This window comes from Nymphaea colorata, chromosome 11, assembly GCF_008831285.2.
Source record: "Nymphaea colorata isolate Beijing-Zhang1983 chromosome 11, ASM883128v2, whole genome shotgun sequence".
NCBI classification, from domain to species: domain Eukaryota; kingdom Viridiplantae; phylum Streptophyta; class Magnoliopsida; order Nymphaeales; family Nymphaeaceae; genus Nymphaea; species Nymphaea colorata.
Window position 1 is genome coordinate 12,031,341 of NC_045148.1, and position 216,243 is coordinate 12,247,583.

At 38.5% G+C, this 216,243-nt stretch overlaps 6 protein-coding genes and 2 long non-coding RNA genes across 12 annotated transcripts; 1 reads left to right on the forward strand and 7 right to left on the reverse strand.

Moving 5' to 3' along the window:
- Positions 1 to 14,880: 14,880 nt before the first annotated feature.
- LOC116263911 (photosystem I reaction center subunit psaK, chloroplastic) lies at positions 14,881 to 16,232 on the reverse strand. Its single transcript, XM_031643735.2, has 3 exons — positions 16,052 to 16,232; positions 15,275 to 15,358; positions 14,881 to 15,183 (listed from the first exon to the last, which is right to left on the reverse strand). Exons 1-3 carry the CDS (start codon positions 16,139 to 16,141, stop codon positions 14,956 to 14,958), a joined length of 402 nt encoding a protein of 133 aa, XP_031499595.1. The 5' UTR covers positions 16,142 to 16,232; the 3' UTR covers positions 14,881 to 14,955.
- Positions 16,233 to 25,056: 8,824 nt separating this feature from the next.
- On the reverse strand, positions 25,057 to 107,489 carry LOC116264530 (DNA damage-binding protein 1). The gene is made up of 20 exons (XM_031644818.2): positions 107,295 to 107,489; positions 106,747 to 106,795; positions 104,203 to 104,262; positions 104,026 to 104,117; positions 75,201 to 75,252; positions 74,951 to 75,013; positions 74,762 to 74,811; positions 58,509 to 58,584; positions 56,248 to 56,457; positions 56,009 to 56,115; positions 50,015 to 50,123; positions 48,636 to 48,836; positions 48,309 to 48,524; positions 48,054 to 48,164; positions 47,706 to 47,981; positions 47,309 to 47,583; positions 27,857 to 28,208; positions 26,851 to 27,135; positions 25,571 to 26,189; positions 25,057 to 25,469 (listed from the first exon to the last, which is right to left on the reverse strand). The coding sequence occupies exons 1-19, from the start codon at positions 107,396 to 107,398 to the stop codon at positions 25,608 to 25,610; spliced, it is 3,270 nt and encodes a 1,089-aa protein (XP_031500678.1). The 5' UTR covers positions 107,399 to 107,489; the 3' UTR covers positions 25,057 to 25,469; positions 25,571 to 25,607.
- LOC126410545 (uncharacterized) lies at positions 42,897 to 44,618 on the reverse strand. Its single transcript, XR_007574726.1, has 2 exons — positions 43,601 to 44,618; positions 42,897 to 43,444 (listed from the first exon to the last, which is right to left on the reverse strand). It is a non-coding gene; the product is annotated as an uncharacterized LOC126410545 (long non-coding RNA).
- LOC126410544 (uncharacterized) lies at positions 79,536 to 88,331 on the forward strand. Of its 2 annotated transcripts, none has more exons than XM_050080596.1 (3): positions 79,536 to 80,620; positions 80,728 to 80,932; positions 84,130 to 88,331. In XM_050080596.1, the coding sequence occupies exons 1-3, from the start codon at positions 79,597 to 79,599 to the stop codon at positions 84,401 to 84,403; spliced, it is 1,503 nt and encodes a 500-aa protein (XP_049936553.1). In that variant the 5' UTR covers positions 79,536 to 79,596; the 3' UTR covers positions 84,404 to 88,331. The 2 variants fall into 2 exon arrangements, with proteins under 2 accessions (XP_049936553.1, XP_049936552.1); XM_050080595.1 differs by lacking the exon at positions 80,728 to 80,932 and adding an exon at positions 83,840 to 84,044 and having other exon boundaries at positions 79,545 to 80,620.
- A 14,469-nt stretch (positions 107,490 to 121,958) lies between the features above and the next one.
- On the reverse strand, positions 121,959 to 132,607 carry LOC126410576 (uncharacterized). Its single transcript, XR_007574801.1, has 3 exons — positions 132,517 to 132,607; positions 131,205 to 131,288; positions 121,959 to 122,096 (listed from the first exon to the last, which is right to left on the reverse strand). It is a non-coding gene; the product is annotated as an uncharacterized LOC126410576 (long non-coding RNA).
- Positions 132,608 to 152,417: 19,810 nt separating this feature from the next.
- LOC116264056 (ADP-ribosylation factor GTPase-activating protein AGD12-like) lies at positions 152,418 to 200,800 on the reverse strand. 4 transcript variants are annotated; one of them, XM_050080458.1, is made up of 10 exons: positions 200,363 to 200,604; positions 200,045 to 200,264; positions 199,612 to 199,683; positions 170,589 to 170,673; positions 154,644 to 154,719; positions 154,203 to 154,366; positions 153,961 to 154,102; positions 153,693 to 153,809; positions 153,481 to 153,576; positions 152,418 to 152,944 (listed from the first exon to the last, which is right to left on the reverse strand). In XM_050080458.1, the coding sequence occupies exons 3-10, from the start codon at positions 199,634 to 199,636 to the stop codon at positions 152,663 to 152,665; spliced, it is 987 nt and encodes a 328-aa protein (XP_049936415.1). In that variant the 5' UTR covers positions 199,637 to 199,683; positions 200,045 to 200,264; positions 200,363 to 200,604; the 3' UTR covers positions 152,418 to 152,662. The 4 variants fall into 4 exon arrangements, with proteins under 4 accessions (XP_049936415.1, XP_031499835.1, XP_031499836.1 ...); XM_031643975.2 differs by lacking the exons at positions 200,045 to 200,264; positions 200,363 to 200,604 and adding an exon at positions 200,611 to 200,800; XM_031643976.1 differs by lacking the exon at positions 200,045 to 200,264.
- Positions 176,957 to 182,323, reverse strand: LOC126410518 (uncharacterized). The gene is made up of 2 exons (XM_050080456.1): positions 178,678 to 182,323; positions 176,957 to 178,397 (listed from the first exon to the last, which is right to left on the reverse strand). The coding sequence occupies exons 1-2, from the start codon at positions 179,729 to 179,731 to the stop codon at positions 178,384 to 178,386; spliced, it is 1,068 nt and encodes a 355-aa protein (XP_049936413.1). The 5' UTR covers positions 179,732 to 182,323; the 3' UTR covers positions 176,957 to 178,383.
- LOC126410519 (uncharacterized) lies at positions 183,646 to 184,724 on the reverse strand. Its single transcript, XM_050080459.1, has 2 exons — positions 184,198 to 184,724; positions 183,646 to 183,961 (listed from the first exon to the last, which is right to left on the reverse strand). Exons 1-2 carry the CDS (start codon positions 184,700 to 184,702, stop codon positions 183,933 to 183,935), a joined length of 534 nt encoding a protein of 177 aa, XP_049936416.1. The 5' UTR covers positions 184,703 to 184,724; the 3' UTR covers positions 183,646 to 183,932.
- Positions 200,801 to 216,243: the final 15,443 nt, after the last annotated feature.

A 216,243-nucleotide genomic window follows, 5' to 3' on the forward strand; every position in this document is an offset into this window, starting at 1 on the left:
GGATTTGGTATAGGCAAATATCACCCTGATGATACCAAGATCTATAGATACGACAACCGAAGTATGAATAGCAAAGGTACCCTCAACATGGATGTGATCATTGAATGCATCAGTCATTGCATTACATTCCATGTGGTGAATGCACCACCGTCATATAACTTGCTTTTAGAACGGCCTTGGATTCACGAAGTACATGGAATCCCGTCCACTTTTCATCAATGCCTCAAATGAAATTTTGGCTCATTAGTCATCATCGTAAGTGCTGAGGATCTAGTCGAGAGGTACAACCAATGCTCCCTAGGTCAATTGATTTGGTGGACATGCCCAAAATAAAAACAACGAAGGAAGGACCTTTGGAAAAATGAATGCGGAGCATGGATATAGGTAAATCATCTAGGAGTGCCCATACTATTTCAAACAGTCGTGTGAGTTACCAAAAACATCATTTGTATGCTCATTTCGTGAGAAACCCTAAGGGATTTCAGTTATTTTTAAAAAGTGGCTATTGTCCATTCACTGGCCTCGAAAAGAATGGAGATGACATCCCTTTTCAGATGAACACCAAAGGATTTGGATACCATAAGGAAATTTGAAGAAGATCTTGTTGATTGTTTTCAAATCATTCCATGAATTTTGTAATCTTAACTTATACTTGTCTGGTCTCATGAGATGACCCCCCTTTATGAACTAAGAACTTTTGATATACAATGCAAGTAATCTTTTGTTATTAATTTTAATTTTATTCAGTTTTCCTTTATCCTTCTCTTTACATGATGTTAAGCCTTAGTTTTTTCTTTTTCCTTGAAAATCCTCCCAGAAAGCATTTATCGAACAGACAATCTGTGAAGTAAAACCTACGACAATACTTCAAGTCAGACTTACCATAATTCGCTCAGATTTAGAAACAAGAACATCTCTCATCCTTAGTTAATGATCTAATTAAAGAGATTAACATTGAAACTAGAGAAAATACAAAGATCCTGCAAATTAGCACCAGTTTGTCAATAGTCAAGAAGAAAAAATTGGAGGACTTTCTTATAAGTAATCAAGAAGTTTTTGCATGGACCTATGAAGATATGCCAGGCTAAAACCCCCAGTTGATTGAACATTATTTTCCCTTAAGTCTCAATTGCAAGTTAGTTAAACAAAAATTGTGCAAGCTTGATCCTTGAAAGGGCCTACTAAAGGAAAAATTCATTCACGCCATCGATTACCCCGAATGGTTGGCTAATATTGTGGTGGTTCCCAAGAAAAGTGGCAAAGTCAGGTTGTGCATCGAATTTCAAGACTTGAATAAAGCCACACTAAAAGACAATTACTCACTTCCAAACATTGATTTATTGGTAGACAAAACTGCAGGTCATGTCATGTTCTCTTTTATGGATGGATATTCAGGATATAACCAAATCAAATTAGCAGTCAAAGATCAACCTAAAGTTGCTTTTACTACACTCTGAGGCACCAAAACTAAAACAATCATTGATATGTCACCACCTACCAATATCAAAGAACTCCAAAGTTTGCAAGAACAGATCCAGTCCATCAGACAATTCATTTCCAATCTAGCCATGGCATGCGAACCGTTCAACCAGCTGTTGAGGAAAGATGTCAAGTTTGAATGAGGTTTTTAGTACCAACAGTCATTTGAAAAGATCAAGAAATACCTTCTAAATCCACCAATTCTAAAACCCCTGGTGTTGGGTAGACCATTGTTGCTTTACATTACAGTGAATAAGTCGACATGTGGTAGCTTTTTGGCACAATATGAAGAAAGAAGTCGTATTGAACATGTAATTTATTATATTAACAAAACTTTTGTCCATTATGAAAAGAAGTACTCTCCCATGAAAAAAATTTGTCTAGCATTGGTTTGGATGTGTCAGAAACTAAGACATTATCTATTGGCTTGCGAGGTCAAGATACTCTCCAAGCTAAATCCTCTTAAGTGCAACTTAAAACAGCCCTCCTTAATGAGTGCATCGCCAAATGGCAAGTTTTGCTGATACAATATGATCTTGAACATGTGTCCCAGAAGTCAATCCAAGGACAAGCGATTGCATATTAGTTAGTAGACTTTTCCCAGTATGAGGATATCAGAACAAACAATGAGTTTCTAGACACAAATATGTACTAAGATTAGAAGCAGTTCCAATATAGAAGATGTACTTTGATGGATTCAAAAACATAATGGGAGCAGGTATAAACATCCTATTACAAATGGCCTTGCAAGTCTAGGATCCACTATCTCCTTTCAAACCAATGAAGTAATCTGTTCTTTCGAGATTAGAAAATTAGAATGTCCTACTTTTGAAGAGGTGAAACACGTTCATCATATCCAAGAAGGGAATACGCCTTGGTATCATGACATCAAAAGGTACATTGAGAACGGAGAATTCTCGAGGAAATGACAAAAAATGAACAAAAAACAATGTAACGTATGTCAACCAGGTACTTTGTTCTTGCAGGAATGTTGTACAGGCGTGAGTTTAGTACTGAATACTCTCGGTGCCTTGATAGAAATGATGCAAAGAAAGTCATCGAAGAGTTTCATCGAGGAGACTGTGGGGGCTATGTCAGATACCAAACCCTTACCAAGCAAATAGTTCGAGTAGGATATTATTGGCCCATATGCAAAAAGATTGTTATCAACTCATCAAAAGATGTAAAGAATGTCAACTGCATGCTTCAATGGTTTACGCACCAGCCTCTCACTTGAATTCTTTAACGTCTCCTTGGCCATTTCCAATGTGAGCATTCGATGTAGTCAGACCAATATACTTGCAGCTTTTAATGGTCATAAGTATTTTCTTGCTGCAGCGGACTATTTTACCAAATGGGTAGAAGTCATCATACTCAGAACAGTAGAAAGGCATCACGTAGTGTTCTTCATTCACAAAAATCTTCTTCGTAAATTTGGAGTCTCTCATTATATAATATATGATAATGAGACTCATTTTAAAAATAAAAAGATGAGGCAGTTGTGCAGTAAGTACCATATCATACATCATTTTTCAGCTCTTTACTACCCCTAAGGTAATGGGCAAGCAGAGGCTACCAATAAGATCCTGATCTGCATTTTGGAGTGGACAGACTGGCATGAAAAGATGCATAACGATGTAGGCACATCGCACCACTATGAGAACTCTAACAAATGGTACTCCAATAGAGCTAGTCTATGGAACAGAAGTGGTTCTACTATTTCATGTACTAAAACTCGCTTTGAAGTTCACTTCTCTCATAGAGCTTCCTCTAAATCAATATCAGCAAAAAAGGCTAATGCAGCTTGATTTGCTAGACAATTTGTCAAGTCAGTTATCGAGAGACATTTCAAAGTGCACGACTTGGTCCTTCGATTTGTGGTATAGCTCAGAGGATGGCCACAAGGTAAGTGGGCACCGAAATGAAAAGGCTCATAAGTTATTAAGGAAGCCTTGCCCGTAATTCATACCGATTTATTGATGCTGATGGGGAACTTGCCGATCCTGTTAATGCTTTTCACCTCAAGAAATTCTACACCTAGCCCTGTTGTATTCACTTTTCAATCAATGCCAAATATTTTTCTTCTCCACATTCAATTTATTATTCATTTTGGATTCTTCTCAGTCGTAAAACGTAACGATTACACTTGGACATTTTTTTATTTTATTATTATTATTATCACTCAAAACTCGAGAGCAACCCATGCAGGTAAGAGGTTAAAACTTGCAATACAAAGCAACCCATACAGGTAAGGGTTTAAACCTACGATGCAAAGCATCCCATGCAGGTAAGGGGTTAAACCTGCGATGCAAAGCAACCCATGCAAGTAGGAGGTTAAAATTTGCAATGCAAGGCCACCCACTCAGGTGCCAAACCTGAACTCAATCTTGCCCAAACCCGCTCAGAAAAGGGGTCAAACCTGAACTCAATTTAGCCCAAATAACACATTCAGGTAAGAGGTTAAACATGAAATATCACTCCAAATATGTTTTGTTTGAACAATCTATGGTGCTTATCTTTGTTACAAAGCGTGACTAATGCCGGCTTAGTACCAAAGAGGGCATTTGTTATCACCCCAAATTTTTCTCAAATGATTGTATTTTATTTTTAGACCTTAAGTCAAATCCTAGACCCCAAATAGGTTCGCAACTATTCGATCCAAAAACAATCTCTAAACCCTTGTCCAAACCCTAACACAAAATTCAAATTCAAAACCTAACTTTAGATGGAAGAAATTCAAAACCCAACTATCGGATCCGAATTAGATCCAAAATACAAGTTTAGATCCAAATCCAGAATTTCAAACTTAAAATCTAAAGCCGATATCAAAACAACAAACTTTGATGCTATCAGGCACCACACACACATGTACGGACCCTACTTTTGAGTATATATCTTGCTCTCATGCCAAAAATGTGTTTTTGAGCCTAAATCTCCCACTAGAGTACATCGACAACCAACTAAACCCAATCCGGACTTAAAACGAGCCCAGAGTCACTCAAAAACAAAGTCAGCCACCCATTTGTAACAAAAACTAATTTTGTACACATTTTAAATAAAAAAATGGTTTTATGCTCTGTATATGAACAACTCCTTTTAAAAAAAGAAAAAAAGCTCACGCGACAAGTTGTTGCACACTCGGGTGATATGAAGCGCAAACGCGTGCCACGCGACGCTCGACTGTGAGCCGCGCAGCGTGCCGTGCGACACGCTATCGCATGTGTGACCATGTGCGTGTGCAGCAGCATGCCGCCACACACTGTTCGCTGACGCACGCCTGGTACGTGCCTGTGGTCGAGCCGGGCCCTGCACACAGCACATGCCCCATTTCCATGCTAAAACCACCCCTTGGGTGGCAGTTTTTGGCCTGTTGGGTTCACATTAGCCTTGCCACAACCCAAAAGGGCATTTGCAGGGATAATGGTCAATCCCACTTAGTCAAAACTTATTTTAAAAAAAAATTGAAAAGTATTCAAAAAATACTTGGAATTCACATGAAAATGTTGTGAAATTAAAAAAAATAAAATTTGAATTTTGGCTCCAAAACTCCCTATAAATACCCTCACAATCTTTTTTTTTTTGGCATGAGCTAACCCTTAAATAACCTCTAGTTCATTCTCACTTGAAGACTTAGAGTTTTCCCTTAGCTTTCTTTCTCTATTTCTATTTTTTTTTCTTCTTCTTCTTCTCCAACCTTGGGAGCAAACTTCTTCAAGGTTCAACTCTTCAAGGGAGCATAAGAAGAGATATGTATTCAATATCTCTCTCCATTTCTTTTCTTTACTTTCTCACTTCTTTATCTTCTCATGGTCATATAAAATAACTCTCAAATATCCTCTTTGGAGTCAATAAGTTATTCTTGAGTGCACTGGGAGCATAAAAAGAAGTAATAAGATTTCATTTTAGGATTGAAACATGTTTTCTCTTTTCTTGAATGTTGCTTTGTTTTGAGATATTATTCATGCATAGTTGATTAATTTTTCCCATTTATATATGAATGAACGGTAAGAATGAGTGTTTGGGTTGAGATTTTTCTGTATTATTATGTTGATTTTGAGGTTGGGGTTTGTCCAACCCCGAAAAGCCATTCACAAATATGTACATGTTAAAAATGTATCTTTATGTCATTCTTATGTTTAGTTTCCTTCTTCATCACCCGATTAAGACCCCAATGAGTGTCTTATTACATTGCTTGATTTTCTTTCTTACTCAATGGTGGGAGAAATATATTCTCTCCTAATAAACAAAATAATTATGTTTTATGTTCATGTATAAAAATATTTGAAATTATGTTTTTTCAAAATATTTTTCGAAAGCAAGAACCCTCTCTAATGAGGCTTTGGAGACTTAGCTTAGGCTCTTGTATGAGCCCAAGTTCCTTTCCAGCATACATAAAAATCAAAGTCGGATATTTTTAAGTCATTTCTTGATTTCCACTAGCGTGAAGACATATATATATATATATACATGTTATATACGTATATGTACACATGATGATTTTTTTATCCTTCTCTCTCTATTGTTCTACTATTATTTTATGAATTTTTATATAGACGTGAATACGTATATACGTGTGTTCTATTTTTCCTCTTTAGAATCCTTTGTTTCTCTCTTCAAATTAAATGTCTTCTTTTACAAACTTTATATATATATATATATATATATATATATATATATATATATATATATATATATATATATATATATATGTCTCTATCTCTTTTCTCTAAAATCTTTCTCTCTCTCTCTCTCTCTCTCTCTTTCTAAGATTTTCTTTCCCTCTCCATTTGATTTAATATTTGCTTTTCACAAATTTTCATATAGATACATGCACATATATGTATATATTTACATATGTACATGTATGTATATACATATAAAATATGTATAAAGATACGTATCTCTCTCTTTTTAAGTATTTTATTTAGTGTTCTTTAAAATCTCTTTCTCTCTCTCTCTCTTTCATTCTTTGGGTATATTTCATTTTTTCCATTTTTTTGGATATTTTTCTTCAAAGATCTAAAGTTTTAACTTCTCATTTGCTGACTTCACTAAGATAAAAACTCAAGTAATGACTCAATATTATAATCATACTTGATGGTCTACAACCCCATTCTATTTTCAAAAACTTTTCTCTTTTCATAAAAGTAATTATAGCAATTATAAGAATGAGAAACTTAGTTGTATGTAATGGTAGGAATGCTTTTAGATGAATGTTATGGTAGGAATGAATTATTCCCTTCTAATAATGTAGGACCAATGCGTTCGTACATCCACATTTACTTAACATCATTTACGATCACAAGTACCTCTTCAAAAGAACTAAGTAGTAATCGAATTAGAGCAAAACCTCAAACATACTTAAAGTCTTGAAAGAACACCAAAGTGATTTCCAAAAGTGATCTTCAAAGGTTTCCAAATGATATTTATAAAGATTTTTCTGCTCAAGATTTTCCAAACCAAAATGTTTTACACTCTTCAAAACTTTCTCAAAATCTTAAAACATCAAATCTTCAATATTTTTATCAAACACTATACTTTATTTAGAATGAAAAAGATGTTTAAGCCAAAACAAAATACATCAAGAAGAAACATAGCCATTGGATTGATTACCCCCAGTAAAATGATCAATCCTTGTACCGACGGGCAAGACCCTTTCTCTCTCATTTAAAATAAAACCTCATTTTTCTGGAACACTCTGAAAGCAAACATTTTTTGGGATGCAAACAACCAGCAAGTGCTCAATTTTAATACGATTGCATGCACAAACACCTAAGACATTGTCTAAGATCTATTAAGGGTGGTCCAAAAAACATATGTGGTATCTATTGTATGAGATGTTGAAAGGTAGAGGGTTGTTGCTTGATGCATGAGAAATCAATGTTGAAGAATAAGTAACAATATTTTTCATTACTCAGGAACATGATCAATGAAATCGATAGACTCAATCCAATTTTCAACACTTATGACAAATAATTACTAAGGACATGAACTTAATCTTGAAAGCAATTCTCTATATTGCACATGAATACTTGGGACGTAGAAAAGTCAACACTCCACCCTATATTAGAGGAGATTTAGGATTTTTTTTCATATTTTAAGGCAAACAACCACAATTAAGTATATTTATTAATTATTTGTTTATAGTATGTCAAATATTATTGACACATACTATCTATTTATATACTGTTTACGAGCAATAAATGGCATACATTATTCTAGTGTACGTCTCAAGATATGGACAAAATCATTGGCAAAATTAAAAAGCATTCGTGTTGCAAAACGTCTTAGCTATGATGGGATTCAACATGTGGTTTCACTACATATTAGCTAATTAAGTGGAAAGTATTGTAGATACAAAAGTATTGTAGAATGCATTGGATATTAATGATCATCTTTTAGAGATTCCAAAAGGTAAGACTCTAAACACTAGCAGTATAATTTTACTATGATGAATGACACTATTTGATTAACAAAACAATTATGAAATATGTAAATATTATCTTGCAGATGTTGGCTACCCAAAGATTATCGACCATTTCACTTCATATAGAAAATGTCAAATTATCTATATAAGTTTAATGTTCTTAGAGCTAGGCAAATTGAAGTGAAGCAAAAATTATATAACTACAAGAACTCATTTTTGCACACCACCATAAAAATAGTATTTGGTTTGCTTAAGGCAAGGTTTTCCATTAAAAAAAATCATGTGTTATCCAAGATTCATGTAGGTTACATTGTATAAATATCATATGTTTTTTCACTATTTCATAATCCACCACAATTTAAACATTGAACAATTTATTTCTAATAAATTGACTGATAGTGAAGTAAATGAAATTGTAAATAATGATTATCATATTTTATAAACACAAACACATGCTAGTAATAATGAACTTCGTGAGTATATTAATTCAATAATGTAGGATGATTATATATCAAGTACGATAACCTCATCATGTTATGTAAAATTGTTTCAATTATACTTGACTATTTTCATACTTCACGCATGTAATCTAATTGTTTTTTTGTTTTTTTAATTTCTTAAATACAAGTTTGTTTTCAAATTTCTTAAATGCAAGATCTAGACAACGATCCTTTGTCCCAAGTATTACATAGTTTTTTATAGGAAGGCTAGAGGCATATACACAACACATGAAAACAAAGTCAACTATTGTAGTGGGTAGAACACCAAATACTAAAGAGTTGTCATGGTTGTTTGTGTATTTGTAGTAGGTCTTATTTTGTAGTTTTCAAGTTTATGAACCTTTGGATCAACTTACCGATGTACGTAGGCATGTAGCCCCAAACAGTTTGTGTGTTGATGTTTTATGGTTTTATTTGATAATGTCGGCTATTTGAACATTTAACACTAGTGATGTTTTCATTAGATAAAGAGTGAATGAGTATATTTTACTATATTACTAGTATATGTATGATTTTAATTCAACATGATTTTGTTATTGAATATGTTGATTTTGTTTGAACAAGTTAATGTTATGGATTTGGTGAAATTGATACAATATGTTTTTGTTGAACATAAATATGACGAATGATTTTTATGACATGAGCTTTGTAAGAACAATTGACAAAATAAGCAAAACTAATCTATAGAATGTTTACAACTACAAAATAGATAGAACAGACAAGCAAAACTAACAAAAAGTGTTTTTTCTTTAATAAGAAATTGATAGAATAGACATAACATACTACAATGAACAAAACATACAAAAACATTAGAATGAAAAATTAAATGTTGGACAGCACAAACAAGATGTGCAGAACATATAAAACAAAAAAACAAACATTAGACAAAATAGAAAATAAGTGTTCTGTTCCTAAAACCAATAAACAATGTATAGTAATCACCACTAACATGATGGACATGATAATGGTGTGGTGGATAAGATGTCTTGTCTATTCTGCATAGTGGGACACTTATCAAATGACCTCATAAGTTACGTTCTAGTGCTTCAACAACAAACTTTTTTTCCAATTTTGAGTTCATGTCCTTATGTCTTGATGCAAGTAATGCTCCTACTTCCTCTCCAAATGATGGTCAACTTACATTTCTTGCTTTCGACTCAGATGTTTCCGTTTGCTAAGTTTTGAAGCAAAACTTTTATATTTCTTGTTTCTTTGCCCAAAATAGATCCATGCAAGGAAAGCCAATGCAACCATCAACATTGCCCATCAGCACTACTCACCCATGGTCTCATGGGAGGAGCTTGATATCCTCATTCTCCCAATGTCACTCAATGGTTGACATAGGAAGGGGGTCAATTCAATCTATCTTTCTCTCTCCATATCAACTAAAACCTCTGTTGTCCTACATCCAATTTCCTCAACCTGTTGCCACAAAAGCACCACAAATGATTAGAAAAAAACAATGTTAGGCATTTACCATGTCAATTGTCGTGACAAACACCATAAACTTAAGGGACAACCAAATATTGATCTATCAGCTCAACTGCATCTAATTTTTTGAATTTTTTATTTATAAATGAGATAGCAAATGACTTGAAAATGGGATTCCTTTGCCCATCTAACCCTAGATTTCTTTGATCTGTGCATGAAAAAATGCGACAAATGACCCATAACTAAATCTTCTAGTTTTCCCTATTGATATCTTGCTGGATAAAGTGATCGATCTGTAAATCAAACCTCAAATAGAAACACCTGAAGAGTTACTTAAAGATATTAGCCGCCTCCATATGTACTGAAGTGGGTCTTTGTTAGAATTGGCTTATAACATGAACCACATGAGCGATATCTGGTATGGTGATAGAGAGATAAGAAAGAGCACCAACAATTTGTCGAAATGGAGTGGGGTTCTCTAATATCTCTCCATCATCAATCATTATTTTTACTCCCAAAGCTTCTGAAGTGTCTACAATTTTGTCATTTGAAATCTCTGCTCTATCAATTATCTCACTAACAAACTTCATTTGTGAAAACAAATAACCTCTTTTGCTATAGGCAACTTTATTTCCAAGAAAATACATTAGTATTCCCAAATCAGTCACTTGAAAGTAATTTTTAAGAAATTGTTTTACTTCTATGATTATTTCATCATCATGCCTATACTTACCATATCATCAATATATAACAACAATACAATTATGTCTATAGAAGTGTTTTTCACAAACATGGCAGTATTTGAATAGCATGATTAAAAACATTGATCAAACATGACATTACTAAACTTGTCAAATCAAGCATTGGGAGCTTGTTTTAAACCATAAAGAGCTTTCTTAAGTTGTAAAACTTTGTCCTAAAGCAAGTCAACTCCAGGAGCGGTGCTTATAAAAACTTCTTCATCTAAATTGCCCTTTAGAAAAAATATTTTTAACGCTTATTTGAAAAATGGACCATTATTTAGTAGAAACAACTGCAATAAGAGTTCTAACAGATGTCATACAAGCAACCAAAGCAAAGGTTTCTTCATAGTCAATCCCATATTTTTGGGCATAGCCCTTAGCGACAAGTCTAACCTTATACATTTCTAATGTCTCATCACTTCCAGTTTTGACTTTATAGATCCACCTACATTCTATAGTCTTTTTTGCTATAAGTAAAGAAATAATTTTCTCAAGTCTCATTACTTTCGAAGGCTTTAAGCTCATGATTCATGGCTTCAATCCAATTTGGATCTTCCTTAGACTCAATATAAGATGAAGACTCATAAAAAGAATGATGTGTCATAAGATAAGCTCGGTATTTAGGAGGAAAAGAATCATACGAAATAAATCTTTGGGGAGACCTAATATGCCTTTGGGACCTTCTAAGGTTGGATTGATTTGTTTCTTGAGTTGCATGACTTCTTCTCCTATAAACGATAATATCTTTTAGAGAATCACCATTTGTACATTGGACCATTAATTCCAAATGGTATATTTGAAAGTTTTTCTTTGAAAATTTTTCTTAGGCCTATAAGATATAGGACTAGAAACCTATAGGGGAAACTCAAAATTATAGACAACAAAATCTGTAAAATAGATTAAATGACCACATTTGGTCAGACTGACCATAACAAACCAATGGGGATAGATCTGAATTTGGTCCATAGAATTTCCATATAACAAAGAATCAACAAAATTTTATGGATTGAAAAAATGTGCATGGGGTAAAAGTCACAAACTTAAGGCATGAACACAAATGACAAAAACAAGATTGACTTAATAGCTCCATGACAACAATTGGAACAATGATGCCATCAAATCAACTCGGTTTCCTTGAAATTGGTCTATTGTAGATTTCATGGACGACAAAAATCAACAACAACTTACAAAATAAAAAAAACATGCATAAATCAGGAAGTTATGATCTGACCTACTCCAAGCAAAAACATAACAAAAAATATTTGGATTTGGAATTGGTAGTGGGTTTCCATCTGTAGTCTTATCTCATCCAAAGGTTATTGAATTGGATATGGTTGTGGGTCTGGTCTAAAAATTGTTGGACTTGGATCGGGTAATGGGTGTAGATCAGTGGTCTTATCTGATCTGAAAATTATTAGATTTGGATCTTGGTGTAGCCCTCAATCAGTGGTCTCATCTGATCCAAAAATTATTGGATCAGGATCTAACAGGGGGTCTAGGTCAATGGTCATATATGATCAAAAAATTGTTATATTTGAAACTAGTAGTGGGCTAGGATCAATGGTCTTATTTGATCTAGACATTGTTGCATTTGCAACTGGTAGTAGGCTTGGATCAATGGTCTTACCTGATCCTGAAATTGTTGGATTTGCATTTGCTTATTCCAAAAAATTCATCAAAATGACAATATCCTACTGCAAGAATCATGTAAGCACAAAATACCACTTAAGAAATCTACATGGGCATTGTCATTGCCTTTCACATGATCATTTCCTTTGTTAACCATTGGTTTTCTTCCACAATGCTTCTAAGATAAGGCTTTGAGATCCTCCAATAGTTCTCTAGTTTCTCCTTGCAGTCATCTCTTCCCTTTCATGCACTTCACAAAGATGTCAGATAATGATGCACATACATGATGCAACCTACCTACTTCAAAAACCTAAAAAACAACCTAAAACTAGATAAATCCTAGGCTAGGAATATAATATTAAAAACAAAATTTTAGCACAAACATAAGTGACATTGCTTTGCAGACAATGATGCAAACAGGTCTAAAACCATTCCAATTTCATAAAATTGCTATAAAAACCATTCATCAAACAAAAACTAATCACTTAGACAAAATAAGTTTTCAAACATCATAGAAAACACAAAAAAATTGTTCTGCACATAACGGTAAATTTGGGCAAAATCAAGTAAATTTTAGAAATTTGCCGTTTCTGCAACTGGGTAGTTACAAAATTGTTGGACTTGGAACTGAATCAGCGGTCTTGTCTGATCCGTAAATTGTCCAATTGGGATCTAGTAAATGGTCTCGATCAATCCAAAAAATGTTGATTTGGAACTATTGTTGAGAAGAAACAAATAAAAAAGTCTTTCTCACTCTTGCACAAGTGCACTCAATATATTTTTTATTGGAGAAATAATGGAGATATCTTCTTACAAAGAGAAAAGAGCTTTGTATAGAGTCCCAAAAGGAACTCTACAACCCTCTATAAAAAGATTGACCATTTCAAATCAAGCATCACACCTCTTGGTAAATTCTAAAGAGATAGAGTTAAAAATTTTCACCAAACAAACCCTTCAGTTTCAAAACTAGATTTTGAATATCAAATCCAGAAACAATTTCCAATTAATATTTTAACACTTTAGTCTAATGTGATTCACTATTTTTTTGAAAAACCATGATTTTGTACAATTTGACAAAATCATATGATTAGGAAAATGAATGTCAACACAATTTTAGTGGTAAAAGGGACAAGTACCCATCGCAATTAGAACTTGTTTTATATATTTTAGGACAACTTTGCCTTGGGTTTTCATAAAATCCTAGTTGGATAAATTGAAATTACAAAATTCTCTAGTTTTGAATTGCCATATCTCTAAAGAATAAATGATTTTTACATTCTATAAAATAGAATGTTTCCTCTATCATGTCAGCTTTCCATGAAACTATATATGTGTTTTTTGACATTTATAGCCCCTTGTCCTGGCCCAATGATAATCCTAAAAAATGGTTATTGTATATTGTAAGAACATTTCCATCATTTTCATTAGTTATTTGATATTTTTGTCATGCAGAACATAGATGTAACTCTGTGGTCTCATTATCTAGAGTCTTAGTTAGCATTATAGTTAGTTTTTCCATGTGGCTCTTGATTCATTTGTTTGTAATTTAATTAGTTTATATTATATTGATTATTCTTATATTTGGGCAGGAGAGGTGTGATGTGTCCCAATAGATTTGTTCATGTAGTTGTTTTAGTTTTAGGTATTTTGTTTTTGTGTGTTTTTGGGGTTCATGATCTTTTGCCCATGTTTAGTGTTTTGTATTAGACAAATCAAGTTGAACACCAGCATGGATGTTCATGACCATTAGAATATGAATTTTTGCATAATTTAATTTTGTGAAATTGTTTGTCATTTTTTAGAAGATGTTATAAGCTATGAGTCAAAAATAAGTGGAAGACTACAAGAGGCACCACAAACTCCTTCTGAACAGTCTCAGAAATTAAAAACCAACTTGAGCCCCTCATTGAGTTAGAGGCACTTTTTGTTGGGACAACCACTAATAAAAAATAACATAATAAAAAAGACATGGAAAATGTGCACAAGGTGGTGGAAATTTCCATCGTTGCCTCTTTCATCCCTACAAATTAGCCATTCATTTTGAGTGTTAAATAGTGTGTGAAGTGTTGTGATAGCTCTTATGTGAGCTAGTATGGTCATCTTGCCATCTTAAAAGTATCATGTTGTAAACTGATGTGCTCACTAAGCTGTGAGTTTTACTTCCTGTGGTAATTTATTTTCCAAAATATTGTTTGTCCCTATTTCAATTAAATGGGTTTGCATATCACGGTTTCTCTTCTACATGAGCTGTTAATATTTGATCAAATGATTCTTTTACCAAATTTGTTGTTGAAGATTGTTCAAGGTCTTGACACTGTCGAATAAATTGTTTCACTTGGGTATGGATATTATATTTTGTGAGCTTAGGGACATCCATTCACATTTCCCTAAAAGCTTGCTTGTCACATTAGTCAAGAATGTCTATTTTATCCTTTATTCAGCGGCCTTTTGGCACTCATAATAGATTGTTATTCTGTCTCAAAATGTGAGGTAGATTCATGGAACACTATATTACAGAGTCCAATGAATCTGCCCTACAACGTATACTAACAATTTATTGTGGGTGTTAACCCGACTGTAGGTCTGCAGGTTTTCATATTCTGCACGCCATTATTTTGGAGTGGAAGAAGATATAAGAGCACTCGATATATAGGCTTAGCTGCACACTGAATTTAAATGGAAGAAGGAGATCGAACTGATGGATTAAATACATGCAGTAGTTGGAACCGAATGATAACACGGTAATTTAGATGACACCCAAGTATTTGAAGCCAAGGACAACGCCGACGCCGATGATGTGACCAACAACGCCACAGGCAAGGGTGTCGGTGCCGGTGAAGCCGGCAGGGTCGCCGGTTTGGAGGCCAGACTCCCTCGCCACCAGCCTCAGTCCCGCCGTCGCCTTCCTGTTCGCCGATGGAGCCAACCCGAATCGTCCAGCCACCAGCATCAACGTCGTCGACGTCACCATTATCTATTTAGTCACCAAAGAACAATCAACAAAGGAAACAACATCCAGGTCCTCCATCCATGAACTGCCACAGTATTAATCAATTGTTACTTACCAGGTTCGTGGGAGAGCCGATGAAGTCACCGCAGCGAGCGCCAATGGCACCTTTGCCCTTGTATGAAACTGCTTGGGGCAGTGCCTGTATTTTTTTTTTCCCAATTAAGAGTTAGTGTCCCCGCCATTGTTATCATGGACCCTTTCTTCTTTTCAGCTAGCTAATTGACAGTAGATAAGTAGATCCGCTTTATTAATTTCCTTCCTACACTGCTTTCTAACTATATATGTAGCTCGACCGATCGCAAGGTTGTTTAAAACGGCTCTGAGTATCTTTTTCATGATAAAACTTGGGAAACGAAAGCCAATTTGAAATTTTATCTTCCTTAAAAGAAATTATTAGAAAATGATCACTTAAAAAGAAAGGTGGTCTGTGACTATGGAATATCTAGTTCTTGGCTTGCTTTAGAAAAATGAAAACCTAATCAAACCACCTCTATTCGAGTATCCTTTCAAATGAATGCGAACATTCCAAAACCATGCGTACAGTATGGATCTAAAACACCCGCCACCGTGTTTGAAACAGTGACTTCTTTTTTTCTTTTTAAGATGAGACAATGCATTCTTTTGTAGAAAATATGATATGATTTAGCGATTGATTCACTGATGAACAATTGCCACAAAGTAATCCCTTCAATCACTCCCATTTGCTATAGACAATCACAAGTATAAGCTTCTAAATGCACTAACGCCAGTGTATTAATTTCAGGAGAGGAATAAGAACATCTACGAAAGCTAGTGCAGAACACGATGGGAAGAAGGGGCGTTTCTCTTTTACCAGAGTATCTGCTCGGCTTTTGGCTTTAAGCCCGTGGAAGTGAGGAATGGAAGCCATGACAGCGTTGGGAGAAGCTAGCCTGGTCGCCATGGCCGAGTATCTTCTCTTCTCCACTCCTCAATTTGCCTTCTGCCTCTACCAAGATCCGTGACCTTTTCTGCATCCGTTTTTTACTGGACCTTATTAATAATATTGGGAGGAACAAGTGGAAGCCACAGCCACAGGGAAGCATGTGGTCCGAAATGAAAAGCAGGATCTGATAGATTCGCTGCGATGACATGTTAGCTTTCCATTGGATGGTTGGAAGATAAGGTCTCATGCGGGCCCCCAAACCACTAGACCGGACACTGCGCTTACTGCCCCGCATGGACGATAATATGCATATATATATATATATATATATATATATATATATATGAGATACTGGTAAGTGTTGGACCCTCAGTGCTAAACCAACATGAAATTATCATGACTGCCGATCTTTTATATGATTAGTTGAGAGAAAAGCATAAATTTATTATGGTTGTTGATCTTTTCAATATCGGAAAACAGAAAAAAAAAGAAATATAATATTTTGATCATATAGCATTAATTATCAATTTTTTCTTCTTGTTTGTCTCTCAACAATTCATCTTGCAGCAAAATTCAAAGGTTAAGTATAGCAACTAAGGCTATGGTACCTACCAAGTTCTACTTACGTACTCAAATCAGCTGGCTATTAGACATTGTTGGACGACTAATAAAATCAAATCTGTCACAAAACCAACAACTATTACTAAAAGTACTATAAAAGGTTTCTACAGTATAAGTCTAAATATGCCCTTATAACTAAAAGCTTCATTGATATTTTTAAAAAATTTTAATCATCCAACAACATTTGTCATCCAGCTGATTTAAGTTTTCTTCTCACACACACACACATAGAGTGTGAGCCTCTGGCTGCACCAGACTGTCGAATAGAAGCAGATTATATGTTCACTACAAGAAAATAGAGTGTGAGCCACTGGCTGCACCAGACTGTGGAATAGAAGCAGATTACATGTTCACTACAAGAAAATAGAGTGTGAGCCACTGGCTGCACCATACTCGGTTGGTGACGTCCCAAGTACTTTTCAGCGAAAAGGAACCTGGACACTAGTGTTTAGACAAAATCAAGTGTCTTAACACTTAACATGCTGTTGGACATAAGGCGCCTGATGAGGGGCTCATTCAAATATCACTGAACAGTTAGACTGCAGAATATGAAGGCTTCATCAAAACATTAACTGTAGGCTCCACTTCATTTATTTTATATTTTCCAAGATCTTTATGATTTATTAACCAGGAAATGTGTTTGGAGATGTTGAAAAAGAAGGTGGTAGAGAGCAATGAAACTATGCAGGTTGCTTTCAACACTTCTCATGGAAGAAGTCATGGATGTAGAATTTTTCAGGTCATGGCCGTTGTCAAGGACCGCACTAATGGGAATGATCAACACCAAAAAAGTAATCAAAATTACTCCCAACGTCCTCCTATTGCTTGTAGAAATGGTTGTTCTGCAAAGTCTTGCTGGCACATCTCGAATGCGCTTTTAACCATGAACCGTCGAGAGAAAGGTGAGTACTGGTATTCGGATACCAGGGCTACAAATAATCCGGATACCAGTGCTACAAATAACATCATTCACTTTGATCGGCAGCTGGAAAACAAGTCTGCACATTAGCACAGGAGCTGCATAATAGTCGGTAATAGCTCATCTATGCCTATTGCGCTTCCTGGAAATTAAACGCTATATACCAATTCTTCGTTTATTTTGAAAGACACTTTTCATGTCCCTGAATTTTCTCGGCCTTTGTTGTTAAGGATAGTTTGACGGGAAGGATTAGGCCCAAAGGGAAGAAGACACCTGCCAAACTCTACCCAATTAAGGCTCAATCTCGACCAGAGGTAGCTTTGGTTGCCACTGAAACGGAAGCATCATACACAAGTTAGCGCAAGTCTTGGCCACACCAAGGTCTATAGTCTAGGAACCTGATTCCGATAAGAGGTAAGGTGGCCACTTCATCCATGAACATTGTACCATTGGGAAGTCTAAAAAGCATCCTTTTAGCCAATCAGATTTTAAGGCGTCTAAACTGTTGGAGTTGCTACATGGTGAATCGGTGATGTCTGGGATATCCCTTGGGTTGTGGGAAGAGGAGGATATCAGTTTTATCTGCTGATAGTAGAAAATTTTTGAAGATTCAGCTGGTTGTCTCCCCGGAATTGGAGGGAATTTTGTAACAATAGCTTTGAATAGTTCCTAAAGCAACATGGTATTGTACATCGGTACTTTTGCCTGCAGACACCCAAGGAAAATGAGCTTATTGAGTGCAAAGCATAGCTGACAAACTTAGGACTCGGCACGGACACCGAGTTAGTGAGTTGAGTCGACAACTCGCTTGGGTTTGGCCATAATTTTTTTCTACATTAACTTTTATAGTGTATTTTCTTTTCTTGCTTTTAAGCATTGAAGTTCGTAACTTCCTAACGATGAACTGCAGAACATAAACAAAAAAATAAAAAATAAAGAGAAACAACCTCAGTAATCTACCATGGAAAAACATCAAATAAAGTGGCAGAAACCAATTTATTTGATAAAATCCCAATAGAATCACACATAATATAACAAAGAAACAAGAGCGAACAATGTAAATAATAAAAAACACTCAACCACCAAAGAACATAAAACAAAAATAAATTGAACATTCTAGGTATCAAGTGAGGTGAGGGAAGAGAGAGAGAGAGAAAGAAAGAAAAAGAGAAGTTGTAACACTCCAACGTTATACACAATTAAACATTAAAAGGAAATAGATATAAAGTTGGCATAGGCTCGATCTGTCTATTGCGTAAAGATAACATGCCTGCATAATTATCGCACAATACGATCTGTCCTAACAATTAATATTTCTAAAAAAAAACCATATTAATAAAAGCATTACTTTAACATATGTCAGAGAGCCACGACTTTAAGTCTAAGTTTCAAACAACCAAAAAGTTGTACAAGTATGTATAAACATAAGTGCATAGGGAAAATGCATATGAATAGTTGCATTGCTTCTCAACAATCTCTCATCCTTTTAACTGCCCAATCGATGAGCATCATCTGCTACGTAATGAGAACCTAGTGAAGGTAGATAGTCATAGCATCAGCATTGAGTACAATGAAAACCATAACAAGATCTCAAATATATCATTTGTGCAAAGTATATGTATTGTATTAACTATTAAAATAATAATGAGTGACTATTATCACTGTAGGCAAGCTCACTACAACACTGGCGATAATACTTTGTCATAGTTCAAAAGGTTCTCACTAAGTTTAGTTTGCCAATCTCTTTGGCATTCTAGTGAATCAGACTCAATCTAAGTCACATAGTTAATTGATTACATCATTATCAGCAGTAAAAACAATTTAAAAATAGATAAATAGATTATCAATTTATAATAGCATGAATTTTAATGATGCATATATACGCACTCACTGAGCAAAATCATATAGTGCCACCCAGCTCATTGGTGTATTTAGGGTGGACCGTTGCACAGCTTACAGTCCCAAACATTGAGTCACTAGGAATATTGGCATAATTTTACTATGCATTTAGGGAAGGTTCTAATCACATGGATCTCCAGACCCCTTTACCGCCTAGCCTGGCCCTTTTTATGTTTTACAGTTAAGTTTTACTCTTTATAGTCACAACATGTGCCAATTATTTTTCATTTTTCGTATACTAGGCTGCTCTCTGACTTTCCTTTATACCATCAACCCAAATACTTATCTTAGACCTTTCATTTTCAATATATTTGGCTACTCTCAGACTTTTCCTTATACCATCAACTTGAAAATATGAAACCGGACCTATGCCGTTTCCCACAACAAAATGATATCTCAGGCCATGAGCAAACATTACATAAAATAAATAAACAACCATTGTGCTCAATCAATTCAATGCATGTGCATACTTTCACATCTATCATCACTATGAGCAAACATTACATAAAATAAATAAACAACCATTGTGCTCAATCAATTCAATGCATGTGCATACTTTCACATCTATCATCACTAATAGGCTTTCATTAACAATTTTGCTCATCTTAGAGCTAGAGCACGGGTTTATTAATAAGAAACTCACTCTTGGCACTCAACTACGAGCCTATATCATTATTATAGTTTGTGTTCTTTGTTTGAGTGTTGCAAGTATTTCTAAAATTAGATACAACTAAATAACATATGCATGAACATGAATTTAAAGAATAAAACTGAACTGAATTTGTTTAAGCCAATCGCTTATACTTGCGACTTAGTTCAAGCTACTAATCTCAACTTTTCTAGTCTAAGCAATCTGTAAAGCATGTGATTAATCTAATTATGTATTATTATTAGTAAATCTTAACTAAAACTTGGTGTGGTCAATTACCTGTCCGGCTTCTTCTCGACCCTGGGTATGACCAAGGTAATCTAACTAAAACTGAATTGTAGTTGATCAACTTTTACTAGTAATGGCTGATTAAGGCTAGTTGGGTCCCACATCCTAGCCTAGCCCACTATCAAGTTTCACGATACAGCAAACCAGTGCGCGGTTTGACATGAATTTCGATGCAGCCTAGACGATTAAGTCACATGGACATTGTTGCATGGTCTGTTCGTTGCTCATATGCGCTATGCACAAAACAAGGGAATTCAAAGTTTCTATCATCTCAACTACCAATCTAATTTTTTGGATTATGATCCGTCGGAATCATGAAGAATCACTACAGAATGCAGTTTAAAAGAAGTAATTAGAATTTCTACAGTCAAAAATTTAAAATTTTACATGTAACCAGAAAAACTACAATAGCATTCATTATACTTAATATTATAGCAAAGTCTCTACTCCAGGTGACTACAACGCACGAGAAGAAGGATTTGACAAAGTTTCATCGCTAACGAACACTTTCTCTCTTCTCATTTTTCTTTGTCTACCCTCTCTCCTCTCTCTCTCTTTCCCCTCGTCTCTCTCTTTCTCCTCTTCGGCCTCACGTTGCATCTCAAAGGGGGTAGCAACCCCTATTTATAGCCAAAAGTTATTATTTTTTCTATCACTTATTATATTATATTTTACATTCTTCTATCTTGAGAAGGTTTAGAAAAATGATTATATATTTGAGAAGGTTTGTTCAATTAATTAGATTTAAATTATTCGTTTCAATTTGGTTTAACTTAGTATTTAATCTTCACTTAAGAGCTCTAATCTATCATTAATTGGGTGTTTAAGCTCTAAAATTGTCATTAGCTAAACTTAATCATGATTAATATGATTTAATCTGCACTAGTCAATTACTAATCTACCCATGGTTATTACTGAAAATTACAAGTTTGCTACTGACCAATGACCATAACACCCCAGTCTTATTGGGTCTTAGTTTGCTTTATTCTCCAAGTTTGACTGTGAGTTTCTTAACCATTGGACATCCATTTTATGTCTAGTTTGAAACACGAATGAGACTAAGTCATGTACCATCTATAAGTATTATTAGTTTCAAATTCTGATGTAATGTATTAGCATTACTCACACAAAAACGCAGTAGGGTTCAAAAAACTTCCATGACTAAAATTGTAATTCACATATTTTTTATGCCAAGAGCTGTATGTTACAATTCTTACCCCTTTCAGAAATTTTGTCCTTGAAATTTCTTATGTCTATGAAAAATAGTTGATGATAGTGTTTCTGTATATCGGCTTTCAACTCCCAAGTACTATAAGTAGCTCTATGGTGCTATCATTCTGCCTTTACTATTGGTATTCTCGTTGTTCTCAATACTTTTTCCTATTCATCAACTATGTGAATTGGTCATTCTATATAAGTCAAATCTTAATGAATTTCCAAATCGAGATAGTAGATAACGGCTGGGATCTGATACATATTTTTGCATATAGTAATCATCTTTCTATGGCAGTCAATGAATGCATCATGCTCACTCATCTAGTCCATACTTAGGATTATCAAATCCTTCTAGATCAATGATTATGAGGTTTGCAAAAAGTTTATTTCCTAAAATTTCTATCACAATATCAAGCAAATACCATGTACTGCATTCATGAAATCCAATAGCACTAGACACTCTAATTCATATGGTGCATGTAGTATTGGCATATTGAAGCATAGTAACAAAGGTTTAGATATAAAGGAATGAGAGGCTCCAAAATCAAATAAAACACATGCCAAGAATGAGTGTATAAGTAGGATACCTTCAACAAGATCTGGATTATAAAGGCTCTCAATCATTGTGGTGTACACCTATCATGGTACTTTCTTGGTTGGAGGTCTATTTGCAGGCTGTGGTGGCTAAGTAGGTTGGTTCTAAGGTGATTCTCATGGAGCAAATCCTTGTTTCTTTGGACATTCACTAATAAAATGTCATTGTTCACCACAATTTAAACATGCCCCTGTAAGCAAAGGACATAATCTTATAGGGTGTAGTTGGTGGCAAAGATGACAATCTTCTATATTAGGCCTGTTTGGGGGAAAAGTTATACTAGCTGGAGTTGGTGGAAAAGGTTCATGTTTAGGTACAAAATGTCTCTTAGTTGGGGTTTGAGGTGATGATTTAGACATATAAAACTTTATTTTTTCTTGAACTTGAATTTGACTCAAAATCTCTTGCATCTGAGTCACTTTCTCAATTGCATGTATTAGATCTACAAGACTTGTTTCAACCATTTTCAACCTCAAATTATCATTTAGTCCTTTGATAAAATTATTTACCCTGTCGACAGAACTTTTCTAGATGATGGAACTCATAGATCAAGAGTTTTGCCACACCGAGCCAGGTCATGCAATTGTTTCATCCGCCTTTCCTTGACATGATCAGGAATACATTTTCTATGAAATTATGCCTGAGTTCATTTTCTATGAAATTATGCCTGAGTTGTTCTGAAGTTATTGCATGACTGTCAAAGTTTATATGTTTAATAGTTTTCCACTAGTTTTTGGCATCTCCACCAAGCATGTAGCCTATTCGATTTCTTCTAGCCATCTTCAGCATCCATTGCGTCTATACCGCTTGTAAATTTCGGTGGATTCAAGTTCGTGAATTGGTTATTAACTTCTTGTTGTACTACAGTCCGCTCTGATTGAGCACTTGCTTGGGCCAAGGTCTACATAGACCTAAAAAATTGTTTGTAAAATCTCCATGAGATCAACTTGGTCGCTTGATTGATGGCCCTTTCTGTTTCCTGATGACTACCAATTCCTGTGACAACTATTCAAGACCTCTATCGAGGATTTACTCTCTATAATGTACAAATTTTTATTTCTTAATTGCATAACATTTCAACTTGTTTTATTTAAAGTAAACCATGATGAACTTCGTAGTATCTTAACAATAACTTCTACTTGGTACTTGCCTGTTGGATGATGTTGTGAACGAAGGCTGACTTGAGAAAAAAATGGAGTTGCTTTTGACACTATTAAGCATAGCACTCCAATGTCATACACAACTAAACACTAAAAGGAAATAGATACAATTTTCTTTTTTTGTAGTGGAAGCAGAACAATCACACCTAGGTGGTTGGCATAGGCCTGATTTGTCACGACTCTCAAGTCTAAGTTTTAAACAACTAAAAATCTATACAAGTATGTACAAACAAAAGTAAATAGAGAAAATGTATATGAAATTGGCACATTTCTTTTCAACAATCCTCCATCCTTTCAACGAACCAATCAACGAGCATCATCAGTTACATAGTGAGAACCTAATAAATGCATATAGTCATAGCATCAACATAACCATTGAATACAACGAAAATCATAGCAAGATCTATGATATATCAATTTAGTGTATTTATACCATCTACCTAGAAATAGGCATCCGACCCTAGGTCATTACCCACATCAAAATGATAACATTTCATAAAATAAATAAACAACCATCATACTCAATCAATTCAATGCAAGAGCATACTTTCACATCTATCATCACTACCAGATCTTCATTAATGATTATGTTAATCTTTGAGTTAGAGCATGGGTTTATAGTTAAGCAACTCACTCTTGAAACTCAATTATGAGCTTGTATGGTCATTGCAGCTTGAATTCTCTGTTTGAATATTGCAGGTATTTCCAAAATCATATACAAGTAAATAACATGCATGTACGCATAAACATGTATTTAAAGAATCAAACTGAACTCAATTTGATTAAGTAAATCACTTATTCTCAACTTTGTTAGTCTAAGCAACTAGTAAATCATGTGATTAATCTAAATATGTATTATTATTAGTTAATCTTAACTAAAATTCTGTGTAATCACCCGTTCAACTTCATCTGTACCCCGTGTACTCCCAAGATAATCTAACCAAAACTGAATTGAAACTGACCAAGTCTTAATGATAATCATGGTTGATTAAAGCTAACTAGGTTACACGGCCTGACCTAGCCCATTGTCAAGTTTCATTATACAACAATCCAGTGTGCGGTTCAACACAAATTTCGACACAACCTAAAAAAAGTCACATGATCACTATTGTCACAATCCTCTGCTACAAGCAAAACCAAAGAATTCAAAATTTCTAACCTTTCAACTCATCAAGAATAGGTGCAAAGCACAGACTAAAAATTAGAAGTGCGGTGTTTCATAATTTCATAGACTTGAATTCGCCGTTGGGATACCATACTAAATATCAAATTAAGCGTTTTTTTAACCCACGTCACCATTCAGTCGTTCACTTCGTTCCATAATCACTATCTGACCCTCCTATTCTACTCTGATCCAATACAGGGTGTTTTAGAAGGGTTCGTGCTTCGCGCCCAGTAACGCAAAGCCCATTTACTAAACGTCATTTAGTTCGTAGATACGTTTATCAGGAAAAAAATATAGTTGTTTCCCAAAACCCGTTCAAAAGATCAAAAAATATTTTGCCGAAAATTTCGTAAATTTTCAAAAACTCGTACCTGTACATTGTCGTCTTCCACCCCTACTAGTACTTATGAGGAGCAGATCCGTAAGAAAGTTCTTTCTTTCTTAAAACAACAAAAGAATCATACTCAGCTTTACCACTTACACCAGTCATTAGCAAGTAGAATTCCTGAATGAGGGGTAGTCAAGTGAAACAGAGCTCGGACAGGATAATACAAACAAGGGGGCAAAGCACAAGTCAATTTACACGTCAACTTGGATTTCCGATTCCCCGATCTGATCCGGATGTCCCCTTATAGAGGGGGGTTTTTGACACTTTCACAAGCCTACACTTGGTTGTAGGCGCATAAACAACATATCTCGCATTGGACTTGGAGGCCACTCAACCGGTATGCATGACAAAGTGCGGTACCATGATTTCCTCGCCACTTCACGGAAGTGGGGCTTTCTCCAACATAAGCCAGAGAAATGGCTTACCTTGCAGACGAAGAGGAAAAATCTGCAGAAATAGGCAGAGAAACAAAAATTAAAATAAATAAATAAATAACTAAACAAAAACACCGTAACATATGCAATGTGGGGAAAGGAAACAGCTAGTACTCATGGAGAACTGATGCCTTGCTTATGTCACAACCTCCTAATGCAGCCTAGTCAGCTCTTCCACTCTCCTGCATAGCTCCTCTACTGGAACCGCCATAGCTGTTGATATTTCCTCCATCCGGTTCCGATTTAGATCCAAGAATGACTCAATCAAGTCGCCATCAAGGAAATTCCTTGGCTCTGATACCTTTTTCTCATTGCAAAATGAGCGCCATTGCTCATGGCTGAGCCCTCCAACACCCTTTATCACCTTGTTCAAGTTCATTTGCAACTTCTCAAGAAAAAGGTACTGGTCATGGGGCAGTGAAGCTATAACACCAATCACGCCATTTATTGTGGCAAAGATGACAGTAGGGATGTTACCAGAATCTGAATCTGGCATTCTCATGACCAAGGAGCCATGCCGAAACCTATTAACAAACTCTCCAAGGTGATATTCCCCCACCACCTCTAGTCGGCTGCGTTCTTCATCAGTTGCTGCATCCATGTTCTTTCGAACAGTAAAAATATTAAAGTTGTTCTCCGCACCAAGATAAATGTCGTCATCTAGTATCTCAACCGCCGTCATCCAGTTAGCACCATAATCACGGGCACACTCCTCTATAGCACCCTCTTCATGCTGCAAGAAAGATCATGGAAAACAGAGAAAAACAAATCATAATACTTTTATCATACTTGTCCTCAATTGAAGTACTGGCTCTTACTACTACCGAAACATTCAGAAAGCCGCGAAGAGAAAAGTAAATTCACACCAGAAACACATCCTAATTAGCACACGCCTAGTTTTCTTAGAAAATGAAGTCCTATAGGCATATAAAGGACTGTAACCTATCTTATATAAGAAAAACAGAATTTGAATCCTATCTTAGACCATCGTAAGTAGAAGATCCTAAGATTAATTGAGCAGAACTTGGACCAGCTGGAACTGCTTGAAATGTCATGAAGCAATCGGGAGTTCAGAGCCCAAATCACCCACCCGTTCTGCCAGCTCAATGAAGCAGCGCTCACAGGGCAAGGGTACTAACCATAGAGATTTATATTTCCTGCAGCCAAATTCCTCAGATTTTTTTTTAAGAAAAGAAAAACTATCTAAGACACCTTCACCCCACAAATACGATCCCCAATTTTATATAGTTTGACTGCACACAGGACAAGAAGGTGATCCCAGGTGCAGAGTTACATGCTGCGAATCCAGTTTGATACTGAGATTAAGCACTTGATCAAGTCAACCAAACCACTCATCCAGCCGCAAAACAAAGAGTCCACAATTTGAACCATACCTTGTATATCAATAAAGAAATGGATTTCATTAAATCGCCAACAATAATGAAATCGCCACGTGTTTGAACATACAGTGCAACTATATGCCCATGATGAGTTGATTCTGACTGCAATTCACGAGAACCATCATCACGAAGAGTCCACTTATATAATTGGATCTTCTGGTTTATTGCTGCCAGCAGCTTTCCATTGAACGCATTGAGCGTGTATACTGCCCCTTTAGTTTCCTTCTCTGTTATAAGTTGTAATTTACCATCTTCAACAGTAAACACCAATATACGACCCTAGAATCATCAAATAATTGAAAACATTCTGCATCAGATATTAAAACTAAAGGACATGCAGAATAAGAAGCACATACATCCTCAAAACTTATTTGATGTTTGACAAGGTCTAATTTGATCCATAAAATGGAAAAGAAATTTAATTTTTAAGGCTATTTAAGTATGCTTTGTTCGGCCATAACATTATTATTTTTTATCTTAGCTATCGAAAATTTAATTCACTCTTTCTCACTGAACTTGCTGGTTGTTTCACCTTATTCTTTGTAGATAGGTTGGAGTAAGAAAGGTGAAAATGGGGCTTCCAATTCAATTTAAATTATGCTACTTTTTTTACTACTCTAAGTAAAGCAGCAACAAAGTTTGCCAGACATTACACCAACATGAAATTATCAAAACCAAAAAGATTCAAAGACTGCCAAGTAAATACTTCATTCCAGTTATTTATCCACCTACATTATTCATGTCAAAAACCCATAAAACAACCATATCCCCATGCAGATATATCCACATGGCAAATACAGTATTTAAACGTCGAAAGGTAGAAGTGGAGCGTGCATAAATGTACCATATAATTTATCACCACATGCAATATATACTTTCAATTTTTATATTTTAACTCTAGATTTTACATAATCTAGTGTCCAGGAACTGATACATTAAGTGCCAAACTGAACCAAACAAAAAAAAAAACTCAGCTCAAGTTCAAGTAAAATGAAGTTACCTTGCTAGGTTCATTTTCCTCCGGGAGAACATATGCCGTACCAACACAATAATACGCATTATTATCATCAGAAAATGAACAGCTAAGAATTGAGCAGCCATTTTCATAAGTGTCAAGCTGATATGATGAAATAATCTCAAATGTCTGATCATCCAATAAACGGACAAAGTGGACCTCTGGCTCATCCATCCCAGAATGATAGTGCCTAGCACTGCAGAAAGCAAAGGTCCGAGATTGCTCTTGATGGCATATACGACGAGCATGTTCACCCAAAGGGATTGTGCGTATGTGAAGCTTTTGGATGTCATCAATAGTGCCAATTGTAAGTTCTCCTTCTTTTGCAATAGCCAGGCTATGCATCCAAAAAAAGAAATAAATGAGAGGATATAATAGAATTTCCATCGAAACTTGCAAAAAAGTTCTTTTAAAAAAAATCAATTTTTTAAATTCTGATGTAATAAACACACATATGCAAAAAGTACTTTTTGAAAGATAATCAACATTTTAAACATTATGAGATTATTATTATTATATATTTTCTGATTTCATCAAACAATTTGTTTAATTTGACTAAGACATAGAGCACATGTATACCCAGCTGTACGCCCATAGCCATGTTTCTGAAACATTTTTGTCAAAACTTCCTTACTACAGCAACGTGTTTTAGATATACTTGTTTGAAGAGTTCATGGTAGGAAGAAATAAGCAACTTGATATTTTGATATGCAGATAATGATGAGATGCAATCTCTGTGTTTTCAACTTTTTGTTGGATAAATGTTGAATAATGGATTCAATTGAAGGCAGTTTGTATAGCACTTTTCATGTTGCAAAGGAGTAAATTCAAAATAGGCTCTCCCAATTCTCTAAGCAGATGTGAATCCATGTAAACTCAATAATGGCAGCTGCCTTAGATACGGATTCTGCATAGAACTAGTTCTAGCCACCTTTTTTGTTTTCTACTACTCCAGGAACAAAACTAGCTGCAATAGAAACACAATAGAATGAAACTAATCTTCATTCGTCACAATCTCTTACACAATCAGCATGCGCATAAGAAAAAATCTCATGGTTGCCTTGTTAAATCGATTTTGGGTATACAAGTTTCGATTCTCAACAGTCTTTTTAGACAGAGTTTTCCTTTTACCATCAGCCATGTGTCTTGCATATGGCTCATACATAAATTGAGGCACCTGATTAACCACGCAGATGATATGTAGTCTAGTAAAGGCAAGATACTGAAGCATACCTAATAAACAAATGGGGTTATGACCCAGGTCTCATCTCTAAGGTAGACCTTTCAAGTTTCAATTGATCATACTAGGCATAGCCAATAACTTGCAATTTGTCATTCCCGCTTTGCTTAACAAGTGTATTGTGTACTTGTATTTTGTCAAAGTTAACCCTACTTCCCTTCTGTCTACGTCCACCTTAAGAAAACAATGTAAACCACCAAGTTACTTCGTTTTGAACCCTCCTCAACAAGTTATCAACTTCTTAAATATGGAATGGTGTATTTAACTGTGATATATGTCACCTACATATATCAACAACATAGTACCTACATTCATACTTAGAAAAGTAAGTAGAGAACAATCCAGTTTGGATCAATGAAGATCAAGCGTCTAAATTTGCAATGAAAAACTCTCAAACCAAGACCTGCAAACCTGCTTCAGACTATAAAACATTTACTATATTTAAATATATATATATATATATATATATTCTTCCAGATATCCTCTGTTGAACACGATGGAGGAAGAGAGAGAGAGAGAGAAGAAACTCTTCGTATTCCATTAGCTAACCCTAATTTCTAATTTAAGAGAGATTAGGAGTCGGCAAATCTCCTTACATATGAGAGACGCAAATATATGAAATGACCAAATAAGACTCTTATTCTTTAAAAACTAGAAACCTACCAAACTATAACATAAACTTTCTAATTTCAACACTCCCCCTCAAGTTGGAGCACATATATCAACCATGCTCAGCTTGTTACAACATATAGAAAAATCACCAATAGGAAGGGTCTTCGTTAACATATCTATTGCCTGATCTTCAAAAGCTACATGAATCATAGACACAACACGTCCTTATATAAGATCTCAAACATAATGACAATCCACCTCGATGTGCTTTGTTCTATCATCAAATACTAGATTGTTTGCAATGTAAGTGGTAGCCTTATTATCACAATGCATTTTCATAAGAAATGGAACCTGAACACTCGTATTTGTTAGCATATATTTAACTGAAGTCATCTCAGTAGTCGTTTGAGCCATTGCTCTTATTTGGATTTCACACTTGACTTAGAAACTACGTTTTGTTTCTTGCTTCTCCATGATATGAGGTTGCCTCCAACAAAGATATAGAAGTCTATAGTTGATTTTGTGCCGTCAACAGACCCTGCATAGTCAGGGTCACTATAAGTAACAATTTATAGAGATTCACCTTTCTTGAGTAGGAGGCCTCTGCCTGGGGATGACTACACATTTTAAAACCATCAACGCAACATCCAAGTGGACTTTTCTAAGCTTTTCCATAAACTGACTTGGCTTCCCAACAACAAAGCTAGTGCCTGGTCTAATCACAGTGACATAAAGAAGTTGACAATGAAAGATATGTAAGATCCTGAATCCACTAGCTCTGATTGATCATAATGAAGATGAAGACGTGGGTTCATAGGAAGATTAGCCGGCTTGGCTCCTAACATCCCTATATCAGTAGGTCAAGTACATATTTCCTCTGAGACAAAACTACACATTCTTTGTTATGAGCAACCTCAATCTGAAGAAAATATCGCGACCAAGATCTGTAGTGACAAAGTGCTTCTGAAAGAGTCTTTGTAACCGAAATCTCTTGATCACAATCACCTATTAAGATAATGTCATCAACATATACCATCAAAACAACTATACCTTTGGAAGTCTTCTTGATGAGTAGAGAATGGTCTAAAGGAGATCTTTCAAATTCAAACCGAGAAACAACTTTAGATAATTTGTAGAACCATGCCCTGGAACTTTGTTTGAGTCTATAAATTACCTTCTTCAGACGACACACTTTCCTACACTCCCCCTGTCGCTTGAACCCAAGAGGTTGTTGCATTTATACAGTCTCCTCAAGATCAGCATAGAAAAAAACATTCTTCATATCCAACTCATACATTGGCCAATCAGAGTATACTACAACAGAGATAATGAGCTGAATAGTACCCAACCTGGCCATAGGAGAGAAAGTCTCAAAGAAGTCCACTCCATATGTCTGGTGTATTCCTTAGCCACTAATCGAGCCTTATATCTTTCTACGCATCCATCTGAATGGTACTTGACTGTAAAACCCATTTGGAACCAACAATATCACAATTTGAAGAAGGATCAACAAACTCCCAAGTAAGACGCTGTAAGAGAGCGTCCATCCCATCTTGCATAGCTTGTTGCCATTTAGAGTCTAGTAATGCATGTTGATGACTAGTCGGTACAGTATGAACTAACATAGCATGAAGGAACTGTTGTAAGTTGTCACCAAGGTAGTCAGTGGAAACAAATTGTGAGATAGGATGCATGGTACATTGTCTCTTGCTTTTGCGCAAGGCTATAGGTAGGTCTTGAGATGGATCAACGTCAGATATACTTACTTTAGTGGAGCTCACACCTTGAGAAGACTCTGATGGTCGATCATGAGACGGAACATGTCGGCGTGTGTAGACCAATGGGCAGAGGAATAGGACAAGGCACCACAGAAGACACAAAAGTAGGATTAAAGTAAGGTTGCGACTCAAAAAAAGTGACACCTGCACTGATATACTCTTTGTAAGTTAACGAATCAAAGTACTTGTAACTTTTTTGGTTTCGATGATAGCCAATGAACACCCCCTTTGATGGCTTGAGCAGCAAGTTTATCAAGTTTAGGCCCAAAGATGTGAATAAAACAAGTACAACCAAATACTTTGGATGAAACGAAAAATAAGGGTCGATTGGGGTAAACAAGTTTAATAGGGACTTTGTTGTCAATTGAGGATGATAGTAAACGATTGGTAAGGTAACAAGCCATGAGTATAACATCGCCCCATAAGTATGCAGGTACATGATTGTAAAGCATTAGGGTACGAGCAACAGTCAGACGTTGTCTATGTTGTCGTTCGGCAACTCCATTCTGTTGTAACGAATAGGGGCATGTAAATTGGGGAGATATATCATTTTCAGCATAAAAGGTCATTAACATCGATGATTTGAACTCAAGAGCATTATCAATGCGAATATACTAAACAAGAAAACCAAACTGAGTTTTTATTTCAATAATCAGGTTTTTGAGAATACAAACTACTTCAAACCTTTCTTTCAAAAGAAATACCCAATTAACTCGAGAGTAATCATCGACAACGACCATAAAATACCTAAATTTAGATCGAATAGCAACCCTGCCAGGCCCCCACACATCAACATGAAGAAGATCAAACAACCCTTGACTTCATCGACTAAGACTCGAAGGAAAACTATTACGAGTATGCTTGCCAAGTCGATAGGCCTCACACTATTCATTTTACCTTTTGATGAGACTTGACAATCTTCAATGAGTCTTCCGTGCGAGTTTGAAGAGTGAGGAGTGACAAAGCTGCATCAGCTTTTGTGTATGTTTTTTCATTTTTATTTTTCTATTTCTTGTTTAGATTCATTTTCTGAGATATCATTTTTGGAGGAGCTTGCAACGTCATGTTAGAGATAAGAACTGCCTCAGCAACTCTTGTATATTATTTAACTTCCAAAAATATCAACGAAGTAATAGGAAAACAACAAGATTTTGTTACACTTTCCACTAGAAATTGACTTTCTAGTTTATATGCGTTTGTTTTTTAATTCTATAATCAATATATTTTAAAATTTTTAGTTGGAGTTCTATTGTTCAATGGTAAACCAGTTTTTGCTCTTATAAGATGGCATTTTTCCTAGGCTATAGATTTGAATTCTGATCCACATAGCCATATTCATCATGTCACTTATACAGATGTGATCCATGCGCTTTATGCTAGTAGTGTGTCTGTACTCTATAGTTAATTGAGAAAACAACGAAAATTATGTGTGAAAAAAATTTATTGCTAAAAAACAACAGATATAAAATACAGCTAGTGATGTCATAAAATATACTGCTCTTAGCTGCTTAAGAACAGTTGAACTTTTAATCCTGAATCATGCAGGTGTAGGTCCTCAAAATTTTTAAGAAAAATCTATGAAGAATTACCTACCAGAGATTTCAATTATAATATACTCATTATAGGTAAAAAATTCAAATTCTATGTAATCATTGACACTTTAAGGAGGTCAAGGCAACTGAGTCACACTGAAAGGTGCTGCTGCTGCGCCAGGTTCCAACGTACCAAATGCAATTGTCAACTAAGTTAGCTAGCTACTTAGCTATATATATGGGCTTGGTAGTTAAGTTGTTAAAAGTATTAGATTCAAAACATCTTCAGTTTTTTCACTCTTTTAGAAGTATTTTAATATTCACATTTATGTTTCATCTTGTATATTTTTCTATCCATTTTCTTCCATTATTTTTCAGGATGAATAGAACACAAAGGGCTTTTTAGAACTTAGAAGGATTATTGGAGTTTGTCGTCTTTCATCATGCCTAGAGGCAAAAACCCATGTACATGCAGTTGCAACTGATGATGGAAAATTGTCATACAGCTATTGTAAAGAACAATATTCAGGGGGACAACTGATATTGTTGTGTAGACGTGCCTAAAAATGTCAAGCAAATAGACGTGCCTAAAAATGTCAAGCAAATTGCCATAAAGGCTTGTAGAGAACTTAATGAGAAGACTACCAAAAAGGGAAAGATGCAGAGTTATCCAATAAGTTATAGTGGAGGTGGACCACACCTACGTGCAGGTTCATCAGTGTTCGGTTAGCACCGCTTTCTATTCAAGTACATTTGATAGAGGACAAGGACAACAACAAACAATTTTCAGGCATATTCTGAAAGCAAGAAAATGATCATATTGACAAGTTTTTTTGAGGACTATAGCAATGAACAATTTTCCGTTTAATTTGCTCCGTCAGCAGACTTCAAAGATTTTGTTCTTGTTGTTTCAAACCACAGCCGAGGATATTCTCTATCAAGCAGTGAACAACGAGAACAAGATTGTAAATGATGCAAAAAAACTGTTGAAGCATGTGGAGCAAGTGAAAGCAACATGATCACAAACAGGATGCACAATTATGTTTGATATTTGGAAAGATACAATTAGAAGCTGGTCCTGTATGAACTTATTGATAAGCTCTCCAATAGGCACAATATTTTGGAAAGCAAAACACACAGCAAAGGTCCTAAGAATGTAAACTTAATAAATGATTCTTTATCTTCAGCCATAGAAGAAAAAGGATCAAAGAATGTTGTACAAGTTGTTACTATAAGAGGGCGAAAATCATCCTTGAAGAAAGGTATGCCAACATTTTCCCTACATCATGTGTTACACATTGTATTGATTTAATGTTTGAAAACACTGACAATTTGGAAGATGTAACAAATGTCATGAGCAAAGCTAAAAAGATTGTAAAGTTCATATACAATAGACAACAAGCTTTAGATATTATGAGAATTCATACAAAAGGAAATGAGTCGCAGAGACCTGGCATAGCAAGATTTCCTTTGCATTCCATTTGTTTGAATTCTATTTTGAAACAAGAAAAACGTTTGAGGTTTATGGTTCACTAATGAATGGCAACACATACAAGATATTAAGAAGAATGCAAAAGAAATAACATGGCTCATTCAAAATGAAGACTTTTGGAAAATGGGAAGAGAAATAATCAAGTTTGTTGAGTCATCAGTGAAAGTATTGAAAATAGTAGATGGAGAAGGAGATATTAAGGGGCTACTTGTATGAAGCCCTAGCTAGAGCTAAAGCAGCAATGCAAATTGCAAGAAAAGATAAAAAAGAAAAATATATATGCCTTATGGAAGATAATTGATAGAGTAAGGAACCCTAATTTCCACAGTTCAACACATGCTAAAGCTGCTTATTTAAATCCTCATTTATTTTGGGATAAGCTAGTGAAAATAGATTATGAATTTCATCAAGGTTTGGATCTCGTGACAAAAAAGATTTCTTATGAGGATGGTTGAATAATAGCCAATGAGTTGGTTAAACTTTATTAGCTTATTTTTTCACACTAATGATTGTTTAAAATTTCAAATATCTTAATTACAAAGATAGATCTGAATTTTATATTAATTCATTTTAGGGCTTTGGTGGGAAATGTGTGGATTTTATGTTCCCATGGATTAACAATTAAAATTCTCATCACCTTGTGAAAGAAATTGGAGTGCATATGATTGTTAAGAAATAGGATTTCTTAGTTAGTTGTTTGCTACCTCTTAATTAGGTATTATCTTCGTTAGGAATTAGTTTAGGATTTAGCTTATTTTTTCCTTTTTTATTTTACTTTTATTTTTTTATTGTATTACTGAACTAGCCGTTGGCAGTTCCAACGGCTCTATTAAGAGCCGTTGGAACTAGCCCAACGGCTAGTTCAGACCCTTCCTCCTTATTCTCTCTTGTATAAATACTTGAAAGTTGAAACAGTCCCTTGTAAACGTAAGCTGTGTTTTACAGCCTTCACATATTCTATTGAATGAGTTTTATTCTTCTCCACTTGGCCTTAGTGCCTTTTTATTGTTATATGCCTCTTTTGTGACTGTTATAATCACTTTTTACATGGTATCAAAGCCATTGGGCTAATTTTTGAAGCTTATGAAAGGCTGTTACTATTATTTTGAGTTGTTGGTTCGTTGAAGATTTTTTTTGTTAGTGGTTATCATCTCTTGAAGGCTATTGTTGTGGCTGTTCACCAACTGTTTGGTGAAACTTCTAGAAGAATTTCTTCTTGACTTCCTTGGGAATTATTATTTCAAATATTGCTCTCATGGAAGACTTCAAAGTTTCAATCCAAGGAGGAAGTTATTATGTTCCATACAAGCTTGATGGAACCAATTATACGCTATGAACAAAATGCTTGAAAATGCATATCAAAGGAAAATATTTATGGGGCTTCATAAGAGGTACGCCTATCCCTCCTTCTCTTAGGGCCTGTTTGATGCACAATGTCCAGGAACAATCCTGTGCATCGGCTGAAAATGGTAAGGGGAAGGAAAATTTAACGCGCCGTACGATGAAGCCATCAAACGCTGAAATATTCCAAGGTAAAATTCATAGAAACGGGAAGAATTTAACCCGCAAAAAAATCCGCCTCCTGAGGATGGACTTTTTACCGGGGAGAATTTACCCTCAACGCTCCCTCTCCACTCTGCTCTCTCCTTCCTCTCCTCTGTCACTCTCCTTCTTCTTCTACCGCACGCCCAATCACTCGCCGTGCACCGCCGCCGCTCTGCCTCCAGCCATCGCCGTGGTTCATCAAATTAGGGCTTCGAGGACTCATCCTTCGATTCTCTGTTTTCGATTCTCTGCCTTCCTCTTCCACCGCTCAACCCATTGCTCGACGTGCACCACCGCCGCCTCTCTGCTTTGGATGATAGTCACAGCTTGCAGGGAACTTGAGTTCCTCGATGTGAGAGGCTGTTGGGATGTGAAATTGGACAGGGAGGAGTGGCTGGACAAGAGACAACTGGAGAAGGGCTTGAAGGTTTTGGGTCCAGAGGTGGTCGATCGCTATGATCTCTATTATCTGGTGGGGCTCCATAAGGGATGAAGATTATCATCTGGATTGGGACCTTTATGATGATGCGGATATAATGCTGGAGAATTTTGACGGAACCTCAGATGGTATGTGGGATGAGGATCAAGACCTGGACGGTCTGGAATTGCGGCTGTATGTTGCCTCAGACGATTCAGACCATGGAATTGGTTGGGGACCTGGTTCGTCGATCCATCTGTTGTGCTCTCTCCTCTTCATCAGATAGACATCCAAGTAAATTGCTGAATCAATTATGGTAATCACAATACCAGGGGTTTTTATTGCATCAGGATATTGCTCAATATTCCTATAGATTGATGTGCTACGGATATTCCCAAGTAATGCTGTATGTGGACGAGTAACATGAAGAAGAATTTTTGCAAATGAGATTGCAACCTGACAGCAGAAGTTATTGGCATAGTCTGGAAAGTGTCTTACTAACATAAACTTATGAATCAAATAAAAAGGAAAGAGTGGGTTTGACATTAAATGGTCTTGTTCCTTACAGCAATCAGAAGCGCTATTTCAACAGATCTAAAGAGAACACCAAGGGTATAATGAAAGAGGGGTGTGATCAGCAACAATGTAAGAGTGCACCCAGCATACCAAATAACAGATGCATACTTACAATTGGCAGACCATGCTTGTCTAAATTGGGAAGGAGAAGAAAAAAAAAAACTACTACTACTAACAGTCTTAAACAAAATCTCTCAAAGTTTATACCATGTGCATCAAACAAGGTTAATTTTACCACGTTAAATTCTACCATGTCATCAAACAGGGCCTCAAATTGAAAGAAGGAGAAATTTCATCCTGTAAATTTTTTCAGAAAAATTTACCATGATAAATTTACCACGTTAAATTCTTTCTGTGCATCAAATGGCCCTTAAGTTAACCAAAGTAGAAAATGGGATTGAGAAACAATTAGATGGGGAAAAAAGATAAATGTCATGAATGAATATTACAAAAAATTAGACGATTGGAAAGCCAAGAATTCTAGGATTAAAGAATGGATTTATGAAAGTATTGAACCTAGGATTGCCCAAAATCTTATAAATTATGAAAAAGCTAGTGAAGTTTGAGAACATCTCAAGGGAATGTTTACCCAAAAAGATATGGCCCGAAAGTATCTTTTGATTCAAAAGGCCCAAAGTATCAAACAAGAGAGAAAAATGTTAAGAGAATATTTTATGGAAATCGCTAGTGTGTGGAATGAGTTAGATCAACTTAGACCCCAACTAGGGATGGATTGCAAGTGCCATGAAATTAGAAGAAATGAAATCGATGAATTTAGGTTTTTCCAATTTCTTCAAGGACTACGATCCGAATTTGAACAAATAAGGTCAGCCCTTCTTTCGTTAGCCTCTCCTCCACCCATTCATGAACTCCTTACTAAGTTAAGTAGGGAAGAAACTAAAATGAAACTATCCAAAGAAATGGATAAGGATAGTGTTCTTATTTCAAAACAAGAAGAAGAAAAAGCCTTAGCCGCCTCTAGACCTGGAAACAACATCAAATCTTTTAAACCTCCTCACTTTAAGAATCAAAATAGAGGAGAATATAAAGTTGTTTGCCACTTTTGTCATGAACTGGGTCACATAAAGCCTAGTTGTCCAAAATTGAACAACAATGAATGACAATCACAAAATCTTGGAGGAAATTTTCTCAAAGGTGGAGTTTCATATCAAGCAGGGCAACACAACCGGGAATTTCATATCATCAAGGTGGACAATACAACACTAGACTTGATCAAAGAAAGGCTGCAAATGTTGCAAATGAAGGATGTGATCTTTCATCAATCACCACAACGTTGAATCAAATCATGACGGCCCTTCAACCCATGATCAAAGAGTCAAATTCTGGAGCACTAGCAACAACGGCATCCATCTCCAACACTCCCGGTATGTTTTCTTGGCTTTTAGACTCTGGTGCATCTTTTCATATAACACCAAATATATCATCTTTGACCAATTTTGAACAAACTAGAAAAGAATCAAATGTAGTTACCGCCGATGGAACTTCTTTGAGTGTTAAAGGGATTAGAAATTTTGAGAAAGAATTTGGAAAACAAAAATTTTTGTAGCGGAGGGAGAACAAACTTGTCAACAGAAGAAGCACGCGACGTGTAACGTTATTTGTTTTGGCAGGTCGGGTTGGATCGGAATCCAGACCCGGACCCGAAATCCATTGCGTGAATTGCCCGACGCCGCTGGCTCTCTCCTCCTTCGTCTCTCGCTGATTCTTGCGACACAAATAAGCAAGAAGCGGAAGAAGGGCAGCGGCGACAGAGGTGAAGGGCGGTGACGGTGGCGAAAATCAAGTGAGCCTTCTTGACCTCTCTCTGTCTCTTCCTTCTTCTTTCTTCCCCTCTGTCTGTCTCCCCTCTCAGTTGTACTCTCTCCTTATAACCAGCCTCCTCCCACTCCCATCCTCTCGTGTCATCTCTCACTCGTCTTCAGCGTCCCTCACAGCTACTGTGGGCCCCTTCTAATGACAGACCCCTCTCTTAAACTCCCTTTTCGCTGATTTTCACTCTTTTGTGGCTGTTGGATTGGATTGCAGCTTGGGGACGCATCAGTCCCCTCATACCAGTGAGTTGAAGGAATGGGAGGTGATGGCAAAGTTAATTTTTGTCATTTGAGGATCAACCGAACACTTGAGGTGGCTGCCGTGAGGACTGCAACAATTTGGATTCTAAGAGTAGGGTGAGCGAGGCCTAACCGAGCCTAGATTGTCTAATATTTTTTGTTTATGATACAGGGGGTGTACCGTATCGTGTTTTGTGAACGATACCATACGTCATACGATACATACAACACTGGTCTTGCCATGTACTCTATGTCCTTTGGAAGAAAATATTCACGTATTTCGTGTTTGAATTCGTCCCACGTGTCAATAGTGCAAAGGCCACTCTCGACATCATTCTCCCACTTCCGCCACCACAGCATGGCATCATCAGTCAGAAACATTGAGGCAATCGTGATTTTCATCTCATCATCATAAACTATGTCACACGGACGCGGCTAAATAGGCCATGTACCCGTGTCGACTCGCCAACACAGGACTCGGCTGGACACCGCTTGGATCGGTTTTGGGTCATATCCGATCCAAACCCGTTACACGGACCCAACTTTTTAACAATTACGCCAAAGTCGAAACCCTCGCCCTCGACTTCTCTCCACTTCACTTCACCGGCATGCTGTAGTAGAAGACTTCGACGACAATGGCAGGCAACGGCGATGACGTCCGGCGATCCACGGCGACGTCCAGCGGCAGCCGGCGACGGAGAGGTAAGTGGTTTTTATTTTCTGATACTAGAACTTAGGTCTAGGGTTTTCTTCTGTTGCGGTTTTTTATTACGGTTTTGGATTTACCGATTTGGGGGTTTTTTCCGTTGTTTTCCGATATTAGAACTTAGGTTTATGGTTTCTTGTTGTGCTACTGTTTTATGTGATCTACGGTTTTGCCGATTTCGTTTTGCCGATTTCTGTTTATGTGATCTACGGTTTTGCCGATTTGACTGTGCTTTTTGTGTAAATGGAGGATTGTTTTCGTGTGATCTACTGTTGTATGTGATGTACGGTTTTGCCGATTTCGGATCTGGACTTGCCGATTTCATCATCTGAGGTATTGGCCGATCTACTGCTTTATGCTAAATCGGCATCTACATATATCTGCTACATCTATTGTTTTATGATAAGTCTATAATCTACATGTTTATTTTCTTTCTGATAACTGATAAGTCAGCATTTTTGTCTACATCTATTGTTTTACTTTTACGATAAGTCTGCATGTTTGACTGCATCTTTGTAATTTGTTGTATACTTGTATTGTTTTATTCCTTTAAATTTATGTTCATTATATGTTTTTTGCATCTTTTTATTATTTTTAATGTAGTATGGCGAACAAAGGAAAAGGAGTCTCTATACCTACACCTACAAGTTCAAGTTATGCATCTGGATCAGCTACATCTGTTATGGTCAAACGTGAAAATGAAAGGGAAACTTCCGGGAGGTGGTGGAAATGTTAATTTTATTTGTTCTTTCTGTGGCGTAGAGTTCATTGGATCATATACAAGAGTGAAAGCACATCTGTTAAAAATCAATAGACAAGGAATTCAAGGATGTAAGAAAATCAATAAGGAGAGTTTGAATCAATTGAAGAAAGAACAAGAAGCCTTTGAAAAAAAGAAAAGCACGACATCATCTGGTTATATTGACATTGCTTCAATTTTAAATGATGATGTTAGATCTAAAAGGACGGCGAGAATTAGATCTAAAAGTGGCACAATTTTTTTATGCTAACTGCATACCATTTAATGTAACTAGAAGTCCATATTGGAGAGATTTAGTTACATGTATTGTAAATAGTAACTTGTCTAGGTATGTTCCTCCTAGTTCTGAAAGGCTTCGCACTGTACTACTAGAACAACAAAAGACTCGAGTAAACAAACTGTTAGAGTATCAAACGGTAACTTGAGAGCAACACGGAGTTTCTGTTGTTTCTGATGGCTGGACAGATTTGCAAAGGCACCCTCTTATTAATTTCATTGCAACTTCAGCAAATGGACCAATTTTCTTGAAAGCAATAGACGCATCTGGTGAATCAGTGTTGTACAATACGTACAATACGGGGCCGATACGTACGATACATATCTTTTACAAAATACGATACGATACACGCCCTGTATCGTACAATACGGGCTGATTTCAAAGAATGGGGGCTGGAACCCCCCTTTTCAAGTTGTTTTTATAAAAACCCGACCCATCTTCATTTTTAACCTAGAGATTGTGCCGCCGTGGAGGGAAATTATTGATTTCCATCGTTAAATCACCGATTTTCAAAATGAAATCATCGATTAAACCATGAATTTGTGCGTGGGAGGCTGATTCTCATTGGGAGGAAAGAGGTTTTTTTAAATCATGAAGATGAAAATGAAGAAGATGGAGATGAGGATGAAAATGAATATGATGAAGATTATGAATGAGACTATGAGAGTCGAGAGTGCTTTCATTTTATATGATGATGAAGATTATGAATGAGAGTCGAGAGTGCTTTCATTTTATATGTATTGACATTGAACATTTTCACAATTTCATTATCATCATGTGATGTAATACATAACATTTAAAACTTGTTTTTTGATGTGGTATCTCATAGACTTATGGACCTTATGACTTACAAATATATGTGTTTTTTTATGAAGAACATATTATTCTTGTTTTTTACTGATTTTTTTCCTATTTTTCTGATTTATTAAAAAACACGATACGGTTACGATACGTTACGATATTTTACGATACACCGTATCTTAAAGCCAGACCGATACGGCTTACGATACGCTTTTTACAACATTGTGGTGAATACAAAAGTGCTAAATATTTGAAAGGATTGTCTATAGAAATAATTGAAGAAGTGGGGAAAGAAAATGTTGTTCAAATAATTACAGACAATGCATTTGCATGCAGAGCAGCTGAAATTACGGAAGAACAAGATTACCCTCATATCTTTTGGACACCTTGTGCAGTCCATAGCTTAAATTTGGCTTTAAAGAGTATATGCAATCCACCAAGTGAAGAGCAAGATCCTCATGCTTATGCATTATGTTCATAGACTGAAGACTTGGAAAAAGATGTGAGGAACATCAGAAATTTCATAGTAAATCATCAACATGCACTTCACATTTATAACAAGCATTCTGATTTAAAATTGCTAAGAATTGTTGAGACACGTTTTGCATCTTTAATTGTTATGATCAAAAGGATAAAAAGGGTTAAAAGTGCATTGATCGGTATGGCATCATCAGTCACAGCTCAAGCAATCAAAAGACTGATTCTTGAAGACAAGTGGTGGGATAAAATCTTTTATTTTCTTGCATTCACAGAGCCTATTTGGGAGATGTTGAGAGCTCTTGACTGTGATAATTCAACGTTACATTATGTTTATGAGATGTGGGACACTGATTGAAAAAAAAATCAAGAGGTCATTTTTAAGCACGAGAAAAAAAATATTGCACTTGAAGATTCAGCATTTTTTTATCATGTGCACAAAATTTTGATTGCAGATGGGATAAAAGTAGCAATCCTCTTCAATGCATGGCACATTCATGGAATCCTAAATATTATGGAAAGAAGTGGCTTGTATGAGGTATTGGAAGAACCCCACCACATAAGGATCCAAAATAATCAAAAAACAGGTTGGCATGTCTCAATAGGATTTTTATTGATGTACATCAAAATCAACGAGCTCATGAAGAGTTTAAAAGGTTTTCTACTGAGATTGGAGAAGATGCATGTGCAACTGTAGATAAAAATGAATATCCATCTATAGCTTGGTGGATTAAACATGGACATGCTTATCCTACTCTTCAATACCTTGCTTTCAAATTGCTAGTTTAACTTGCTACATCTTCATGCTGTGAGAGAAATTAGAGTACATATTTCACAAATCCACACTATAAAACGAAATAATCTCACAAGCAAGCTGATTCCCCAGGGTCCTGTTTCGCGTCCTGAGGGTGTGCATCTCATCTTCCATAGCAGCTAAATGGGCCAAAACTTCTCGCAACTGAGAGTTCACCTAGTCCAGATTCTGGTTAGTCATTATAGTCTTCGAAGTTCCAAGCAACTTCAGTCATCGAATGACTCAAGGAGGCAATGGTTGTCTCTATCGAAGCTAGCCGAGCTTCCATTCCTCCACTGGTCCCACTCGTCGTGTGCTTCTTCTGTTGACAAGCTTGTACTCTGTCCGCTACAAAATTTGTTTCGTCTACAGCCATGTTCCAAGGGACTGCTAGCCTACTTCCAAGTTCCATGGCTGTTCCAACGGTTCACGGTGTGGATTTCCTCCTTGACTTCAGTAATGCCACCATCAGTCGATGTCGGTTGCGAAAAAAGCTGTTGGTCGAGAGCACAAAGAGAAACAACATGACGATGATGTATATTGCAGATATATATATACCAACAACAGTATATCGCTGATTGGCCAGATGAAGCGCAGCCCCACGATAAAAAACATAGGCCTAGAAAGAAGGAAAAGACCACGAAAAATACCTGCGATGGGAACGAAATGGATCTGGTGTCCTTCCTCGCGAGGCATCTTCTTCTGTTGTGCACAGGGCAAGAGAGAGGGCATAGGGCAAGAGGGCAAGAGAGAGGGCAAGAGAGAGGGCGAGAGGTCAAGAGGGGTGGGAGGGGAAGAGGCAAGAGGGCGAGAGGGGTGAGGGGAGGAGAGGTGAGAGGGCAAAGGCATTGTGCGAGAGAGGGAAAAAATGGTTTTTCAAAACGTGCGGTGGACCATTTTGGACACGATCAACGCTACACCCGACGCCACACCCGTACCCGTACTGGTGTCGTACCAGTACGGTGCAGGTATTGGTCATTTGAAGCAGTACCCGTGTTATATAGGCTGCCACAAATAGCAGTCAACCATCAGATAACTAGACACAGACTTAGCTCGTGGCAACCACTGTGCTAGTTGATCAACGTGGGTTTTGATACCAGTTGTCACGGGCTCACTTTCTTCGGCCCATGTTGTAACGTTACTTATTTGGGCAGGTCGGCGGATCGGGTCCAGATCCGGATCCGAGCTCCAAGCGTGATAGGGGAGCCCGTCGCGCGAGGGACCTCTTCTCCCTCGCCTTCCTCAACGTCTCCTTCCCCTTTGTCTCTCGCTGGTTCGCACGACAGAGAGAAATGGGAGTCGGAAGGTGGCTGGGGCGACGCTTAGGTCGGTGGAGAAAGGACTGCAGCTGTGGCGCTCTGGTAAGCCCTCTCAACCTCTGCCTCTTCTCCCTCGCCTTTCCCTCTTCTTCTTCCCTTTTCTCCTCCTCCCTCTCTCGTTGTTTATGTCGTCTTCCCTCTCAACCGCACAACCTCCCTCCTACGCAACTCTCTCTCTCTCTCGTGCTATTCCCCTCCTCCACCACTCTCACGCTCTCTCGCCCTCTTGTCTATCTCTTCCCTCTGTCGAACCCTCTTTGTCGTTCCCCCTTTCTGTCGGCTCCCTCTCCCTAACCGTGTGAGTCTCCCTCAACCGAACCCTCCCTCTCAGCCGAGCCCCCCTTTTAGCTTTGCCGACTACATCCTTCTCACGACAGACCCTCCTCTTGCATTCTTTCTCACTGATTTTTCTCCTTTTTGTGGCTGTTTGGTCGGCTGGCAGATTGGGGACACATCTTTCCCCTTATACCAGTGAAGTGAAGGCGTTGGTGGTGGAGGCAGCGATGAATCATTGGCATTGACGCTCAATCGAACACATGAGGAGGTTGTCGGGAACACTACGACAGTTTGAACTCTAAGATTGGGGTGAGCGAGACCTAATCGAGCTTAGATTGTTGTATATTTTTTGTTGGAGCACGCACAATTATTGTTTGAGTATGCTAGAATTAAGAATTGATCATTTAAAATGCATATTAGCGATGTTGTTATCTTGGGGGAAGATTATTTGAGTAAGACAAGCGCCCACGTGTATGTTTATATCTTTACCACTATAAGTAGATTTTCGAAGCAATTGGGGAAACATTGTAGAAATTATGGTGGTGTGGAGAAGATTTAGAACCGTGGTAGCGAACTCGTGAAGTATGTTTTTGTTGAGGTGCACGTGCGTTGTTGTTGGGGTATTGTAGGTATGTTAGGTTGACGCCTCAACTAAGGAAGCAAAGAAGAAATTGATTAGTGGTCGGTTCAAATCGAAAGCACGAAGCTTAAACCATTTGGTGATAACCTCTAGGGCGGAGAAGAGGCCTATTGGAGGGCTTTGTAGGTCGACACTACCCATCGACACCCTCTTGAGGCGATGACATGTGCCTCAATGATTTTGTTTTATATTTGTAGGGATTGCGAAACTAAACTAGTAGAGAATTTACCACTTGTGTATGTTTGCAGGTACACCGAGCACGTCCAGTAAACCTTGAGCAACTAGACGTGAAGCTCGAGGCATTTTGGAGTGTTTTGTAGACGTGCGACAGGTATGGCGGCATTCCAGACAAATCCCTGCCTGGGGCCAACTTGAGAATGTGTGCTCCTAAGATCGTTGGATCCTAAGATTGTGATGTTTGGGGATTGACTTGAGGTATGTTTTCTTAGGATTCGGCTTTGTTTTGGGATCCAGTTGTTTGACCCGATGTGAATCAAACACCTTACATGACTTCAGAAAAGCATACAATTTCCGGTTCTTTACCTCTATCGTTCTTACTAATCCAAAGCACTCCCTCAACTAAGTTGGCCGTTGAGATAGTAGCTCTATTCGTATCTCCTCCTTCAGCCCACCTATGAAAGTGCCCACCAATGCACCTTCTGGCCAATCTCTTACCATGCAAGCCAAATCCTCAAATCGCCTTTGGTATTCTTGCAATGTTGTGATTTGCTTGAGGTTCTTAAGTTTGACCTCAAAGTTTATGCAAGAGGATTCACCAAAACGGATTAAAAGTTCATGTCAAAATTCATCCCAATGTAATCCCGGCCGTTAATGATCGAGCCATCTAAACCATTGCATGGCTTCATCCTCGAAGTGTAGCACCACTATAGTGACTTGTTGCTCATCCGGAAATGTTGACAATGAAAATATTGTTCCACCTTGAAAACCCAAGCTTCAGCCTTCCGTCCTTTAAACCTTGGAAAATCAAGTCTAACGTTGGGTAATCCCCAAATTAGTCTAACTTTAGTTTTAATTTAAAACTAAAAGTTAGACTAATTTGACAATTTTTTGCCCCTGCTGAAAGGCTCTGAGCAACACTTTTTCCCATCTCCCTCAGTTTCTCTCGATTGCTCTGCTGGATTCCACACCATCGGCAGTTCACTACGCCTCTTTCGCTCCTTATTTTGCTATAACAGGTAGTTTATACTTTCTTGTCTCATTTTGATAGGAAAAAATAGCTAAACATGATGTCCTCTTATTGACGCTGTTTGTTGTTTGATTTTAATTGGATTACCCTTTTATGACGTCGTTCTGCCTAGTTCTTTCTGTTCTGCTTATGAAGGCTGTTTCTTGCTTGATTTATAATTTTTTTAACCATCTAAGTGATCTTGATTTTGTCCAGTTTTTTATTATATATGTTTGGCGACTTTTCTATAGTTCATAAATCATAACTAATTATGATTATTTATTTTTATTATGTAATTGTTAATTATTTTGTATGTTGCTCTTTATTTTATTTATCCCTAATCTTTAGAAATTTTTTAAAATGTTTTGAAATTTACCTTAATATTTTTCTCGTCTTTTTAAGCTCACTGTATTATACCCGACACAAACTTTGCCTCTTAAAACTCCAAAACGATATAAAATTTGATCATGCACATAATGAAGACATGTAAAAAACTGATAATTTTTTATAAATAGGAGTCATTCGCTAAAATGGTCATGGTAAGCAACTTATTAAATGCATAGCTATAAGAAGTTTGTCCAAGGCTGATAAAAACATTTTTGTCATGAAACATTTTAAATGTTTATCATGTTTTCACAAGAAAAATAGATACTTCTCTATTTCATAAGCTTTTCTACTAATTTTTATATTCTTCAATAATTTTGGAGTTCCTACATGCATGCACGCACCACACAAACACACATGCAACCTAGCAAACTCCCTAGGACCAGTAAGAGCATAGCTAATAATGCACCTAAAAATGCACAAACTTGCAAAATACACTTAAGCAACAATGAAACAGGAAATCTTTAAATGAAAAATAGCAGAAAGCAAAGTACAAGTTGACAGAAAGTACCCTCAAGAAAAGGACTTCATGAATGAGAGGAAGAAAATGTACCTGTCCGGGAATGCAGCAGAATTGAAAGGACACATGTGGTTAACTTCTTTCAGATTTACATTGCTATACAGCATTTTCTTATTGCTACTGTAGATAACAGTAGGCCGATCTGATGCAGCAAAGACATGTACAGTATTCTTTGAGGAAAATGTACGAAGTGTGATAGGTTGTGTACCAAGAGAAATCTTTTTCCTGTCTGAGAGTTCGCCGGTAGTCATATTCAACGAAAAATTAAACAAGTGCCCATCTCCAAGAGCACATAGCAGGTATGGAACCTGAAAAAATATGAACAAACATGGCAGGTTACATAAGCAAATATAATATGCAACACCTACAATGACATATGAAGACTTTAAGACAAAAGGTTATAGATAAAAAAGGACATCGATAAGTGTACCCCCTCAAAAGCACACAAAAGGACAGAACGGGGGATAATTTCTCCTCCTAAATGTTCCTTTGTGATGATATCTAAACCAGGCAGAGAAAATATTCGAACACTAATATCTGTCCACATTCCAACTACAGCTAACTGACTGCGATAAGGATCTTCTCCAATAGGGTTTATGTCCAGACAAGATATCTCATACTCAAGTTGCACATGCTTCACCTCCATAATCGTACCATTTCCAACTTCCAAGTAAACCAAATGGCCACCACCAGTAGCCAACAAAACCTGACATGATTTGTCATCAGCATTATTGGAAGTATTTTCTAAAGTAGTCATAGAACAGATCTACGGGACAACCTGAGTGGCATTAGCCGTAGCAACATTAATAGAGAATCCTGAAGGTGACTTCCATTCATTCAGCAACTCCCGAGTTAGAGAATTCACCAATCTAACACAACCAGATGTGACCTGCAAGCACTAAAATTGTCAAACGCATTTACTCAAATTGGCAACTCACACCAAATTTGACACATATTCCCAAGTTAACATTACACCCAAAAAAGAAAACTTATCACTTAGTTAAATAATCCATCATTTCTAAGTAACCATCACCTGAACAAGTTGATTATGGATCACATTTTGGCAGTATAATGTCTGCACTTCTGATATAAAGCCATCTATTACAGTCTCTTCTAATTCATCCTCTGAATTCATTGCTAAAATTCGTGTCTCACTGATAAAACTAACAACTAAAAAGGTATCATATGGATCATCAGTTGAAGAGCGCAATGACCACATTCCTTTTATTCCCTGAAGTTCTACAGATGCCTGCAAGAAGTCATAACTCTCATCATTAGAGTTAAAACGTCCAATACTGAAAAATCCTGATGAAACATTATAAGAAACTGATGAAATAAAAAGGCAAGTTATGCTCCATACTTGCTCATTGATCCCTATCCCATTCCGGACAACACGAAGAGACCCATCCTTGAATGCACCAGAACAAGTTACAACCTGACCCTGGCCTTGCCTCTCCAAGTCAACAACACAAAAGTCCACTATAGGCCCCAAATTTACGTATCTTTCAAGAACTTCCACATATGAACCTTTTGCATCAGGTTGGAGGTTGAGTTTTATAAGCTGCCAACCAAAAAGAAAAAAAATCAAGTTAAAAAGAAAAGTTTATTGCAAGGATGAGTAATACAAATACAGGTATACATGTCAAAGGAGCAAGGAATACATTTAATTTCCACATCTTAAGACTAAAAAGAGAGAGAGAGAGAGAGAAAAGAAAAGAAAAGGGGGGGGGGAGAGAGAGAGAGAGAGGGGGGGAGAGTAAAAAGAAAGAGAATTTGTCAACACATCAGGCACAACATTATTTCCGGTGGCACCATTCTCGTCACATTTAGATAATCATGCAATGATAGCCATTAACATAATACCTACGAGTAATAAAATAAGAGATACAAATAAGCTGGGTGAAAGTGCTTCATAAAATTGGCTTGCCAACAAATAACCAAAAGACACTATGCATTGTGAATATTGAGCAAAGCAGAGCAAATAGTACTGGAAGAACCCTCAGTTGACTAGAAATTTTACTGAAACACAAAATCTGAGGATAAGAATAACAACAAAGATCAGGTTCCATCCATGGTACTGTCAAATGCACCATTCACATATCCTTTGATAACGTAAAGGGATAAGGTGCACATTGAGTCTTATTGAAAGAATGGAAGAGAAGTAAAATGCATAATCTAGCTATCTGAAATGAATCAACATGAACTTATGTTGTGACATCAAGAGTGGGAACTCAATTATGAGTTTGGGATCCAGAAGGAATTCAATCTACAAACTTATGCATGCAAGCCCCAAAAATTATCAACCATTTAGATCATGAAGCTTGAATTTTTCCCAGTAGATTGTCCTTTATGGGGTAGATTCAACAAAATTGTGACATCAGAAACAGATACAAGATTCCACGAAATTTCAGAAAGCAAGTCAAAAAATGAAAAGAAACGCTCATAAATTTTTTTTTTTAAAAAAAAAAAGCATCTGTAACTGGACCACCATATCTCAACTCTGTGACCACTGACCGACTGCTTAATGACCACACTAATTGAGGTGGGACAAAAAAGGATTTCCTGGTGCTTGAAGTCTTGGACCCTTTATATGTCCATAGTAAAGATTCCTAATTATTGTTAAATCTGTGTTGTGCATGTCGTGTTGGCAAATTGTAGACCATAAATCTATCAAGCTGCCCAAACAGATGCAAACTAAAAGAAGCAGGGAAAAGAAAGCATATTTGGCAAGTTTGATACCTGTGAATCTCCATAGCTTGAACCAATGAAAACAAATGCATTATCAAGATAAGATATTGTTGACGCAATAGAAGTTTCTCCCAGAAACTCGGTTTTCAGTCCAGTTACTCTAAAAGAATAAGAACAAATCACAGTAAATATCATTACTCACGCAGCAAGATTGTTGTGAACTAATAAGGAAAACCCATTTGAAACATAAAACTGTAACTAAGCTTAAAAGACTTTGACAGGGTAAATTACATTCATAAGCATCAAATTACGCAATTATATAAAGTAGATCCAACCTGCTATCTGGAAATCATAAACCAGCAAAAGTACAAAATTCTAATGACACAAGTAATTTTACACTGAAAGACAATGAGCTGTCAAGTTCAAAAACAAAATGCAGCCAAAGGAGCACACATTTGAAGGTTGCACCCCATCGGAGCAGCCAAATTTCAACTAAATTCAAACATCAGAACCCTAATCTTGCTTTCACAAGAAAAGGACATCTAAAATTCATTCTTAAGATCTTTCTTAACATTTACAATGTTCATCTTGTTACTATTGTAACAATCATATCATCAACATATAGGAGGAACCTACTTATAATTTTACCAATACAACAACATATGAAACTTAGGGATGTCATAAAGAAACAAAATTTATCAAACCAATAGTTAGGAATAGGATATTGCTTTATCCCATAAAGAGTTTTTCACAAAAGGAGAACCTTACCACCATTATCATCCCAAGAGGATGATCCATGCAACTATCCTCATTCTGTTTCCTTCTAGGAAAGGATTTTTCAAACTCATCTAATACATGTGCCAGACCCTAGTTGACGCTGTCCTAAGTCCTAACAACTATACCAGCTATCAGCAAAAAGTTTTAACTAGTTTACAACATACTGTTGACTATACCCCTTTGCAACTATGCGCCATTATATTTTCAATGGATTTGGTTCTAAGGTACCAAATGAAATAATTTTGAAAAATATATGTTCAATGTATTAAATATGGATTTAGCTTTCTTCCTCATCCACAAATTCTTAAGTATCATTCCCTGGCACTGTTACATAGGCAATACATTGCTTACTCCAATACTTTTATTTCATCTTTGTAGAAGTACAACTGACAGTAGCCATGCTGCTAATGTTGTTGATATAGAAAAATAATTGTTCAACAACAAAAAACAAAAGAAAATTTTTAAATCCCACACAGCTATGGACATTCTTTAAAACCATCACTTGAAAGTGCAAAGAAGCATATAGGGAGATACATCTTATCAAGCAAGAGCTGCTTGAAATAGGAAAAAATTTAAAAAGCATGCGACAACTCCACAAATGAGATTATGAAAGTACATTCTCAGTACAAGGTTCAACGAAAGAATATGAAAGGAAGAAAAAAATATGAAATAGCAGTGCAACAAATGAGATTATGAAAGTACATTCAAGTACATGATTCAACGAAAGAATATGAAAGAAGGAAAAAATAAGAAATAGCAGTACAAATATAATTGTATTTCATGGTTTCATGGAGAAGGATCAGCAAGTGCTATAAATATATATTTTTACTAGTAATGGTTGGTCCCCAACTTGAGAACACAACATAACATAATTTGTAACACTCGTTGTTTTTGTAGGTGGGCCGGATCGAGTCCAGACCCGGACCCGAATCCACCAGCGTGGGAGCACGACATCGCCCAACTCTCCCTCGTCTTTCCCTCGTCTCCCTCGTTTCCCCTCTTCATCTCTCCCTGTGCTACGACCACAGCACCGTGAAGAAGAAGATGGAGGTGGTGCATAGCGGCGACGAGGACGGCGGCGGTGGCACTGGTAAGCCTCTGATCTCTCTCCGCCTCTTCCTCCTTCCTCGTCCTTCTTCTCTTCCTCCCTCCTACGCAGACTCTCACCTCACCGTCAACACCCTCTCTCTGGCTGTCCCCCTCTTTTCTCTTGTGCTCCTCACTCACGGCTCTCTCCCCATCTTTTTCTCTCTCTCCCGTGCTATTCCCCTTCCTCTGCCACTCCCACACTCTCTCATCCTCTCTGCTGCACACTCCCCCTTTTTCCCCACCAGTTTTTCTTGTTGTTTTTTACTGTTTTGGGGCTTGGTTTGGAATGCAGTTGGGGACACATCTTTCCCCTCATAGCAGTGAGGTGAATGCGTAGGTGGTGGCGCCACTGAGGGATTTTAGCCGTTTGAGGACCTCTCGAACTCGTGAGGTGGCTGCCGGGAGGACTGCAGCAGTTCAGACTCTTTAATTGGGGTGAGCAAGGCGTAATTGAGCCTATTTTATTGTATATTTTCTGTTGGAACAATCGTAAATATTGTTGGAGCATGGTAGAATTAAGTATTGGTGATTTTAGGATATATGTTAACGACTTTGCTTTTTGAGAAAAGTTTAGGATCATGTTGGAGAAGCGTTGATTCATGTCTATCATGATCTTTTAAGTTTAAGGTGTTGATTTTTCGAAGCTATTTGAGAACATGGTAGAGATTTTGATGTGGGTGAGAAGATTTAGAATCGTTTTAGTGAGCATGTGGCGCATACTTTTGTCAATGGGCGTATTTCTATGTTAGTTGGAATAGAGCATGTAAGTTGGGTGTATTATTGGGAAGATGATTCAACTAAAGAAAGCTAATAAGAAGTGTGTTAGTAATAGAGTGATCGAAGCTTTGAGTTTAGATGTTTGGTCACAACCTCTCGGGCTGAGAAGAGGCCTATTGGAGGGCTTTGTAGGTCGACACTACCTGTCGACACCCTCTTGAGGCAATGGCATGCCTCAATGATTTTGTTTTTATTTGTTTTGATTGTGAAGCTGAACCAATCGAGAATTTAGTCATTTACCACTTGTGTATGTTTGCAGGTACATCGGGTACGTCCCGTAGACCTTGAGCGACCAGATTTGAAGCTCGAGGCATTCTGAAGAGTGTTGTGGGCGCGCGATAGGTATGGCGGCATTCCACGCAAATCCCTGCCTGGGGCCAACGTGTGAATGTGTGTTCCTAGGATCGTGGGATCCTAGGATTGTGATGTGATTGATTGATTGTTTTGTGAGTGAAAGTGTATGTATACATGCAAGTGATTTGATATATGATATGATTTGTTTTGAAAAGCTATTAAAAGCTTGTTTTGAAAATGTTACGCATTTGCATGTGCATGCTAGAATTGATAACTGTTTAGGACAGATGAGGTGGGGTATCGAGTCGAGTGTCTCCTCGACCCCAATTGTGCATTAGAAAGCATCCTAAAATGATAACTGCATAGGACAACTATGAGTCAATCACAGATCGAGACTACTCTCTGTGGTTTGGCAAAATTTTTCAAAGATGTGATAAGTGATGTGAATGTTTTGTTTTGTTGCATACACATTGCCGCGGGCAATGATGCAAATGAATCAATTGGAGGGTAGTTCTATCTGTATTGCTATGACGGCTAGCTAAGAATGTAAATTATATGTGTAGCCCTCATGTGGAGGCATTTGGAGGTATGGGTGCACTCGCGGAGTGAACCAACCTCATGAGCTAGCTGGTAATTTTGTGAATATGTTTCCATAATGTTAAATAAGAAAGAATAAGAGATGAGAGGTCAGTGAGTTGTGGCAATGTATTTGGGAGACGTCCTGTTTTCGCCACTGGTCTCGCCTGTTCGGAGCGCAGGAGGTGCAAGGCCCTAGGTTATTGTTGTATAATGTGCTTGGAGCGTTGGGCTCCCGCCTTCCCAACCTGGGTGTCCTAGGGAAGGCTGAGTATCTCTCCTTGGAATTCACACATCCATGGATGAGTGTTCTACCGCTGCAGCGGGTGAATGAATCCATATTGTTCTGAGCCACTACGGGAGATGTCTCTCGGTTGTAGGCCGCCCGCGGTGTGCAGGTGCCTGTGTTTGCACCCACGGGAACTATCAATTCACTGAAGTTAATGGAAATGTAATGTATATGAATGAAATGTATGTGATTGATGTGCATGTGAATGTTGTGCTTATGAATGTAAATGAAATGTTTAAGCATGTCTTGCATGTGATTTGAAATTGTGTTACTGTGGTCATTGAGTGGCCTTCACATCATTGATTTTATTGATGTCTTGTTTTTGTTAGACAACAATTGTTTAGTTTGGGGCATCTTTGTCATACATAGATGTGATTTTGTATGAATTGAAATTGTTATATAAATGAAAGTTTGCCTCATTGTTTTGAATGGCATAACTCCTTTTTTTAGTTGTTGTGTAGTCACACTTCAATGCTTTATGTTAGAAAAAAAAGTGTTTGAGGGTCAAAAAGTTGGGGTGTGACATAATTAATTACAAATTTTCTCATATTTCAAAATCACAAAATTTTTAGAAAAGAAAAAGGTTTAAGAAAAAAAGAACACAACAATTTTTCTTGTTTTTCGCTCCAGTAGAAAAGGCTAAGCTGCATAAAAACAATGCCATTATGTACAAGGATAAAACTAAATATGTAATCAACCAAGTTACAGCAATACCATTCGCATTTGTGTTGAGACGTTGACATCAAAGAACCCTTTATATTATTGGATCTAGATAAATAAATTCTGGATCCAGTTCCCTTAGTGTCCACACTATTGACATCTTCTGTTGGTTATTCTATAAAGTGTTTGGCCTTTTTTGTCCATGGTGTAGTTAATGTTTATTAATACTGAATCAACCTCACTTCTCATTAGCATTAAGCCTGGGCGTCGGGCCGGGCCGCCGGCAGGTACCCGGCCCGGTCGGGCCCGGAACCAGGTCGGGAAAACCGGGTCCCGGGCCGGGCCCAATGATGTGGCCCGGTAGGTACCCGGCCCGGCCCGTCCCCCCTCCTCCTCCCGTCGGCCCGGGACCCGGTTTTCCCGGCCCGGCGGGTACCCGGCCCAGCCCGTCCCCCCTCCTCCTCCTCTTCCCGTCCCCATCCTCCTCCTCCTCCTCTCGTCCCCATCCTCCTCCTCCTCCTCCTCTTCCCGTCCCCCATCCTTCTCCTCCTCCCGTCCCTCCTCCTCCTCCTCCTGTCCCCCTTCCGCCTCCACTTCCTCCTCCTCTTCCCCCTTCCGCCTCCACCTTCCCCCCTTCTGTCCCCCGTCCTCCCATCCCCCATCCCCCCTCCTCCCGTCCCCCATCCTCCTCCTCCTCTTCCCGTCCCCCATCCTCCTCCTCCTCCTCCTCCTCCCGTCCCTCCTCCTCCTCCTCTTCCCATCCCCCATCCTCCTCCTCCTCCTCCTCCTCCTGTCCCCCTTCCACCTCCACTTCCTCCTCCTCTTCCCCCTTCTGCCTCCACCTCCTCCCCCTTCCCCCCTTCTGTCCCCCGTCCTCCCATCCCCCCTCCTCCCGTCCCCCATCCTCCTCCTCCTCTTCCCGTCCCCATCCTCCTCCTCCTCCCGTCCCTCCTCCTCCTCCTCTTCCCGTCCCCCATCCTCCTCCTCCTCCTCCCGTCCCTCCTCCTCCTCCTCTTCCCATCCCCCATTCTCCTCCTCCTGTCCCCCTTCCGCCTCCACCTCCTCCCCCTTTCCTCCTTCTGTCCCCCATCCTCCCATCCCCCCTCCTCCCGTTCCTCCTCCTCTTCCCTCTTCCCTCTTCCCCCTGCCTCCACCTCCTCCCCCTCTTCCCCCTTTCGCCTCCACCTCCTCCCCCTCTTCCCCCTTCCGCCTCCACCTCCTCCCCCTTTTCCCCCTTCCCCCCTTCCGCCTCCACCTCCTCCCCCTCTGGCCCTCTCCTTCTTCCCCTTTCCCCACATCGGGCATGCCCAGGTTTCGGGCCCAGGGCCGGGACATGGGATATCGGGCCCGAGCCCGACGGGCCGACCGGGGCCAGCCCGATGCTCACCCCTAATTAGCATCATCATTTTGTCCTTATTCTCTCTGAAGCAAGAAATTGTGGTGCTCCAAATATGAACTCTGAATTAACGAACTGTCAACTATGAGATTGCGAATATTTTTCATTTGCAAATGGACAATTACATGCTCTCAAGTACACATCTGTAATATGTGAAAGGATGCAAACAAGAGAGAGAGAGAGAGACCTGTCCTTTTCATGGATGATGACAAGTAGATGAAGAAGACCAGCATGGTCACCAAGCAAGTACCTAGATCCATCTGCATCAACCCGCCCATATGCTCTTGTGATCGACTACCATAAGAAGAAAATGTTAGAAAAACTCAAACTGATGCAGAATTTACGGCTTTACAATGTTCAGAGTACTATTGGGACAAAGAATCGGCAGGAAAACATAGCATGGCCAAAGGATAAACAGGTGCTTACTGGTCTAATTGGGATAGCTTTAAATACAGATGCACTGCAATACACTATAGTCTGTTCTCCAATGATAATAACACCACCCAAGGGCATTGGAACAGGTATTAGTAAACCAGCTCCATTATCAAGATTGTTTTGTGACAATGGCCCCTCAACAAAATCTTTGTCCTTCAAAACCACCTCATACGTTTTCACATGGCGTGCATCTTTGTTATCCTGCAGAAAGCTCAAATTTTGAGAATCACATTAACAGTCTCATGCTATCTCTGTACTTGTTAGAATGAAATGAGAAAAAGAAAAAAGGCGAACTAGAAAGGATTATATAAGCACAATTCAGCGAAAGCACTAGCTACATCACAAATGGAGACAAGAAAATATTTTCTTTAGAAAAGACAAAAAATGCCTCCCATATGTGAGGAGTGTGTTCAGCACAAACAATCAAGACACTCCCCTACACCACCACCACCACCACACACCCCATACCATTATATATATTAGTCTCCCTTGATGGAAAACTAATAAGAAATCAGAAAGACAAAGGTCAACCAGAAGCAGAGAGAATCAGCCTCTCGCATGAATCTCAAAGCAACCACAATATGATACCATGTAAGGTCAAAAGCCCTCTTGCACAATGTGAGAAAAGAAAACTTTCACAATGTCCCCACAGAGCCTATGGGGCACACGCTTATTCTTAATAACAATAGAATTAGGGATATAAAATTATACTCATTAAAATAATAAGAAAATAATTATATCTTCTAAATGTACAACTAAGACAATAGGAAAAGGCCCTTATTTATAGACACAAGAAGATTGATCTAGCCATTAGGAGTGGCCAATGGCCACATCTCTAGCCATTAGACATTTCCAATTGCAAAAACCACCAAAGGATAAGAATGCCCTTTCAGCATTACCTCTATTACAATAACAAACCAGAAATATAGAAAAAGAAGCAGAAAAGAAATTATTTTGCATGAGAAAGAAGAAAACATGTAGATCTACATAACAAAATATACAATGAAGAAAATATACAATAAATATTTACATCAAAAATATATTAAAAATGCATATTAATACTTAAGATAATACATATTTACATATATGTGTCCAGAAGTATGCATGCTTACATACCTACAAAGTATATATATATATATATATATATATATATATATATATAGGAGAATTATATCATGCCATGTGCCGGATAGCTAAAAACTAACAATTCATTGGCAAAAACACCATAAACCTTCATAAAAAGGACTATAAACTGTTGTTCTGCCATAGAGCACTACTAATACCCTGTACTGAATTTTTTTTAATAACAGATTTTAAATTTTTAGCCATCTAGAAACATCCAGCACATCCTATGTATCTAGGATAATTCTATCCTGTTGTGTTCGGTATGTTTCCGGATAACTAAAAACTAAAAATTTGTTGCCAAAAACACTATACGCCTTTGCTAAGATCACTAAAAAGTGTTGTTGTGGCATGCATGTAACCACTATTTTTTAATAACATTTTTTAATTTTAGTCATCTGGCAACATCAAAAAATGACAGGACAGAACTTCCCTATATGTATATGTGTCACACACACATACATATCAACAGGCAAGCCAATCAAAAAGGCTTAGGCAGTCCTATTCTACAAGAAAGAGAAGGAAGTAAAAAAAAGGGGGAAAGGGGGCGCAATGGAGGTTTTGAGACCCCACCACCTCAATGAATATGTTACAGGATAGGACAAACAAAAAACCATAAATTTCTTGAGTTGGAAGTTCCACCACCCAGGTGCCTCAGCCTGCACACTTATCCTACTGCCCAGCACCTAGGCACATTTTACCACAAAGGGCATAAACTAGAACAGGAAAGCGTAATGTGAGAAATCACATACAAGGTCAAATCAATAATGTTATAATTGGTAACTTGCAGGTAAGAAACATTAGCAGAGAAGGTTGTCTAGGTCACACAAATAGGCCAACATCTTCATTAGCACAGAACTTCTGTCGGTCACATAAAGGGGCCAACATCTCCAGGAACTAGACATATAAGTAAAACAGCAAATCAATATGATAGGAATTAGGAGGACACAAAATAGGCAAAGAAAAACACTATCTAATCAATGAAACCACTTGAAAATATTATATATGTATGTATATATATATATATATATATGTATGTATGTATATCAAAGAAGTGAATCCAGAGAAAGGAAGCAGTGACAATCATTGCCTAGAAAACACAAAGGTATGACTAATTGTGAAATTTTTACCTGATAAAGCACTGCAATTGTTGGTTTTGCACAGCCATAAAGAAACTTTATATCCAGAACCTGAAGTTCTTCAAGCCTGATACAACATCCAAATAGGTAAAATAATAAATATTGCACGAAACTCAACCAAGAAAACTTGGAAAAAGGAACATCTTCAGTTGCTACTGCAATATCAATAGGTCCGACAAATGACATGGTGAAATTTGACAAATTACATCAAAACTAGTATCACATCAACATGCCAAGCAATATCTCGTATAAAAAGTTACTTTCAAAACATTGCCCATAAAAACAGAAAGAACTTTCGGCCACCAAAATCATGTAGTAACGAAGGAAGCAGAAAGAGAAAAAATCCACTCGGAACAATTCACAGTCAACTATATGATAATCATCATAAACAACACGGGCACTGCAAAGTGCAAACAATGAATATAGGTTGCAATACAGTGTTTGTAACGTCTGATGACTTCTTGTGGCAGGGCGGACCTAGACCAAGTCCAGATCCAGACCCGTGATGCCACCCGTGTGAAGCATGGCCCGACCGCATGAGCTCTTCCTCTTTTTCGTTGCTTTGAGGTGTAATGAAGAAGAAGAACTTGAGGAGGCATAAGAAGAAGAACAGTGAAGGAGGAGTCAACAAAGCTTGGGAAGGGCAATGAGAAGCTTAGTGGAACAGGCGGAGAAGGCACAGCAGAGAGGTGAGTTCTGTCTCTATCCGACTCGTTCTCTCTCTCTCTCTCTCCCTCAAACGCTCTTCCCCTCTCTGTCTCGTGCTCTCCCTCATCCTCTACTCTCTCCCATCAGTTCTCATCCACCCACACCACTCTCTCTATTCAGTCAAACCTTTCACCGCCTTTTCTGTGTCCTATCTCCCTTCCTCTCCCTCGCACGAACTCTATCTCGGTGAATGCCCCCACACTCTCGAACTCTCTCTGCTCTCCCTCATGCACACACTCCCTCTCTCAGGCGTGTTCTCACTCTCCCTTGCTGGCTCACTCATGATCCCCTCGTATGTGCCTTCTTACACGCACGCATCCTACTACACTCACTCACTCACTCACAGACCCTCAATGCTCAACCGACCGCCTGTTGTCACCCTTGCGCTCCTTCTTCCAGTGACAAAGGTCTGTCGTCGACGGTTGGTTGCTGGCTATGCATTTGGGGTGACTACCAAGGATGCCTACAACTGTGAGGACTCTATAAGAGGGGTGAGTACAGCTAAATAAGCTTATTTTTGTTGGACTTTGCCCTAAAAGTACTGATAATTATCTTAGTGGCATGATGGACTTATATTTTAAGCATTTAGGGAGCATGGTAGAAATGTTGATAATGTTGGGAAGGTTTAGGAGTGCTTTAAGGAACTCTTGATGCATGTTATTGTTGATATGAATATTAAGTAGCTTGTGGGGAAAGAGTACTTATGTTGGTTTGCATGTGAAATTACGATTTCAAAACAGCGATGGAACATGTAAGTTATTAGAGTTCGGACGTATGCTTGGGTGCAATGAAAATGTTCGTTCATGTTGATTTGATTAATTTTATGCTCTTACTAGTGGGCTAGTGTCGACGTCATCGAATTGACAAAGTTCTTATGATTGTTGGGATGACGCCTCAACTAAGAAAGCAAGTTGAGAAACATACTATTGATAGGTTGAATAGAGTTCTTGGAGTTCAAATCGATCAGTCACAACTTCAAAAAAATGGGAAAACTTGTTGGAGGGATCTATGGACTGATTCTACCTTTTGGCACCCTCTTGAGTCTTGAGACAATAACCTATCACTAGATAATCCTATTTCTTACCTAAATAGATTTTAGAGCGAAGTGGATGGAAAAACTTATTACTTTGAATTTTTTGCAGGTAGATCGAGTACGTCGATCAAACCCTGAGCAACAAGATCTGAAGCATGAGGCGATTTTGGGTTTTTGAGGAAGCACGCAACAAGTATGGCGACATTCCAGGCAAATCGCTGCCTGGGGTCAGATATGGAGTGTTCCCAATTCTGGGTTTTCAGGATCGCTGGATCCCATGATTGTATTTTTGTCTGACTGATGTGTGATATGACATGCCTCTTGACATATGAATGTATGTATGAAATTTATTGATTGTGTCGATTAATTGGCTTTACATGCTCCGCGATGGCATAAGCATGCTGCAAATTAAATTGCTTAGGACAGATTGGGCGATGTATTGAGTCAAGTACCCCCTCGACCTCGATTGTGCATTAGGGAGCATCCTGACATCATATTTGCATAGGATAGCTACGAGCCAATTACAGATCCACATTACTCTTTGTGGTTCAGTTAAGTTTTTGTATGAAGTGATCGTTATGGGTTTGCCTATTGTGATTATTATGAGGTTTTCGTCTGCATTGTCGTTGGGTAGTGATTCAATTGAATGGAATTAACATGGTAGAAGTGCCCAAAGTGTGATCTGACTAGCTAAGAGTATTGATTGAATGCGTGAACTTCTTATGAAGGCAATTTGGGATCTGATTGCGCTCGTGAAGTGAACCAACCTCGTGTGATAGCCAATCCTATTGTGAATGTGTTTTCCAAATAATAAATTAAGAAAGAATAATTGGTTGGAGGTCACTGGTTATTGCAATATGTTTTGGATACATCCCGCTCTTGCCACTAGTCTCGCCTGCTCGAAGCGCAAGCGGTGGAAGGCTTCAGAATATCGTTGTGTGATGTGCTTGGAGTGTTGAGCTCTCGCCTTCCCAATCGGAGTGATAGCTACTAAGTCACACAGGTGCCATGCTTTCAGACCCGCACCCACGCCACGGGTGCGGGTGTGACCAGGATTCACACCTAAAGCCAGTCAAAGTGAGTCGGGTGCGGTCAGCAGCACCAGACTATTTTCGTCGTTACGCACGGTCAAACCGCACCATGGACATTTTGGTCCATTTTTGGGTTTTTTTTATTTTTATTTAAGTAAAAATTGATTTAGGGCACGATCGATCGTGCCCTTCCCGCTACTCTTTCTCTCTCTACTGCTCTCTCTCCTCCACTAGCGGCATCCTCTCCGTCATATACCTCCACCGGCAGCATCCTCTCCATCTGGCATCTGCTGCTTTCTCTCTGTCTTCTACATCTACCGGCAACATCTGCTCTCTCTCCGTCCACTTTTCTCTCTCCTCCACCAGTGGTCGCTGCTCTCTCTCTCAAATCAAGTGACAATTTACAGACCATTAGCCTTTTCTTTTTCACTTAGCTTTGGAAGGAAGGTAGCTAGAGTGACGCTCTATTTTTGTGTTTCATGTGTGCGTAGATGGCTCTGCTTTTGTGTTTCTTGTTTCACACAATGCCCTGTTAGCTCTCTTTCTCTCGACAGCAAAGCCAACAAGAAAAAGAAATTACCATAAAATAATCTATGATAATACGAAGCATGGTGGGGCATCTGGATTTTTGTTTCTCGTCATTATACGCACATTAGCCTCGTAATCATCAGTATATATATGTATCACACTTCTGGCATTCACCCCATGGTAGTGGAGGGCGTGTTCTTTTGTACATTTTTCTTTTCCAAAAACTACGTTCAGAATGGCAGAGAAGGCAACACGATTTCTTGTTGAATTGATGATTGATAACAGTATCATGATTTGCAAATTGCAATTTTGATTTTATTATTTGATAATTTTGTGGTTTATAGATCATTTTTTGTCATATATCTTATCTATATATATTATAATAATAAATTAATAATAATAATCAATACCCTCGCCGCACCTAAATTTTTTGAGATGTGTCGCACCAACACCCGCATCCCGCACCTATGTGACGTAGCCTGAGTGGCGTAAGTAAGGTTGAGCAACTCCCATTGGAATTCACACATCTTTAGTTGATTGCTCTGCCGCTGCAACATGAACGGATCCATATTGTTTCAAGCCATCACGGGGGTTGTATCCCAACTGTAGGTCGCACGTGATGTGAACGCGCCTATGTTTTGTACCCACAGGAGCTGTCAATTCATTGAATCGAATGTAAATGAAATAAATGTAAATAAAACGAACGTGAATGAAGTGAATGTGCATGAAATTGAATATGACTAATAAGTGTGTGGAGTGTGACTATTTAGGGTCCCTACGTATTGTGGAATATGGAGGGACTACCATGACAAGTTATGTGACTGCACGTGTATCATGATATCATAGTGATTATGTTTTTTTGTATGTTAGATTCCATATTTGAGCCCTTACCTAGAGGGTTAGGGATTTGCTTGTATGTCATCATACAACGAAGTCATATCCTTCTGTTGTTTATCCTTTTCAGGTTTTGGCGGACCCGATGCAGTAGTTTGATCAGATGGATCCACTCACATCCTGGGGAGATTTTGGGTGTATAGCCACGCCAGTGCGCCATGTTTTGTTCCATTGATGTTTTCTTTTTGTTTAAACATCGATGCTTTGTTTTGTGGACATTATATTTGTGTCAATGATAAACGTGAAGTCATTTTGTATGAACTGATTTTGATACATAAATAGATTATTTGCCCCATTGTCATTTTGATTCACATAACTCCATTTTGATTGTTGTGTCATCGCACCTCGACGTGTTATATCGAAAAAATGGGGGTTAAAAAGACAGGAGTTTAATGCATTTAAAAAACAGAACCTCACGGTTTGGCTGAGCACTTAAGAAAAAGTCTTAACATCCAGCAATAATTTTTATTTTCTCCTGTCTTTTCCCAAAAGACGTATTTTATCGACGTTTTATACGGCCGACTTACATTTAACATATTTATCATGTTTTTTTTAATAAAATGCGATATTTGTGGCAGTGCATAAAACTTAGAAGGTAAAACATTTTGTCAAAAAAGAGGGAACACTAGTTGATGTGTTTTAAGGGTTTAAGGTTTTCAAATTTGGGGGAACATTAGATCCAACTATCCAAGCGATTTCCAATTTTCGATAAGGTTTTCGACCTCAAACTCATTGGTAGAGCAGATCGGCGTCTCTTTGTTTCTGTCGAGCGGCAGCAACATCAAACTTCCGACGGGCTGGTGCATTTTCCAGCACCATGCAGGCCTCCGACAACTACATCCAACCATGCTCGCCTGCTTGTGTTCATTTTCTTTTTTTTTTTTTGTTACGTACTTCTTCTTTTGTTATTGTCTTATTGGTTTCTCTTTTTTTTTTAATTTTTACGAAATTTTAGGATGTTTTAATTTTTTTGAAAATTTACCTTTTTTCGTATTTTTCAAACTCGTTGTATTATACCCAAGAAAAACCTCGTTGTTTAAACTCCGAAACATTATTTGTGAGTATGCTATCTGGATAATACCTATGTTGTCAAGGCGATTGTCTGGTGCCTAGGCGACCCTAAGCAAAAAATGCCAACCATTTTTTCTAATTTTTTTAGTTCTATTAATATGTCAAGTTATTTTGATTAACCATTACTAATATTTAAAATGTGGAGAACAGTAACATTACAAGCATAATCAACTTAAACAACCAAAAATTAATTTTTGACTTTATTGAATATGCAAAACCAATAGAAGAAGTTTAACATTACTCACTCTGTAACGCTCGCTTTTTATTTTGGGTAGGGCTGGAAAGGCTCCAGACCCGGACCCGAGCCTCTCACGCGAGGAGGAGCCCGACGCGAGGGCTCTCCTCCCTTGTCTTCCTCTCGGTCTCCCTCTTGGTTGCCCTCTGAACCGCAAGTAAGCACCCGACGCAGAGAAGAAGAAGGCGAAGGTGTGGTAGTGGCGATGTTCGGGCCGGTGGAGGAAGGGCGACGGCGGCGGCGGCCTTGCACAGGTAAGCCGTCGGTCTCTCCCTCTATCTCCTCTTCTTCTTCTCCCTCGCCCTTCACCGCACCTCTCCCTCTCACTACTAGTTGTCTCTCTCCGTCAGCGTCCTCCTTCTGCCTGCGCTCTCTCTATCTCTGCTCGAGCTCTCTCCCCGTCTATTTTGTCTCCTCCTCTCCATCTCCTCATTTCCCGCTCGATTTCCCCTCTGTTTGTCTCTCTCTCACTGCCTGAACCCTCTCTCTATCAGTCTCCCCCTCTGTCAGCACCCTCTCTCCCGCACGTTCTCCCTCCTGCACAACCCTCTCCCTTCTCTCTCTGTTCGCTTCCTCTCTCCACCGCCAGCCCCTCAACCGACACTCTCCCTCTCTTCACACTCTCTCTCGCTCCCACCTGCCCTATCTCCCTCAACCCAACAACCTATCTCACGGTCGACTGTTTTTTTTTTCTAACGACAGACCCTCCTCTTGCATTCTTTCTCATTGATTTTCACTCTTTTGTCGATGTGGTATTGGATTGCAGCTTGGGGGACGCGTCTTTCTCCTCATAACAAAGAAGGCGTGGGTAATGGCGGCATCGTATGATTTTTGTCGCTAGGATATCAATCGATCACTTGAGGTAGCTGCCGAAAGCATTGCAGCAATTTGGACCAATGTTGTAAAAAGCATATCGTAAGCCGTATCAGTCTGGCTTTAAGATACGTTGTATCGTAAAATATCGTAACGTATCGTAACCGTATCGTATTTTAAAAAAAAAATCAAAAAAAATATAAGAAATTCTATAAAAAATTACCCTATCGTAACTGGATCGTACGTATCGTAATCGTATCGTAACTGTATCGTAGCTATATCGTAACCGTATCGTACGATACGATGCCTGTATCGTAACTATACGATACAAGTGGTATATCGTATCGCATTTTTTAAACACGACGATCCGTATTGTACAATACGGCCCCGTATCGTACGATACGTACAACACTGGTTTGGACACTAAAATTGGGGTGAGCGAGGCTTAATTGAGCCTAGATTGTGGAATATTTGTTGTTGGAGCATGTATAATTATTAATTGAGCATGCTAGACTTGAGATTTGATGTAGTAGAAAGTCTAGGACTATTTTGAGAAGGACGAGGATCTCTATGTATAATTATCTTTTTAGCAAGTTGAGTTAATATTCAAAGCAATTAGGAAGCATGGTTGAAATTGTGATGATCTGGAGAAGGTTCAGAACCGTGTTAGCGAACTCGTGAAGTATGCTTTTGTTGATGTGCATGCACGTCGTTTGTTGGGAATAATAGGTATGTTAAGAAGACGCCTCAACTAAGGAACCAAGGGAGAAACATATTAGTGATTGGTTCAAATCGAAAACGTGGAGCTTAACTTAAATCATTCGGTGACAACTTCAAAGAGTTGGGAAGAGGCCTATTGGAGGGCTTTGTGGGTCGACACTAACCATCGACACCCTCTTGAGGCAATGACATGCCTCAATGATTATGTTTCATATTTGTTTAAATTATAAAGCGAAGCGAGTAGTGAACTTATCGTTTGATTGTGTTTGCAAGTACACCGGGCACGTCCAGTAGACCTTGAGCGAGCAGATTTGAAGCCTGAGGCATTTTGAATATTCTGGCGACGTGCGACTAATATGGCGGCATTCCAAGCAAATCCCTCCGTGGGGCCAACTTTTGGGATGTGTGTTTTTAGGATCGTTGGATCCTAGTTGGATCCTATGATTGTGATGTGATTGAATGGTCGTGATGTAATGGAGTGAATGTATGCATGTGATTAATTTGTTGTGAGATAAGTTTTATTGAAAATTTCTATAAGTCTTGTTTTGAAAATTACTTTGCAATTGTATGTACATGCTAGAAATGATAACTGTTTAGGATAGGTGAGGTGGGGTATCGAATCGAGTATCTCCTCGACCCCGCTTGTGCATTAGAAAGCATCATAGAATGATAATTGCATAGTACAGCTATGAGACAATCACGGATCGAAACTACTCTCCGAGGTTCGATTAAGTTTTGAAAGATATGATTGATGTGATGAGTTATGTGAATGTTATAATATTTCGTATGCATTGCCATGGGCGTGATACAAATGAATGAAATTGAAGGGTAGTTGTACCTGTAATGTTATGACGACTAGCTAAGCATGTTAATTATATGTGTAGCCCTATGTGGAGGCATTTGAAGGTATGGGTGGTGCACTCGTAGAGTGAACCAGCCTCATGGGCTAGCCAGTCATTTTGTATGTGTTTTCATAATGTTAAGAAAGAATAAGAGATGAGAGGCCAGTGGGTTGTTGCGATGTGTTTGGAAGACGTTTCGCCTTTGCCAATGGTCTCGCCTGTTTGGAGCGCAGGCGGTGCAAGGCCCCAGGGTATTGCTGTGTGATGTGCTTGGACAGTTGGGCCCCCGCCTTCCCAAACTGGGTGTCCTAGAGAAGACTGAGTATCTCTTCTTAGAATTCACACATACAGGGACGAGTGCTCTACCGTTGCAGCGGGAATGGATCCATATAGTTTCGGGACAAACGGAGGTTGTCTCCCGGCTGTAGGCCGCCCGCGGTGTACATATGTCTGTGTTTGCACCCACAGAAACTATCAATTCACTAAAGCAAAATGTAAATGAAAAGAATGGAAATGTGAATGAAGTGAATATGCATGAAGTGAATGTGATTATGAAATATGTTGAGTGTGGCCACTGAATGGCCTTTGCATGTCGTGTTATATGTGAGAAGCCTCTTGACAAGTCATGTGACTGTATACCTTATCACGACATGATAGTGATTTGTTTTTGAAATTGTTATATCCCACATTTGAGCCCTTACCTTGAAGGGTTAGGGATTTACCTGGCTTGTTGTTATACTGGCGAAGGATAAGCCTTCTGTTGTTTTTATTTTTCAGGTTTTGGTGGACCCAGGGCAGCAGGCTGATCAGATGACTCTACTCACATCCTACTGGGGAGTTTTGGGTCTATTGTAGTGTTGGGGCGTCTTGTTTTAGTCAAATTGATGTCTTGTTTTTGTTAGACATCAATGTTGCACATTGAGGGCATTTTTGTCTTATGTATTATTGAGAAGTATGACGTGATTTTTGTATGAACTGAAAATTGTTATAAATGAAAATTATCTCACTGTTTTGAATTGCATAGCTCATTTCCTTTTAAATCGTTGTGTCGTTGCACCTCAATGTTTTATGTTTTTTTTTTAAAAAAAAGGTTATTTGAGGTCAAAGGGTTAGGGTGTGACACACTAAATATAATCTAATACAAAAAACAAAATGTCAAAAACAATAACAATAACAATAGTATTACTGGTTGGGTCTAAATGTACTAGCAACCATATAAGTACACAACAGTAACAATACATATTAGATCCTAGCACCACGCTGCGGCCAACCGGTAGTGTGGCAGAGAGCAGCAAGGCACGCCGAGTTACAACTGCAGTACTTGAGTGTGTTGTGGAGGGCGACAAAATGCCAAGGGAGGTTACGGAGTTTGAGCAGATGGAGACAGATGGCCAGCATTCGAGGGAGGTTAAGCAGGAGAGTCAGGGCAGGGAAGACGAACCCGGACCCGGACCCGGTAGAGAACAAATCAGTCTGAATGTTGAAACCAATCCCAAGCATGACGAAGCAGCCTAGGGCGAACCTAGGCAAGTGCAACGGCTAAACCCAGCAGCTTAGGACTAACCTAGGCGGGTGCAAGCCGAAAGGCAGCAAGTCAGACGAGTCTGGGCAAAACCCAAACAAGTGGAGTCAGACCTACCAGTCCGAGTGGCTTGGCACAGCCCATACGGGCGCATCTCATCTTTGTTTATGTGCTTTTGCTTTTGTTTTGTACCATCTCGGGTTGGGACACTAAATGAACTGATACGTCTTAAGAACTATTTAAACTTTGTGTTAAAAGAAAACCCTAGATCGATGTTAATGAAGTTTTGAGGTTTTGATCTCTCATCTTGCTCTCTTACTTTGACCGACAGTTGCCGGAATCTTCCATTGAAACCGACGGCCCTCTCCTCCTCCTCCTTCCTCGTCTCTATCTTCTTCTCCCTTTTATCCACGGCCGAACAGAACTAAGGATCGAAGATCGTAGGGAGCGGCTGTCGGCAACCCCTCTAGCATGTTTATACGACGCACTTCCCAACCAGCAAGCAAAGTTCGACTTCTGATGCATTCTCCCTATCCCCAAGGGAGTTTAGAGGCCAATTTCGACATATGGTACAGCAGCTTAGGAGATCTATGCCCGTAGTCCTGGCAGACGCTTCCCAAGCGGCAACGACGACCGGCGACCCTAAGACTAAGGCAAGCAACTGAACCTCTCCTCGGTGCTTTCCTCCTAGGGTTGTGTTTGGGCAGATCTAGGCAATAACATCGCTAACACATTTTTCATCCCGTCCTAGAACTAACAAAGGTGTTGATCAGGTGTTTGTGGCCTAGATCTCGGATTTACCAAGGAAGAAAGGCAAAGTTAGATCGGCGCATTCATCCGTCCGACTGGCGGATGTCTAACACCGGTCATCTTGAATGGAGAACTTGGTTAAATCAAATCCTCCCTGACCGCCTACACTCACTCATTGCGTATTCACTTGTGGACAAGGAAGTTTGGGGAGTTCAACATCCGATTCGACGGCGTTTTGACAGCATTCACATATCCATCGGACTGTTTTTGGCCGCAAGGAAGGCGACTGTTTTGGGATCGATTCCCGGAGCTCCAATGTTGATCTAAGGCTGGCTTCTTCCCAGTTCATACGGACCAAATTCGAGGAGTCTTTCGTCGCATTTTGAGCCAAATCGGAACCATTTCGAAGATGTTTCAGCCCACGGCAAGATTCAAGTGTTTATGCGGTAGGGCTAAACTAGCCGAAACTTGCCCACCAGCAGCGGTTTCCCCAATTTTCGTTAGAACTTTGGGTTTTTCATGAGATCTGGTGACATTTTCAGCATTACCCTTCGTGGAATAATTGATTTATATTCTCGGTTTGACATGGTTTGCCCTTTTGGTAATTTGGCGAGGAGGACTTGGCGCCCATTTGGAAAGGTGGATCTAATTACCGAATTTGTGGAGGAGGAAATTGCCCATGCCAGCCCACTCTCAAGCTGTTATCCCCTCCTCCCACACGTGGAACTTGCTGCTAGGTTGTGGTCAAAAAAAGGAAGGAGAACCACTACGAACGTGGACGTGATTGGGACCGGATTTGCGAATCAAAAATGCAGGTTCCTAGCGACGGTTTTGGGAAGATAGGCGCGGAAGTTACCACGCCCAAAAAGGAAGATCATGGCGCCGAATTAGGAGGAGATCCTCGGCACCTTCCACTCCCAAAAAGTAAGGCCGAGCTCGCCGGATTTGGAGGAGTTTGAATGAGGAATACCACACCAAAAAGGAAAGCCCTCAACCGAGTTTGAGGGAGGAGGCTCATGCATGCCAGGTCGTCCTTCCTCTGTAATCGTCCTTGCCTCCCCCATTACGCTACAAAGGATTGGGGTTTAATTAGTCCTCCAGTGACTTCCCTCTACATCCGCCATCTCCCTTTACTTCTTGCTGATTTATTTGAACTTGATTCGCTTCGACTGTGTTGGCAAGAAACAGCGAGTGCTCTCCGCTTACACGGCTTGGTGTGACCGTGACCGGACATCAAAGAGTTGCTGCAATACTGGGGAGCAACCTTGCTGTTGGACATCACCCTCGGTCTCTTTTGTTGTTTTGACGCCGGGCTAGCCCCGGTAGGTGAGAAACTAATCACGCTACAGCAGCGGGGTGGGCCCGTTTGTTTTGAAACCCGGCCTTTGGCCCTCGCAACCGTCTGTGACTCCTCTAAGGCACGAGGGCTAGGAACACAGCCACGGGTTGCCAAGACCACCTATGGGTTTGGGGAATGGTTTGGCCGATTAAGCATGTATGACAGGATGGTTTGGTTGTGAACGATGTGCATAGTTTGTTGAGTGAGGAGGGTTATTTTGTATCGCGTGCGGTTGTACCAGACTCACACCCTCCTAGTGCCCATCATGAGTTCTGAACACCTTCCTAGTGTCCATCATGAGTTTTGAACGTCGTCTTGTGGATATCTCCTAGAAGGGCATCACTAAGAACTCATAGTGTTCATCATGAGTTCTGAAAGCTATCTTGTCTATATCTCCTTCTTCCATGCGTATCTGATGGTAACCGGCCCTCAAATCCAGCTTGGAGAAGACTGAGGCCCTTATCAACTCGTCAAGAAGTTCATCTATGTGAGGGATAGGATGACGGTCCTTCACTGTCGCATCGTTCAATGCTCTATAATCGATGCAAAACGTCCAGGTATTGTCCTTCTTCTTTACAAGAAGGACGAGAGAAAGGACTATTCCTGGGGCGAATGATGCCGCTATCCAGCATTTCCTTGACCAGTCTCTCGATCTCAATCTTCTGAGCATAGCCATATCTATAGGGTCTGACGTTCACCTGTTCAGACTCCTTGGTCAACACTATCCGATGGTCATATGCCCTCTGAGGTGGTAGCCCTTTGGTCTCGCCAAACACATCCTCGAATTCTCCCAAAACATGTTGTATCTCCTCTGGTATTTCCTCCTTTTGTTTCCCCATGGAAACAATATCCCATCGACCTCTGATATGGGTTTCAAATCTGAACTCGACTTATTTGGATCGGGTTGGGCCATGGATGGAGAAGGCTGCTCCTCCTCATCCTCACTATCGTCGATCACCTCAAAGAGTTGGGGGTGCTTGCACTTATGGCCCTTTTCCCATTTTTCGTTGCATGTAAAGCATAAGCCCTTCTGGATCCTTTCTTCCCTATCATTTCGATTGATGTAAGTTGGCACATGGTCGCAGTATACCAGTTTGGGCTCCTCCTTTTTGAATGTTGGAGGTGTCCTCATAGGTGCTACCTTGTTCTTATTTATCTTATTTGTTTCGTAGGATTTGCATAGAGTGTACAATCGACGGTTCTTCTCTTCAATGGTGCGGACTCTGGCAAAACAATCGACCAATTCTGTGGGATTTTGAGATAGCATTTCTATGTGTATCTCTTCTTTCAGACCTCCAATGAAGGGCCCAATCAAGGCCTTGGTTGGCCAATCCTGAACCATACATGCCAAGTTCTCAAACATACTTTGGTATTCTTGTACTGTCGTGGTTTGTTTGAGATCTTTTAGATCAACATTAAAGTTGGTGAACGAAGAATCAATTGAAATTAAGCTGAAGAAAATAGGTTGCTCCATTATGTCGGATGGATGGACCAATACACGGGCAAGAACACTTGTGAATTTTCTTGTTTATTGCCCTAAATGTACAATGTTTTTGAAACCTCTTGATTTATCTTATGTTCCTAAGACTGTTGAGATTTTGTTCAATATTTTGATAATGTCATGCAAGAGGTTGAACCTGCAAACATTGTACAGTTTGTTAAAGATAACGCTACAAATTATAGAGCTATAGGGGATATGTTATTTCAAAAGTATAGAACATTTTATTGCAGTATATGTGCCACACATTGTGTTAATCTAACGATTCAAGATCTTAGTGAGATGTATGATATGAAATCAATAGTTGACAAATGCCAAGAGATTACAAAGTTTATCTATAGTCATGCATATGTATCGAGTTTGATGAGAAAATTTACAAAGGGAGTTGAATTAATACGACCTGCACAAACTAGTTTTACCACAATGTATTGACTGTGCAGAGTATAATGAAACAAAGAACTCTGTTGAGGCAGATGTTCTTTAGTGAAGAATGGGCTGCATATGCACATGCTCTTAAAAGAAAATCTTCTTTAGTTGTGCATATTATATTTAATAACAAATTTTGGGAATCATGTGTGAAGGTATTGAAGGACTGTGTTCCATTAATTAGAGTCCTCAGGTTAGCTGACACTGAGGATAGACCTTCCATAGGGTACTTATATGAAGTTATGGATAAAGCAAAAGAGACAATTCGCGACAACTTGAAATAGAAGAAAAAGTGATATATGCCCATATGAAATATTATAGATAAAAGGTGAACTGGATAGGTTCGTCAACCTCTTCGTGCAGCAGCTTACTATTTAAATCCTGCAATTAGATTTTCTACTACATTTAAAAAGGACAGAGGAGTCATGCATGGTTTGTTAAATTGTGTTGAAGTGTCAGTGATAGATTCTAGAGCACAAGATGTTGTGCACAATGAGTTGGATCTTTATGATAATTGTATAGGAGACATGGGAATAAGCATAGCCATTCGAGCCAGGACAACCATGCATCCAGGTAAATACATAGAAATTTTTAATTTACTTTGCATTTGTTACCTTTGATTCTTTTTTGTTGTTTTACATATCTGTTTTATTTTTGTTTAGATTTGTGGTGGAATAGGTTTAGGCATGATTGTCCAAACCTAGGACTTTTGCAATTAAAGTCCTCGGTCAGACATGCAGTGCTAGTGGATGCGAAAGGAATTGAAGTGTTTTCCAACATATCCACAACAAGAAAATGAATAGGCTCAAACATAAAAGGTTAAATGATCTTGTATTTGTTCGATATAATATGAGGTTGAAAGTTGAAACAAGGTAATACAGCATTACAGCTTAATATTTACATTTGTTTCATAATGTATATATATATATATATATATAGATATATAGATAGATACAAGAGGATCTCCAAATTCATGAAAATGAAGATGAAGAAGAAGATGGAGATGAAGGTGAAGATGAGAATGAAGATGATGAAGATTATGAATGAGAGTTGAGAGATTTCATATGTATTGACATTGAACATCTTCACAATTTCATGATCATCTTGTGATGTAATACATAACATTTAAAACTTGTTTTGATGTGTTATCTCATAGACTTATGTACCTTATGACTTACAAATGTGGCTATGAAATTATGATATACATTATCTGTGGCTATGAAATTATGTTATATATTATGTTATGTTATGTTCCTTGTTGTGCTTTCTAGAATGATATTGTTATAAATTATGATGTTTATGAATGATGAATCATAACTTTATAGCAATAATAAGTCTTATCATTATGTAAAACATGTTTTTTATGAAGAATATATTATTCTTGATTTTCATTGATTTTTTATGATTCTTTCGGAATTTTTTTTATTTTTTCTGATTAAATTTAAAAAAAAAATACAATACGGTTACAATACTTTACGATATTGTATGATACAACGTATCATAAAGCCAAACCGATACAGCTTATAATACGCTTTTTACAACATTGCATATTAGTACATATCCATACTAACGTACACATAACACACAATACTATATATTATATAACAGGCTAACAGTATATACATATAATAGGTTGGTATATACATATAACACGTATTACAATACATATAAGAGGAATAACAAATTTAACATAATAGTATATACATATAAGTTTATAACAGGTATAACATATTAACAATATATATAACTATATAAGTATGCAACATAACCATATTAATATATACATATAACAGGAATGAGGTATTCCAATAATATATAACAGATAACAGTATATACATATAATAGTATACATATAACAGCATAATCAACATGCAATACATAAAAATATGTAAACAGCACAAAATAAAGTACATACATGTAAGCAATACAAAATAAAGTACATAACAAGATATACTCAATTAAGAAACTTTAATTGAAAGGGAATGTGACTTTTCACTCTCCCATGGACTAAGAGTGAAAGCACCTAGGTTGGTGCCTAGCCCAGCCTAGGTGCCAACACATAACCCGTCACCTAAGTGGCGGACTTACGCAACAGGTATGGACTCACGTTTAGTCCATGCCTAAGCATGGCCGAGGCGAGGCCTTAAAAACATAAGATAATACAAAAAATGCAAAGTATTTATAGGACTGAGAAGACTTGACCGAGGTAGGGGGGAAGAAGTGATCAATGCATCTGTACACATGACAGCATCAGCACATAAATGATTTCTCTCACGTATTAAAAGTATATAAATTCCACTGAGGAAGGAAAAAGTCCTCGCGCTTATAAACTGTATCCCTGGATTCAAGATCTAGAAAGGGATGTTAAAACATTAGAAATTCTGAATTAATCTGATAACTAGAAAACTGGTTTAAAGTTGTTGAACATTATTCAGTTATGCTTTTGCTGTTTTCATGGTCAAAAGAGAAAAATGTGTACAACCACACTGTTTAAGATTACGATTAGGGTTCCTGTTGTGCTGATGATGAAAAAGTATTTAGTATTATCAAGAAGTAGGATAGCATGTCTCAGCAAGATCTATAAGAATCTTGATGAAAATCAGCAACTGCAGCCTGTGCATAGCAAGTTTTCAAGGTGGCCTATAAGAAAAATCAAAAGAGCCAAGGAAACGACATGTCAAGATTATTTACAAATCACATGGCATTGGTGGGTAAATATGGACACAAAGTTCATTATTTACATACCACATGGTAGTGGTTCATATAAACTACTTTGTGATGACTTTAACCAGAAGACAACAGGTAAGAGTATGCATAAGCTTAAAGCTGAATACCTTATATTGAACGCTTCTTTAAGTTGGCCTTTATTATCAAACGGTATTACCTGATAAAAAATTGCTAAAACATCAAATAATCCACATAGTACATATATGATCAAATGAATGGAGTATAAATGAAGCAGAATGCCAGAGACAGCTTCATTGCGTATAGATGATACAAAGCACACAGTCGTACAACACTACCTTAAATAGTCCATCATAAAGATGGAGACCAATCAATCTACAATCAGGATCAATTATGCCAATCTACAAAAGGAAAACAAGATATTTTAGTATGAACAACTCTGATAGATCACCTGCTTCATTCAACAAAAGATAGCAATGAAACCTATAAATCTCTGTATAGCTTAAAGCCTTAAACACTGGAATATATAAAAATTAACTAACAAATTCAAATAGCAACGTATGCATTGAACAAGTCCCTAAAACAAACCTGCCCATTATCTGTAGGGCGGCCTATTCGATCTGAGACATCCCCCATCGCTCTACACATTTTATGCATGAAAAGGAAGAAAAGAGAAACAATAAGCATTTATTAACATAATATGAGTTAAGAATACACTTAAAATAATGTCGATGGTATACTGGGTAAGTTTAAACAAAAAAAATGCACCTATTTAACATTCTAAACAAGTTGAGAATTGGGATAGCTTGTCAAAAGAGAGAGAGACCATCCTGATAAGCTTTACACCAGTTGCGACAGAAAGTAGTTACAATTTCTCTTAAGTGTGTACAAGGATTTTGGGTTACACAGCAATCTTGGGATATGGATACTCACAAGCAAACACCTTAACGCATCATAGATCAGAACCAGATGGATCTGATCTAATCTTTTTTTAAGTTCCTCTTTTCTATGTTTCAGCATCCACCTTTTGTGAACCTAAAATTCACTTATCTTCCATCAAGATGCTGGGTCACACCAGAAACATCCCTGGATTGACTAGCGACCACATCTGGTGGCTGACGTGTGGTGACTAGAAAAGACCCACCAATGTCGAAATCTTACTCCCAAGATCTCTTGAGGAAGACTAAAAATCAAAAACCTAAACAAATTATACAAATGATCTATCCGGCCGGACAGGACCTCGACGCAAAAACCCGTAGGACAAGGGGTACAAGTAGGGGTATTCCTAACCCGAGGTCTTGCTAACTACTACAATAAAGAAGGGTAGGCCAGTACAACCGCAAACAATACACAAAATCACTCACAACTCACTCACAAACCATAAGCAAACCACAATCTAAACGCACAAACCACACCCAATCCCTAGGTAGGCTTGCTGCCCTGCGGTAGTGTCCTTGGCCGTGAGCCTTAGAGAGACTGCGAGAGACAGTGTGGTCGTACCCGGGCTAAAATCAAAGCATGAATTTACTCCCAAACCCAACGTACTACAAAGGGGGTGAGAACACGATACCTGCCAAGCTTGGCTTGGCGTAAACCAGCAAGGTGCCCCGGGGTGAAATCCGATTCCCCGGGTATTGCAGCTACGAGGAGGAGGCGACCGATGGAGAAGGGTCACGCCGAGGGTGAACGATTGCTCGAACTCCTTCAGCCTTCCCGGTATGAAACCAGCCTCTCAACCTATGGGTGTTTACGTAGGAAGGCACCGGATTCAATGGATGTTGTCGTGGGGTAAAACGTGGACTGATCGGAGACGACGTGCGCCGGAGTTTGCTGGTTTCCTTCAGCCGTGATCCTTAGGTCGACTTGGTTGATAAAGAATAAGAAAAAGGAGGAGAAAGGAGGAATGACCTTCGGTTCTAGAGGGTTGAACGCCGTCGAAATCGCCGGATTCCACCAAGGAGGTTGGAAAAGAGGTTGAAGGCCTTGCAAAGAAGGGGAAGCAAGGGGGAGATGAGAGAATCACCGTGGGAGAAGGGAGACCTGTGAGGGAGAAGAAAACCTCCACGGGAGAGGGGAGGCTCGTGAGGGGGAAGGGAAAACCACCGCAGAAGAGGGGAGGCTCGCAAAAGGGTGAGAAGAGAACTCAAGAGGAGAGGGAGAGAATTCAACAAATGAACTCAAAACTTCTTCGTTCCATGCTCATGAAGTTGTGAGTTGCCCCGGAATCGAGGAGGACAACCACTTTTCTTCCTTTAATTTTGCCCACAATTCCCATTGCATTCGGCCGATGGGGATCCATCATTGAATGATAAGCCCCCTCTTGCTCTGGCTTGGGTTCACGGGTGGCTTGTGGTTCGGGGGAGTCCTTTTCTTCTTCTAGGGAGTCCGATTCTCCCTCTGACTTGCTTTCACTTTCACTGTCGCTCTCTATTATTTCAAAGACGCGTGTAAACTTGCACTTATGATTCGGATCCTATTTTTCCTTACATTTGTAGCACAGGATTTTGTGTCTCATCTCTTCACGTTCTTGGCTAGTGATGTAAGTCACTGGTGGCTTACGAAAGGCGGACCTAGCCTCTTCTTTCTTCACATAAGGAGCTTTGAATGGAGCTCCTTTCTCACGATACCCCTCAGTTTTCCTTCACTTTTTCAAGGCTCTTTTTTGCAAGTTTCTCTCTATAATTCTGGCCATTGCGAAACATTCTCCCAAATCCGTAAATCGCTGACTTTGTCCATGGGAGATTTTTCTCCAAGATAAAAAGAGCTTTCCTGTTTGAAGAAAAAAAAATGTTGTTTTCTTTTTATCAATTTTTTATTGTTATTTTTTTTTACAAATAAAATGAACCTTCGGTAATATCCAGTTAAACCGAGGAAGCCTCTAAGTCCCTTAAGATCATTAGGCAGTGGCCATTTATCCATGGCATGAAGTTTTTCAGGGTTTGCCCGTACCCCTTCTCGGGTTACGATATGCCCGAGGTGTCCAATGGAAGATTGTCCAAAGCTACATTTGGACATCTTCACGTAAAGCTGATGTTCCCTTAAGATCTAAAGTGTTTTAGCGAGGTGCTCAACATGTTGTGCTTCATTCTGGCTGTAGATCAAAATATCATCGAAGAAAACTAAAATGAAATCCCGGAGATCATTTTTTAACATATCATTCATGCATCTTTGGAAAGTGGCAGGTGCATTTGTTAGACCAAATGGCATGCCTAGGAACTCGTAGTGCCCGTCATGCGTTTTGAACACGGTCTTTGCGATATCCTCGACATGCATCCAGATTTGATGATAACCAGCCCTTAAATCTATCTTTGAAAAAATGGTAGCGTTGGTTAGCTCATCCAACAATTCATCAATCACAGGTATGGGGTGTCGAACCTTAACAGGCTTCATTTAGTGCTTGGTAGTCAACGCAAAAACGCCATGTATTGTCCTTCTTCTTCACCAAGAGTACGGGGAAAGAGAAAGGACTACTACTAGGCCTAATGATGCAAACTTGGAGCATTTCTTTCACAAATTGCTCTATCTCTGCCTTCTGGCTATACCCATATTTGTACGGTCTGACATTCACAGGTTCGGCTCCCTGAGCCATGATAATCTGGTGGTCATAGGCCCTTGGGTTCTGCAAAGATATCTTCGAACTCATTCAACACTGTCTGTACCAATGTTATCTGTATCGTACGATACGAACGCATATCGTACGATACGTATCGTATAGGTTAAGAAAACCTATACGATACACTATTTAAATATGATACGCGTACGTATCGTACGCGTATCGTACGTATCGCACGATACGGTGACCGTATCGCACGATACATGCGATACACCCCCGTATCGCACGATACGGGGGTGAAATTCCCCTTTTTATGCGTCTTATTTTGAAACGGACGCTCCTCACTCTCTCTTTTCTTGTTTTTCAACGCTGCTAGAGACGTGGGAGGGAGAGATTTTCTCCATTGCATCAAGATTTGCCGGTGAAGAAGCTTTCTTTCTCGTTGTGGGGAGTCTTGGGACAGTGGGAAGCCTGGAGAAAGAGGGTTTTTTGGTTTTTAACACCAAGAAGGTAAGAAATAAGTCATTTTTGCCGTTGAATCGTTCATTTGTCTTATTTCCTACATTTATTTGTATGTTTTTACTTGTTTTGTGAAGATATAATGTCGGATCCTACATGACAATGGTGTACAAGGGTGAATCCCAAAGATAGATTAAGAGTTAAATGCAATTATTGTAAGCAAATCATATCAGGAGGGATCTCTCGCTTAAAACACCATATTGCTGGTACACACAGCGATGTGGCTCAATGCAATGGCTCCCAAGACAACCCATTGCCAGCGTATGTAAAGCACCAGTGTCAGGAGCTTCTTGATGCAGTGAAAGCAAGTAGGATTGAAAAGGAAATGGAAGATGCATAGGAAGGATATGGGGACCCACATGAAGAGGAAGAAAGTAAAGGTGAAGATGTTCAGCTTGAAGAAGAAGATGTTGGTGTCAGTTTGGGAACAGCTAAAGGGAAAAGCATCATGTGTGGAGGTGGTTCTTCTGCAACTGCAACCAGAAAAAGAAGAGGTGCAAATATAAGTTCAGTTTCACAAGGACGTGGCAGGAGTCATAGTGGTCGTACTGGTGGTGGTAGAGTACCTACTATGAGGTCGAGCAATATGTCTGGTTCGATCAAGAATTTTTTTCCCAATTATACTGCTGCTGGTGCTCAGCCTGAGATTCGTATAGCCATGCAATCAAAAGATATTGTTGAAGCAGCAGATGAAACCATAGGACGGTGGTTCTATAATGCATCCATTCCCTTCAATGCAGCAAACTCTTATAATTATCAGCCTATAGCAGATGCGATTGCTGTGTAGGGCGAGGGTATAAAATGCCTTCTTTTCATAAATTGCAAGGTAAAATTCCCAACAATATAGTTAGAGATGTGAAGATATATTGTGATGAACTACAATTGAGCTGGAAAGCTACAGGATGCAGTGTAATGGCAGATGGGTGGACAGACAACAAGAACAAAACATTGGTAAACTTCCTTGTATATTGCCCTCTTGGTACTATGTTCTTAAAATCCGTTGATTTGTCTGATACTCCTAAGACTATTGATGTGTTGTTTGGGATTTTTGATAAAGTTATAGAAGAAGTTGGGCCTGAAAATGTCATACAATTTATCACTGATAATGCAGCAAATTATAAAGTTGCAGGTGAAATGTTAGCAGCACGATATGGGACATTTTATTGGAGTCCATGTGCTGCTCACTGTGTAAATCTTATGCTTCAAGATCTTGGTGAAAGAGATGATATGAAGTTGACAGTTCATAGATGCCAAGAAATCACGAAGTTTATTTATAATCATGCTTATGTCTTGAATTTGATGAGGAAATTCACAAATGGGGTTGAATTGATTCGACCTGCACAAACACGGTTTGCTACAAATGTTTTGACTGTGCAGGGTATAGTCAAGCAAAGAACTTCTCTCAGGCAGATGTTTTCAAGTGATGATTGGGCTGCATATCCACATGCCTATAAAAGAAAGGCAACGACAGTTGTGGATACCACCTTCGATGCTGACTTTTGGGAATCATGTGTGCACTTATTGAAGATTTGTGTACCTCTAGTGAAAGTCCTCAGTTTAGTTGATAGTGAAGATAGACCTTCTATTGGATATTTATATGAGTCTATGGACAGAGCCAAGGAGGCCATTAGAGATAATATGAAGGGGAAAAAGAAGTTGTACATGCCTATATGGAAGATTATAGATGAAAGGTGGTCAGGACAACTTCATCGCCCACTTCATGCAGCAGCCTACTACCTAAATCCTGCTATTAGATATCTTCCCACTTTTAAGAAGGACAGAGAGGTAGAGTATGGCATGTTGGATTGTATTGATGTATTAGTAAGTGATAGTAAAGAACAAGACGCCATCCATATGTCGATCAACAAATATGATACGGCTTCTGGTACCATGGCGAGAGACACAGCAGTTCGATGCAGGACAACTATGCGTCCAGGTATTAGAAAAAGAAACTTTATACTTTTAGTTTTTGTTGTTTAACTTTTATTCTACCTTCTCATATATTTATTGCTGACAACATTTTTACTTTCCATCTGTTATTAGATTTGTGGTGGGAAAGGTTTGGGCCTGATTGCCCAGAATTAAGGAAGCTTGCAATTAGAATCCTCAGTCAAACATGTAGTGCAACTGGATGTGAAAGAAATTGGAGTGTATTTCAGCACATCCATAGTAAGAAGAGGAATAGGCTGGAACATAAAAGGTTGAATGACCTTGTTTATGTTCGTTATAATATGAAGTTGAGACAAAGGTAAACATTTGTTATACAAAATAGCAAATTCTAATATATATTTTAATCTCTAACAATTTGTTAAATTTTTCTCTTGTTAGGCAACTACAAACAACATCTATGAGGAAGCATCACAATCAATATGATCCTATCTTCATTGACCATTTTGATATATTAGATTCTTGGGTTGAAGAAGAACCATCTGCAATACTTGATGAGGACGATCTTGATTTTTTGAACGTTGAAGGAGTAGCAGAGATTATTGATGAAGGAGAGGCTGGGGGAGAGCAATGGAATGTTGGTGACATTCTATTTGCAACAGAGGGGATAGAAGAAGCAGTTAATGAAGAAAATGAAGAATGAAGATGATGATGCAAATAACGAGTGACGATGCTTTTTGTTTTGAGTTTTGAAAACTATGTCAATATGTTCTGAGTTTTGACTTCTGAACTTATGAATTGTGATGTAATTGAATACTCTTAGGCAATGTTATCCGTATCGTACGATACGGACGCGTATCGTACGATACGTATCGTCCGTATCATCATTTTCGATACGGTACACCTAATCAATACGATACGCGTATGTATCGTACGCGTATCGCACGTATCGCACGATACGTGCGATACACCCCCGTATCGCACGATACGGGAGTAAAATTAAAAAAGGGGCCGTCGGGCCCCTTTTTTGCTTCTTATTCTCAAACCGACGCTCCTCTCTCTCTCTCTTCTTGTTTCTCAACGCTGCCAGAGACGTGGGAAGGAGAGATTTTCTCCATTGCATCAAGATTTGCCGGTGAAGAAGCTTCCTTTCTCGTTGTGGGGAGTCTTGGGACAGTGGGAAGCCTGGAGAAAGAGGGTTTTTTGGTTTTTAACACCAAGAAGGTAAGAAATAAGTCATTTTTGCCGTTGAATCGTTCATTTGTCTTATTTCCTACATTTATTTGTATGTTTTTACTTGTTTTGTGAAGATATAATGTCGGATCCTACATGACAGTGGTGTACAAGGGTGAATCCCAAAGATAGATTAAGAGTTAAATGCAATTATTGTAAGCAAATCATATCAGGAGGGATCTCTCGCTTAAAACACCATATTGCTGGTACACACAGCGATGTGGCTCAATGCAATGGCTCCCAAGACAACCCATTGCCAGCGTATGTAAAGCACCAGTGTCAGGAGCTTCTTGATGCAGTGAAAGCAAGTAGGATTGAAAAGGAAATGGAAGATGCATAGGAAGGATATGGGGACCCACATGAAGAGGAAGAAAGTAAAGGTGAAGATGTTCAGCTTGAAGAAGAAGATGTTGGTGTCAGTTTGGGAACAGCTAAAGGGAAAAGCATCATGTGTGGAGGTGGTTCTTCTGCAACCAGAAAAAGAAGAGGTGCAAGTGTAAGTTCAGTTTCACGAGGACGTGGTAGAAGTCAGGGTTGTACTGGTGGTGGTAGAGTACCTACTATGAAGTCGAGCAATATGTCTGGTTCGATCAAGAATTTTTTTCCCAATTATATTGCTGCTGGTGCTCAGCCTGAGATTCGTATAGCCATGCAATCAAAGGATATTATTGAAGCAGCAGATGAAACCATAGGAAGGTGGTTCTATGATGCATCCATTCCCTTCAATGCAGCAAACTCTTATCATTATCAGCCTATAGCAGATGCGATTGCTAGTGTAGGGCGAGGGTATAAAATGCCCTCTTTTCATAAATTGCGAGGTAAAATTCTCAACAATATAGTTAGAGATGTGAAGACATATTGTGATGAACTAAAATTGAGCTGGAAAGCTACAGGATGCAGTGTAATGGCAGATGGGTGGACAGACATCAAGAACAGAACATTGGTAAACTTCCTTGTATATTGCCCTCTTGGTACTATGTTCTTAAAATCTGTTGATTTGTCTGATACTCCTAAGACTGCTGATGTGTTGTTTGGGATTTTTGATAAAGTTATAGAAGAAGTTGGGCCTGAAAATGTCGTACAATTTATCACTGATAATGCAGCAAATTATAAAGCTGCAAGTGAAATGTTAGCAGCACGATATGGGACATTTTATTGGAGTCCATGTGCTGCTCACTGTGTAAATCTTATGCTTCAGGATCTTGGTGAAAGGGATGATATGAAGTTGACAGTTCACAGATGCCAAGAAATCACGAAGTTTATTTACAATCATGCTTATGTCTTGAATTTGATGAGGAAATTCACAAATGGGGCTGAATTGATTCGACCTGCACAAACACGGTTTGCTACAAATGTTTTGACTGTGCAGGGTATAGTCAAGCAAAGAACTTCTCTCAGGCAGATGTTTTCAAGTGATGATTGGGCTGCATATCCACATGCCTATAAAAGAAAGGCTACGACAGTTGTGGATACCATCTTCGATGTTGACTTTTGGGAATCATGTGTGCACTTATTGAAGATTTGTGTACCTCTAGTGAAAGTCCTCAGATTAGTTGATAGTGAAGATAGACCTTCTATTGGATATTTATACGAGTCTATGGATAGAGCCAAGGAGGCCATTAGAGATAATATGAAGGGAAAAAAGAAGTTGTACATGCCTATATGGAAGATTATAGATGAAAGGTGGTCTGGACAACTTCATCGCCCACTTCATGCAGCAGCCTACTACCTAAATCCTGCTATTAGATATCTTCCCACTTTTAAGAAGGACAGAGAAGTCGAGTATGGCATGTTGGATTGCATTGATGTGTTAGTAAGTGACAGTAAAGAACAAGACGCTATCCATATGTCGATCAACAAATATGATACGGCTTCTGGTACCATGGCGAGAGACACAGCAGTTCGATGCAGGACAACTATGCGTCCAGGTATTAGAAAAAGAAACTTTATACTTTTAGTTTTTGTTGTTTAACTTTTATTCTACCTTCTCATATATTTATTGCTGACAACATTTTTACTTTCCATCTGTTATTAGATTTGTGGTGGGAAAGGTTTGGGCCTGATTGCCCAGAATTAAGGAAGCTTGCAATTAGAATCCTCAGTCAAACATGTAGTGCAACTGGATGTGAAAGAAATTGGAGTGTATTTCAGCACATCCATAGTAAGAAGAGGAATAGGCTGGAACATAAAAGGTTGAATGACCTTGTTTATGTTCGTTATAATATGAAGTTGAGACAAAGGTAAACATTTGTTTTGTTATACAAGAATATGAAATTCTGATATATATTTTAATCTCTAACAATTGTTAATTTTTTCTCTTGTTAGGCAACTAGAAACAACATCTACGAGGAAGCATCACAATCAATATGATCCTATCTTCATTGACCATTTTGATATATTAGATTCTTGGGTTGAAGAAGAACCAGCTGCAATACTTGATGAGGACGATCTTGATTTTTTGAATGTTGAAGGAGCAACAGAGATTGTTGAAGAAGGAGAGGTTGGGTCGGAGCAATGGAATGTTGGTGACATTCCATTTGCAACAGAGGGGATAGAAGAAGAAGTTATTGAAGAAAATGAAGATGATGATGAAGAATGAAGATGATGATGCAAATGACGATTGACGATGCTTTTTGTTTTGAGTTTTGAAAACTATGTCAATATGTTCTGAGTTTTGACTTCTGAACTTATGAATTGTGATGTAATTGAATACTCTTAGGTTGTTTAGTATGTTATTTTGTTTTTTGAATGTTTGATTTCTTATTTTGGAATGTCTTGTTCATATGCATACCTCATACTTCATAGTTCATATACATGAATGATGAATGTTCCTTTACTTTAAATACATTTTTCTTGAATTTTTCTGATTTTTACTAGTTTTTTCGGATTTTTTTAGATTTTTTCTGATTTTTTTCTATTTTTTATAAATTTTTAATATTTTTACAAATTAAAAAATTAATTTTACGATACGTTACGATACATTTACGCTACGTTACGATACAGTGCATAGGTCGGCCCGACCGATACACGATACGATACGGCAGTGATAACATTGCTCTTAGGTTGCTTAGTATGCTGTTTTATTTTTGAATGTTTGATTTCTTATTTTGGAATGTCTTGTTCATATGCATACTTCACAGGTCATACTTCATTTACATGAATGATGAATGTTCCTTTAAATACATTTTTCTTGAATTTTTCGGATTTTTACTAGTTTTTTCCGATTTTTTTAGAATTTTTCTGATTTTTTTTCTATTTTTTATAAATTTTTAATATTTTTTACAAATTAAAAAATTAATTTTACGATACGTTACGATACGGCGTATAGGTCGGCCCGACCGATACACGATACGATACGACAGTGATAACATTGGTCTGTACTCTCTCAGGTATCACTTCTTCCTCTTTCTTTTCCCTCTCTGGGACATCGGTGGCCATTGCTACCACCAAAAACGCTAGTTGTTGAGCAACTAAGGTTTTTAGAGCAGCCTTAGGCTCAACACTTGTGCTTACTGCCTTCAAGGTGACAGGCTTGTCACCTCCCTTCTTTAAAAAGCTCATTGTCATATTTTTAAAGTCCAAGAAATGACTCCTAACTCCTAAGGTTTCCAACCATTTCACTCCCAACACCAGGTCTATCCCGCTAATAGGTAGGACCAATAGATCAACCTTAAAAGGTATCTTCTGGAGCGTGAGGTGCACATCATTGCAAGCATGCGAACAAAATAAACAAGATCCGTCTCCAACCATTACTGTCAATGGCGACTGCGATGTCAAAGGGTGACCTACGGCTTTGGGCCGTCTCCATGGTTTGGACCAAGTTCTTTAATTCCTCGTCATAATCTACAAAGGTAGTCACCAAATCATGCCCTATATGCTAACATGCTAACAACTCCTAGAGTACGTTATGATTTCCCTAGGTTCAATGGTGATGCCCTACGTGAATGGGTATTCAAGGCGGAAAGGTATTTCACATGTCAGCATGTACCCAAGAAGAATGGATTGAAACCGCTACCATGTACATAGAAGGCGATGCGATGAGTTGGTACTTGTGGTACCAACACGGACGTGCAGAACCTACAAGGGAAAACATGCCCGTTCCTTGGAAGATTTTGCTTCAAAGGGCAGCTACAGCAGTCGGCAGTTCCCTAGGTACGTTATGATTTTCCTAGGTTCAATGGTGATGCCCTACGTGAATAGGTATTCAAGGCGGAAAGGTATTTCACATGTCAGCATGTACCCCAAAAAAAATGGATTGAAACCGCTACCATGTACATGGAAGGCAATGCGATGAGTTGGTACTTGGGGTACCAACACGGATGTGCAAAACCTACATCGGAGCAGTTCAAAACCTACATCGGAGCAGTTTAAGGCGGCAGGTCTTCAACTTCGATTTGGTGACTCTACCTTTGTACATTATGACGAGGAATTAAAGAATGTGGTCCAAACCATTGTCACAAAAAATGTGTACGGGTATAATACAACGAGGTAAAAGATGGGTATAATACGGCAAAGTTGTATATATCTCGGGAATAAAACGGAAAAAAGATGGCAAATTTTTAAAAAATAAATAAATATCCTAACAATTATATAAAAATAAAATAAATGATAAATTAAAAAAAAACATTGAAAAAATTGTCAATAGTATAATTTCTGATCCCATTTTAAAAAGCTTTGTGCCAAGCTGTGCATTTGAATCCACAGTCAAAGGGTTCTGGAATAGAGAAGAAAGTGTAAGGGCAGGAGATGTGCAAGCAACTCCTTCGTCTTCTTCTGCCCTCTGATGAATTTATCAGGAAAATGAAATCACATTTCTTTCACTGTGTCCTCGTTGTGCTTGCTCACGTTATAAAAAATTGAGAATACATTTGCAGTTCACCTAAAACTATCAATTATCAACTAAAACTATCAACTACCTACTACTTCTTCAAGGGAAGAGAAGCACTTCTAGAGATCGACGGACTTTTTTCAGCTTTATAAACACTATGAAATTATTGGCAACAAGGAAAATGCAGGGGAAACTAGTCCATGTAAACGAATTAAAAAAACGAACATGGAATCAAAAAAAAAATCCATTGACTAACACAGAATGAGAACCTCTCACCGCTCGTCCGTCTGGCGTCCCCTCTTCAGTCGAATGCCCTTTTCAGTCGAATGAGAATGAGAAGGAGACGAAGGAAGTCAAATGCCCTCTTCGGCAGCTCAGCCGAATGAGAACAAGAAGGAGATGAAGGAAGTCGATGAGAATGAGAAGGAGACGAACCTCTCACCAATCGTCCATCTGGTGTCCCCTCTTCATCACGAACCTCTCAGCCTCTCACTGGCATCCCCTTTTCGTCACAGGAAGGAAGGAAGTCGAAGAGTCAATGCGCGTTAGAATTTCAGTTTTTAAATCTAAGCCGTTTTTTTCTATGTAAAAATACACTTTTGCCATTAAAAGGAGATCAAGTTAAAAAAAAAAAAACCAACTTTTTAAACAATATTACACGTTGTGCCATTCTTCCATGCTCCTTCAAAAATAGCCTTCAAAAATATAACGAAAGACGCGTATAAAATGCATTTTTTATGATTTGACATTTTTTTAAAAAAAACGTGTCTTATTCCCGTTTTATACGTTAGAGATGTTTTTAACATCTAATACGCATTTTTTTAAAAAAAACGCCATTTTTTGTAACAATGGCCCAAGCCATAGGTCACCCTTTGACATCGCAGTATCCATTGACAGTAATGGTTGAAGACGGATCTCGTTTATATTGTTCGCATGCTTGCAATGATGTGCACCTCACGCTCTAGAAGATACCTTTTAAGGTTGATCTATTGATCCTACCTATTAGCGGGATAGTCATAGTGTTGGGAGTGAAATGGTTGGAAACCTTAGGAGTCATTTCATGGGACTTTAAAAACATGACAATGAGCTTCCTAAATGAGGGAAGTGACAAGCCTGTGTCACTTTGAAGGCAGTAAGCACAAGTGTTGAGCCTAAGGCCGTTCTAAAAACCTTAGTGGCTCAACAACCAGCGTTTTGGGTGGTAGCAATGGCCACCAATGTCCCATAGAAAGAAAAGAAAGAGGAAGAAGTGATACCTGAGAGAGTACAGGCAATGTTGAATGAGTTCGAATGAGTTCGAATGAGTTCGAAGATATCTTTGCAGAACCCAAGGGCCTTCCCCGTAAAAGGGCCTATGACCACCGGATTATCATGGCTCAGGGAGCCAAACCTGTGAATGTCAGACCGTACAGACATGGGTATAGCCAGAAGGCAGAGATAGAGCGATTAGTGAAAGAAATGCTCAAAGGAGGCATCATTAAGCCTAGTAGTAGTCCTTTCTCTTTCCCCGTACTCTTGGTGAAGAAGAAGGACAATACATGGCATTTTTGCGTTGACTACCGAGCACTAAATGAAGCATGTTAAGGATCGGCACCCCATACCTGTGATTGACAAAATGTTGGATGAGCTAACTAACACCACCATTTTTTAAAAGATAGATTTAAGGGCTGGTTATCATCAAATCTGGATGCATGTCGAAGATATCTTAAAGACCGCGTACAAAACGCATGACAGGCACTACGAGTTCCTAGTCATGCCATTTGGTCTAACAAATGCACATGCTACTTTCCAAAGGTGCATGAATGATGTGTTCAAAAATTATCTCCGAAATTTCATTATAGTTTTCTTCAATGATATTTTGATCTACAACCAGAATGAAAGACAATATGCTGAACACCTCGCTAAAACACTTTAGATCCTAAGGAAACATCAGCTTTACGCGAATATGTCCAAGTGTAGCTTTGGACAATCTTTCATTGGATACCTCGGGCATATCGTAACCCGAAAAGGGGTACAGGCAGACCCTGAAAAACTTCATGCAATGGATAAATGCCCACTGCCTAATGATCTTAGGGGTCTAAGAGGCTTCCTCGGTTTAACTGGATATTACCAAAGGTTCATTCAGGGCCCGTTTGATTGCCCAGAAAAATTTGGTGGAGGGGTTGAAATATGTACGGGCGGGTGAAATTTCACCCCGTTTATGATAAAGTGAGCGGGTGAAATTTCACCCGCTCGACATTTTCCTTCCGAAGGCATTCACCCGCGCGTCTTCCTCCGCAATCGACGATCTCCCTCACATTGGAGAATAGCTGCCTTCTCACCGTCGCCGCTCTCACCGCCGCCGCTCCGCCGTCGCCACCCTCACCGTCGCCGCTCTGCCGTCGCTGCTCAACCCTCACCGCTTCCCTCAGGTTCCTTTTTCACACTAACTGGTTTTGTCAATGGATCAATTCATGGGTTCGTCTTCTCTCTTGGAGATGTGAGTGTCAAGACTCTTGAGTAGTTAATGGATGTTCAGTCCAACTCGGAAACTTCCCCAGAATATGCTTCGTTTTGGACAGAGGCTGATGGCGATGAGTTTTTGTTTTTGGGGATCTTTGTTTTCTGGATCAATTAGCAGGAATTTTGTGTAATTCAGTAACTTAATTATTTTGGAAGAAATATGGCGATTGGAGATGAATTGGGTGCTTCCAAGAAGAAATTGAAGAATGGTAAGATTGATGTGCCTATCTTCAACGCTGAGAATTTGCAGAACAATATGAAAACTATCTATTACAGGTTCTTTTTTGAATCCCTGCGATTCTGGATGTCCTGTTTTTTTCCTTGAAGCATGCATATTTTTTTAGATCAATTCATCAACTAGTTTCATAATATGTGTGTTTTCACGACGTCTTTCACAGATTTGGAGCTGAAAAAGGAGAGTCAAGTTGAATGCATTTCGACCCAGGCTAATTCGGTTTTTCCCTTCTTGGCACAGAGGATCTCCTCCGAATGCAATGTCTGCACTCTGTGAAGCCACAGGAGCAAATAAAGCAGGTCATCAAGATCAATGACTACCAGAAGAGCCGATTCGTTAATTGGTAGTTTCGTCCATGTTCAACACTGCTGCTGGTAAAAAAATTGTGGTTCTCGGCTTTGCATTCAAGAAAGACACAGAGAGACATCAGTTCCTGGGTTAGTGACAGTGCACTGGACGAAAAGCTTGTTGGTGAATTACTTAATTTCCTGGGTTAGTGACAGTGCACTGGACGAAAAGCTTGTTGGTGAATTACTTAATTTCCTGGGTTAGTGACAGTGCACTGGACGAAAAGCTTGTTGGTTTGTTGGGACCAGAGAGACATCAGTTCTTCGGCGTCCTGAAAAATTGCCTTTTGCTTCTAGAGAGTGGACAATCTTCTGCTGATTCTGATGTTCTTTAGCACTTGAATGTATACAGTGAAGTAAAGGCAATTTTTTCTCTCTGCAATTTTACATAGTGAAGTAAAGGCAATTAGCACTGCAATTTTATTGACCTTCGTAAACAGAAATTTGATTGACCTTCCTGTAAACTGCAGTACCAATTTCATATTATGTTAGTGTTTGCTGCATTATCTGCTTTCATGTTGTTGCACCTTAGGTAGCCAACTAGTAACGGTTGCCTGCTAGCAAATAGCTGCGTTTTGAGTAATGGTGTGCTTTGGTTTAATACATTTTTGTCATGTGAAAATCTTCACATCAGAAACAAAAAACTTTGTCATGGCAGTGCCTCTCTTCATATGATTCATTAGCATATAGATATGGTAAAATGCTTTATGGATCACATTTAGCTGTTACTTTTGCAATTATGTTTGGTTTGGCTAATTTTATATCATGTGAAGGATTTTGCAAGTTACTGCTTGTTGAACTGAATTAAAGCGCTGGAAGTTGAAAGTCACTTTTTTGCACTCAACTGGGTTTTCATGCTTGATTGCAACCTCAATTCGTTGGTAAATAAATAGGCCATTCCACTGGTTGTGTGTCTAGAATTTGGTTTTAGATGACCAAAAAAATAGACCATGCTTGTCTGCACGGGTTATATAAACAAAGAGGAAATTGAGGAGGAGAAGGAAAAGAAAAACAACTACTACTAACAGTCTTAAAAAAAAATCTCTCAAATTTTCTATCATGTGCATCAAACAGGGTTAATTTTACCACGTTAAATTCTACCATGTCATCAAACAGGGCCTCAGATTGGAAGAGGGAGAAATTTCATCCTGTAAATTTTTCCAGAAAAATTTACCATGATAAATTTACCACATTAAATTCTTCCTGTGCATCAAACGGGCCCTCAAGGGCAGGGGCGGAGGGAGAGGGGGGCCCGCCTGGGCCATGGCCCGGGTGAGCGCAAGAAAAAAAAGTTTTTTTATATTGAAAAAATCAAATTTTTTTAGTTTGGCCCGACCTATCGATCCTCTTGGCCCGACCCGCGGACCGTTTGTCCAGCCCCTGAAAAAAATCCTGGCTCCACCCCTGTTCAGGGGTATGGGATCATAGCGAATCCCCTTACCCAGATGTTAAAGAAAGGGGCCTTTGCATGGACCAAGAAAACAAGGGTGGCGTTTGACAGATTGAAATCAGCCCTAGTGACTTGCACCAATGTTGACGCTCCTAGATTTCAACAAAACTTTCACAATAGAGACGGATACTTGTGAAGTTGGAGTCGAAGCAGTTTTGAGTCAGGATGGACATCCCATTGCGTACATGTCCAAGGCCCTCACTAGCCAGGCCAAACCCCTCTCAACTTATGAGAAGGAATTACTTGCTATTGTTCTCATAGTGGAGAAGTGGCGTCCATATCTGATTGGGTACAAGTTTGTAGTAAAAACGGACCAAAACAATTTAAAGTATATGTTCAAACAGAGAGTCAACCGCTACGCAGCAACGTTGGCTAGCTAAGCTACTTGGGTATGACTTCGAGATTGAGTACAAAAGGGGGTCCAGAGAATACGGCAGCAGATGCCATGTCCCATCTAACAAGGCAGATGATAACAAGGCAGTTGATGACATTATCAGTAGTGGAAATGAATCTGTGGGAAAGATTGGCCACCGACCAACAGGCAGACCAATTACTTAGGCTCATTAAGGCCTCAACGTACAGAAGCCAAGATCGATTCCCTTATACGCAGTTAGGGGAAATCTTCTATATAGGAAGAACCGAACAGTGGTTCCTCCTAAATCTGAGCTTAAACGCGAACTCCTGTAGCATTTTCATGATACACCCGCAACAGGACACGAAGGAGTTGCTGAGACCCTCAGCTGGATCAAGGCCCAATTTTGGTGGCAAGGACTGAAAGCGGACGTGCAAAGATATATAAGGCAGTGTGTAGTTTGTCAGCGTGAAAAGTACGAGGCCATTAAACCCCCCGGGCATTTAAACCCATTGCATATATCTACCAAACCATGGACGGACATCACAATGGACTTCATCGATGCCATGCCTCGCTCGTAAGGCAAAGAAGTTTTGTTTGTTGTGGTAGATAGATTGTCTAAGTACAAGGGCCTATGGTGGCCGGTGTGTACCAAGAGTATATTGGCAAACTCCACGGAATGCCTCAATCAGTAGTCTGTGACAGAAACTCAATTTTCATGAGCGCGTTATGGCAGGAGTATATGAAGATGATGGGTACGACCCTTCAATTCAGTACTGTTCGTCACCCGCAAACTGATGGGCAAAGCGAAATAGTTAACCAATCTTTGGAAACTTATCTGAGATGCTTCGCATGCGAAAGGCCAAACACATGGGTAAGATTCTTACCATGGTAGAATGGTCGTATAACACCAGTTGGCATTCTTCCACTGCTATCACTCCTTATGAGGCGGTCTATGGATTCCCTCCCCCATCTATACCGAGGTATGAGGGAGGCACAGCAAAGGATGATAATGTGGACTGTGAACTGCGCACCAGAGAGGAAGTCCTTGACTCTCTCAAGCAAAACATAGCTAAAGCGCAGAACCGAATGAAGCAGACATACGATAAAGGCAGAAAGGATTGGGAATTTGAAGTGGGGGCAGTACGTGTGGTTGAACCACGGAAGCAGAGATCACTTATGGGCCAGCCAAATTCGAAACTTCTACCTTGATATTATGGACCATACGCAGTACTACAGAATGTAGGAGAGCCAGCGTACCGGCTTGGCCTTCCCAAAGCAGCCTTAGTTCACCCCATGTTTCACGTCACAAGACTCAAACCACATCCTAGGGATGTTCCAAGTTCCAACCATGATTGAACAGGTGTCGAGCCAATTACCTACTCCTTACCGAATTCTCAAGCACAGATACATGGAGCGTCAGGGTAGGACACATGACATGAGGTGTTGGTTGAATGGGAAGGACCTGACAGAGGAACTTCGTGAGAAGAATATGAATCAGTGGTACACTGATTCCCTTCTGAACGAGCTTGGGGACAAGTTCGATCTGAGAAGGGAGACCCATGAGGGAGAAGAAAACCTCCGCTAGAGAGGGGAGGCTCGTGAGGGGGAATGGAGAACCACCACGGAAGAGGGAAGGCTCGCGAGAGGTGTGAGAAGAGAATTCGAGAGGAGAGAGAGAGAATTCGACAAATGAACGCAAAACTTCTTGATTCCATGCTCATGAAGTTGTGAGTTGCCCCAGAATCGAGGAGGACAACCACCTTTCTTCCTTTAATTTTGCCCACAATTCCCATTGCATTCGGTCGATGGGGATCCATCATTGAATGATAAGCCCCCTCTTGCTCTGGCTTGGGTTCGCGGGTGGCTTGTGGTTCGGGGGAGTCCTTTTCTTCTTCTAGGGAGTCTGATTCTCCCTCTGACTTGCTTTCACTTTCACTGTCGCTCTCTATTATTTCAAAGACGTGTATAAAGTTGCACTTATGATTCGGATCCCATTTTTCCTTACATTTGTAGCACAGGATTTTGCGACTCATCTCTTCACGTTCTTGGCTAGTGATGTAAGTCACTGGTGGCTTACGAAAGGCTGACCTAGCCTCTTCTTTCTTCACATAAGCAGCTTTGGATGGAGCTCCTTTCTCACGATACCCCTCAGTTTTCCTCGACTTTTTCAAGGCTCTTTTTTGCAAGTTTCTGTCCTCTATAATTCTGGCCATTGCGAAACATTCTCCCAAATCCGTAAATCGCTGACTTTGTTCATGGGAGATTTTTCTCCAAGATAAAAAGAGCTTTCTTGTTGGCAGAAAAAAAAAATGTTGTTTTCTTTTCATCAATTTTTTATTGTTATTTTTTTTTTTTTTACAAATTCTATGGTTAGAATTTCTTTTTCTTCTCTTGTTACGAAGGTGTTGTCCTTTCTTCCTGAAATTGATTTCTGCAAGTATTTTGTGTGCTTCTGCAATCTGCAGGATCTTAAATTGTTTGGCCTGGCCTTTTTTATTTATCTTCCATATCTTACTTCATTCTGGACAATGGACATGCAAAATGTTCGGTATCATTCATTTGACTCCTTGTTAACTGCTCATTTGTTCTACTTTATAAATGCTTGTTCTATTTTCTGCTCATTTAGACTCATTACACTGTAATGAGAAATTGAGAAATATAATTTGAGAAAAAAAAGAGCTTGTAGACTGTTTGAATTACATTTTGCATGCATCAAATAGGCAGCATCCTGTATGCTTAAAGCATAAGTTTGGAGAAATTATTCTTCTCAATCTTTTCCTTTGATGTTGCAGTATTCTTAATTTAATATTTTGAATGTAAAACATGTCTGTCTTCGTGATTCTTTTATTGTATTTTGTATAGACAGAATAATACTTTTCATCTTATATATGAAATCAGGGGTGCAGCCAGGGGGTCCTTGGCCACCCCTTGGATTTGACAAAACAAAATTTACTGCCTATACTTTTGAAATTTTTTAATTTGACCAAGTAAAAATTTCAAAAAATATTATTTGGCCATGTAAAAGTGTTGAAAATACTGTTTGGCCCCCGGAAGAAAATCTAGCTCCACCCTTGTATGAACTTGTAAATTTTATACACATGATATATACCCCTGATGCAACCCATACTTCCTTGGCAATACCTTCTATACCCCTGAAGTTCAACATCAGAATTCCTACAGTTCATCTATAAATTAGCATCCAAAACTAAAAAAATATCAAATAAGAAAATCAGCTTCTTTTTTTATTTGCTGATGGACTAGTAATGGGAGAGAGCTACTAATATTTTAGCTGAAATTGATGTTGATCGGACCCCAGATTCGGATCCAGTTAGGCTTTAGATTTGGTTATACTTAGCATTAATGTATTTTGGATTTGGACCATTTTGTTTAGTGTATCCAGGATCCAATTCGGTTCTAGGGTTTAGGCCTCTTAAAACACCTCTTTTCTTTTGTTTTAGGCTAATTGATGAGCAGAAAAACCCTAATTTCCCTTCCTGATTGAATTTCCTCCTTTTTTCAATGTTTTCCCTTTTTGTTGCTTTTTGGTGCTTTTCCCACGGGGATTAGAATGAAGAACTCTAATCACTAGTTAAATAATCAAGAAACCAATGGTTGCTCACCCTTTAATCATAAACATACAGCAGCTAACATTCAAAGCTAAGACGCAAATCTCTCAATAGTGTGAAAGTGCACATAGAGCATGAAATCATTAAGGTGTGTTTGGATGATAAGACAAACCAGGTTTCTAACCTGGTTTGGCAGTGAAACAGACAGTTTAGACTGCAACCTCAGTTAGTTAATGTTTGGATGATGTACAGGATCCCTCTTCATTTCCCAATGTCCTTTACAGTGATACAAGAACAAGAACCAGCAAAATCAGCCCCTCCCTATCACTCTTCTCTGTGCGTTCTGTAGAGCCCCATTAAGAGGCTACATGTTCAGTACATGGACACAAAATAGATAGAGTAATGTTCTAAGTTCTAACAAAGAAAAGTATTGATCTGGTTTTAATTTTTTCTTTTAGTTGTGTCATCTCAAAAAATTATAGCATTTGTACTGAACAAATATGGACAATCATGAACCCAGCACTTGCATCACTTCCCATTCCACGACCATACTTGACAACCTTGGCCTGCAGATTCCCCACACCAACTTGTGGGTTGGGCTTTTTAGCCACCATCATTGACAACTGAAACGTCAATTCTGATTTTGTTATAGTTATGCTATGTTACTGCTTCTTGACATGTTTTTTCCTTTGCTATTGTTTGCATGTCCAGTGGGTGTATATGGTTCTAGTGTTTCAGTGTATTGTGCATAGGAAATGACATATCCCATGTGCCTATTATATTTGAGGGGTGATTTTCTAGCTTCATAACATCTCAAACTAAGTCACATGGGTACTTCAGTTCAGTAAGGTCCATGTACCCGTGTCGCCGGTACACGTACTCAAAATGGGTACTTGGACAGACTCGGGTACCTTTAGATTCAAACTGCTTAATTTTACATTGATTTAATTTTTTCCACCTTACTTTTCATTCTATTCTTATAGTTATTGTTCATTAACATACGAATGTTTTTTTATATCACTTGTTTACTAAAATGTTGCTTTCATTTTGATTTTTTTGTGTTATTTTGCATATATACATACATATACCTGTTATACCCACATTTTTTAAAGTTGTCGTATTAATACCCAGTATCTCCGTACCCGTACCCAACCCATATGGCTTAGATCTCAAAGGACTTGTGAACATATAACCATGGTGGCCTAGGTGATCTCTGATTGCAAATATCAAAAGTTCAATGATGGGAATTGAATGAGGTCAAGTTCAATAATAGAAATCACTGAATTGTATAATGTGAATCATTTGAGTATTGTGCTGCGGGTGTAACGCTCGGCATGTGCAGGTCGGGTCGGGTCGGGTCAGGGTCCAGACCCGGACCCGAGCTCCACCCGCATGTGAGCCCGACGCCCTCTCCTCCCTCGTCTTTCCCTCTTCTCCCGCGTCTTCCTCACAAACCCCTCCCCCTCTGTTGCCACTCGTGCCAGCGCAAGGAAGAAGAAGAGAAGACGGAGGTGGAGTAGGCGGCGGCGAGGACGGCCCCCATCTTCTGTCTTTCTTTCTTTCTTCTTCTCCCCTTTTCTCCTCCTCCCTCTCTCACTGTCTCTGCCGTCTCCTCTCTCAACCCCACGACCTCCCTCTTACGCAACCCTCTTTCTCTCGTGTTTTTCTCCTCTGCCTGCACTCTTCCCTCTTTGTCAGCTCCCTCCCTCTCGCACCCTCACCCTCACTGCCGTTTTCCCATTTCTGTCTGAACCCTCTCTCTGTCTGTCTCTCTCTATCAGTGCCTCTCCCTGCCAACACGCTCCCTACTTGAGCTCTCTCTCCCCATTTCCTGATATCTTTTTCCCATTTTCCCCAATCGAGCACTCTTTCTCATGGATTTCATCTTTGTTTGTTAGGATTCCAGTTTGGGGAACACGTTCTTCCCCTCGTATCAGCGTTTAGGTGGTGTTGGTGGTGGCGGCTTGGCACAATTTCTGCCATTTGGGGACCGATTGTACGCTTGAGGTGGCTGTCGGAGGCATCACAGCAGTTTGGACATTTAGATTGGGGTGAGCAAGGCCTATTTGAGCTTCAATTATTGAATATTATCTATGAGAACATGTATAATTATTGTTTGAGCATGTTAGAGCTTAGAATTGGTGTTTTGGGACGCATGTTAGCGATTTTGTTTTTGGGAGAAAGTTTAGGATTATGTTGGAAAGCGTTGATTAATGCCTATAATGATCATTTAAGCATGATGTTGATTTTCGAGGTAATAGGGAAGCATGGTAGAGATTGTGTGGTTGTGGGGAAGATTTAGGACGGTTTTAGTGAGCTTGTAGCACACGTTTTTGTGAACGGGTGCGTCTTGGAGTTAAGTAAGGAAAGTGTACGTAAGTTGGAGGTGCCTTCGGGGTTGACGCCTTGATTAAAGAAAGTTGCGAGAAAGGCATTAGTGGTGGATGGATTGATGACTTTGGGTCTTGATGTTGGTGGCAACGTCGAGATGTAAAGAGGAGGTCTTTTGGAGAGCTTGTTGGTCGACACTACCCGTTGACACCCTCTTGAGGCAATGACACGTGCCACAAGGATTTTGTTTTGTATTTGTTTGAATTGTTTAGGTATCTAGTAGAAGCCTCACCTTTTGTTTATGTCTGCAGGTACACCGGGCTCGTCCCGTCGACCTTGAGTTCGAAGCTCAAGGAATTTTGAATAGTTTTGTGAGCGCGCCACAAGTATGGCGACATTCCAGGCAAATTCATGCTTGGGCAAATGGGTGATTGTGTGCTCCTAGGATCATGGGATCCTAAGATTGTGATGTGACTTGATTGATTGTCTTGTAAATGAGTATATGTATGTTTGTTCATGCGTTGATATACGATATAAATTGTTTTGAAAGGTTATTAGTAGTTGTTTTGAAAAGGTTACGCATTTGCATGTGCATGCTAGAATTGATATCTGTTTAGGATAGATGAGGGGGGGTATCGAGTCGAGTGTCTCCTCGACCCCAATTATGCATTAGAAAGCATCATAGAATGATAATTGCATAGGACAGCTACGAGTCAATCGCAGATCGAGACTACTCTCTGTGGTTTGGCTAAGTTTTTCAAAGATATGATTGATGTGATAATTGATACGAATGTTGTGTTTTGTTGCATATTCATTGTTGTGGGCAATAATGCAAATGAATGGATTGAAGGGTAATTGTACCCATACTGTATGACGGCTAGCTATGACTGTTAGTGTTATGTGTAGACCTCGTGTGGAGGCAACTGGAGGTGTGAGTCCACTCGTGGAGTGTACCAACCTCATGAGCTAGCCAGTCAGTTTGTGAATGCATTATTCTAATGATAATAATAAATGATTAAGAGATGAGAGGCCAGTGGGATGTGGCTATGTGTTTGGGAGACGTCCCGTTTTCGCCACTGGTCTCGCATGTTCGGAGCGCAGGCGGTGCAAGGCCCCAGGGTACTGTTGTGTGTTGTGCTTGGAGCGTTGGGCTCCCGCCTTCCCAACCTGGGTGTCTTAGGGAAGGCTGAGTATCTCTCCTTGGAATTCACACATCCATGGATGAGTGCTCTACCACTGCAGCAGATGAAATGGATCCCTACTGTTATGGGCCACCACGGGGGTTGTCTCTCGGCTGCAGGCCGCCCATGGTGTGCACGTGCCTGTGTTGCACCCACAGGAACTGTTAATTCACTAAAGTTAATGAAAATGTAATGTATATGATTGTATGTGACTGATGTGCATGTGATTGATATGAAAGCATGTGATTGAAATTGTGTACTATGGCCATTGAGTGGCTTGTACGTGTCGTGCTCTGACACGACATAATGATGAATGATTTTGATAATTGTTTTCTGATTTGAGCCCTATCTAAGAGGGTTTGGTATTTTCCTGGATTGTTGCCATACTGCGAAGGCTGAGCCTTCAGTTGTTTTCTTTTTCAGGTTTTGGCGGACCCGGGGCAGCAGGTTGAGCAGATGGCTTCACTCACATCCTACTGGGGAGGTTTTGGGTTTTGTTTTCTTGTTTAGTGCCGGCGCGTCTTGGTTTATTGGTATTGATGTCTTGTTTTTGGATAGACATCAATCATATAGTTGGGGCATTTTTGTTATACACATAGATGTGGTTTGTATATACAAAATAGTTATACAAATGAAGGTTCGCCCCATTGTTTTGAATTGTTTGGCTCATCTCTTTTGAATTGTTGGGTAGTCGCACCTCGATGCTTTATGTTAAGAAAAAAAAAATGTTTGGGTGTCAAAAGGTCGGGGTGTGACAGCGGACCTAAAAGCATAGTCACAAATATCACTGAGATTTTCAATTTCTCGCATTTGCATTGTGCCATTGTCAAAACAAAGAAATGTGTTTTTCATCTGAAACATATCGAGAGATTTTTCATCTATCACCAAATGAATATCTCAAGACAATATCATAATATCATCATGGGAAAAAGGTGTGTCCCTTTAAAAAATAGGCTTTCCTTAAATCCTGAAACTCTTGTAGTTTGAGAGTTAAAACTTTGACCTCTAATATGACACTATAACTTATGAGTTGCATGGCAACTTATGGTGCTTATGGTTAGTCTTGGCATGTTATTTGTCAGTTATTTACTTGTTTGTTAATTGTTATCCCTATGTTGTCAAGGCGCCCAGGCGCGCCAAGGCAAAAAAGGCGACCAGTCTTTTTTTTTAATCATGTTAACCATTACATAATAAATTATGTACTCATTGACTGAATTGTAAGCTTCTATTCCTAGTAAAACTTGAAAAACTGTTCTGTTCCACTCTAATTGAATGATTATATTTTGTATGTAAAGCCAAAAAGTAAAAGATTAAAAACTGTTATGCTCTTTGTTACATGACAGACTAACAGTACATTTCCAGCTTGTTTACATATTGGAAAACTATGTTGTTCTGTTCTAGCTGATGCCTTAGTTTGATAAACAAAAGAAGACACGTCATTCTTATTTACATACTGGATACAATGCTTGCATTTCTTATAGACTATTTCAGTTATAGACATTATAGACTATTTCATTTGAATCATTTCAAACAAAAGTCATATCAAATCAGTAATATATAATATACATTATAAGTTTACAAGAAATTTAACATATAACCTCTGTAACACGGGTACTCCTCCAATCCGGTACCGGTAAGACACCGGTACGGGTACGGTATCCGGTACGCCAATTTGAGGCGTTGACCATACCCGGTACGGTCAACGCACCGGAGGCTGTACCCGTCCATTTTTGGACACGGTCAAAGTTGACCGAGTTCAAATATGTTCGTTTTAAGGGTTTTAAAGGATGAATTCAATGTTAAATTGTTCGAACCCTACCTTTTTCGTTTCATTTCTGCCGTTCCACTTCCATCTTCACCCGACGAACGGCAGGCGATGGCAAACGACAGGCAACGGCGAAGGCAGGCGGCGTCCGGCGATGGTGTTAGCTTTTTTTTCATCGTTTTCTCCATTTCTATCGAGTTTCTGAAACACGGTGGTCGTGCGTGGTCGACGGACGACACTTTTCTTGGCTGAGCCTTCCATCGTCGCCATTTTATTGAATCCTATGTTCTATTCCCTGCAGTGCTTTTCCCTTTTTTTTTGTTCGTTTTATTTTTCCTGAATCATCTTTTCTGTTCGTCCCCTGCAATCGATTCCCTCTTTGAAGCATCTGTATATGATGTTGTTCGTTTTATGTTGTTCTTGTCTGAAATGTGTTGATTTCACTCTTTTTTAAGTGGGTTCTTCTGTTTGTCGCCTGCAGTCGGTTCCCTCTTTGAAGCATCTGTATGTTATGTTGTTTACAATCAACTTACAATCAACTTTGTTGTTAGTTTATGTTGTTCGTTTCTGAAATGTGTTGATTTGGATAATGATTTATGAATATGCTATTTTATTTGTAATTTTTTTATATATATATGTGTAAATATGTTATTCTGGTTGAAAATTTTTTATATATATATTATATAATTTTATATATATATATAATGCCGCGTGTGTGTACGGCCGTACCCTCGTACCCAAATTTTTTGAAAATGGTTCGTACCCGTACCCGCACCAGTACCCGTACCGACACCCGTACCCGTGTGACATAGCATATAACATACAATATATATTATAACAGATTCAAATGAAGATGGAACCACTTTAAAAATTGCTTCAGATTGTACTAAATCTAATATACATAACGAACACATTAATATACAATATGTAAATATACATTATTTCAGATTATACATATATTATGCATTATAATAGCTTGTACATAGTATATACAATAAAATCATAGGCAGATACCTCTCCATGGACTAGGCACCAGCACGCGTAGGCGCCAGCACCACACCCATCGCCTAAGTGATGGACTTAGGCGGCGGGTGTGGACTGGCGCCCAGTCCATGCCTAGGTGTCGCCTTAACAACATAGTGTCATCTGCTATACAAGTATCATGTTACTTGCTTAATTAGCAAATGCTAATCCAGAGTCACAGATATTGCGATATTTTCAAAAATATCGCCATATAAATGTTAAAAAGGAGGAAAACAAAAAAAAAAACCAAAAATCATGATATTTTGAAAATATAAATTTCTGTGCTGTTCATATGTTCTTGTGCACAGTTTTAAATTTTTAATTCATAAAAACTGTAAGTGATGATTTTTTTTGCTAAAGAAGTGTATAACGTGTTAGAATTAAAAGAAACAAAGGGTATTTTTGAACTGAAATTTCTTTTTAATGGCAAAAAGAGTACTTAACTCTAAATTTTACTGAATAGGGTTTATTAACTTTGCATTTCATGTGAGACGTGAGAGTGGAAGCTGCGTCTTCCAGCTGCGCCTAAACTTTTACCGAGTGTCGGCCAATTTGGTGAGGGTTTGAGAAGTGAGGAAGCTGCGTTTGGCATGTGAGGGTTTGACGAGTGACAAGTGATAACCTACGTTGATGGTGAGGGTTGCTGGAAACCTAGTAAAGCATTCCAATCGATGCTTCAGCTATTAGATAACCAGTGTTTTTGGTATTATTAGAGTGCTAGTTTCCATTTTCTAAATTTTTGCTTATCTAGTTAATTTTTTGATGTTTTTATATTAGTCTATCATTTATTTTATTTTTAATCAATTTTGACGATTTTTTATTTTTTCAAAAATCACCAAGATTTTCTCGATTTTTCTGAAAAAAAAAACTTTGCCGAAAAATGCCCAAGAAAAACCTCACCAATCAAAACCCAAGAACAATATTTGTGACAATGTGTTAACCAATTTAGTCTTTACCTATACATTTCTATATGTCTCCATTTTAGCCCTTCATTATTTTATTTTAACTATTTCTTAGGATTTTTTGTCTTTTATTTTGAAATTTCCAGGTATTTTCTTAGGAAAACAACCACAAGTAAAAAAGTACTCGAGAAAGGCCTTGCCAATAAAAACCTGAGGATTGAATTTGTGACTATGCCTAAGAGATCAGTCACCCTAGTCGATAGATGCCCAACAACTCTACGTTAACAGTGAGTAGAGCCATGGACCATGGACTAATAAATCAACTACATTAACTTAGTCCCAGTTAGTCAGCCAACAACTAGCAGGTTTGGATCAGTTTTACGTTTGGTTCGGCTACCCATTTTCTTTTCCCTTAAGAAAATAAGTTCCATTTTCCATCAGAAGGTTTTCCTGCAAGTCCTACATGTGTACAGGAGTGTCCATATGCAAGTGGGCATGCATAACATACAGACATACAAACATGCACATAGACGTGCATGTGTGCGTGTGTATAAATTGTCACATTTTAGGGTTTCTATCACAAACTTTTTTTTTTCAAAATTTATTTTCCTTGGGAAGGTCTCAGGAAGTTTGAAAATATAAAAAAAATGTGTTTAAAAAAAGAAGGTTACACATTTAATGAAGTTCTCTTCAAGTGACAAATATCATGAGACAACTGCAATAGTATTGTGACAAATATATTTAGTAATAAATTCAAAAAATCAGGAGTATATATGTTTTCATACAAGTGATAGTGCAGATAAAGAATTTCTCAAAAAAAAAATGATTGCAGATGAAGCAAGGATGTGTGTGTGTGCATGTGTGCACGTGTGTGGCTGCCAACAATTTGCACTCCACACAGGCCAGAAGATGATGTAAACCAAAACCAAGTTGGCCGTGTAGGATTGAGAATGAATGGATCTCTATCAGCTATACATTTAAAATGGACATAATAAGCAAAGTAATTTTTGTCTTCTACGCTAAATTCACTTGAACAGTGTGTGCCTTTTAATCAAAGTTGGAAAGGGAGAAAGTTATATTATTAATGAGATTTCGTAGTTAATAACATTAAGCAGATAACAATCATGCAAAAAAGAAGGTACCAACCTTGATCTCTCTCTCACACATACTTGAACATAAAAGAAAGTTATTGCATTCCGACTAAAAACTTGGTTGACATGGTACAATGGCAAGTCAGTATTGTGTCATACTAAACCTAGTTTTGAAGAGCAGCATCCAAACAGGTCCTAAGGAAGAAAAGGGGCAACTTAATATCACCTTCCACAATTGGCAGACCTGGTACCAAGCTCACAAAACCAAACCAACCAAGATTGACATCATTATTCAATGTTTTTAGTTCTTTGTCAATTGGAGAGAGAGATAGAAAGACGAACAATCTAAAAGCTACAGCAAGAGGATAATTGACAAAGTTAACTTTGTAAAGCACATTCCACAAACCAATCAACCCAGAAAATTCAACAAGAAGCAGCCAACAGAACATTAATCTCATCAAGATCTGAAACAACAAACTGATACTGCAGAGAACATTTGAGAAACCAAACAACCCACAAAAGGTCAACAAGATACGAACAGAATATCAACCTCATCTAGAACACAAAACGTATTGATGCCAAGGCTTTCACTTTCTACCATATATCATCTAAAAGTTGATTGACAGCATGATTTCAGTAATGAACCTGGTAATAAGTTCAGAAGTCTCTGGATCCCATTGAAGAACACAAAATTTGTATCTTTCAGTAGCAATAAATAACAGATCTTGCACTTCACCCTGTTAGCAAAAACATGAGGAAAGATGAGGCCCAAAATATTGTTGAAAATTTGAAAACTTTAAGAAACAAAAAATAAGAACTCACATGTGGATGAAAGAGCTCTAGAGTAGCAATTCTTCCATATATGGGAACATCCAACATAGGCTGCCAAAACATGCACCTTGTCAGAAGATAGATCAATAAAGAGAAATCCAACATACAACTCTAAGGGAATAAAAAGAAACAGTTAGGTAAAAAACAGGACCAGAAAACAACATTGCTTTTAAATTTTTTACCAAATATATGCTTGTATATAATCTTATAGCTAAATCCTGCAATCAGCGCTGAAGCAGATGCATTTTCTGAATGGTAAGTCCAATAAAAATCAGGCAGTTGGAATTCATAGGCTGTTTGGCCCTTCCCAGGGCCATGCTCAGCTACAACCAGCTTAGCTATGATACATGGATTGCAGCATTTTGTGTGGTGCACCCACAACACAGTGCCGTCTTCACCAAAAAAAAAGGAAGAAACTGATGGAGGAAAGAGGAGAAAGGAGAAAGAGGGATGACAAACACACAGCTGAGGTGAAGCATTAGAGTTTTATATTTTTTTTGTTTTAAACCTCTTTTTATCATCATTTCCAGAAAGGGACCCATTTAAAAATTTTCTTTATTGTTTAGCATCTTAGCTTCAAAATTTCTCTTTTATTACAGTTCTGTTTGGTTGGTGTAAATTTGAGATCTAAGGGTCGGACCTTGGACCAGATCCGACTTTTGGACAAACATGAAATAACAAAGCTGTGGTTTTAGAATCCATGCTCCATGCAAAATCCACGATGTAAGGTCCGACCGGAACTTAATTTGAAAGCCATATTTCGACCCCGGGGGTCAGACTTCACTGGGAAGCGAGGAAGCAAAAAAGGCAGTCTCGCTTTTTATTCTATCTCCACATGATACATCCTTCTTCCTCTCGCTGCTGTTCGTTCCCACAGCAAGCCAGAGTCAAACAGCAATCAAGAAGAACAGCAAGCAAGAAGAACCGGCGAGAAGGTATGCTTCTCTCTCTGTCCCCCCCCCCCTTCTCTCTCTCTCTCTCTCTCTCTCTCTCTCTCCCCCAAGCATCTCCGACCTAAGTACTGCTGTCCATCTTCTTCCTAGGCATATTGGGTCTGCTCAATATGAAGTTACAGAAGGAACCAGTTCATGGTATTGACGGAACTTGTATTTGTCCATATGGAAAACGTCATCTTGCTGTTGATATGGAAAACGTCCTCTTGCTGGAACATTAGGTCTGGAAAATGTTGGCTGTTTGTTTGTCTTTGTTTGCCTCTTTGGGTACGTCTGGTGCTGCCTCATTGTTTGATGAAATGCTTGTGTTAAAATCACTCTTGGATTTAAAAGATTTCCCTTGTGTTCTTGAGCCACCTTTCTGCACTTTAGTGTCATCCTCTTACCGCTGCGTGTTACACGCTTCTCTGTTACGTTGCATCATCACCTATTCTTGAATATTTTCCTTTCTCCTAGTTTTATTTGCTCGTGCATTATAGTACCCACCACAGAGGTTGTACGTGCAGAGGTGTGGGTGGGGGTTTGGAAAGAAGTAGTTTTAGACCAAAATCCTTTTCAGCCTGGTGTTTGATCAGTTTCTTGCTGAAACTCATTTTGGTATCTCTTACTGAACTAGCTATACCATGTAATATTCCCATTCCAAAAAACAGGCGTGCTGAAGACCATTAAAAGTTTGGAGCTTCAGCACATCTAGATGCTTGTTATTGGTTGAGGAAAAGAATATAGCAGGTTTGCAGTGTGATGTGATTCTAATGTATTTTAGTGTCTTTCTTCTTGTTATTCTTGGGGACTTGAGCATTACTTTTTGGAGTTCTTATTGGCTTAATGACTTTCACAGTGATAATTAGAGTGAGAACCTGTAAGTTCTCAAGTTTTTGAGCTGCAAATAAACAATATGAACTATGTAGATGATAGTCCATGCATGAAACATACAACATTTCCTAAATAACTATGTTGTAAAAATTCTCTTTGATGCATACACTTATCACTTCATGGCCATCAAGTACTCAGTACACAAGTAACAGAATAAAAGTCTGTTAAATATTAGTAAATTTCTTCATCTTCATTTACAGACTAAATGCAATTCTTGATTATGGGTTTAGCCTTTAACTAGATATGACTTAGTTTCAGAAGAGCTGTCAAAGAACTGAAGAGTTAGTAACAGAATAAAAGTTTGTTAAATATTCGCACCCTTTTAGGCTAGGCTAGGGGCGCCTAGGCACCAGGTGTTAGGCAGCGCTTAGAAGCCTTGATAACTAAGCTTAAGTGTGTATTTAACAATATGTATAATCCTCTCTCCCAATAAAGGTGGCCAGTCTCTCCCTCCCCACAGATTTTTTCCCCCCATTTAATGAAGATGGGGAGAGGTGGAGTAGGTGGGAGAAGAGACGAAGAGAGAAATGAGAGAGGAAAAAAGAGATAAGAGGAAAGGGACTGGAATATCTGCTTCCAAATTGGAAAAATCAAGTGTGTGTGTATATATATATATATATATATATATTGTGTAGAAAAAAGTGACAGAAACATGATTTTTTCATGCATCATAGACAACCAAAGTAAGAACAGAAAGATTGAATCTTACCTGTAAACCTTGAGGTGTGAGAAGATGAATCTCAACTCGTGTGCATTTGCTGACATTCATGGGAAAATAAGGATCAGGATCAGACAGAATTCATAAGTCAAGGACATAAAAGAAAAATAAAAAAGGAAAAAAGGCACATTTGCACAAGGACAAGATGGTGGTGGAAGAAGGAAAGAAAGCTAGATGAGCTATCAGAAGTTTGAATTGACAATGAAAGACGACAAAGTTTTACATTATATAGCACCAAGCAAGGATGTACAAAGAGGCCAAAAGCATTAAACAACCTACACAACCTCCGAACATTTTAATAGAATCAGAAATCAAAATTGAAAACAAACAAAAAAAAAACATACTTCGGACGCTATGAGGGGTCAAAAGAGAAACAGAACGAGAGAAGATACTCCTACGAATCAATCCTTATAAATAAAGGCAGACACTAAGAAAAGTTGCCCTTCAGAAAAGTTGCCCTTCTCACACGGAAGAACGTCGCGTAACCTGGCGTTACGAGGACAACCACAGTAGCAGAGAGAGAGGGAGAGAGGACTCACGCTATGATGAGGTTGAGCTCCTGAGGGCTAGTGAAGTTGCCAACGCAAGAGTGGGTAACATTCGTCGGCTTGTGTGCCGTCACGACATAGTTCCACACGCTCATCTTCCACCGCTTTCTCTCTCTCTCTCTCCCCCTTCTGTGTGCAAAACCCTAGCTCCCCCTCTCTCTCCCTCCCTCGCATTAACGAAGAAGACAGAGTACGCCCAAATGGAGGAAATGCCAGGGGTTGTTTCGGCAATGAAAATATGGGGAAGCGGGAACAACCGAAAGCAGGCGGGCGCGTCGGTCTGGATCTGATATCTTCCCGGATTGGATCTGACATCGGTACCCACAACCCAATTCTGGTCCTGTTGAAGCTGGCCGGACCCGGGGGGGCGGCAGGAATCAGGCCAGGCTGGGCCGAGGGTCATTGGCATGATCCACCTATGGGGCCCGGCATGGTAGGTCGTTTTCAGGTAATAAGATGGAACCTTGCTGTCTATGCTTTAGCACAGAGAGATTTTTCAAAAACCAAAAGGAAGGAAATGGGCTGCCCAAGAAAAACAATAAAAAGGAGGGGCTGATCTAAGCATCTCTCACTTCATTATTGAAAATTTCCAATGGTAATATGATTTGATGTGTGTTTTATCTCCATTATATTTGCATCAAATTCTCTCTCCATGCATCATGTCAACATAAACAATTACTCATCAATCATTTAGAACATTGCAAAGACTAGACTGTTTCACACATAGTTGATTTTCATGAAGTTTTGGTGCTAAAATAAGCGAAATATGACAAATACACACTTTTAACATATGGTTTCTGGCATCACATGAAGGTAGCACGAAGTCCAATGCCAAAAGTTTAGGCCTATATTGAAAGTTTTAGAGGAGTTCTTATTTATCCTCATACTATAGAAAAGGGTGTCCCCTCCCTTCTAAGCACACCATCTTCTTCGAGAAGTTTCCACTTAAGTACTGGGAAAATCTCAGGAGAGAAAGTCAAATTTTTAGGCTCTAGATTTGAGTCTAAGCTTGATTTGAGTCACAACAATGAGCAATCAAGCTAATTGACTATGGCCAAAAGAGCTAGTAGGAGTCGTGGTCCAGCTTAGGAGCAGGCACAAGCCAGGTAAATTTTATTTTTTCATCTTATTTTCTTTTTTTTTTTGCATTTTAGTTCTTTTTTTTTATTTTCTTACATAGCATGTCCTAGGTTTTTCATTTTTTGGTTAGCATTTTTAGGTTAATTTATCTTTTCTTTGCATGCTTATGTTGCTTTATTTTTGATTTAATGCTTAGGTTAGTTTATTTTCATTTTAATGCATAGATTAGTGTAATTTCTATTAAGCAAGCTATAGTTTCATTATTTTATGCTTTCTAGATAGATTTAATTTAAATGTTTTATAGGTTAGGAACGTGGAACAAGTAAGTCACCTCTATCCCTCTTTTGATTCATTTGATGCTTTCAAAATTTCATTCATATGCATTAATTTTAATAGATATAATATATTTACTTTATTGTTTACTCATAGTTTATTAGGATCATGCATATGCATTATTTTTCAGATCATGCACCTAGATTTAGGACCATGTGGAAGCTATGCTTGACCGATCAGTAGCATGTGATGCGAGTCCCAACATGTGAAAGCTTAGCTTGGCCTAAGCTTTGCATGGACTCATTTTCAAAACATAGTTTTCCGAATATACAATAATTTAAAATTTAAACCCATTTTCTGAATATTCTTCTAAAACCTTAAGTTCAAACAAGACGTAGTCGTGGACCAAACCCAATCTTAGTCTTCTAGGACCTAGCTACCAGTCCTAGAACTCCTTGACCTTGACCTATCTCAAGTCTTAGGATTAGAAGCTAACTTAGCCAACCGCACTACACTCACTATGCATAATCAAGACCGAGCATTGGGCCTATTATTTGGATCTATTATTTAAACCCGTTGAGGTTTTCCATTCAAGTCTAGGTCAAGTCAACCCCACCCTATTAGACCCAAATCAGACCTTAAACCCTGGCCCAACCATATAACTTTTTCTTTGACATAGGCTCACATCTTGGTCAGATAAAGGTCGCCTTGATTGGTTTCAGCTTAACCCAATTTAAGCCAAGTCTATCATGGCCGAATCCTAGCTAGGTCTTCTCTATCCCCAAGTCCAAATCATTTGGATTTAGAATCAATCAAGATCAATAATATAAAATCTTGGTTTGCATGTTAGAATTTTGATTGGGATCCAACTGTGATTTGGACATAAATGTTGAACCAAATCCTGAACTTTGGATCTACAATGTATAATTGGGAGCATGGATCTCATATTTGGATAAAAAAGAATCTTGAATCTTAAACCCTAGCCGAATTTCAAACTGGATCTAGATCAACCCAATTTAAATTCTGGTTGTAATCACTTAACTTTGGATCTTGGATTTGATATACACCTTAATCAAATGTTGAATTGGATTGATTTCTACAAAGTTCAAACCTGGATCTATGATATGGATCTACGTAAACTCAATTTCTAATATCAGATTTGGATCTTAAAAGCATTAGATTTCAGACTTTAGAAATCTGGTCTAAACTATGTTTGAACTTAGTTTTACGTGCATCATTTCTAGACTTAGGTTTCATTTGCATGGATCAATGATGATTGGGAACATAAACTAAGTCGCTCAATTATACTACTAACTCATGTAATTCTAAGTAAGTAGATCCACATAGATTTCAAAACTCCAAAATTTCCTAAATACCTGGGGCATGATTATTTCTACGTCAGTTGGTCAAGACATTAATTAGAATTTAGACTTAGGCCATAAAATTAGCCTTTGGTTTGATTACCCTAGTAAAGATGCTAGGAATTATCAAACCTCATACCGACAGGACAAGTCTTATCCCTCAGGTTCCTTTATGAGGAAAATGGAGGGAATTAGAAAATTTATATTCACAAATGAATGGTCATATGCAAAGTAAAAAAAAAATCCATGTAAATATAGATCAAGTCCTAACCACCATTGGCTGAATAGATGTACCACATATGCAACCACTAATGATCCCTTCCTTGGCCGTGGTGAATATTCTTGTCTCAGTTAGTCCATTGAGCACGTCACACGTGCTTCCATTTCCACAAACTTGACACCACTATACATAGATCTTTTGCTTTGATTCACTACATGTCCCTCTCAAAACCTATCTTGAGCCCTTGTGTCACACCTGAGCCTTTAGCTGCATCGGCCACAAGACCGCAACCGTTTTGGTCAAGAACCCAAGCCATGGTCACAACCAAGACCCGGCCACATGAGCCCGGCTTTGGCAACTCTGCCCACATCTATCCAAGCTCAGCCTTTGGCCATGCCTCGTGTGTCTGCTGGTAGTCCCTCGACTAACCTCAGTTAGCCCAGTCGAAACTAGCCAAGCAATGGCCCAACAGCTCGGCAATACCTGGCCATTTGGTTGAGTGCTGCTTGGCCAACTTTGGCCATATTCACCCGGTACCTAGCCAAACTCAGTGCTTGTGTAGAACCTAACCATCGCCCCACTATCGGCTAAGTGTTGACTATATGTGGCTTCCACGCACCACTTCTGCCATGTTGCTTCCTAGCCATGCCTCAGCTAGCTTCTTAGCTACCGCTCAGCGGCCATAGGTAGCCACACTTCGCTGGCCTAGCTGCCTAAGCCCTCAAGGTCGTAACCTGCTTAACCCCTGCAGGTTCTGAGTATCATAAGTGGACCCATTTGAGGCTGACACCTCAAAACTCACCTGTGACCCCAGAGTGCAACTACTAAGCTAGGTCTCTCTTTGCTCAACCATGGCAACACAGGGCCATTCTCGGTTTTGTGTCTCTGTCTTCTCCTTTATCTCTCTCTCTCTCTCTCTCTCTCTCTCCCCTCTGTGGTTTCGCTGCTATTCTCTTTTAGCACTTACCACTGGTTCACTTCAGGTAGATTGTGAGTGACCTTTTTTGTATGGTGAGGAGCTATATCCTAGTTAGGTGGGTAGTTGTACTCTTTGTTATTGCGCTGGGGTTTGTTTGAAATGGGCATTTCTTGCATTTATTTGCATGTGGGACTGGGCAGTGCTCATATATCCTAGGGCTAGGTGGTCAGAGCCACAACACTTAGTTGTTCATAATTGTGGTTAATCAACAGTGTTGGTGAAGTAATCAAGTCATGTCTTGCATATGCAATGGTGAAGTAAGGTAGTGATAGTGGATAAAATAATGGAGGGAAACAAATATGAGTAATGGGGTTTTGATGATAGACATTTTGGTATTGATGGTTATGTTTTATATGTAACAGGATTCTATATAAACACTTGCTTGGCTGAAGCAAGTGAATGAGTTGAAGAAAATTTGTGTGAAGCCTCCTCTTTTCTTCTCTTTTTCTCTTTTGTATGGTTCATGCAGGTTTTCTTGGTTCATGTGCTGAGGATATTTCAACAAACTTTGGTATAAGTTGTTAGGTTTTGATCAAAAGGCATTGAAGTACGAAGAAGTTGGTTGAGGGGAGGTGATCTAAGTAAGGAAGTTGAAGTTGAACATGGTAATCTACTACCTAAAAATTTCAATATGTTAAATTTGTGGTAGTCCTTGGTGCACATTTATAATGGAGAGAATTATGAATTTTGGAATTTAAAATTGAAAACCTTCATCATTTCACAAGATTTATGAGATCTTGTTGAGAATGGATATGTAGAAGTAAAATCTTCTAAGTCTCTAAGAAAGAATAGTGAAACAAGTGATGTCAAAGAACAATAGAAAAAAGATACCAAGGCACTGTTGGTGTTGCAACTAGTCATTGTAGATGTCATATTTCCAACAATTGCAAATGCTCCTAAATAAATTAGGCATAGATGATATTGAAGTAAGAGTTTAATGGTGACAAGAAGATTGCCATGGTAAAACTTCAAACACTACAAAGCGAATTTGAAACATTATCTGTGAAAGGTGGTAGGTCTATTCAAACCTTTTTTTTTTAACTTGCTATCATTGTGAACCAAATGTGGATATTTGGGGAGACTATTATTGATCAAAAGATAGTTGGGAAAGTATTGAGAATTTTGCCACAAGATTTGACAATGTTGTTATAGCCATAAAGGAATAGAAGGATTTTTAACCATATATTTTGAATGAACTAATGGACTCTTTATTGACAAATGAACAACAGTTAAATAGGGGCATAGAAAGTGTGATTAAATATGCTTTTTCATTGAAGGTTGATAATAAGGACGCAAACTTCAATAAATAAAAAAATGTAAGAGGCCATGGACATGGAGGCTATCAGGGCAACTGTCAAAAAGGTTGTGGAAGGTCAAACTATAAAATGTAAAATGATGGTGGGAAAAATAATTCAAGCAACCAACATTCAAGAGTTAACTAATGCCTCTCTTAGTCAATTGGATGCAAATTGTAGTGAAAAAAACCAAACAACAAACAAATTTTTTGAAGGATGAAAGCAATCTCTTTCTCTCTAGTATAAATCTCATTGTTAGTGGCCAAAATGTGTCGTTTTTGAACAGTGGTTGTGGTAACCACATAACTAGTAAAAAAAGTTAGTTTTAAACCATTTATGAGTCTATACAATTAAATGTTTGGCTTTATAACAAATATCAAATCTAGAGTATGAGAAAAGAAACTGTCAAAGTAGCATTAAAATCAAGTGATGAAAGTTTATCGAAGATGTGTAATATGTGTTATGCTTAGTATAAAATTTGCTAAGTGTGAGACAACTTATAAAAAATGGTTGTTCAGTTACTTCAAGAATGATGCAAATGAGATGTTTCCTCTTGAACTTGTGTGTTTTTACCATCATGCCTTAAATTGCTAATGTTCATGACATGTCTAACCTTTGCACTTGAAATATGGTTATTTGTATTTTTGTGGGCATGTATTTACATGTAAAATTATGCAATCTTGCATATGACCATCCATATGAGGAAGTTTAAAAATATGTACTTGCCACCTGATCTATTGCAGGAAATTATGATAGATAGGACCCAACTTGTCTGACCATTTTTGACGCCTTTATCAGGGGTAATCAGATCAACGACTCGATTAAATGTTCTAGATTCTAAACTGATTATTGTCCTAATCCTAACCTGACCTAAATTTGAAAGAACGTGATTTTAGAATATCTAAGCAGATCATCAAAAATTGGAGTGCATGAACTGAATGAATATATATTTGAACCAAATGAGCACAATTCTTGATCTGTGTCATCATCAAACCATGCAACAAAACAAATCCAAGATGTAATATGAATACTTACAGACTAGGTCTAAATATGATTGAGATCAAGTTACTAAAATTTTTGGGACATGGACGTAAAGAGATGTATGATTTTAAATCTACAATATTGAGATCCAAATCTAAATACAAGTTCTGCTTCAAGAAAATCCAAACTTACTCTTGGTGATCCGATTCCAAGACCTAAATCTAAAGGTTTTAAATTAAGGTTTAGATTTAGGCATAGACTAAGGTTGAAATTTGAGTCTTAGTCTGAAATCCAAACTTATATGATTTGAGTTATTGATCCAAATATCATGGAGATCTGAAATCCAAAATCCAAATTAGGATCTAATCCTATAAGGGCTGAAATTATGATCAAGATTTAAGATTTAATGTCCAAAATTCTGGATATAATATGTAGACTGCAAATTGAAATCCAATTCTGTGTAAGATCTAAAATCATGTTCCAAGTTGAAATTTATATCTGATTATCTAAAATGTAATATGAAAATTAAGATTCAATTTGGTAAATCTAGATTTAATTAAATCCAAATTCTAATTTCAAAGATTTAAAATCCAATTCACAAGATCTGGATCCGCTCTAGGTTCAGACGGCTCATATGAGTTCAAAGTGGCAACTTAGATTATGACTCTCTAATGTCATACAGAACTAAACACCAAAAAGGAAAAGATAGAGAGATATTTTTTTCTAGGGTCACTAGAACCCAGTGAAAGCAGATTAATTACATATCTGTGTAGTTGGAGTACGCCTCATCTGTCTATTACATATAGATAACTTGCCTGTATAATTTGCACATGACGTGATATGTCCTAGCAGTTAATGTTTCTAATGAAAAACACCTATTAATATAAGAACATTATTTTATGCATATGTGGGAGAGTTGTGACTCTCAAGTGTAAGCTTCAAACAACTGAAGAGATGTACAAGTAAGTACAAACAAAAGTATGCAAGGGCAATGTTTATGACATTAGACACATCTCTTCCCAGCAACCCCCATCCTTTGAGCTGTCTCATTAGCAAGCATCATCTGTTACAAAGTGAAAACCTAAAGGATAGTCATAGCATGAGCACAATTGTTGAGTACAATGAAAATCATAACAAGGTCTCTAATATATCATTTAAGGGTAAAGTTTATATATTGCATTGATTGTTAAAATGATGTTGAGTGAGTCTCATCATTGGAGGCAAGCTCACTTCAGCATTGATGAGAATACTCGTATCATAGTTCAAAAGTTTCATTAAACTTGGTTTGCTGATTTTTTTTCAATAATTTCAAAGAATCAGACTCAATGAGAGTCACATAGTTAACCGATCACATCAATAATATCAATAAAAGGAAATAAATAAATAGATGACCAATTCATAATAGCATGAATTTAAATGATGCATATACACACACCCACTCAAGTAAAATCATATGATGCCACCCAGCTCATTGGTGTACTTAAGGCATACCATTGCATAGTTTATGGTCCTAAACACTGAGTCACTAGAAAGATTGGCTCAATTTGGGGTAATCGCTATCGTGACTAGCATTTCGTTAAGCTTAACTGCGTTACTGCAATAACTACATCCCACTCTCATTGTCTCACGATGAAGGTGGATCCTTTAAGTAGCCTAAGGAAGGATAACTTTATCAATCCCTGGACCCCTCCACCTATCCCCTTTTATGTTTTACAGTTGGGTTCAACTCTTTATAGTCGAAACATGTGTCGATCTCGATCAATTCAAACATGGTTCAACTCTTCATGCTCAATCAATTCAATGCATGGTACTTTCACATCTATCATCACTACTTCCAAAAAAATAGTTTTCACTAAATTACCTAATTGACTAATCAAATCAACTTGGAATTGACTAAACTTTGGTAGGAAGGACTAGACACATAGATCTACTTTTGTCTTTAGTAGATTGAAACTCGACGTTTCCAATCAAAAGTTATGCAGTTTGCAAGTTTGATAAATTTGAAAGTTGCAGAAAATAGACTTTAGGAAAATGGCCAAGTGTAAGACCAAATAAATTTAGAATTTGATGAAATTTGGTGGAAACAAACTAGACATGTAAGATAAGGACATGCTTTTTATGGATTGTAAATTTGATTTTTGGTTTGAGATACATCTTTTTGAAGTTAGGCAAAAATTCTAGCATTTCTACAATTTCACATTTGGCATGAACTCAAAAAGCTATATACTTAAAACCTAAAATCATATTAAAGAACTCAAACATAACAAGTCAACAGCTTGAAAATCATAAACTTGAACACATGTAACTAAATACAATGAGAGAGCAAACATAAATCACATTTGCATACATGAAAAGAAAACAAGGAAAGCAAAGGAGAAGCAATTTCCCATGAAGTGGAGAAGCAATTTCCCATGAATCCTCTATATAGAGCTTCACATTCACACGTGTGAAGAAGGAGTTAGAGAGAAAGAGATGAGAAAGTGGAGAATGTGGGAGATCGGCAAGAAAGGGACAGGGAAGGGGGAGGGAAGAAGAGAAGAGAAGAGAAGAAAGTGAGAAATATAAAGAAAAAAAATTAGACAGTTGCTTTTTTCTTTCTTCTTCTTCCTTGCTTCTACTTCTTGTTCCTTTTTTCCTTGGGCTTGGACGTGGGTTATAGAGGCCTCTCAACCTTAGAAATACAAATAGTTAAAGTCAATCTAATGAAACATAGGAGAAATAACAAAACAATACTTACCTTAGAAAAACAAAGGGTTAGAGAGGAGGGGACATCAACCCATCTCTAGCCTATTCATAATGTTAGTGGGGATCTCAAATGTGGGAGACATCCCTTCCTGGTGGACGGACTCTGAAAGTCCAAAATTTTGATAGGTATCCAAAACTTTCAATAAAAAACTGATAATTTTCCTTTGAGAGTGAGAGATGATGGACAAGTGTCCCTTGGGTGGCAGAGATTTCTTCATTCTCTCCTTAGTAAATCACAAATTAATGCCTTGTATCTTCTGAAGATTCGATAGAATTGTGACATGTGTCATTCATCTAAAAGGTTATGCGAGTAACATGTGTCAACATTTAGTTAAATTGGATCTGAGTTTTGGATCCAAAAACATATTCAAATTGCTAGATGGATTTTGGAGAGATCTAGATTGAGATCTGAATGAGAATTTGAATAATAGGATTTGGATCAAAAGTATGGATCAAAATCTGGATTGAATGATCCAAATCAGAAGATCTGAAATTAAGATTTGGATTTAAATCAAGGCAGATTATGGATCAGAGTTCTGAACTTGTGATTTGAGACAGGGATGTAAGATCTAGGCACTCAAACTAGGATAAATATGGGTCTTGTGGGTTCTGACTCATTGTTCAGGAGGTGGACCTAGACTTCATCTTGGTCTTGACTCAGCTAGACACAGGTCAGACTAGTTTCAGGTAACACTGGGTTCAGTTTTGATCAAATAGGTTTGGCTAGGTTCAAACTTCGTTGGGCTCAATTCTAGGTTGGCTCATACCACATGTGAGCTTTACTAGGCTTGGGTCTAGTGCAGGAATGCCCTGGGTTTGGTTCATGAAACTCTAAACTTAGGTTTATACAAAAATAAAATATGTATGTGCAAATAAAACTTTCACCATTGGCACAAAATTGGGCTTTGCTAGGATATTGACTGAGTTTAGTTTAGGGGTCGTGCCAAGTTTGACTGAATTCTTCAATTTGCCCTTGGAGCGACACATTCTTCAAAATTAACCAAGCTGAAACTGACTATGTAAATAGAAATGTGAGGCATGCTTGTTTGTGAGAAACGAACATTTTAATAAACTCTTGATTGACTTTGAATCCATCTATGTGCTTGGATTAAGAATTGGCATTTTAGATCTCTTAGAAATTAGTTCAGAAGTTACACAATTACACTAATATACAATTGTTTAAACTAAAGTTAAGAATGGTCAGATCTAGTACTAAAGAATATGTTTCTAACTCAATTGGAGCTGACACACTCGAATCGAGCTGAAATGGTGATAAAGCATGCAAAAATGGGACCCCATTTCTTAGAATTGGCTGCTCGAAACTTGAAATTCAAGCATGAAAGCTAGAAATGGAGCTGAAAATACTCTGCTAACACTATATAGGACTTATCGTGGGTTAGATCAGGCCTATAGGTAATCTGATGATAATAAATTGTGAAAAAAATTAGGGAAATGTGTCCTTTATAGACAATTTCTAACCAAATGTAAGCTTGTAAACTTGTCATGAGGATTTCTAGTGACTCTTAAAGAAGAAAATAACTTTAATTGATCTTAGGTAAAACAAATTCTCAAGATTTCAGCAATTGTTCTTGGAAAATTGGATAGAAATGGGACAAAATGGGTGATGAAAGGGAAAATGGTCATTTTCTATGCGGCCATAGGCTGGATGATCTTGGTCCCTAGTGTCTGATACCTATAACATATGATTTGATTTGGTGCAGCTCACAACCCCTATATTTGAAATCCCTTCCCAAAATCAGTTCAAAATCATATTTATAAGGGGTGAAATGGCTATTTTGACTTGCGGAAATTTGGTAATTCCCCTCTTTACTGTTGAGCTGGTACAAAACAATGCTTAATGGCAAAGATAAGATGCACCAAATAAAACATCCTTGTATGAGGGTTGATTTACAAAAACTGCAAATTATTTTTCTTGAAAGGTCTTGTTTTTAGGAAACCTTTTGTAATTTGTGAAAGTTTGAGGAAAAAATCTCAGCCGTTCTTAAAAAATATAGATGTCCCAATTAGAAAACTAGGAAAACATTGTGAAAATATTCTTGTTCAAGACTAAGGGTGAACAACGAGCTGAGTAACTCAAACTCAGCTCGTTAAAGCTCGCCTCAAACTCGAGTTCGAACCAACTTTTCTACGCAATGAGTCGAGAACAAGTTGCTGATTCAGCTCGTTTATTTATTAAGTCGAGTTCAAGTTTGTTTAACGAAGCTCGATTAACACAACTCGGCTCGTTATCTCAAGCAACAAAGCTCGTCACTTTCCTCCTTTTTTTTTCTCTCTCTTCACTGGCTTTCTCCTTCTGTCGATGCTGCGTCACTTTCCTATTTTTTTCTCTCTTTAGTCTTCACTGGCTTTCTCCTTCCGACCACCGATTCTCGATTCTTCAAACTTGAGGCACTAAGGTACAACTTCTTTTCTCGACCTATCCCTCTACTCTCCCATTCTATCTTCCCCACTTCAATCTCTCTCTCTCTCTCGTTTTGCCCAAGCCTCTCCCTCTCTGATCTCACACTCTCCCTCATTTTGCCAAAGGGAGGCTTTCTGGAACCCTCGATTGGGCAAGGGTTTTAAACTCTCCCTCATTTTGCCAAATGGAGGCTTTCTGGAACCCTCTATTGGGTGAGGGTTTTGGCCAAGCGAGGGTTTCACTCACTCCCTCGCTTGGGCAGGCGAGGGTTTTAGAAACCCTCGCTTGAAACCCTTGTGTTGGGTGAGGGTTCCTCCCTTGGTGGGCAAGGGCTTTCGAAACCCATATTGTGGGTTTCGGGTGGGGAAGAAGCAGGTGACACCATGGTGGTGGTTGCAAAATAGTGAGAGAGGTGGCGATGGCAAAGCAGTGAGAGAGACGAGTTTGGCAAGCCTTAATCGAGCTCGAGCTCAACAAATTCTGTCGAGCTGGAACTACATCAGTCGAGTTATTCTTGAGCTCGAGCCGAGCTCGAGCTTGAGGTTTCATTAGCCGAGCCGAGCTCGAGCTGGGTGAACTCGGGCTCGACTCGGCTTGTGTTCACCCCTATTCAAGAAATTGTGTGTTAGTGAGAGTGAGCTCTGTACATGGTGTGTCCATAAATGATGGGATTTAAACATTGTGTATCTAGGAAGGTTGAGTTCTAGATATTGTGTTTCAGCGAGGATGAGTTCTAAACATTGTGTGTTCGCAAGGATGTGTTTTTATGAAAATCTAACATTTTATGACAAAGTTATGCTCCTTTTGAACTTAGTATCCATTAGAGACCTATTATGATCCTTTCACCATCTTTGATAATTAGAGCTTTCTCTAATCACAGTTTCTAGTTCTTCAAAGCAAGTTCCTCTTTGTTGTCATTGCATGGTCTTTCAAAAGATGTGCACTCCACCACATAGACGCTTTGTAAAGGAACAATCGCTAACCTAGTGGTTTCCAAACCACAAAAATTTTCAGTCAACTGTAGAAGAAATTTTGATCTGAACAATTCTTACCTCTCAAGTAGACACTCTTTATTTGTTTCCTTTTCTTGTTTTTGGCTTTGGCTGCTTTAGCTCTTGGTCAATCTTCTTTTGCTTTTTATTTTCCTTTTCTCTTTTTTTAGGCTGACCTTCACATGTATGGAAGTACCTCACCACCCCTTAGACTACTATGGAGCCCCACTGTTTTGTCGGGCTTTGTACTAAACCCATGTAGCAAGGTTTCAGGTCAATAACTCCAAGACTAGTTGGCTTTAGGGTATAGGTGTACAACACTCCTCAAACTTGCTTGAGTTCATAAGATTTTTGGTAACATAATTTGATAGAAGTTCATAGATCACATAACTTTGCATGTAGATGCAAGTCAAGCTTTATGCCTACCTAAGACTCTCGAGTGCTGACTTAGCGGGAACAATGATGCTTGCTCTGAGCTCATCTCTCATTGCTCATTTTGTGGTGTCCTTACTTGATTAGCAGTTCAAATCATCATTATTATTCAAATTCAATTAGATTCCTATGACCTTTTCATCCACTCAAATTAATGATGTCTCCTAAACTTTGGCTCTCTCCATGTCCTGGAGCTTTTATTTCTTGGTTTATGTCATGGTGTTGCTAAAAATTCTTGTTCTTTGAGTTCTTTTAAACAACAGTTAGAAACTCTTATTTCCTCGAAAATGTTAACACATTTCAAACAAATATCAATTGGGATGCTTAGTTCAAAATTTGTGTGCTGCTCTTGCAATTAAATGTTGGGTGTTTTTGTATGTGCCGAAGCATGAGTTCGATGCACTAACATGCAAGCTCTAATGTGCTCACTTGTTCCTATATGCATGTGAACATGAGTTCTGATGAACTCATGTGTTTTTGTATGCATGTGATTTAAGTTCCAAGGTGTGTGATCATGGGTTCCTATGTGCCCATATACACGAATTCAAATATTTGTGTTCATGTGTTCCTATATGCATGTGAGTACAAGTTCTAGCCTATAATGGTTTGATTCATTGTGAGGCAAGTTCTAGGGACTGCATCAAAAATGTGAGTTTGTGGCGCCAGAGTGCCTAGGAGCATTGAAAAATGGGTGTTCTAGCCAATGCAATACTAGTTTCAAGGGGTGCATCAAAATGCAAGTTTAGCATACATCATAGGAGTTCGGTGCTATTCACGTGTTCTTGTACGCACATCAGTGCTTGTTCAGTATGTAAAAAACATGAGTTTGGTATGCAAGTGTACTAGTTTTGTGCATTGCAAGGGTTGCTGAAGACATGTTGCATGAGTTTGAAGTATTCATGTGTTCCTGTATGCTTGTGACTACAAGTTTTAGCATGCCGAAGCATGAGTTCAAAGGGTTTGTGCTCATGTGTTCTTGCATGCACATGAGCATAAGTTCTATAAGTATTATGTGAGTTCTGTTTCACAAAGTTGTTCAAAGGGTTGCATTGAAGCGCAGGGTCCATGCACTATGTGTGAGTGTTCAAGTGTTCATGTGTTAAAGTGCAAAGTCCGTGCACTGGGTGCATGTGTTTAGATGTTCATGTGCCAAAGCACAAAGTCCATGCATTGGGTGTGGGTGCACGAGAGCATGAAGTCCATTCATTGGGTGCAAGTGTATAAGTGTTTGTGTGCCAAGCATAAAATAAATCTGCAAAGTATGTGCAAGTGTTCAAGTGGTCTAATTCTTGTAGGTTTGTGGGATTGGTAAAACATTTTAATTTGAAAGGTCCTACGAATTTCTGGTTATTGTAGTAAGAATATGAAAACTTTCAATTCTTTTATAAAAGGTTTTGCTTGTGCAAATTCTTGATGAAATGTCCTTTTGAAATTCATGGCCATTATCAGTGTTAGATTATTATGGTTAAGATAAGAAAAAGAGATGCCCTAGTTTCATGGTGACATGGGAAATATTGGTACCATGAGAGAAGATAAGACAAGTCTAGTCATCAAGAAAAACAATCTTTATTGATGTGAAAATGATTACACCATGTGAAAAATTTCTTCAAATGAAGATGTTTATATGTAAAATTTTCATTGTACTTTTCCATATGCAGGAATGTGAGTGAAATGTCACACCTCAAGCTTTTGAATCCCCAAATATTTTTTTTTTCAAAACATATGACATCGAGATGCGATGACCTAGCAATTAAAAACAAGCTACTCAAGTCAAAATGGCAATGGGGCAAACATTCCATTATATAGCAAATTTAGTTCATACCAAATCACTTCACAATTAACAATGACACACATGACAAAAATGCCTCCAAAACCACAACATCGATGTCTAACAAAAGCAATACATCAATGAGACCAAAATAGGATGCGCTGGCATGACTATAGACCCAAAAATCTCCCCAGTAGGATCTATGTGGAGCCATCTGATCCACCTGCTGCCTGGGTCTGCCAAAACTGGAAAAGGTAAACAATAGAAGGCTCAACCTTCATAGTATGACAACAAACCAGATAAATTCCTAACCCTCTAAGGTATGAGCTCAAATCTATGCTACCATGATAAGCACATGCAATCGTATGACTTGTCCTAGAAGTCCCTCATATATTCCACAATATGTAGGAATCTCTCAATAGCCAAAATCCACACATCATATTCATTTTAAACACATTCACTTCCTTCACATTTCGTTGCAATTACATTCATTTCATTTACATTCGATTCAGTGAATTTGTAGTTTTTGTGGGTGCAAACATAGGTGCGTGCACACCACAGGCGACCTACAGTCAGAAGAAAAACCGAATGGTGGCCCAAAACAATACAAATCCATTCATGTTATAGTGGTAGAGCAATCATACATTGATGTGTGAATTTCAAAGGGAGTTGCTCAGCCTTCCCTAGGACACCCAAATTGGGAAGCTGGAAGCCCAACGCTCCAAGCACATCACACAACAATATCCTAGTACCTTGCACCACCTGGGCTCTGAGCAGGAGAGACCAGTGGAGAGGGTGGGAGATATCCCAAACATATTTTCATAATTCACTACCTCTCAACAATTATTCTTTCTTAATTTATCATTATGAGGGCACAGTCACAGTAGGACCGGCTACAACAAGGGGTTGGTTCACTTCACGAGCGCATCAATACCTCAAAATGCCACTATAAGAGAGCTACACATTCAGCCAACACTCTTAGCTAGTCATCAAACTTTATGGGTACTTCTACCCTTCAAATTCATTAAATTGCATCACTGCCCATCGGCACTGCAAACAAAAATCTTGTAGCATTCACATCAATCAAACATAACAATCATGTCATACAAAAACATAACCGAACCATGGAGAGTAGTCTCGACCCGTGATTGAATCGTAGCTGTCATATGCAAATATCATGCTAGGATACTCACTAATGCACAATTGAGGTCAAGGAGATGCCAAACTCGATACCCCGCTTAATCTGCCCTAAGAAATTATAATTTTTAGCATGCACATGCCATCACATAATTTAAAAACAATAAACAAATCCCATAATAATTCAATCACATACATTAAATGTGACAATAAGCATGTTATAGCACTCATCATTCAACAAGACACAATCATAGGATCCATGACCCTCAAAAACACACACTCTAAATTTAACCTTGAGTGGAGATTTGCTTGGAATGCCTCCATACATGTTACACGTTGCCAGAAACACCAAAAATTGCCTTGAGCTTAAAATCCTATTGCTCAAGGTCTACTCGACATGCCTGGTGCACCTACAAAAATTCATAGTGATAAGTTTTCCATTTATTTCTCTATAAAATCTAGATAGGTAAGAAATATGACCATTGAGGCATAGGTCTTCGACTCGAGTAGATACTGATAGGTTAGATTGGCTTGTAGAACTTTTCTTCAAGTTTTTCTCATAATTAAGAGCTCATTAAGCGTGAACCGTCCCAAATGCATCCTTAGGCACATCGTCAATACATTAGATACTCAATAGGTGCCTAACACCCTGCTGAGACATCACCATTTTCAATTTTACTTTCCCATAACAATCCAAAGATAACACTATATTATTTCACTAGCAATAGCATATAAACAAATGACCATAAAAGGGTGTTTCTTTCGCACCTTTGTGTACATCTGGATCCTAATAACTTAAATGTTTCATCTTTCCTCCAAACCGTAAATTTAGCCTACCAGGCAACATCAGTACTCCCTCCCCTCATGCATCGTAACATCCAACAAAATATATATTGATGCTCGCCCCTCTAAAACAGCCCTAGACCTTCTCCAATGCAGTAAAATCTCTATCATGCACCTTAAATCATTCAATCTTGAATCTAGCATGCTCAATTAATGATTATTCATGCACTTAAGAAAAACATTAGACAAAACAAACTCGATTAAGCCTCACTCACCCATCTTTTAGAGTCCTAGCTGCTGCTGCATTCAACAGCCACACCAAATGCTTGACTAAGCACCAACGCCAAAGATTATTTGCTGCAGTCACCATAACAGGGCCTATTTGTATGAGGTGATAGATGTATTCCCATAGCTGCAATCCAATCCAACATCATCAAAGAGGATGAGGATGAGTAAAAAAGAGAGCTAAAGAGGAATCTAATGAGAGAAGAGAGCATTCAGTTGACAAGAAGATGGTTAGGTTGCGGGAGACACACGTCCAAAGAGAGAGATAAACAGCAACGAGAAAAACAAAAATAGAAAAAGGGAGAGCATGCATGAGAGAGTGCTCAGTTGAGGGGGGGGGGGGGTGGGATACAACGTGAGAGTGAATGTGAGACACGGTGAGGGTGAGTGAACATTGGTAGGAGAGAGAGCTAAGGGCAATAATGAGATACAATGAGGGTGAGAGGAGGCTGGAAGGAACGACAGCAAAAGGCGAGGGACATTGTGAGACAGTGAAGGCAAGGGAACTCAGGACAGAGAGGGAGAAGAGCAGAAAACGACGAGAGGGAGAGGCAGAGGGAAACAGAGAGGGGCTTACCTCAGCGTTGCCACCCTTTACCTCCGCCGCTATTGCACCTTCCGCTGCTCATTCTTCTGCCTCATGTTCCTCTGCATGAAGCTCGAACCGGTTAGAGAGACAAAGAGGGAGAGCCATCAAGCCTTCTTCTTCACACACGTGGAGTTTGGGTCCAGTTTTGGACCCTGATCTAGCCCAACCTGCCCAAAATGCCACTCATTACATCCTACCCTCAAATAAAATTTCATCCTCATAGTTTGGACCATACCTCAATGTGAGAACACGTGTGGATACTTCTTTTATATATCATTTTCAAGTTTTCATATGTTCTCCTTCAACCCATGGTTTTGCTAGTCCACTTTTACTAGAAGTACTTGCTCTCATTGATCCACAATTTTAATAGGTTTTTCTTCCATCATCAAATCATATTGCACTTGAATACATTGAATAATATGTGCAGGATCTGGCACATACTTTTAAAGCATGTAGATGTGAAAAACATCATGAATATGACTGTAATTTAGGTGCTAGTGTCAATCTGTATACCACCTCTCCAACCTTCTCTAGTATTTCAAAAGGCCCAATAAACCTTAGGTTCAACTGTCTCCTAATACTGAATCGAAAGACACCTATAGTAGGTGAAATTTTCAAGAATACATGATCACCAACCTTAAAAGTCAACTCTCTACATCGAATATCAGCATAACTCTTTTGTCTACTCTAAGCTACCAATAACTTTTTCCTTATCAATTTTACTTGGTCAGTGTAATGTTGCAATACCAAAGGGTCTTTGATCTTTCCATCACCCATTTCGATCAAACAAGTAGGCGATCTGCATGGCTTTTCATATAAGGCCTTGAAAAGTGCCATCCCTAGGCTAGAGTAATAATAATTATTATATGAAAAATCTGCTAATTTCAGTTGTTTATCCCGTTCTCCTTTCCATCCTAAAACAAACACGTATAACATGTTTTACAAGGTTGCATGGTCCACTCAGATTGCCCATTAGTTTGGGGGTGGAATGTTGTGCTCAGCTTAAGTTTGGTACACAATGCCTTTTATAATTGCCCTAAAAACCTAGAGATAAAAAGTGGGTCTCGATCTGTAATAACAGACTTTGACTCTCCATGTAGTATCACTATCTCGCCAATATATAACAGTGTGAAACTTTCCAATAACTGTTTGATTTTGATTGGCAAAAAATGAGTTGACATTACAAGTCAATCGACAATCACCCAAATGGCATAATGTTGTCTCTTGGTGTGTGGTAGACCTACCATGAAATTCATCGAAATGTCCTTCCATTTTCACATTGGAATATTTATCCTTTGCATCAAACAACTGACGCTTCACCCGTTCATCGCTAGGGACCGACAATCTTTATCAAAACCTCAATGAACCATCTTCATCTTGATGCCAAGAAGAAATTTCTCTCTTACTTTTTTCATGTTTTTAGCAAAATCCGACTCTTCCCTTTGCTTCACTATATGCTCTTTCAACAATTGATGTCGTACCAAGGTAGTCATAGTTGCTTTGTTCTCATCACATAGGTGAGGCTGCCATGCTATCACATCTTGAAACAATGTCCAAGAGTGATTCATCATACTCCATATCGTTGCCTCTACATGTTTGCTCAAAGCACCAGCTACCACATTTGTTTTTGCTAGATGATATGATATTTTGAAATCATAATCCTTTAAATACTCAATCCATCTTCATTGCCTTAGATTGAGATTTTTTTGGAAAAATAGGTACTTCAATGACTTACAACCTATAAACTCCTCGAACATAGCCCATAGTTATAGTGTCTCCATATATTCAATGCGAATACTACTACTCTCAATTCCAAAACATGAGTAGGATAATGCTTCTGATGAATCTTCAACTGTCTAGATGTATAAGCCACCACATGACCATGTAGCATCAATACACAACCATAAGCAATTCCTGATGCATTAGTATATACCACAATTCTAGAATTACCAGATGGAAGCGTCAAGATAAGTGTGGTGGTAAGCTTGTTCTTTAGAGTTTAGAGACTTTTCTCACACTCCTCATCACAAACAAACTTCACTCCTTTTTAGTAGCTTGGTTATGAGTGTAACTATTTTCGAAAAGTCTTGTACAAATATGCGATAGTACCCTACCAATCCCAATAAGCTTCTAATCTTAGTATGCTGTGTGGGGTGCTATAGTTTTGTACTATTGACACCTTAGCTGGATCTATGAAAACTCCATTTTTCAAGATCACATGATCAAGGAAGTTTACCTTCTCTACCCCAAAATTGACATTTTGAGTACTTGACACATGACTTATGCTTGCGCAAAATCCCCAACACACTCCTTAGGTGATCTCTATTCTTTGCCTCACTTTCTGAATATACCAAAATATCATCTACAAATACAAACAACAATCCAAGTAGTCCTAGAAAACCTGATTCATGAGGTTCATAAATGCTGCAAGAATATTGGTGAACTTAAAAAGGCATGACCTTAATTTATAGTACCCATATCTAGTTCGGAAAGCAGCTTAGCAACATTTTCCTTCCATATCAAAAGCTGGTGATAACCTGTCCTCAAACCAATTTTAGAGAACACCTTTGTATTCTTGAGTTGGTCAAACGAGTCTTCAATTCTAGGAAGCAGATACTTATTCTTGATGGTGACTTGATTCAACATGCCGCAATCAAATCATATGTGCATTGTTCCAACTTTTTTCTTAACAAACAACACATGTGCTCCCCAAGATGATATGCTAGGTCAAATAAAGACCTTATCTAAGAGCTCCTGTAGGTGCTTCTTCAACTTTTCTAACTTTACCGATGCCACATAGTATGATGCCTTAAAAATGGGAGCTGTCCATGCTAACAACTCTATCTTAAATCCAACTTCTTGTGTTGGAGGCAAACTCGTTAATTCCTCAAGAAACACATTAGGTTACTGACTCACATTGGCCACATCCCCTAACTTGATCAGTTTAGTTTCATTGGTCAACATGTTGACTAAGAATGCAACACCCTCTTTTTCTAATAATCGTTTAGCCTTTAGTGCATACATCATCATCTTGTTAGTTTGATTGACTTTCTAAGCTTGGAATGCCATTGGTTGCATCTCATGAGTCAATAATTGTATATGCTTCTTTCTGCAATCTATATTGACATAATGTGTATTATTCAATCCAGGCCTATAATAACATCGAACCCACTGAGACTTATGATCACCGACTGTGCATGCAAATGATGCTGATGGATCACTATGTCCATATCAAGTAGATACTAGCTATACGAATCTTGAGCATGCATATGGCCAACCACTTTTAAGACATACAACATCATCTTAGCCGATACTTCTAGTGAAGTAGTAAATAGACTAGATATGAAAGAATGAATCACCCCTACATCAAATAACACTCTAGCAATGTGAGAACCAACAAGTAAAGTACCTTCAATAAGATTGTGTATCTAAAGCTCCTCCATGGTAGTCGCATAGACACGTTCGGTAGTCTTTTGTGCACTTGAAGGACTGACCTTAGGTTTATTCAACTCATTTTCTCACATTTTGACAATTTTGATGAAGTGTCAAATCCTTACATAGTGTAAACATGCTCTAGTCTCTCAATAACACGACTTCTCAGGATGCACATATGAACAAATGAGACATCTTGGTATAGATGAAGTAGTCAATGCCTTCTGTGTAGTGTCACTACGGGTAGTCCTATTCTGCTTGAATGCTCAATTGTCTCACCTTCCATAAGTCTTTGCCTTACCTGCGAAGTTGTGGTGCTTGGCCTGCATCCACCCACTCTGTGAGTGCCGACTTGTCTTCGTGGTCTCTTTGTGTCCTTACGCAATCCTCCTCCATGTGTCTAGCCATGGTGACCGCCTCATCCAAATTGTGAGGTCTACTAGGCATCACCTTGCTTCATAGTCCATTATGAAATTCGAGCGCAAACTTGTCTACTCTGGCCTCATTAGTGGTGCAAAGATGTGGACAATACACCTCTAAGTATCGATACTTTGTAACATACTCCTCCAAGCTCATATGATTTTGTTCCAACTCAAGGAACTCTTGCATTTTTTTTTGTTTTTTACGTGCACTGGGAAGTAGGTGTTGAAGAATGAATCTTTGAACTGTTTCCATGAGTTCGATTTTGGCCTGCAAACCAAATCTTACATTCGATTGCCACCACCATTTGGCATCACCTTTCAACAAGTACAAGTTGTAATTCACTTTATCTCATTTTGGCATCTTGAGAAGCTCAAAAATGCACTCTACCTCTTCAATACACTCCTCTGCTACGTCTGGGTTGCCATCTCCAGTAAAGATAGGTGTCTGCATCGACATAAACTGTTTAAATGATGCCGAAGTTGCCTTCTCCTTAAGCGGCACCGTGGTGTCTCCTGTAGATGATGCATGGCTCCTCTGGTTACTGACCATAAATTGTACTAGGAAAGTCAGTGTTTGTAAAGTTGTCAGTAATATATCCTGCTGATCCACAGGTGGAGTCTGCATTGGTGGGGTTTGGGCACCCACACTAGTCTGGGTGAATGGTTGCCCCAACATACTATCGTCTAGTGGAGTATGCGCATCTGAATGAGCTGAACTTTGTTCTCTTTGTGCCTCAGTTCCCGGCCCACATCGCTTCTTACTACTATGTTGGTACTCCATCTATACACGTAAGAACCTTCATTGTTTTTACAAAGTCTTTAACAAGTCTTTCGGGTCAAATTGCAAGGATGCATCATCACAATATTTCAAAACATCAACCCATTCTATACGTATATATCACAATGAACATCAAAACGACAATAAGAGCTCAATAAAGTAGCGGGTACTTGGGCAACGCAGCTTCACACATAGACTTTAACTCACATCTAAAGTGAGGTTTTTTCATAGCTTTGATACCAAAGCTATCATACCCCAACCTTTTGAGCCCCCAAATATTTTGTTTTTCAAAACATAAAACATCGTTATGTGACGATAAAACAATTAAAAAGAAGTTATGTAAATCAAAATGACAATAGGACAAACATTCCATTATGTAGCAAATTCAATTCATACAAAATCGCTTCATATTTACCAATGACGCACATAACAAAAATGCTCCCAAAACCACAACTTCGATGTCCAACAAAAACAAGACATCAGTGAAACCAAAATAGGACTTGCTGGCATGACTATAGAGGTGAAATTAGTAGGATGTGAGCAGAGCCATCTGGTCAACCTGCTGCCTCGAGTCCGCCAAAACCTAAAAAGGTAAATAACAGAAGGCTTGGCCTTCGTAGTATGGCAACAAACAGGATAAATCCATAACTCTCGAAGGTACGGGCTCAAATATGGAATCTAACATATATGAAAACATAATCACTATGCTTCCATAATAAGCGTATGCAATCATATGACTTGTCAAGGAAGTCCATCACATACTCCATAGTATGTAAGAATCTTTCAATAACTAAAATACACACATCATATTCAATTTGAGCATATTCACCTCCTTCACATTCGTTTCACTTATATTCATTTCATTTACATTTGATTTATTAAATTGACAACTCCTGTGGGTGCAAACACAAGCGTGTGCGCACCACAGGCAACTTACAGTCAAGAGACAACTCCCATGGTGGCCCCAAATGATATGGATCCATTCACGCTGCAGCAGTAGAACAATCATCTATAGATATGTAATTCCAAATGAGTTGCTTAGCCTTCCGTAAGACACCCAAGTTGGGAAGGCAGGAGCTCAATGCCCCAAGCACATCACACAATGATATCTTGGGACCTTGCACGACTTGTGCTATGAGCAGACAAGACCAATAGTGAGGGTGGGACATATCACAAACATATTGTCATAATCCACTAGCCTCCCATCAATTATTCTTTCTTAATTTATCATTATGAAAGCACATTCACAATAGGACCAGCAAGCATATGAGGTTGGTTCACTTCATGAGTGCGCCCAAACCTCAAAATACCTCCATAAGATGGTTATACATTCAGTCAACTTTCTTAGTTAGTCATCATACTTTATGGGTACTTCTACCCTTCAAATTAATTTAATTGAATCACTGCCAAATGACAATGAAAACAAAAGTCTTATAACATTCACATTCAATCAAACATAACAATCACATCATACCAAAACTTAGCCGAACCACAATGAGCAGTTTCGATCAGTGATTTGCTCGTAGTTGTCCTATGCAAATACCACTCTAGAATGCTCACTAGTACACAATCGGGGTCGAGGAGATACTCGACTTGATACCTCCGCCTAATCTATCCTAATCCATTATAATTTCTAGCATTCATATGTCACCATGTAATAATTTAAAAATAATAAACCAATCTCATAATCATTCAATCACATACATATGTTTTTATTGAAATAAGCACGTTATAACACACATCATTCAACAAAACACAATCATAGAATCCAATTTTCATGAAAAACACACACCTAAATTTGGCCACAGGCAGAGATTTGCCTAGAATGTCTCCATACCTATCACACATTGCCACAGACACTCAAAATCACATCGAGCACACTCTAAATTTGGCCACAGGCAGAGATTTGCCTAGAATGTCTCCATACCTATCGCACATTGCCATAGACACTCAAAATCACCTCAAGCTCTGAATCTTGTCGCTCATGGTCTACTCGACGCGCTCGGTGCACCTGCAAAATTTCAAAGTGATAAGTTTTTCATTCAATTTGCTTTAAAATTTATATAGGTAAGAAATAGGACCGTTGAGGCATAAGTCATCGACTTGAGTAGATGCTGATAAGTTGAATCGGCTTGTAGAACATTTCTTCAAGTTTTTCCCATAATTAAGAGGTCATTAAGCATGAACCTTTGCAAATGCATCCTTAGGCACATCATCAATAGATTAGACACTCAATAGGTTCCTAACACCCTGTTGGGGCATCAACATTTTCAATTTTACTTCCTCATTAACAATCCAAAGATGATACTATAGTATTTCACTTGGAATAGCATATAAAAAAATGACCTAGGAAAGGGTGTTTCCTTCTCACCCTTGTGTACACCTAGATCTTAATGACTTAAATGTTTCATCTTTCCTCCAAACCGTAAATTGAGCCTACAAGGCAACATCAGTACTCCCTCCCCACATGCATCGTAACATCCAAAAAAATATACATAGATCCTTGCCCCTCCAAAACAGTCTTAGAGCTTTTCCAATGTAGTAAAATCTCTATTGTGCACCCTAAATTATTCAATCTTGAATCTAGCTTGCTCAAATGATTATTCATGGACTTAAGGAAAACATTAGACAAAATAAGCTCGATTAGGCCTCGCTCACCCCTCTTTTAGAGTCCTAGCTGCTGTAGTGTCCCTGGCAGCCACACCAAACACTCGACTAAGCACTGCTGCCAAAGATTATTTGTTGTCATTGCCAATAACATAGTATATTTGCTGGTATGAGGAAAATACATATTCCCCTAGATGTGATCCAACCCAACAACATCAAAGAGGGTGAGATTAGTAAAAGAGAGAGAGAGAAAGAAAAATGTAATTAGAGAAGAGAGCATTCGATTGAGAGGGAGATGGTTTCGCTGAGGAGACACAGAGAGAGAGAGAGAGAACAACTAAAGCAAGAAAAAAAAATAGAGAAAGGGAGAGTGTGCGTGAGGTAATGCTCTGTTGAAGGGGAGATAGAATGAGAGAGTGAGAATGAGGCACAGTGAGGGTGAGAGAACACTGGTGGCAGAGAGAGCAGAGGGCGTGAATGAGAAACAGTGAGGGTGAGAGGAGGTTGGCGGGAGAGAGAGCAGAAGGCGAGAGACGATGAGAGATGGTGAAGGTGATAGACCTCGGGACAGAGAGGGAGAAGAGCAGAGAATGACGAGAGGGAGAGGTACAAAGAAATCAAAATGGGCTTACCTCAGCACTGCCACCCTTCACCTCCACCGCTGCTTCACCTTCCCCTGCTCCTTCTTCTACCGCTTGTTCATCTAAGCAAGCTCAAACCAGCAAAGAGACAAAGAGGGAGAGCCTAGCATCGGGCCTTGCTATTCATGTGGGTGGAGTTCGGGTCTGGGTTTGGGTTTGGACCTTGATCCAGCCCAACCTGCCCAAAACGCCACTCGTAATAGACTTGACGCAACCTGTTAGTATGAGGCCCAATCGTTTCTAGTGTCTTTACCAAGGGTAATTAGACCAAAGACTAGACTAAAATATTTTAATTTCTATCTCAAATGTTGTAAAGCAAACATGCACTAATTTCGATCTTTTTTAAAATTTAAGTAGATCTCAAAGAGGAATTTGTGAACAAAGTAAGAATCAATTTGATGTCTGTTCATGTCCAGATCATCATAGATCCATGAAAATTGATAAATTATATCTAAAATGATGCATGCAAACTAGATCACGTGGACTTGAAATTTGGTTACTATTGGTACTCAGATGATGAGGGATGTGGACTTATTTTTGGGGGTATTGGATTTAAATCCCGGTGCTTGTAACCATGATCCTAAAGATTCTAGTTTAATTCTTCATATTTCCATGAAATTCTTGTTCTAAATTTGAAATGGGAGTTAATATAGTGATTCAAAAGGTCATAACACGGTATTGATGTCCAAGGTTCGTGATTAGAACTTCGAGATCTGAAATCCAATTGGTTCAATCTTGTATCTATGATTTAATCCAAATTCCAATAGGATAGATGCAAATTTGATAATTGACAAGATTTAAAATCCTTGATTTGAATCTAATTTTATGGGATCGGCTTACGGTTTATGATCCAATACTCAATGATCAAAATCCAAAATACGAAATCCCAGATTCAAAGTTTGAGATCCAAAATCTGATATCCAAAATTCAATAATGTGGTTCTTGAGATCCAATCATGTTGGACTTGGTTTTAATATTATGATTTGGATCAATCTAGGTTTATAATCAAATCTGATGCCCTTAATCAATATTCAAATCCCAATATCTAAATGAACTAAGGCTGGGTTGGCCCAAGGGTTTAGGCTTGATCCTTTGGACCTAGCTAAATCAGTCTCAGTCTAATGGTTAGGTTGGTCTCAATTGAAGCTTCCTAATTGGGATTAATCATTGATCGCAATTTTAATCTTAGGATGAACATTCAGGGAAATCAGCTTGGACCCAGCTCTTGGTTTTAGGTGTTTGAGTAGTGGGCTCTAAGAAGGGCCTAGGTGAGATCTCCGGGTACTGATCTACGATTAAATTCCATGTCTACATGATCTATGACTTTTGAAATCCTTTTGAAAAAAAATGATTTTGAAATCTTTTTAATAACACCAGGCTTTGGAAAGTGATCCTATGTGAAGACTGGGTTGAGCCAAGTTGTTCACATCCTAGGGATACTGCCTCAAGGCATGCTATTGGGCTAGGTCAATCTAGTTTCAAGCAGAGGTGCATGTGGATGATAGGTGACTAAGGTGTCTGTTGAAATAATTGTGTGATGCATGCTTGATTAAATATTGAAAGATATAACGTATTTGCATTGGTTAAAAGAAGACCTAATTAGACTGAAAACATAAAATTAAAGAAGAGAGAGGCGAGAGGGGTTTTTTGACCCCTGTTTCTAGCCTACGAACATTAATTTAAATTCTATCCTAAGAAAGCAAATAAGATAAAGTAATACATTATTGAAGTAAATAAAAAAACCTATGAGCTAAGTAAGAAGTAAACTAGACTAAGGAAACAAAAAATAAAAAGGAAAACCAAAAACATGCTATTAAGAAAAGAAAAGAAAGAAAAACACTAAATTGTAAATTAAAAAAAAAGAACACGGAAAAAGGAATTTCCTAAACCTGGAGACCTGGCTGAGCCTAATTCCACAACCTTTGCACCGAGCCTGGTTGGGTCTTGGTTGTGTGCAATTGCTGCTCAAGCTCGTGACTTAGACCAAAATTTAATTTCAAGTGAGCGCAACTTTTTAGGCACCTATTTGGATTTTCTTTGAATTGCCTTTTTAGCAGCTTGAGAATTCGTGTAAAGAGAGGGGCGCAAAGACCCCTTTTTATAGTGGAGCAAAGGGGTGGATCTCCCTTGTGGAGATTGATCTAGGACTAAATTTTTGAGTCCTCACCCTCTCAAAAACACAAAGGTATATGCTAAAATGGTATTTTTGATCGATAATTATTCATTGCATTCTAGTTTTTAATGCGAAGTCGATTTTGTGAAGGGAAATGCATGCATGGATAAGTGTTGATCGATTGTTGATAAATTATTAAATTTGGTATTAAGCGTGAAGAACAAATGATGCATGAACATGCAGTGCAGAGAACACATACTAAAACAAAGAATAGAAAGAAAAATGTTTTATCCAACCACATACAAATACTGATTCAAATTCAGTCTATGCTAGCTTGCTTAGCAAAAAATTGCACACCATTCATGTCCTTTCATATGATTGGCATTAAGCACAGAACTGACATTGATGATGAATTGTATGAATATAATGTGCATTAAGTTCATATGTGGATCTTAGACATAGATTTGATATTTTGATCTATATCCCCAGTTCTAAAGATGATTATAGAAAATAGATCTAGATATAATGTGAAGATCTAGACCATGATCTGATGCCAATATATGAAATTTGAAATAATGGATTTGTTTCTATAAAGATAGATCACATATCTGAAATTTGGATGAGTTCCATATATGGAATTTGGATATGAAATCTGGATATAGAATTGAGTTATGAGATCTAGAAATAGTGTGAACCCTGGCCCGGCTCGATCTGGGCTAGGCGGGTGAAGACTTAGTCACTTGTACTGGACTTGGGCTAGGTTCAGTTTGAAATAGTTTTAGGCTTAAATTGGGCATAGGGTCTACTGGGCTCAATCTGAGTTCCATTTTTGGAAACCCAGTTCAGTTGAAATTTGAAGTTGGCTCAGCTTGGACTCGAGCCTATTGGGTTCATATGAACTTAAATGAAATGCTAACTTAGGTTCATGTGGCTCCAAAGTTAGGTTTTATGGAAAATATGTGCATAGTGGTAAATAGTCAAAATACCCTTAACATGGAGATCAAAATCAGTGGGTCATGAGGCAAGCAGACCACAGTAGAAATTACACATGGTAAAAAACAAGGCATCATGAAATTTGGTCAAAAAATAACTTTGTTTGCCCCTCCAAAACTCGAGAATTCAATTTTTATGGGTAGTATGTTGATCCTTTTCTAAAGGTTGGGCAATGGAAAAATGGAAACTTTCAATCTAAGCCTCGTTCGTCTGTTCTAGAGCTGGAAATACATTGCCAAGGAGTTGTTGAATGCAACCATGCGAGAAATTGAGATGTTGATTCCTGGATTGAGCTTGGAAAATTGAGGTACATTGAACTAGGTGTCTTGAACTAGACAACTCTTAGAAAATTTGTAAAGTGGAAACTGAGCTCAAATCTAGGAGACTGAACTAGAATCAAAGTCCGAAATACTCGGACTAAACACTAAAGAAAATGATTTTAACTCGATGCTAGCTGACATGGCAAAATGTATGGCATTGTTATAATCATACATTTAAAATCACTTTTAACTATGAGTGGAGCCTTCTTTCTAGAGTGGATGATAGTTGGACTCTTTTTTTTTTTTGAGTGGATTGTCCTTCACAATCGACTTTTGATAGCTTATTCTTCTTGTGCTGCTGAGTTTTTTGTTGCTTGTCATTATATTATGGATTTTTTTTATGATTCTAGCAAAATTCTTGGCAACAACCTTATATCAAGAACAACTTTTCCCAAACTCCCCTCTTTGGGGGCAAACATTTACGTGAAAGCTCATCTTGAAAAAATGTTACTTTTAATGGGTTAAACTTCTTTGCAACAAGTGAATGAGCAGCACATCTTCAGTGTTTTGCTGCTGAAGAAGGTGGTCATTTGGATTGTTGTGCCATTGTACTTGGAGAAACTTGATGGCCTACAACATGAAGGGATGGTGTTGGTTTAAGAGAATTATAGCTTGAACTTGGTAAAGCTGGTGAGAGACTCACTTTGATTCTAGATGTACTCTATAAGCACCAAGAAGAGCTTATGTTTAGCTTAGTTCGGCTTACATGATCATGGTGCTCCAAATTGGTAGCTGCAAGGTCATTGTGAGCTAATCAGGTTAGAGTAAGCTGGTTTTAAGCTGAAGACCCCTAATGAGCTCACTTTAACTCATGAGGTTTTGTAAAGCAAAAAAAAGACCTAATTACTCAAATGTTAGGCAATTCTCAATCATAAAGTTGGGGCAAAATTGTCATTTTATGACAATGGTGACCTAAGTGATCCTGCTCTAGGTATTCAATGTTGAGATAAAATGTGGTTGCTTGGCTCCGTAATTACCTTTGCTCTTGAAATTTGATTTTTAAAAATTGATTTTGAAATCTCAAAATGTGGGGTAAAATCGTCATTTGGACTTCTGAAAAATTGCTGCATTCACATATGGCCCTCTTTGTTATTGATCATGAAAACCATGCTTAGTGCAAAGAAAAATGCACAAAATCCTAAAATTCTTGGAAGCCTAGTGACAAAATTTTGAAAACAACCTTTTGAATAGAAAACCCCTTTTGAGATATATAAAAGAAATGCCTTAGTATGAATATTAGAGTGATGCTTATGAAACATTTGCGAAATACTTGTAAAATTCTTGTGAAATTTGACAATGACTCATTTGTTGTACCTCTTATATTTTGTAAAGGCTCATGCATTTTCTTTGCTTCATGAATATAACTTTTTTTTGGCAATGTTATGAAATTTGTATAACGTGATTGGTTTTTTATTTCCAAATGATAAGCCTAGAAAAATTGCTCTCCATGTCATGAGGTTTCTTAGAACAGGATTTGTCCCTATCTTAACTCACTTTGTAATCATAAGAAACTTTTATTTTATCCATAGATAAAATTTCACTTGAGAAAGTTTGATTTTTCTGGCATATATCGTTGCTTGTTTTTCATTTTCTTTTTTCTTGTATATATGCTTGTTTTTGTCTTTTGTCATTTTTGTTATTGCTTTCATGAATTTTCTTTTAGGACAACCTTCTCTTGTAGGGAAAATACCTCACCACCCCCATAGGCTACTACAAGGCTCCATCGACTTAATGGTGCTTTGTCCTGTGCAATGTTATGTCCATTGGGCTTTCTATGATCCTTGTAATGAGGTTGGGGTCGACAATTCCCAAACCGATTGGCCTTAGGGTACCTGGTGTAGAACACTCCTCGGACTAACTTCCTTGAGCTTAGAAGGTTTGACAAGACATTAACACAATCGTTCATATATCACACAACATCATAGAACAGACGTAAATAGAGTTTTATGCCTACCTAGTACTTTTGAGTGCCGATCCAGTAGAACGGCTACACTTGCCTTGAACCCATCTCTCAATGCCCAAGATTCCATGTTTAGTCTGTTTTGTTCGGGTCAACTTAGTCTTTTATCCTTTGATGAATATGGGTAAGTTAGTTTTACTAGGGGGTAAAAGTCAATGGCATCTCTTAAACTTCAATTCCTTCTTTTTCATTGAACTTTCCTCATGGTTTATAATATAGTCTTGTCATCACTTTCCTCCTTCGCTGCTCATCAAATCATTAGGTGAAAACATTTTTGTCTTTTTACATGTACTAAAATCCTTTTGGAGCTTTTAAAATAAAATATGGTAGCTTGTCAGGAATATGTATTGAACTTGTGATGCTTGTGTGTGCCTAGGCACATACATGTATGTGTTAAAACACAAAGATGTGTACCAAGATGTAAAATCATGTGTTGAGGTGTCGGTACTTGTGTGCACTGAAGTACAAAATCTTATGCATTGAAATGTGCTTGTGTGCACAGAGGCACAAAATCTTATGCCGAAGCATGTTTTCTTGTGTGCACCAAAGTGTGAAATCATATACCAAAGCATGTTCACATGTATGTGCTGAAGTTACACAAAAACATAACTTGTAAACTCGTGCATATAGGAGCACAAAATCTTACATAATTATACGTTCTTGTGTGCATCAAAGCCTGAAATCTTATGCCGAAGCACATTTACTTTTGTGCACTAAAATGCCAATCATATACCAAAGAGTATTTCCTTGTATGTGCCGAAGTGCAAAATCTTATGCAATTGTACAAAAAGTGCAGTGAGGTGCAAGATCTTACGCCGAAGCATGTTTTCTTGTATGGGTTGGGCATGAAATCTTATAACAAAGCATGTTTATTCTGAAACTTGTATGTGCCAAAATGCGATGATAGTGTGCATGAACAAGAAATAATGTATTGTGTTGTGAAAAGCACGTTGAAACATAAAATTATGTGCCAAAGCACAAGAAGTTGTGCTGAAGCATGAAATCATGCACCAAACACAAAATTTGGAAATCGGTGTGTAACATAGTATGAAATCACTTTGAAAACTTATGAAATTGGAAGATATGAATGTGCTCATGCACAAAATTGAAAAACTTGTGTACACTGATATACAAAAATTGGAAAACTCATCAAGGTGTGGAATTTGAAAACTTGTATACTTAAATACAAAGTTATGTATCAGATACTTGAAAACTTGAGGCTCTTGAAAAGATCATAAACTTGAAAAATTGGTATGTGCTTGGATGTGGAGACTTGTGGATTGATTGTTCTAGAATTTTGGAAACTTTGAAGATTTTCCTTGCTAGGAAGCCTTTTATAGACATGTCTTCATGTTAGAATGTAACTCATTTTTCTCTTTTCATTTAAAAAGATGCCCCAGTATGAGGGTGGTAAAGAAAATGCATGAGAAAAGATAAGAGAGAGAATAGTCTAGCCATCAACGCTTAGTGTATTGATAAGAGATATTTGATACAACATGATGATACATAGAATTTTTTTAACCATAAATCATTTACACGATCAGACAATTCAACTCCATCGACATCAATCAACCAATATGAGTTGCTTGGTAGGACTTCTATGCTAACATAAGTCCACACCAATTTGGGGCCCACTTCTTGTGAGGTCAGTTCTTCCAAAGAATGGTGGATCTCAATACTTGCTCATTGACTTTGAAGCTTCTTTCTATCACTGACTTTGCATAATGACAGACTATTATTTGGTGGTAGGCTTCCACACGCTCTGTTGCTCAAGTCTCTTGTCGTTGTACTTCTCAAGGGGAAACCACATCCATACCATACACTGTTCTGCGAGAGTGTCATTTATGGGAGTTCTGATCATGGTTTTGTATAACCATACTGCCTCATGTAGTTTTTTATGTCAATATCGGTCAGTTTCCACCATTTTCTTCATAATTTGGATCAAGATATTGTTTGTGGCTTTTGGTTAGCCATTTCCTTGTAGATAATATGGTGCTGAAAAGTGATGCTTGATCTTGAATTTTGAGTAGAAACTGCACATCCTTTTTTTCTTAAAATATGTTTGTTCCATTGTCATACACAATGTCATGTGGCACCCAAAATATGTACAGAATTTTCTTGTGATAAAAGAGACAATGTTTTTGCCTTCCATAGTTCTTAGGCTGACGGCCTCCACCCACTTGATAAAATATTCTATCACAGCTAGGAAGTTGCGTCCATTTGATGTTGAAGGATTAATGAGATCCACCATGTCTAAATGCCCACATTAAAAAGGCCAAGGTGACAACAAAGTGGAGATATGTCATAGGAGCGTGAATAGAGTCAGCATGCATTTAACATTTTAAGCATCTCTTGACGAAGTCGTAGCAATCTTGCTGCATGATTGGCCAATAATAGCCTACTCAAATCAACTGCTTGACCAGAGTTTGATATTAGGCATGTCTACCACAAATTCCTTCATGGAACCCCTAGATCATTTCTTGAGCTTTTTTATTGAGACATCAGGAATAACATGAACTGAAGCAGCGATCGTATAGTATGCCTACTAGGATGAAATATCTGACTGATATGCATTGTATAGCTCTTTCTTGCGCATATCAAGAGGAGAATCCTAATTTCAGTTCTTGCCATGTTTTTAGACCTATTAAAGGATAAACTCCATGGTTGTTGCTCATCTATAAAATCATTGTCAGCCTTTAACTCCTTAGCCAACAGAAAGTCTGCCAATTGATGGACCAATACTTCTCCTTTGATAAACTTCTATAAATGTACTCTAAGTCATATTGCATGAGGTGTACATGCTATTTGGTGATTCTTCTTATGATAAATGACTGCTCTAAAATATATTTGAGAGGATTTAGCTTGGGGACCACTTTTACTTTATGTGAGAGAAAATATTGTCTTAATTTTTGACATATTCAGACAAGAGAGAGACAACTTTTCTCCATCATCGAGTATCTTTTCTCATATTATATAAAGGTTTTAGTGATATAGTAGATGATATGTTCAATTTTGTTGCCATTTTCATTCGAAGCAAGAAATCTTCCACAGGTGGAATCATTCACCCAAATATAGAGCAACAAAGGATGTTCCAGGACTGGTGTTTTTAAAACTGGTGGATTTAGTAAATACTACTTGATGCACTCAAAGGATGATTGGTATTTTGAGCCCCACTCAACGCCTTCCCTGAGTAGCTGATTGAATGGTTCACACTTAAGAGTGAGATTGAAAATAAATTGTTGGATTGCTTGTATTCTATCCTATAGTCTGTGCAACTCTTTGAGATTACTCAGAGTTGGCATGTTAATGGTTGCCTTAGCCTTGGCTGGATCCACTTCAATTCTATGCTTACTCACCATATACCTGAGGAGTTTACCTGATTTGATGCCAAATATGCACATTTGTGGATTCAATCTTAACTCGTGTTGGAGCAGCCTGTCAAAAAAACTGAGTTAACATCCCAATATGACCTTGGTATGGTTTAGATTTCACTAGGATATCATCTACATATGTATCAATGAACTTGTGCACACCCCAATATGACCTTGGTATGATTTAAATTTCACTAGGATATCATCTACATATGCATCAATGAACTTGTGCATTTGGTCATGTAGGATAATTGCCATAGCTCTTTCGTATGTTACTCCATTACTTTTGAACCTAACCAACACCACTATATAACAAAAGTTCCTCAAGGAGCAGTGAAAGATGTCTTTGATTGATCTTTAGGAGCCAACTTGATATGGTTGTAACTAGAATATCTATCCATGAAAAAGAACATAGCATAACCTACAACATTGTCAACTAAAGATTGATGTTGCACAGAGGATAATCATCCCTTGGCATGACCTTGTTGAGATTTATGAATTCAATGCAGATCCAAACCTTCCCCTTTTTCTTTGGGACTACCACTATGTTAGCCAGTCACTCAAGTTAGTCTATTGTTATGACAAACTTGGCTCTCAACAGATCTTCCAATCATTCTTTGACTTTCTCTTCAACTCTTAAATCTAGCTTTCTCAATTCCTATGTGATTGGATGGCTTCCAAATTTTAAAATTAATCTATATTCTACTAGCTTTGGATCCAACCTTGGCATGTTTTCTTATGTTTATGCAAAGAATTCTTTGTAGGCCTTTAAAAATTGGACTAGTTTTTCTTATTCTTTTGGATCTAAATTGACACTAACTTGTATCATTTTGGGATCTTCTATGGTCCCAATATTTATTTTTTTGGTGGGATCATTGAGCAAAATTTGTGGCTGATCTTCTTTCTGCAGCCGAGCTAGTTCTGCTAGATCTAACTTTGGCTTTGTCTACTCTATTTGTTGGATTGGTTTTGCCTATGGTCCCAATATTTATTTCTTTGGTGGGATCGTTGAGCAAAATTTGTGGCTGATCTTCTTTCTGCAGCTGAGCTAGTTCTGCTAAATCTAACTTTGGCTTTGTCTACTCTATTTGTTGGATTGGTTTTGCTTCTTTTTGGATCTCACAAACATGTGAATTTTTCTATTGTTTGATCTTGTGGTTTACTACCAAATTGCAAATGGGTTTGAATGCCAACTTGATCAGGAGTGATGATGAGAAAATAAATTTGTTGTGGATAGTGAGATAAATAAAATAACAAAGAAAAATGGAGAGAGAGACACATTGATGTAGACAAAATCATCAAGCATTATCGATAACTTGAAAAAAAAAGGGGCCCCCCACCATCCCTACAATTGGTTTGGGGAAGAGACAGAAAAAGGTGAAACAATGGCAACATTTTTTTTCAAAGATAATTTTTTTTGGCTGGTTTCTTACTCTTCTCCTTGGACGCTTTCTTTTTGTAGCCTAGACATGCCATACCTTTGTGTCGGGCTCCACTGCTAATGGGTTCTATTATGCCATCTTCATTAGTATGTGTATGGTTTATATGTCATCTTGATCATTAAATAAAATTCCTTCAATAATTCAATAAAATATTTATATATGGGATGGCTTCTAATTGCAGCTTCATTGATCCGATCTCTCATCTTGTAGAAGGTCAGTCCTTTCCTTTCAATGGTATTGACCTATTCTACTGATTTGCCCATTTCCAAGCATTTGTGATTGTCTTTCAGATGTACCTTATCCGCCTACCAACTCTTACCCTCTTTTAGGAAAACTTTGAGGTGTCTTCTTTACTTGGCCATATTCCCTCTTATTTAGGTTTGTTCTGCTTGTCGAGTATGGTTATCTGCTTACTGTTTCTCATGCAAGAAAAATGCAATGGTTCGTAGACCAACCTTTCTATGTTGTTGACATTGTCACATGTGTTGCAAAGAAGTATGAGGAATTAAAGGAAAATATAAATAGATTTCAGGTGAGTTATATGCTGCATATATACTCAGGCTATAACTTTTTTCTTCTCATACTCGATCCTTCAAACTTAAACAAGGACTATAATTTTAGGTGCATGTTCTGATTGATTTTTGAGTTTCTCAACCATGGATGCAACTTCCCTTGCTTAAATATAGGTGCATGTTCAGTTATGGTGACCGATGTCCTGAGCTGCTTTGTTCTTCGATGGTCCTAAATACAATGTTTTTATCATGTCAATTCATACAGAAGCATTTGAAGTGCTGCAATTCTTTGTTGAGCAAGCCCATACAAACAGAATTTGAATAGGTACCCATATGTGGTCAGTATGAACATTTTTCTATCACGTATGTTTTAATATAAGCTTTCAAAGTGTGTTTTTTCCACTTTATCTTCATGCATCGTTCATGCTCCATGCTTAATGTCAATCCAAATCCTTTATCATGAATCGATCAACATTTCCATGTATTGATCTTTGTGGATTCAAATTCAAATTAAAAATAAGAGTGCAACAAATATTTTCAATTGAAAATATGATTTTATATTATATGATTATGGGTTTTTGAGAGGAGAATATGACTAAAAGTTTAGTCATGTATCGATCTCCCCCTAGGGAGATTCCCCACCAGTCCCTCTATAAAAGGGGGTTACACTCCCTCTCTCACTGCACCCCTTGGAGCTTCTTAAAGAGTCCAAAATTTTGGTAAAATTCCAAAGTGGTACTCACAAAGTTTGGCTCTTCTTAAGTTAAATTTTTAAAAGAGTTTTAGTTCAAGTCCTTAGTTTGAGTTGCAATAGCACTAAGCCAAGACATTCTCAAGGAAGTGAAAAATAAAGCATTTGATGAATTTTCCTAGGTCATTTATTTTCTTAAAATTTCTACAAAGGCTAAGTTGAAAATTTCAAAGTATTTACATGTAAATTGTTTTCCCCAAAATTTCAGGCAAAGCCGGGGACTCTGGCTCCATGCTTGTTACCATGACTCTTCCCTTTTGTTCTTTTAGATTGGGCCCCTTCAATTGCATTGAACTAATACTGAAGTAAAAAGCACTTCTTTTAAAGCACCATTTATTAATTTTCTTATGTATTCAAAGGCTTCTTTACTTCTTATGCTAAACCTGCAACATACAAAAATGATTAGCTTATGAGTTAGTAATGGAAGGCTATGCAGCATTATAATCTAGACCTTTAAACTTGTACACATATTCAATGTTTCTACCTTTACATGCTTCGTCCATTTTTGAAAAATAGATTGCTCAGGTACTCTATTAATGTTCTCTTGATCAAAATTTTCAATGCATGTAGACAAAATATCTTTGAATTCTTATTTTTTTGCTCTTTATGCATTCAATTGCTCCATTGTCAACATTGGCCTCCTGATTTTTAGGAGACTCATGTTGCTCCTTTACCACATGTAACATGTGCACATTCCCTTTTGCATATTTTTTTATATGTTTCAATTCAAGATTTAAGTAACCAAATTCTTAAGCCAAAATGTAGTTGGAAATATATAGACTAGTGGTTCATATCAATAGTTTAATGTCTAAAGTTTCAAGGCATATGTGAAGCCTTTCACAACTTTTTCAAACTCATTCTAACTAAGATCATCTACAAATAATTCATCATATTGCCTAATATAAAGATTGTTAAAAAAGAATGCAAATAGTTTTTAGTGTAGCATGCATACTCATAGTTTTTTTCTTGCAAAAAAAATACCATATTTCATATACTACTGTCTACTTTTCTTTATCTTTATGCAACATTTGTGACCATGGATTCTCTTTAAGGTTGTAGATGAGACATATGTTCCTATGTTGTCCAAAAGTGGATTCATCTTAATATGAAAGTATGCATACTCTAAAACTTTTTTAAAACAATCTTTTGATTTACTATGCGACTTAGTTTTTTTGTTGCATCATGAAAAGTATGCCATATTCAAAAGCAATGATTGCATCCATGACACGAGATAAAAATATATTTGTAATTCAGCATATGTTTGTACAATGTGAGGGTGTTTATCATTTATTGATTTTATAAAGACTCTAGACAACCATTCGAAGGTTTTAATTATTTGGTCACACAAAATGTACTGATAAAAATATAACTATGTAACTAATGGGAGACTCCTACAAACTAGCAACTAATGAGTATTACTTTTCATTATTATATTAAAAACAAACACATCATTGAATTGTTCTTAATGGAGCCACAACAAAGAAGTTTCAGGAGTTAAGAGAAGGTTTGATTTATTTTTATTATTTAACAAAATCAAATTTTCTCAATATATTCTTTAAAAAGTCCAATTCAACAAATTCTTCCCTTAACAAATGATCTTGGAGGAATTGCTGCATATAAAATTAATCATAAATTTGCAAAGAAATATCTTTTTGTTTCTTGAGAAAAGACGGGAAACATGCCTATCATTATTTGATGGAATAGTTGCATCAGTGCCTTGTTGTTTGAGGAAACCTTCAACTTCAATTGGTCCCTTTTAAAGTAATTCTTGACCTTGGAATTGCCAAATCATATTTGTGATATATCCAACTTCATCTAGTTTCACTGTGTCATAGAATCCAAGATCCTCAATTGATTTCAGTTGCATTCAATCAACCATGTCAAATATTTACTATTTTATGTAGGCTTTTTGTCCCATTTCTCCTCAAGTTGTTTTTATATTTCATGGTTGTGACTATCACATTATAGAAGCCACCATCTAACTTCACAATGTAATGTTACATCTTCCTTAGTGCAATGTCAATATTATAAACTAAAAACACATAATGCAGAATATAAACAATGTAACTTTATCATGTGTCCTTAACAAATGGGCCACAAACAAAGGTCCCACAAAATTGTAATGATTACGTTCAGAGTAACACAACAAAATTTCCATTTGAAAGCTTGTTAACACCATTCTTACTTGACAACCACTTCTTGAATATGTTGTGATGACATCATACATCCATTCATGACCTATGATGTAGTGGATGTGAATTATATGTACTGTACAAATTTACCTTCGTAATTGGCAGAGCATGGTTTATCCTACAACACAATTATATTGTCTATGTGATTGGAACATAGTTTGACATGTCCTAAGCAAATATATGCTCTACTCTATCATAGTGGTGCATTAGTGAGTGCACATCATATATAACGTGTGACACACTCATTGTAACGATTTACGTCTTACCAGGACGGGTTGGATTGGGTCCAGACCCATGCCCGAAATCCATCGCGTGAAGAGGAGCCCGACGCCCGCTCTCCACCTTCATCTCCCTGTCACTGGTTCATTGTGACGCAGTGAAAACCGGAGGTGGAAGAGAGTGCAACGGCGACAGAGGTGAAGGGCAGTGGCCGCGCACAGGTACTTCTCCCCCTCGCCGTTCGATCTCTCTCTCTCTCTTGCAAGCTCTCACACCCTCTCATGTTCTCTCCCATCTTTAGTCTCCCTCTCTCCTGCCTTTCCCTGCTTCCCCTGAGCCATGTCGCCCCTTCTTGATTTTTTTCCCTCTCTGTTTTGAGTCCCCTTAGCCCTCTACTCACACTCTATATCCCGCCAGCTCTGCTCGCATTCTTACTACTACCAGCTTCTTTCACTCGCAGCCTATTCTCACTCTTTTGTTTGCTGTTTGGTTGGATTGCAGCTAGGAAAGTCCGCCTTCCCCCTCCTACCAGAAATTAGGTCGTGTTGTTGGCCACGACAGCAAACAATCACTGGCATTGGTGCTTAGTCGAGCGGTTGGTGTGGCTGGTGGGAGCATTACAACAGCTAAGACCCTAAGTGTGAGGTTAGCGAGGCCCAATCGAACCTAAATTGTCTAATGTTTTCTATTAGTGTATGTATAATTATTATTTGAGCATACTAGATTCAAGATTGGATGATTTAGAATGCACGTTCAAGACTTTACTATATTCGGGAAGGTGTAGGACTGTTTTAGAGAGATGAGAATCTATGTGTAAAACTATCTTTTTAGCATAATGGGTTAGTTTTTGAAGCGGTTAGGAAGCATGGTATAGATTTGATGTTATAGAGAAGGTTTAGAACTATTTTAGTGAACTTGTGATGTATGCTACTATTGATGTGCATATTGTGTCACCTGTTAGGGAAGAATATGTATATTGGGAAGCCCAATTACTGGGAAGACGCCTCAACTAAGAAATGTATTGGTGATAGGTTGAATTGAAGTTTTGAGTTTAATTGTTTGGTCACAACCTCAAAGAGTTGGGAAGAAGTCTATTGGAGGGCTTTATGAGCTGATACTACCTGTCGACACCCTTTTGAGGCGATGACCTACACCTCAATGATCACATTTCGTATTTGTATAGATTTTTAAAAGCGAAATGAGTAGAAATCTTATCACATGATTATTTTTGTAGGTACACCTGGCACGTCGAGTAGACCTTGAGTGGCAAGATCAGAAGCTTGAGGCAATTTTGGGTGATTTTTGTGATGCACGATAGGTATGGCAGCATTCCAAGCAAATCCCTGTTTGGGACCAACTTTAGAATGCATGCCTTTCAGGATCGTTGGATCCTATGATTGTCTTGTGATTGAATAAATGTATGCATGTGATTGAATGATTATGAGATTAGTTGAATGTTTTTAAACTACTATGCAAATGGCATATGCATGCTAGTAATTAACTGCTTGGGACAAATTAGGCAGGGTATCGAGTCGAGTATCTCTTCGACCCCGATCATGCATTAGAAAACATCATAGAATGGTATTTGTATAGGACAACTACGAGACAATTACAGATCGAGACTACCCTTTGTGGTTTGGCTAAGTTTTGTAAGATGTGATTGATGTGTTTGATTGAAGTAAATGTTGCAATATTTTTCGTGTGCATTGCCATGGGCATGATGTAATTGAATGACTTTGAAGGATAGATATACTCGTAAAGTTAGGACGGCTAGTTAAGAGTATAGACTGTGTGTGTAGCCCTCGTAGGGAGGTGACTTGAGCTGTGGGTGCAGTTGTGAAGTGAACCAACCTCATGTGCTAGCCAGTCATTTTGTGAATGTGTTTTTATAATGATAAATTAATAAAGAATAATAGATGAAAGGCCAATGAGTTATGGCAATGTATTTGGGAGATGTCCCGCCCTCGCCATTGGTCTCGGCTGCTCGGAGCGCAGACAGTGCAAGGCCCCAGGATATCATTGTGTGATGTACTTAGAGCGTTGGTCTCTTGCATTCCCACCCTGGTGTCCTAGGGAAGGCTGAGCAACTCTCCTTGTAATTTACACATCCATGGACGAGTGTTCTACCGCTGCAGTGTGAACGGATTTGTATCGTTTCCAGCCACCACAGGGGTTGTCTCCTAACTGTACGTCACCCATGGTATGCACATGCATGTGTTTGCACCCATAGAAACTGTCAATTCACTAAAGCTAATGTAAATGAAATGATTGTAAATAAAAAGAATGTGAATAAAGTGAATGTGAATATGCATGTGAAAATTGAGTGCGTTATTGAGAAATATGAAGTGATTTTGTATGAATTGAAATTTACTACATAATGAAAAGTTTGTCCCATTGTCTTTTGATATGCATAGCTCCTTTTGAATCGTTGTGTCGTCGTACCTCGGTGTTTTACGTTTTAACAAAAAAAAAAAATTGAGGATAAAATGGTTAGGGTGTGACACTCATACTATGATGGTCAAACCCAAAACATATGTAACATAAAACTTTGTGTCTATAGAAAAGGACATTTCTCTACATTGCTAAATATACATAACAAGCCTCACAACAAAAATGGGCCAATAATGGCATCAATCACAAATTCTTAAGCAAATGTATATTCTACTCTTTCATAGTGCCAAGTTAGTGAGTGCACATCATATATAACACATGCCACACACATACTATGGTGGTCAAACCCAAGACATGCATAACATAAAAGTTTGTGTCTATGGAAAAGGTTGTCGTTCTGCATTGCCAAATATATAATCAGCCTCACAACAAAAATTATGGGCAAAGAATGACATCAATCACGAACTATACCAAACAAATATATTCTACTCTATCACAATGGAGTGTTAGTGAGTGCACATCATATATAACATGTCACACAATCATACTATGATAGTCAAACCCAAAACATATATAACAAAAAACATTGTGTCTCTAGAAAAGGATGTCACTCTACACTGCAAAAATATACATAGCCAGCCTCACAACAAAAAGCATGGGAAAAGAATGATATCAATCACGATCGAGAAGCACCCACCTCCATTGAGTGAGTATATGTTGAATGTATTAGACATAAACTTGAAGTATGACCTAACCCCAGGGTTTTCAATGCATAATCCAAATAAACTGCAAGACACAAATAACATAAATGTGTTAACACACAATATAACCAATCTATACAACCAAACAATCACCATACATGACATATTTGAGCAGAAACATACAGACCCACACACACAGTCCTAAGCACTGAGCGATGATGAATTTCCCATTGGAATGCATATCATTACACATAAGACCGTTGTGCTGCTTACAGTCTCCACATGAAGACTGAGTCACCGAAGACAAAAGAACATACAGTAACCCCAGTTGTGACTCCAAACTAAGCAGAGCTCAACTATCACTGCTATAGGAGCATTGTTTCACTTTTTCCACGGAAATGAACTCCTCGCTAGTAGCCTGAGTGAGGAGCACTTCAATAATAAGTCCATTTTTCGGAAGCATGCCCTTGCACCATGCACCTAACCCTTTTTACAGTGGGCTTGACTGCACTCTTTCAATAAAGTTTGTTCACGGGACCATTGCCTTGTGTCCATTTCATGCTTAGGCTCACAATACAATATCAACATACCACATATGCCCATATCACATTATCCAATACAATATACTGAGAAGTGCATAATACAATCATCGTATAACATCATATAACAAGGTTCACATGCCTGAAATGACATCCATGTAACTACTTGTCTGTCAATGCCCAGTCAAAATACAATACATATCGAAGATGTCCACTCACAATCATAACATGGTCAAGGTGTCAACAATCCCTGCATGAAATCATCATACATCAGTATGTATAATAATAAAGAAAGACTAAGTATGTGCAATGTTGTTAGTACTCACGAGAAACCGTATCATGCTATTCAACACATGCCATAATCAATTAATGGCTTGCAAACCGCAAAAATAGGAGAACACAATTCCCCCGTCCATTAGAGGGAATCAGCATGGTACCTCTTCACAACATGCCCTAGGGCTAAACTTCACCCATCAAGGCGATTAATGCTCATATTGGGTTGCCCATTCGCCTGAATATGCTAACTCATGGGTGAGTACCTAGTGGTCAAAATGCACACTAGCACATGGTAGTGCTCAAAACAAAGGATATATATTTTCGAAGTCTGCGTACCAGTATGCAAAAAGGTTTAGGCTTGCAGCTGCCAAGAAATAGCTGACCCAATTTGGTTGAGGACGGGCCATGGTTGGCTAGTGCTGCCAACCCAAGGCGTCACTTACGGCCAATTAACCCAATTCGTTGCATAAGTTGTGATGGTGAACTTCTGGGTGAGCAAGAGTGTTACAAATTATCACCCAAAAAAAGAAAGGAAGCTCCTTCCCCTACTCTCGACATATAGAGCTATGCTAGTGTTTAAAGTGGGCTAATGTGTGCCAATTGAGATTGAACCACGTTATAAAAAAAAAAAAATGATAAACTTTTGGGTGAGCGAGATGATTATGATCTACCACCTGAAAAAAGCTCAAGTACCTCTCCCTTCCCCCCACCTCTCGGGTCCAGGCCTGCACTGATACCTAATGTATGCCCAATAAGCTTCTATTTGGACAAAGGAGATGGTGCTCACAGGAATAAATTTGGACATGTTATTAATGTGCCCCCAGCCGGACCACAGGAATCAAATTGGACATGTCGTTAATGTGCCCTGCCTGACCAGCTATAATGTGAACCTTAAGGCACCAAATTTTGAGGAGTTTAAAGCATATTATTTACATGTAAAAATTAAAGATCACCAAAGGTAGACCTTCATCAAACCTTTATCAAACCAACCATGTAGACATCCACATATTTGTTGAAGACGCCTGCAACATTAAGCGTCTAAAGGTATTTCACATATGTTTTGTCTACATTGCAAGCAATTGGTCTCTGGTGATTAATAAATGCATTGACTTGTTTAGAAAGCTTTATACCAAAGAAAAGAAGCTTTTTTATATGTAAGCTAGAAGAAGGAACATTTTTTTTTTAACTATTCCCTAACAAAAGTTATTAATGAAGTTATCCATTTCAAAGAAAACACATTAACATAATCTTGTTGCCTATTTGTTGGGACTCCGCAAGTGGGTTACATAATTGAGATCCAATATAGGCTCGAGCTGCAGCCAATGTATCATATGAAGCTAGGAGTTAGTTTTGCTTATATTTAAATTTAACCACGTGCGTGGATTTACATGACGGGTTTGATACGAATCAGCTCTTGGCTTGCCACAACAGTTTATAAGAGATTCTATAGCATTTGTTGAAAGAACAATAACAAGTTCTTTATGAACCTGAAATACATACTTATAGATTAAAATAAACATGATCAGCCGTAGGGACCCGTCAGAACCCTTATCAAAACAGCCATGTAGATCACTGTCTTATACTACAGGGTCCAATACAGCCGACAGTGTTAGGCTTCTAAAATGCTTTTTCAGGCAAGCTTTTGTTCTAAACCATAAGTTTCAACCTCCTTTCCACCATTTCCTCACATAACCACGGGAAATTTTGCCTCCTCATCTCCACTCCACAACCTCCATTCAAGTACTGCACCACCAAAAAGGTTAGATAAGGTATGTGTTGTATGCTGTTATTTCTGCAGGGGACCACTAATGTTCTCATCTGTGTTTTGCTGCTACGGTTTCTCTTCACAGCAACATTAGTTACCTCTCATCAGCACTCACTGGACGCACAAAGGTGAAGTCTCCCTATCGTGATCTCTCTTTTATTTTTTTATAGGACGCCATTAATTCCTCATTTGTTGTGTGTGTGTGTGTGTATGTGAGAGAGAGAGAGAGAGAGAGAGAGAGATGCAAAGAAAAGGCCGTTTTAATTCAGGAGGAAAACAATTTCTAATAAGAGAGGCAGAGCCAAGTGGAAAATTATTTTAGGACGGAAATCATGTTATGATGGATATCATCGAAACTTTATATTTTTGCAGAGTACCAATTCATGGTTCTACTACATCATAAAGAATTAACCAAAATAATTAAAGCAAAGAACATGGAACTTTTACCAAACAAAACCCACAACAGCTGACGAAACAAAGTGAACTTAAAGGAATATTGATCATTTAATATAAGAATTACCGAGGGTGACATATTTACAGGATATATCTAACTGGAATAATGATGAAGCCAGCCAAGAATGACCCCCTGATGCTATTGATCCAGCGGAATCCATTCCAGATCTAATTCTACCTCTCCAGTCTCCACATTTTGAAGCTTCAGATGGACATCTTGCTTTACCCTCCCATCTACAATGCTTATGATACTGTCATCCAGAAGGGCATTGTCCCTTGAAGCCAACCATTTCCCAATCTGCATGTTGCCAAGAGAACTCGGGTCATCAAAAGCTGTGGCAGCAGTTATAAGTGGCTGCACGTCAATCTCGGCCTCTCCCATGATGTCATCAGCAGAGAACGTGTCATGATCGAATACTTTCTGCATAAATCATTCTCATTAGACATTGAATAATTGATAAATTAAAACAAAAAAGAAAAATGCAATAGACTTCGTCACACTTAAAAGAGATATGCTTTAACTTTGTGAAGTTGAAGGTTGATTTTACACTTTATTGTCCTCAAAACTTTAATCAAGAGAAACGACTGGAAAGGAGAAAAATCTTCAACCCTCTAAACAGGATCAAGCTTGTGTGGGACAAAGCTATCAGAAATTCAGAATTTATCCAACTTTAAACTCTCCAAATCACACCGGATACATGGGAAAGCAAAACAAAAATGCTCCTTAATCAGATACACAGAAAAGAATGCCATTTAAAAAAATAGAATACTTAATACCTGCAGTCAAGTATCGGGGTATAAATTCATGCAAAAAGAATGTCAACCTATATATGACCTGAGATGAGCTAAAAACAGACTATCCTGATAACTCTTTCCAATTATTTTTAGTACAATAGTACAATATCATGAACAGTCAGAATAACAATCGGCAAAGGCAGTTGTCTGTGGTTTCGATACCAGTTTCAAGGGTCCGTACTTCTCTGGAACGGACAACATAAGCTCTTCATTCCACACAGGATTTAAATTACTTGGTATTACTCTTGTCTGGACCTTCTGTAAAAGAATGCAAAAGTATCAAACAAAAAAATACTTATGAACAGGAGTGTAATCAAACAACTAGGGAATGTGACAATGTCATCTTATCCAGGAAATAACATGATTTTTTTCACCTGCTGGCCAATGGACAAAACCACATAAGGATCACTGCTCAGCATATCTCTAACAGCCAGATGTATGCCCCTGATTACCTTGACCTTAAGTAATCCAATGAATTCGACCATGCCAACCTGTCATCATGCCAAAAATAGGCTAATAAGAATTACCTTCTTCAATTAAATGTCATGAGGAAGGTTTCTGAATGAATATGTTCAGTGAACTGAACCATCTCTCACAATACTTTGCTATGACAAATCTCAAGGCAAGATGTGTTGCATATACCATCTCCATTGATGCACTTGCTTCTAAAAGTGGATCCCTATTCCTTCTTGAATCACTATACTGTGTAGACGAACTTCTTCCTTTGGAAAATGAAACAATCCGCAAGCTGGGTTTCAAAAATTCTTGCAGGACATATTTAGATCTGCAGAAAAAGGAAAAAGAAACATAGAAGAATCTAATTTCAGAAAGTGCAGATGCTATATCAGCAACATATTTGAAAAGGAAACAGCATAGTGATTCACCTAATGAATTTTAGCCTTTCTTCATAAGTTGAATCAGGAATAGGTTTTGAAGAACCTTCAGGTATAAAAGCTTCATAAATAGCATTCGCAGAGATGTTGCCACCAACTTCAATCATAGACTCAATCTCTTCATCTGTCCAATCATCTAAGGTAACAGACAGTACCTGACAACAGCAATCTCAAGTTAAATTGTCATAAACCTGAATCGTAACAAGCTCCGGAAAATTTAGGTTTTATTTCTTCTAGATCTCATTATCCTTTAAAGGAAATTGAACATTCATCTGCGATTCAAAAGCAAGAGAAGGAAAACCATTTTTAGCAATATAGTAAATCCAGAAATTTTGCACAAAATTTGCAAAGGTACATCAAAATATACAAAAGCCTATTTCCAGGAAGGTCGTCTCTGAAAGGAATTTAAGTCAGTAAGTTACAGCAGGCTACCTTGGAGATATGTGTACCAAGATTTCTGTGAACACCACAGCATTTCAAGCATAAAAAGACTCCAATGTTGGCAGAACTGGAAAAATACAACATTCACCAAATTTAAAAGCTTGAAAACATATGTACAAGATTAAGCACATAGCTAGTGGGAACATAACTATTCAACGCACTAACAAAAGAATACCAAGCAAACAAGAACTTGCCACACAAAATTGTAAACTGTTGCCGTTACGCTAGAATTGAAGGAGGGAGAAAAATCACTTCCATTAGAAAGCCTAATCACAATTAAATAGTGACTAGGGACGGTAACAACAAATTACAATATAGTCTACTAGAAAGAGTAGAAATAATAAAGAACACCCCACAACTTTTCTAACATTTCATATGGCCCCTTCACACCATTATTTCTTAAAACTCCCCTTCAAGTTGGAGCATAGCTATCCATCATGCTCGGTTTGTCACAATAAAAATGTAGATCCTATTGAAATTAGAAAGTTTATGTTCAAGTTTGGTAGGTTTTCTAGTTTTCTAAAGAATTAGTCTTCTTTGGCCATTTTATATATTTGTGTGTCTCTCATATGCAAGGAGATCTGCCGACCCCTAATCTCTCTTTAATTAGAGATTAGGGTTAGCTAATGTGAGACGAATTGTTCCTTCCCCCCTCTCTCTCCCTCTCTTCCTCCATCGTGTTCAATGGTATCGGAGCGGTGAACATCTGGGAACCTATGTAATCAATTGGTGCTCTTCTCAACTCCTCTTCTCTCTACTCTCACGTCTGATTTGCTAGGGCAGTCTCTTCTGCGAGCATGCCTGAGCCCTTTGGGCAGCTTCTTTAGCCCAACCTAGGGTTTCTTAAAACCCTAGGTTGATGCACTCTTGAAGTCGTGTGGTGGAACAGCATAGTTGAAGTTGGGTTGTGCAGGCAAGTTTCAAAACCTAGGTCGATGCACTCTTGAAGTCGTGTGGTGGAGCAGCACAGTTGAAGTCGTGTCGTGCAGGCAAGTTTGAATATTTTTATTGTTGTTGAAGTTGTGCAATGAAGCAACACAGTTGAAGTCGATGTCACGTTGAAAATTCTGAAGTTGTAGATGCCATGCCTGCAAATAGGTTTTTTTTTTTTTGCTGTCGTTAAAACTGCACAGTTGTTGGTCTTCTTGTTCACGTTTGACTTGAAGAAGTATATATATATATATATACTTAGAAGATGCTGGCATAATCAGACTTGAGAGTATCTATATCTGAATTACTCCTGATGTGAATGTAAATGACGTGGAGCAGGAAGAGGTTCTTTGTGTTTTTTGTGGGATGTTGCTGTGACATGGGTGACTATGGAAGTGGTGCTGCATGCATGACCGATGAATTACAAGTTAGGCAGCCTTTTGTGTGTTCAAACTTAAACCTGCTGCAAATTTTTTTCTTTTTTTTCGTGGTCTCCTTTTCTATCATACTTCTTCCTGCTGTGTTTCATTATGGCTGACAACAGCAAACCAAACGGTGACAAAGAATATAAAGTAGTTGGCAATCCCTTCACTTATGAATCTATGGTCAAGGTAGTGTTAAAATATAAATCATTCACCAGCACGTTGAAGAGGAGTCTCTTAGGATTCCACCTCCTTGTAGAATGTGTTAAGATATTTAATGTCCTTGTAACATGTGAAGAGTCTCCTAGGATTCTATGTTGTAGTTAATATCCTTGTTATATGGGAAGTCTCCTAGGATTCTATGTTGTAGTTAATATCCTTGTAATATGTGAAGTCTTTTAGGTTTCTATGATGTAATTAATGTTCTTGGAGCTTGTCAAATCTCCTAGGATTCTACGATTGGAGACTCTTAGAATTCTGGAAATGGGATTATAAATAGAGGCCGTGCAAACCATTTTGGCTACGGCTTCTTCTCCTCAGTTTCTTCTTGTTTTCATTCTCTCTCTCCCTCTCTCTCTCTCTCTATCTCTCTCTCTCTCTCTCTCTCTTCCTGCGTGAGTGCTGTTTTCTGGTTACAGATATTGGTGCTAGATTTCTATCATGGTATCAGAGCCAGGTTACGTTATCTCTACCAAATGAAATGCCCAAACAGGTCTGATCTGGTTAGAACTCTTTTCTCATCTTGTCTCTATCCTGAATTTACTTTTCTCTTGCGCAATTCTTGTTTCTTTTTCTTCTTGCTTACCCAAGGACACATCTTGTTATATCGTGTCTTCTTTCCCTCTCATCTTCTACCTATATACCATTCCTTTCTGCTGTCATGGAAAACCTTTCGCATTCTGGCATGTCCTCAAGTTTTCTTCCTCATCTTATTACCGAAAAACTCAACCATGAGAATTATCTGATCTGGAAAAGGCAAATCATGCCTTTCATAAGAAGTCAAGGCCTCTTTGGACATCTCGATGGTTCAACAAAGGCTCCACCAATATCGTCTTACAGGAAATAAAAAATGAGGCAGGAGAAGTTATTGCTGTTCATGAAGACAACAATCCTGAACATGCTATGTGGATGAGACGTGATCAAAGTCTGGTTGCGTATATTTTGTCCACTTTATCTCAACAAGTGTTACTTTCAGTTTCTGATGATTGTACTGCAGAAGAATTATGGGAAACCCTTGCTGATACCTTTTCCCAAATATCAGAAGCTCGAATTATGTACCTAAAGAAAGAATTTCAGAATTTGAGCAAAGGTTCAACGTCTATCATGGATTATTTGGGGCGTATTAAGGCCGTCGCAGACAAACTTGCTGCCTCAGGGAATAACATTTCTGATAAGGAAAAGGTGCAGCAAACCTTGAATGGACTTGGGCATGATTATCATGCTTTTATTACAGCTCTTGAGGTCCTTCCTGTTCTGCCTTCCTTCAACGAACTACAAGGTAAACTTCTCCAACATGAAATGAATATGAAAAGAGTCATTGAAAGGACTGATCAAGGGAACTCCCAAAATGTGTTGGCTATGAATGTAAAGTTTGGTAAGAGCCATGGGAACTCCAACCATGGTGGTCGTGGCATTCTACCAACACCACATAACCAAGGTATGTCTCCTTTGGATACTTCAAGAAAAATACTAATTTGTTTTCAGTGCAACAAGAAAGGACACATGAAGGCACAATGTTGGTTTAATCCTCAAAATAAAAACAAAGGGGTAAGACATGATTATAAACAAGGAGGACAAAGTTCTAAATCCACCGCTGAAGATATGCAACAGCTATTGATGACCGCATTCTCAAAGATGACTATAAAGCAAAATGAGCAGGGAGAATGGTTCTTGGATTCAGGTGCAGCTACCCATGTGACAGGAAATACAGGTAAATTGACTAACTTATCCCCTCATTACGATAGAAGTTGCATTATAACAGGTGATGGAAAATCTCATCCTATTACACATATTGGAAATGCACATATTCCATTGTCATCCTCGTCTCTATCACTGTCTAATGTTGTTCTTGCTCCCAATATAAAAAAGAACATCATATCCATTTCTAAACTCATTGATGATACAAGCTCTTCTGTTGAATTCACACCTTCTTCTGTCTATGTCAAGGACCTCCAAACGAAGAAAATGTTCGCTAGAGGGGAGCGTCAAGGGAATATGTACGTCCTCAAGGAATGTCTACCCAAGGATTCATCCACTTTTGATACAGGATTGAAGACATTTTCTCTTTCTCATAATGCATCATCAGTGCCAAGTTCTTGCCATTTTCAATCAAAAGTAAGGGGCCCTAACCAATTTTTGGAGTCTGATTTGTGGCATAGTCGGCTAGGACACTGTGGTCGACATTTCATTGAAAAACTTGTCACAGATAGTCTCATTCCAAGATCAAGTTTACCTCTTACTTCAAGTGTCAAAAAATGTTCAAGTTGTGGACTTTGTAAGAGTCATGTTTTACCTTTCCATAATATAAATCAAAGGGCTTCCAAACCTTTTGAAACTATTTTTTTTTATGTATGGGGGCCAACCCCTATTGATTCCATGTCTGGGTCAAGATATTATGTCTTATTCATTGACTCTTATTCACGTTTCATCTGGATTTACTTCATGAAACACAAATCAGAAGTACCTCACATATTTCGAAACTTCTATGTCATGATTCAAACTAAATTTTCATCCAATGTGGTGCATTTTCAATGTGATGGAGGGGGAGAATATTCCTCGCTTGATTTTATTGAATTTCTACGTGAAAAAGGGATAACTAGACAAATTTCCTGCCCTTACACACCACAACAAAATGGTGTAGTTGAGAGGAAACATCGACATATAGTTGAAAGCGCCATGAGCATGATGCATGATGCATGATACTAATGTGCCCATTTCCTTGTGGACTGAAGCCTTCCATACTGCTGTATACATAATAAATTGTTTGCCTATGACAATCTTGATGTCTAAATCGCCATATTTTACACTCTTAGGCAAACAACCTAATTACAAGAACTTGAAGGTTTTTGGTTGTGTATGCTATGTTCACGTTGATGCTGCCTTGAGGAACAAGTTTCAAGACAAAGCTATTCAATGTAGATTCGTTGGATATGCTGATGAATATAAAAGTTTTCGATACTATGATCCAACAACTAAACGTATCAAAACTTCAAGAAATGTCATTTTTGATGAACATAGTTTTGATAATACAAATGAAATGCCTATGACCATTGAATCTTATGATCCCTGGATCAGTACACAGTTATTCAATGCAGATCCTGTTATAGAAAATGATGTGCTTCAAAGTGAAGATTCAGAGAGAGCAATACAACCGTCAAATATGACTCAAAGTGAAAATCAAGAAGATCCAACACAGTCATCAAGTCATTACGAAAACAATAATGAAGAACAGAGCAACGATGCACATCGGTATTCGGGTCTTATCTACAGTCGACGACTAAGGGACAAAGATGCTCACAGTGAAGAAGACAACATGCCCCACCTTAGAAGATCCCAACGCATTCGTCATCCCATTCACAGGTGGGTTAGCTATGATTCTTTATCACTTGATTTTCAGTTATTCATGGCAAAAGTTGGCAAGGAGGAAGAACCTACTTCATTTGATCAAGCATCAAAATCACATCATTGGAGAAAGGCTATGAAAGAAGAAATGGATGCCTTGCATGAATGTGGAACATGGGAGATCGTTCCGAGGCCACACGAAAAGAACGTAGTGGGCTCCAAATGGGTATACAAAATTAAATACAAACCTGACGGCAGCATAGAAAGACACAAAGCAAGGTTAGTAGCAAAAGAGTTTACACAACAATATGGAGAAGATTATGATGAGACATTCAGCCCTGTGATCAAAATGGGAACAATTCGCGTGATTATATCATTGGCAGTTGAATATGGATGGAGACTACATCAAATGGACGTGAAGAATGCTTTTCTTCATGGAGATTTAAGGGAGGAAGTACATATGGAACAACCTCCAGGATACACGAAAGGAGACTCTCATGCATGGGTTTGCAAACTAAGAAAATCTATTTATGGACTTAAACAAGCCTCACGTTCGTGGTTTGACAGTTTCTCTTGCAAGATTCAAGAATGTGGTTTTCGGAGATGTCCTCTAGATCACTCTCTTTTCATTTATCAAAAGGAAAACATATTTACTTTACTTCTTATATATGTTGATGATATTGTTATCATAGGCAATTCAGAAAAACACATAGAAGAAGCTAAAGTTTTGATGATGCAAAACTTCAAAATGAAAGAGCTTGGTGATTTACGATTCTTTCTTGGAGTGGAGATTGATAGGCACAATAATCGCCTTACATTGACACAACAGAAATACACGTTGGATCTGCTGAAAAAGTCAGGTATGTCTGATTGTAAGCCTGTTGGAACTCCTAGTGTTCTAAATAAAAGACTAAGTGCTCAAGATGGGGAGTTATATGAAGATCCTACGCAATATCGAAGTATTGTTGGGGCACTTCAATATCTTACATTTACTAGACCAGATATTATATATGTTGTGAATCAAGTATCTCAATTTATGCATTCACCTAGAGATACTCACATGGATGCTGTCAAAAGAATATTAAGATATCTTAAAGGGACAACAGGAGATGGCTTAGTTTATGGTAAGAGTAAAAATATAACTACTGGACATCAACTTATGACATTCACAGATGCAGATTGGGCTGGAGATCCCGATCAAAGAAAGTTCATTTCTGGTTTTTGTATTTTCATTGGACGTAATCTTTGTGTCTTGGAGTTGTCGAAAGCAAAAGGCAGTAGCAAGATCCAGCACTGAAGCTGAATACAGATGCATGGCTGCAGGTACTGCTGAAGTTACATGGGTTAGACATTTGCTAGAAGACATTGGAGAAAAGATTAAAACATCAATGTTAATGTGCAATAATCAAAGCGCTATTAACATTGCCTTTAATCCCGTACAACATGGTCGAACAAAGCACATTGAGATTGATCAACACTTTGTTAGACAAAAGGTGGAAGACAAGGAGATTCAGCCTATTTATGTTCGTACAGATAAACAAGTTGCAGACTTATTTACAAAAGGATTAACAAAGGAACGATTCTGGTTTCTAAAAGGCAAGTTGTACATGGTGCAAAACCATGCACAACTTGAGGGAGGGTGTTAAAATATAAATCCTTCACCAGCACGTTGAAGAGGAGTCTCTTAGGATTCCACCTCCTTGTAGAATGTGTTAAGACATTTAATGTCCTTGTAACATGTGAAGAGTCTCCTAGGATTCTATGTTGTAGTTAATATCCTTGTTATATGGGAAGTCTCCTAGGATTCTATGTTGTAGTTAATATCCTTGTAATATGTGAAGTCTCTTAGGTTTCTATGATGTAATTAATGTCCTTGGAGCTTGTGAAATCTCCTAGGATTCTACGATTGGAGACTCTTAGAATTCTGGAAATGGGATTATAAATAGAGGCCGTGCAAACCATTTTGGCTACGGCTTCTTCTCCTCAGTTTCTTCTTGTTTTCATTCTCTCTCTCCCTCTCTCTCTCTCTCTCTCTCTCTCTATCTCTATCTTCCTGCGTGAGTGCTGTTTTCTGGTTATAGATATTGGTGCTAGATTTCTATCAGTTAGATGGACAAAACTATGAATTATGGTCTACATCCCTTATGATGTTTGTCATAAGACATCGAAAGAGGCATATAATTGAAGATGATGAACCTATTGTCAAGTAAAGGAAGTACATGACTGGGAAGAGGACAACAACATTGTTATGTCTTGGATTATGAACAACATCCAACCATAGATTGCTTCCACTATTCCGCACTATACCACTATTAAGAAGATGTGGCAATCTTGAGAGGGAGATCGGGATCTATCTCAGTACTTTGTGTTCAGAAAACGTTATGTTTTGAGGTTTTCTGTATTGTTGAAACTTTTGTTAGTAGTTCTTTGAATTTTTCAATACTTATTGGACTCTTTATGTAAAGGGTTAAACATAACCCTAATTAGTTCTTTTTATTATATTAGAAGTGTGGGAGCCGTAAGAAAATTGATGAGCTCCCTTCTCTCTCTCGTGTCTTCTCTCTTGTTTCTCTTCTCTACCTTCTCTCAACAGTTCTATCCTCTATGTTTTCATTCTTACAGATTCGACATTGAAGTTCAACATGGTATCAGAGCGGACAGTCTTGGGATCCTGCTGACGTCGTTCAAAACCAGCAAGCTCCCTCGTTATCCTCCTTCATCAACATCTGGGTGCCGTCTCTCTCTCTTGACTGAAAAAAAAGAGGTATTTCTCAGCCTGTCGAGGGTTAGGGTTTTGAACATAAATATGTAAATGTGATAAAAAACCCTAACCCATGTTGATTAAAATCAGTGGTATAGTTTCTAGCTTGTGTAGACAGCAGTTGATCTCTCAAAGATAAATATATAAATTATTTTCTGCTGCAACTATACTATTGGTGTGAAGCTGCAGAGATTGTCTTGGTGTTGCAGATTTAGTATGTTGTCTGTGCTGCCTTTGTGTGCTTGTCGTGGAGTTCCAAAGTGTGCTATGATGTTGCAGAAATAGGGTGTTGCAAGTCAGAAACCTTCTTTGTGTATTGTTGCTGTCGACAGATTTAGTATGTTGTCTTTGCTGCCTCTGTATGCTTGTCGTGGAGTTCCAAAGTGTGTTGTGAAGTTGCAGAAATAGGGTGTTGCAAGTCAAAAATCTTCTTTGTGTATTGTTGCTGTCGCAGTGGGATTTTGCTGTATTGCGGTCGTCTTGGTCACTTAGAGGATAGGTGCTGGAACAAAGTGGGTAAACCGAACAAATCTGCGTCCACGACTATGACATCCTCCTCCATACCAGCTTCAAACTCACAGTCCATTAGTATGGTTCCCAAGGTGAATCCCAGTGCTGCTTCGGTAGATGCCACTTCTCTCAAGTTAACTCTGGCCGAACTTGAATTAATTATGGAGCATCGATCAAATGTTGCACCTTCCACATCATCGGCTTCTACTGCTATCACAGATTCAGCATTTTCTGCTGGTAGAACTCCCTCTAATGGTTGTTGGATAATTGACTCTGGAGCGTCTAGACATTTTTGTGGAGATGCTAGTATTTTGAAAGAAATTTTATCCCTCTCAGTATGTTCGATTAGCTGATGGAAGGCTATCTCTGGTTGAAGGACATGGAGATGTCCGCCTATCACCATCTTTACATGTTCATGAAGTGCTATATACTCTTGAATTCCAAAAAAACCTGTTGTCTGTAAGCAAAATTACTAAAGAGATGAATTTTCGAGTCATTTTTTATCCTGACACTTGTGTATTTCAGGACTTATCGACTGGGAGGAAGATTGGTGGAGGCCATGAGAGAGATGGAATCTACTTCTTGGATACATTCGTTAAAGAAGCGTTGGTTGATTCACCTTCAAGTGCATTCCAATGGCATCTCAAACTTGGTCATCCATCCTTTCATAAACTTCGACAGTTATGTCCTAAGATTTCTTCTTCAACCTCCATCGAGTATGAAACTTGTCAACTAGGCAAGCATAGTCGTACATCTTTTCCTTCGAGTCAAAGTCAGTCTAGCCAAAATCTATTTGATTTAGTTCATGTTGATGTATGGGGAGCTAGTCGGGTTCCGAGTCGGTTGTCGTCCCGTTATTATCTATCCATTTCTGATGATTTTTCTCGAGTCTCTTGGGTGTTTTTGATGAAAGACAGATCTAAAGCTTCTTGTATCTTGAAATCTTTCATCTTGGAAATAAAAACACAATTTAATACTTGTGTCAAGGTTGTTCGCAGTGACAATGCTCTCGAGTTTAAATCTACTTCCCTACTTGAATTCTACAAATCCCATGGCATTGTGCCACAATTTACATGCCCTCACACATCTCAACAAAATGGTGTAGTTGAAAGAAAACACCGACTTTTGTTGGAGGTAGCCCGCACTATAATGATTCATTCTCATATGCTTGCCAAATTTTGGGTAGATGCAATCTTAACCGCATGTTACCTAATAAATAGAATGCCATCCTCTTCAATAGGCAACAAGACACCAATTCAAATCATTTACCCAAATAAGGCCTTGTTCTCTTTACCTCCACCGGTATTTGGATGCACATGCTTTGTACATTGACTTGGACCTAATCGAGATAAACTTGCTGCACAAGCAACTAAGTGTGTCTTTGTGGGATACTCTCAAAATAAAAAAGGGTATCAATGCTTAGATACTATATCTAATCGAGAGTTTGTCAGTGCTGATGTAACCTTCCACGAGTCTTCTCTGTTCTTTGCTGCAAGCACTTCACATTCTCAGTTTGAGATGCCCTCCTCTGTTCCACTTCCAATTCCTCCTATTCCACTTGAGTCCATTCCGTTTATATCACCTCCTACTTGTCCAATTCCTCCATTCCACGGTTTAAAGACCCTCCTCTTATACATTCAAGAAAGAATCCATCATCTAATGACCTTGCGCCCTCTTGCTCTTGGGAGGTACGTAATTCTAACTTACATAATATGCCTGAGTGTTTTATTGATGCTTCTCATCCTGATGATTTACCTATTGCACTACGTAAAGGGATCAAACAATGTACAATTCATCCTTTTTCTAAATTTGTTAGTACATCTCATTTGGGAAATCATATGTGCAAATTTATTGATGCCTTGTCAGCCACTTCAGTTCCTATATCTCATGAACAAACTCTTTTGGACTATAAGTGGTACCAAGCGATGAAAGAGGAGATGGACTCTCTTATATCTCGCCATACTTAGGATCTTGTCGAACCTCCATCTGGGGCAGATATTGTCGGCTCAAAATGGGTCTTCACTATTGTTAAAATATATTGTAATGGGGAACCGGGTCCATATCTGGACCCGGTCCTATGGGGCACGGGTACCGAGGCTGGCTCGGTACCCTAGGCAGCACTCTTTCTCTCCCTCCTATATATTCTTCACTTACGTGTAATTGTTGAGTTAAGTGAATATTATTTTCTCTCTCCTAGGGTTGCGGTTTGCCCCTAGGTCAGAGCTTCCTCGTAGTTTTTCACCTCATTCAGAGGTTTTCCACGTATATCGTGTGTTCTTTCTCTGCTCTCTCCTTGTGGTTCGTGTTTCTACAACTATCAAGTATAATTCTGACGGTACAGTTGAGCGATACAAGGCACAGTTGGTTGCAAAAGGGTACGCACAGACGTATGGTATTGATTTCTTTGAAACTTTCTTCCCTGTGGCATGTTTGGATACTATACGACTAATTATATATGTTGTTGTTCATCATGGATGGAATATGTATCAATTAGATGTCAAAAATGTCTTTCTATATAAGGATTTATCTGAAGTAGTATATATGCAGCAACCGCCAGGTTTTGAGAAACAGGGGGAGTGTACCAAGGTATGTTTATCAAAGAAGGCTATATACGGTTTGAAGCAGAGTCCTAGAGCATGGTTTAAGAAATTGTCTGATGTTGTATCCAAGCTCGGGTTTCATAGATCTCCTTTAGATCATTCATTGTTTATAAAAAGGTCCTCATGAGGTATGGTGGTTGTGGTGATATATGTGGATGACACCATTTTAACTGGTGACAACGAGCAAGAAATACAAGATACAAAAGAGCATCTCCAACAACACTTTGTTACTAAAGATCTTGGTTCTCTACGTTACTTCTTGGAGATAGAAGTAGCAAGAAGTAAAGAAGGTTTAGTTCTTTCCCAAAGAAAATATGTTCTTGATTTGCTACAAGAGACAGTATGACTGGAACCAAACCAGAATCTATTCCTATGAGCTCTCGTATTCTGATAAATCTGAACTTGTGGATAGCAAGTCATATAATCACTGATTGAAAAGCTACTATATGTAACCATAATTCGGCCTGATATATCCTTTGCTGTGGGAAAACTGAGCCAATTTATGGACAAGCCAAGAAAAGCACATTGGGATGAAACCATGCTTCTATTGAAATTTCTAAAATGTTCTCCTGGAAAAGGTCTATTATTTAAAAAGGGTTCATCACTCAGGATCGAAGCTTATTCTGATGCAGATTATGTAGGCTCTATGATGACAGAAAGTCCACTATGGGATTCTGCATTTTTGTTGGAGGCAACTTAGTTTCTTGGCGAAGTAAAAAACAAGCTGTTGTGGCTCGATCTAGAGCAAAGTTAGAATACCGAGCCATGGCTCAAACTGCAACTGAAATTACTTGGGTGAGAGCTATGTTAGAAAAATGCACTGTGACAATAAAGCGACTACTTATATAGCCAATAATCCTGTCTTTCACAAACAGACCAAACATATCCAGGTGGATTGTCACTATATTAGAGCTCTCTTCTCTCTCTCGTGTCTTCTCTCTTGTTCTCTCTTATCTCCTTCTCTCAACAGTTCTATCCTCTACATCTTCATTCTTGTGGATTCGACATTGAAGTTCAACACTTTGCATTTGTTAAAGCCACCTATGAGAGATTGAAATCCTTGCGTCCCTTATGCAAATCTTGTTATAAGTCACAATGTTGTACGCATCGTACAATAGGGGGCCCTATCGTACGATACACATCGTATCATTTACAAAATACGATACTGTTGACGGATATTGGTGTACGGGTCCAGGTCTAGACCCGATCCAGTGTGTCCTAATTAGGGCATACTTATATCATTGTAACCCTAATCTTTAAGGTTAATGAAATCTTAAGAGAGAGAGTGACTGGCGGCTAGTGGGCACCAGCTCCTCCCCATCCGTGGTTTTTTTCCTCTTGTTGAGGGTTTTTCCACGTTACATCGTGTTCCTCGTTTTCTCTTTCTTTGTGTTCGTGTTCCTACATGGTATCAGAGCCGGCGAGGTTGGAACTTCTTTGGTGATAGTGGTGTTTTTCTCGACCCGCCGTTGCTACTGCTGTTGCTGCCGCTGCCGTCGTCATTACTGCCGCCACCATCGACCTTCTTCCGTCGCCAAATAACTTCCGCCGCCGTTTCCAACCGGTTGCGTCGCCCTGTGCGCCGTCAACCTTGCTTCCTGACGTCGCCCTCTGCTGCTGCTCCCTGACGTCGCCCCTGCTCCGCAGCCGTCGATCTTCTCCCTGACGTCGCCCTTGCTCCCTGACGTCGATCTTGCTGCCGCCGCTGACGTCGCCCTTGCTCGCTGCTTCCGCTGGTGCCTCCTGTTGTCGCCGGTATCTCCCGTGTTTTACCGCCGCCCGTGCCCTTTGCTGGACTGGCCTGAAATTATGGCATCCTCTTCTTCGTCTGCTGTTAACACCAATCCATCTGAAATTGGGGTTTTTAAAACTGAGAATGTTCCCGCTCAGGTCATTACTCTTCGCCTTACAAAAGAGAACTATTTCCCGTGGTCGGCTGCTATGACTATGGGGATTGCTGCCCGCGGTCGGATTGCCTATATCGACGGAAGGAACCCTGAACCGGCAAAGACAAGTGGTGTATGAGACACTTGGTTTCTTGAGGATAATCAAGTGAAAACTTGGATTGTCAACTCTGTCTCCGCCGATATTCAGCCCCTTATCCTTCGGAAGAAGACTGCAAGAGACATGTGGGTAGTCTTAGAGCAAATGTATGGCCAAAAGAAAACGGCAATTCGTACTTACCAAATAGTGAAGACTGTCTATGGCCTTCGACAAGGGAACTCTTCTGTTGCAGATTACTACGGAGCTTTGAAAGCCAAGTGGGAAGAGCTTGACTATCATTCTGATATTCCTTGGCATTGTCCCCAAGATCAGGCACTTTATGTAGCTCAGGTATGGGAAAACAGGGTGTTCCTCTTTTTAGTTGGTTTAAATGATGAGTTTGAAGGTGTTAGAAGCCAGATTCTGAATTCAGGAGAGGTGCCCAGTATTGAAGATGTGTACTCTTGTGTTGAAGCGGAAGAACAGAGAAGGCTGGTTACAAATGAGGGCAAGAGGGATCTCGTGCCCTATCATGAGAGATCCGCTCTTGTGAGTCGTGGTCCTGGAGGCCCGACTAGATCTCTTCGCAGATGCACTCACTGCAAGAAGACTGGTCATACCGTGGATTATTGTTGGGATCTTCATCTAGAGAAGAAGGGAAACAAAGGGAGGTTTTCTATTGGGAAGATGCCTGTGTCTAAGGTGCCCAAATCCAGTGGAGAAAAAGTCTTCATTTCTGCTGACCAAATTCGTGAACTGAGGGCCTACTTGGGTCGGATTGATGTCAACCAGACCGAGACCCCAGATGAGACAAAGGCTAATCATGCTCTTGCAGTTATTGGTGATACAGGTAACTCTTCTGTGGGGGAATGGATTGTGGATAGTGGTGCCACTCACCACATGACAGGTAACCCAAAATTATTTCATGAATATAAGCTATCTTCGGGAAGGGAACGAGTTTCTCTCGCAGATGGTTCCTCTACTGTTGTGGCAGGCGAATGGACTCTGTCCTTGTTGGACAAATTTCATGTGTGGGGAGCATTACATGTTCCCCAGTTTCCCTTAAATCTCTTGTCAGTTAGTAAACTTACTAAAGAGCTGAACTGTGAACTCATTTTTTCTGCCAACCGTTGTGTTTTGCAGGACTTGGTGACAGGGAAGAGGATTAGGATTGGTTTGGCGTCCGATGGCCTATATCGTCTTCCCATACATGTGGCTACAGCTCTTGTGACAGCGATCAGCAAGACAGAGAAACGAAGAGAAGAGTGTCTTCAGTCCTTCTTGTACTGGCATGAACGTTTTGGGCATTTACCTTTTGGAATTTTGAAACAGTTGTTTCCCGATTTGTGTTCTTTGAATTTGTCTTTGATTTCCTGTGATGTATGTCAGTTTGCCAAACATGTGAGGGCTTCGTACCCTATTTCTACTAGTTGTGTTAATGAAGCTTTTTCCTTGCTTCACTCGGATGTGTGGGGGCCTTCGAGAATTCATACCTGTCAAGGTTTTCAATACTTTATCACTTTTATTGATGACTTCTCTCGGGCTACTTTTGTGTACTTGTTAAAAGATCGCAGTGAGGCTACTTTTGTGGACTATTAAAACTTTTCGGTCTGATAATGCCCGTGAGTATATGTGTCAGTCTGTTAAGGATTTTCTTCGAAAAAGGGGATTGTTCATGAGACGTCCTGTAGTTATACCCCCCACAAAATGGGGGTGGCTGAAAGGAAAAATCGCCAGCTTCTTAATGTCACCAGAGCCCTTCTGTTTCAGAGACATCTTCCTAAACACTATTGGGGTGATGCAGTTCTTACTAGTGCGTATCTCATCAATCGCATGCCTAGTCGTGTTTTGAATGGTCAGACTCCCCATTCGTTACTTCCCGGCAGTCGTCAACCATTTCTACTCCCCCCCTCGTGTTTTTGGTTGTGTGTGTTTTATACATAATCACAGTCCCAATATTAAGAAACTTGATCCCAGGTCTATCAAATGTGTGTTTGTTGGGTATTCCCCTACTCAAAAAGGATACAGATGTATTGACCCCACCACTGGCCGAGTCTATGTTACGAGGGATGTTACCTTCTTGGAACATGCATCTTACTTTGATGAAAATCCTCTTCAGGGGGAGAATAAAAATTACGTTTAACACTTCTTTTCTGTTTCCTCCTATTAAAAAAAATGATTTCAAATGTGTTTTTATTTTTAAGGTTTCTTTGAACATATTATTAAATAATCTGAATTTTGATCAACTTTTCTGTAAGAAAATCAATAGAAAACTAAAATTTTCACATGTTCTTATTTTCTTATTTTTTAAGAACTTTTTGAATTCATGAGATTTTCCGGAGGAAAATGAACTTCCCAACTAATACCCAAGGAAAACCTAGAACAGGTCTGTAACAATGTCTGCAACTAATGCTCCACAACAATCAAAATTGTAAATAATAAGGTACCAAAGCTCTTACAGTCAGTGCCTCCAAAAGACAAAATCATTTAAAACTTAAGAGGGGTTCCATGCAACAGTCTCCGTTATTAGTTTAAGTTGTATCATTTTTTGCCAGAAAAGGTATGTATTGACTACTGTCTGATAAAGTCACACAGTGTTTAAGGATTTCATTCTTTCATATGATATTGTTTTCATATACCCTCTTTCCAAGGTGCACAGATATTTTCTGTCTAGAGAAAGCTGGCTTGCTCAAGGTTAGTCTTTCTTTAAGGGAAACAACAACTTAAGGTCATATTGTTTCTAGGCTGAGAACTGAAGCCTAGTAGACAAAGTGAAGAAACAACTTTCATATGACAGTCTTGATCAAGTCATATATTGGTCACAAAAATTATTTATCCTCCGTTCTTGATTTCAGTCTGTTTATCTTGCTCTTTACTACAAGGTGTCTTTGTTTTCCAAGTTAAGATTCCAGAATGTCTTCACCAACAAATAGGGCGTAGAATCTCTGCCATGATGCCCTTCAAAAAATGAAACACTTTTTGCACTGTTCATAAACTTAAACAAAGACATTGACCCACCTAAGTGACTACTCAAAAGTCTTAACAACCTCTACCACAATAGCATGACGGCTTATGGGAAAAGCTTTGAAATGGGAAGGGAAATTATGTAGCATAAATGGAAAAGAAAGACCAGAAACACAGACATTAAAAGCAAGATATGTGCACTTACGCCCATTTTGGCTCTGGTGCACCACAGTCTGCACAAAGTTGATTATCTTTTTTAAGTAAAAAATCTTTTAATCTCCTCAAATTTTCTGAAAAGAAAAAAACAACTATGAGTCAGATTATCAAAAGACAACTGAAGATTTTTTTGTCCCGTACACACTTGAGTAACTGGCCATTAAATAATGATCTTTCCAGATATAACCCATAAAGCACATAAACTAACCAAGCAATCAGAACATGACGTATCAAATAGGTGCATCCTGTATTTTCTCAAATGTATGTGTCCAGAATTATGTAAACAGTTATGTACTTACCTACATATATATGTAATTCTACCCGCACATGTGTATGTACATTGTTGTATGCACATATTAGGTGGGCATATAATTTATGTAGATTTATCAACTGTATTGGTTTTCTTTTGTACTTTTATTTTTCTCTAAAGTTTTCTATTTACTTCTTAATCTCATTTAAGGTAAATTTTTGCCTTTGGCTGTGTTAGACTAGCCATTGGCTAACTCAAACCACTCAAATGGAGCCATTAGAGTCAGGCCAAGGGCCACGTCAGCCTCCTTCTTGTCTACAATAGAGGGCTTTCTCCCTTATTCAGTTTAATGCTTCTTAAAGCATATTGAGAAAATATACAATTTGTATGTGTTTTAGAGTGCTTCAAGGCACTTGTGTTGAAGATCACTTATTGGCTCTGTGAGTTTCATTTTTTGAGTGTTCAATCTTTTTTTCTTGGGGCTGTTTTGAGCCAGTTTGACGTGAAATTTTACATGGTACAAAAGTTAAGTTCATCAGTTTTATAAAGAGCTTTTAACGTCTCAAAGTGTGCATCAATTGAGGAATTTTGGTGATTGAAGGATGACTTGTCTCAGATCTCTTCACACAGCTGATTCGACTCAAAACAGTTCTAACAACTTCACCCTTTGTTCCCATCTTCAATTTTGATAGAGGTAATTGCGTTACATGGGGAAAAAGCTTGGAGACCTGCATCAAAGTCCAGACCTATGGTGATATATATAAGGTAAAATTCCCCAACATACACCAAAACTTGTCAAGATTGATAATAGGGTAGAGAAGACCCTGATAGAGATGGATTAAAAATAATGGAGGATTATTACAAAGTTGAATGAATGGAATATTAAAAATGGCCATGATCATGGGTTTGATTTTTAGTGATATAGAATCCAAAATTGCCTCAAATATTCTTATTACAAGAAAGTTATTGTTGTTTAAAAGTATCCTAGAAGAATGTGACCCAAAAAGAAATAGCCCATTAATATCAACTGCAAGAAAAAGCTAGAAACATTAAACGACAGGATAAAAGTGTTGGAAATTACTTTGTGAATGATCTTCTATTTGAAATGAAATCTCACAACTGTGCCAAAATGGGAAGGAAATTATATTGAATCTAGAAAATCTCAAGTTGAAGAAGAAAGGCTTTTCACCTTTTTGCTTGGTTTGAGACACCAATTTGAGCAAGTTAGTGTCTCTCTTCTATCCTTACGTTCTCCTCTTCCAATCCATGAGACTCTTATTAAGCTTAGTGAAGAGCATGTCAAGAATGTACATAGCATGACAGTTATACCCTCTAAAACTCAACAAATGAAGAGCCTAGTGGAATGGACTTGCTTGTTAGGTTGCCAAACCAGTGTTGACACAGCTGGACATGGATGCGGGTGAGAGACACCGCAAAATGATATTTGCTTTGGCTATTTCGTTTTTCTTTTGTTTATTAACTTATATTGCATAATATAAATAATGAATATATGTGCCTGATTGCTAAAAATATTATTGTTGCTATATATACATATATATATCTATCTATGCATGTCCTTGCACCCATTATGGCATAGAGAAGAGAAGGCTCTTGTGGCATCAAAATCAAGAAATTGTATGAAGGCATATAAACCAACTCATTTAAAAAATTATAAGTTATAACGACTACCAAAATAAAAGAAAATTCAAGGTGGATACATCATTTTTGTCATAAACTTGGCAACATCAAGTCTCAATGTGTTAAATTCAAGAAAGATTTTAGGTATAGTGAAAGAAAGTTGTCATGGCCTTACCAACGCAAAGAAGAAGGTAGTTCTGTTGGATCAATGTCCTTGACTCAACCAGCAGAGATTTTTTGAACACTTCTTAGACCAAGTCACATGCACTTGCAAAAATAATCACTGATTGACAGGAGTCAAGTGTGGGGTGAGGTAACAAACAATTTAGTTACTTTATTCATTGGATCACTGTTAGAATGATGACTTGTTAACTGTTGACATGTTTTTGCTGTTTATATTTGTGACAACTTCTATGTTAAACACACAGACCCCTCACCGCACCCTTGGCCATGTTTTTCTGAAAAATGCCACACCCACAGTGCACCATGTACCTGTATGACATGGTTCTTAGAAGGCAAATTTTGGGAGCAGTTGTCTCAATTACCTCAACTCTTAGTATCAATTCTAGGCTGTCGTATTTTAGAGCTTAATTTCTTGTGACCCCAAACAAAGAGTACCTTATTTGAATGACACATTTATGCATCTTTTATTTCTAGCATGGATGGAACTTTTCTAAAAATTTGAAGTATAGGTAATTTCAAAAATATTTCTGAAAGAAACTAAAAATATTATGATCCATAACTTAGATCAATTCTGAACTGAATTTAACCTTGCTTTTGATCAATCATACTGGATAAAGGATCATGAAGTTACATTCTCGTTAAATAAATATCAATTGCAAGATCACCCCAAACCAGTAAATTGATTGGAAAAGGATCTAGGGAAGGAGTTTTATACCATTACCGATTTTTTACATTTTTCTTTTGTAATATTGTCCAAACTAAAGGTATCAATGTTTGGCACCATAGCTAATGTCACCTAAGTGTAAGCAAATTGTCCTTCTTAACTCCTATCAAGAGTTGTTGTACCTTGCAAGAATCAATTTGAATGTAAAGAATGCATACTTGGAAAAATGAAAAACATTATCCTTTTCGATAAGAAAATTTCTTTTCTAAAATGCCTTGTGATTTGGTTCATTTAGATGCTTGATATCTTGCTTCACTTTATGCAGGGAGGTGATTTCATTTGTTAGATTATTTTTGTTCATTATTACACTTAATACCTTTTTATCTATTTTTCTTACACATAAATTGAACGTATTGCATTGTTAAAAACTTTGATAGTACAGTTAGAAATCAATTTGAATCCAATTTTAAAATTTCAAGCACTGATTGTAAGGGAGAATATTTGTCACATGAACTGGAAGTTTAGTTAGAAACTAATACTTGTACATTAAAGATCTCGAATTAAAACTCCTCAACAAAATGTAATATAAAAAAAAAATGTAAATTTTTGAAATTTGAAACTACTAAAACACCTACTTATTTCAAGAATTTTTTCAATGAACTATTGACCAGAACCCACTCTCACAGTGGTTAATCTTATTAATAGGATTCCTTGAAAAACCATTATCAAATATGACCTGAATTGAAAAAACCTTTCAAGTATGAACCAAGTTATATCAAATAGTTAGAAATTTTTAGATGCATATGCTATGTTTTAAATGACAAGGAAATAGAATTTCGTGAAAGGCTATGCCTTGTGTATTCATTGATTGACTTCTATGTATAACAAAGCATCAACAATATGAGAACTCAATTCACAATTATGTTTCTCCTTTTGAAAATGAAGATTCTTGTCAGTGAAACCGGGCCATTTACAGAATAAATTCTACAATAGGACAAAGCTAAATGAGAACAATAACCAAAAGATTAAAACCCTAGATCGATGCCTTGTTGAAGTTGACGTTGATGCAACATAGTTAATTGTTCTTCAAGTTGGATGGACGTCAAAATATATTAGTCGAGCAGCATGGTTTACAGTTCATGTCAAACATCGCAGGCATCTTCTTCCTTGTCGCTGGTCACTCCTTGCTAAATTCCAGCATTTCTCTTCTCTTCAACATTTGGTCTAATATATTGTGGCCTCCTGCTAAGCGTGGGAACAGCAGTAAGTGTTAAAAAAATTCTGATGATGTCTGTGGAATATGTGATCAGCCCTCAAGTGGTGGCGTGGCGTGGATGTTAGGTCTGATATATGGAATCAAACTGTCGTGAATTACATGTGGAGTTAAACGGAGCATGAAAAGTGACCTACAATGACCAGTTCCCTGTCTGCCGTCGACCAGCTCTCTACGTTATAAAGTGGTACTTTTTTTATCAGCAGAAAGCTCTTTATCATCTGCTGCTGCTTGGTTCTTGTTAATCCGTGGAAATACCTATTTACTGCTGCATATACTAGTCAGTCTATGAAGTTCTGTTTTTGTGTTTCACGATGGACCTTGGACAGTAGTCTAATATGGCAGACAGCCCTAAGATTCGTCTCATGATGAATACAAAGTTGTTGGGAATCCATTCTACTATGGTTCTACTATGAAATTATATGGTCACAACTATGAAATTTAGTCGCGTATGTTCATGATGTTTGTAGTAGGACATCGAAAAGACCACATCATTGAAGAAGATGAACCGATTGTTAAAACAGGGAAGTATACCACATGAAAAAAAGATAACAGTATTGTTATGTCATGGTTTATGCACAGTGTGCAGTCCGATATTGCTCCCTACTCTTGCTTACTACACGACTGCCAAACACATGTGGACATTCTTGAGACAGACTTATTCTCATGACAAGAATGTTTCAAAATGTTGATTATTGGAAGAAGAAAGGGGCGAGAGAGATAGAGCGAGAAAGTGAGAGGATGAGAGAGAGAGAGAGAGGAAACTTTTTTTTATTCTTCACGTAACCCTAATCTCATATTAATATGAGACTAGGGTGTGTTCCAAATTTTACAAAATTAGTCCACTAAACATAAGACAATAATTAAGTGGACCTATTTCAAATTTCTAATATTTCAGAAAGCCTCCACCCAACTATTATAAGTATTAACTCCCCCTCAAGCTGGAGCATAGATGTCAATCATTCTCAGCTTGTTACATCCTCTCACGAAATCGCCGATGGGAAGAGCCTTAGTGAACATATCAGCAGCTTGGTCTTCAGAAGAGACATGAATGGTGTCAATGACTCCTTCTTGTACCAAGTCCCGAACATAATGACAATCTACTTCAATGTGTTTAGTCCTCTCATGGAAAACAGAGTTATTTGCAATGTAGGTTGCTGCTCTATTGTCACAGTGCATTTTCATTGGGAGTGTCACTGAAATCCCCAATTCTAGAAGCACGGATTTGACTCAAGTCATTTCAGCCGCAGTTTGGGCCATAGCCCTATATTCAGACTCAACATTAGATTTAGCCACGTTTCTTGCTTCTCCAAAAAATAAGATTCCCACCGGCAAAGACACAGAAACCCGTAGTCGATTTCCTGTCATCTACTGACCCTACACAATCAGCGTCACTATATGCTTCTATGTCCACATATGCTCCCTTTTTGAACCATAACCCCTTTCCCAGGGCTGATTTCAAGTATTTTACCACCATTAGAGCAGCCTCCCAATGAATTTTCCGAGGGTTTTTCCATGAATTGAGTTAATTTGTTCACAGCAAAGCTTATATCAGGTCAAGTGATAGTTAAGTATAAAAGTTTCCCTATCAACGATCTGTAAGAACGGGAGTCAAAAGCGTCTGAGTCATCATCATGAATATGAATTTGAGGATTCATAGGAAGTGTAACCGGTTTGACTCCCAATAACCTTGTTTCCTGCAGAAGATCAAGAACATATTTCCTCTGAGACATCACAAGTCCTTTATTACTGCGAGCCACTTCAATGCCAAGAAAATAACGAAGTGGACCAAGATATTTAGTGACAAAGTGTTTCTGTAGAAACTTCTTTGTCTGAGCTAACTCGTGAATACTTTCTCCAGTGAGGACAATATCATCAACATATACAATCAATATCACTATACCAGAAGTCCCTCTCTTGATAAACAACGAGTGATCAAACTGAGATCTTTGAAATCCACACTTAGAGACAACCTCACTTAGCTTATGAAACCATGCACGAGGGCTTTGTTTAAGCCCATAGATAGCCTTTTTGAGTTTACATACCTTGGAACACTCCCCCTGCCGTTCGAACCTAGGTGGTTGTTGCATATAGACTGTTTCAGAGAGATCACCATATAGAAATGCATTTGTCACATCAAGTTGAAAAAGAGGCCAATCCTGTTGAACTGCAAGAGATATAATAAAGCGAATAGTACCTAACCGTGCCACAGGCGAAAACGTCTCGAAGAAGTCCACACCATAAGTCTGTGTATAGCCTTTAGCAACAAGACGAGCTTTGAAGCGCTCTACAGACCCATCAGAATGATATTTGATGGTGAAAACCCATTTGGAGCCCACAACGTCACAATTCATTGGTAGGTCCTCCAAGTCCTAAGTCTCCCTAGAAAGAAGAACATCCATTTCCTCCTGCATGGCTTGCTTCCATCGTGAATCTAACAAGGCTTGGTGGTGAGAGGTTGGAATAGTATGACTATCCATAGCTCGGTCAAATTGTACCAAACTCGTGCTCACATGGTCCATAGAAACCAAGTTAGAGATAGGATGTCTTGTGCACTGTCGCTGGCCCTTGCGAATGGCAATGGGTAGATCATCTGCAGAATAGTCATCATTTCTTCCTGAGTCAGTCTTATCATTAGAACTTACCTCATGAGAAAACTCTGGTGAACGGTTGGGAGAGGGATCTTGACACCGAGTATAGACTATTGGAGGTTTAAGAAAACGATCACATGACGTGGTTGAGAGGAAGGGATAGACTCAAGTGATACTGGGGGAATAGGAAGAGGAACAGACACGGGGAGTTCAGCCACAGTGGTATTTGATGTGAAGTAAGAACGCGACTCAAAGAATGTAACATCCGCACTGATAATCTCTTTCTTGTTCTGGGGATCAAAACATCGGTAGCTTTTTTGATTGGCAAGATATCCAATGAACACACATTTGATGGCTTGGGCAGCAAGTTTGTTTTTGTTTGGGCCAAAGATGTGTACAAAGCAAGTGCATCCAAACACTTTGGGAGGAACATGAAATAATGGTCGATCTGGATATAGTATTTGAATGAGAATGCGTTCTTGGATGGTAGACGAGGGCAATCTGTTGATGAGGTAGCAGGCAGTAAGAATAGCATCACCCCAAAAATATGCATGCATATGAGTATGCAACATGAGAGTGCGAGTCACGTTTAGAAGTTATCGATGTTTGCGTTCAGCAACACCATTTTGTTGGGATGTGTGGGGACATGTATATTGTGGGCGAATCCCATGATTGGCATAGAATGGAAGTAGAACTAAGGATTTAAATTCAAGATCATTATCAGTGCGAATCTTTTTGACAATAACACCAAACTGAGTTTTTATTTCATTGACAAATTTCTGAATAATACAAATGACTTCAGACCTGTCCCGTGACAAGAATACCCAATTGACTCTAGTAAAATCATCAACCATAACAAGGTAATACCAGAAACGTGAACGAAAGGGAACAGGACTTGGACCCCAAACATCAACATGCAGAAGATCAAAGGAACTTTGACTCGATGGACTCTGACTTGAAGGGAAACTACTATGTGTATGCTTGCCTAACTGGCATGCATCACATAAGAAAGACTCTGATGCAGGAATATCTGGAAAAATACGACGAAGCTTGGACACAGAAGGATGACCCAGTCTGAGATGCCACTGCAAAGGAGAAGGCTTCGATGTGAAGGAGGATGCAGCAACATCGACAGGGACAGAGAGGAAATAGAGCCCCTCCCGTTCATGGCCGCCACCAATCTTCTCAGTTTGTAAGTCCTGAAAAAAACATGAACCAGGGTCAAAAATGACTCTACACTGTAAATCTCTAGCCAATTGCTTAACAGATAACAGGTTAACAGGAAATCGTGGAGCATATAGCACATGTGTAATGGTGCCAAAAGGTGTGAGATAGATATCACCACTGCCCATAATAGGGGACAACTTGCCCTCAGCTAACCTGACGTGTTGTGGTGTAGTGAACTTGGTGAACGATAAAACATATGTGGCTGATTACAACAATGTCTGCATGCTCCTGAGTCAATCATCCATATCATACCTGGGTCACTAGTAGGGGCACCAACAGAGAAAGCCGAGTCTATGGTAGTTGTGCTAGTTGAAGCAGGAGTAGATCTCTGAGCAAGAACCAGATCATATTCTTCCTTGTTTAAGTTGAGAGAATATAATGGAGATATACGAGTAGGAGACTCAACCATAGAAGTCGTAACCTGTGAAGAAGTCGCAGTAGAAGAAGAAGATCCTTTTCCTGCATTCGTCCTTCCTCCACCACATCCTTGAGGACCAGCAAAACGTAGGTGGGGATGTTTGTCCCAACATCGATCCTCTAAGTGCCCTAATTTACCAAAATAGGAGCACTGAAATCTGCCATGACCTGTACCACGTCCCCTAGATCCAAAAAAGGAACTATGGCCATGTCCACCTGACATCACAAGGGCAGATACTGGGGTGTCATGTGTAGCCTGAGTAAGAGTGACTGCAAGGCGACTCAGTCTATTATAAGTATCTGCTAGGTCTGGAAGATCACTGCCGGTGAGAATTTGAGACTTCGCCACAGAATACTCTAAAGGTAATCCAGACAGAAACTTTGCTACCATACTATTTTCAAAATGTGATGCATAACAGTGCTTGCACGGTGGGCGAAGAGCTTTTAACCGTTCATACGCAGCAGTCAAAGTAGCAAAATATTGTGACAGATCTTGATCTTCTTGTCGTATGTTACACAACTCCTCTTCCAATTGTAAAATTTTAATGACATTCATAGCATGAGAGTACGTCTTCTTCAGAAAAGACCACATATCTTTGGCCTTGGTGTAGCATGCAATTGTTGGAGCTATACGGGACTCTACACTGTTCATAATCCATGCCATTACAATGTTATTATCTTCATCCCACGTAGCATATTTCCCTTTTTTCTCAAGGGGTTCATCTTCTTCAATAACATATTTTTTTTTATGGCCAGCCACGGACATCATAAAAACTCTAGACCATATCTCATAATTCGAACCATCGAGTTTGATTGTGGTTCCATACGAAAAAGAGTTCTCAGCCATCTTGTATTCATTGGAACCTTCTAATCTACTACTGTCAGCCATAGTAGAAAACCAATATGATAAAGCACAAAGACTACAGCCAAGGAACGTGCAGCAGGTTGAACACAAACCAGACAGCAAGTATCAAATTTTCAAATGACAGCAAGCAACAGATTTTCAGACGATAGCAGGCAGAAAATATTCAGCAATCTATTTTCAGATAAGGTAGCAGGCATCAATTCAAGCACACAGATCTGACAGTAAATCCCACCACAACTGGTCAGCTCCATGCAACTTCGACTATTCATTAACTTCACACGATTTCAGGCCTGTGGCATTAAACACACACAGATTTGCCAAGACAACGTACCTTTGCCTGTTATGATCCACCAGGTACCAAACATATCTGATTATCCTAATCGATCAGACGATCAATTGTCTGATCTTTTTCCACGGCATCAGATAGGTCAGATCTGAAACATCTCATCTTTTCCACGACAGCCACTAGGTCAGATCTGAAACGTTCTGGTCTGATCCACTACTGGTCTGATCTTCTTCCATGCAGGCAATAGGTCAGATCTGAACCATTATGATCTGATTCACCATGCAGCCGCATCATCTGGTCAAACACCATCATTATTTGGATATGAACGACAGCATTAGATTTGTTTTCTCTTTTTTTTTTTTTGCTACTCAACTACTCCAACAACCACACAAGCCCTAGATTGTACAGCCCTAGGTTCATGGCTCTGATACCATGTTGATTATTGGAAGAAGAAAGGGGCAAGAGAGATACAGGGAGAATGTGAGAGGACGAGAGAGAGAGAGGAAACTTTTCTTTATTCTTCACGTAACCCTAATCTCATATTAATATGAGACTAGGGTGTGTTACCAATTTTACAAAATTAGTCCACTAAACATAAGACAATAATTAAGTGGACCTATTTCTGTAAGAATCTTCACAAAATGCCACAAAAACACGTCTCTGCGTCTGAAAATAAGAGGGATTGAGAATAGAGAATAGAAGGGAAGCAATGAAGGAAAGAATGCTGTCGGCCAATACAGCGTCTTGATCTCTATTATTAACATGACCTAATCAGGTTACAACAAAAAAGGAATAAAAACATGAAGTAATTACAAGAGATACCACCACCTAATATGTTTAGGCGTGAAGTTAGAAAAAAAGTGGATCGGGTCTGAACAGACCCGATCCCTTATACATACAGACTTAACAGCCCCCCTCAAGTTGTGCATGAGATTTGATCATACACAACTTGTTTTTCAAATCCCAAAAGTGCTGCCCTGTGAGTCCTTTGGTAAAAAATCCGCTATCTGTTCACTGGTGGATATATAAGTAGGCAAGATCTCGGCTTCTTCAACCTTCTGACGAATGAAATGTTGATCAATCTCAATGTGTTTGGTACGATTATGCAAAATGGGGTTGTAGGCAATTTTGATTGCGCTTTGATTGTCACATAGTAATGATGACTGAACAATCGAAAGATTGAGCACTCCAAGCAAATGCCGTAACCATGATGCCTCAGCTGTCCCTGCGGCCATTGCTCTATACTCTGCCTCAGTGCTGGATCGTGCAACTGCACGTTACTTTTTACTGCTCCAACAAATGAGATTAGAATCAAGAAAAAGACAGAAACCTGAAACTGAGCGTCGGTCATCGGGATCTCCTGCCCAGTCTACATCACTATAAGTATATATGCTATGTCCAAGAGTAACATTGGGACACTTTGTATAGACCAGTCCATCCCCAAGAGTAGCTTTGAGATACCGTAAGATCCACTTAGCGGCATCCACATGTCCTTCTGTGGGTGCATGCATAAATTGAGAGATCTGACTTACAACATATACTATGTCTGGGCGAGTAAAAGTGAGGTATTGTAACATACCAACAATGCTGCGATAGAAGGTAGGATTTGAATAGGCAGCGGTTCCATCAGAGGCAGCCAATTTAGTGTTCAGAACACTAGGAGTAGTTATAGGTTTGCAATTAATCATACCTGCCCTGTCCAAAATATCAAGGGTATACTTATGCTGCGTAAGAGTCAATCGATCATTCGTCCTGTCAAGTTCAACACCCAAGAAGTACCGTAGTTCGCCGAGATCCTTCATCTTAAATTCTTGCTGTAACATACCCTTAACATAAGATATATGTGAAGAACTCCCAATTATAACAATATCATCTACATATATAAGTAACCAAGTGGTAGTTTCTCCGGTATGATATATAAACAAGGAATGATCGAGAGAGCTTCGTAGAAAACCAACTTGTTGTATATGATGAGAAAACCGATCGAACCATGATCTAGAAGCTTGCTTCAGCCCATATAAAAACTTATGTAACTTACAAACCCATTTGTGAGGATCATGAGTAGTATAGCCGAGAGGTTGCTCCATGTATACCTCTTCCTTAAGAATCCCATGAAGAAAAGCATTTTTGACGTCTAACTGGTAAAAAGGTCATCCATATGAGACTGCAAGAGAAATAATCACACGTATTGTGCCCATCTTGATAACATGACTGAATGTTTCATCATAATCTTCCCCATATTGCTGAGTGAAACCGCGTGCCACAAGACGTGCTTTATGTCGATCAATGCTACCATCTGGTTTATATTTCAGTTTGTAAACCCATTTGGAGCCCACACAGGACTGAATGTTTCATCATAATCTTCCCCATATTGCTGAGTGAAACCGCGAGCCACAAGACGTGTTTTATGTCGATCAATGCTACCATCTGGCTTATATTTCAGTTTGTAAACCCATTTGGGGCCCACAACATTCTTATCATCTGGATAAGAGACAATCTGCCAAGTCTGACACTCATGCAAGACTGCCATTTCTTCATTCATAGCTTCAACCCAACATTTTTCCTTACTCGCATGGTGATAGGATTTTGGTTCCACCTTTTTGCTCACTTCTGTCATAAACAACTGAAAATCTAAAGAAAAGTTGTTATAACTCACCCATCGATCAATGGGATGTCGCACACGTTGTGATTGACGTGGGACTGCAATAAGAGCTGATCGCCTAGAGTACACCAGGCCTGAGAACCGACTATGTATAGGTGGATCATTGGGTTGAGAAGATGAGGGCATGCTGTCCAAGGAACTACTCACAAGTGTCTCAGGGTCATTAACACCTTGCTCCTTGTGCTCAGTCAAAAGTTCTGCCCCTTTTTTTAAGATTTCAGCATGTAGCCAAGTGTCATAAACTTCATTTTTATCCTTGAGTGTCATACAAGTAACCTTGGGATCTTGTAACCTGCTTTCATCAAAAACAACATGCCGTGAAATGAACACGCCAAGTTTTAGGGTTGTAACATCTATAACCCTTGTAATTTTCTGCATACCCTATAAATCTGCACAAAATAGCACGATCTTGAAACTTGTTTCGTAGAGAAACATCAACATGCACATAGCAAACACATCCAAAAACACGCAATTCCTCATAGTGTGGCTGCTCTTGTTGTAATAGAAAATATGGTGATTTTCCATCAAGCAAAGCCAATGGCAGTCGATTTATAACATGGACAGCCGTATGAAAAGCCTCGGTCCACAATATCATGGGTAAGTCTGTGTCATGCATCATGTTGAGGGCACTTTCAACAATATGTCTATGTTTCCTTTCAGCAATTCCGTTTTGCTGAGGAGTATGCGGGCATGAAATTTGTCTAGTGATCCCATTATCTAGTAGGTACTCAGTAAAATCATTAGAGATAAATTCACCACCACCATCACATTGAAAATGCACAATATTACTGGAGTATTTATTCTGAACCAAAGCATGGAATTGAATGAACAAACGGAAAACTTCAGATTTGTGTTTCATGAAGTGGATCCAAGTATGTCGGGAATATGAATCTATAAAAATGACATAGTACCTACTCCCAGAAGAAGAGGGAATTGGAGCAGGCCCCCAAACATCCGAATATATAGTGTCAAAAGCCTTCGAAGCTCTTTTATTAATTGATTGAAAAGGAAGGGCATGGCTCTTACAAATATGACAACTCGAGCACATGCTGGACTCACTGACTGAACTTAGACTGGACTTATCTAAGAGCCCGTTTGCAACAAGACTTCGAACAAAAGACTGACTACAATGAGCTAACCGACCATGCCAAATGGATGGCTTATTATACTCTGCGACATTGACTTCATTATGACTTGGAGAACATGAATTTGGAGGGTGAGGTTTGGACAGCTTTGGAGCTTCTTCAAGGACATACATATCTCCTTTGCGAGTGCCCTCAGCGAATGTCTTCCTGGTTTGAGCATCCTTGACATAAACAGAAGACGGTGTGAATTCAACAGAGGAGTGAGTATCATCAATAAGTTTGGACACTGAGATAATATTTTTCTTGACACTTGGAACAACAAGGACATTCTTTAATGGAATAGAAAAAGAGCCCATGGATATTTGTGCATTGCCAATGTGCGACATTGTGTGATGGGAACCATCTCCCGTGACTACTGAGCCTTGATCTAAATAAGGGAAAACACTAGAGAGATTACCTGTGTCACCAGTAACGTGGGCTGCTGCGCCAGAGTCCACATACCACTCTCCTTGCTCATTTTGCTTCAAGTTAAGTTTAGATAAGGCTGTCATTAGAAGTTGCTGCACGTCTGCTGAAACCTTTGAAGTCAGATTTGATCCAGACGAGGTTGAAGCTGCTGTCTTGTTTTCACGCCTGACTTGACTATTCTTGTTCTGAGGATTGTGCCAACATTCTGATTTTACATGCCCCTTCTTGTTGCAATAGAAGCACGTCGGAATTCTTCTAGATGTGGCAGAGGTAGCATTCACGCTTGCCGGTGTTGGGAGAATCCCTCTTCCCATTCCTACCTGAGGAGTCCAAGAACGAGTGCGATTTCCTTGCAGTGCGTGTGTCCCTGTGATCAGTACATTGTGGCTGTTGGAAGGAATATTGAGAATATAAAGAGCATTATGCAGAAGATATTTATTTAATAAGGACAAACTCCCTTTTCCAGCCACAGAGATCGAGGACCCATCAGCCATAGAAACACGTTGCTGCCCTGAAGACAATTTGTACTCTTGAAACATCTTAGGGTTCCCTGTCATATGATGAGTGGCTCCACTGTCCACTACCCAATCTCCAAGTAAGGAATTACCTTGATCACTAGTGGCAACAAGAGCTTGGGCTAACTGAGCTCCCTCAGACCTGGAGGCTTCCTCCTTCACAGTAGATAATCGGCTGATGTAAGCTTGTAACTCCTTGATTTGGTCAGCGGAAAGCTTCGGTTTTTCAGCACCGGGAGAGCTAGTGTCAGGCATAGGAGGACCCCTCCTACCAGAGGGAGGACGACCACGGGTGAGCCTCTTCTCAGGATGAAGATCCAAAAAAAAATCAACAGAGTGGCCCAACTTGTTACAATGACTACACGCCGAGTAGTACGCTGCCCAAACCCTGGAGCACGGATAACAAACGCAGAGGGAGAACTACCATGATTAGAGTCAATATGCATCACTTGACGGCGTTGTTCCTCAGATTCCACCCGGGCATACACGTCCTCAATTCCAGGGATCTCATCACAATTGAGAATTTGACTCCTAATGGATTCAAACTCATCATGCAGACCTCCCAGAAAAATAAACGTACGGTCCATCCACTCTTTCTGCCAATACATGATCAGAACCGCACTTCCAGTCATCATTCATATGATAATCCAGTTCCTCCCATTTAGTCTTCAGGGCTGCATAGAAAGATGCCACAGACAAGTCACCCTGTTTAAGAGAGTAGATGCTGCGTTTAATCTAATATGTACGCAGGACTCTCTTTTTACGGCCATACATCCTCGCAAGCACAGTCCACATGTCATATGCAGTCAACTTTCGCAAAATAAGGGGCTGAATATCAGCAGAAACAGAACTAATAATCCAAACCTTAACCTGACTATCTTCCAATGCCCAAGTCGTCCATCCAAGTTCAGTTTTACTAGGCGCAGGTTTCTCCCCAGTGATATAGGGCAGACGACCGCGACTCGTGATCCCAATTTCAAGTGCAGCAGACCAAGAGAGATAATTGTCTTTGTTCAGCCGAATAGAAGTGACTTGAACAGGCACATTTTCGCTCTTGGTATTGCTGCCTGTGTCAAAGTTAACATCGGTCTTGGGGGTCATTTCTTCGGCCATAACGACCACAAAAGAAGTTCAACAACGAGAGAATACCAGAAAAAACACAGGGCAGGGACAGGCTGCGTCGGCAGGAACAGGTCAGGCGGCGACGGCGGTCAGGCGACGACGGTCCTGGCAACGGAAGACCTGGCGACGGCGGGGCAGCCGACGGCGATCTGCACAACGACGGCGAGCCGGGCGACGACGGCGAGCCGGGCGACGACGGCGATCCAGGCGATCCGGGTGACGACGCGATCCTGGCGACGGCGGGGGCCCACAGCAGCGGCCGGCGTCAGGCTGCGTCGGCGGGATGCGTAGGTGGGCGGCGGCGGCGAAGACTTAGGGTTCCAAGAAAAAACCCTAAATCACAAACGAACAAAGACGCCAACAGCACTATTATGGCTCTGATACCATGTAGAAACTCACAGCGAAAGGAGAGAAAGAAGAGCCAACACAAAGTTTACGTGAAAAACCTCAAAAAGAGGTGAAAAACCAAGGGGAAGCTCTAACCTAGGGGCAAAACCGCAACCCTAGGAGAGAGAAAAAACTTCATTCACTTAATCAACAATCACAATAAGTGAGAGTTATATAGAGGGAGGAAGAGAGGCCCGCCTAGGGAACCGAGCCCGTCCTCGGTTCTCGCGTCCATGGGTCCGGGTCCATATATGGACCCGGTTCCCTATAACACTGTATTCTAACAATTCTTATTCTCAATATACTTGGATTTACTTTATGAAACAAAAATCAGAAGTGTTTCGTATCTTGCGAGAACTTCATGTCATGATCCAAACACAGATCTCGTCTAAAGTTGTGCATTTCCATTGTGATGGTGGGGGAGAATATTCTTCACATGACTTTATTAACTTTTTACGATAAAATGGGATAACTCGACAGATTTCATGCCCATACACCCCACAACAAAATGATGTAGTTGAACGAAAACGTCGTCACATTGTGGAAAGTGGTATGAGTATGATGCATGATAGTAATACTCCTATTACTCTATGGACGGAGGCTTTTCACACTGTTGTGCATATAATAAATCGTCTGCCCATTACAGTTTTGGATTCAAAATCTTCTTACTTCACTCTTTTTGGTCGAAATTCAAACTACAATGATTTAAGGGTTTTTGGATGTGTGTGCTATGTTCACATTGACTCGTCATTGAGAAATAAATTTCAAAGCAAAGCAATGCAGTGCAGGTTCGTTGGCTATGCAGATGAATACAAAGGTTTCAGATGTTATGACCCTACAACCAGACGCATCAAAGTATCAAGAAATGTTGTGTTTGATGAACACAATTTAACATTTCTACGGAGAATTCTCAAACCGTGGAATCATATGATCCTTGGGTAAGTGTTGAGTCATTTGCAGGAGGCAGTCTAGAATCACATCCACAAGATGAGAAAGCATCATCTTCACATATCACACAAACAGAAGGAAACAAAGAACTTGTTCCAGCTATGAAAGAAGGAGAAAACAATGCTTCATGTCGATTTTCAGGACAGGTTTACACTCGTCAGAAAAGAAGGAGAGATGGCAATCCGACCTCTTCCCACGTTGAAATCTATGATCAGCCTGTTAGAAGATCTGTGCGAGTGCGACACCCCATTCATAGATGGGTAAGGTATGATAATCTCTCCTTAGATTTTCAGCTCTTTATGTCTCAAGTTATAAAACGAGATGAACCTACTTCTTTTGAGGAAGCATCCAAGTCGTTGCATTGGATCAAGACAATGAATGAAGAAATAGATGCATTGCATGAATGTGGGACATGGAAAGTTATTCCTAGACCCAAAGAAAAGAATGTAGTAGGTTCGAAATGGATTTATAAAATTAAATATAAACATGATGGCAGTGTAGAAAGATACAAGGCAAGATTGGTGGCACGAGGCTTCACACAACAATATGGAGAAGATTATGATGAAACATTCAGCCCTGTGATCAAAATAGAAACAATCCGTGTGATTATATCATTGGCAGTTGAACATGGATGGAAACTACATCAAATGGACGTGAAGAATGCTTTTCTTCATGGTGATTTGAGGGAGGAAGTATATATAGAACAACCTCCAGGATATACGAAAGGAGATCCTCATGCATGGGTTTGTAAACTAAGAAAATATATTTATGGACTCAAACAGGCCTCACGCTCGTGGTTTGACAGTTTCTCTTGCAAGATTCAAGAATGTGGTTTTCGGAGATGTCCTTTAGATCACTCTCTTTTCATCTATCGAAAGGAAAACATTTTTACTTTACATATTATATATGTTGATGATATTGTTATCACATGCAATTCAGAAAAACACATAGAAGAAGTTAAAGTTTTGATGATGCAAAACTTCAAAATGAAAGAGCTTGGTGATTTATGATTCTTTCTTGGAGTAGAGATTGATAGACACAATGATCGCCTCACATTGACACAACAGAAATACACGTTGGATCTACTGAAAAAGACAGGTATGTCTGATTGTAAGCCTGTTGGAACTCCTAGTGTTCTAAATCAAAGACTAAGTGCTCAGGATGGAGAGTTATATGAAGATCCTACACAATATCGAAGTATTGTTGGGGCACTTCAATATCTTACATTCACTAGACCTGATATTATATATGTTGTGAATCAAGTATCTCAATTTATGCATACACCTAGAGATACTCACATAGATGCTGTCAAAATAATATTAAGATATCTAAAGGGGACAACAGGAGATGGCTTAGTTTATGGTAAGAGTGAAAATATAACTGCTGGACATCAACTTGTAACATTCACAAATGCAGATTGGGCTGGAGATCCCGATCAAAGAAAGTCCATTTCTGGTTTTTGTATTTTCATTGGACGTAATCTTGTGTCTTGGAGTTGTCGAAAGCAAAAGGTAGTGGCAAGATCCAGCACTGAAGCAGAATACAGATGCATGGCTGCAGGTGCTGCTGAAGTCACATGGGTTAGACATTTGCTAGAAGACATTGGAGAAAAGATTAAAACGTCAATGTTAATGTGCGATAATCAAAGCGCTATTAACATTGTCTTTAATCTCATACAACATGGTCGAACAAAGCACATTGAGATTGATCAACACTTTATTAGACAAAAGGTGGAAGACAAGGAGATTCAGCCTATTTATGTTCATACAAATGAACAAGTTGCAGACTTATTTACAAAAGGACTAACGAAGCAACGATTCTGGTTTCTAAAAAGCAAGTTGTACATGGTGCAAAACCATATACAACTTGAGGGAGGATGATAAGATGTTGGATCTAATCTGATCCAGATCCAACACGTCCAACCATGTCTGAGCGCATTTATCTAAGCAGGGTTATGATTGTAATTTCTGTAATTGTTTTATTCTAGACTCTAGATTAATGTGTTGCTTCACTCTAGGCTCTAGATTAATGTGTTGCTTCACACTAGGCTCTAGAATAATGTGTTGCTTCACTCTAGGCTCTAGATTATTGTGTTGCTTCACTCTAGGCTCTAGATTATTGTGATTGTTTCATTCTAGATTCTTGTAAATTGTGTAGAGGGATCACTATATAAATGGGTTGTGTGAGAATGTAAACACTCACCTCCCTTCCTCATTTTTCTTTTCATATTCTCTCTCTTATCTTTCCTTTGCTCAATCTAGACGTGCGTTATACTTCGACATCCAAAATCTAACAGGAATATTGTGTTATGGCTCAAATTACTACCGAAATGACTTGGTCTAGAACCTTACTTGAGAGTGTTGGTATTTCTACTTCTATACCTATGAAAATGTTTTATGATAATAGGGCTGCACCTACATTTTCATTAATCCTGTATTTCATGAGAGGACAAAGCATATTGAAGTAGATTGTCATTACATTCGTGATATGGTTTAAGGGGGAAACATCTCCACCATACATGTAGCCTTAGAAGATCAAACAACTGATATTTTTACTTAAGTCTTGCATACTGTGGAGTTTTCTAGATGTTGTGACAAGCTGAGCATGATTAACATCTATGCTCTAGCTTGAGGGGGCGTGTTGAATAATATTTAAGTTAGGTAGTGTTTTGAATATTTAATAGTCTTTATTAATAATTGTTTAGTCTTGGACTTATTTTGTAATTTGTTGGTTTCACAGTAATTCTCATTTAACATGAGATTAGGGCACATTAATGTTATTCGAATAGAGTTTCTCTCCCTCTTTCTTGACCTCTTCTCTTCTCCCTTCTGGCATCACGCAACATATCTTATCATTCCTTTTTACCAAGGTTTTAAGCTTGTCTTCAAAGAAGCTAAGAAATATCCTTATAGGGGCGAGATACAAGGGTTCATTTATTTCGATTGCATAAATAATGAGCAAGTGTTGCTGGACATCTCAACAGGTCAAACTCGGATCAATTGCATGTCCATTTGGTCATCTTGATGAATGCTAAAAGAGCACTTGAAGTAATTCATGAATAGTATTTGTATTTCAAAAAGAACTTAGTTTGAATTAGTTAAAGCCAGCAGACATCATCTGGCTGGATCTTGCCGGTATCAATTCACTAATATCCACATCCCAAGAATAATCAAGGAGACAATTCTGGAAAATACTGATAATGAAATAAAAAATAGCCATAAAAAAAAAGTGGTTCTAAGAAAATTCCAATTGTTTGGTCATCAGGAAACAAGCATCATAAAAGACGAAGAAAGTAAATGTTAATTATGGAGGGATATTTTACTACCTATGATGCATCTTATCTTCATCCATACATCTAATCAACTTTTGTATGCAAGAGCAATTGTTTCTCTCAAAGTGGGCATCAGACCACTCAAATCTTAGATCAGAGGGTCTAATCTTATATGTTGTTGCAGCCTTGAAACGTGGAGAGAGAGAGAGAGGGCTGAAGACGTGAGAGTTGAGAAGAAAAGAACACGTTTAATTCACTAACCCTAATCTCTATTATAAAGAGATTAGGGTAGAAAGAAGATTTACAGATTACATCAATCTAAAATAAAGAAAATATTAAAGAGATCTTATAACTCTTTAATATTACAAAGAACCACCTAGAAACATAAACATTCTTATTTCAACACTCCCCCTCAAGCTGGAGCATACATATTAAACATGCTCAGCTTGTCACAACATTTAGAGAAATCACCAATAGGTAGAGCTTTGGTGAAGACATCTGCAGCTTGGTCTTCTGAAGGGACATCAATAGTGGCAATGGTTCCTCCTTGAACGAGATCCCGAATGCAATGACAGTCAACCTCAATATGTTTAGTTCTCTCATGGAAAACTGGATTATTAGCAATGTATGTGGTTGCACGATTGTCACAATACATCTTCATGGGAAGTGGAATCGACACACTTAGGCTAGATAGCATGAATCTAACCCAAGTCATTTCTGTTGCAGTTTGAGTCATAGCTCTATATTCAGATTTTGCACTAGATCTTGACACCACGCCTTGTTTTTTACTTCTCTATGATATGAGGTTGCCTCCCACAAATACACAAAATCCTGTGGTAGATTTTCTGTCCTCGACTGAGCCAGCATAGTCAACATCACTATAGGCTTCCACTTCCAGAGTCTTGCCTTTTGTGAACAAAAGGCCTTTGCCAGGAGACGATTTCAGATATTTAACCACCATCAAAGCAGCATCCCAATGAACTTTCCTTGGTTTTTCCATAAATTGACTTAGCTTCCCCACTGCAAAACTAAGGTCTGGTCTTGTCACAGTAACATAAAGTAGTTTTCCAATAAGGGATCTATAAGATCTAGAATCCACTAATTCTGTTTGGTCATCATGAAGGTGTATACGTGAATTCATAGGCAAATTAGCCGGTTTAGCTGCTAGCATCCCTGTGTCCTGCAATAAATCAAGAACATACTTCCGTTGAGAGAGAACAACACCCTCCCTATTGCGAGGGACTTCTATTCCCAAGAAGTATCGAAGTGGACCAAGATCTTTCGTCACAAAGTGTTTTTGAAGAAACAGTTTTGCATCAGAAATTTATTGATCAGAGTCACTTGTTAGGATAATATCATCAACATAAACCACGAGAACGGTTATACCTCTGGAAGTCTTCTTGATAAACAGAGAATGATCAAGAGGAGATCTCACAAAGCCACACTTTGAGACTACCTCGAAAAACTTGTGAAACCACGCACGAGGACTCTGCTTGAATCCATAAATAGCTTTCTTCAGCTTGCACACTTTGCCACACTCCCCCTGTCGTTCAAATCCTGGTGGTTGTTGCATATAGACAGTCTCATCGAGATCACCGTACAAAAAAGCGTTTTTGACATCCAGTTGATACATGTGCCAGTCATGGTGGACAGCCACAGAAATGATAAGACGAATGGTTCCCAACCGAGCAACTAGAGAGAAGGTCTCAAAGAAATCCACACCGTAGGTCTGCGTGTAGCCCTTAGCAACCAACCGAGTTTTGTATCGTTCCATAGAACCATCAGAATTATATTTCACTGTGAATACCCACTTTGAGCCAACAATATCACAATGAGGAGGAGGATCAACAAGTTCCCAAGTGCCTCTCTGCACTAAGGCATCCATCTCATCTTGCATAACCCGTCTCCATTGCGTGTCTAATAAAGCCTGCTGGTGACACGTAGGAACTGTATGAGCAGCCAAAGCTTGAATGAACGGTTGCATATTTTTACCAACATCATCAGTAGACACAAAATGAGATATAGGATGTAAAGTACATTGTCGCCTGCCATTGCGAAGAGCAATACGTAAGTCTTGACAGGATCAGAATGACTAGGACTATACACTTCAGATGTACTTACCTCCTTAGAAACCATTGGCGAAGGATTATGAGAAGGGTCATGTCGACGTGTGTAGACCAGCGGAGGATCACGAAACTTGGACACTACAGTAGAAGAAGATTCAGAAGGAAACGACTCCAAAGGAATAGGAGGAATAGGTAGTGGGTCTGGTGATGGTGGCATCTCAGGAAGGATGGAAGAGGAGCTATAATAAGGATGAGACTCAAAGAATGTGACATCCGCACTGATATTCTCCTTTTGAGTTAAGGGATCAAAGCATTTGTAGCCCTTATGGTTTCTGGAGTAGCCTATAAAGATACACTTAATGGCTTGGGCTCCCAATTTATCACGTGTGGGTCCAAGTATGTGAACGAAGCATGTGCAACCAAGTACTTTGGGAGCCACTGGAAATAAAGGTCGTTGTGGATGCACAAGTTTAATGGGAACCTTGTTGTCAATAGAGGATGAGGGTAAACGGTTGGTTAAGTAACAGGCCGTGAGGATGGCATCTTCCCAAAAAGATGCAGGTAACTTGGTATGAAGCATTAGGGAATGAGTCACATTTAGGAGTTTGTGATGTTTACGTTCAACTACTCCATTTTGTTGGGAGGTATGGGGACAAGTAAACTGAGGAGAAATGCCATTATCGGAGTAAAACTTCATTAAGGTTGAGGCTTTGAACTCAAGGGCGTTATCAGTGCGAATGTTTTTAACAAGAATACCAAACTGGGTCTTTATTTCAATAATAAGATTTTTGAGAATACATACTACTTCAGACCTTTCCTTCAAAAGGAAGACCCAAGTGACTCGAGAATAATCATCAACAATGACAAGAAAATACTGAAATCTTAACCTACTAGCAACTCTGCTAGGACCCCACACATCAACATGAAGAAGATCAAATAGTCCACAACTGGACGGACAAAGACTCGATGAATAGTGGCTACGGGTGTGTTTGCCAAGTTGACAGGCTTCACACTGGAACGACTCTGGTATTCAAAGCTGAGGAAGAAGGTGACGAAGCTTGGAGACAGATGGATGACCAAGTCTGAGATGCCACTAGAAAGAGGAGGACGGTGAGGTGATCGATGATGCTGCAATACCCACTGGATCCGACAGGAAGTAGATGCCCCCTTTCTCATAGTCTCCACCAATCGTCTTCCCAGTTTGCAAGTCCTGAAATGAACATAAACCATAATCAAATGTAACACGACAGTGTAAGTCATTAATCAATTGTCCAACTGATAACAAATTTGTTGGGAACTTAGGAGCATATAACACATTAGGAATAGTCATAGACTGAGAAATCTTGATATCACCATAACCCAGAATAGGTGACCATCTACCATCTGCAAGTTTCACATGACGTGCCTGAGGCAATATGTGTAGCACAATAAACATAGAAGGTTTACTAAAAAAGTGGCTCGATGCTCCGGAATCAATAATCCAAGTAGTACATGTATCATGTGGGACACTATCAACAGACATAACACTGTCTATCATGACTGTAGAGGCTGACGGCTGGGAAGATCTGAGTGTTAGGAAGTCCTCATACTCAGACTTGTTGATACTCACTGTCACTGTCTCAGAGTGAGAAGGAGATAAAAAGACCCATCTATAACTGATGAAGCTGCCTGAACAGACCCAATATGAGATGGTAAAGAATTCTTGCCCTGCTTAGATGCAACATTTCTTCCTAGGGATGCACCGGAAGGACGACCATGTTTATCCCAACATCTGTCTTCTAAATGTCCTATTTTACCACAATAGGTGCACTGAAATCTTCCCCTACCTCCTCCTGACCCACGACCAATGCCTCTCCCCCTGAATGAACCGCGTCCACGACCTCCTGAGGCTACCAAGGCCGAAGCCTGTAAGTCACTAGAGGGCTGAGAAAGGGTCACAGCAAGACGACTGAGTCTGTTGTACGCGTCGGCTAGTTCAGGGATTTCTGCTCCAGTCAACATCTGAGTCTTTGCTACAGCATATTCAGGGGAGAGACCCTGTAAAAACTTCGCAACCATAGACTGTTCACCATGAGTTTTATGACATGTTGGACATGGGGGACGTAATGCTTTAAGTCGTTCATAGATGGACTTGAGGGAAGCGAAGTACTGAGCAAGACTTTGATCACCCTGTTGCAAATTAAGTAATTCCTCCTCCACCTGCAATATCTTGCTGACATTCTTGTCATTTGAGTAAGTTTGTTTCAAGAAATCCCACATTTGTTTGGCCGAGGTATAGTATGCAATAGTTGATGCTATTTGTGGTTGCACACTATTCATGATCCATGACATGACAATATTATTATCTTCCTTCCATGAACCATATTTTCCACTCTTTTCGACAGGCTCATTTTCTTCTATAACATGCTCCTTCTCATGTCCAATCACTGACATCATAGACACACGAGACCAAATCTCATAGTTAGATTCATCTAACTTTACCGTAGAACCATAAGAGAATGGGTTTCCTCCACGTTTAACCTCATGAGAAAAATCAGTCCTGAGATTTTCAGCCATTGCAAATCTATCCACAAGGGATCAACCACCACAGGCAAGAGAAATTATATATATATATTGAAAAAGAGACTGATCAGCAAGACCAAACTTCCCACACAGCCACGTTAGATGCACAAGAGCAAGCAAACCGCTGTCCAACTGTTGACAGCAACCCACGGCCAACAAAAAACAGCAATCTGAAAAAAACTGGTTGCAGGCAGCTTCAAGGCAGAACAGGGCTGAATCTTCTAAAATCCGCCAAAATTCATCCAGAGCTCGGATCGAGCTGAATTTTGGACTGAAGCTTGCTGGGATGATTATCTACAGACGCCCAAAAGATGGGGAGCAAATGCCCACCCTAAGGTCCACTCATTGTCAAGGCAAGGAGCTGGACTGTCGCCTGTCACAGGCTGTTTCAAAACAGGGCAGGGCAGCTCCTCCTCACGATCTCAGCAGGAAACAAGCAAATCCAGTCTTAACCAACCAACAACTTGTCTATTTATGTATCTAACGCAGCTGTACCACACATTAATTTTCACACATCATGGATAACGACATCAGATAAATGTAGTCAACGTAAACTGCCACAAAAAAATCATAAAGAGCAGTCCTCCACTTGGCTGCCTTGATCATAGACCACATCAACCCATAAGAGTCCAGACGACTGGAGTCTATTCACGCATACTTCCTAGCGTGAATAGACTCCTCCACCTAGTTCCGTTGCTGAAAATCAGTCAACTAGAACAGATGAGAAGAGAAGAAGGAAGAGACGGAAGAAGAGGAAGGAGAACAAGACGGTGGAAGAGATAGCCTGAGAAGGAGAAGGAGGGTCGCCGGCTGTTCACGTCACGTCGCCAGATTCACGGACGTCTGCAGCCTATGCTGGCTGTTCAAGTTGCGTCGCCAGTCACGTCCCGCTCTGATACCATGTTGCAGCCTTGAAACGTGGAGAGAGAGAGAGAGGGCTGAAGACGTGAGAGTTGAGAAGAAAAGAACACGTTTAATTCACTAACCCTAATCTCTATTATAAAGAGATTAGGGTAGAAAGAAGATTTACAGATTACATCAATCTAAAATAAAGAAAATATTAAAGAGATCTTATAACTCTTTAATATTACAAAGAACCACCTAGAAACATAAACATTCTTATTTCAACATATGTGACCCACTTAAATTATGGTTCAAGCAATTGCAGATTTGAGATCCATGGATTCCAAGTTAGAAGAGCGGGTCTGACTTGAAAACTACAGATTTTAAGATGCAAGACTTACAATTTTAAAATGCAAAATATGCATCTTTCAACAAAGGATTTCATATCTTGGAATCTAAGATCTCAAAAATCTCAGATCACCTTGGATCTAAGTTCTAAGGTAATTAAATGACCCGAAATGATCTTGTTGACTCTCTCCCTCCCTCTGTTTTTTCCTTTTGTGGTAATTGTCATAATATACATCTCATCAAAATAAGCTTGAATCATAATAAGGCACATACAATAGCTTAAAAGAACTCAAACTTTCTGAAAACCCTGCTCATGGAAACCTAGTGGGTCAACAAACAAATAAAGAAAAAGAAGAACACTTTTCTAAAAAAGGCATTAAAATCTAGGTCATGAAAGAGGAAAGAAAAAGGAAATCCAGAGCAAAAAGACAGAAGAGAGGAGACAGAGAGAGATCTCTAGTAATTTTTGACATTAATTTTCCTTGAAGTTTCTTATATGTGTGTATTTACATGTGTACATGGCAGAAAGAGAGATCCAAAATGACATAGACTTGGAAATCTGAGGACTATGAGTATCAACTATAACATCCAATCACTCTGATCTTGTGCGACATAAGTTGTCAATCATTAAAGCAATTTTTTGAAGTCAAGGTGCCAGTTATCGTCCACCATTTTATATTTGGCAACTTGTAAATTGGTTAATCCCGCTAATTGAATGACCTACAATGATGCTCATGGTCGTCTCATCTCCTAGTACACAAAATTCTAGCTTACATAAGCTTATATATATATACACACACACACACATAGAGAGAAAGAGAGAGAGAGATAGACTGATAGACCACAGAGAAATCCACAAACTTTTTATGTAGTTCTCCATGCTGCTTCGCATAACCTAACTTTGCAGATATGATCTTATAAAGAAATACAAAAGCTTGTCAATCATCATGCTTCGATATGTTTCTCAAGCAAGCAAAAGAAAGGCATGAGCTCATATAATACCAAAAACTTGATGATGAAAAATCAAGTTATTTTTTGTAAAACTGACTCAAACTAAAGTAGGATTGGTAAAAGGCATTCAATAATGTGCACATCTGTTGTGTTTGTATTAAGTCAAAAAACATGTTTTGATGAGCTTTTGCTGTCCACATTTGTCTGGGGTATAAACTCCTAGATCCTATGTTAGACTTCTCGTGAGTGAATTTATATATATCTGTATATATTATCATATGTCAGAATATTTGAATGTTTGACATATTATTTGTATATATAACTATATGTATACATAATGTATATAGTAGGTTTTGTAATATGTATTTTTGTTCTCTTCTATGTATTTTATTTTTAAGTTTTTCTTCTTTTTTGTATCTGCTAGCTGTATTTGGCTAGCCATGGCTAGCCTCAACAGTTAATTTCTAGCCACTGACTTGCTACTCTCTTTACTGATGTCCCATGTTATGTGTGGGCTTTAGGGCCTGGTTTCTAAGTGCTTCCTCTTTATCAATATATTCAGTTTTTTGTCTAGTTTGAGTGTTCCCTGTTTTTGGTGAACATTGTTACCACCATAAGCGACTGGTTTCTTCCATGTCATGTGTGGGATTTAGAGCCTCGTTTATGAGTTCTTTCTATTGATCAATATATTCAGTTTTTGTCTAGATTGAGTGCTCCCTGTGTTTGGTTTTAGGTGAAAATGGTTAGCACCTTAAGTGACTGCTCTCTTCCACATTATGTGTGGGCTTTAGAGCCTGGTTTCAAGTACTTTCAATTGATCAATATATGCAGTTTTTTTTTTAGTGTTCCTCGTGTTTGTGTTTTTGGTGAACATTTTTAGCACCTTAAGTGACAGATTTCTTCATTATTTTCCATTGGGCGTGCTCTGATTTACATAAACTGTGGAATACCTACCACATACTCTCTCTCTCTCTCTTATTTGAAACTTTGAATATGAGCCAAGAAAGTGGAACCTTCTGCCATTTTGCTTTCAAAAAACATTATAAGAAGTGCAGCAGAAGAATTGCTTCACTTCTAGGGTACCTAATCATGTTTTTCCTAACATTAAGTCAACAAATCATACTGTTTATGGAACGTTTTGTTGGGGAAGAAAATAGGTGTGCTTTAGAACATAAAATTTTGACACCTAATCATGTCTACCTTCCAACTAGGATCATATGTCGTACTTTTAGATGCCTTGATGACGATTTTTGAATATTTTAGAAAAATTCATGCAACTTTTAGTGAAATAACAGAAGCATGTTTTATTTCAAAAAATTCTGATTTAACCACCCATTTCAGCAATATGTGCTTGAACTCAAGCAGATAAAAAATGTAAGCATTGCAGGATTTGTTGTTCCTTCAAAAGTCAAGCATGTTTTTTGTGAATTGTTTAATTTCTCCTTGTAGAAAACATGTATGCACTTTGAGCTATGACAACCCTAGGTATCATAAATGAACTGTGACGAATAAATGTAAAGGATTTAACCATTGAAAAAAAAAAGAATATTGCAGGGAAAGGGCATTACATCGTACTAGGTCTAAAATTTGTATTCTCTCTCTTTCTATCTTCCTTTTATTACCACCCCCCTCTCTCTCTCTTGCATATTTGTGTGAGAAGAGTACTCTGATTGGCTGTCTCAATTCCTACCTATTTGCATTCTTAACCACCCACCTTTATGGAATTAGCCTGCTGTTATGAAAAAATATAAGAAAACTCTCCTCCACATTTATAAAAAATTAAAAGAAGGCTATTTTCCTCTTTTTCACCACAAAGTTACCTAACTGAGGATTGTCTATCGTTTGTTTGAGAGTTGGATAAAAGAAGAGCTACAAACTTTGCATTATTGAACTTTTCAAAAGCAATAAATAGATAAGCAAAAGATCAGTTTCATGCATTTTTCTGAAATGATTACAAGTTATAACTTGATGCCCCATTTTTTCCATGAGAAATTGAGAAACCAGCATCTTTGGACTAAATTAAACGATAATGCAATTGCATTTAAAATTTTCACTTCAAATGCATGTTCTAACTTCAATTTTCTAATTTTAGCAGTCAAAAAGGTATGGAAATTCCATAAATAATAGCAAGTACGTTCAGGCAAAACTGTGTATCAAATAAAACTGACTACCATTTCCTGCATAAAATTTGTCCTTCATAATCTAACCAGCATCTCAGAGTTTGACAGGTCATATTTGTTTAGCAGATATTTTTATTCGACTGGAGTAAAGAAAACAGCCATACATCACAGAGTTTCAAGCAATCAGAACAATACTGCATTTTAAATTCAAATTCCTGGATGGAAGGGAAACCAAAGGCAACCATGCAAAGCTTCTAGCCTTATATTTACCTGGAGAGGCCTTTCGACGGCTCATGGTTTTGTTACGGAAACTTCAATCATAAAACAGTTCTCCGGCTTCACCTAACACAAACCAAGAATCAGCGGTAAAGAAATTCCTATGCAAAAACAAGCAAGTGTGTCGTAGACATAGAACTCAGGCAGTTCGACCAATTCACAGACTTAACGCCTGTATATTAAACCAGCAAAACAACAAAAACATGAAGAAAATGCATTTTTGATAAAAAAGCAAAATCGTGGGGGTGTCAATTCAATTAGGAAGCAAAATCCACAAACCGCTACGAGACTAAATATGAGAATATCAACCTAACTTCAGATCAAGCGAGCAAGTTGAGAAACAGCCGTAATTACAGAAACAACAAAAATAAAATCGTGAGGACTATCAAAATGACAAAGTAACGATGTAGAACTGCGATTCGCCTACTCGATATGAGATCGCCCGACGATGAGGAGCATTTTGCACCAGAACGGAGAATTCAGAACATAGTTACGCTTCTTACAGGTTTCTTTAATGCGAAAGACAACTGAATCCACAGAATCCAATTTCCAACAAGAATTGCTACCGGAGGAATCTCCCCAATCTCAACACGGGCGCCGAATTATCAATTTTAAAAACTACGCAATGTCACCAATATCTAAACCTCCTAATACAATAATATAAAGCAAAATCAGACCCAGAAAACTATTCTCGAAAGAAGGCTTGCTGAGAACCAAAACAGAAAAGATTGTCAAAAAATAAAACCTGTAATTCCAACAGATAGTCTTGAGAATTTGCCGGGAAAAAATGGACGAGTAATCTCCATAAATCCAAGAAAAGGCAAGCAACGTCGAAATCGCAGAACAATCTAATGAAAACACGATGGCGTGATCCGGGAGGTTCTGCGGTTTACGAATTTTTCATATCCGCAGAGAAAAATAAATGAGGGAAAATGAATCTAAGATGGACGGGAAAAGGAAACAACGAGAAACCCTTCAATAAATAAGTTCCACCTGAAAATTCAGCAACAAAACTCAGGAAAAGAAAGATCGTGAGTTGGAAGAAGTCGCGTTGGCTTATATATCTATATACGCATCTTTCTTTTCCAACTATAAGTTCGCAATTTTTGACCAAAATGAATCACGGGAAACGGTACGGAAGGCAGGAGGCTGAATGCTAGAAGTTGGTAAGAAGAAAGCTCACAAAAAAAATTGTGCAACTAATAGTTAAAAGGTTATTAAATAATTAACAAAAAATTAGAAAAAATCAGATAGCGTTGGTAAAAGCTTATGTGGATAGTTATAATTAATTATGTCATATAAAAAAATATGAACTGCATTAAAAAATCGGAAATATCGGTCGAATTCAAAATAAAGTTATTTCAAAAGCGAGTTTTCCAGGCTACACATGATAAAATGTGCCGCCGACAAGTAAGAAGCCATTTTCTCCACGCTTCCTCCACAAAGAAGGGATAGGTCAAGTTTTTCTTGTTTCTAAGACATGCGCTTACTTAACCTGCAGGTTGAGTAGGCTTGTACATTCAGTCCAGCCAACTCAGGTTTAACTAAAATTCACTCAAAAAACTCGACTCAAGCTCGAGGTTAATGTATATTTAAAATGTTAATGAGTCGAGTTTGAGTTGTAAGAACTGGACTCATTTGGACTCGACTCGTTTTGATTACGTAAAACCCATGCATCATAGTTGAATTAGTTAAATGACTTAACAAGTTAAAAGAAACGAGACAATTTAACAGAAACAAATTAATCGAGTCGAGCAGTAGCTGTAGTTTTTTCAGTCAAGTACCATCACTCCTACTTGAATCGGAACAGGCCAATTGAGGGTTTGGAATAGGTAAATGCCCATTATCAATTAGCGTGAAGAAGACATTAATGTCCTGTCACCCTCTGCACCGAGTCAAAAAGCCAATAGTTCATATCAACCCTCATCCAACCCCTTATTTTTTACTAAATAACTCAAATATTCACTGTTGTGAGGGTGCCCCGAACAATCCCCATTGTTTGGGTGTTCGGTGTTGTCAGCTGCTACGAGAAACCTTCGCTACCTAGGCACATCTCCCCGTTCCAACTCATTTGGTCTCCATCTTTTGGTGGGTTACTTTTTTTTTCACGTAATCTTTTGGTTTTATTGTTTCATTATATAAATATTTGACTATATCAGACAAAGAACACAGCTTGATTTAGATATGAGTTTGGTAAACGCAAATTGTACCAAACTGCTATCATTGCATAGTAATTGCTCAATTAGCACATGTACTGTTGTATAGTTCTGTGCCAAAAGTTAGTCGCATTTATTGTAATTGCTAGTATTAAACTGCCAATAACATGTGTAAAAGTAAACCATTTCGAGAGGGTGTTGTTGTATGTAATGATCTAACGTTGCTCATAGTACATATTATGTGTGATATGTATATCGTTGTATTGTGTAGATTCAGCATTGCAACAATCAAGAGTGCCCTTACTAGGTTGCAATCTTCTTCCTCCAAGTGATACATGTTGAGTATTTTAAAGAACACCTAATGGCAAACACTGAAGAAAAGAGGGTTGAAGAAAAGAAGAATGAAGAAATTAATGAGAGTTGAGAACAAAATAACAACTAAGTGGGCGTTGGAGGTAGAGAAGAAGAGGATGGAGCATAGAAGAAAGAAAGGGGGACCATAGCAAATGATTAAATAATTACAAAGAGAGAGTTCAATGAGAGGCACAAAAAAGTGAGAGATGTGGGGAGAGAAGAAAGGATGGAGCTAGGAAGAGAAGAGAGAAGAGATCTTTGCATGGACAAAATAAGTGAGAAGAAGGGACCGTTGCTGATAAGGGAGTTGTGGGGAGAGATAAGTGAACAAAGCAAAGAAGGGGAAGTTGTTGGGATATGTGAGGATCAGGATAGATCTGAAGAGGGGTGGTAAGTTCTCATGTAATATTATTGATGTTATATAGAAATCATTTATGATATTGAGTAATTACGCAACAACTATATACAAGGATTTAATGATAACTATACGAACAATGTTCCACTAGATCACTCAATTGTTTGCTTCTATTGTGTTCACATATGTTGTATGGTAGATTGAAATGAACAATAAAAGGAAAAGATGTGAAGATCGAGCACCAAAGTTATCAAAAAAGTTATTTAGCTCTTAGTTTGACAATGTTTCGTAATCAATGTTATCATCATGTGATGTTTATGATAGCCTATGAGTTTTGTTGTTACAAGGTTTAAAAAAAAAAGTTCAGATAGAGGGTGTTTGCAATGTAAGAAATTGCTAAACATTTACTTCACAAAACAATTTTTGCAAATTAAACAATGATATAATTTAAGTTGGTTTAAGGTGGCCGGCAAACTACTTTATATATGCTAAACCATTGTGCAGCTATTTATTGTATACGTTTATAGACAAAGATTTAATGCGAAGTTGGGGTTTACTTTGTACATTCGATAGTGACTACCATGTTATTGACAAATGTGAGACTTTCTTCTCTAGTAATGTATTTCATGTGAAATTTCTTGGGCATTGTCAGCATTATGTCAGTTCTCTATTAGTATGACTGGATGAGCAACTACTAGAAGTAGCTATTGCTAGGGGTGCACTTTGGCAAGATTCTAGAATATTGTTATTTGAAATTTGTTAGATGACAATGTATATATTGATGACAAAGTGGACCTCTCCTACCGAAACTTTTTACTTTGAAGGTTTTGAGATCACCATGACACAAGATCTAAGGATCACAAGTCTGAAGTTTCATGGAAAAGTCATGCAATGAAGCATGCATTACATTAAAAGAATAAGTGCACGACTTGCCTAGGCAATTATGGCAAAGAAATGAAAGAACTATATGGTTAAGGAACTTTCAGAATGATGACGGTCTTTCAGCTATGAAAGAGATGGAAGGATGTTCCTACATGAGAGCACAAGTGGAATGTCAGCAAGAAAGAAGAAACATTTTCCTTTGTGACCTCTTAAATAAATGTCTAATGAGTGACAACCTTGGGTCATGAGTAAGTTCAAAGTGGATGCAATTTGTTAAAGACATTAAGCAAGTTGACTGTTATGCATGGGTATTGCTATGTTCGCCCATGTATAGCCAAATCCACATCGTGAAGAGTAAAAGACCATTAGAAGGTCTTAAAGGCCATTTATATTGATAGAAACACAATATTTGAGTTACTATTTTTATTGGTTTAAGTAGATCACTATGAAATTTTATTTATGCCATTCTTTAGGTTTGGTCATAGAAGCATGTATCCCTCATGAATCAATAAGTTGGCCTTGTTTCTCCAGGCAAATTCCCAAAGTTCAACATGTACAGACCTATGAAGGGCAAGGATTATGTGGATGTTGATACTTATGTCACCATTATAGATGGGCTAATGCAATAAAAATTATGTCAAAGAAAATATATATTTTTTCTACTGTGTTGTATAAGGTAAATATAATGAACCATAATCTTTAATATATAGGCTGAATGGAAGCCATATGAGAAGGGAAAATGAAAACAAAAATGAGATCATTATGGCTATAATATTGACCTGCAAATATGTTTGGTGTTGTGCATGAATGAGGCTAAGATGGCTCGTGATGGCCTAGTATTGGTCCAAGCTGACCTCGGATAGTCGACTCTTAAAGTGCTCAAGCCATGAAAGAGAATGGAAATAGTAGTGGACATCCAAAGGTGCAATGGCATGTTTTATATGTTAAGGTATTTGAGAACAAGAACCATTGAGGTGTCCAGGTTAGTCCATAGACTAGGGGAACATAGGCACCTGGTTACTATACTAACTATTGGTGATGGGTGTATCCTCATATTGAAAGTGATTGTATGATACTCCGCAAGTACATGCCATGCAAGGAGTATGCCAAGCTTTATCAGTGATGCATGACTGTTCTCTAGTGGCAGAGAACCCTCCAAAGATCCCTTCAACATACCTGGATCGTTCCTCCTATTAGACAACTAACACAACCCTAACACATGTTTATTTCGTAGTGGCAAAGAACCCCCCCAATATAGTCTCCTCAAATCCCTGGTAAGTGCATACCCAATTTGTGTGAACAAATAAAGAAGCTGGAAAAAGAAAGTTATAATTATTTGTAGAGTTAATTTTCTATTTTAATTCTTGCATTTTTGTTGTAAGATCACCATCTGTAGCGCTCGTTTTCATTGTAGGTCGGGTTGGAGCGGGTCCAAACTCGGACCCGCAACTTACTCGCATGGGAGCCCGACGCAAGGGCTCTTCTCCCTCACTCTCCTTAGTGCCTCCCTCTTCTTCCTCTTCGTCTCTTCCTCTGCGACGACCGCAACACAAAGAAGAAGGAGGCGGAAGAGATAGCAGCAACGGCAAAGGTGTAGGGCGACGGTGGTGGTGGCGCATAGGAAAGCCCATCAGTTTCCCTCTCTTCTTTCTTCTCCTCCCCCCTCTCTCGTTGTTTTCCTCTTCTGACGCCTCTCCCTCAATCCCGACTCTTCTCTGTCGAGTTCCCCTCTTTCTCTCGTTCTCCTCACTCGCATCTCTCTCTCTCTACGATCTATCTTACTCTCTCTTTGCCCACGCTCTCTGCTCGAGCCCTCTCCCTCAACCGAACACTCTTTGCACTCTCTCTTTCTTTCTTGCACCAGAACTTTCTCCCTCACCCGAACCCTTGGTTCCCCCTCTCTCACTCGTCTTCAGCCTCCCACACAACTACTGTGGGCCTCTTCTAATGACAAACCCCTCTCTTAAACCTCTTTTTCGTTGTTTCTCATCATATTGATTGCTGTTTGGTTGGATTTCAGCTAGGAAAGTTTGTCATCCCCCTCTTACCAGCAATCAGGCCGTGTGGTTGGTGACAGCAGTGAGCAATCATTGGCATTGGTGCTTGATTGAACTCTTGAGGTGGCAGCCGAGAGCACTACAACAGTTTAGACTTTTAATTTGGGGTGAGGGAGGCCTAATCGTGCATAAATTGTCGAATATTTGTTGTTGGAGCATGTATAATTATTAATTGAGCATGCTAGACTTAAGACTTGATAAATTAGAATGCATTTTGGAGATGTTATTATTTTGGGGAAAGCCTAGGGCTATTTTGAGAAGGACGAGAATCCACGTGTATATCTATCTCTTTAGCATGATAGGTTGATTTTCGAAGCGATTAGGAAACATGATAGAGATTTGATGTGGTTGAGAAGATTTAGAACCATTTTCGGCAATATGTGGTGTATACTATTGTGAACATGTGAATTGTGGCATTAGTTGAGATAGAATACGTGAGTTGGGTGTAACTATTGGGAAGTTGCCTCAACTATGAAAGTAAGCGAAAAGTGTATTAGTGATTGGTTAAATCAAAAGCTCGGAACATAGATCATTGGGTGACAACATCAATGTTTTGGGTAGAGGCCTATTGGAGGGTTTTGTGAGTCGATACTACTCGTCGACACCCTCTTGAGGCGATGACATGCCTCAATGATTATACTTTACACTTGTATAAATTGTAAAGCGAAATAAGTAGAAATCTTATCACTTGCTTATGTTTGCAGGTATACCGGGCACGTCCAGAAGACATTGAGCAACAAGACGTGAAGCTCGAGGCATTTTGAGTATTTTGTGGATGCGCGACAGGTATGGCGGCATCCCAGGCAAATCCCTGCCTGAGGCCAACTGTTGAATGTGTGTTTTGAGGATCGTTGGATCCCATAATTGTTATGTGATTGAATGAGTGTGATGTCATTGATGAATGTGCGCATGAGATTAAATGGTCATGTGATTAGTTTTGTTTTTAAAAGTACTATGCAATTGCATTGGCATTCTAGAATTGATAACTGCTTAGGACAGATGAGGTGGGGGATCGAGTCGAGTATCTCCTCAACCCGATTATGCATTATAAAGCATTATAGAATGATAACTGCATATGACAGCTATGAGCCAATCACAGATCGAGACTACTCTCCATGCTTTGGCTAAATTTTGAAAGATGTGATTGATGTGTTTGATCAAAATGAATATTGTGATGTGTAGCATATGCATTGCCATGGGCAATAATGCAATTGAATGAGATTGAATCTGGTACACTCATTTAATAATTGTATATTGAATCAGTTGTGCCCAAAGCAACAACAGTAAGTCCTTCAAGTTAGTACTCTCAAGAGAACAAAGATCAGTCCTTTCATTCAAGATACCAAAAGTGAGAACTGGTGCTAGGAAGTGAGCTATAAAGGGTACTATTATGGCGAAGACGCTAGATTCATTCTTGAGGATGCCGCTTTGGTCCCTTGAGCTTTGTCAAGCAAGAAATTGCATTAAAAGATTAACAAGTGGTCACAGCTTTGCTGCTAACCTAGTTGGAAGTCATAGACTGTTCTATCAGAAAGAGATGGATGATGCTATGGCAGTGGGAAAATTGCCTACATGACTTGGAAGGACATATAGGAACAATAGGAACATAATACCAATTGTACATATGGCAGGATTGAAGTCATCATTCCTTTGTCGCATTCAAAATCTTTTAGCCAATGTCACGAGATTTGTTTGAGACTATTATTCTTTCATTTCCACATGATAAGCTATGAAGAGTCGCTCTCTATGTCATAAGGTTTCTTAGTGCAACATCTGTCACTCTCTCAACTCCCTTTGTAATTAGAAGAAGTTTATGCTTTTAGAGAATTCTTGGACTTGGTCGCCCTTGATTTTTTAGGTAGTCGTTTTGCTCATTTTCTTCATGAATTTGGCCATTTTGGGGCCTTATGTTCTTGTTTTTGTTTTCTTGACATTTTTGGCCAACCTTCACCTATAAGGGAAATACCTCATCAGCTCATAGGCTACTATAAAGCTTCATCGCTTTGATGGCCATGTAACATTGTCATGTACAATATCATGTCTATCGGCCTTTCTAATGAACCCTTGTACCGAGTCTTCGGTTGGTCGTTCTCAAACTAGTTGGCCTTAGGTACGAGGTGTAGAACACCCCTCAAACTTACTTGTTCGAGCTCAAAATTCTTTAGAAGACACAACTGGACAAATATTCATAGACCGTACACTTTTCCAAAATAGATATAAATCAACTTTATGCCTACCTAATACTTTTCAAGTACTTATCTATTGGAACGACTACTTGCCCTAATACTTCTACATTTTGCATGTTTTGTTCCGGTGAACTTAGTCGCTTGTTATTCAGCTAATTCTTGATACACTCTTGTTTTGCTAGAGGATTAATGCTAGTGACATTTCCTAGACTTTTGATGGCTTATAACATGGTCCTATCAAAACTTTTGTCTTTTGATTATCATCAAATCATTGGCTGAAATTTTCTTGTTCTTTTTAGAGAAATGAAAATCATTTGGTGGTCGCAATACACAATATGATAACTTGTTCAAAATATTTATCAAACTAGAAGTGCTTGTTTGAAATGTGCACCAAAGTGTGATAATATGCACTAAAATACAAAATCTTGTATTAAAATGCGAAAGCTTGTATGCTTGTGGGTCCCGTACAAACATGAGTGCTTATCGGTCTCATACGAGTACAAATGCTTGTGAGTTTTGTGTGTGCTTGTGGGTCTAGTACGAATATGAGTACTTGAATGTGAGTGCTTGTGAGTACCAAAGTGCAAAGTTTTAAAACATGTATGCATTGAGATGCTAAATTGTAAAAACCAATTATGCTTGAAAACTTGGGGCTCTTGAAAGGATCACAAAACTTGGAAAATCGGTTTACACTTGGATTTATATTTTGAAAATTTTGATCTTTTTCTTGTTGAAAAACCTTATGTGGCCATTTCATAATATATATATATGTACTGATATTAAGGGTGGGAAAGAGAATGCATGAGATGGAAGTCTGACTACCAACGGATAAATTGCATGCAAAAATACAAAGATGCTTAGATGTGGAAGAAGAATCAACTTTTATTGCTCAAAACATTATAGGGGAGATCCCAACATCCCTATAGTGTATGAGAAACCATAAACAAAGCAATAACAAGTTCAATTTTAGCCACAACATCCTCCTCAGGCATCGCTTCCTCCACCATAAGCCTCGTGTCAATACAATCTTGTATGAGGTGTTTGAGATGAATACAATCTTCAATAATGTGGCCAAGAATTATGTGAAACTTGCAGAATTGATGTATGTTTTCCTTATTTGTCTGTGGATGGTCAACTACCTCGGGGATCTTGCAAACTCTTTTTGCAATATGATATTCCAAAGTTTCCTCCTTCTTTTGTTGAGGTGAATTCTCTATTGCTCGTCTAACCTGGATAATTCTGGTTGTTGCCTTTTGAAAAGGAGCTTTAGATGGCTTGCTTGTGTCCTTGTTCGATAGTGGCTTGCTTCACACAATGCTGATTTGTGGGTTTTTGACTACAAAGACGACGTGCACCTGTGGATTTGTCTGACTTCTTGCTATTTTGCACAATTTCTTTTCTGAGATGGCCATTCTTGATGGTTCTTGATGGTTATCTTAATCCTCTCTATTTTATTTGTTAAATCATAAAAATTTTGGTACTCATGTTGTACAAGATGATAACGGAGATGGACCTAAAATTCCCTGAGAATCATAGTAAGTGCATGGACCTCGGGCATCACGGTTCTACGTTTGATGCTTGCAGTCCGTCACTGTTGGGTATATTCTTTTGTTGATTCTCCAAGCTCTTGGTGGAGGTTAATAAGAGTGTCAATGGTGGGCACTATGGAAAGATTAGACTCATATTTCTCAACAAATGCATTAACTACTTCATCGAAGTCCTCCATTTGAGTGGGATCAATGGTTTTTAGGTACCATTGAACTACTTCCTCTTCAAGATTTCATGGAAAACAAATGAATAAGGTCTTGTTGTTATTTGTGAATTTTCTGCACTCTACGAATAAAATGGATAGAAAGGGTAATGGGGTTTCCTTTATCCTTGAAGTTATTGAACTTGTATACCAATTCATCAAGATCTTCATCATTAACCCTCCCGGAGATAGGAAGATAGCTGGACTTCGTGAAGAAAGATAGACATAAAAGAAATAAAAAATGAGATAGGAAGATAGCTGGACTTCGTGAAAAGAGACTGTGCCTGATCGACCTAATAGGAGGTTTGGACTTCACGTGTGATATTTTGACCTTGGTAGACTGAAGAGAAATCTAGAGGACAATGCAGAGATTAAAAATCGAAACAATTTTGGCATAGGAAAACAAAGATTCTTTTGAAACATCTATCCAGTCTTTGATGAAAAACTTGGTGCATAGTGTAAATGAAATGCAGAGAGATAAACATATTAACAGACAAGATACACACAGAACACTTCAAATAGTACCCCCTAATAACATGTCTCTATCATGGAAGTATTGAAATCAGCTTGATCACCTAAAATTGGATATCCCAGGATTTCAAATTCTTAGTTGTTCGATATATCAATATGTTTGTATACTTGAACGAGAGGTTCAGAGTATGCAGCATAGACTCCTTTAAATGGGGTTCTGAAGGTTAATGACTTCTATCTCATTGATCACTCATGAATCTATCCGGGCTAATTTCTCGTTATAGGTTAGGGGAGGGCTAGTACCCACTTCCAGTAGATATAGGTTCTGCCTTTGAACCACCATGAGCTAATACATGTAGGGAGCATTCCATAGCATGATGACCGGGACATGTAGGTGAGGGAAAATTTTGAAACATGTAAGCACATGCATAAACAATTGGATCTAATGCAATGAGGCATAAGGTAAAGGTTAAAATAAAAAAAAGAACCAAACATTGTTTTCTAAAAACTCCTAAATTGAGAGGAGTAATATGTGATCCTATATCTGAGTGAATATGGAAAATTCCCCTCAATTCTAGGTTCAAATGCACAAGATAAATATTTACCTTCATCAAATGAGGGTGTGAAGATGGCTATAAGGATGAGACAACATTTAGAACATGAAAAATTTAGATATTTTTGTCTCGTCAAATAGTGATAGGTCTCATCATGGTCGCCACTTGTTTACATGTAAAATTTTTTCAAATCTAACATGAAAACCATATAAAAATCATGCACGTTTTAAAATCTAAGTAGATCTCAGAGTTAGAGTGATGGACAAAAAGAAATTAATCTAAAGTCTTTTCATGTCTAGATTATCATAGATCAATGCAAATCAAGACCTTAGATCTAAAACGATGCATGCAAAATTAAGTCATGTAACTAGACCAAGGACTAGACTACATGTTCCATTTCTAAGGACTAGACGACATGTTCCATTTCAAGGAAAAACTGGATCTGTATCAAGGAAAAACTGGATCTGAATCCAAAACTTGTAATCATGATCCAATAAATTTTGTATGATTTTTTTTCTAAATTGAAATAGGAGATATCATAAGGGTGCAAAATATCATGTCATGTCATGGAAGTTCACGATCCAAAATTCAAGATTTGAGATGAAAATCCAATATCCAGAACTAATATTCAGTATCCAAAATCTGAGACACGAAATCCATAATTTAATGTTTGAGATCTAAAATCTGAAATCCCAAATCCAAGATTTAAATTCAAAATAAAAAAATCTTAGTTTGTGATCCAAAATCTGAAGCCCATAATTTGAAATCTATAATCTAATATCCATAATTTGAGATCTAAAATCCAATAATTAAGTTCCAAATCTCAATATCAGAATTGGGTTTAATATCAAGGTTTAGATTAGTTACATGGTTCATAATTTGAATCCACTGTCTTGAATTGAGATATTAGATCCAAGTAGGCTAGGGATGGGTTGGTCAAATGGACTACATTTGGTCTTTCCTATACTGAATTTAAACCTACCTAGGGATAGGTTTGACTGTAGTAAATGAGTTTGGTCTTAGTCTAACCATGTGATATGTGATATATTTTTCATTCATTTAATATGAATGAGTGTTAAGAAAAGTTTTTACTATATTTATGTTATAGGACTAAGTTTGTTTGTATAGGCTCTAAGACTAGTCTGAACTAGGTCTTAGACAATTGAGCTAGAGTTTTGAACTTTATGGCAACATGACCTAGTGTTTTTAAAATCATTTAAAGAAATTGATTTCTAAAAGATATTTTGGAAAACTATGATTTTGAAATGACTCTTATATGAGGACCAAACTAGATTTAGGTCTTCACATGCTTGGCTGATGCACACATGGTATGTTACTTTCGCTGGCCCAGTCTGGTTTCAGGCAAGAGGTGCATGTAGGTGGATGGCGGTTCTATGCATATTAAAAAAAGTTGTGTAACACATGGTTAAATAAATCATGAAAGCAAACTGTATTCTATATGCATGCTTAGTAAAATTAAGTAAACAAAATCAAAGAATTTAACATGCTAAAACAAAAAGAAAACTAAATTAAATATGATAAAAGCAAAAACTAAAGTAAACATACATAAAGATAAGAACTAAATTACAAATAAGAAAAGAAAGAAGATGGAAGGTACCCCAAAGTTTTAGCTTGTTTTGAGCTAGATCCTTTTTTCAGGTTGAAATTTTACCAACTTTTGGGCTGCTCAAGCAATAGCTCAAGGTGTATAGTGCCAAAGGGGAGGATTGAGGCCTATTTATAGGAGAGAGAAGTTGCAAACCCCCTTGGCATTATCGATCTAAGACTAAACTTTTGGCACACCCTCTCTCCTCTTTAACAATCCAAAACCATAAGTTTAGAGTACATTTTTAATCATATTTTGCAAATTGTGATATCGTCCACACTCTAAATCTGATTATGTAAACAGAAATGTGTGCACGAAGAATTGTTCATCGATTGTTGATATTGTACATGGATAGGAACGAAAAACACGAAAATGTCAAGAGGAGGAAACACACTTTTGAACCTTATTCTAAAACTTGGTATAAATTAGAAAAATGTTCGTCCCAGGATATTGATTTCGGTTTTGTCTACACTAGAGCATTCAACAAAGAATTATGCATGTTTCAAGTGCTTATGTGTAAATTGTGTGCATTGACATTAAGCATGAAGTGAGAAAGTCGTGACACATTTTTTTGATATAATGTATCACATGCGGTTCCTAGATCTAGGTTTGTTGTTGAGACCCAAATCCAAGTCCAGATCCAAGAAAATTTCTAGAAGATAGATCCAAATATGGTATTGGAATTTTGATTCTGATTTGATATCAAGGATCTGAAATGAGAATAATAGATTTGGATCTATATAAAGATAAATTTCAGATAGAAGACTTTGATATGAAATCTGTGTATGGAAATCAGACTTAGATATATGATCTGGATCAAAAATATGAAATGAAGATCTGAAAGCAGCATGTACTTGGACCTAATTCGAGCTGTGCTAGGTGGGTTCAAGCTATATGACATGGAGTGGAGGTCAACCAGATACATGAAATGTATGAAAAGCTAACTGAGTTTCATGTGGCTCCTAAGTTAAGTTTTATGAAAAATATGTGCACGGTGACAAATGACCAAAAAATCCTTATGTGTGATTTTGGTTGAAATAGGTTCAAACAAACCGATTCACTTGAACTAAGGTTCTAGAATCAAAGAAAATTAAAGACCAAGTTGTATGTGACCTATGCTTTATGTTTATGCATAAGAATATGGCTTTACAAAGAAATGACAATTTTGCCCCTATGTGTATTTCAATAATTATAGATGAATTTTCTCTATCTAACTAAATTAGTCTATGGCTAGGTTCCCAAATAGACTAGGTTAAAATCTTGCTGAAAAATTCTCCTCGGATTGCTCTAAAAATCAAAAATAAATTTTTTCTAAGCTGTATACGACACATTTATAAAGGAAAACTAGGTAAGGACATAAAAATTCAACTTCCGTTGGAATTTTCACATGTGGTGGTAGGAGGACTTGCAAAAACTATTTAAAGGTAAGGACATGTTGAAAGATTGGAAAAATCACTTTAATTTTGCAAAATTGAGCTTGATAACAATTTACAAAGTGTAGTAAGTATTAGGAATGAGCTCCGCAGCTTTCGAAAGTGAACTGAACTCAAATTGGAAACAATAAACTGAAACTGAACTACGGGAATATTGATTTACTCATGATAAACATAATCTCAAATCGGTTTCAGTTCACTCTATTTGATTGAGATCAAATTTAGTACAAACTCCTAAAATTAAGAGAGAGAAAGAACCAGTAGCAATCTACAAATTAGTAAATGACAAAAACTTAGGTTGGGTGACTCAAAATAGGTGAAAGAAAATTTTCTCTCCATTAAGATAAACTTGTTTTCACTAGGTTGAGTTAAAGATCATAGTTTTAAGTTCCTACACTTATTTAAGCCACAAAGGGAGTTGGCTTCATACTAGGATAACCCTCGTGAGTTGACTCTGGCTACTCCTGGGGTCATGTAAAATTGAGAAATTGCATAATTGCTCAATGTTAGGTTAATTTTCAGATTTTTGGTGAAAATCCATACTTTCTAGATCAAGATTCCAGGATAAAGGGGAAAATTGGTAATTTTAGTTTGGACAACCTAGGTGATCTAGGTTTGGGTCTGGGTTTGGTTGTTCAATGCTGGTGTAAAAAGTGCTTGTTTGACTCAAAAAAGACTTTTATTATTGAGCTTTCGTTTTTGAAAAACAATTTGAAAATCTCATGGCGTTCATAATCTAGTGAAACATTCCACACTTTGCTTAAGCAATCTACCTACCCACATTGGGATTTCTCCCTTCCATGTACTTACTAGGGAGCAACGTTAGCCAAATGCTTCCACCTATTTAGGCCAGGGCGTTCTACTTTCCATGATTCCCTTCAACAGACGTTGCTTTCCCTTTCCATTGAGCCACACAACAAAGCCTACCTCTTTGTTGGCGTTAAGGCAAGATCCCCAGTTCAGCACCTTGAACATTGCATTATCAAAGTCCTTTACACCCTCCTTGATGATGGAAATTGATTATTGATTCTCATCCTCATTATAGTAGCCAAGGGTAAAATTTGATATTTAATTTTGCAGGCTAGGATATAGAGGCCATTTGGATGGGAATGCTTCAAGTTAATGTCACAAACTATACCTGTATCAATCCACAGGTTCATTGCCTCTCTTTCCAAACCTTTCCAATCTAGAGCTCTGAAGTTGTCTATGCACTATTGCCAAATAATTTGAGGAAACACCTTCAACTTATCAGTATTCTAGTTGTTATGGACAATCTGGTTTGGCTCCACCACAATTTCCAACACACCATGTGAAAGGTGGCATTAGAGCACTACCTAAGCCGCCTATGCTTGGGTTTATCTCTCCCCCAAGCTTGATGCTTGTCCCTAATCCCCTGCCACCGGGTTTTACCTCTGCCAAAATGCCTTACTACTCTACAAATGATCCTTGCATGTTCCAGTGGATCAACGGATGCAAGTTGGAATCCTCGTGCCGCCCGCAAAGATAGCACTGCTTGCAATGCATAGGCAATGTTTTTTTAGGAAATCTAAGGTATGAAGCTTGTTCAAGCATCCACCAACTTTCCTTATTGCTCCTCTTTCTTGTTGCCCCATAGAATTCAGCCACCAATGTCTTGTGATTGGGTTTTGATACCCATCCCAACCAATCCTCCTTCTCCCTAAGACTGATATTTGCAATGGTGTTCATTACAGTCGTTAGGGGAATGGGGTGGCTCAAGTATTTATTTCTAGCTGCAATCTTCAATCTAAAGTCGTGTCTTAGGCTGCTATAGTTTTCCCCTTGGATTCATTTGGATAGGATGCCATTGCTCCATTTGCCAATCCATAGCTTCACCTCCAGCCCATTCTCCACTTTCTGGTTCAGATTGCTATCTACTTTTCATAAACCCAGTTGATGCTCTTCCAATAGGAAGAGACTGCCTAGGGATTTTTTAAAGGCCCTAGGGTCCGTGAGGGGCCAAGGTACCTCCAAGAGATTTCGTCATATGCCTTTGACAAATGCATCTTGAGGCAAGCAACTTATTATTTGTTTTTCACAAGGAAGTCTAACACGTCTTGGGTTACAAACAGCTGAACATGTATGACTCTGTTCTTTAAGGAAGCACCCAGCATGTCATCAATGATTCCCAATAAGGCTTTTTGCATTTTTTTCACCATAATCTTAGAAATAATTTTGAATATGGTGTTGCATAGAGCGATGGCCTAACAATCCTCCGCCATAACTGCTTGCTAGAACTTAGGCAACAACATTATGTTAAAATGTGTGACACTATTGGCCATCTTCCCAGTGCTAAAGAAGGAAATAATGGTGTTGCAGGTGTCATCTCTGATCACATCCCACATGTTTTGAAAGACATACAAAATCAAGACTTGGCCCAAAACACCAAAATCACGATATTTTCTCCAATTTATCCCTGAAAGATATACATTTCATACCAAAACAATAGGAAGCATGAGATTTAACATTAATTTTGTGGATGAATGAAAGAAAAATATAATAAAAAGATGGTGCATGTTAAGCATCATCACCATGCACTTGACCCCATGGACGGTAGCTATGCAGGAAGATGATGACTTTGTCAAAAGTTTTATAATGACTCCAAAGCTAGAAGAGACAATGGCTACAAGCGAAAACACTGACAACAGATGTTGATAGAAAGTTCATAATCTTGTGAATGCTATGGGCTAGTTTAAGAAACAAGTAATACTCGAATAGATCTGACTTTTTTTGTTGTAAATATATTCACATTGAGCTTCATGCATTCCATTGGGTAGGAGTGAATAAACATACTATACTAGAGG

Bases quoted from the DNA above. Each gene is read 5' to 3' on its own strand.
- LOC116263911 (XM_031643735.2), bottom strand. From the start codon at position 16,141: ATGGCGACCAGGCTAGCTTCTCCCAACGCTGTCATGGCTTCCATTCCT. The intron at 15,359-16,051 runs GTAAAAGAGAAA...AAAAAAATACAG, and splicing joins AAAGCCGAGCAGATACTCTG to GCACTGCCCCAAGCAGTTTC. The intron at 15,184-15,274 runs GTAAGTAACAAT...GTGACTAAATAG, and splicing joins TCGGCTCTCCCACGAACCTG to ATAATGGTGACGTCGACGAC.
- LOC126410544 (XM_050080596.1), top strand. From the start codon at position 79,597: ATGGCAGATGGGTGGACAGACAACAAGAACAAAACATTGGTAAACTTC. The intron at 80,621-80,727 runs GTATTAGAAAAA...ATCTGTTATTAG, and splicing joins CAGGACAACTATGCGTCCAG to ATTTGTGGTGGGAAAGGTTT. The intron at 80,933-84,129 runs GTAAACATTTGT...TTCTCTTGTTAG, and splicing joins AATATGAAGTTGAGACAAAG to GCAACTAGAAACAACATCTA.
- LOC116264530 (XM_031644818.2), bottom strand. From the start codon at position 107,398: ATGAGCGTGTGGAACTATGTCGTGACGGCACACAAGCCGACGAATGTT. The intron at 58,585-74,761 runs GTATTCAGCTTT...ATGTTGTATCAG, and splicing joins AAAGAAGCGTTCAATATAAG to GCTTGAAGAACTTCAGGTTC. The intron at 48,837-50,014 runs GTATCAAACTTG...TTTGGTTGGCAG, and splicing joins CAAGCTATGGAGATTCACAG to CTTATAAAACTCAACCTCCA.
- LOC126410518 (XM_050080456.1), bottom strand. From the start codon at position 179,731: ATGGCTGACAGTAGTAGATTAGAAGGTTCCAATGAATACAAGATGGCT.
- LOC126410519 (XM_050080459.1), bottom strand. From the start codon at position 184,702: ATGGCTGATGGGTCCTCGATCTCTGTGGCTGGAAAAGGGAGTTTGTCC. The intron at 183,962-184,197 runs GTAATCTCTCTA...GTTTATGTCAAG, and splicing joins CCACGTTACTGGTGACACAG to GATGCTCAAACCAGGAAGAC.
- LOC116264056 (XM_031643975.2), bottom strand. From the start codon at position 199,636: ATGAGCCGTCGAAAGGCCTCTCCAG. The intron at 154,720-170,588 runs GTAAGTGCACAT...GTATTTTTCCAG, and splicing joins GCACCAGAGCCAAAATGGGC to TTCTGCCAACATTGGAGTCT. The intron at 152,945-153,480 runs GTATCGAAACCA...TGATTTATGCAG, and splicing joins AGTACGGACCCTTGAAACTG to AAAGTATTCGATCATGACAC.